Genomic DNA, 275,668 nt, shown 5'->3' on the forward strand with positions numbered 1-275,668 from the left:
TCCTCAGAGCCTCCAGCAGATCCTTTAGCTCACTTTGTACTTCACCTGCTCCCTCTGCATTCACATCTTTGTGAGCCCTGGCAAGCAGATATCCTTACACTAATTATTCCCTTTGAAGCGGACAGTAGATGCTGTGATACATTTCAGTCGGACTAAAACATCCCTTTATTGTTCTGTCCCCCAGAAAGATCCCCATGCTGGAGCTGGACCATGGAAGACACATCACATTTTTGTTTCTTTTAGATCAGTCAACATTGCTCTGGATACGGCAGAGGCTATCACTGACAGCTGTTCTCTGTATAGCCCTTTTCTGCTGTCAGACCCGTAACAGCATTATTAGTCGAGGGTCAGACCCACAGCCCCTCACAGGCATGCTCTCTGTTCTACCTGCCTTGCACAGCTGGACCCAGTACTTCAGCACAGGGTCAGACTGAAGTTCAAGCCTTGATACCAGCAGACTCTCTGGAGACAACCTGAAGTAGGCTAAAACACAGCAACAGAGCTACCAGAAATAAGCAGAGTGATGAGTTCATATTTTTCCTGTCAGTCAACTGTTTGCTTGAAAACAAGTAGCAAACCAGCAGCAACATACCATGCGTCTACGAAGACGCTTGCTATGTCTTCCCACCCCCATCATGATGACTCTTCTACAGACCTGCTGAAGTCCCACAAATCCACCAGACTGTGAGACAGCAAGAAGATATTCTAGGACAGTTAGAACTTTTATTGCTAGGTGTGGTTTAGGCAGTAGAGGCTGCTTTTCTGTCCCATCATGCCTATTACTCTTCCAACCGTTTGTTTAACGTTTCTGAGACTTTGACCCCCTTGAATTGTTAAAGGAAACTAGCTTATGAAGGAGAAAAATGCTAAGGCAGGAGGAAGGAACTGCCTTACTGGAAAGACACACTACAGATCCAAATTTGAAACCACACCTGTATACCTATTTTAGAGAATCTTCTATTAGGACAGCTCCCAAGACACTCTCCATTAAGAAGGAAAGTGTGAGCAGGTATCCTTTCTACCTTTCCTTTAGTAACTGACACATCAGGGAGTGGTCCTGGAGCCCTGAGAAGCACAACTGAAAAGCATTCCCACTCCTATCAGCAAATGTGCCCTTGACATCTCTTCTGTCTGTGTTTCCAGTTATAAGAAAAAGATTGGCCTGGAAAAAGAAGTCAAAGTGGGACACTATCTGAATCCTCTGTAAAAACAGCAGTTCTTGTGAGGCATGGCTGTTAAGAAACTCACTAAGATCATATTCAGACTGCCTACTAGGAAATGTCCAATTTTTTTTCAGTTGATGATCAGTATATAGGTGCTACTTGATTCCACGGATAGCATGAAGAGTGAAGGTGTGGAAGGCATGGGGCTCTACATCTTTACTTTCCTGACCCCACATAGGGGTGGGAAATACAGCTCTCTACCTAAATACCTCTATTTGTTCCTTCCTCCTTTGCTTGCATTATTGAAACCTGAAATTCTTCCACTGCTTTATCTGTATACAACTAAGAAAAATGTTTGCCAGAATAGTGAGATGAATTCAACTGTACACACGTGCTTGTAACTGTGATAAAAGAACACTGAAAATTGAACATTAGAAATTAAAAGAGTGAAGTAGAACTGTTTGTGGAGTCTGGAATCAGTTGTATTTTGTGTTTGCATGCTCTGTGATTACAGCTGCATTTCTGGTACACAGGAGAGTCTGTCTTCTGAAATGTAGTTCTGATTCAAATCAGACCAAAATGTTTTTTCTCTGTTTTCTGCCAAACAGAAACAAGAAACCAACATTCTTGTCTATTTCCGTTGCAGATCTTTGGGTTAAGCTTAATGAGCCAGGTATGTTTTGAAAGACACATTCGAGGCTCAGCAAACAGGAATACTCTTACAAAACTTCTTGTATGCCCAGTGCTAATTTTGATACAATATTTGATTTTATAATTTTGGACAGTCTTTTGTAAGCTATCCCTGGCTGATTCAGGCTTCATTTCCACAAGATAGTAACACGTGTCTTTGCATCACTACGTGTAGGATTTGATCAATGCATTTCCTTTCTGTGGTTGGTTGTACCATGGTCTGGCCCCATCATCAATCTGACATATTGTTGTGGTGCACACGCAGATCTGGGACTTGGAAGCACTCCTGCATATGCAAGATAAGACTTAGCATTATAAAGTTAATAACAATTTTTTTATTTATTTCCACTAATCAGTGCTTTAAAATGAATTATTAATTTCATTATGAATTATTTTAAGATGTTCATCCATACATTTTTTTTTTGTTATGAGTGTACAGTTTCAGAGAAGACAAAAAAAGCTTAGCTTGTTTAGTCTAGTGAAATGGAGTCTGAAAGCAGTATGATTGCTCTCTGTAAATACACCAGGAAAGTAAACACCAGAGGAGAGAGAAGAGCTGTTTAAGCTAAGGACAATACTGGCACAGACAGGGAAAAAAACCTGATTGTGAATATGTTTACAGCTGCAAGAACCTGAATGGTTCTCCAGTTAGTGGGTGAGGGGATGAGAAAGAAAAAAACTAAAAAAAATTTAGGATTCTGTGACATATTTGCCTGAGATAGCAGGGTTGAAGTCAAGTATCCATGAGGTTCCCTCCTCTACAGTGCGCCTATATTTAATGTGTTTATCTTCAGAATGACTGAGACATCTGGCTGGAAATATTAGCACAGCACAGAGATACTCAGCTTGGAAATATCAATCCAAATGGTTTATTCTTACAATAGAAAATTGCCAGTACTAAGCATCTGACAGTCTTATTAATGAGTGGTACTACAAATCTCCCCCACACTATCAGTAAGTGTAGCCTACACAAGTTTGCCTTAAAATAAGAGACTCAAGATTTAGGATGGTGTAGATGACAAGTAATTATATAGCATCCTTAAATCCAGCCACATTTCCTTTCAAACCAAACTCTAGGCTCCCAACTCTTATACTTGCATATAGCTTAAAGGTCAGATTCTGTTCTGTAAGTGCACTGCTGTAAATACACAGGTATTTCTACTAAGTGATCTCCTTATTTTTTTGATATACATGTGGAGGTGATAGTAGTTGATTGTTAAGGTGATCAGATAGGATCGTGAAGTCTATCCCAGTGTCTCTAGAGAAGCACTGATTTTTTTTTCCCCTGTAGGAACAGAAATAACAACGGAGTCTAACACCAGGAAAAATTAAGACCTGGTGTTGCTGTGACATAAGTGTGGTGCAGACATGCCAAAACTACTTTGAAAAGATCTAGCTCATTTGCTAAATCATAGATGGTGCTATTATTAGCACTTCAGCTATGACTGAAAACGGTAGATCACCACAAATTCCTGCTAAGCATGACTTTTATATTTGAAAGGTGTAATGGTGGAGAAAAGAGAGGTGCAGAAACCATCTACAAAAGGTCCTAGTGTTATGTCTTCATTAGGTGTCAATATTGTTTATATCTGGAAGATGGATAGTACATTCCTGTCCTGTATTCCAACCCATAGCCCTTCTGGTTTGTTCCCATGTGCAGTAAGCAGGATAAATGTGTTCACGATATTGTCCCTAAACTTCTACCCACACCCTGGCTAGCTTGTTTAAAGCTATCTCTGCTGTCTCACTGATAGTACCTTTGCCTGAGTATTGCTGTGTTTGACCTAGCCTTCAGTCAGCAGCATCATCTATTAAGGGAAGAAGCGTGTACTCATCATAGTCCATTAAATTAAAATACAGAAGACAAATAGATGATTCTGTGTCTATGAAGAATGGAGAAACACTTATTATCACAAGAGTGAAGACCAAGCAATTCAGCTGATAGCAAAGGGAAACAGCAGTTTTGACAGTGGCTGGTTGTTGCCAGTGAGACTCATCCTAATCCGCACAGAAGGGCAGAGGCCAATGGCTGTTTTCTGCCTGATTAAGGATTTGCCTGCCCAGCTTGAATTTGATGAGGCATCTCAGGAGGCTGGTAAGCGTGCCAAAGCATGTACCTTATTTATATGCACAAGGACTGCATTCAGTCTTGAGAATTGCGTGATAACTAATACTAATAAACAGGTAAATAAATAAAAAGCCTGTTCCCTGTGTGTAGCAAAGGTAGCCAGAGATAGCTGACCCATAGTAAATCAGATAGATAGACAGCTTTTCACTGGATCTGCTGCAGCAGACATATACTGAAGGAGAAAACATGAACCAGGTTTCCTGATGCCATATATGTTGCTTTTAGTAATAGGTTCATGCAGAGAAAGTTGTCTCTCAAAACCTATCCTGCTAGTGGGGTGTTCTCACAAAAAAAACCTCAAGGAGTCTGCTCAGAAACACTGTACTTCGTGTAGTATTGTGTTTCCATTTGTGTAGCAGTGTACTGGCCAAGGGCCCTAAGCAGATTATTTGAGTAGGACTACAGGAACAGTGATAAATCTTAAATGGAAGTGCCATAGATTATTACCTCAGTTCTGCAAATCCCTGTTTATTTTACCGTTACTGCCTGGAGTAAAACCATATTGCAAAACTGCTAGCCAGCATATAACAGTATAGTACTGGGAGTAGAAAATTCCACCAAAGCCATCATGAAAAACTTTGAGGTTTACTAGGAAAGCCATACCAAACTAGGAATGGAAGCTTGTTCTTCAACAAAGTCAGCTGCTAGATAAGGAAACACCATCATCATTAATTTATTGTCCTGGAAAGATGAAAAGGTCAGTGATCAGGATTAGCACTGTAACCCTTGGCTTCCAAAGAAGTGTGACTGGTCAGGTCTCCAAGTTGTTCCCTGTGGTCATACTCCTGGTTTCACCCCAAACCTTGCCAATTAAAACAAACAAACAAGAACAAAATGTGGCATTTCAATAACACTTTTATATTCAAAGTATGAATAAAACTTGGCTGTTAACTGCATACATCTGAACATCTACTTTAACAATATGCTATGTCTAAAGGATTCTGTTCTTTACTCATCTTTCTCTCCAGAATGCCATTTTTATACTTAGGAACATTAACATATATTTACAAATTGCACTCCGTGGGCTGAGGCATTATTACATCCCTTTTCCACCATTAGTCCAAGGCTGTGCAGATAGTTTTTGCAGTAATTCAAAATAGTCTGCAAGAGGTAAATAGCTGACTCTGCATGGTAATCAAAGATGTTCTTGACCGAAGGGACATTTCCAGAGATCATAACTCCGCTGCAGAAGTCTTGCCCTTTAGCTCCTCTTTAGCATTCTTATGTGCCACAGAAATTCTGTCACTAATTTCCAATTTTATAATTAAATCTGAGTGACAGTACAGTCAAAGTCCCACTCATTAGTTCTCTTGGTGATCAAAATAATCCTTACACATCAGGGTGCATATAAAATATGTTCCTGAGATTATAAAACCCTGAAGACAAATAGCTATACGTGCCTCCAGTGCTGCCTTCCTATTAGATTTTCAAAAGGATAAAACTTTGAAACAAATAATGCTAGGGAAAACTAAGCAGGAGACATTTAGTATAATAAGAAAATGTATTCACTTTTTTCCTTAGTACATTTTCATGAGAGGCTCTGAAATTATGTTAAAAGCTTTGCTGTAAACAAGCTTCCCAACATAACTGTCTGATAGCTCCAGGACTTTGACAGGACCCTGAAATGCATCAACCCCCGCAGAGGCTTACAGAAATCATTATTAGTATTGTGCAATGATTTAGGCCAACAAAAATCTGAGACAAAAAGGTGTATTTTGATAGACAGTACATGCACTTACAAGAAATTGTTTTGAAAAGCAAATAGATGAATGGATCTAATGAAGACCATGCCTTTTTTAGGACCACGGCACCCAACTTGTTCAGGCAGCTGTACTCATTGACTGAACTAGGTACCTCAGTTATAGCAGCTAAGCGCTGTCATCTCTGATTAGCAATGTTGCTTCTGCAGCTGTTTGCTTCATGTACCTTTTCAAACATTGGAAATATTCCTTGAGCAAGCTTAAGTAATTAGGAGGAGGGTAGTAATAGTCTAGGACAGAAATTCATTATTAAGCGACAACTGGGAAATCTAGAATGGCTGTCACAGAAGTCTTCAGTGTAAGTCTAGGGGAACTAATGATCTCATCCATGTCCACTGAATTCAGTGGAAACAGATTCAAGTTCATCAAAAACCAGCGGTAAGACCTCCTACCAAACTTTTGTGACTTCTAAAAAATTAGTCAGCAGGATCTCATGATTTTTAGAATGTATGAGTTTGTTTACATAGTTTTATAAGCTCACTTTGTTTTCAAGTTAATATTTTCATTCTAATACAAATAATTGATCATTTGAGCATTACATGTTTGTATATATATAAATTTACTTTTTATATATTTATAATCCATTTTCCTTCATTTATAAAAACGGATGCCCCTAAAGCCATTGAACTTCTATACAGATGCAAGAAACTGCTGCCAGAAAATTCCTTTGTGTCCTTAGTCATCAAACTTTCTTCCATTATTCTTTCTTCCAGGGTGCCTCATCAGTTAACATATCAGGCAGTATTGTTGCTCTAAGTCATAATACAAATAATACAGTTTCTGTTTTGTGTTTTACTTGAGAAATAAAATGTAAAATCTCATTATCTGATAGCAAGATGACACAATTTGTGTATTTTAGATTTTAATTAAACTGAAAGTTTAACGTGCCTGAAATTACAAGGTGAAAAATACCTCTGAAGCAGCTTACAATTCAGATGTAGTCCTGTGTAGAAATAGCCAAATGTTTTAGGCTAGCTGGCTTGGTACATCTATTCCTAATTCTCTGTACTATACAACAATCCAGGGGTTAATCTGCCTTGCCAAGGAGCTGGGCTTACCTGGTTATTTACGTGATGGATGGATGTAACCTAGCCTGCAGCTTGTGCTGTGGATAAGCTTATCGCAAGTGACCAGCAAGAGCCAGTACATGTACTTTTTTCTTCCTAACGTTATAAGCAGTGGTGAGTATGGGTTGGTTTGTGATGAAATGGTTCATGTTGTTGGTAATGAAGGTCATCTCCTGCTAGAGAAACTTGTCTAAGTTAAGCAATACCCTTCACAAATTGCTAGGCTGTCTTCCTGAGCTCACTGGCAGAACCCAGCTCTGGGTGACAACTGCTCAGTCTACATGCAGGCTGCTTCCCCAGGGCCAGCATGTCCACCTGACCTGCAGGGGAAGATACTGCTATTGTAGGTATGTAAATCTCTTGGGAAGAGGCTCTGGTGTGCATACAGCTGTGACAGAGTGATGTTCTTCTGGGCCAGGCACACATGGCCATCCCTGCACCTTCTCTGTGATCCTCAGCAGAGGAAAGCCCAGCTCCACACAGATGTTTGAAAAAATTTCTTTTAATGAGTGTAACATTTTTTTTTTGCAGCCTGGGCTGCACAGGTGAACCGCTGAATTTCACCTCTGTGTTGGAATGGGTCTGTCTCCTTTTTTTCCTTTCTAAACACTTTCCTTGCTGCCAAGGAAACCTGGTGTAGGATGAGCAGTTTGGATAGCCTGCACATGGCTCCTGTTGCTAAGGAAACGACTGAGGATGCCTGAAGACCTCCATGCAGAGCTCTTAAGTGCAGTTGTGCACTTGGAGGGCTGAGATCTACGTGGGCGAAAAGGCTATGGAGAAAACGAGAGTTGCTATTTTTCATATTGTTTGATATCATGAAGGTCTTTAGTTTAGTCATTTAGTGTCTGAGACTGATTTTCTAAAATCATAGCACAGAGAGTAACCCTTATATTCCCTTAGCACTGCTGCCTGCCTGTTTTTGCAATCATTTGCACACAAAGCAAATAATCCAGCAACTACTGTAACTGCCATATCCAATTCCCCTCACTCTCATGCTGAGTCATTCCAAAGAGATAGATATAGGAAGGAGATATGATCTGTTTGGAAATGCAAATGATGACTCTTCAAAAGTTTTTTGTGCATCTGCTTAGCTAGTATACAAAAACTGCAGCAACTTTCCAAGAACAATGGAAATTATATATATTGCTAAACCACATGCTGAAATGAGATTAATTCTCGAGAGTCCCAGTGATATTTCAAATGTGTCTATTTCAAGTTGAGGTTATATATGCAAAATCACATAGCAAATCTGATGACATTTCTAGTCTCCCACAAGGACTGACACTTTTGTGCTCAAGACCTTCATGGGCTTCTCATCAGATGGGCACGTTCAGCTTTTTTGCTATAATGGTACTTCTCTTACTCATTTCAGCTCACATTCCACACAAATTTTTCACCTTGTAGCTTAGCGAATGTTCTTATACTAATAGAATAAAGATTCAAAACTAATTGCTAGAATGAATTATTGATCAGAAATAAACTGAACACGGAAGGCAAGTAACAATTTGAGATGTGAAATAAGCAAAGTTCTATATGGCAATTCAGTGTGCTCAGTACACATGTTGAGTGTTTCGCTTGTAATAGGTACACAGATTTTTAAGCCATTCCTGTACATCATTTGCAATATGTGAGCTCTGGGTATATAGATCCTTATAGCCCTCTCTCTGCCTCAGTCTTCGAGGCCCTCAGTACAAATGCTAACAGGTACACAAGCCATTGTGCTCCGCATCTTGTGGGATTGGCCAAATAAAAAGCAGTTGTATAAATTAATGACTCATATGGAGAGTTTCAGGAGCTTTGGGATTGTACTGGCCACAGAAAAGGAAGCAGCATCTGGGAAGGAACTGAAAGACCAGCTTTTACCTTTCATATTAAAAATATAGTTGAGGCTGTAACAGTAGAACGTTGTGATTCTTTAGCATGTCTGCAGATATATAAATACTGACTACATCATGGTGAAAAGAATTAAGTTTAGCCGCATTTTCAGCATCTCTCTGCCTGCCAGCCACAAAACTAAGGGGCTAATCACACTTTATCTTTGTGTCCACTCTGAGCAGTTAGTTTGTGAATCCGACTCATCCTTAGCAGTTTTGGGCATGTCTTTGAAACATTATTTTGCACTTTTCCAAAACCACCCTTCCCAAACCTTGCCAGTGTGTTCCCCTTTTACCACACTGTCATGCATGGGGACTGTAAAGAGTCAGAAAAAGTTTAGACTTTTGAGAGGATACCTTTGCAAGTTAAGTGGCTATATCAAAATGAGGTCTGTGCTGGGAACAGCTGACTTTTTTCCTCAGACAGGCTTTCTGAGGCAGAGGAGTCCAGGAGAAATAAGAATAAAAATTGATTCTTTCCTTGCAAAGACTTCAAATTAAGAAACTTAAAATCACATTTTTTACTGTGACAAAAGCAATATCTTACAGAGAATCATGAAAACAGAGAAGTAGCAGCGTATTGTTTCCCTACACCTCTTGAGCAGAGTGCTAACTTAAAGAATAATATAATGCAAGGTCAAACCCTTGGCTCAGATCAGTCTAACTGCACACTTCAAAAAGCCTTGGTCTTCCATAACTTGTACAGATGAACTAGAGGGCAGGATCAGATTCACTCTTCTGTTATACCCCCCTAAACTATAAAGTTCTCGTGACAAGACATTAAGTAGAACTGGTACATTCCAGTAAAACCTGTCACAGAAATAAATCCAAACATTCCAAGAAGAAAGAAAAAAATGTTTTGTCAAAAGCAAAGCCCAGCTCTGGAATCCAGCTTCTTTAGACATTTGTAAATAAGGGGTCCTGACTCACATTGCCTTGCATTGAGACGTTACCTTTAGGAAACAAAGGGCTAGATTCAGTTCAAATAAGAGCTGAGATACTTGTGTTTTCCCCCTATATTTCCATTTCTACTTCTCTTTAAATCAAGTGTACCTAGGGCTCCATAGAGTTTCAAGTGCAATACTAAATATTGAATCATGCACCTAAAGCAATATAAAGATAGGGACTAATGAGATTATGGATGGCACCAGAAAGGTCATTATGCTCCTGGTGTTGTTCTCTGTCTGACAGGATGATAGATACAGGAGATAAGTAGGACTCATCAGAGTCGCCACAGGTTGAATACCAGAATAAAGCAAAGTGAAAGCATGAAAAAGATACAAAGCTGTGCTTAAACATTTTTTTGTTGTTGTTTTCCACTATTTCAACAAAAATAACTGACTTTGGTGTTAAATCCCCTACTGTCTGTACAAAGAACCCTCTTGTCCTGCCAAAGGATGCTTTCCAGAAAAAGAGAAAAGATCATGTATGACCAGTGTACTCAGAGAAATCCTGTGGAGTAGTGATAGTATAGCAAGCAATCGTCAGCCAGGTTTAGGTGTTACATGAAGGTGTTACCAGAAGGGCCAGGAAACCCCCCAGGGAAGCTGTTATTAGTCCTTCATCCCTGCCTTCTTCAAAAATCACATTACTGTGAATTCACTGTAATGCCACTCTTTCTAACCCCGATGATCTGAGAGCATCCTAAAAATGCAGTTTTGCACAATTATGAATTCATAAGCTTGGAAGCTGGCTGGCATTTATACCCAAATAAAATTAAATGCTCTTTTCCCAAGGGTACAATGATTTCTAACACATGGATAAATTTCCCTGTATTTCTTTAATCGTTTACCTAAAAATTTCTTATTTTCACGAGTTTACAGAAATAGTCATTTTAGTCATCTATAAAAACTGATTTTTAGTTTTCATGCACACATCCAAAATAAAACTCCATTTCCACAAAATTATAAAACTGGGATGAGTGATTTCAACAGCTGTAGAGAAAAACAAAATTATTACTCATGAATATTAAAGCAGGTGGTTCAGAACTCCCCTGGTTAGAGGTAAGCAATAGTTATGGCTACAATTATGATTACTTATACACCGTTTATGTTAGAACCTGATTAGCAGGCAATAAGAACAGATCCCATAACAGCAATAGGGAAGTGTTTTTCTCTAATGAAGCAGAACTAAAATTCTGAATGGGAAAGAAAGAGCTGTTACTGTATTTGAAACAGGAGAAAAAATGAGCAAAATGTTTGACTAGCTCATGATGATTTTTTTCTCATGATTTTCAACTTGTTCAAGATTTGAATTTGCAGGGGCCTAAAGATTATTCACATTGAAGCACTGGTAAATGTGAAGCTGCTATTATACAAAAATCAGTTTACCCATCTTGAAAAATATCCTGAAAGTATAGATGAAACACACATTAGCAGAATGAAAGCTACAGATGGCTTAGCACATGGCTCAGAGTTCCATGGTCCAGGATTGTCTTCCTTCTGTTAACAAAGAATAGTCTTACCACACCTTACTTACCAGTTACTTACAACTTTTCAGTAATCACACACCACTGATACAGAAATAGTGCCTATCCAGCAGATCAAGATCTCTCAAGCTCTGAGCAGTTCACAGAATCACAGAATGGTTGAGGCTGGAAGGAGTCTCTGGAGGTCACCCGGTCCAACCCACCTGCTCAAGCAGTACCACTTGGCCCAGGACGGTGTCCAGACAACTTTTAAATATCTGCAAGGATGGACACTCCACAACATCTCTGGGCAACCTGTGCCACCTGTCGGTCATACTCACAGTAAAAAGTGTTTTCTGATGTTAAGAGGGAACCTCCTGTGTTTCAGTTTGTGCCCATTGCCTCTGGGTCTGTCACTGGGCGCCACTGAAAAGAGCCAGGCTCCCTCTTCATTACACCCTTTCATCAGGTATTTATACTTATTGACAAGATCCCCCTGCTTGAGCCTTCTCTTCCATAGACTGAGCAGTCCAAGCTCTCTCAGCCTGTCCTCATATGAGAGGCCATCATCTTAATGGCCCTTTCCTGGACTCTATCCAGTAACTGCATTTCTCTCTTGTACTGGGGAGCCCAGAACTGGACACAGCACTCCAGGTGTGGCCTCACCAGTGCTGAGCAGAGGGAAGAATCACCTCCCTCAACTTGCTGGCAATGCTTTGCCTAATGCAGCCCAGGATAACATTGACCTTCTTTGCCACAAGGACAATAGTTCTTCCATGAATGGCAGATCTCTCACTAACATTTGGGCAGGAGACAGCTATTAACATGGTGTCTTTCTGGTTAATTATTTAATTTCTCTCTCAGAGAAGAAGTTGTGGATGAGGAATCACAAAGATCCAATTCTCTTCCCAGATTTCCCAAATGTGGTGAAAAATCTTGGGCAAATAATCAGACTTCTATGTTGTTTTACCTCAAAAAATAGGTATGATAGCATTTCCAACGTGTGAAGTATACTGAGACTTACTCATGAAAAAGAAATAAAGAGGTGCAATTCTTTGTATAAAAAATTGAAGGCTAAAAAAGTAATATTATGAAAATGTTCAGCAACAGACAGAGCTTTGTTAATTAAGTACCTTTTGTAATAACTCCATGTAACAAAGCAGGCTGGGGTCCATCTGATGAGAAGCAACTTTGCAGAGGAAGACCTGGGGACACCTGCAGACACTTGAATCAAAGTAGCTGTGTGGTAACAAGGATTCATTTTCGCTGCGAACCAACAGAAATAAAAACCTAAGTGTTGCAAACATTTCAGTCAGATTTTTTTCATTCTCATTTACTTTTGCATTTGGAAACATTTAAATGTGTTCAAAATCTGTGGAAAAGTTAGTGAAAATGCTTGATTAATTTCTGGGGTTTTTTTATGCGCTGTTGAAAAGCTTTTGCCCACCCTTATCAAGCAGGGGGAAGTATGACTCTTCTCATGCTGGAGCCACAAGGACTGCTGCAGTCAGGGTAGACAAGAGATAAACCCAACGGGGAATTAAGTGATAAGCAGGAAAAAGCCAAAGATCCCAGCTTTGGTTATGTTCAGAAAGGAGCAGACATATCTTCCTGGCAAGATTCCTAAAAGTGCATCAGTGTTTGCACATTAAGATGCAAGGTTTCTTACATATCTTCAGGGACAATAACAGTAAGAGCTATAGAATAAAAGAAAACATTTTTTTCTTTATTTTTATTTACATTTCTATTTATTTCTTTAGTTTTGTTTGCTTTGAGATTACATTCACCGTGAATGAGAGTTAGTCCTACAGTTCTACTTGTAAAATTTGCCTTATGGCAGCACTTCTGTCTAAGATCACACTTCAAAAATGCACCCAGCTGGTTTAACTTGGAGGATTGGACTTCCCTCCTAGTGGCATATAACCATCACTTCAGATAGAATGACTATGCAGCTACCCTATTTTCTGTACCATTATAAACTGTCCTTAAGCAGTCATCCAAGCATCCTTGACAGAGGTCACAGTTTAGACACCTGTCTTTGAGGGGTCACAATGACAAGAAGCTTTCTCTTCTTTGAAACCCTCAGCTTTTGCTAAATATGCTACACTCTCTATCTCTGTAAATGCACAGGTCTGAGCAGTGGGATGATGACAACCAAATTACAGCAATGTTTCCTGAAGAGGAGGAAGTGATCAAAACTTATTTATTCCGCTAACTCATAATTTGCTGTGTGTAGTGGGTTTGACCTTGACTTGCTGCCAGATGCCCACCCAGCTGCTCTATCACTCCCCCTCCTCAACAGGATAGGGGGAGAAAATAAGATGAAATAAAGCTCGTGGGCTGAAATAAAGACAGGGAGATCACTTACCAATTACCATCATGGGCAAAACAGACTCAACTTTGGGAAGATTAATTTATTTTATTGCCAATTAAAAATAGTGTAGGATGGTGAGAAGCAAAGACAAAACTAAAAAAGCTTCCCCCTACCCCCTGCTTTCTCCCAGGCTCAACTTCACTCCTTCCGTCCCAGCTCTTCTACCTCCCACCCAAAACACAGGGAGATGGGGAATGAGGGTTGTGGTCAGTCCCTAACAGTTCCTCTCTGCTGCTCTTTCCTTCTCACACCTTTTCCCTGCTACAGTGTGGAGTCCCTGCCACGGGAGACAGTCCTTCACAAATTGCTTCAGTGTGGGTCCCCCATGGACCACAGCTCCTGCCAGAAAACCTGCTCCTGTGTAGGCTCCTCTCCACTGCCTGCAGCTCCCGTCAGGAGCCTGCTTTTATGTGGGCTCTCCATGGGATGCACCTTTTCTCAGGGCATATCCACCTGCTGCAGTGTGGGGTCCTCCATGGACTGCAGTGTGGCTATCTCCTCCGAGGTTGTCCTCCATGGACTGGAGGGAAACCTCTGCTCCGGCACCTGAAGCACCTCCTCCCCCTCCTTCTTCTCTGACCTTGGTGTTTGAAGAGTTATTTCTGTCATGTTTTTTTCACTCCTCTCTCACAGCTGCTCCACAGCGGTTTTACCCTTTCTTAAATGTGTTATCACAGAAGTGCCACCAGCATCACTGATGGGCTCAGCTGTGTCAGCTGTGCCCAACATGGGCAGACCCTAGTTTCTTCTCACAGAGGCCACCCCTGCAATCCCCCCACTACCAAAACCTTGCCACATAAACCCAATAGACTGATGGTCTCTCTGCTATTACAGACGTTCACCCTTCTTGTCACTTGGCTTAAGCCTTCCCTTCTCACCCCACATTCACACACATGGACACACACACATGCAGAGTTCAAAGTCATTCTACTGGAAGCTCCTACACTACAGTGAAGCATGTCTGGCTCACATCATATTTTTATGAATATCTTTATGAAAATGTTTTAGAGTTTCCTCAGTAATTTCAGGAACTGGTCCTGAACCTCTAGCACAGGAGCACACCTCCTGGAACCTCTAGCACATTTTCATGAACTGCTTGCATCATCCGTATTTTCTAAGTGTTCTCACTTTCAGCAATTAAAAATATTCCACTGGGTATCAGAAGTTTGGCTGACAAAGGAGAATCAAAATCCCTGTCTGTCACAATGTGAGAATTCTGCCTGTTTATAATCCACATTTTGGATAAGAAGGGAGGTGACAGAACATTGGCAAGTGACATACAGTTATGAAATAAAAAGACTTTGGGCTCAAATACTCAGAAACAAAGGGAAGAGTTTATGCTTGGAAAGGAGACATTACGATGACTCCTTGAAGAAAAAGCTTTGATCCAAGTTCACACCTTGGCAGATATGAGGTAATTTAACTATAAGATACAAACCCACCGGAGCCCAAGATCCATTAGTTCCAGTGGCCCTAGAGCTAGCTGTTTTTTTCCATGATCAGGCGCCTGTGATTCTTAGATGTTTCACATTCTTACTAATGCTAGAAACCAGGTTCTTTTTAACTAAACGCTATCTAAATATAAAGTCATGAGAAATATGTTTCAACCAGGTATGACAGACAGACAGAGCTCTCAAAGATACCAGTTTTGTGGGAACAGGCTGGGGAGAGAAGGGAGTTTCTCCTGATGCCCCCATTATGGAAGAGTTGTGTGAGCCTGGCAATAGAGGTCATGCAGGCAGAGGAGCTCATCTCTGCATAAGAAATCTGTAGGAATCTGGGCTTCTTTGGATCTGAGTCTCACAGCAATACTTGCAAATGACATGCAAATGAAGCCTGCAAAATGTATGGTGTCCTGATGAAGAAATACTACCTGTATGCCCACTTGGTAACACAGGAAGAGATCCACTCACGTCCATCTGCGCCACACAGGAGACCACTGAACTGCACTGAATCGAGGGGTACAGACCTCAATGACCATCATGTACACCAGGAGAGGTCTAGCCACAGAGGTCAATGGGAACAAGTTTTCACTTTTCACACCTCAACAGATTTAGGTTTATCTCAAAGCCTGTGTTCAACTTCAGCCTTTTTTGTCTCCAGGACATTTGCAGGCCCTGGAACAACAACGTGTTTTAGTCTGGCCTTTCTCCACACCCATGAATTGGGTCTTCTGTCAGGTCCAATTTTAAATAAGGAGCCGAAAGGGAGGTTTGGGATGAAGAGATCTCAGTGCACAGCCCATTCTACTACTTCTCAAAGCATTCCTAGGATGTAATACAATGCTTTTTTTTTCCTTTTTTTTTTTCATTGTTTTATAATCTTTTAAATAGCTTTGCATTGAAATATCAACATCTGGAATCTGTTAGGTAGGATAATCTATGAGATTAATTGAAACAGAAGCACAGTTCCAAAATAAGTGCTGTCTGGCATTTTGCCCTGCCTTAAATATGTTTTCCCAGAGGCACCACGAGCTTGGCTGGCAGGCTCAGCTGTGTCCTGCAGTCAGACCCTTTTGGAGCCATCTGGAACTGGCTGTATCCAGCAAGAGGCAGCCCCTGGCCTCTCCTTGCAGATGCAGTTCCCCCACCTGCCACCAAAACCTTGCCACCAACAACTTACAAGAATGAAAACAGAAGATGCACATCTGTTATGCACTGGAAAAAACAGAAATACTGCAGTGAGAGAGAGCAGAATCCCAGGATTTTCCTCCATCTTCCCATGAAGCACCCTGAACCTCTTTCTCCCTCTTCTAAACTCATGGATCATGTCCTGCTCTGTATTCTCCTCTCAGGTCACACACTTTACATGGCACCTGTTCTTTTTTCTTATTTGAACTACTTCACTTAACAAAATTCAATCAAAATTTCTTGCCATTGTGTTTACATTTTAGCAACTCTAAAGATTAGAGAATCAAATTCTTTTTTAGAAAGGCAAAAATGGTGAAAAATAATTGCGTGTACTTATTGAAAAAAATGCAAGTTCATCAATAGGGTCACCATCTGCATAATATTTCTTTTTTCTTCATTTTGTTTTTAGCTTTTCTTCTTTTTAAATCATGTTTTACATATTGATATTGGGTATCCAGTCCATATTTAAATTCACAAATTGTGTAGTAGATAAACTTCCTAAATGTAATGTATAGTTTGGCTTGTGAAAACCAAAAATGATTAAGTTGTTTTAGGTACCCAAAAAATACAGCATGCAGAAGCTCACTACATTTTAAAGTCAGATGATAAAAGTAAGATGATAAAATCCTAATTATTTTTCTTGTCTTGTTATGAATAAAACAAAATTTTACACAATGACCTCATTTAAAATGTGAGACTTAGTTGAGCAATTATGTTTTGAATTATGTGTTTAAAATAATCTCTGAAACTTATTTTCCCTCTTTTAATGTCAGTTCATCTTTATGCAGACCTTAGGAAGAGGGTCTCCATGAAAAATAAACCAGCTGCAGAAATTACAGGCACCTGCTTAACCAGTCTGTCAACATTTATATTGTAAGTGTCTACATAGCAGCAGTTAATCTCACCTGTAAAATTATACCTACAGAACTAAGTACTGTTCCTAACTGGTGCAACCAGGTGCTGAAAATATGGTTTTTATGGATTTTCCTTTCTTTTTTTATTGCAGGATATCTGCTGAGATATGTTATGCTAAAAAGATCAGTGTCCTTATTTTTCATCTGACAATTCCACTAATAGCCAGGCTGGTATTACCACTGAAGTAGAAGGTGAAATAAAATGTCACTACTTATCTTTCTCTCAATTTTCATCATCACAATGTCATTTCTCTAGATACAATAAGAAGGAAAGCCTTTTGCTTTTCCACGTGCACAGTGAGTACAATACTAATACAAATATAGCACAGTAGGTTATAGCAGTGCTTTTCCTTTGGGTGTCTATTCTCACATTCCTGTTCACCTCACTTAACATTATAACATAGCATCATAAAGATTTTTCCAGTTTTTCCAATGCATCTTTTCATCATCTTTTCATCATCTTTTCATCATTCTACAGGCTGGTTGAAACAATCCATATTTTGCTTTCTGGTGGAGTTACCACACAATGCTTCAGGGGAATCAAGGCAAAAGATGGCTGTTGGGAGGTCCTCCTCCCAGAAGAACTAGAAAAGGGATCAGGAAACAATGATGGTACAAGGTGATGAAATGGTAGCTGATGATGCTAGGAGACACAGAGAGTGGAAAGGAGGGATGATGGACATGACCTGGAGCATGGATGAACATGAAGATTTGACCTCAGGTACTGATATGTGAAAGGTTTTCTTCACATTACAGCATTCACACCTTTGTGAGAAAAAAGCAAAAGAAGGTTTTCCTTATTGCTGCTGCTCCTTGTGCAATAGGAATACATCATCTCCATTTTGCTTATCTCATATACCAAAGGAGCTTGCTGAGATGGAAGCACTGAACTATTTCTGTACTGTGTATCTAGAGTACTGTGGTATGAATGTCTCTGTAAGATAAGGCACCTGCAGCCATCAGAGGTAATACACTGCAGAGAGCAAGCAGCCAAGACAAGACCAGTAGCATCCAGTTAGCACAACTCCCACATGCACGCTTGTTCAGTGCTAATGCTAGCACAAGATTTGTGTTATGCTTATCACTCCGTAAGGCCTTGGATTGCTACTGATGGTAAGGCAGCACTTAACTTTTAGGTACTTCACCAGTGGAGACTATGTCATGAGACATTAAGGATATGTCTACATAGTAAATTAAACGCAGTCAAAACGGCTTCCAGTACTAAGGCCAATTGGCATAGAAGAGCTGACTCCATATTCTCAAACTTCCCTACCATCCAAAAATAGGCAATTGCCTTTTAGAAATTGTCCCTGGTCTGCTCTAACTCCCAGACTATTCCCAGGTATTATCTGAGAGAGCTGGCTAGTTGGCAGAGGTCAAATTTATAGCCTGGACTCTCCTAACAACCTACAGTGAATTGATTTTTACAGTCAAGTAATATGTTGCCTGGCACCATTTAATTTTTGAATCCACTAGGACTCTTCCTTTTACAACTGGCTTTATATGAATGGACCTTTACTTCTATGCAGGACTCCAGTAATTTAGCTGGAATTCTACATGACAATAAAGTACTAACATTGCAGGTGCAATGGGAGTGTTGGGACCAAGCTGAGAGGAAAGATAAAATGTCAGTGAGAGATGAGAAAAAATTATGAATAGATAGCTATTGCCCATGAGAAAAAGAAAAAAAATAGGTAAGCCCCAGTAAAGGCACCTGTAAAAAAATGGTCCAGCAGGATTTTGGTGTGGTCAAAATTGCAATCAACATCTGTAACTTCGGTAACTTTTTTTTTTTTTTAAGGAAAGAGCTATAGAAAAAATATTGCTTATGGTCTTTTAACTTGACCATGGGAAAATACTTTGTTGGCTTTTTAAGTCTTTTATTGTTTTGCAGTACGTATGCACTGTTGCAGAGACCTTGGCTTGAACTTCAGTGTCTTAGGAACACCTAAATGTTACCTGTGGGTTGAATTTTCTTAATGTACTCTGTTTTCCAGTCATGTCTACAATTATAATTCATGGGAGGAAAAAAGATGTGCAGGAGAAATAACAAATCTATTTTCAAGTGAAGTTAGTAGTGTAAACTTTCAGCTTTTTCTGAAGAAAAAATACTTAAAATGTTAAACAAGTTGTGGTGTTGATGATAAAACTACAGTCATTCAATAAATGGGCAGAACTGGCTACTGATCCAAAAAAAAAAAGGAACAGGATGCAGGTGCACATTAGGAAAGAAAGAAATTGTCCAAAGAAGAGGATCCTGCCCAATGTCTCTAGCAGAGCTAGATTTTGAAGTGATCATTAAGTAGGGCTGATCAGAAGCTGATGAATTTAGCTTCTGTCTTTTTAATAAATTAGCTTTAGTAAAAATTCTGTCTTTTCAGTCAGAAACCCAAAACTGTCTCAAGAAGAAGAAATGTAATTTTTCAATAATGAGGATTGGCACTAGAAATTATTTTTTTTTAAGGTATGAAATCAAGTTTTTATTTATAACAAGGAAATAATTTGCCTACAACAATATAGCTTTTATAATGCTGCTTCCATCTGAATCTGACTCCAGAGAAATGAAGGGAAATATATATATGCATTGCAGAGAAGGATTCCAGATCCTGTATAAGTTGGTATCTCAAAAAAGGCCACAAAAAAACCCCAAAAGACTAAAAGAATTGGAACAAAAGATCTGCAAAGAAAATTACACTAGGTTATGTGCCTATAAAAGGCAGGTATTTAAAACAGGATGACACTTTGGAAAAGCTTAACTTTCCTCCTGGAAAGTTTCAGCATCTGTTGTCTGCTGGCTGTCCACTACTGTCAATTAATTAAATTTAGAATAAATTATTCATCCTTAAAAAACCTCAGTTTCTTATAAACATAACAGAAATCAAAATAACGTCATCGCAACACCAACAAATGTGGACAATTTACACACACTCCACCCCTCATCACTTCACCACAATTACAACAAAAATTCCCCACAATTATTCTGCTCTCTAACATTGTTCAGTCCATGTTTTGCCTGTTACCTCTCCCGACTACTATTCTTATATCGAATTCTGAAAAGCCCCATATTGGGCACCGCTCAGCAGTTACCATCACAGGCAAAACAGACTCGACTTGGGGAAATTAATTTAATTTATTGCCAATCAAACAAAGCAGGCTAATGAGAAACAAGAACAAATGTAAAACACCTTTCCCCCACCCCTCCCGTCTTCATGGGCTCAACTTCATTCCCAACACTTCTACCTTCTCCCCTTGAGCAGTGCAGGGGTATGGGGAATGGGGGTTGTGCTCAGTTTGTAACACACTGTCTCTGCTGCTCCTTCCTCCTCACACTCTTCACCTGCTCCAGCACGGGAGTCCCTTCCATGGGAGACAATCCTTCATGAACTGCTCTAGTGTGGGTCCTTTCCACAGGGTGCAGTCCTTCAGGAATGGACTGCTCCAGCGTCGGTCCCACATGGGGTCACAGGTCCCGCCAGGAACTTGCTCCAGTGTGGGCTCTCCATGGGCTGCAGCTTCCATCAGGGCACATCCACCTGCTCCAGCATGGGGTCCTCCATGGGCTGCAGGTGGATATCTGCTCCACTGTTAACCTCCTTGGGCTTCAGGGGGACAACCTGCTTCACCATGGTCTTCACCACAGTCTGCAGGGGAATCTCTGCTCCAGCGCCTGGAGCACCTCTTTCCCCTCCTTCTTCGCTGACCTTGGTATATGCAGAGTTATTTCTCTCACATTTTCTCACTTGTCTCTCCCAGCACTTTTTACCCTTTCTTAAACATGTTATCACAGAGGTGCTACCACCATTGTTGATTGGCTCAAATTTGGCCAGCGGTGGATCTGTCTTGGAGCTGGCTGGAAGTGGCTCTATTGGACATGTGGCAGCTTCTGGCATCTTCTCACAGAAGCCGCACCTGAAGCCCCCCGGTACCAAAACCTTGCTACGTAAATGCGATACAGACACGTAAGTGCTTACTGGAAATCCAGCGGCAAGGTAAACAAAGGTAAAGAATAGCTTTAACACATGTAACAGGTGTCGGGGGACCATGAATAAGTTTACATGTGAAATTAGAAAAAGGAGTCTTCTAGTAATCCAAAACTGAGGCTCTAGACCTGTTTTTCCAGAAGTGTAATGCAAAGCATTCAATGCAGCTTGTTTTAAACAGAACTTAATGCATTTACAGGTGAGTTTGTTCAGTTTGTCAATGACACAGGGTTGAACTTGATGACTCAGAAATTGCTGTGAAATTTCTGTGCTTTTTTATCTGCCAATAGCAACAGGCTAATGATAAAACATGAGTTAAAAGCGTTATCAGCAGTATGCTTTCACTAGAAAACAAAAGGAGGGGATTTCATTCTTATTCAATTTATCCTTGAAAAGAAGAAAGCTCTACTTTGCACAGTGAAAACAAAGATTTTGAAATAAATTAAATATCTATCAGACTGAAGACAAGATTTTTATAGAGATATCTTCATAATAGGCATTTTAATGAAATTCCAGCATCTGCATTATATCAGTGCTCACAAGGGAGGCTGATGTACAATAGAAGGAGGTGCTGTCCATAAGCCAATCAGCTTCACTGTTTAAATACATGTTGAAACCTAAATGGTTCTTAACAAAAAGAATATGAAATTTCCAAGTATACATTTACACGTCGTACTGGAAAGGAAGGAATTTCTTCCATGATGCGTTTGAGGTGTCAGGATGCTGTTTATTCCCGTTTCACTAATCCATTACATTAACAAAGAGAATGCAGAAATCTAACATAAGTACAAGTTTTCCTCTTGGGTCATGAGCCAGTAGAAGTTTAGTAGTCTCTCTCGCTAATTTTCTAAGTATGATCACATTCACCAGAAGAGTAGAGAGAACAGCTTGGGGCACGAATTTCTGAAATCATTTAAAGTGAATTTCCCAGAGGTCCCAGTTCATAGCCCCTTGATATATAAAACTCATTGCATCTTACTAGATTTTTGTAGTTTTAAGAGGTATTTTAGATGCATTTGAATGTTTTGTATATATTATTTCTCTTGGTATTTACCTTAAACATAATGATACTTTCAGTGTCTAACTCAGTCCATCTTTGGTTGCTAGGATTTTACTCCTAGGCAGCAATGGAGACATATAACCCTGAAACATAAATGACATCTGACAGTAGCGGATCTGAACATAACACATGTGTTGAAATCTAATTGTTTTTCAGGGACAGACTTGCTTTTTTGCTACAGGCAATTAAATTACTTATAACGTTAGGTATTTAGTTCCCACTTCAAGAAAGGCTACCAACTTTTACTGAGAAAGGCTGGAAGTGTGAAATGTATTGGAACTTTCTTTTGTTTCAATGAAATATTTTCAGCTCATATGTAGTCTGAAGGAATACAAAAGGCAATTTTCCTGATGGTGTTTAAGGGATGCTGGGCACAATTAAAGACATTCATCTTGTAAACAGAGGAGTGGCACTACGCTTATGTAGGCAGGCAGCAAATTTAGTTGCTACTTTTGAAACCAGGAAGGATCCTGCTAATCCTGGTGTTCATCTCCATTCCATGACTGTAAAACTAAAGAGTCCTGGATGAACCAGCAACTGCAGGCGAGTTTCTGAGATTTCTTAAAATCCAGCATATTTTTTGCGCTCTACAGAAGTACCCTCTTCAAGGGTCAAGAGGGCTTCGCAAAGTCATCTGGCCCTCTCCTGTGACTCAAGCCTCTTCTCCTGTTATTCTCAGCACAAAAATATCTTGCTTTTTCCTTGGAATAAAAATATATTGCATAAACCCAAGTAACTTGAACACTAAGCAAAATACCAGTGTGGTGGTTTGACCCTGGCTGGACACCAGGTGCCCACCAGAGCCGCTCTATCACTCCTCCCTCCTCAGCTGGACAGGGGAGAGAAAATACAACAAAAGGCTTGTGGATTGAGATAAGGGCGGGGAGAGATCACTCACCAATTACCGTCATAGGTAAAACAGACTTGACTCGGGGAAATTAGTTTAATTTTATTACCAGTCAAAATCAGTGGAGGGCAATGAGAAATAAAAACTAAATCTTAAAACACCTTCCTCCCACCCCTTCCTTTTTCCCAGGCTCAACTTCACTCCCAATTTCTGTACCCCCTCCCCCCGAGCGGCACAGAAGGATCAGGAATGGGGGTTGCAGTCAGTTCATCACACGTTGTCCCTGCCACCCCTTCCTCCTCAGGGGGAGGACTCCTCACACTCTTCCTCTCCTCCAGCTTGGGGTCCTCCATGGGCTGCAGGTGGATATCTGCTCCATCATGAACCTCCATGGGCTGCAGGAGGACAGTCTGCCTCACCGTGGTCTTCACCACGGGCTGGAGGGGAATCTCTGCTCCAGCACCTGAAGCACCTCCTCTCCCTCCTTCTTCACTGACCTTGGTGTCTGCAGAGTTGTTTCTCACTCCTCTCTCTAGCTGCAATTGCTGTTGTGCAGGTTTTTTTTTTTTCCCCTTCTGAAATATGTTATCCCAGAGGCCCTACTACCGTCACTGGTGGGCTTGGCCTTGGCCAGTGGTGGGTTTGTCTTGGAGCCAGCTGGCATTGGCTCTATCAGACATAGGGGAAGCTTCTAGCAGCTTCTCACAGAAGTCACCCCTGTAGCCCTCCTGTTACCAAAGCCTTGCCATGCAAACCCAATACAACTAGGATCCGAAGGATCTTCTTTGCTAAACTGCTCAATCTTACAGCCTTTGATAGAAACTAATTTTGCTAAAACTGTGAACAAGAATACATTTGGAAGTATTTGGAATATAGAAGGTTTCAGACAGAAATGCTCATTAAAAAAAACACAAAGAAAAAGCAGATGATACGCTGAACGTTAAATATGACTGTTCATTAAATGAGGCATTTGCTTTTGTCTTCTTTTCTTTCTAAAAAGGATTATCAGTCATTTATTTGCTTTTCTTGTGAAGAGAAAGAAAGTCAAATCCATGTTTAGAAAGTCCTGACATGATGGATTCAGCTTAAAGTACTAAACCCCTGAGCTACAGCTTTTTAAAGTAAAGTAACTCACAATACTTGGTGCAGTTGAGAGAAAGGGGGAATTATGTTTTATTTTAATGGGCCTTTATACTGCCCTGAGTATATCTTTTAAAAAATATCCAGATTAAAACATAGTCTAGATAACTATGGAGTTAATTATACAGTTATATGCTCAGCTGAGGTGAAATAATGTAACCTTCAGTTCACAGCATATAAGGGTGTGACCAACTGTTCATAACACAACAAGTCCATCTCAAACGATCTGTTCCATTGGTCAGAACAAATCTGTAAAAAAGATTTGCTCAAAGCAGCAAATTTGCACCTTGTGCTGTCCTTTCTTTGAGGTATAGTTTATGCAGGCTGACTTGAAAAATTGCAATTAAAGCTTTTATCTTGCAGAATTTTTATACACTCTTTGGAGACTCAATTTTTTTGCAGCACACAAGGCTCATAAATTAGACACCTTGAAACTGAGGATATGGAGTTAAGTTAGTTAAGTAAGTATATTTAAAAGAGCCTGTAGCGACAAGAACAGACAGAAGACTGCAAAATAGAGACAAGGCAGTCGTTAGGCACACATACAATCTGGGAAATGTAATTATTTTCAGTGACTCACATTCTTGCTCTTCTTTGCTAGCACCGCCATGGGACAAAGCCCCAAGCTTGGCACCAATTTGGAGACAAACAGTGGAACCTGCTTTGGGAACTACTGGTACCTCAGGCTTGTACACCATTTATGCACATTATAGTTCCAGCTAAGAAATAATATGAAGTAGGAGTCTGACATAATACTGATGTCTACCATGCAGACGCCTGTCTCTGAAGTAATACAGCCATGTTGCCAGTGGAGAGAAATAAGTGCTAGCAGGGCATAATTAATCTCTTTCTAAAGCAGACATTTAAAATAGGTCAGATGAATCACTTCTTAGAAGTGCCCATTTCTCTCAAATATAGGATATTGATAAGAGGATTAGCCCAGCTGTAGATCTCTGCAACATTTTAGTTGAAATAGGAGAAATAAATCCCAGTTTTCACACACTATTGTATACCATAATCACACAGTTATAGGTGTATCTCTGAAGTCTAACAATCCAGGTTGGCATGTTACATATAATAAGACATAAAATACTATCTGAAGACACCTCCACTATCATCAGCAGAGCAGATATATAAAAGACTCTACCTCCCTAGTTTAATGAATTGAAAAATAAATCCAAGGGATTCACTAGTTATCCAAAAAGAAAGCAGACACAAAGAATTTAGGTTATCTAATCAGAGAAGTAGATCAATATATTCCCTAATTTAGAAGGAGAAAATAAAAAATAATGAGAGCAACTAAGAAGGATAGACCTGATTTTTCTTACAGTAAATAATGGAAATTAAGGAAAGATCAGAGAATCATTTGAAAGTTACAGCTCTCCCCAAGATGTATCAATCATTGTCATTTCTCACATACAAGCATAATATTGCCTCCCTTTTAGGCTCAAATTAAGAAAATTAATATACAAACATGAAGTTTGAATAATTTAAAATAGTGTGATGACTAACCTTATTTCTTTAGTTAATAAAAGGAAAGGAAGTCTTCACAAAATGCTCTTCATTGTTATTATCAGTCCAATTCTGCCTTTCTGGTGGCAATAGAAGGTCAATTTAATGGATTTGAAAGATCCACCAGTAATGACCCAGAACTAAAATAAGTATCACGCCATTAGCAGTCACTCAGCAGACAGAGAGCAGATGGAAGATGATTTTGTGGTTCAGACTCAGTTCTTATATAATGATCCTTAGTTTCCACTGAACTATCTGAAAACTGCCTGTAGAATTGTTTTGAAAGGAATTAGGAAGGACAGATAATTGCAAGATACCCACCTTACTTACATGAAGGGACTTTTGTGAAGACATTCAAAGAGCTGAGTGAGGTAGGCAGCTGTGGAGTTTATCCTTAGAGTCAAAACAGATGTTCAGCAATAGGATGTACAGTTCCCAACTAGGATCCTGAACAACTGTGAGTCTAAAGAAATCTGTGTTATACATCTAACTCTACTGTACAATCTGTGACTGAATCAATTCTAATAAATACTGGTTTTCCTGGAAATATTCTCAGGCATATTCAATTTACTCATACGGACACAACCTGTGACTGTATTTGAGTGAGTCCCTTCTTCTGTACTTCATTTTTCGTACGTTGATGCCTTACTCAGAAACTGCAGTGACATTGCCTTACAGATAGAAGCAAATATGGACACATATTTTGGGTAAATCTAGTGATACCTCCACTGAAATAGTCTCGTAACTTATTTCATAACCTGTATTGTACTATGTGAATCAATTAAAAAAAATAATTAGTAGAAGCGGCCCATTTAGAACGCTGCATTCTCATATTGCATGCTTTCTTTGGAAGGGATTTCTTGGAAAAAAAAAAAGACTAGAAAAACAACAGTTTCTGTATTCTCCGCACACACTACTTAAAAAAGAAAGAATAAAAATTCTCATCTGAGGGGCAAAAGAGAGGATTCATAGTTTTTATGCTCTTAGTCATTTGATTCACCTGAGCAATGACCTCTCTCCATGATTTTCTGCATTATATGACTTGGCTATTGAAAAGCATTAGTTCTTGCAGGATATTTCCAAGCAAAATATCTATATTGACTCCTTGTCTTCAATGTTAATCTAAGCATCATGGGGATGATGAGTTCTTAGGTATCTACCTTCTCATAGTATTAGATTGTTGTGTTTCAAAGTAGAATACAATCCCCAATAAATTAAAAAATAATATTTCAGAAAATTTTCAGAAGGTAAATTATAACTAATAACTTGCTACAGTCATACTCAATTAAACAGAGTCAGCAGGTAAGAGTAGATGCTGTGTTCTGCAGTTTGCATTGTGTTAGACTGTTCCCATCTTCCATGCACTTTTGTTCCAGAAGAAAACCCTGAGGTGTAATATTTCTACTACATGCAATGCATTTGTTGGGAAAATATACTGTGAGTTTATACATGGGAGAAAGCAGCTGTCATATGGCTGTGACTGACCAGCACACCTCCACAGTGGAGGAGAGTTCAGAGGAGAAGGGCAGAAAACCTCAATGAGCTCAGGGCAGAATGTACCATAAAGCAAGCTAAACTTAACACCAGGGAGACTGGAAGGCAATGTTAGTTTTAGATAAGACAGCTGCACCATTGAATCATCAGGTTCCCTGAGAAAATTAACACAGAATAATGTCTTCCTGAGCTACCCACACCAGCGTGCCAGGACTGGGAGGGCATACACATGGCTCAGCCCAACATAAAGTACACAATCTGGTCAACTAATAGAACAAATTTGAAAGAGAGCTTGATCTGGCTTCAACTCATGCATACCTTCCTAGGGACTGGGAACGCCCAGCGTTGTGACAGGGAGGATAGAGACTGGTAATGAGAAACATGTTTGTACTGTGATTTAACCAGTATGCTGCAAGTGGTATATTATTTTTCTGTTGTGATTTCAGTACATTGCTGCATCACTCTGCTAAATCAAAACCCCAAATATACCAAATAAGTAAATTTGATAATAAACATTAAAGCGTCCTCCTGGTCAGAGAGTATTGAACTCTGACAGTGGCAAACGTGGAAATGCTTTTCTTAAAATACAGTCAAGACAAAAGTTAGATCTACTGTTGAAGTGGGTCAACTGAAATTTCAGATAATATGGTCAGAATTCACAACTCATGGAAAGCAAGGCATAGGAAGCATACAGTACGTGCCTGGTTCTCATCCCAAATTTTAAGTCACAAAATGGATCAAGCCTATCCCTGAGTTCTAGGAACATTCCCATGTCCCAGTCCTTCATTGTTTAGCTGCAGACTGGCTGGGATACTCCTAAGCAAAGAGTTACTCCTAGAACTGTAGATTAATAAATGATCCTATGAAAACTTCCATGGCAAATTGTCGATTATGCTATTATAGGAGAAAATGAAAAGACTTGCATACAGGGACACCATGCATGCTTGCCTCTGCAAATCAGACAATGTGATAACATGGACCACTATGCAAAAATAGCTAGCTTTCAAAGCACATCTTTACAAGGATACATTAGATTGAACTGTTGGAGAAAATCAGTCACTGGGCATTTTAAATGTACTGCTACAAGTAAAATAATTTGGAATACTATTGTTTTTGGAAGTTCATAATAGTGTATATCCTTTTTTTGGTAAAGTATAGGGAAAAGCAGTACTGTTTTAATAAAGAAATATTGTACCAGATGATTCTCTCTTTACTGTTGAATAAAACAGTGCAATAGGAAATACCACAGCTGTAGTACTATAGCATAGCATTGAGTGCTCCTTGAGTTATTTTTTGTGTTTCCTTAGTAAGGTGTATATATATTTTTAATAGAGGAAGGGTTTTTTTCTTAGTGGGTGTCAGGTCTGGTTTTCTACAGTGGTTTTTAATTAAGAACTTGTCAGTCACTTCCCATTGTAAAAGTGCAAAATAGAAGTAAAAATAAACTTGAGGTTCTTTCACTCACAGCCTCAAACACCAAAGCTGGTGTATGAAGCCAGCTGGATTTACTGCATGTGCCATGTCTCTTCACACACTTCATTGAGTGAGCAAGCCACAGTGGAAACAGGGTGACTCATAAGTGAAAGTAACAAACTGCAGCACACTTTGACCAGATGAAATTAGTGAAAGAGTACCTCACCTCAATAATGAAGTAAAAGTGCTGGCAACAGATAAAATGCTATATTTTCTGATTTTTGGTCATATATCACAAGGTGCGTACATAAAGCAGTAGGTGACAGTCTACATTTCTCACTGCAGTATGTGGGGTGGGATTCAGCCATGCAAACATATGTGCCTACTGTCATTTTAGGCACTGTGGGGGTAGCCTGCCAGCTTACAGCTGAAGCTCCAGAAAGTTGTAAGTTGCCTGTAAATATATGCCATCTTCAAGTAGGTATCTCAGATAAAATAGGACATTTAAAACAGCACTAAATGACTATAAGACAACTCAGGCCATTCCTTACCTTCTTTGCTGAAGTATATACATGTTGGTGTGTTTATCTATGTATACATGTATACAAATATGTACACATGCATGTATGTCACCCACAGTCAAAGGAGATAAGCATCTATATTTATGTATCTGTATCTGTATGTGTATGCAATTTCCTTTACACAAACACATCAGTCCTCTGCATCCAGCAAAGTGCCAGCCAAGTCTAGAAAAAGGCTTTCTCCAAACTGCTGCATCCAGTACACCTTCCATAGGCTGCCATGACTGCCATGTTTGCCGTGTCACCTTAACTGGCTCTCCAGTCTTCCCTAGGCAATTAATGTATAATGTTACCTGCTCTCCAGGTGACATTATTTTTTTAAAGTTATGTAGTCAGCATTTTAGTGCAAGTATATTGTCTTTTTTCATTTAATCTAGATAACCTGGTCTTCTAATGGGGCTGATGGGTTCTTCCAAAGAAGTGTCAAGCACCATCTGTTTTCACAGATGAGTTCTCAGTCACCATTTCCCTGTTGTTGAAATATTGTCAATCATTTGCTAAGGTCTAAGATTTTTAATAACACTGAGGTATTTAAAGATCCACAGTTTCTTCTCTGCCAGAAAAGTGGGTGGGGGGGGGGGTTGTTGGTTTTGGTTTTTTTTTTTATTTTTTTTTTTTTTTTGCGAATGGGTAACATTTGGCTAAGGAGAAATTCACTCCTCGTTACTGAACACTACTCGTTACTGGTCACAGGCCATATTCTGAATCTGTGAATCAAGTGAATCTGTACATCAAGTGAGAGGCATAAAGGGGTACTCGGCTCCTCTCCACAGGTGGTCTATATTGTTGATAGCAGCACGAAGACGGTAATGGTTAATCAAGCATGTCACCTCCCTTCTCTTCTTTACTGGGTGTGAACTGGGCGCAGTCTTGCTCTTTTCTCCCATCTCAGAGTGCTAGACAGCGTGCTTGGTTTGATGAGAGAGAGGAGGAAGAAAGTAAGGCAGCCTGGGGAGTGGGACTGCACTCTCTATTTTGCCATGGAACAAGGAAGAAATAGAGTCAAGACTCTGCTTTTCAAAGATGGGGACTTTTTTCTGAGGGACACTCTTTCTCTGACTGAGCACATACAGACTTAAATCTAAACTGGAAATTTTTGTATTCTGTATGAGCAAAGTATCAGACACAAGTTACATCTACCTAATACATTCAGTTAATAATTTCAAATGAGTACTGCTTTGCTTTTAATAAAAGGGCTGACATACAGTCATACAATCAAAGACTCATACAACGATTATAAATGTATCCATATTTTATTTAGGAGAGATGATTTGTTCCAGTTAGAGAGAAGTACTGTACAATAATTGGCATTTCTCTAAGGATTGCTTTCTATGAAAAGGCAATACAAAACCCCTAAGTCTGAAATGCAAATTGCATTTAAACCAACAATTTTATTCTATTTCAGTAAATTCTGATCTCAGTTGGAAAGAATTGTATAATGATTATATTTTTGTACAAAATGGAAGGAGTGGTGTGGGATTTTTTCGATTACAGATCTCCTTGGATCAGTCATGTTGGATGGAATTCATCTCACCTGTCTTTAGCCAGATAAGTGTTAGTCATCTAGTTTAATCCAATTTCCCTGGATTGCCTAGAGACAGATGGGCACCCACAAAAGACAGCTGAGCCATCCTCAGCTGTTCAGCATCTATGGGATGAATTGTACTCCAGATCATCTTATTTCTTCCCAGTAATTATAAAGAGGGCATAAATGGCTAGTTTAGAACAGATGCCTAAACTTTACATAGCTGAAGTTATGCTACATGAACCCCAGTCTTTGTCTCAGCGTGACTCAGTTCTTCATAGTACTGCAATTTCATCATTAGATTCATGCTGTAGTTTTAACTTTAATCCATAACATGTTCCAAATATACTTCGACTACATACCTCTTTATTTATAGGGTAGTTTCACATCAGTTATATTGTTCATATAAGAAGACAGCATCATTCATTGTCCTCTATTGTCTAGACAAAAATTTGTTTCCAGTTCCTTTGCGCTTTGTTCATTCTCTCTGGCCTTTCCTTAAGCTGATAAAGGAGGAGTAACTTTTCCAGTAATTTTCTTTAAAAAAAAAAATCTACATTTCCAGATTTTTTCCAGAAATGCCAACTGTAACTCAATACAATGTAAGACAGCAACTAGTAAAAACATTTTAAACTTCCACCTACAAATTTTAAAAGAGTTGACTAAGGAGTTTTCTAGTTACTGAATACTGATTTTCAATAATTCCTGCAATATTGGGAAGGATCCTAAAGACTGAAAAAGGCTAATGTTGCATTCATGGTGTTGCTCAAACAAAGTAACTAAAAATAGACCAATCTGACCAGGATCAGTAAACACGGAAATGGCTGACACTCTGTTAATGAACAATTAAGAGAATGATTAATGATTTATGGAAAACCATTAGATCTTTTCCATGTAGTTTGCTCTTTTAATGATTTCAGTTTGGTTAATAAAGGTAATGGATGCTGGTGTAACATATCTCCACTTCTGTAATGATCATGACTCAATATTGCCTGACATTTTGATTAAGAACTAAAATGATCTGAAATTAACATGACGCATTAAAAATAGCCATGACAGATCTCAAAGATAATTAGAGAATAAGCCAGTGTGTTTCTGAGAGAGCAGAAGGATCTGCAGGAGTTAGTTCTTAGCTTTATGAAACATGCAGTTCTTTTCAATAACTTAGAATAAAGCAAAATCACTGATAAAGTTTGATGATAGTACATATTTTCAGAAAATAATAAGTACAAAGGGAGAGGATAACTTCCTCAGGGCTGAACAAATGAATTGCTCTGTCTGCTGAATGGGAGCAGACAACATGCTTCCTTTTTCTGTCAGTGGAAGTTAATCATCTGGGAAATAGGTGTTATTGTGAGAACAGGAGAACTTCTGGTTGGCAATGCTCCTGGAGAGGACTCTGGAATGCTGGAGAAGTGACAGCTGAACCTCTTAAAGAATATCTGTAAGACCAATACACAGTCCCAAGTAGGACTTGCGTGGCTACATTTCCTTTATACTGACAGAGCTGTAACTGACGCCACATCCACATACACTGGTCACAATTTATGAGGGTTGTTGATAGCCTAGAAACTGAGAATTCAAAAGTCTTGCCTTGCAGTGGCATCCCACAAGTAGAAGCTATTTAGTTAATCAAAAACTCTAGAGCGATAAAGACTAAGTACCTATACTGAGAGTAGAACATGGATAACAGGTACTTCAATCCAGCCAGATGCCAAAGTTACAACAAGATCCAATCCATACTGGAAGCTGTATTAGACAAATTAAGACTAAAATAAAGATGTATTTTTACAGCTTTCAGCCTAATTACTCACTGAGAAAATTTACAGTATCTCCCAGTGCATTTTCCTGACACTGAACTTTTAAAACTAGGATGAGATACTCATTTTTTAAAGTGCAATTCAACTAAAAATCTGGTGAAATGTCATGGTTGATATTATACACAGACAGACTGTTTTCTTCTGGGAACTCAGATTTTTAAACAACAGTGGATCAAATGAAGTTGACCTAATAGATGTAGATACATTTAGTTTTGAAAATGTTTAAAAGAAGCTCTTAGCATCCAAAGTTCAGTCACTTGCCCAAGGTCACACAGGACATGTGTAGCAGAATCAGACACTAACTCATGATCTTTAGTGCTCTCAATATGCTGCTCTTTCTCACCTTTTGGGGATCATTCAGATCCAGCAGTGTGTCCATTCTGAAAATGATAAGTGTTGAAAATAAGCAACAAAAATACAAATGCAGTTGCAAAAGCTTTTGTTTCTGATTATTTTTCAAATCACTTCTAAGCTGATAAAACAGAATTTAATCCACACTGGATGTTATGTATGATATGGTTAACTCACTTGGGGTGGCAGTAAGGATGTTATTTCTTCAAATGAATAATTTACACTTAACTTCAAAATCTTTAGTTTGCATGCTTTATAGCTCTGATTTTTGTTACAGACATGCTAAGACATCTTGCCATGCAGGCTATCCTGTTTCATGCAGTGCAGCCTCTACCTTATGCTTGTCATACAAAAAAATCTCTACTATACCAACAGCCAGCATCTCAGCATCCAAAATGGCCCATGAAACCTCATGGAGAAGCACTCTCTACTTTTTATACATGCTTTCATTTTTTAGCTGAATGCTTGGCCCCATGATACCATCTCTTTCTTTAATTTAAATATAAAGGATTGTGATACCTTGAAAGATAGCATGCCTTGATGTTTTATATTTGACTTGAACTCACACCCAGGCATAAGACAAATATAAAAGATTTACATGCAGAACTCAGAGTTTGAGATTTGTATTAAACACAATGGTACCCAAGATCCTTGTGGTATACCATGACATGTCCTATCAAGCACATGGGCTTGGACAGATGGCTGGCACCACAGGAAACAGAGACAAGTGTGCAAAGACAACAAAATAAATGTAAAATTGAGCTTAATGCTTTGTTTCCTCAAGTCCACCTACGCTTCAGATGTTCAAAAAATAAGGTCTCATACAACCTAATTATCTATCTGCCCAGATACAATCATGCATTCCACAGGATCTTTGTGGCACTTTTGTTTTACATCAGCTTTATTCTTTATTCTTTTTTTGTTTGTTTAAAAATGAGCCATTTTCCCTAACTTAACATGCACAAAACCTAGAAAGATAATCTAAGCCTCCTATTCTAGGAGTTTGAGGGTTTTTTTCTAACTTCCTAACAAGAGGTAGTTAAGGAAGAAAAGACAGTGGAAAAAGAGAAAAGTGGGATAGCAACATAGTTTACAGGCACATCAAAAATTCTCATCCCGTGCACCAGTAAAGGTGTAGGTGGATGAAATCTGTTAGGTATGTAGTAACCTAGCAAGAAAGGGTTACTCAGTTTCTTTCTTCATGTGGTGCCAACATAATTGCTCAGTACATTAAAACATTACCTTAAAATATCCCAAATATTTGTTAGCGTGGGTGTTTCCTCCCCCATAAAAGTGGGCTCAAATCAGAACAATTCACCCACAGGCTTCCTGACAAGGAAGCTGGAGACATGCGAATTCATGTGTCAGCCAGCCTGCAAACCAAATCTGGCTCATCAGGATGGATAATATGCAAAAGAAAGGTCTTTGTTTTTCTCTATCTCATATCCAATCCACTGAACAATGTTTTGTTGTGGTCAGGAGAGCTTTCATAATTTAAGGCTGTGCTTTGGTATTCCAATCTAGCACAGTATAATAGAAACTTACTGCTTTCATTTATTTTATCTTCAGTCTAAGCTGTTATATTACAAAAGCATTACAGAAGATATCAGACGTTTTGGGATCTGGGAGCATTATTTACAGTGCAGGAGACAGATTGTGAACATCCCATGGCAGAGTTCATACCAGTCCATATTGCTTGTTAGGGATGTTTCTTCTTAAGTGCATTAGTCAAAGGAATGTTTTCAAATGATCCAAAAATACTCAGTTCAACCAGGGGCCGAGGCTTTGCATTCAGAACAATCACCTTTAATATTCTGCAAGTTGTGTTACCTGAAGAGTGTGCCAGCCCCTCGTCTGAGCAACAGGACCTTCCACCTTAAGAAGCACGGCATGCTATGTGAAATAGTAGTAATTTGGTCCTTTCACAGACATTTTTATCCTGAAAAGTAGCACTGGGTAAGAAGATCAAAGATTGCTATCACAGTGTTATCTTATTTTTGGTGTTGTTTTATTTTACCAGTTAAAAAAAATGACAGAAGTATCATATAGCATGTGCTTTTGCATCCATTCCTAACGCACAGCTTGTTGCACAGCCCACATCCACCAAACACCTTTAACAGCTGAGAACAGCAGCACTGAAACTGAAAGAAGAAAAAGAAAAAAATAGAAAGTGTAATTTTCCCAGGGAAACCAAGTTTAAAGCAGTTCCAAGATCCCTAGTGCTTGAAGGCTCTGACGTTAGTTGAGGCTGGAGCTCGCTCCCCACTCAACGATGTCTTTCAGGTGAGCAACTTCTTGCTTCAGTATCCTAAAACTGTCAGTCCTGGAATAATTCGTAGCTATCCCAGTGTCACAAACCCTGCCATTCTGTCAGGCAGACTGTTATAGGTTTAGGAACACACTGCTTCTGGGGTCTTAAAGCAATTCATTTTCATTTCCAAAGTAAATGCCAAATTTCTTAACACAGATCTGTGAGGACTGAAAACACAAACTTTTTTGTAGGGTAGTTCATCAAGCATCCAGACAAAAACACCTCCAACCTGACTTGTTAGAAAGTAAACATTTCAGGCTCAATGAACTAGAATTTTCTGTCAAAATAGATTTAGTTGATTTTTTTCCTACTATCTCTAACTTTGTAAGTCATAAACATTGAATATATTCACTACACTGATATGGCCAGCTGGGGGCATTTCTGCAGGGCAGTCAATTTCTTGGGATGTCTGTCCCAGTGGACAACACATATCTTGTAAGTAGATATTTGGAATACGATTTCAATAGCTGAGGCACAAATCACTAGGTTTTATTTTCTCTATACAGTGTTTATTTTTTGCATTCTTAACTTTTGACAGTTGTATCTGTTTCCCTTGAAATGTTTTTTTTTTTCTGCTATGTCTGAAAACCCTGTTACATGGAGCTAACAGTATTCGTTGTTTAAATATCTTCTTTATGGTAAGACGTCATCCACACTGAAATATTGAGCATATCTATTACAGAGAAAGGACCACTAATAAGTAATCAACATCTGAACAAGAGAGTTTACATAAGATTAGTTACAGAACCAGACTTCAAAGCAGCCTCAATGTGTGCCAAATCTCCTAATGAACACAATTTTTCATGTTACTCTCTACTGTACATGATCCAAAGCCCTGCATACACTTTCTGAAGATTAAAAGGAAGTTGGACATATAATATGCTACAGATAAAAATAGCAGTGCAAAATGTCGAGTCCCTAACTCATAAGATACATGAGAATAGTTCTGACACAGCAGCAAGGATGACTTACTCTGGGTTTGTAACCTGAACTTCTGTCACCCTAGTGAAGACAGTTGAATTGTTACTGAAACTGTTCCTCTGCCATGGAATTTTACATTCCATTTTTAAAGCTAAACAGCATAAATTTTGAAACACCACCATCCAAACTGTGGCATTTGAAGGGCCATTTCACAAGAGTCGACCTGCACTGTTGGGGCAGTGAGGGGACCTGAGGACTGAAGCTGTTCAGCTGTCCCACTGTCAGCAATCCCCACTCTTCAAAAGCCAGAGCTTGAGTGGTCTTAGCGAGATCACTGCACTTCTGTACTGGCATATTCAGACCAGGAACGTGTCACATCATCGAATATCTGCTCTATCTTTATATTGTTAAAGAGCAGGTTTTTATTGCAGATGATTTTAACAGCTACAGTACTCTGAAAGTGCCGTTTACCTTAGTACAATCACCCATTGCAAAGTAATGCAATCAGGACTTGGATCTTCTTTTTATTTTAAGCTGATGAAACCGCTTCCTGACAATGGTCTCCTTTCCACTATGACTCACGTCCTCCCATGTCTCAGTGACCATTTTTATGTCAGCATTTGAGATTTTTATTTGGTCTGGAAATGCTATACCCAGCAGAGATTTATCAGTTATAATTGTTAACTGGCACACCTGACACTGCCTAAATGGTTAACTCAATTCCTTATAAAAATCCAACAGCTTAAAGAATGAAATTGGAAAAGTGGAATGTGTAGACTGTTAGATGCCAAAAGTTTAAACATTCACATCTCAGAATAGGCTCAAATGATCAAAGTAACCTTAAGTCGCTCTATTATTACAAATCGTTCTCATCTACAAAATAAGTCACTTTTGGGGAAAAAGTTTTTAGGGAAAGTTTTTGTACTTGAGAGTATAAAAGAAGTTGTCTATGAGTAAAAAGGGAAAAAAGGTGTTAGGAATTTAAAGACTTGGACAAGAAAAGATTAACAGGTAATGTTGATGATTGTGACTCCTTCCCTAAAACCTAAGCTCAATATCTGCAAGTTTTTCTTTTCCTAGTTGTTTTTTACATGCATTAGCACACTGATCTTTATTACTGGCTTTCACAACAATGGATCATGTTGACTGGAATACCAGGAAAAATGAAGATAAGTAATATAGAAAATATGTTATTCTGATGTTTGCATCCCCAGATTGGTACTCCCTCTGGATTTCAGTTGTTTGTTTTTTCTTTTTTTTAATGATTGCTGCACACAAAGTATAATTTTCTAGGGCTTCATATTTTTTTGTCCTTTAAGAAACATTAATTTATAATTAAAAGATCATTTAACAAAGAGTTTATAAGTTCTGATTGTTTAAAATTGAGTCTAGGAAAATTTTAAAGTTTGAACTCTGCTATTCCTGTTGCACTGGACAGCTAAACTCTGCTAACGAATCTAAAAATAAAGGCAAATGGAAACAAACATTTCAAAGAAAGCTTAAGGAGCATAAACTTTTATGATGTGCTGTTTTTCCTCCAGAAAATGCTGATTCGTCAAAAGCAAAATGTTTCTGTGAATATGTGGCTTTTGATAAATCTTCCTTGATTTTCTGCTAAGTGTTGCTCTTAGCTCCTTGGCCAACACCACCAAGCCTGGCACAGGCTGTCCTAGTTGGTGTCCCTCTGGCTTCCCAACAACCATCCCAGCCAGCTGCCCATGGTGGCTGCAGCAGGCAGCCGGTCCACCAACCTGGACAGATCCTGTGCTCCAGGCACAGGGTCGATGCTTGGTCTCCACAGTGGTTTTTCTCCATGGCCTGGATGTCCCTCTTCCATTTGATAGCTATTCTGCAATGCTGGGCAGTGCAAATGCTGTGCCAGTATCATTTGGCAGCTCATCATCCCATAAAGTGTACATTATTATTCCAACATTTGGCATGCCAATAAAGAGTGACCCTCCAGACAGGATAATATGCACATGGTGATGATCAAATCTGGAGGCACGTTTTCAAGACTCTTCCTCATACAGAAACTGCTGTAGAGGCTGCCAAGCCCCTATGGACTGGCCAAGGAAGCAATCCTTATCTACTCTGGATCCACCAGCAGGCTGTAATGCACAGGCACACACCAAGAGACATCTTCAAATAAGTGATGTTTCAACTTGCTTGCCACATTTTCAGTATCCCTCACAAAAATAGAGTGTTTTTTTCCAGTAAGAAACAAAACTTACAGGTCCAGGTGTGCTTTAGGACATTTTCCATTGCATAGGGGGCAATACAGATCTCTTTGTAATTGTTTTTGCTCGGATGCTTTTAGAAATTTTATTAACTTTAAAAAACTCATAAATTCAACACAATACAAATAATGAAACAAGGAGTGAGAGTGTCAGGAACAAAATAGCTATCATATTTCTTAGTGTGTTGAAAAATAAAGAGACTTCTTGAACAAGAATGCTACTTCTTCCAAGCTGATGATTTGCTGTTTTTCAGACCAATATAAATTGAACTTAAGGGAGAAATGGGAGAGAACTGGATTCCTGGCTTAGTGGGAAATTGTTCAGTTGGATTTTTTTTTTCTTCTACACTGCAACAAGACCAAAGAAGTCAGCACGTCTTATGAAACAAAATTCTGATGGAAGAAATAAAAGTCCCCACTTCAGGCCAATGAGCATTTTTTTCCTCACTTAAACTTTCTCACTTCAAATTAAATTTTTAAAAACTCTGTCCCAGCCTGAATCTTTCATAATGCTCAGGTCCCACCATCCAGTGATTCAAGGTGTATGTTGCCTTTTTCAAATTGCTGACAGAGAAGAAAGATCCTTTGGGAACAAGGACGGAAAGAAGGCAGAGTAAAGAAGAGCAAAAGGGGAGGGCAAACAATAAACAGAAATTTCCAGCAACTCTTTCCAGAATATTCAGCTACACCCAGTCTTTATTTTTGCTGCTATACCTGGTGGTGCAAATCAGAGCTTTTCACCCTTCTTGAAGCTTCTTTGCTTTCTACAAAATGACCTGAAATCAAGAACAAGGTGTTTTCAAATTCTCAGTTTACATTAATCCCCCAAAACCTCCCAACATGAAACCGGTGCTTTCCCTGGCAATCTGTCACTGCTACTTAACTGCCTTTAACACATCTTAACAAAGTGTTTCCTTGCTAAAGTACTCTGAATATTTGTGTGCTTGCTGTGCTCTGATTTTTATTCTTTCAAATACAAAAGTGCTTCATGACAAGAATTAGGTTCACAAGCTTGTCAGTAGCTTACAGTGTATTGTGTCCTCTGTACACAATAATTGGCGCTGTGAATTTTTCCAGAAAAAAAGGTTTTCGGCTTTTTCATATCTCATCACTCCATGATACCTTCTTTTATCTCTCTTGCCCTCCCCAAGGAACAAAGGCATGCAAAACTGAGAGCCTTTAGGATCTCTGCCTGTTCTTTAAAGCTCTGTGAAGTATTTTCTGCTGAATTCCAGTGTGTGGAAACAGTAAAATCTCAATCCAAGGCATTTTGCTGTTTCTGTGCCAGGCTGTTTCGCAGTGATGCCCTTCTCACTTGATCTGGCCCAGTCCGCAGCTCCACACTCTGCCAACGTGGGCATCACCCAGCCCATGATATCAGTGCGTGCTGGCAGAGAAGGCAGGGGTTGCGGAATGTAATTCTGATTTTCGATGACAGAGTCCCTCTTCTCCTCATCCCTTTCCTTTAACAGAAGGAACTCCTGGGGACATACAAGTTGTGGGGACCTACTACTACTGCCTTTTGTCCCCACAGACTAGCACCGTATCAGGGTTGTTCCAAGGTGGATAATTTACCCTGAAGCTTCAACTCGGCAATGTGTCAGTAGGGATAGATAATTGGGGTTTTCCCAGATCTTCTGCAGATCAGGGCTTTCATCTGCAGTGCAGAGAAATACAGGCCTGATAAAACAGCAGAGGGCTTGAGAAGTGGAGATGCAGGATGTGGCGTGGGGGAGGACAGGAATGGGACGATAAGAGGTGGGGAAAAGGCTGGCACTGGAGACTGGCTATAAACAACTCACCAGTGGTCAGTTACAGAAACATAGGATGGGATTTTGACAAAACAGGTTTTGAGGTTAAAAAAGAAAACAAAGAAGTAGTATCTAAAAAGTGTAACAGGCAACATGCATAACAAATTCAGGTGAGACAGAGAGCTGCAGACCAGGGATGAAAGATCACAGTGTAAAAGCATGTTAGCAAACACACAAAAACGGCCCTGAATGGATCCTAGCATGAGGACGAAGAAACCATCAACATGGGCATCCTAACGCGCCCAGTAAAGGACTGCAGATGCTGACAACTTCCTGTAACGCCCCCACTGCCAACACCAGGGTGAAACCAGCAAGTTTAAGACCCTGAGGAGCAGGGGAAGAGTGAGCAGAAGATCAGGAAAATGGGTAGAAAATAAGAAGTGTATGTATAACAATTTTAAGTTAATTATTATAATTACTGTAACTTTTTCTGCATAGATGTATTCTTTCTGCAACAATTACTCCTGGATTAACAATGATTCTTGGATTAGACTGTTAAAATTTTAATTATACTAACAATAAACTCTTAGAATCATAGAATCATAGAATCGTCAAGGTTGGAAAAGACCCTTAAGATCATTGAGTCCAACCATTAACCTAACACTGCCAAGTCCATCTATACCATGACCTTGAGCACCACATCTATCCGTTCTTTAAATACCTCCAGGGATGGAGACCCAACCACTTCCCTGGGCAGCCCGTTCCAATGCTTGACTACCCTTTCAGTGAAGAAGTTTTTCCTAATGTCTAACCTAAACCTCCCCTGGTGAAGCTTGAGGCTGTTTCCTCTCGTCCTATCGCTTGTTACTAGGGAGAAGAGGCCGACCCCCACCTCGCTACAACCTCCTTTCAGGTGGTTCTAGAGAGCAATAAGGTCTCCCCTCAGCCTCCTCTTCTCCAGACTAAACAACCCCAGTTCCCTCAGCTGCTCTTCAGAAGACTTGTGCTCTAGACCCTTCACCAGCTTCGTTGCCCTCCTCTGGACACGCTCCAGCACCTCAGTGTCCTTCTTGTAGTGAGGGGCCCAAAACTGAACACAGTACTCGAGGTGTGGCCTCATCAATGCTGAGTACAGGGGCACTATCACCTCCCTGGTCCTGCTGGCCACACTATTCCTGATACAGGCCAGGATGCTGTTGGCCCTCTTGGCCACCTGAGCACACTGCTGGCTCATGTTCAGGCAGCTGTCAACCAACACCCCCAGGTCCTTTTCCGCCAGGCAGCTCTCCAGCCACTCCTCCCCCAGCCTGTAGCGTTGCATGGGGTTGTTGTGACTCAAGTGCAGGACCTGGCACTTAGCCTTGTTGAACTTCATACAGTTGGCCTCGGCCCAACGATCCAGCCTGTCCAGGTCCCTCTGCAGGGCCTTCCTACCCTCCAGCAGATCGACACTTCCACCCAACCTGGTGTCATCTGCAGACTTACTGAGGGTGCACTCAATCCCCTCATCCAGATCATCAATGAAGATATTGAACAGGACCGGCCCCAACACTGAGCCCTGCGGAACATCACTTGTGGCTGGCCACCAATTCCAATAAAGAGGCAAGAAAAATACTTACTTGTGGTACCAGTAAACTACATCATTATGACTAGAAGACATAGGTGTTGTCAGAATAGCATCCACCAATTATGATATTGATACAGGGGCAGGTCACTACATGAATCCCTGAAAAATGTCCTTTGACCTTGCCCCTAAACAAGCTGCTGAATGTCCCTAATGACCCTGAACCTGATGCAAAATGATAGATACAGAAAAAATAAGCAAACCATATAGTTACATGAAGCTGTGTATGAAGCTGCCTGCTTGTGCTGAAGCAGTCTCAGATGACATTAAAAATCAAAGAATCTCTCTTAGCTAACAGAGATCTGCAAGACATGAGCAGTGGATTCAGCTCATCCCTGGATTTCCATGCCTACATGGACAGAGTGTTTTTTATTTTCCTTTCATAGAGAAGACTATCAGACCCTATGTTTTGAGTTCTGTTACTCTTAAAATATTCAGAGTTTAAAGCTCACAGCAAGTCTATAGTTTAAAACGCTTGCATCTCTCAAGCATGTGTAGACTCATATAAAACGGCTAAATATATCAAAAGATTGGTTTTACAGGCTATAATCCATTACCCCTAAGAGTCATCATCTATCACAGCCAAAGGCAATTTATTAGTGTTAGAGAAAAACTGGCATTCCCCTTTTCAGGACAAATTCTGTACAGACTGTTACTCGATGAAAAAGCCATCATGCTCCCCTTAATCAGCAGAGAATAGTAAATGAAGACAAAACCCAATGATGTTTCTTTCTTTAGGCACAATTTAAGGAGAAACAAAAAGGCTACAGAAGGTTAATATGGGACTGTAAGGGACACAGCACACCGGTGGATGCCAAATGCAGAGTGCAGCACTTTATATGCCTATGAGATAAAAGATGCCACCAGAAATTTTGGCATTTTGGCAAAATATTTGTCAGAAGACAAGTTATGTGAAGACATGTAAGCGAAGGTTTTGTTCTGTTTTCTGTATTCTATTTGCTGAGTTGGGGGAGAAAAAGCATCTAGACAAAGCAAATACGAAGGGCTCTCCCCTGGAAGACTGCTGGTGGAAGGAAACCATGACTTTTTTGTCAGTGAGGAGAATGTTATCAATCACTGGTGTTTCTCATAACAAACCTCAATCTTTGGGCTTTTTTAATAAAATAAAAAAAAAAGAGTTTTTTATGTTCATTCTGTTTTGCTTAAATAGCTAATCTGCTTTTTACACATCTACCACTGTTCCCACAATGTTATGCTCCTAGACTCATGGTTTGGCTAAGCTGATGAATGTCCATTAGCATACGTGACTACTTTAAGGCTCATTATGGCTCTGACTTCACATATTGTTCTACAGGAAATGGTGATCTTCCTCCCATCTCCCCACACCTGATCTCCAAGATGAACACCTCCATTCTTCACCTGGAAGTAGCTCTGGCAATCACTAAACCCCTCTATGAGCTGGTTAAATTCACCCTAATGTGAGAAAGAATTTTTTTTAGTCTGAAAAATATTTTTTTTTTTACATTTAGTGAGTTAGCTTTCATCCAAAACTATTCTCTCAACTAGTTGAATGTGCAGAAAAAAAAAAAAAATCAGAGATTAAATGCATTTTTGCTGCTGTGGAGCCATCAGGAAAGAGTTTTATTTTTCATATCAAAAGTGAATAACCTCTGATTTTCCCCTTTTCTTTTTCAGGAATAATATTATATGGTTTACAGTAAAGGGAGCCTGAGAGGCGAATCAAAGCTGTATCATATTGGTAGAAGCGCTTTTGCTTTTGAAAACATATGGTAGAAAATCATGTAATATTATGTACATTACACTACCCTGGGAATAAAGCTCACAGAACAACATGCCTGCCTTCAAAGACTACTTCTGTAAATGCATTGTAGAAAGTTGTGATAGACATGAAGGCCTTCTGATTGCAGTGCATCTGTTCTAAACATGAGAATATTTCATTGACCTAAGGACTTTTATTTTTTTTATTTTTTCCATTTCAAACCCAAAGAAGGGGGTTTGTGCCAAAAAAACTTGTTTGTTTTTCTAACTGCATCAGTTGATCTAATAAAACAGATCTCTTCTCTGAAAGTCTTGTTTTGGTGGGTGTAAATACTGAAGATTGCTGATATATGCATCAATACTACATTTATGCAAGTCAATAACAAATCAACACACTGACTGAGCTAAGCTGATATAGTACTATTTACGAATTTTTTTAACCTATAATTTTAAATATTCAGTGCTACAGTGCACTCAGAATGTTAATTACTAACTAGATCTGATACCAGTTATCATTTTCCAAGAAATAATTGTTGCTATATTCCTCTTTTTCAGACATGAAGACAATCTGCTATATATCTAAATTATGGTCTTTGATTTTATGCTGTTTAAGAATAAACTGTACTCTGAATCACTCTCTTTTAATCCTTCATGTGTAATTGAAGCTCAAACAATCTGATACTAAATCTTCTGATGTTAAATTTATTCACAATGATAAATCATTGTTTTGCTTCTTAGTCTGTTCTGCCAGGATGTTAGAAAATAAATCTGATATAACCATGAATAATTTGAATTATTTGCGTGTTTGGAAAACGAGTAAACTTAGGGAAATTGATTTACCTGCGCAATTCAAAGGAAGCCACATTTGTACTCCTTTTAGAAGTATGGTTCATCTCTGTTCTAGTACATAAGAGTTTACCATTAAAAACTGCTCTAAAAAGTTATCGTCGAGACTCATTTTGAGAGAAAACGTATTTCTAAAGTTGCTGTATCATAAAATATAAGGCGTCATTATGTTTTAAGTAGACTTAAATGTATCTGTGCTACAAAAATAGGTTGGCCTCTAAAATCAGATTGTATGAAGTTACTCATGTATGAAAATTAGTTTGGGGCTTTAATAATTACATTTGGAAACAAAATAGTTACATGCTGTAATTATAGTGTTAAATGACTGACTTCCTTCAAATGTCCATAAAGGAGAAGAAACCACAGGTGTTCAAAAGGTTTTTCAAACATTATTAAGTCTAGTGTTATCTAATTTGATCATGGGCTCCATTCTGCTAGCCTTCCTCATGTTAATCCATTTATTCTAAGGGACTCTTCGAAGACTAAACCTTTCAGCCTGGCAGAAAGCATTAGTCTTCATTTCATAGAACATTATTATCTAATTGTGTATGTGTCTGTATTACTGCTTAATATGAAAACAATATATTTTTCTATCCTTATATTTGGGTTTGACATTTTGGACCCTATATTGTATTTTTAGTCATCATTTTGATACCTTGTATTAACATTAAAAATAAGAATATTATAGCTATCTGAAAAGGAAATTAAGTGCAAATGGAAATCCAGATAAATCCAGATAGAAGCTATGGTCAAGCTATGCAGGAGCTTGCAATTATTGGGTTTTTAAATCATGGCTGTAATACAGAATTGAGAGCCTTTCCTAATTTCTGTTAATGTGCATACTCTGATAAGATCTTACATCTCACTCTCCGAGGAGGAGCCATCATATTTTTTACTGTAATCAGGAACCATGATTCCAGGGTATGTTATGATATGCATTGGTATTAAGTCTAAATGCAGTCTATATGATTAGCAGGAGCTATTCTATTTCCTTGTGGGAGAACTTAATGTTCTAACATATAACCAGCTTTCAAGACAAAGTCAGCATGGAATCTAGATCACATTAACTTCCCACAGATCATAGGAAAGCATATGAATCAGTGGAATTTAAAATTAAGACTACTGAATATGCTGAATTCAGAGCTATCATACCATATACTATAGTTTATAGAATAAAACAGTATCATAGTATTATTATATTGCAGTATAGTATAATAACACACTACATGTTCGGAGAGTGGATCTAAATACAACTATAAACTCCTTTAAACCACTGAAAAAAAAATCCAAAGAACCAAGAAAAAAATAAAAGTGTTTAGCCCACATTACAGCTTGTCTTTTACAGGCACCTTTCCAGCCTACAGACCAGCTGTTGAGCTTTTGCTCTTCTGACATCTAACTACAACATTTCTCCTGTTTTGGAGAAGAGTGCCCTTCTTTACAAGATGATGGCAGAAATAAGGAGAAGTGGGGATGCACAGAGGAAGAAAGAGAAAGGCCCAGATTCAACCCATTCCTGGAAACTATTAGTGGTGCTTATATCTGGTATTATGCCCATTTCATCCTCCAAGTGCCACTTCAGCAGATTTTCTTTATTAAGGTAACTTTCTTTGAAGGTTTTCGAACCAGAGGCTGAAATGAGACATCACTTTACTACCATACTCAGAGCTCCCCCCCTGCCGCCACCTGAGAGGAATTTCAATGGCTTCTCCTTGAAACAGGTAGATAGCAATACACGTGCTGGATAAGAGCATCACTACATCTTCCTTCCCCAAAGCAGATGCTGTTAACAGATAGGTAGGCAACCAAGAAACTGAGCAAAACTTAATGATGTGACATGATTGGTTACCTTTTTAATTATATTGACACTCAAAAAGATGAGCCTGTAAGTTGTGAAAAAGGTATGACCATCTGTGTGACCTAAGTTCATCTCTGTAGATGTAAGAGTGCATCCACATGGAAAAGCTGTCCTGCTTTTACAGGACATTTCCTGACAACATTTCCCCCCAGTCTGTTGTGCTAAGACTTTACTGATTGTTGGGGTCCCATGTGAGCCCTGTCAGCAGAAGACTGCCCAGACTAAATCATCATTGTTCAGGGTTGCCAGGCAAAATATGTGAGGCTGAGACAGTGCTAAGTGGTATGGGATGCAGTCAAACCAGGGAGCAGGATCACTCCTGCCCAGGTAGGGTGGCCTACAGCTAATGCGCAGACCCAGACTCCAGCCCTGCTTGCTTTATAACATACATACAGCCAGGAATGTATTTCAGTGTTTTCTGGTGATAAAATAGGGACTGATCCAAAGCTGAATTCATCATGTTTGGGGTGAAGGAAACTTCCACTGGAAAAGTTTAATGCTGTAGGGGAGAGATAAACAGAAGAGACGAAGAAAAACCAAGCCCTGAAGACCAACTAATCTAATGATAAAAACAATTATGTGGGATGCAGAATGCCATGACCATAGAGATTTAGGACTTGGTTTGTATATACTACTTTGTGGAAAACTTGGAGGTAAAAATCCTCTTTTTTTTTTTTTTAACTGGATGAGAAATGGGAATGTTTTTGAAGTCTTCAAAGTTTTAACGGAATAAGAAATATGACTGTCTGTGCTCAATATTTGCCCATCACTCTGCCTTTGACATATGAGTAGTGTCTTAGAAGATATCATCCTGAAACCTTTTAAAGCCATTCATTTTATTTCAAAGTCATAAAATCCCTTGGGTTTATCTCCCATCTCAGATGTAAACAGTGCTTTTAGAGCCAGAACCAGGCCAATTTGAAACATTTTGTTCTCATAGCCAGGAGGGACTAAATTTAAAAGTGCTAGTGAGCCAACACCTGCTATGATTAAAAGATAGGCCCAACTTCATGCTCCAAATTTATTTTTCAGTGCATATGGGAGATGTGGTAAATCTCTAATAGGCTGCTCATCAGTTTCTGGGGGAAAACACACATAAACAACAGTACTAGGAGAATAAGATATCACAATATGGAAAGAGTAATTCTTTCAATGGATTACTGCTAAGGGACAGTCTAAATTTGTAAGCATTTTGAGATGGAGTTTCTATATACACAGACTGGTTAAAATGTAGAAGCAAACTGCATAGATCTGTTTCAGAAGAAAATGAATATAGAGAAGGAAAACATCAGAGGCTGTAGCAACATGTTTGATTCAGAGACATAGCTGATGAGATCAGACTTATATTTGTACTTCTCAGAAACGACGAGGGCCAGTGAATCATGACATTTCTCTTCTGGCAATGAAATGTACATTTAGTTCTATTGTATGCCCAGAATAAGATTTTAAAGCATTGCATATGTTTTCTTCTGGTTCTCCGTGCAAGAGCGAATGTCACACTGAGAGGACTGACTCCTTATGTCATTAATAGGCAGAAAAATGTATTTTGCTTCAGATATAATTTGAAACTTCACCGTCAAAAATATTAGTTTTTCCATACTTGATTATTTAAGTTGTTTTAATCTTTCTTTTTTATATATTGTTGTATACAAGGCTCCTACGGAGAGTCACAGTCCAAAAAAAGACTTTGTCTGAATAACAAATCCAGCTGCATGCAATCACACTGCTTTATTACTCTTCCTAGGTCCCTCCCTGAAACACTCTTCTGCCAAGATGTCTACCAAAATGAGAAAATCTAGTTAACAGGTTTTCTATTGTCACTTTCCTCATGCTGATGAGTTAATATTTATTCTTGTATTCTGCATACCCATTTGATTTATCCACCTGTGGACAGGAAGGCATACTCCAGATAACTTTAATACAGGCATGATGGCACATGCTTCAGTGAAATCTCTTGAAGCATAGCAAGGATCCTGGATACGTGCCTAGGTTGCTAGTGTATGCTGAAATCAATAGTGAACTTCATTATTCCTATGCTTTTACATGCTACTTGTATTTAGCCTGGCATTGTCATGACAAAATGAAATATAATTAGATGTTTTACTCCACTGTGAATAAAATCTCTGAGCCTTCAAGACAGAGACAATCTCTTTCTTAGGTATTAGTAGAGAATCTAGCTTTGACCTCTAGGAATTACTGTACTACTTCTAGTGCTACTGCTACTATTAAGAAGCTCATGAAGAAGTTTAAAATCTCAAAAACACAACATAACAAGGAAACAAGAAAGGAAATAGTGTAAATCCACTCTGAGGGCATCGGGGTAGTACTATCAAACTAGATGGAAATTATCAGTACAGCTTTCCTTTTTATTGGATGTGTCATAGTCTCCTATCAGCAGTTTCAGAAACCCCTGGAGTTGTTTCTGACAGAGAAGTTTCTGCATGGTATCTGTTTAAGCAATATTGGAAATAAAATATATGATTTGTTTTCCTGCTATTCTAACAATAGTCTTGATAACACGCAAATTACATAGTTTGCAGACATATAAAAAAGCAAAGCAGATACAGACTTTTTCTGCCTGCTTGCTGCTTAAACTGTGCAGACAGACATACAGTTAATGATCCTGTTCCATCATTTTTAAATTATAAGGCTCTTCTTTTGCTGGGAGCTGTTCCTCATCATTATTATCCCCTTTTGTGGAGGTCAACAAATAAAACAGATATTTGGTTTATAACTGAAGTGCTGAAGTGATACTTAATGTAGTAGAAACTCAGAGTATTCCCCATCAAAGTAGAGAAACCTGGACCATGACACTTCCATTTCACATTCGGAGTCCAAGGAAGCCTTTGTATCTTGGCTATCCTTTCCCATCAATAATTTTGCCATGACCTGTTTTTTGTCAGGTTTGTAAAATCAGGCTTAGAGACAGCTTCTCAGTTAGCGTATATCCACAGACTCCCGCTGACTGTAATGGAGTTTTACCATGTATTCATCCCATTTTATGCAGACTCAAAATTAGGCTCATATTTCAGTGTTCAGCTATAAATAGGCAAACATGCTGGCTTCACAGGGTCATTCAGAAGGTCTTCACATTGGCTTTTTGGCTGTAATTTTGGTTTATGAGAACTCCTGTACAGTTTGGAAAGTTAAACATTACACTTCTGCTCCTGACTTCTAAATCTTATGGCTATCAATATGAAGAGTTAATTGAGGTAGAAAAATCATCTCTCAGCTACCTACAGAAATGCGTACTTCCACATTCTACTTTGTAATGCCTAGATTTCAACTTGGATGACAATGACATACTATCTAAAAATATTCTCATGCTTTCTGAAAAATATCACTAGAGCTGGCTTAGAATAGCTGTTATATGTCTGGGCTTCGTTCATTCCTGTATAGATGAAACATTCAAACAACGTAGATATTTTCTTTAAGTAGATACGAATGACAGCTTTTTCCCCCCCTCATAATAACTGTTTATATTTCATTGGAAAATCAAGTGATGAAATATTTGAAAATTTGAAAACATATTTTTATATGGAAAAACTGTGACAGCTTTTACCCCAGCCTGATAGTAAAAGTAGTTCACATGCTTTCTGTTATTACCATCCTCCATATAACAGATTCCCCGGCTAGAATACATTTTCCTGTAATGCACTATTGCCTCCCGCTCCTTGGATGTCTATCTTTAGTGAATCACTAAAGGCTGAGTCTGACTGGGGAATGCAACCAGAAGGAGGAAGTAGTGATAGCAGGAAATCACACTATAACTTCTGTGACAGAAGCATTTCTAAATGGAAATATGTAAGTTTTCAGTGAATTAAATGAGATTCCTATGTGCAGTTCTTCAATTTTTTAACTAAAACTTTTCATGTAAGCAGGTCTGTTTTGAAGAAAAATACATTTAAGCAAAACTCAATTTCCACTAGTAAAATGTGGTTTTTGGTTGGTTTGTTTTTCACTACAAAGTGTAGACGTAGCATTCAAGGGGGAAACATGAAAGAATTGCTTTGAAAGCTGCAGTTCTACAGAGTACTTCTACAGAGGCAGCATAAACTGTCCCTTCTCACACTTATCTGAATCCCCCTCCCATGGACTTGTTTCCAACACATGCTACATCCTTAGCTGTGCTCCCACAAATCCTAAAGTACATGAAATACCTTCTTTAGCTTCTCCACTATTCTGAGAGGAAGAAAACCTTATAGTTGTACATCGTCATAGTTTTCATGTAATAGGAATTAACAAAAAGATAGCGTAAAACTTATTTTAACAGGCCTGCAAAAGACTTTCCATAACAATGCTTTCTATTTTCACAAAAAAATTAAGATGGTATAATCTGAACTTTAAAACAATTTAATTTAAGGAAGATATTTTTAGAATCGCACTGAACAATTGTCATTCTATTGATTCATGACAACATTAAGGACACATTTTCACACTATTTTGTTATTAATTTTGATATAATTTGAAAATATGGAATCATTAATTATAAGTTGATATTATGGAATTCACACTTATTTAAGTGATGAGTGCAAAAAAATTATATTATTCCCCTGCTCTTCTAGCTCTTACCACTCTGTTGCTTATGTCTCTGACTGTTAGGATATTGAATTCAACAATTCTTTTCTCCAGGAGTTATTACAATACAAGTGTTTGTACAGAGTAATGCAAAAGCTGGCCTATAATGTATTCCTGGATCTATTCCAAGAACATTGGAGTCAGTAAAAAATTCTATTAATCTCAGCGGTCTTTGTATCAGGCTCTACAGAAAGTGGGGTATTGTAGATTTCCATAGCACAAAAGTAATAGAAAAAAGCTTATTTTAATAAAATTCTTGTAATCAAAAGCTTTGTGAATATATTCTTTTTATTTCAGGAGAGGATAGTTGTTGATTGCATCTGAAAGTGGAAAATCTTTCAAAAAAATTTTCCTCTATAGACTGGAAATGCAAAGATTTCAAAGTGGTTCCCTCCAGCCACCGCTTTCCCTGCTGTTTTTTTTTACTTCCTTCAAATATATTTAAAATAATAATAATTTTACTTCCAAAACTTTCTAGCCTTGGACCTCCACCAGATCTCTCCTTCCCACTCTTTGTTGGACATGTCTATTGTATTTTAATCATGTCTCAAAAGGGTTTTTTACACACGTTTTCAAATGCCTTCTGTAATCCTTGTGAAGACTACAGATTTCAAAACATGCTTTCTTTGACATCTGGAACTGTCTGCTTTAATCCATTTTTAGTCAAGCAGTCTCTGTACAGTGTTTGGTATTCCCACGATATATTAACATTTAGATTTAAAATATCAGTCTTCAATAAGGCACTGTACTACACTATCTTTAAATTATTTTATCTATCGCTTGCCAAGCTGTTACGTACAATATGATGAGGGAGCTAAAGTACTCATGACTATCAGCACCTGTGACGGAATGAGTCAAAACCTTCAGGAAAGTGTTGGGCATGGCCCTTTATCCAGTAGCTGGAAAAAGGAATCAGGCTTTTGCTGGTTTAGATCTGATTCTGAGGAATTGACTAAGAATATGAAGATGGAAAGCAATTTGGATGAAAGTAGTTCCAACACAAGTGTTTGTGGTTGTAAACAAGGAGAAAGAAATCCCCCAAAGGAAGTTTTCCAAAACTCAAGAAAACAGTGAGATCTCCTGGGATAGTGCTCCAAAGGATAATACAGTTCAGATGAGCAAGCAGGTTTTGACAGGAGGCAATATTAAATGTCAAGGGGAAAACTGTCCTTTTGTTATATGTTACCATCGCAGTACCAAAAGTCTTTTAACGATCATGACATTATTAGTCATACAAAAACGGGACTCAAAGACAGAGTACTAAGGACACATAGAAAGCATAGTAAAAACTTGTTGTGAAAAAATCAAGAAAAAATAAAGAACATAATGAAATATACAAAGAAACATATAAAATTAAAATAGCACAAAAATACATTAGAAAAGGTAGAGCAGTAGAGGCCTCTTTGTAAGGAAGACAAACAATACATTGTTGACATGGAAAATAACAAATTTGCCTTTTTTCTTTTTTTTTGATTATATAACTTGTTTCAAGATTCTGTAAAAAGGTTAACAATAGCCATACATTCAGCACAGTTAAAATTAACAACAGAAACATAGGTCAAAACAGAAAAAATGATACTTAATATTTAGAGTTGACAGCAAGACAAGTATACTGCAGGATTCAGGCAGAACTTGGCAGAGCAATCTTTGACTCTTTAGCAATTGTCTTCAGGGATCCCTGGAGGAAACACAGGACCTCAAATATCCTGAATGGGCAAACACGATAACTATTTTTAAAAAGGTATATAATGAATGATCTGGGAATTTATAGATCAGGAAGACTAACTTCAGTATCAAAAGGGATCCTGCAAAAAATCATGCAATGTTAAATTTGTAAGTATTGAAATATTCTTGATGATAAGATGATAGTGAGAATGGGAATTGACGACAAATTATTATGCCAATTATATATATTTTTCTTCTTTAACCTACCTTTTAGACCACTGGATAAGAGACAAGTAGATTATGCCGTAGATGTTGCCTTGAGTAAGGATTATATATATTATATATATCTCTGCATCCAGACCATAGTTCTCTATTTTGTTTACAAGAATATAATTTGGGACATAATAAAGAGAGAACTATGGTCTGGATGCAGTGATTTTGTAATCTAGATACTAACTGAAAGATAATATTCAAAGACCACTCAAAGACTTCAGTCAAACTGAAGGACTCTATCAATGGAGTCTCATAGGCTACTTCTGGAGAGCATACTGGGGAAGTTTGGTCCTGAAGTCCAGGATTCAGGTCCCCAAGTTGCCAGGACAGGAGCTGGCTAGAGCACACTTTGAGCCTCTGCTTCCCTCAGACCTTGCCTGATATTGTTTTCACAGAAATCAAGAAGAAAGAAAATTGAAAGGCAAGAATATAAAAGGGGAAAAACTGGGTAGATACAACTACCACAAAAACGTGTCTCAGCTTGGACTGGATCACAGGTGGAAAATGAGTCATTGGTGCAATGCAGTTATTAAAAAAACAGCTATTAGATTGAAGTGCACTAGCAAGCATGTTACATGTAAGGCACGAAAAGTCCTCAGAAATAGTTGTGCTTTGATGGGAGTACATATGTCCAGTGTTGGAATCCACACCTTAAAAAATGCAGGCAAGCTAGGCATCAGAAAGAAAAAATATAATGGATAAGAAAACAAGATATCTGAGCAAAGCATTGATGTCCTGGTTTCAGCTGGGACAGAGTTATTTTCTTCTTAGTTGTTAGTATAGTGCTGTGTTTTGGATTTAGTGTGAGAATAATGTTGATAACACACTGACATTTTAGTTGTTGCTAAGTAGTGCTTATAGTAGTCAAGGACTTTACAGCTTCCCATGCTCTTCCAGGTGCACAAGAAGCTGGGAGGGGGCACAACCAGGACAGCTGACCCCAACTGGCTAAAGGGATAATCTGTACAATACGACATCGTGCTCAGTATATAAACTGAGGGAAGAACAAGGAAGGGGGAGGGGGGCAGACGGTTGGTGTGATGCAGTTTTGTCTTCCCAAGTAACCGTTACGTGTGATGGAGCCCTGCTTTCCTGGAGATGGCTGAACACCTGCCTGCCAATGGGAAGTAGTGAATAAATTCCTTGTTTTGCTTTGCTTGCATGTGCGGCTTTTGCTTTACCTATTGAACTGTCTTTATCTCAACCCACAAGTTTTCTCACTTTTACTCTTCTGATTCTTTCCCCCATCCCACCAGGGCAGAGTGAGCAAGTGGCTGTGTGGTGCTTAATTGCCGGTTGAGGTTAAACCACAGCAGGCTGCATTTTTATGTGACCTTGAAATAGAAACAGAAAAAGTGACATGACCATGTCTTTGCAAAGAAGTCACGGATTATTCCATCTGTGTGTTCCTTATGGGCAGGATGAGCTGTACCCAATTTATTTTACAGAAAATCTGATTTAGAATAAATATTAATAAAATTAGTAAAAAATCTATCTAACTTGAGGTTAGTTAAAGCACTTAAGCAAACTGCATCAGAAGGTCAGCAATTTCCTATGAAACAGGATTTTCAAGAACTAATTAAGCAAATATTTGGAAGGGTATCTTGTGTAGGATATACTTGATTCTGTCTTACAATATAGGATGAACTGCAGGGCCTCTTGCAGCTCTCCTTAGCCCTACATTTTTATTATTCTGTGTATAATGAGCTTCAACACCAAATTGTTTTCACAGGCTAGGAAATAATGACCTGAATGTCAAATTACTTACGTTGATTCATGCTAATGTAATCAGCTAGGTAACTGGTGTTGCTCCTGATAAGACATAACATGGGCAGGAAAAAGAACATAATTTTGACCTGGGTTCGATCCTAATTAAATGCAGAAGATATACTCTTTTCCCAGTATTATGATTATTTATTGTGGCTCTCTCCTAGTAGGTAAACATTCATCTTCATGGAGATCTGAGGAACATTTGTATTCCTTATTCACAGTACTCAGAGTGAAAAGAGGATCACACCTAATTTCCTCATAAGAAATAAAATAACCATTGCAGTGGTTTAGGATTTGTTCTTTTAATAGCCTTTTCCTCCCGTGCATCAACTGAGAAATATTTACTGTATAATGCTGGATCACATAATCTTATTCTATCTCTTGAAGTATGAAATAACCTGTTCTTGTTTCCTATGTCTAACAGCTTGCAACATGATTTTTTTTAGTGATAGAATATAAGGTCTTCAGTTAAATGTTGGCTTGTAAGAATCAAATGGACTTTCCATTTTACCCAACAGTGACGAATTTGACAAAGCCATTCACAAAAGCTGTTTGCCAACAGCAGAAAGAAACACAGGAGCAGCGAAGAATTTGACACTCGCCTTTCTTCCACCTTCAACCCTTTCACAGAGACTAAACCAAATCAAGACTGAATGATAATCTTTTGTTGATATGCCATATAACTTGCATCTGGTTTTTTTGATGCATCTTTTTGCACTCTGAGCCAGCCCAGGGTCTGAATAGTAATGAGTCATAATCAGGTAATCGTACACGAGTTTCAGACACGCTTGAGAAACATTACCTCTTGAGATGGTCTGCTACCCTCAGCAAACACACCAAAATCACATTTCTTATAATCACCCACCTTTTTCTTAATCTCTTCTAGGGTGTCTCATGGCTACCACCATCATCATGTCCACCATCAGATCCAGGAGTTTCCTATTCAGTACTTCTTAGACATGATGTGCCAGCAGGCTGATAGACTTCTTGAGTTTGGACAAAATGTTTCCTAAATATTATAGGTAACTTCCTCCTCCTTTCCAGTGGTTACTGGAACCTGCAGGTGCCATTTTTGATGGGCATATGGCAGCAGGTTTCTATGGATGGAGTGGTATGCCCCTGTCTTTTTGAATCCTTATTGAATATTTTCTCACTGTTTGAGAGCTCTGCTTTGCAGTCTGTATTTCCAACTGACAGTTTCTTCAGCACTGCACACTTCTCAACAGACAAGTCCTGAAAGAAATTATTTTTTAAAATAATGACATTTAGAAAAGCATTAGATTTATAAGGCATTGCCTGTGATACTGGGATATACTTTTATCACCAATTCAAAGTTATGTTTCTATCATTTGACTGTAAAGTTAGGAATAGATTATCTAATGTTATCCACCATAGTCAGTAAGATGAAGTCATCATAATTATTACCAGCATAGTAAGAACTGTTTCTGTTAGTAAGTGACAGGATATAACAAGGTGTGCTTTGTTGATCTATATAAAGCTCATTGACTTGCCAATAGTTATTGAGGGACTTCAGGTGGGTTTTTTTTTCTTTTCTGTGTATAAGTTGAAATAGCGGTTTTGATAAGTTTCTGAAATTCTTTTGTTCCTTTTCTCCATACTCATGCTAGCTCCTAACTATAACCTTCCAATGTGATTTAAATAATTCACAAAACTTGACACCTGCTGATGCCAGGGGAGGATATGCCAGGGAGGCATTGTGGTTTCCATTGGAAACCTTACAAAGGTCTGTAGTTTTGCATGGGAACATAACACATTATCCTAATGTTTTTCTTTGAGTGTTAAGAGTTTTATGAAGCCAGAACTCCCAGAGTGAGCCTGAGGAACAAAAGAAAAAGCTTCCATGGAGTTCAGCAAGCCATTTGATGATTGTCACACAGCTCTGTTAATGACTACTGAAGTTTTCAAGACCTTGGGTCAGAACTAATTTCTGCCAGTCTGCCTGTATTTTCCACTGGCTTCATTAGAGCTGGAAAGAGGAGGGTGGAATTCCAGTTAGCATATTTGGGGTTGCACGTGTGGTCTGTGTTTTTTCAGTTGGACATGGTCCTACTTGTCCTTCAGAAACTCAGCCAAGCAAATTTGGAAGTGTTTTTTATTGCCAAGTAACCTTGATTCATTGACTTCTGTGTTTCCCCCCACTAGCAAAGAACATATATTGTGGAAATTTGAATACCGTCATGTCTGACCATCATATGCATTCTCTTTATCTTTGGGACTGTGTGACTATAATGCAACTCAGGAAAACTTTACAGTGCGGTGAATAAAGTAGACTCTGTCTTCAGCATTATCTTGGCTGGGGAAGCACCATCAGTGGTTCCTGGGTCATTGCAATTTTTTCTGGACAACACATAATTCCCTTCACAAGTACAGATTTAGGTTTTTCTACTATGGCCACACAATTTACTTCATCTTGCAACAGGCCCCTCCAAAAGCTCACCAACTGCTTTAGAGTAGCAGACAAAGGGAAAGGATCCTCACATCTGTAACTGATCACACATTAATGTGAAGATTGATTTCTGCTGTTGTGTGGAAAGAAGGGACTTCTGTTTGAAAAAAACATGGAAGCAGGAAGCACTGTTATAAAAACACCCATCAGTGGAATTGTTTGTACCGATGGGGTGATAGACCTGATTCTTCGTGGGAAATTGTGTTGTATAATTGCATTTTGCATGTCACAAATACCTTTGAGGTTCAGTTGAATGTGAGATTTTTCTTGCCTTACTCAGTTGTGTATAGCTGTTATGTTCTGTCTAACGACTACCTCGATCTCCTGTTTTTAATACAGGCATCTGTATTTTGTTCATAAGAAATGTGTTCTCTCAAATTCTTGTCCAGAAGCATGAATTTCATTAACATGTGAAAGCAGAAAATTTTTTATGAAAGGTGAAATAGAGTATTGTGTTGTTTTGGGTTTTTTTTTTCCTTGTAAATGAAGTTCTTCTTCTTTGTTAACTATAATTGTTAAATTTCATTCTGGAATTTTTCACCAAATATAAAATAAAAATAAAAAGAATGTGTTCAGCAATGTTTATAATTTAAATAAATAAAAAGAAAGGAGATAAGCAACTGATTTCAAAAGGAAAGATACAAATCATACTTAAGAAATGAATGTGTTTTCCTTCACTCATTATTTCCATATTTCTTTTAGGCATAAAGGGGCAGAAGACCAAAAAAACCAGCTACAGTCATAGATGTGGTAAGAAGATCTTTTACTTTTCTCCCTTCAAAGAGGTACTGTACCAGAAAGCAATTTCTACAGAGATTCTTGCCCTTGGCAACAGCAAAACATGTAGTCCTAGTATTTTGCAAGGTACAATGTATTTCCAGAATTCATTAGTAAAATGGCCATGGAGACTATTTAAATATAATCTTCACCAGCAGTATTCGGGGCTATGCTTTTTTTTTTCATTGCACCACTCTACCTATAGCAGAATTAAAAGCATTGTGTTTCAGCAGTCAATAGCCTAGAAACAGAGTTAACAATGCTGGTGTAACCCATGCGTGGGTCAATTGCACCACATCCATTAGAAAACAACCTGATCCCCAAAGGGCAGGCCAGTCAAATATATCTAGTGTTGCACAAGTGACTGTGGAAGAACACTAAAAATTTGGGCACAAGTTATCTAGAGTGAAGCCATGTTCACTTCAGATTTGGTTCATTGCCTTCAAAAGTTTTATTCTAAATATGTGTGGGGTATTTGTTTGATGTTCATTCTTAATATTTTGGATCCAACTGTGGTTTGATAATACATGATGCTGTCTCACATCTGCACATGAGCTTACAGTTCATGTTTTTGGATGACCATTTGCATGTACAAATCTTTGAACAAGAGAATTCCTGTCTGTGAATGGGGTTCTTAAGAAACAGCATCCTAATGTTATCTCAGCTCCCGTAGTTAACAGTGTTTTACACCTGGAGACCTCTCATTGTTGCTACCAGTGCTCAAAATTTTTCTCTCTAGAAAAATTTGAAAAGCTTAGTGTTACAAGGAAATAGAGCTGCCCTTTGAAATTCTACAAAACTACAAACTAATTCACTTCAAAAAATTGACTACAAAACAAAATACATTTTATTCCTGATATCTTCACAGCTGTATCATTTAGAGTCTTTCTCATAGTGCTGATAACTTTTTTATCCTTGAGCAGGCTCCCTGGCTGTCCATCTGAGAGAGAACTTCCTTTCATTTCATTGGAAAATACAATCTTTTAAAAAAGAATTAAAACCAGTTTCATTATTTTGGTATATAATCCCATTTAACCAAACATTGACTAGGAACTGTAAAGTTTTTATCCATTCTTATTTTTGTATGCTATCACTGATTTTTTTTTTCTTTTTTTCTTTTTCAATCTGTTATTTGCTGTAGTTTACACCCTTTCCCTGAGACAGCCGAGGGACTGATATTGTCTGCCAGACAGCTCTGTCTTGTCCCATACATTTCGCCTGGGGCCAGATGATGATCACTGATTCTTTCCAAGTTTCTGTCATAATGTCTGTCCTCTGATTGTGCTGAACTAAATAAATTATTAAGAGCTACTGGATTATGTTCTCTATAATACTGGAGTGAAAAGCCTTCACTTACCTCTATGTAGAGCAAAGAATGTTGCAGGTAATTACATTTTGTCAGTGACATATTTACAGGTTTCAGCTGGCTTTAGAACAGGAGTCATTGCAAATGATTACGCAGTCTGCTTTTCATAATTAAGTATATACTTGTGGTTAGGAGATCTTGCATCAACTTTCTCACTGGCCTTAATAAGGCTGTTATTTCATCCAATTGCTGACATGCCGAAGTCCCTGCACAGTCTTTCTATTGTATTTTATCCTCCCATCTTTCATTGCTGTTTTTAAACTGGCATTACTCCCTGAATTCACAGATGATGAGGTCAAAACGTCTGCAGGGCAGCACCGGGCTTCCGTGGTGGCCCCGGGGAAGCTGTATGCTTGTAGAGGGAGCACCAGTCTCATCCCTGCTTCTGGGCCATGCTGCTTGCCCGTGTCTTGAGCCCTATGGAGTCACCCAAGACAGTTTTGCACCTGAACAGATAGACAGTGACTGCCAGAAACATAAGAAAGCCTTAGTTTTCATGTTTAGAGGTTTAAGCATCCTCTGATAAATAGTTAATAGCTCTTCGTGAAAGGCAGGGGTGATGACAGTGGTATCACTATAGTGAAAAAATGGCTCCCACTTGACACCAGCTATACTCTGATGGATTTTTTTAACACAAAGCACAAAACACTAGCTCCATAGTCCTAGGCAGTGCTGGCACAGCATACCAATAATTCTCAGTCCATTCTGAAGCTTGCACACCTGCATATAAGTGCACGGTCTCCTACACATATGCTTACAGAGTCAACATAGTCATTCTTGGTTAAAAAAAAAAAAGTTCGTAATTTTTCACAGAGAGATAGATCAAAACTCTCTTATTTTAAACGGAGATATTGACTTAGTGTCTATTGAAATAAAGCAACATGAAGGTTGGTAACTGGTATTTGTGTGTGTGTTTCTGTGTGCTTATTGTTTCTCAAACCAAGTGTCTAAGGGAGACAGCAATAATAAGGAAAGAGTGAAAAGAAAATATGTAACAATGGAAAAGAATTAGAAAAATAAATATTTTCCACTCTTATAAAGTTAAATTAATTTGATAGCTTTATGATGAATTAATGATTTAACACAATTATGTGCAAATACATGCAATCACCCATTTAATAATGTATGAACATGCTATATAAAGTCTGACTCTGAATTACTTTAATGTTAAAATAATTAAAAATAAACCAAAGATTTTAAATGTATAAAATTTGAACATTAAGCCACACAAAGTAGGATATAAAAGTACAGTAAATGATAGATCAAAATGTGCTTTAAAATGTTTGTAATTACTTTCATGTGAATAAAGACTACTTATGGAAAAATAGATCTACACAAATATCTTGCAATGGATATTGGTGACTTCAACATGAAATAAATACAGTTAACTGTTGGCTCTCTAAAGTGTTATAACATTTATTCTTACAAAAATGAGGCATTTCCACTACTTTACTTATGAGCGTATTTGCCAAATGACTAATAGAATTATCCCCACGGAAATAAAAAAAAATAATCTATGAAGAAATAAACAACCAACATAGTTGCTCTGAATGTCAATAAATGAGTACAAAGACAACTCAAATATACTCTGCTTCAAGGAATCTCAGCAATACTCAAGTCCAAAACAGAACAGTGCAAATGCAGTTGAGAAAGTGAATATCACCAAATATACACTGTAGAGCATATAAACATTGTAATTATAGCCAGACTATGTTCATTCATGCACAGTAAGTTCATTTATTCATCTCAGATTGATGTAACAGTTCAACATATATAGTCTCCTTACAATAGGCACTTCCCTGCAAATAGATAACAAAATTAAATATGTAAGTGAGAGGGCGGGTAAATACGCACTGGCATTTTGTGTCGTGTGTTTTACAGTTAATTAGAGGTGTCCAAAATATAGCCAGAGAATGAGATAAAAATTAAACCATGTGGACAGTTAAAGTCCATTGTTCCAGCTCATTCCCTGCCTTTCTTTTATTTAGGACATTTTCCACCAATGTATTCATTGTGCTACTGTATATTTGACTGTTTTAAAAACAGTTGAAGGAAAACACATGGTAGCTTTTATCTGTGAAGCTCTGGGTACTTTTACACTGTCAAAAACCTTAGCTCTTCATTGCACTCCTGGGCCTTTGTCCACAGATTGTCCGTATAGCGTTACAGTTATTTTATGTTGCAGTTTCTTGTCTGAGTGTTCCTCTCATAAAGAAACTAATCCCAGCAAGGTCTGCACCTCCCAGCACCCACCCATGACTTCATGTCACACTCCTGGACATTCAACTTCCACCTCTGTTTCTTGCCCTAAAAAATAGTACTGTAGCACGGCCCTGGGATTGTTTTGTATGCTTTGAACGGGGGCGGAAGGAAAGAAAAAAAAAGAAAAAGAAAAAATTCCCCAAAGCCCCAGAACTAAACCAAACGCCAAACAAGTAAAATACAATCACTATGGCTTAGGTTTGCCAGTACATGCACAGATTCTATGATTATGTCCTCTGTTTAATAGATGTTCCCTGTGTATCGTTAATGACAAGAGACCTTACAAAAACTCCATTATAAATATAGGGCTATTTGTTGAACAAGACAGTTATAAACAGTTTGATATCACCCACATCTTCACGCAGATTGGGTACCAGTCTGGGAAACACATTCATTAATGTCTGGGTCCTCCTAGATCATGGGTTGCAGGCTGCCTAATGAAGATTAATGAAGAAAAACAGAAAGAAGAAAAATAACAAACATTTTCATTTCTATCTTTAAGTAGAATATTCCAGGTGGGACATCAAGACATGAGACAAAATGCTAGAATTGAAACACAGTCTCTCTATTATGTAAAGAGGCATTAATCACAGGAAGGAAGACTATATATTTTTCCTTCAGCTTCTGTGTCATTTTCTAAGATGGATTTATTTTTTATTAGACACTTGCTTTTACAGGCGATAGAAAATTGCCAGTGTTCAGAGTTTGGATCTTGTCCTGCTATCACAGAAGATTTATTTCTCAGATGAAACTGGCAATGTGCAGCAGATGGTGACTGAGACCATTTGTTGCCGAGAAATAAAATATTTTATAAATCCATGCACAATATAGGGTTAACTTTCCATGCAAGGCAAGTCTGGTTTAAGCGGACTTCCTCCAAACCTTCCCATGAGCGAGCTTCAGTGGGCTTGAAAAACATTTCTGAAAATACATTTGAAAATAATACTTCAAAGCAACCTGTCAAACAATGTAGTAAAATTAAAGAGTATTTTTGGAGCACACCTATGAAGGTCAGCTGCATTTGACTTTCAGAATTACTGGTTCTGCTCCTGGTGAAAAATTTCCTCATCTAAACAGCTTTTGATCTTTTAGTACAAGCCAGTTAAATTGTGAAAGAGGATGCCACTGGAAAAAAAAAATCTGATTGCTTAGAAGAAAATAGTTCTCTATATAATGTTTGAATGCACAATTAAAAAGCCAAGGAAGTTCAGGCATATGTGTATGTGATTTAGTGCTCCTAACAGGGTTATTAATAAAACATTTTGGGCTTCTAAAATAGTTTCTCTTCTTGTCATAAAGAAACAACTACAGTACAGCATGCATTGCCCACAATGTATGGGGTTTTTTAGAATTAGAAGAGAGAAAAAGAGGGAAATTTGGATGAAATCTATACAAAGAAGAGACTTTCTCTGCCATAGTTGGTAGGAGAGTGTAGCTTGGATGGTGGTCTGTGGGGGGGGGTCCATGCTGAGCAGGCAGCTGAGAGCTGGATGTGGATGCTGGGGAGGAAGGGAGCAACCTGAGCTGCAGGTCCCCATGCTGGCGCCTGCCCTCAGGACTCCCGAAGGGATGGCAGCTGCAGGCAGCTATGCTGGTGACTGTGGACGGAGAAGGTCACCCTGCTGAGCTGGCATGGTGTCTGTGGGTATGTGCTGCCTTACAGGAATCCAAAGGGGTTTGAAAAATCTGTCAGACCCATCCAGACATTTGACTGTCACTGCCTGGTGCTTCAATGACGACTGGTGATGTTTTAGCACGGTTACCAAGACAGTAGATCTACTACTATCTGTGTCATTAAGCTGATGCAGAGTCACTCTGAACAAGACATAAAAAGGAGATAAAGGAGAAGTCTCTTGAATACCTCAGATTGCATGCATATCAATGCAAGAAACATTAGGTTAAAAGCAAAAAAAAGCCTTAAGAAGATAGAAGTCAATACTTTAATTGACTCATCAGACACTACCAAGAATATTCATAGAAGACTATGGCTTGGTCATATAGGAACGAGAAATATTTATTTGTTTAGAAGTGGTCAGTAATATAGATAAATGACCCAAAGTATTTGTCCTGGGCATTTTAGAGAAAATAAAACTGAGAAGAAATATGAAAGCAGTCTTTAAGTATGCACATGAGGGCTGCAAAAATGAATTGAATAATATCTTTCCACAGGACCTGAATGAACTGGCTTATTTATCAAACACCTAAAATGTATATGTTCCTTTTCCAGGTTAAGTAATGTGGCCCGTCTGCATAAGTAAGGCCACTAAATTGTTGTTGTTGGGTAAGATGACATGTCATGATACCGAGTCCCTTTTCGTCCCTACCTACTATGACTCCTAACCTCTCGTCAAGCATTTGTCACCCACATGAGCTCTCCCTCCTTCCTTCCTCCTCAGGGTCATGACTCCTGCAAAAATCAGTTTATTAACAGTCCAATTATGTTTATAAAATAGCTTGTGCAATTACAAGGGAAAGAGTTAGTCTAGGCTTGAGGGCAAGCTTTCTACCAACACTGAGAATTGAGTGCTAGACTGGTTTAGGTGGCAGGACTATGGTATTTCCACCTTAAATATAGTATAGGGCTGCACAAGCACCTGTCAGGCATGGTCCAGTGGTGGCCAGTTCTGTGGCCAGTTCTGCGTTAGGATACTTTGGATTCCCTAATACAGCACTCCTACTCCTTCTAGCAGTACCAGAAAGCTCCAGAAAGCTCCTTTCTAGTGAGACGCTGCAGTCACCAAGCCTGACATGTGCTTCAGGACTCACAGTGGTCCTAATGCAGAGTCCGAGACTGAGTATCCTGCCATTTTTATAGTCTTTTCCTCTATTAGCATAATTGTCCAGTAGCTGCATTTTATTTTGAAGACCCTTCCTGATGAAGTTGAGAACAGATCTGAGTGCATCTCTCAGCTCCTCCAGCATCACTGTCCCTCTCGGGGCTGCTGCACTCCTGGCTCCAGCAGTCCTCGCCCATGGCTGAAACACAGTGACGAAGTGAGTGGTCTTCCATGTCAGGAAAAAATTAAGGATGCTTTTTCTCCATGATTAGAGTCCTGTTTCCTGTCTAACAGCACAAATCAAAACCAGTGCTATCTGGCACCAGTGCTATTTTCTCACAGGGCAGAGACAGTGGTAGAAGGAAGAACTGGGAAACGTAAGGCTGTGCTCCATGAAGAGGATTTCTGCCTCGTTCCCCTCCTGGAGGATTTCTCCGTAGGCCAAGAATAATCTGACCGTACATTCTTTGCAACATCTTTTTTGTTTATTGAATGAAAATAGCATTATATCTTCCTTTTTACTTCACATGGGCCATTTCTTTTCACTAACAGTAAACTATTAAGACTAATTATGCAGAAGGTTACTTTTAAAAGATTTATTGCCTCTAAATTCAATATATTAATTTCATGAGACATCAGACCTCAGCAGTTTTCCCAGATAGAAACAAGATGTTAAAATGTAATTATTATTTTTTTGAAATCACTTTCAAATTTAGCATTTTAGATGGTCGATATTGACTTTTGGAAACAGTTGTTTAGGAGACAAAGCATGAAAAATGTTCTTTATTCATGTGTGAGGTATGAAAGCAGCTAGTGCATAGGAATGTTTTTCTAGGGTGACAGATGAAATATTTCTTACACTATCAAATGATTTAAATTAAAACTAAATACTGACAAATACAAATATTTTAGCAGAGGCAAAGGTCTCTATAGACATAAAATTGTTACAGAAGTCACTACAAAGAAAGAAAATTATCTAACAGTCACAGGATCTCAATGATTAGAAAATCTGATTTTTCCATAGCCCAAGCAATCTATTTAGTTTTGGAAAACTATTCATAAATTTTAATATGCATAATAAACCTAAAAATTCTTGAAAATCTTGACAGTCACTTGCATAAATGATACAATTACACAGAGGAGTATTTCCACCCACAAAATTATCTAAGAGGGAAAAAAAAAGAAAAAAAGATTTCTAGCAAGTCATTAAATACTACATTATGTATTTAGGCAAAGTCTTTGGGTAGCAGTGGTGAAAAGTGTAAAATCTCAGTCAAAATGCCAGCATTACATTATATTTGACAATGGATATGATGTCAATCAAGGTCCAGAAGGCAGTTATTGATAAAGCTTTTGGATTTTCATATTCAGGTAATTTTTGCCATGTCTCCAAGTCCTTTTTCGATGAAGTCCTAATGGACAAAATTGAGGTTAGATTTTACAATGTATTGTTATCAACAGTGCTGTGCTAGTTTACACATAAACTATTTGATTGCACTAAACATCCTTTGTTTAGTGAGTACACTTATTCATTACCATTCTTTTACAGCAACAACATGTATAACTTCAGTAGCATTCCAAATAGTCTTTATGCTCTACCTAAAATTATCTGAAGAGCTGCTTCAAATATTTCTCTCCTCTGGAGAAGCATCATGGGTAAAGTTGGATGACTATTAGAAACACATCCTTATTATCTCTTTTTCTTATATGTGCTGGTTTTGGCTGGGGTAGAGTTATGGAGTTATGTTTTAGATTTGTGCTGAAAACAGTCTTGATAATTTAGGGATATTTTAGTTACTGCTGAGCAGTGCTTACGCAGAGTCAAGGCCTTTTCTGCCTCTCACACCACCTCACCAGCAAGTATGCTGAGGGTGCTCAAGAAGTTTGGAGGGGACACAGCTGGGGCAGCTGACCCCAACAGACCAAAGGGATATTCCATACCATATGATGTCAGGCTTAGTATATAAAGCTGGGAGAAGAAGAAGGAAGGGGGAGGACATTCAGAATTATGGCGTTTGTCTTCCCAAGTAACCATTACGTGTGATGGAGCCCTGCTTTCCTGGAGATGGCTGAACACCTGCCTGCCCATGGGAAGTAGTGAATGAATTCCTTGCTTTGCTTTGCTTGTGTGTGTGGCTTTTGCTTTACTTACTAAACTGTCTTTATCCCAACCCACAAGTTTTCTCACTTTTACTCTTCTGACTCTCTCACCCATCCCACTGGGGGGGAGTGAGCGAGCGGCTATGTCGTGCTTAGTTGCCAGCTAGGGTTAAACCATGACATGATATGATATTAAACCATGACATGATATTCTAGTTATTGTATTAATAGTCAGGAATTTTCAGAAATTCAGTGAATATAAGAGAATGCAACAGAGTATTTATAAAATCTAGGTACTCAAGACTGATCTGGAATGAACTGGAGTTATTGCAGAGAAACATTAAGGAACTGATTTTGAGGAAAGAATTAATTTCAAAGAGATGAAATACTTATTTCAATATTTTTCTCAGTTCTGTCTCTGATGTCTAAGTAATAGTGATCGTAGAGCCTTTACAGATCCTGAGAAAGGCAATCCAGTAACTCCACTAGACTCCATAGAGTGTGTAGAATGAGACAGTACAGGTCCAAATGATATTCACATCATATTTTGGTGCATCAGAGAAATCTTCAGTTGAAAAATGGTGCCATGAAATGCAGTTACTCTCTTATTGTATATGTCTTAATTGTTTATCCCATCTCAAGGTCTGATAAGTCTAAATTATCTTACTGGAAGATGTGGTACCCCTTCATCATCAGACCTTGTCTACGTTATGGGCCCAGAAGGCATGAATCGTAGCTGTCTGCCCAAGTCCTCACAAATCCTCACCTCCAGTTATGGCACAGTTTTGTGAGTGTTCTGGAAGGGACCAATCTCCCACACTCCATAGACCATGTGATGCCTAGAAAATGAAAGGACTCATAGCTTATCAAGCAAACCGGATCTTGACCTAAAGGATGAAGCTAAGATGATGTAACTCAGCTTACTCCATGCACTTATGGACATGATGCTTGTAAATTCCTCCTTCCAAGTTGCAATATTGCTTACATTTCCTTTCCCAGCAGGCCATGCTCAGTTGTGTTTCTGTGGGCTACAAGGATGAGGTTCATTGCAGATGTTTATATGAAGACTAAGAGCCACATTCTGCCTTTGTAGTCATTGAGGAGAAAAAGGCATTCCTATGGCAAGATGCAACTCATCTATGAAAATACGTTGTATAAGCATCTTGTCTACACTGATTGCAGTGTACCTTATATGCAAGAGAGTATCTATCTCATGCAGACATCTGTACTGTAGCTGTTTAATATCTCGTGAGGTGGATCTCACTGGAGGTCTTGGGACCTTCATAGAAACTAGGCACCCATGGAAGCAGGATCTGAGCACCATATTAAGTGCTGAGCTATCCTGACATACTGAGGGTTCAGGGTCTTGAGGAGATGACAGTTTGACTGTGATAGACCTCTACTTCTTGATTCCCAGTAGCGATCCCACCACAGCACTGATGAAAAATAAACTCTTCTTGTGTAGATCAACAAGGCTTCCCACAGCAAGGGCAGCACTGACCAGAGGCAGGGAACAGACACAGAAAAACTATTTTCCCTTGCTCCCATGCAGTCAGTCATCAAGTAACAAGAGCCTAAAGCTCTGTGCACTAAGAACATCCAGAGAAATGATATCCTGTACTACAGACTTTCACCAAACAAATCAAACTAACAAACAGCTGTATAACTATTTTATGGTGAGCACAGTGTGAGAAAAGATACTGAACTGAAATAAAATACTGATCAGCTTCTCTCCTTTTATAAAAAATACCTACAAACATACACCTACATATGCGATACACATTTTTTCAATAAGATTGTACATGATTTTTGTTCTTTGAAACAGAATTGAGCATGAAACTGTACAAAGTGTGTGAGATAAGAAATAAAAGAAAGAGAAGGGTAAAATTAATTCTTTGTGTGAGCCTATTTCATGCCTCATGCAGACATGCATGAGTAAAATGATGTACACCTTATGCAACTGTGCAATGACTGCAAATTGTCTCCACAGCACCATCTATCGGTCTTTCCTTGACTGTAAATCATACTACAGAAAACACGCACCTAGAAACTGCACACCTCGGGGCTGAGGCAATATATCCATATTCGTGGTATGCTAGTTCTTCCCTCTGCCCTGCCCAGCTTCTGTCTCTTCCCTTCAGCTAATAATTATGGCCACAACACACAGGAGTAACTGGGGAATATAATGGTATCCATTTATTTTAGGATAAATAGAAGTTCCCTCAGAATTACTCATTAAGCAATGTTCTGAAAATCTGTGCAAATTATCTTGTTTTTCTGTTACACATAATCAAATATGAAGTAAATTTCCTTCCTAGTTTAACATCACTTGGAGAATATAATACCAAAAATGTAGCTAAAGATTGCATTAAGCAATTTGAAATCCAGGAAGCCAATTTCACATTGTTCTGTCACACACACACAAAAATAAATTAAAAAAAAATCAGAAAGCTAACAAAGCACTCTAAAATGATAATAAAAACATGAGTCAATTCTTTTTTAGTTTATTTTTGCCTAGCTATATACAAGCATAAAAGATCTGTCAAAAGAAATTCTTTCTAGCTGTTAAAGGAAAGCAACTTCAATCTTTAACCATCCTTCGATATCTTCTTGATACCCTCTGCCTCTCTTAATGTCATCAATATGACCTGCCATGAAAAATATATATGAGCATTATGCTTAACTATTAATGAGTCTCAGTATGTGTAGCAAGACTGGTTATAAGCAATCGTTTATACACAGAAATAATCCTTTTCCAGCACTTTACATTCATGAAAACATCTAAAAAAAAGATTAACTATTTTTATCTAAAATGCAGAATCAGTGCAGCAGCCATTCTAGGCAAATTTCTTATTGTTACTGTTGTTACTGCTTACAGGGCGTTTAATGGTTTTACAGGTATTTATGATTTCTTCCTAGATACTGAGTGCACAGTCATAATTGTGTGATAAAGAAAGGTGATTGCCACATCATAAGCAAGAAAACTGAGTCTCAGAAACAGCACAAAAGAGGTATTTACAAGGTAGGAAGAGAACTGATATCTCAAGCCTGAATATCTTCCATCCCCTACTTGTTCTAGTGTCCATCTGGAAACTGAGTGTATTTTATATGTTGTCCCAGGTTCTACACACTTTTGATACAACCCACCACCAAGCTGAACTGTTGTTATTCTGCAGATTGTAGGAAACAGATCATTAATATACTGTAAAAGCCATACATTTTTAAAAACATCTCCCTTTCTCACACATTAAAAGCATTATTGACATATTTGTCTGGTGGAGAGAGAAGGAGAATAATCATGTTGTTTAAAGGCTTGGGTAATTAGTCTGTGATTTGCATTTAAAATAGAGTTCCAAATAGAGGTCAAGGAAAAAATACGTATGCTTTATCAAAATGTTAGTTGAAAAAATATAGAAGTGATAAAACTGCCAAAAAGCACCTTTAGGACAGGATTCAGTTGCCTGGTGCCATTTTAGGCACTGTGGAGCACTTGGCTGGTGGGATGTCCCATCTGCTCCTTTGGGTAGACATGGATCTGCTTTCAGGCTGGGGTTACACCTGCCTGCCCTATGTGGACCTTTGGGATACCCTAAGGAATCTGAAATGGTGCCTATGGTTAGGCAATTGAATTCGTCATTTAAAGTCCTATTTTCTTAAACCACAGTGGGCACAAGCCAAATTCCTGTGCTCGCATGCACTAGTGCCCTGCTGGCTTTTATTGGACTCTGTCCAAAGGGAAGAATTGCCCATTTTCAGATGTAAAGGCCAGGACAGAAACCGTATTTGCCCTCTTAAGTTACATATGCTTCCAAAGTTGAATCACGCTTTTCAAATGGCATCTGAGAGTGCAAACAGATTGGCTGCATGTCTCTCTTAAAAGCATGAAAACTCAGTTTCCCAAAATATCATCTATAAAAAGGGGTACACTAAGTTTTGGAGAAAAAAATGTCTCATTACAGCCACTTACAGAATCCTAAAATAGTAAAAAAGCTACTCTTAGAAAAAGGTTCATGTGTTTCAAAGATATGGATTCCACAACTTTCTCATGTGAAGTCTTCCAGTATTTAAGTCTTTTTATAGTTAGAAACATCCTACTTATGTATAGTTTAGGTTTTCCTTGCTAAGACAAAAAATTGATTACTAATTCTACTTCTGGTAAATACATTAGCTGTTTCTTTACAACTGTGTTTTACACAACTATGAACTATATAATGTAACTTAAAGGTATTTTTTCTTAGACAGAACAAGCCCGGTTGAACTATTTCTGAAAGATCACATTACCTTATTATCCATGATGCTGACCTCTAGGCTCCCTGCAGGCTTTTTTTTTTTACACCACTGCCAAACACGAGGTCTGAAGCTGATGTAAAGTGCTGCTTAGCTAGTGCAAAACAATGACTTCTCATGTGTTACACTCCTGCTAATACATTCTGAACAACTATGGCTTTCTTGCAACTATTGGTTTTTTTGCAACAGCTTCTCATGGCTGACTGTCTGAGAGTATGTTCCATTAAAACCTCCAAAATTTTCCTACCAGCCATCTAAGTATGTCACCACCCTCTTTTTTTGAAATGCTGTTCTCTGCTGTTCTCATTCCTATTATTTCAAACTCACTTTTAGCAGATCTGAGAGGCCTCCACCTTTACATTTTCAGCTGTTCCATCCCATTAAGACAGAATAAAATCTAGTTATATGCTGTACCTGTTGAGGATGGATGTAAAACCACAACTCGACAATTCCAAGAAAAGTCTTTTTTTTTTTTTTTTTTTTAAATGCTTTAGCATGTGTTTAAGATGTTCAGCCACCTCTTCTCCCAAATTGATTTGAGGTAGACCTCTCTTTTGAAACCCTGCTTTTTCTTCCCCTAGAGACTTTTGACGTATCTGCCTTCTCTTAGAAGATCATAAACAGATTCTTGGTAATGTAATATTGCCTTCTCTTTCTCCCAGCCTTTCTTTCCTGAACAGCCTGTACCCTTCTATATCAACACTCCAATCCTTTGATTTATCCTACAAAGTCTCTGTCTTGCCAAATAAGTTATAGCTTTGTTTGTGTAACAAGACATCTCGTTCTTTCTGTTTATTCCACATACTCTTAGAGATACCTAAAATGTCTGGCTATTTGCCCTGCAATCCTGCCTCTTGTTTCCCTTTATCTACCAACTGAAAGATCCCATTCGTTTCCATTATTTCAGATCTTTTATCAGGTTACCACCCTTATAAACACAGGTAAAGGTTTCAACTTTTTCAGAAAATGAGAAAGGGATCATTGCTTAGGTTTACATTCTACTCTTCTTCAACAAACTTTGCTTTGCCATTGCTGTCTTACTGCTTTGCGAGAAAGTCAGATAAGGACCTGCTTGTCATGCTTGTCATGATCTGAAACTAAGGTTGACCAAATACCAAAATTTGGTATTGGAAATTTTTTCCAGTAGTTCACTTGTGTTTGGCCCTGTCTATTATTTTTTTCCCTTTTAATGAAAACATACTAAAAAAGAAACAAAGAAATACATTTCAAGATTCTAGTCGACTTGGCATAGAAAAAGAGCCTGAGTCTAAGGGTCCCACAGCTGAGGTTAGTACTTGCCTGCTTTAAGGAAAGCATAACTATTTATTCACTTCCCTGGATCAATGTCTCTCCCTCTACTTCTCCTTCCCCTTGCATGTTCCTGTCTCTCTCTTCACTAACGACACTTTTCCCCTGCTAAACCTTCACAAGAACAATTTCTCCACCAATAAATGTTCATTAAAAATGAAAGATTTCTGCTGTTTCCGCCCCGTTCTTCTTTCACAAATTCCTCATGTTCTTCAACCATCCAATAAAAGGAAACTCTTTTTCTCAAGTCTTAGAAACTTGAGTTTTGACTAATGACATTTAAGTACACAAATGGCAATACACTGAGTTATGTGGAAGGAAAAACTTAATAGTATGGAATGCCTAGTGTGGGCTGGCAAGAAGAATTTACCACTTGCAAAAAGTTCTCGCTGGGAGAAGTGCATGTCCTGTAACAATAGAACTAATGGAATTAACTTGTTACAGATTTCATAAATTAGATTAATACAGAGAAAAAAATTATAATCCTTATTCTTTGTAACAATGTAGTCTCCAAAACAAACATAGAAAAAATTCTAAACTGCAACAAGAGATACTATCGTACTGTGTGATTTCACATTTTGCATCATTGCTAATGAGTAATAGATCAGTAGATGGATATTGAAAATTACATAAAAATAATAGAAACCTGAGGAAATCTTCCTTATATCCTAAATTAATAAAAATAGTAAAATTCATGTTTTAATTGACTAAATAGATTATTTTAAATAATTGCTCTAAAATCATTTCTAATGCATGTAAATCTCCGTCTTAGTGAAAATTTCATAATCCTTTAAACTTTCATGCTACTGGTAAGAAAAGCTGTCATTAATACAAAAAGAAAAGATGCTGAGACATAGGAATATTATGGCACCTTTTACCTAGTACTGACTGAGCAAATCTACTTAAAATTTCTGCATTGCTTTTTCTTTCCTCTTCAAATACAATGAGCCACCTCTCCAGGTAAGCCAATTCAGCTCCACTGATTTGGGTAAACTTATACTGATTTGCACCTGCTGCTGATGTTCTTACCTGTACCCATTGATATTAGAAGGTGAAATCAATCAGTATTTTCTAAATGCTCCAACTTTCTCTTATTTTTCAAGCTGCCTTTAATCGTTATTCTTCTGTTTGTAGTGGTTCATGAAATAAAACAAGATATACACCCTAGTGATATTTGCACAAACTGCAGATATAGAATGGAAAAAAAACAGTCTGCTTGGTAATTTGGATATATAAGATTTAGCTGAATTGCAAATAGTCAGCTGCTGGGTATGCGTCAGTAGGTGTTCTGAGGAGAATGGTGTAACATGGGGGTAGAAATGGACAAGATCCCAGGGGGAACCTAATTTGGTGTGACATTGTGAGCAGATTAAAGGAAGGCCCAGTCATGCTGTTACCATACAATCTCTAAAACCTCAATATGTGATATGGGTTTCACAGAATCTCTAATTTTCCCCCTATACCTCTCTCTCCCTGCCACAGAACTTACTGCTGAGAAACATTTGGCATCTAGCTACGTGCTAGGAATAAAATATACTAGCATACACTCAGAATGTTGCAAAGATCCAGACCCCACTGTCCTGAATCAGAGATAAAATTCTGTTTGCTTCATTTTCATCTCAGTAATACCACAGAGATTTTATCTGAACATTAGTTTAATTGGGAACTATAAGCACTGGCAAGACCCACAGGAGACTGCTAATGGGTTATCACATGTAAAATGCCAGAAAGCGTAAAGCACATTGATAGTGCCATGTTGCATCCACCCCTGAAAAGAAGAAATGTCACAATGATACACTTAAAAAGACAAAGGAAATACTGTTAATTATAGAGGTGTTTGCTTGTGATAAATTGAACACTACATTCAGAACTTGGCTTCTCAAGATCTACTAATGAAATGCATGAGAAAAAAAGCACTCTCTGCTCTGGGAAGTGAACATCAAATACCTCTGAAAGCAAGTCTTGCCTACACTTCCAATCTGCAGTAATGCAGTGCAATCTCAGTAGTGCTGACAGCATGCACAAGGGGTACAAATATTCTGGTAATAGGTAGAGCAGCTCGCACTAACACTTCCAGTGCAATCCAATGGTGTAGCCTTTTCTGTACTTCATTGCTGGCTCTCAGGCTGTCTTTGCACTAGGGTGCCTCTACTTGCCCAACTCTCACTCCTTGCCTTTGTGTGGACGTGCATGTATGGGTGTATCTGTGTGTATATACATACATACACATACACATTTGTGTGTGTACTGGAATGAGTGGCTCAGCTGCCCAAAACAGCTGCTTTTTACATTTGATCTGTATTTGAATCAACGTGAGTTGATGTCATGAGGTCAATTAACATCTCTTAGGAAGAGCCATGCAGAGACCTGTTATAGCGTGCCTGTATTGCGCACTGCTCAGTGGCACTAGGCTGTTTTCTGAGCAGCTCCCCGAAGGCACTATGTTTCTGCTGAAATCTTAACAGTAACTAATTTGGGGCACGTCTAAAATATGTGTCCCAGTGGTTCACACACTGCTCTGATGCAGAGGCTCAATGCTGCAACCGTGGAAGTCCCAGAGCAGAATCAATCTGGCATTTTCACCACTCAGCTCCTGCTGCACGTAATGCAGAGCAGCTGCATCACGGCTTCCTTTTTCTTTGCTGCCCGTGAAGGTCTGGTGCCTGTACAAATAGCTGCCATCGAGAGTGGTGTAGCTGGCAGTTCCTTAGCATTTGCTGTAACGGCATTTTCAGGCTTGCCTCTTTCGTCAAGCGCTTCACGACTCAGTGCGCTGAAGCCTCTTCCAGAGACACGGGTGAAGCTCAGCACGACGGATGCTCTGGCTCTTGGCATTTTTTGCGCACACACACACAGAGACACCCCCGGCTCGCCCGGGGCAGGCAGCACAGGGGCTGCCGGTGGCCGCGCTGCCTACGCGCTCCGCCGGGGCTCGGCCGCGGCAGGCGGCTCCTTCCATTCTGCTGCCCTGGGCTTATTCCCCCCCCCCGCCCCCCCCCCCCCCTTTCTCCCCCGCCTCTGCGGGAACCCAGGTGGAAGATATTCACCCGACGTGATGGGTAAAATCAAACCGGTGGCGTGCTGCCCGGTGGTTTCAGGCAGGAGCCAGCCTCTCGGCGGGGCGGTGCAGGCAGGGATGGGGGCCGGAGGCGATGCTCGCCTGGGCCGGGGGCAGCACCGGCGGGGCACAGCGGGCTCTGCGTAGGATGGCAGGTGCCCCCCTAAGCTCCATGCCTGCACCATGTCCAGACACCAACCCGGGGCCGTATCCAAACGAGTCTCAAAAGAAAAAAAGAGAGAAAGGACCTGGCTGTCTTGCCGTGCCTTCTCGGCATCTCTGTCTCTGCGCGTTGTGCCTTTTTCTTACCATTTCTAAGCTCGTGAATTTAAGTTCTGTCCTAATTTTTTAGGGAAAGGAAAAGCAAAGTGAGGAAATGGTGTCTAGCCTCATTCCCTCCGCTCCTCTATTATGAATCTTGGCTGCGGCTCGGTCCCGCACAGCCTCCCGTTAACGTCCGGGCCGGCCTGACCCAGCGGCACCGGGCGCGGCTGGGGCAGCGTAAGGGCAGGGACCTACCCTGCGCGGAGGGGCGCCCCCGGGACCAGCCCGGTCGGGGCCCCGGCTGGGCGCGGAGGCACGGTCAGAGCCTTTGCCGCGCCTCGGGAAGGAGCACCGCGAAAGCCACCGAAGCCACATCTCGGCTCCAGGCTCGAAGCGCACCGGGAGAGGCCTCCGCGGAGGCGGACTCACAGCGCCCCTACTGCGATTGCACGGAGCCGTTTAGGTCTTTCCCGGCTGCAGAGAGATGTAAGAGCAAACTTTCTCTGGAGTCGACCGCGGCCCCTTGGTGTGGGTGCCTCTGAGCGGTCTCGTGCGGCGCATGTTCTCGGCTCACCTACGAGCCTAGCTCCACCTCTAGGTGGGCGTCTCCTCGCTCCTTCCTCCCCTCTCCCCGGGAGGCGTTCGGGTGAGCGCTGAGCAGCGCAACACCCGCGAAGGGGCAGAGCGGGCGTGCGGGGGCCGGGCGCGGAGCCCCGCGGAGGCGCAGTGCGCGGCGCGCCCGCAGGGGGGCGTAGGCGGCGGCGCCGGGAGCGCCGCGGCGCGCGGCGGGCAGCGGGCAAGGGGAGCGGCGCGGCCGCGGGGGGACGGCGAGGGCAGCGCGGCGGGGGCGACGGCGGGCGGAGGGCGGCGGGAGGGGGCCCGCTGAGGCAAAGCTTGCTGCCGGCCGAGGAGAGAGCGCGTCGGCGAGGAGGGGAGATCCCGGCGTTCGCCCCTCCGCCCTCTTTTTGCCGTTATTTCTGTGTCTTTCCTCCCTCCCCATGCTGCGCAGCCTGCGCTCCGGAGGGAACCGTGGCATCGGAAGGAGCTGTTACTTTTTGCAGCCAGCATGAGGTTCCCCGAGGGAATAAGGAGATGCCGCGCTAAGCAGCCGGGGAAGAATCTGCCTCTCATCTGTTGCACCGAAGCCCGGCGACAGGCGCGGTCCCCGCGGCTGGAGGTGATGGACACCCGCTAACTCGTGGGCGTGTATCCCAGAGTGTCTGCACGTGCGGCAAACATGAAGAAAATAAAGTAAAAATGGGGAAAAGTGGCTGAGACGGACAAGAGCCAGTGAAATAAAACAAACACCTTTTAAAGGGATTTAATTTACAAAAGGGATTGAAAAGGGTACTACTTCCAAGGGAAAATGTGACCTGTGAAAACTGTTGAAGGAAGATGCCGGCTGTCAACGCATGCACCTAAACCAAGTAAGTTCTCGTCAACTTTGATATATTCTCTTTCTGAATCTTTGACTACCTTCTTGTCCGTCTACACCAACAACAAAAAAAAAGTCCCTAGGACGGTCTGAGGTAACTTTTGCGCCGACACAAGCATAACGCGACATTGTGCACCTCCTTGGTCACGGCCCGGAGGAGCGTTAAGATCCCTTTCTTTCTCTTGTACGTAATAAACCTGTTTTTTCCCTCGCCGCCGCGGGAAGCGGCATCCCTCGGTGGCTGGGCGAAGCGTGACACCTGCAGGACAGCAGAGCGCCCGGGGGCCGGGGGAGGGAGCGGGAGCGGGCAGGGGACCGCTCCCCGACGGCACAGCGGGGGAGGGAGCTCGGCAGCTGCCAGCCGCTGCGGGCAAAAGCGGGGGCGGCCGCGGGTGGGAGGCTCCTGCCGGCCCGGACGGGGCTGAGGGCACCCCGGCAGCGCAGTAGCGGGAGTTCGCATGTCACGCACAGGTGGGCTGCCTGCTTTCGGCCCCACGCACACGGGTGGGGGGAGAGAGGCGCGGCGCGGTGTCCCCCGCCCCGGTGCTGGGTGCTGGCGGGGAGCCGGGGCGCAGCGGGGCGGGTCGCGGCGGGGGCCGCCGCTGCTCCCCCCGGTACCGGCGGCTGCAGCTGGGGTGTCCCCGCTGTCCCCCCGAGGGGACCTCGCTCCCCGCCGGTACAGTCCGCAGGGACCCTCCTGGGAAGGCTCAGGTCCTGCCGGGAAGCCTCCAGGGGGGACCTGGAGGACGGCGAAACGCAGGTAGATGGGAGGAGGGCACGGTGAAACGAGCCGTGGGACGGCTCACAGGTAAATAAAGTGGCTGGTGGGATTCATCCCTGCGTTGGGTTTATACTTGCAAGATCCTGACTGTGGTTGTGATGGGACAGAAGCCACAGTCCTGTTGCAAAGAAGCAGCTGATGCTCTGGAGGCTTAAACGCTGACACAAAATCACACTCTGCCAAGGGGCAGAACTGTGAAATTCGCTGCAATTGGCAAAACCTGCAGCCTTGTTAATCTAATATTTCCCTGTTTTCACAAGAAAATGTTGTTTATGCCCTTTTGTTTTACTGGACTCAATTGTGTGATTTCCCGTTAGCATGGCAACAGAAATTTATATTTCTCTAAGCGTGCCTTGTAAGTGAGATGGCTCTTCCAACACTAAAACACCTTTTAGGTGGAAGTAAATAAAAACATTTTCCCGTCTGTGTTCTTCTTCCAGAAAATAGGTACTCCTCAAAAAATGAATGAAACAATTATAAAACAGAGATTGCACCTTGGTTTCATCTGAGAAAGAAATACTTCTTTTTATAAGAATCAGTGCACATCTACATTTGCTATAGAATACAGTATATACAGAATGGGAAATAGTTTATTGTAAGTCTTACACAGTAAACTAAATGGCAACGTTACAGCACCTTTAAATCCAATCTGCTTGAAATTTCAAATTTAATTGTACTGCAGTGACATAGCACGTTTCAGTGTTTACATTACTTTCCCAAAGCCCAGACCTGGAAACCTTAGCAAGGTTATCTATGCAAATATACAGATTTCTCTGTAATTTAACCTCATTCATATAAGAAAGAGTTTTATGTATAGTCAGAGAAGCCAAGCACCAGAGTGAGACTGCTTTAGAACTGTCTCAGAATAGCAGAAATTCTGGACTTAGAGAAGACCTGAGTTTACACCCCTTCTCCAGGCAGGACTCAGAAACAGGCTTTGTCCTTTAATATCAAAACAGCTGAAGCTCTCGTGGCACAGTTTGGTTTTCCTTTTGTGTCACCTTCTATACTGAAAAATCTTGGTTTTGCTTGCAGAAGGTTTGGGTTCTTTACTATAGTTTTTCTTCTTTTTCCTCTGTTGTTCAGACTTTGGAACAGATGAGGCTGTATTTGGAAACAGCAAAACAAAAATATGTCTGTTTTTTAAATTCAACTTCAGCCACTTATTCTGACTCTATATATAGTAGTCTTTACCCTTAAAATAGCTCCAGAAAGAAATTCCATTTCTTCTTATCTCATCTTGTTTAGAGCCAGATACTGGTAGTTGAAATTTAAGTCAGTTGAGGTCACTACAGATCTGGTATGATTTTGCTTATCTTTTTGAGTATGCCTGCTGAAAATATTGGGTCCCGAGCAATGTGGCTTCAGTCCTGGTGAAAGTGGATTTGCATTACGCCAGTGTGGAGAACCCGAGTATATATCGGAGGACACATGTAGAGAAAACTATCAAGGGATTGGCTTTCAGCTTTGTACGTGTGTGTATGTTACCTCACTTAGATGACAAGTAAAAATGAGCATGACTGCTCCTCCCGCGACCTGGCTCCATGCCAGTACACTTTTTAATCGGTCAGCTTTTTCTGGGATGTGATTCATTGGAGTGAGGTGGCAAAATCAGCGGGGAAAATCCTGTGTGGCATCTCTCCCTGCCTCTGGTGATTCTGGTAATCAGTGCTTAAAGGGACTGAAATCAGTGCTAAAAGGGACTGGATTCCTTTTGAAAATGATGACTGCGTCACCATGGCTTGTCTTATGGAAAGGCAATATAGAAGCAGGAGAAAAGACTGTTACAACCTGTTTCAAGAAAAAGCAGACGTGAGTAGAGGAAGCATTGTTCTGTTCAGACACTTAATGGCTTTATGAGTGTCAGATTTACCATTACCTTTCCTGTTCAGATTTAAGTTGTGTTGGGTTATATTCTGGTTACTTTATCAAATATAATATTTTAAATTACCAAAAGGAGGTTGAAGATGAAACTTTGTGTTTAAATCAATCTTCCATCACCATGTTTTGTGACAACAAAAAAAATTCCAGAAACTATCTGTTTTAGAAGCCGTGAGTCCACTGAGGAAGGTAAGACAGACTTGCCCTTACTTTATTACATTTAGACTACTTTAAGTAGTGTAGCATAGCGTTAGTATAACACCAGCAACAACGGTGCCAGGATCCTCATGTCCACTGTGATTTGTTGCTACACAACGAACTCAGCTGACTAAATACACATTAATTATTATAGTTTTATATAATGAACAGAGAGAAAGGCTGAGGAAATTAAATCTTTTTGTAACAGATATCCATACACAAGTCCTTCATAGGTGCATTAGCTTTCAGTCAAATAGAATCTGAAACTGTTAAAAGAGGAACACCTGGAAATAAGACATAATTGCTTTGCACAGTGAAGTTTTCAAAGAAATTAAAGGTTTTTAGTGGACACAGACAAAAGAAACAAATAAATTAAAATTATTTATTATAGCAGATTTTTCTTAGAGTTGTGGGTTCCTCTTTTTTTCCTCCCTTCAAGCTTTGGTTATGGTTTGAATTCTCAAAGTACTTCTTCCACTTTTTTACAACCACTTATTTCCAATTTAGATAGTGATGGGTGTGAGACAAAGCTGAAAAGAACCTTGGATAAAAATTACCTTTTTTTTACAGCTAAGCTGTTTTTCAGTGAATGTGGGCTGGAGGGCAACAGGAAAACTTCCTCAAATTTGAGTGAATTTTACATATGTCTGCGAGTATAAACCAGCCAAACCTAACCTCTGAAGTCTGTGATGGCTTCTGCAATTGCTTCATCACTGAGCCTGTGCTCAGTACACTCATCTGAAAAGCTTCTCACATACCTATGCATGTCACATGACCTATTTGAATGTTATGATAATAATATTAACCGGTATATTATGCAAGGGGTAGAGAGGGGAACAGTAGATGGAGAAAGATTTTTTCACTGGGCTTTCCTGAGACAGAGGTTGTGGGGTTATTCTGGAGATACTTTCCACATATCATTGAAAGCTTCTGAGGAGCAAACAGCCTTTCCCCACAAGGCAAAGGCCCCCATCCCACTGCTGGTGCACGGACAGTCAGTGAACAGCCAAGCCTGTGGTGGTGCCCCTGAGCTTCTCCCAACCGGAAGTATTGGGCCCAGCGCTGTTTAATATCTTCATAAGTGATTTGGATGATGGGATCAAGTGCACCCTGATGAAGTTTGCCTATGATACCAAACTGAGTGGGGAAGTGGATGCTTTGGAAGGGAGAGCCACCCTACAGGAAGACCTAAATAGGCTAAAAGAGCAGGCTAACAGGAACCTTATGAAGTTCACCAACGACAAATGTAAGGTCTTGCACTTGGGAAAATATAATCCAGGAGTGCAGCACAGGCTGGGATCTAGCCAGCTGGCGAGCAGCTCTGTGGAAAGGGACCTGGGGATCCTGCTGGACAAGCAGCTCAATATGGGTGAATGGTGTGCTGCTGTGGCAAAGCAAGCCAACCGGATGCTGGGTTGCATCAACAAGGGCATCACCACCAGAGATAAAGAAGTCATTATCCCACTCTACTCAGTGCTTGTCAGGCCACACCTGGAATGCTATGTTCAGTTTTGGTCCCCGCTGTACAAAAAAGATGTGGACAGGCTGGAGAGGGTCCAGAGAAGGGTCATCAAGATGATCAAAGGACTGGGAAGCCTGCCATATAAGGAAAGGCTGAGAGAGCTGGGTTTGTTCAACCTTGAGAAAAGAAGGCTTAGGGGAGATCTTATCACCATGCTCCCGAATTTAAAGGGTGGCTACAAAGAAGATGGAGACTGCCTTTTTACACGGAGTCACATGGAAAAGATGAAGGGTAATGGGTACAAGTTGCTCCCAGGGAGATTCCCACTGGACACAAGAGGAAAATTTTCCACAATGAGAACAGTCAGCCATTGGAACAATCTCCCCAGGGAAGTGGTGGATTCCCCAACATTGGATGCTTTTAAGATTTGGCTGGACAGGGTGCTGGGCCATCTTGTCTAGACCATACTTTTGCCAAGAAAGCCTGGACCATCTGATCCTTGAGGTCCCTTCCAGCCTGGTATTCTATGATTCTGTGATTCCAGTCCTAGCTCAGCACATGCTGTTTTTCCATTAGTATTTGCCTGACACACAAGTTTGGTTTTTTTGGTTGTTGTTGTTTTTTGGGTTTTTTTTTAAGTGATTCCTTCTTCTTGCAGTTTTAAGGACCAAAAATGCATCCTTCTTTGGCTCAGAGAACTGTAAAGCTCATGCCATCTGCATTCGCACCTAAGACCAAACTGGAAGAATAGATACTAGGGTCCTCATGTTCTTGTGCCACCTAGTCGTGCAAGGTGCAATTCAGTTGGTGTGAAGTATCTTCCCTGGTTGCCAACTGCCACTCTAGCAGGACACCAGTCTCCTAGTCTTGTAGCATACAGGCCAACCTTTTGTGGCTACAACTGACGTGAAGTACTTATTGAGGTGAACCTGTAGGGTCTGTCTTCCTTTCCTGGAAAGAGAAAGGCAGAAGCAGAATGAACCATGCTCCATATTTTGTCATGTCCTTTATAGCAGAGCAAGCATCCTCCAGAGGTGCCTGCAAGATCCGAGACAAGAAACCTGCCTTCTTAAGCTAGGTTAGCTGAATCCGAGCTGTGCAGAGCAGGCTGTGGTAGTACAGCATAAAGGTTAAGTAAGCACAGAGGTCAGTAGTGAGATCCAGGACAAATGGTTGCTATAATCAGGCTAAAGTGCACTTTTTTTTTTTTTTTTTTTTTTTAAAAAGCCATGCATGCACATGCACCAAGCTGCTGTGCTAGCTTTGAAGCAATCTGTAAACAGCATGAACTTACTTCTGACTGTTGGGTGTATGCTTCTGGGAGTTTGCCAGCTACAACCTCTGCAATCCAGTTTTCTTACGCAGGATTCTTCAAAACATATAGTCTTATGCAAACCATCAATAACTACGTAAAATGTTTCTCACTTTTCAGATCAGGTGTCTGATTCTCATGTCCATCAGAGAGAGGCAGCAGCTGCCAAAGAGCCAACAATTTTCTCGGTGAAGGCTAAATAGTGGGGATGATTATTAACCCAGGCCATAAAGCATGAGAGAAGCATTAATACAACATCTACCCCAAAACATATGATGGGAAGTTGGCCTGGCCTGCGAGCTTTGCTGCTCCTTATGAGATGTGGGCATTCTGCCAGTAAGGACCTTCCTACAGTAGACTCCATGTGGGATCAACTGATAATTCAAATTTCTCACTTTAACCATAATTTAATCAAAGTACCCACTCACATCAGAGAAGGTCAGCAGTCCTAGGAAAATTAATGCAGTCCTGTGTTCGTTAGATTAATGGACATGCTTTTGCCTGTGTTCCTTCTGTATTGCCCTAATACAGGGGAAGAATACTAAAGGATTCTATTTTGAAGATGAAAACTGTAATATTCCCTAGCATACAGATGTGTTTAGCAGATAAGAAGTTTGGTATCAGACCTGAGAATACTGGACTTACAGCACCAAATTTACTCCCAAAGAAAATTTCATTGCCTTCTGTTTCTAAACATTTTTTTATTTTCTAAAAAATTATATACTTTAAACTTAGTTTGTATTTGCTAACAAATATTTTATTTCATGCATTGATTTGCTACTATCATTTCCATTATAAAAAGCAGAACAGGCCAGTTTATGACAGTAGGATTGTAGCCAACGATACAGGATCATATTGTGCCTGATTAAAGATTATCCCCAGTGTATTTGTATATAGCAATTTGTGTCAAAAACATTTTTGCTGACAAATCTTGAAAAGCTCTAAAAAGGGATTTTTGCACCAAATGTCAGGTTCTTTTCACCTAGCCACCACAAATTTGATTGCCAGTTGTAAACCAACCATTTATGTTCTTCGTATAGTCACTGAAGAGAGACAGAAACCTCCAGTGAACAAACTAGTCCATCTAACTCATACACCTGAGAGACAGTGGGAGGAATCAGGTATTTATTGTTGCTGATTGTTGTTGGATTTCACACAGCTAAAGTAAGGCAAGGTGAATCTCACTCTAGGGGTATCAAAAAATAAAAAAACATATTCAGAGGGGACAGAAAATAGATGTGTTTTCTTCCAAGGTATCTCAAGGTCCTGTTGACCTTCATGGTATCAACGCAGACATCATAACAGTAACTAGATGACTACAACATAATTCAAATATCCTGTTGCCTGTTCTCAGAATTTTTAAGAGTGTGTTGTTGGATTGGGTAGCTGAAATACAGCTTGTAGCTCTGCCAAGGGAAACGGGAGTGTCAACCGGACCCTTGTAAAACAAGAACACACAGTTCTGGGTGCTCACATCCCGCCTCCTGCGAGTGCAAGATGTCTCTCTTCTGGAGAGAACATGCTGCATCTGCGGAGCAAGGGAAAGCAAGCACAGATTCTCTTCAAATGCTCTCAGAATTGCCATCTCCACAATGTACCTTAGTCTACTGAATACATAATTACAACAGAAATTATCTTTCAGAGATGACATAGTTGTTTTAATCTCTGTTCATGTGGAAATGTTCGTTATTATCAAAACACTTCAAAATAAATCCTTCTGCTATGCTTCAGCACTGACTGCTACATACATCCTGCCTGTCTTCCACTGGAAAATAACTAAAATATCCCATTTGTGTTTTGCTTATACTGACGACGTTTTGTTTTAAATGGGGAGAGATGTTTGCTTTTCATTTTTTATGGTAATCACTTAAAGCGATTAGAGCTGCAGTCAATCCTTTGAACTTGTTTATGCTGGCATGGTAACTTTGTTTTTCAAATCTGATGTGTTCTGTAGTACATTTGCACCTGCAACACCATCAGTTTCAAGAACACACGCTTTCCCTATGGTGGCTTTAACTATCTAGCAGATACCCTACAGAAGGAATTTTGGCCATGAATAAAACCAAAACCAAGTTACCTACAGAACAGTTGTCTAATTTGCCTTAAGCCTCTTAGCTACAAAACTGTCATTCAAAAGGCAGTAACTGCTTGTCTTTGAATTCATCTAAACACCTTAAAGTCAGACCTGTGAGTCAAAGCTAATCTTTATATCTTTTAGAAGGAACGTAGTAACTTCGTAGGGTGATTCATGTGACCTATCTTGAAGGAAATTAATTGCCCTCTGCAGGGGGTGTGTTTCTTCCCATTTATAATAAAGGAAGATTGGGATGACAAACCAGCCTTGGATGTCAGTGTTTTGGATTCTTAGGCTAGTGAATATGAATCTTGCCTTTATTTTTCAAATGTTTTAAATCAAAGTACTTCATAGTGCCACATAAAGATTAATAAAGCTTCCTAAGTCTAATATAAAGAATTTGCTATACTAATTTTTTAAAACTGATTAGGAACCTGGCACCTATGGCACAGAGATCACATGTTGCAAATTGATGGCATAGGTAGGTGTTTGTATGTAGGTATTTGTACTAAGTCCTGTGCTATAACTACTCTTGTATTTTCTTCTAAAAGGCATCAGGCTTAGTACTAAGCAATTGCAAAACAGTATTTTGGTCTGCCCACTTACATAAAAATATTTTATTCATGATTGTTTAACTTAGTGATATTAACTTTGAGCATATTTGTTTATGCATTGAGGCCAGTTGTACCAAATACTGACGTGATTTGAGATGATTACATTTATTACTGCAGTGTCTTTACATAGAACTAAATGTCCACATAACTCTTTTTTTTTTTCTTTTTTTTTTTTTTATTGAGGATTTGCTTCTTCCACAATACTTAAAACAAGCACACCGAGCAAGGGTTTGAATCTCCCCTCTTTTGAGTGTGACTTTGTCCACAGGTAAGGGAAGCAGGGGATACTTGGTGAGCTGGGTTGCATTTCAGTGGTTGGGCACCAGTCCAGCCTCAGAGCTGCATTGACTTACTGAACTAACTGACAGCACACACTGGATTTTGTAGGGAGGGGTTAGGATTAAAGGAGGATTTCTCACTCATCCCCAGAGTGCTTCCTCTTCACTCACTTCCTAGAAACTACCCTAATTTTGCTACTGCCTCTGCTGGCTTTAGGCCAGGTGGGAGCTTTCTTCCATCTGAAGAATTCCTTTGGGTTAACTGCAGACAAGACCTAGCTTTTTAAATCTTTATAATTAAAAGAATATCCAGTGCATAAGATATGATCTGCATGTATGCCTTCAATCCATTCTGTCATTGTACTTTGTTAAAGGGACCTTACTCTTATAACAAGGTTAGCTCCTTCAGTGAAGCATCACATTTTTTTACCAATGTCTTCTTACTGATGTGTTCTTGTGCATTCGCTCTTGTCCCTTTTCAATGTTGTCCCTTTTCAATGTTTCAATTCACTCACTTGCTCAGTATGTGACATCCAGAAATTGTAGGTGAGCTCTTGGTGGCACTGAAGACGATTTCATTTGGCTTTAGTGTTACGAAGCACCAATCTCTGGGGAAGAGCCAACCACCTAACCCTGAGGAGAGGGTTCGGTCAGCAGTACCCATGTGTGGCTCTGTAGGTCTGTCTGATGAGATATATTCAAGGAACTCTATCTGGTCGGTCCTCAAAGCTTCTGTCATTCTTCAGGGCACTGCTAGTAACACCCAAGGAATGAGTAACTTAGCACAGTGTATCTTGCATTGCCCAAAGCCCATGTGTCAGGGTCCTTCTTTTCAGCAAGAATCATTGCTGATTAGTAATTCTCCTCAGTGATAATATACAACCAGGCTTCACTTAAAACTAAAGTTTTGCTGACTTTGGGCAAGGTAGCAAGGGCATGAGTGGGACTTCAAGGAGGAGAGAAATAAGATGACATTTCAAAACAAAAATGGACAAAACAGTAGGTGTTTTCATTTCAAAGCAGTCATATAAATAAAGGACAATGAAGACCATTTGAGTGTTGAGAGACACTAAGGCGTTCAAATAGGTTGGCTCATGCTCATACTCTCCATGATATTCCCATTGACAGTTAGATAATAGGCATCTTTCAAGACCTGATTTTCTTCTGGAAATGTAGTGGTTTGGTAGACAAGTATACTGGGGCAAAATGACACTTTAGTCATCTTACTCCATTAGTGTTTTCCTGCCTAATTGAATTGCATATTTACTGTTATTTTAACACTCCTTACTTAAACCCTTTGCTGAAAAACAAAGCCTACAATAATAATTACCTAAAACAATCAACAACTCATAATAGCAAAGCTTTATGGTTGGCACATGGTGGAATTCATTTTGAAGAAATAAGATACTACCTGTGTTTTGTAATTTGACCTCGATTCAAGAAAATATTCAAACGTGAAGAAGTCTTGGTGTTCTACTGAAACCAGTGCTTCAGAAGGTATTTCTTATTAAGCATTGACTTCATTCCTCTGCTCAGTATGAGGCATTTGCCTGAATCCAGGTTTAAGGAGTATAATTTGAAAGTTCAGGTGAAAATTTTATATATGATAACGAAGAAAAATATCGATACTACACAAATTTGTATAGAGAATCCAGCATCACTTTAGCAATTTCACACGTGATAGAATTATATTAAAGATGTTTGTGCTATGCATGTTTGCATTCTCCTTTGGAAGTGTTACTTTGGTTCACAGAGGTGCAACTTATTTGATTTTTTTTTTTCCATTCTTTTATCATAGCTGTCTGAGAAAACTCCTTTTATTTTGTGCTTTTATTATATAGGTAACTGTCATTTAAACAAGCCCATTTTATAGGCAAAAGTGCCATATTCAAAAAACACTTTCAGCAGCTTTTGCATATCGTAAAGCTTCCTAAAATCCCACAAGCTGCCTGCTTTTCAATTTATTTGCGTACGTATTTGTGTGTGCTCTTTGGGCTTAGAGAAATATGAAAATCTCAGGTGAATTTAAATGATGGCAATGGTCAAAGTAATTTGAAATTCTAGCACCCTAATGTGAAATTTTACAAAATACAAAATGAAACAATTGTGCTTTCTCATCAATCATACATGCATTGGTTCAGATGGAAGATGTATTTTTAAAATTTGCCCCCTTGATTCCAAGAGAATTATAATGCTCTGGCAGTTTCTTGTTTCTTCTCAATAATTTAGCAGTTTATGAAAAATATATTGTGTCTCCTTGCAGTCAGTGCAAGTACAAGTTGTGGCGAATCTAGTCCAAAATCTTGCTGCTGGTGGGTATTTTAGAAAAATATGTAGGCCTAAAACATCAATCTATTTTCCATCATTGCCATGGTTGTGACCCACATCTACCCTGTGTAATGTTCGGATGGCTCTCAATCATTTTCTCCATTCACTACCTAAATATTTTTTTCTGTTGCAGTTCAGAGACTCGTATATTGAAGGGAGGCAGTGAATCTTTGCTTTAAGTATACTGCTATAGTTGACAAGGACTAAAATCTCACTGCATCTGATTATAAGAATTCCTACATCTTTCTGTTGCTGGAAAATTGTCTTTAAAAATGAAAATTAAATAGGCAATGACATATATAATTTTTAAACCAAACCTCTTTTTTAATAGTTTATAAAACATTTAGGAACCATTCTGAACAGTTTTTTTATAGAATTGCCAGAAAACTGATTGCCATTTCAAGATTATAGCACGTCAAAGCAAAAAAATCAGCCTTGGAAATCTCTATTATAAGCAGAACTCTAGTGGAATATTACATATTCAATATGTTCAAGCAGTTATTCATACTTCCAGTAGATCACATATATTTCATTGAACATAAGGTAACACAGTTTTGTTTTAATGTTTTATCTGTTTGTGTCAACTATGAAACCAGGTGTTGTGTTATGAAGGAATCATCAAAATTTTTGTTCCATTTCTTCAACTTCGCTTAATGTCTTGTGACATCTCAATAGCTCTTTGGAGTAATAGCTCAAAACACTGCACTAGAGCTAATTTCCAATGTGGGCATTCCACTACCAGGTTTTATAGGAAAGGTTAATAATTGTAGTTATATTTTGATAATTTTGAAGGAAATAGTAGTGTCTGCATCTATAATCTGAAAGATTTACAGATTTATGAATGCCCAAATTATATTCTGTGCCAAGATATGCTTATAGATATTTATATTTTTGTGTGTGTGTACATGTAACACACATATCTCTATATACACACATAACAGAAGAACACATGTGTATTTGCATATATAGAGATATTTATGTGCACCGTGTGACTGAGAAATGTTAAAGTTTAATTTTTGCTCTGGTGAGTGAAACAGAAGAGCTATCCAGAGGTCAGGAATACAGCCCATTAAACTGTCTATCTTGTGTGTGTACACACAGACTTATCTGTATCTCGTTGGCTGGGAACATTTACCTCTCTCTGCACTTGCTTATGTGATTTAAATGCTAAGTGTTTGAGTCCAGTTCTTGGCCAAGTACGGCTTCTTTGCCACCCCAAGCAAATAAGAGCTGTGAATTTAACTGTAATGGCAACCTACCAGGAGATGGAAAATTTGTAGCTGTCCAAAGGCAGTTCCTTTCCTCACCAGTTTAGAAACTCCCAGGAGGTGGAGGCTTCTTAACAGCCAGCAACTTCTGGGCATGGAGCTGACAGCCCTGACACTCTGCAAACTTAGACGCAGCTCCTACTAGGGAATTTTTTCCTAAGTCTGGTAGCAAATACAGCTTGACTAGAACTGAGCCAGTATCTTTCACTTTGTTTATTATCCAGAAGGAATGTTTTTGGTAGACTTTTATGTAGAAATAATAACTCATCCATTTAAAACCACAGCAGTCTATTAATCACATTCATGTAAGTCTAACAATAACATTTTTAACTGTTTGATCCTTAGATGAACATGTCAGCTGTCAGGGAAAGCTTCTGAAAGGAGGCAGGATACTTTTGTGCTATGCTGCCTCAAAACTTCCCACGGACCTGCTTCTGAGTGTAGGGACCAGTGTGCATGATACAAAAAGAAAAGGTAGTTGATCCTTCAGGATCCTGGTGGTTATTTCACAAAGAGTCATTGCAGAAGCCTGGTTGCTGATTGTATTTTGTGGTCTCCTGCACTCGAGTGTAAGAACTGTCATGAAAACAGAGGAGGAGGATACAGGCACAATGAAAAATAAGATTTTAGAGTAAGCAGTGTATATCATCTAAGCCAATCTAGAAAACAACAGCCTGGCTTATCAGTTGGTTCAGAAAAGCAGTTACTTGAAATATCTGATAAATCACCTTTGTTGACATAAACAGGAAACATATAACCAATATTTCATATTCTTGCCTTAAAGCTCTTGATCGTGTCTGTACTAACCTGTCTACAAAACACTGAACAAGCATCCCCTTTTTTGCCTGGACCTGTGAAGTAGCTGCACAGGGTGACTGAGCATAAAAGAACCGGAGAGGACAAAGGCAGTTAATCCCTTTGACTTCTCTAGATAACCATGTTTGGGTTAGTCATGAACTGGTCCTTAGAAATTACTTTTCAGATCTTGATCTCGTATGCTTAAAAAAAATATTTTAAAGTTTTCAGAATTGTGGCACAGAAAGGTTAAATGACTTCTGACTCATTAATCATTAATATCTATCATCTGTAGATAATTTATCCAGTTCCTTTGAGTGCTAGCTAATAACTTATGCAGTGGAACTGGTAACTTCCCAGATCAAATAAGGGTCTAAGTGCTAATACCAAGACAAAATTAATAAAATGCAAGGATATGACTTGGTTTGCCAGGTCAGAAATGAAGATGATAGCCAAAAGCTGTACACAAAATAGATTTGCTAGTTCAAGTGAAGTCAGTAGCAGCTATTCTGAAGAACATAGATAAAGCACATATTATTTTTTTCTGAAGTTGGTAAAGCAGGCTCTTTTCTTCATTGACTGATTGATAGGCTTTCACAGACATGTTTTCACAGTTCTTTCCTTTAATACTCCACTGCTTATCTCCTTGTTGTTTATAATCATATACTCCATTTTTAATCATTATAATTAATTTACTGTGTCATACCAAAAAAAAAATACATGAGGTCTGTCCCAGTGTTGGAACATAGACAGACCTGAGGGCACTGGGATTCCTCCTCCAGCTGTCTAAACCATGAATGCCAATGCAAAGAAACTGAATAGCCCTCTTCAGGGCAAATCATTGTCTTCAAGTTGTACTAGAGGCTGAAGCAACCTCTGAAAGTCCTTTACTGAGTGAGAGATCCTAAGTAATCGTAGCTTAATATCTCTAGACTGCTGACAATGAGTTTGTTCCTAATCAGAGGGCTGAAGTTGCAAAAAGAGTGACAACTGCAAGCCTCCTCTCTCCCTTATTCCTCGGCTGCCTTTCTGGGTTTCAGTAGTGGTCAGAAACATGACTGAACTGAAACGGATAAGTACAGGCACCCCCAAGTTTTCTATAATGCTAAAAACAAGAAGAGGACATTTCCAAAATGTCTGTTTCAAGTTTTATTTAAAAAAAGAGAAAAAAAAAAAGGAAAGAAGTTGCTACAGGATTACAGGTGTAAAATGGATTAGAGATGAGAACAGAAAACAGTAATAATTAAGACCAATTTAAAAGAAGATTTAACAGCTGTTCAATACCAAATGATTAAGAGACTGTTTAAATAAAACAAAAAGAATAGGAGGAAGCACACCAGGGAATAGACAAGTGCTGCAGAGATTTCAAAGAGGGTTTAAGAGTAGATAAAACCATGGTTTGCTGAAGAGGGAAGAGATGGCTTGAAGCAGAAGATTAAAAGATTGAGTGGTACGGTAAAGTCACGTCACAGTCAACCAAAAAGCTAAGAAAAACGTTTGCTCTGTCATTTGGTAGCGTAGATGACAGTGAAATGGGTAGTAGTAATTTAAGAAATAGTGGTTTTTAGACTATACAATAACCAGAGCTATTGAACTGCATTTGTAGTGTAGCAGTATTGTTGTAGTTATACATGGGTATGTGTTCATTGCTTTCTGACCTATAGTATCTGGCACATTGAAACAGAGATCTTAGATTAATGAATTAATTTATCATTTCCTTAACCCCAGCCCTGCAAAGATTTATTCCATGCACTGTGAGTGATCACCTACCCAGCTAAATCAAAGTTTGCTTTGCCAGTTACTTCAGCTGAGATATTACTTCAACTACTGAGTAGTTGTAATGCTTTTGATATTTTAGCAGCAGTCAAGATTGAAAGATACTATGAGCAGTGGGACAAACTGGCTTACTGGAGTGTTGGCAGTAGAGGGTGGAACATTTTACCATATACCATTTTGGAGATTTCACATGAACGAAATCAAAGGGTACATGAGAACGTGCTTAAAATTGCCTGGGAAAGCACAAAGAAAACAGAATATGATAATATCACTGGAGCCTTAAATAACATTATCTGAGTGACACCAAAAGTCAGCTATGTAGTATCATGGATGTAATTGCTGAACTGTAGCAGTCCTGGCAGCTTCTGAGAATCAAATGAATCATGTATTTGGGTGATACAAAGTTCTTAATTGTACTTAATTCTCAAAATATTCTCTAGCTGTTGAATAAGAAGCAACACAGACCAAGATCTACACTGAGTCTTGGCAGTCAAGTAGGGGAGCCTCCAAACAAAGAAAGAGTTGTAATAGATCTCTTAAAATGAATATACTCTACTTGAACAGATAGATGAAGCTGGGAAATGGAAACAATCTTTTTTTCAAGTAAAATCAATTGAAAGTGAAAGACTCCCATTTCAGGTATCAACTGATATTGGTAATTTGTGTTTTTCAAAGTGCTGTAAAAATGTTGTTGTTACTTTCTCTAGAGGTAAGTGTTGATTTCCTAAGTATAGGGTATGTGAATCTCATTACTTGTGTGAAGTAACACAGTGAACTCATAAACTGTTGTGGATTAAAACCTGGAAGATAATAACTGAAATGAAGGAAATAACCCTTGTTGAAGTTAATGGAAGTTTTTCAACTAACTTTAATACAGTCACAGCCTTACGGCCTCCATCTAAATTTTTTTAAGCCTAGTAGCTTGTATTTGACAGTGGCAAAAAGCATATTTCTAGACAGGAGTACAGTAACAGAGGAAGCATACACCATCATTCGTTGCAGTACTCTCCCAGACTCCAACCACTTTCAGTTTACGGTTTTCCTTAGCCAGATATGGTTTCTCTGTGTTTTGTAATCCTCTGTGGGTTTTTGTTTCATTAACTTATCCGGTCTTTTATGTAACCCATGTACGATTTTAGCATCTTCACAATTCTTCAGCAATGAATTCCTCAAGTAACTGTCTAAAGACTCATCAGCTCTTGATTTTCTTGAACCTGACTCCTACTGCCTTCATTTGATTACTCCTGGATCTTGTTCCTGAAAAGCTAGTGAACAATTAATCCATGTTTATCCTCTTCTTGACATTCATAATTACACAGACCTATGTTACACTTTCCATCTGTCATTCTTTTACAGAGTGAAGATTTTTAACTTAACTTAGTTGTTCCACTTCTGGAAGCTCTTCTGTAAGTTTAATCATTCTCTGAATGTTTTCTGGTGCTACTGGCTCCTTTTTGAGATGAGGAGCCTAGAAATGCATGCTTAATCCTTTGTACTACTCTGAAACCAAAGACGCATATCCAGTGCCATTAGTATGAGTGAAGCAAATTCTGTTTGACAGGAAATGGACATATTAATTAGAGACAATTCATCTTATCTTTGGGAACCATGACTCCAAATTCTTTGCCTTGCCCCTTGTTATAAAAGAAGTTTCAGAATACTGTCTTTTTCCTGAAGCCAACTTGGCAGAGGTAGCCGAGACATGTGGGAATATAACTGGTAATGACTCATTTAGGCTTAGACAAGAAAGGAACATTTATAAAATATCTTCTATTTTGTTTATGGAAGTCTATTTCAATGATGGGAGCATAACTTCTATTCTTCTATTTGAAATAAAGATCAAACAGCTCTGTAAAACCTGAATCATTATCTTCTGGAAATGCTTGCTAATACTGGTAACCAGTCCTTTTAATTTCTGTACATGTGTTAAAATTCTGCTTATTAGTCACTGTAGCATATGGATCTAATGCAAATCGTACAAGAACTTGCATTATTCACTTGAACTTTCACTGGTTTTGTACTCTAATGATTCTCTGCCCAGCTGAACTTGTCATTTTGAGTTTGTTAAGAACACATCTCAGTCAGGCCTGTGGAACTGTAGAATTTAAGAGAATAGGTATTTATTGAGTCATTTAATACTGAAAATAAGAGCAGGGAGACTACCCACTGAGCCATTCAGAATCCACCGTTCTTTTCTGTCTTTTGCACTCTAATTACATGCATCACAAAATTACATTCCCTATTTTTCTTCAGACTTGAAGAGTAGAATTTCAGTATATGTGTTTCTCTTCAAGACATCCAAGGAAAATAAGTCAGAGATCCTTTAACAAAAAGGTAACAGTTTGATTGCTTTTCCAGTTTGCCCATTGAAGGGAAAGGAGTCATCATTCAATCCCATTTCTCTCACACCTACCTGGAAAATTTAGAATTGATATTATAGTACTGTTGAGATGCATTCATAATCAACTTCCCACTCACTTGGTATTGACAGAAACATAACACAGCCATGGGCTACAGCGGTTCTGATTTTCACCAGAGTAGTGTTTGAAAACTTCACACATGCCAAAGAGTGATGTCAATTCCCTAACACTATGAGGTGGTATCTTTATTATTGTATATGAACAGGTGAAATAGAGGGAAGGCTGAGTAGGGCAAAGCCACACAGAAAGCCCATGGCCGAACCATTTCCAAACTTTGAGGAACCATTAACCTTGGAAGTGTTTCACTGTCTACCTTTCCCATCCTGTCTTATGGTCAATTTTTAGTTACAAACAATACAAAGGTGCTATGATTCTATCATGCGTATCTGTGGCAGAGCATTAGGGATGATAATCTTGTAGTTCAGAAATGCTATGAAGTCTATAACACAAGTCACTGCTATATAATCTGAAAAAACACCCCTTTGTGTTTCTGGGTTCTTTCCTCAGCAACTGCGTTGCAAAGCTTATTCTGCTTTTAATGTGTTTTGATCTGGGATTCAAATATTCACTTGATTCCAGCAGTGCCCAGTGTCTTGATCTTATCGACATAGATCATGCTGTTTGACAGCATTTCTCCATGCAGACCCTTGGGACATCACACATTTGCATTACTCTTTCAGAAGGAAAAAGGCTCAGCCTGCAATGGCTCAGTTTGTCTTTTGCTGAAAATCTCAACAGGGTTACAGAACATTGCAGGTAAGCTTTAGTCATATTTGACTAAAGAAAAAAAAATGGTGAAAATAGAAATGAAATGGTGACATGTACAGCATTCTTGAGGTCCCTCAGTTTTCTCTCTTGGGCATCAATGATGAATAATCCTTGCTGTTATAGGTGGCCAACTCTGGTTATGGGACCTGGGAGGATTCCTCCTGTCCCAACACAATGAATGGGAGGCTGCAGTTACATGTCCCCAGGTCCAACCTGTCACCATGCTGAGCATGTATTCCCAAAAGACACATATGTGCACGTGGGCACACACATGCACAGAACATGGCTGGTCACACAGATCAACACAAGCAGAACATGGTGCCTTTATCAGCACTTGCACCCAGCACTCACATAAACGTGAACACTACGGAAGGTCTGATCCTGTTCCTCCTCTACATGCAGGTCCCTCTGGTTGCTGGCCTTAAGCATTCAGTGTAGTCAGTAGCTGGTCCCAGATCCCGTAGTCTCCCCCCATTACTGGCACCTTATGGGTATAAGCCGCTTAAGCTCACTGTCCCACTCCAGGTACTGGTACTCACACCTGTTACCCTACTTGTCTGCTAGCCAACTTGAAGTTTGCTAGCGTTCGGTCCCACCCACTCAGAGAGCACACCTACACAGAAGATGGTTAGAAATAGGATTTAATGAGAAGAAGGGGCAGACTGTGATGATCAAGTGCAGGGCTCAGTCAGACAAGCATACTGACCAGCAGCCCATCTAAACTTCACCAGCCCCTTTTATCCCATTGTCTCTTTATTTTCCCATATTTTTTTCTTCTCAATCCACCATGACCCCTTCTTTTCTCTGCTTTTGATTGTTCCTCTAAACATTCTGTAATAAATTTTGCACATTCCCCAGCCCCACCCCAAACATCCCATAATAAGTTTTACACAATCCCTACAATCTCTTCCCCCTGCATCTCACAAGAAGTTCTTTACCCTGTAGGCAAAGAACTGCTGGCCCAACCCCTCTAGTTGGCATGGCTTTCTGGGGAGAGTTTTCCTCCTTGACTTTTCTGGGTGGGTTTCACACTGCACAGTGATTAAATCATTCCCCTGCAAGGATCTGAGAGAGCAGCCAGGTCCAGGTGCTCCCTTTGCATCAGATGGGCTATTGGGGTTCCACCACCTGACACGGTTCCTCTGATCCTCATGGGTCACCATGTTTACTGCAATTAGCCTTTAATCTAACACATATTTTCTTCATGGTTAAACCATTAAGTGAGCCAATTCGTTAGTAGTCATCCTAGTGGGTATTTGCACCTTTTTAGTTCTCTCTATGAAAAGTCCTGAATTCCCACTGTAATATGTACCACATTTGAATAAAATCAGCTCACTAAAACTGGACAATGTGACAGCAAATCACTATTCAGGGAAAGGCAAACTGAAAATATGCAAAGCAGAATAAAGTTTCTACATTTTGTCCTTTTTACTTCATGCGGATGCTGCTGGCCTTGTGATGGTATTGGTTACACACATGGTTCTGCTTTGCTTTCTTCACTGCATCATGAAGCAAAAGTGCCAATAGAACATACCTGGCCCTTTCTCAGCAGTTTTGGGGTAGGCAAATAAGTAGATCTGTACTGTAGCTCAGCATAGAAGTCATATTGTTTTCTTTCAATGTACATTATAGAAAGAGCTATTATTGTGCTCTTCAGCTTCCTGGACAGACTATAATAAGTGCACCATTCATAATCTAGATGAACTTCTTTGTAGCTTAATGTGTTATCTTCCCTGATCCAATCAGGCAGTTTAAACTGTCTCTGTGCCACTAATGCATCTAAGGCTGTTTGATATTTTATAAAATTCTGGTTTACCTGGAAGAGTCTATTAGACTCCAGATCTTTGCTTTCTTCTCTAGTGAATGTAAGTTGCTTGAAAAGAACATTGCTGCTTCATTGTTTAAAATCTCTGTGATCTTCCATTAAAATTCATCATTCCTATTGTGATGACAGCTACACTCTCCAGCTAGGGCTTTGCTGAGCCCCAGACTAACCTAATTAGTCTAATTAGCTGGACCTGTTATTTGCGAACAGAGAAGGACTTGTGGGTGATGTGACAGTTGGAGGCCATCTTGGGCATAGTGATCATGAAATGATAGGGGTTTTGATTCTTGGAGAAGTAAGGAAGGGGGTTAGCAGAACTGCTACCTTGGACTTCCAGAAGGCAGACTTTGGCCTGTTTAGGAGCCTGGTTGACAAGAGTCCCTTGGGAGGCAGTCTGGAAGGGCAAAGGAGTCCAGGAAGGCTGGACATTCTTCAAGAAGGAAATCTGAAAGGTGCAGGAGCAGGCCGTCCCCATGTGCCGAAAGACAAGCTGGTAGGGAAGAAGAGCAGCCTGGCTGAACAGAGAGCTTTTGCTGGAACTCAGGAAAAAAAGGAGAATTTACCATCTTTGGAAGAAGGGGCAGGCAACTCAGGAGGACTACAAGGATGTTGTGAGGTTATGCAGGGAGAAAATTAGAAGGGCCAAAGCCCAACTAGAACTTAATCTGGCTACTGCCATAAAAGGCAATAAAAAAAGTTTCTATAAATGCATTAGCAACAAAAGGAGGGCTAACGAGAGTCTCCATCCTTTATTGGATGCTGGGGGAAATATAGTGACAAAGAATGAGGAAAAAGCTGAGGTACTTAATGCCTTCTTTCCCTCCGCCTTTAATAGCAAGACCAGTTGTTCTCAGAGTACCCAGCCCCCTGACCGGGAAGACAGGGGCAGGGAGCAGAAAGAAGTCCTCATAATCCAAGGGGGAATGGTTAACGACCTGCTACACCACATAGACACAAACAAGTCTATGGGGTCGGTTAGGATCCACCCAAGGGTACTGAGGGAGCTGGTGGAAGTGCTCACCCAGCCACTTTCCATCATCGATCAGCAGTCCTGGCTAACTGGGGAGGTCCCAGTCAACTGGAAGTTAGCAAATGTGATGCTCATCTACAAGAAGGGCCGGAAGGAGGATGCAGGGAACTACAGGCCTGTCAGTCTGACCTCAGTGCTGGGGAAGGTTATGGAGCAGATGATCTTGAGTGCCATTACATGGCATGTACAGGACACGCAGATGAACAGGCCCAGTCAGTGTGGGTTTATGAAAGGCCAGTCCTGCTTGACTAACCTGGTCTCCTTCTATGACAAGGTGACCTGCTTAGGGGATAATGGAAAGGCTGTGGGTGTTGTCTACTTAGACTTTAGTATAAAGCCTTTGACACTGTTTCCCACAGCATTTTCCTGGAGAAACTGGCTGCTCATGGCTTGGACGGGCGTACTCTTCACTGGGTAGAAAACTGTCTGCATGGCAGGGCCCAAAGAGTTGTGGTGAATGGAGTTAAATCCAGTTGGCAGCTGGTCACAGGTGGTGTTCCCCAGGGCTCAGTGTTGGGCCAAGAAGGCCAATAGCATCCTGGCTTGTATCAGAAATAGTGTGGCCAGCAGGACTAGGGAAGTGATTGTCCCCCTGTACTTGGCACTGGTGAGGCCGCATCTCGAGTACTGTGTTCAGTTTTGGTCCCTCACTACAAGAAGGACGTTGAGATGCTGGAGTGTGTCCAAAGAAGGGGAACGAGGGTGGTGAGGGGTCTAGAGGACAAGTCTTATGACGAGCAGCTGAGGGAGCTGGGGTTGTTTAGCCTGGAGAAAAGGAGGCTGAGGGGAGACCTTATTGCTCTCTGCAACTACCTGAAAGGAGGTTGTAGTGAGGTGGGTGTCAGTCTCTTTTCCCAAGTAGCAAGTGATAGGACAATAGGAAATGGCCTCACGTTGCGCCAGGAGAGGTTTATGTTGAATATTAGGAAAAGTTTCTTCACTGAAAGGGTTATCAAGCGTTGGAACAGGCTGCCCAGGGAAGTGGTTGAGTCTCCATTCCTGGAGGTATTTAAAATACATGTAGACGTGGTGCTTGAGGACATGGTTTAGTGGTGGAGTTGGCAGTGCTAGGTTAATGGTTGGACTTGATGGTCTTGAAGGTCTTTTCCAACCTAAACGATTCTATGATTCTAATGCTTGACCCACTAAACTCATGATAGTAGTTCAAAACCACCACTCCTCACATTAGATTTTAATGTCTCTACGATTAAGAAGTCTCACTTCTGATTATTCAGTTTCCCCCTTTTCTTCTTGATGTCATTGTACTTACCTGCCATGGTCCATAGCAGATGTTGTTTACACTGAAGAATCGCATTCCTAACGACACAGTTGTTATTAAGAATAACACATTATAAGACAGGGATCAGTCACTGATTGGCTACGTTTTATCTATTTTTACAAAGATGAATAAAGAAAAGGACATCCAAAATTTTAATTATTCATTGGTGTAAACTAAAAACTAAGCGTATTTCCATTTTAAGGTTGATTGGGATGAAAAGTATTTACACATACATTTTGGAGGTAATTATCATCAGGAATTATTATCTTGTATATGAGAATTAAGATAAATGTGTCATCCTGAGAATCGAGAGTGAGTCATAGAGAATCAGGGGAAGAGAGAAGTCCTGTCAGCCAGCCCAGATAGACCTCTTTGCTCTGTCAGCACTGGTAGGAGCGTAGCTAATGAAGGAACAAACTGCAAAGGCAGACATTGGAAATATATTCCCAAGCAAGGCATCTGGATCTTGCAGTTGCCAAGTATGGTCTGTTTATACTCATCATAAATGTTAACGCTATGACTAGAAGAGAGAAAGGAGGAAGATGGTGGGACAAAACAGCAGGAGTCGTAGCAGTAGCGGAACATGGTAGTAAGTCATCCTTCTTGAAATGGATTTCTTATGTTACAGGAGATGAGGCTGTATTTCATTCTAATCATCAGGGTATGCATTTGCAAATTTTAGATAATAACTACTGCCCTGGAAAAAATGATCATACTTTATAAATGGACATAAAAATTGCAGATGAGTATGGTTGAACTGTACATTTCACTTAGCTGACTGTAATAAGAAAAAATACATAAAGGAAGAGTCATGATTTGGATTTTTCATAGTACTTTTAGTGTGCAATAGGAAAAGTTAAGAACTGAAAGGCAACATATATAAAAAAAATTGCCAATGGTTTCTTCCAAACCAGGGACTGCACTAGACTTATAGCAGCGAACTGTATAATAAACACTGTAGTATGTGAGTGGTGCTACTTCTGCCATTCATATACAGTAAATATTATTTAAATTCTGCTTAAGAAAGAATACTTTAAATTGCAAAATAAATGTCATAGTATAGCCAAGCAGTGAACTTTTAGAAATGGTACTATACTGCTTGTTCTTTATAGCTAGAGAAACTAACATGAAAAGATTACTTTTTAGGTACAAAATTTCTAGAATTTTAGCCCAAGACATATTTAAATATGCAGAAAAATGCGGTGAGAAAAAGCTTAAAGAGATATACAGGTTTATTTGAAAATAATCACATCTGTATTGTTCACACAGGTGATACTAAGTACCTGAACACAACTGCAAATGCCAGTGAATTTTTTTTTTAACAACAGCCTAAGGAAAGTGCTGGCCCCTGAATTTGATAGCATCCAAATAATTTGGGAGAAGAGATTAATTGTGTGTAGAGCTTCCTTTTATTAACAATTGTTACAGAAAAACATCATTTTTCCTGCATAGAGTCACCTTTCAATAACTTTGTTTATCTCTTAACATTTTAACTTAATCTTTAGAAGTTGTTTCAAACATTTCATAAGACAATAGCAACTGTTCTGTAATTTTGAAAACCTCTGTGGTCTGGGCAAAGCAAAATTGAAGTAACCACATGAAGTTTTAGAACTTTTTTTGTTTAATTATCCCAAAGTAGTGAGGCACATACAAATACCACACAATATACCTTCATGTCCACAGTATCTCAACAATTTAGTCACTTAAGAACAAAATATTGTCTTACAAAGTGCGTGCCCCTTTCATTTTTTCTCAGTCACAGTGGGTGGACTCATGAGCATGAACATTCATAACTGAACAGAAGCTTCAGTCTTTGATAACTTCATTTCAGGTTGGTTTTTTGCTGTGAAAACAGTAAAGAACCTAATCTGCTACATGCTAAAGATGAGGGGAAAGCATTGCAGGGAATACAGCAAAGAGATTTAAATACCTGCAATTGTATGGACATCTACCTAGGTATTCAAGTATCTGATTATGGCATAGAGAGTGCCAGATAGTCACCAAAATTCTTCCTGTAGTATTGATCTAAAGATTTCTTCTGTCTTGGACAAGCCCATGGCTTATTACCAGTAGGAATCTATGTGCCACATGAAAGTTCCTCAGATGCTGCAGTGATTAGTCGATAGTGGAGGGTGAACATTTGCAAATTAGTCTATGATGTAAAAGAAAGAAGAAAAAACTATATATTTAATTTCCAACTTTTCTAACCATCACATAGACATAAACATGTGATGGGTATTTCTGCTCTGATCTAATACCAGTCAAGACTGCTGGTACTATTTTGATTGCCTTTAAGAAGAGGAAATTGTTTTAATCTGGTGATATCATTTTTTTTTTCCAGAAGAAGGATGTTTTCTCACTATTTGTTCAAATTATGATCTTAGTTGAGTTCAGTATCCATGAAAATTTTGCATGACAGGATTTAAAACTAGTTCTTCAGAGGCATTCCTAACTATATGAGCTAGGCTTCTTTAATCAAGGAACAGAGACAATGCCAACTGACCACAAGAAGTATATTTACAAAAACCACACCTCCTACTATACCTGTGTTGCTAATGACAGTTGTTTATCTAAAACGTCCTTAAAATACTCTTGATTATGGTGATTCTACAAACTTTCCTTCATTATGCTTACAATTAAAAAGTTTTCTGTTGGTGTCACAGCTAAGTTGAAATGAATAAATCAAAAACAGAATAAAAGTGAAGAAAATGCGTGTAAGTAGATTTTTTTTAAAAAGTTATATTTAAAGTAATTGCTGCCCTGTACATAAATCTTTTGCAAGCAGGCTGAGAGCAGCAAATGGAGACTATTAGAAACTTACTACTGTACTGTTATAAGGATATGGTGTCTCTCATTGTGGAGGCTTTCTCTATTTGAGTCTAACAGGAATTTTAAAATATATTAATTTCAGTAGATCTTATTTCTAGAGGTCTTAACATTTTTTTTTTTTTTTGGAAAATGGGTAAAAACAGTGTTTTTGAGCCAGTCCAGTATGCCTATGTGCATTTTGGATGTCTGTGCAAGTAGGTCCAATAGTTTCATCCCAAATCCATTCTAACCTGTGAATGTTGACTTCATTTTAAATCAAGTCAATCTGCAATTTCTTCATTAAGTTCAGTAAAGGCAGTATTGGACATTCTTCCCCCATCAGGAATGAGAATAATAGCTCTTCTATATGCAGCATTTGTCCCCAGTAAATCAGTTTTACAATCCTAATTCTGTGAGTCACTGGGTGACGTGACTCACCCAACCTCACCCAACAGTATCTTGAATTCCAGCCCGATGCTTTTCTCACCAGGTAACTGAAAAGAAGTACAGCTATTCTGAAATCTTTTGTTCCCCTTCCTAAGAATCTCTCCTAAGCACATTATATAAGCACAATCATATTTCTCACTGATACAAGAAGAACTGTGACTATGTATGAGTGTATATATAGTGCTGCAATGTGGAGCTGCATGCATGAGTTCTCTTACTCAGTCTTGCAATATCTATGGCTTTTCGTCCCTTTGGGTAGAGGTGAAGCGGGTGCACACCATTCTGGAAATAAAACATATTTGTCATTCCAAAACAGGTGCTTAGGATTTAACTTATGTACACAGTGAACTCAGAGGCTCCTTTACTTCTAATAGTGAAGGATGAATGTCTTAGGGAGGAGAAAAAAAAAATTAAATGTCGTAATGTGATCTTGAAGTGGAACAATTCCATAAAAATTTTTTTAGAGAGGACAAAGTTAGATCCACTGACTACACATTTAATTCCTTTTAATTGGCCACGCTACTTGCATTTCAAATGAAATTCGCTTTTCATTTATATTAAAAGTTACTTTTATATAGTGGCTCTGTAAAAAAAGAAATCTCTGCATATGCAGGAAGAAATTCTCCTCTGAATACTTTATATCACCTGGCATTTAAGGATCTGAAAATGTGGCACTTCTCTTGAAATCCTGTACATAATTTTGTAGCTAAATTCTAGCATGTATTACTCAGTCTGACCCAGATCTTTGTGTAGTTTCATTTGTGTCTTGGTTTTTTTTTGATTTTTTTTTTGCTTTTCAGGATATGGTGGACAGGGAGTGATGTAAAAGTAAAACAGTAAAACAGAAGGCTAGTAAGTAAATGTAGGCAACAAAATGGCCTGAAATAATGGTCTCCTTAGAGATTTGCTTCATGTAAAGTGGTGCAGCTCAAGGAAAGATGAGATGGTTTTCATAAGCCAAATACATTCAGTCTTTTATATGCCCTGTGCATTCACAACATCACTTGTAATGGCTGTGTAGGGCAAAGCCTTCAGAGTACATTTAAACCCAATTAAACCCCTTTGAGATTTAAGTGGCAGAATGCTTTCTGAATCAAGGATAGTCTTCTGCTAGCTGTTTGTAGGACTGTTTTTATGAAAATACATTTACTGTTTATATTCATGTCCCACCTCTAGATTTAAATCCATCACAGGTGCCATTTTAGAAAAAACAGTGGTCCTACCCATAGCAGCTATGTATAAGCAAATGACAGAGATGGTAGAGAAGAGCTAAGCATGACTGTTCATTTTGTGCAGAACATCCCCTGTGATGCTCTGACTCCACTGTCCCTTTGCACTTCTCTTGTCCCCAAGGTCTCAGTGCTAAAACACTGCCCCACGTTTGCACTGAGATAACTCACTCAGGCCACAGATCTCCTGCTTGCGTGTAAATATCAGAAAGGCAACTGGGAGACACGCACCATCCATACCTTAAGGATACAGACAGTAGAAGGCTCAGGCTGTTCCTGCCATGCTGTCATTTAAAACCTGTCAATCACTGGCCCTGCTTTTACGGACCTGGTTTAGATCAAGTAGGAAACATGGGAACACTCACTCAGGCAAACATTAGGATTACGGGCCTGAAAAAGGACCTGTTTTTTTCCTTTTTGGGGGAGGTGGAGGAAGGAACTTCTCCCTGCTGGGATGAGATTTCCTTTTGTTGCTTTCTCCAGTGTTCTTAGCATCTGAGCAAGTCTTGATTGGTAGGACAATCTGCTAGGGTTCCATTTGGCTTTTATGGATGAAATTCTAGTTTGGATAGGATCAAATGCTGATGACATAGCAGCACAATTATTTTGGAGGAGTTTTAGGGAAGTCCATGGTTGGAGACCTTTTAATGACTTGTTCAGTCTTTCATCGGTTCTCTGCTTCATGATCCAGCTATCTGAAACCCGACTCCTTCACTAGAGATCATTTGCAGAGTTTGGGCGGTGCTGTGAGTTTTTTCTAAATTGCCATGGGCATTGTGGTCACGGGAATTTGAGGAGATGGCAGCCTCACTGAGTACAATGAGTAAAAGCTTTTACCATCTGAGTTGGAAATCATCAATGTTCTTTTATCAGGAAAAAACTGTACATCAGTACATGCCTGGTGTCCCACATTGACATTATCTCCCAAGCACCTATGCTCCTCTCTGCAGCCCACACAGTCATGAGAACGGTTTCCTCCTGTCCATCACAGTTAGTCTGTGTCCCCTCCGAGCCAGCCTGGGGCTCCCTCTCTGGGGTAGTTCCCAAGTTCAGGCTGACAGGTCACCACAGACATAATGAAGATTCATAAAATCATGTTCCATCTAAAATACCAGAGGGATGGAATTTTATTCTAAGTACAGGTCTTAAATATGCAATTTTAAATTCTTCCATAAACTGGCAAGTCTGGAGAATTAGCCATTTATGCTTTTATGTTCTTCTTTCTGAAGCTCTATCAGGACAGCATAGCTTTTTTTAGTGATAGCAATTGAGTTGTTGCCTCATGTAAGATGATGATGTGTTTGGGAAATTTCATTTAGTGTGGCTGGTCTACTCTTGTAATAAAATGTAATTTGGTCTTCTGGGCTAATTTACAATTAGAGAAACAGATCTTCTCAGGTAACAGCCATTTTCCTTTGCTGTTGCTGCTGCTACTGCTAAATTGTTTTCCTTAGCACTGCATGCCCAAAGGTGTCTGTAGATCTTAAATTCAACCAAATACAGGGAAATACCCTCATCAATATCTTGTGGGAAGTAAGCCGAAAGGACTGTAACTCCCTGTGGAGATGCAGGTAGTGAGATTCAGGATGGGTGGGGGAGGAAGGAAAGAAGAGGACATGGCCTCTTTCATGGTGTAACATGAAGCATGGGTGCCCAGAGGGTGCTATTAATGAGCAGCTCCATGACTCTGATAGCTCTCCTTGCCCTCCCCAACTCCATGTAGCAAATCCACAACTTACTCTTCATCAGAATGGCAGCAAGCACTTTCAGTCAAATAAAAGATAGTGTCCTCTTTCACATTTGGACTAAGATGTTAGAGACAGGACTTCACCTCCCCCTGGGCTACCTTTGTGCCACTGTGCAAGTCAATATAAATTCAGCCTCAGACTTTGTCTGTAAAAGAGAGAAAATTTCTCATTCAGGGAACAATTTCAACTGAGGTTTGCTGGCTTGTGGACACCAGAATACAATTAGCTGGCAGTAAGACTGTCAGCATCGTGCCCCTCTGGGGGAAGGGATGTCCTGTCGGTGCTGCTGTAGCTCAGGCATGGGAGCAAGGACTTGAAGACAGACCTGAAAATGAGCACATTTTTGTCATTTCTATTTCCAACTGTTTTTTAAGTAAGACTTTCCACAGGGACTGTGAAGCGCAGAATCATACTTTCTAGACAACAAAGTATTATAATTCCTTCATTATTTGTCATGTTTTCCTGATTATAACAGCACAAACGGTAGAACCTCTCTGAATGTATGTCTTGCAATGACTGTACTTTAAAGTCATCACTGTCATGGTACTTCAGTGTGCTATGATATCTGAATATCAGTGCCATCTGTCACAAACAGGAAAGTAATTTCCTTTAAAAATAATTAAAAGAATAGAAAAGAAATTAAAATGAAAGCTACAGGCTTTCCCTTTCAAGCATCTAGCTTGCGCCTCTTCTAATATCATTAATTAAAGCAAAATGTTCCAATAAGTGTACCAGGAGTTTCAAAATATTACAAAATCTTACCTTTATTTGAGCTGCAATATCTCTTGGTGTCAAATTAAGGAAATATAGCAGGTTTTATTCAACATTTCTTGATTTGCTTTTCTCTGTGGCTGTTCCTCAATATGTAATATAAAAATGTGCCATTCCTAATTAACTTTTACAGTTAAATAATGTTTAACTGTTACATTCTTCACAATAATTAGGAGATAAAACCTCTGTCTTCCACTGACATTTTCCTTGTCAAAAGACTTTTAAATTTACTGAGACTGTTTGTTATTCCTGCTTTCATTTAGCTGATTTGCAATTCGCATCATTGTGCAGCCTCATGTATCCTTCAGGCAATGAAAACCAAAGTACAACTGAGGTAAATTTAACCAAGCAAACCAAAACCACGCAACCAAACAAAAACCTCAGACCTTGGAAGTAATCTTCACACCCAGGCTATCACTAAACACAGTGTGAAAACACTATCCTCAGCTCAAGCTGCTCAGCACTTTGTGGACAGGAAAACTCATTTGTAAATTAATTTTGGGCGTGTGGCACCCGAGTGCTCCCTCGCCTGACAAGGCGAAGTCTCTCATGGAGCAGCAGGGCATGCATTGCTTCTGGTGGGGAAAGTCTTCTGTGAAGAGGACATTAGCCTGAGCAACGACGCTCCATGCTTTGTGGGAAGAACTGCTTCATTACTCAAGTCATAGGTCTTAGGTTGCTAAAAAAAACCATGGAAATATCCGTTAGCTGAAGTTGCTGGAGTATTTGGCGGGGTTTGAGGTCTGTTCTGTTTTGGTTCTTTTACAGTATGTGTTTTGGAGACATTGGACTATCTGCCAGTGCAGCCTTACAAGACATGCGTAGGACCCATCCCAGGCAGGCTGGTTGCATCTCTTTGCCCAAAGGAAAGAACAGAGAAAATAAAATAATATATAAATTTTATGGGTCTCTATTACCTTAGTACACGGCTGAGTATGGCTGAAACATACTCTTTTACCCACCTCTGTAGTCAAGACACAAAACACCAAGGAAGATCAAGGCCTCATTTGTATTAATTGTAGAGGTCAAGATGCCCAGGGTGGAAGAGACATGCAATTCCTCTGCATTGATCTGCCCAGCAGGCAGAAATGCAGTGTGCACAAGCTGTGTCTGGCTAAAGAAGGGCGATGTGGTCCTCAGCTCCATCTTTGTACTTCTGTCCTTGTGCTTGGAGCCCAGGACTCAGGAGAAGGTTGCAAATGGGTTGACTCAAGCCTCTTGGCATGTGTGAGTTGGACAGTCCAGAAGCAGCTAAATCCCCTCTAAACTAGAGGGCATCCTCCCCTCTGGCCTCAGTAGGTCAGAGGCTCTCGCTTCCCATAACAGGGTGGTACCTCACCTGTGAAAGTGTTTTGCAGTGAGCAACACAGGACTGTTGACAGATCTTCACAGACAGCAGGGATGGTGGCAGGCCAGCATAACTAAGGCTCAGTAAGGATCAGTAAACTCCTAAATAAAGCTTGAACCAACATTTCTTGCTCTGTGGAGATTCTTTAGTGCTACTGCTGTGGTGCCTTTTGCAGTGTATCCTAGGTTCTTGTGAATTCTGTCTTCTTTATGAGGGTCTTTACATGAGCAAAACACCTACTGAGGAAATGAATCAGCATTGTATGGTTCGGCTCTTGGTTTATTTCAGGCAGTTAAACATGGGCACATGGGACTTTTTTTCAGATTTCTAGTTCCATTAAGGTGTAATGAACCTTGCCTGAGGGCGCTTTATGCAGATCACCTGAATCTTTTATAGCTGCTATTTGCATATTTTATGTAAAGAACCCTGGATCTCAATGTGGCGTTCCTCTAACTTCATCAAACAAATATGAAGATAATAAGAGGGAGGCATCAACTTCCTTGCAAGAACTAACAAATTTCCCCACATGCAAACACACAAACACACACACATAAACAGAGGGTTTTATTAGTTAATTTTCATTTATAATGGAATATTTCTATGGGAATAGGTACCCAGGTTGCATTCCTGTTATATGAAGGATAGAAATTTCTTTTAATATAATTTGGTATCTATCTGACTTAAAGACTATGTAAGTGCCCTTAATGAAATCACATAAAATGTTATATATGCCATATTTGTAACCTTACATTTTGATCCAAAAATCTGTTTAGTGTTACAGAGATTTGGATCTGTTTCAGTCTTTTATAACATAATTGTGATTGATTTTTGTCTTTAAATATGTAATCCATAACAGAAATGTCATCACTTTTAATAGCATATATATATAAGTATTCAAATATAAATATATATAAAAATATAAAATTATAAAAATATAAATATCCCAGTAAAAATGCAGTCTCCAGTAATAATATTTTTTCATATAGTTCATATTACAGTTTATTCTGTGTCCACAGATTTGTTAATGTGTTCTTAAAAAATGAAGAGTTAAAAAAATTTACGTCACTGCATCTGAAATCTGAAGTAGAAAGTAATGAACATAATTCATTCTGCTAATGAGATTCAAGAGTTGCCATTCAGTGTGAATCAAAGTCAGTAAAACTTAGAGATAGTAAAAATAAGAAGACAGATTAAAATTGTGTCCAACATTTAGCAGAATAGTTGATATCAGAATTATATTTTGGATGAAAACTGCAGGGGAAGATTAATATTTTCAGAACATTGAAATAATCAGATTTGATATATTTGGAACAATGTTTCAAAAAGTTTTAGTTATTTGATTTTTTTATTTCATTTTTAAATTATTTAAATGCACTATTAGCGTCAAAATTGTAACATGTTTTTTTTACTTTTGATTCATCAACGTATTCTCTCCCCACACTTCCGTCTCTCAGCATTTCATCTTCTTGAAGAATATTGAAATAGTCTCATTTGGAACAAAGCTCAATTTTGAAACTTTGAAATCCACTGTAAAATGGCATTTCGATCCTCGGCAGAGCCTTAGTCTGTCATTAAGTAATGACCCCAAACTAAAAGACTTTGTCAGTGTTTCAGTGTGCAGATTTCATCTTATTTTTTGGCAGCACGTTGTATAATACTCTGTAAATTTTAAGAGTTGATTAGCACATTCATTAGCTGTTTGGACTATTGATATGATGACAAAGTTTTAATGTAATTTGAGTTATGAATTATTGACATAAAACATGTTAAGTATGGAAGTCTGCAGAGAAGACAAGGCCCAAATAATACACTCATACTAACTAGCTATTACAAGTATCATGCATTTCAGGCTGGCTTTCTGCACAGCTGGGGCAAAGCTGCCACCTCTGGCATGGTCTTTGCATGTTATTAAATTTTCCTGCAAAATAGAGAAGATAAACAGAGTAGTGAGGGACAAACTGAATGCACATTGCCCTGAATTTGCATAAGTTTCCAAAGAAATGCAATGCTCGGGGCTCTGTGCCTCTGAGTTGAATGTTTTCTGTACTGAGAGAGCAAAGGAGAGGAGAAAGTAAGTACACAGGCAGTTTTTTTCACATTAGCTTTATTTCCTGAACGTTTCCTTGGGTTGTTTCTGTGCTGGAGAAGAGAGATTACCTAGTATAATTTAACTGTTAGACTCTCTCTCTGCTCTGAGCAGGGTTAAATTAAATGGTTCCTGGAGCTCTGTCTGTAGCAGTATTCCCTGCCTGGAGCTACACCAAGGTGGAACAAGTATCTACGCTGGGAAATGTAAGAACAAATTCTCTAATGAAAATTTAACTTTTAAATTATATAAAGAAGGAGAAGGAGAAAAAGAAATACCAAGAAGGAAGTTTGTTTTTATTGGCAGATTTGACAACATGGTGTCTCAGCTACTATCCCTACAAGCTGTAATTGCATTGATAACCACCCTTTATTTTTGCCATTTCTGTTCAAGCTCAGAAGGTTCCTGCACCACACCATAAGGAGCTACATGTTCACATCACAAGCTGGAGCTCCATGTTTAATTCACTGACAGCAAATAAACCCAGCAGCAAGCATAGCTCTGATCAAAATACAGAGGAGGGAAGAAGATGGGTGTCTGCACACTTCATATGACATGTCCGTATACTACATCAGCACTGATGTGATCACTGGGAAAGTGCCGTACAGCCATGTGCTGGAATTCACACCAATCAACACGGGGGTACTAGATGCTTCCTGGTATTAATGAAGGACTAAACCCATCCTAAGCTCATCAGCACTGCTATTAGTGACACACCTTCTGAGCATGTCCAAAGGACAGGGGTAGGTTATGTTTTCATGTATCAACACAGCACACTGTTTTCATTCAGAAAGGCTACAGGGAGTGTAATTTATTTTAGATGGTAATTGCTGGGTTTCTCTTCTTTCGTACAAAGGAAATCAGCAAAGCAGAGATTATTACTCCAACTTTAATTAGGTATTTCCACACCCTCTAGCTTTCAGGTTATTGTTTTTCCTCAGTAACTTTCTCAATCTCTGTTGCTCTTCTGTTGAAATGAATGTAGTATGTAAGAACTACTACAGCAGCCCTTTAAAAAAATAAATTCTCATCTAAACTAGTAGTACTTGCTACTAGTAGTTTATATGCTTAGTTCTATGTGAAAAAACTGATTTTTTTCAAATTTGGGTATTTTGTTTAAAGTGAAAATTATATAAATTGAACACAACTTTATGTAAGTAGAAAAGAATTTCTTTGCCAAAACCTTTTTGTCATAAGCTATTTCTGCAAGCAGAAATATGTTTGTGCTCATGGCAGTGGAAGATGGTGCAATGATTCACCTGATTATCAGTAAAGCTACTGATCTCAAGTCTTAATTTGATCAAACCAGAAGAATAAACACACCTCAAAAGGTCACGCTAAAAAATGCTTGATTTGAGAAAATTTGTGAGCAGTATAATCTGTTTTAGATTTGCTAACACACAGGCTTAAATAGAAAAAAAAAAACCAAACTGGACTCTTATCTTTCTCTAGAAAGAAATACCATAAAAGATGGTTCTACAGTTTACTAAAGTAATCTCAGCTATCTGTATTATTTGCTTTGAACAATTCTGATGGGGATGTTTTCCCAGGTCTGACCTGAGACAAAAAAATCAAGCTGAAAAGAAAAGGCGCTCATTTCCAACTCAACACATCTTATTTAAAAGATAGTGCAGCAAGGAATAAACACCAGCTGATTCCCATCTTTTAAGACAAAAGTTTACAATCGTTAATTTAAGGCAAGAAATAATCTATTTTACTTTTAAAGTAAGAATTTCACCAAAGACCAGCTGTTGGAACTGTGTAATGATATCATATTTGGTGTTCTGTGTTAATATATTTTGACTACTTACAAAGAAATTTACTAACCATTTAATAATCAATTTAGTAATAATTTCAGCCTTGTGTTCTATTACATTTAGTAACTAAGGTGGTGCCAGTTAACAGTCAATGTTTTTAGTTTAAGACCCTATTTTCAAGACTGCCTTCAGTAATATTTATTTGGAGAGGATGTACTATATTCACTTAGTGAGTAAATGTCACTGATCCCTTAAAAAATTATAATAATCTCAGAGCAGTTTCTTAAATATAATCTCTAATATAGATGAGAAGTTAAGAATTTTGACATGATCCAGAGAGAGGAAGAAAATCTTTAGTTAATTAGAAGCCTTCAGTCATTCCACAGACTTCTTGCTTAACTTTGGAGATGTGTCTTTTGAAATATTTTCCTCACATATTTATGTCATTTAGTTGGATGAGAAAGGCCATACTCACCAGAAAACACAGCTATACTTGTAAAAATGCTATGGCAACGGACAAGTGCTTTTGTTGGCATAGATTATGTCATTTAGGGAGGTACTGGAATTACTTTGGATGAAGAGTTCCCTGAAACGTGAGACTTATCCCACGTCTCGGTCTTCATGTAGCATATTTCTATCCAGGGTGCAGTCTTCCAAGGGAAGTTGATGATGGTTCTGGTGCTCTCCCCCTAAACCATCATCTTCTTCTTTCCCAATAATGAACATTTTCTTTCTCCATGCTTTCTCCAGTCTTCAGTGGATTGCACCCGTTTTCTGCCAGCTTTCTGCAGCTGGTTTTCCTGGGTACTGACATCTGAACTTCCCAAGCCATTGTACTGGATCACCTGCTTCCCTCTTTGCAGGTCTCCTGGATCACTCCGCAACCCCTTGCAGACCTGAATTCGTGACAGCTTCCCACATGAGCACATTTCCTTTTCTCAGTTTGAACTCATCCTGATCATTGCCTGATCCCAATCCATTACTGAATATATTGTAATTTAAACTAGCTGTTCAGTAGAAGTTCATCATAAAATCAAAGGCTTTGTTGCTTCCTGATTTAGTAGTGGTAGGTGCTTCTCACAGCAAAGTGGCTGTCTTTGTGGAAGAGCTTTCTGTGCTTAAAATCAAACAGGAAATATGCAGTGGATTAGTAATAAGCAAGGATTTTCACAGCTTACTGTTAGGGTGCAGATGTCATCTGGGCGACCGTGACCTTTTTTTGGAACCACAAGGAAGAAACTGAAGAAATATTAGAGAAGTTGAGGTTCTGTTACGTGGCAGCTACCTTTTGTGTACATGCTGCAAGGGTAGTTGCTTCTAAACATTTTTTTTTGGTAGTTTCCTATGTGGCCTTAGTGTCTCTTTAAGGCTGTTGTGTGGGAATGAAATGTTTAGTGCTGAAGGATCAGATCCAAAAATAGAAAAGAAATAGTTCTGAACATAAGCAACCATCTGAAGTACAAAGCCTAATGATGAATATCACTATTAAAAATAGGAAATGGTGGTAGAAATGCTACTGAAGTATTCATTTCTAGTAACAGCTTATTTGTTCTGTCTCCAGTAAGATAAGTGTCCTGGAGAAACTATGGAAAGATGTGAAACTGAAGGTAGTAAATTAAAGTTTCCCACCACCAGGTTTTAAAAGCTGTAGTGCACACTCCATTACAGCAGAAAGTCTGGAGAATGCTTCCTTCTGGCTACTCTCATGGCCGAATTATTTACAAAAAATAAAAGCAAAATCTTCAGAAGCTGACATCTCCTGGAATTTGCTCTTTCAAAGCTATACCAGCTGAAAATCCTATTAATAAACGTATGGTGTTTTTAATCCAATTAATTATTTACAACCACTGTCATGGCTTGAAGGTGGCTCTTCCTAAATAGTATGTAAGAATACTTCTGATGACATTTCAGGGAGTATGTCCTCTTTCTGGAGGGGTGGTATGTGGGGCAGATGTTGATGTTTCAGTTTACAGGGTGAAGGGTCGTGGAATGTTTTGAGTCTTGATTTAGGCCCAGGAACGAGCCCTGCGGCTGCTTGGGAAGAATATTCTCAGCTGAGAAGCAAAACATTCCACAGTCTTTAACCAACTCAAACATCAACATCTGACCTTCACACAGTGGCATGAATGAAAGATTCAAAATCCAAGAATTGTACCGTTTTAGATCTGAGTTCTCCGATGTGCCTGGCATTGTCATATGGTGACTCCATAACTTTAAGTTACAAGTTGTACCAGGGACATTGTGTTCGCCTAACAAGAAAGGGAAAAATAAGTTTTATAAAGGGTCATCATTCCTTTTATATAGCAAGTATATAAATGGCTACAGGGATTTGGGTCAAAGAAGTTAATTTTATTTTTATAATAGATGAAACTTAAAAGTCTTCTTAAAGATACTATAATACAGTCTCCCAAAACTGATAAAACTTGTCAAGCTTCAGAGTAACTGCTTCGAAACATGAATTAAACTAAGACCTATTTTCCTTGGAAACATTCAAGGACAGGCTCGATGGGGCTCTGAGCAACCTGATCTAGTTGAAGATGTCCCTGCCCATTGCAGGTGGGTTGGACTAGATGACCTTTAAAGGTCCCTTCCAACCTAAACCCTTCTATGATTCTATGATTCTGTTTTAATTAAGGTTTAAGTTACAAATAATTTATCAAGTGTTAAAATTAGGCATGTCACACTTTTTTTTTTTACAAATATAATTGTTGTTACAAACAATTGCAAATAATAAGTTGTTATAAGGGTTAATATTAATTCCACTATGCAAAACAACTCTAAATGTATAAAAATGTGTACTACAGTTCTAAATAACCATCTATCAAAACGACATTTTAATATATTATTAAGCCTTCTCCTGCTGCCTTTCATAACTCTTCTGTGGCCCACATGGAAAGAGTTTCTAAATCCATTTTCTGGATAACATACTAAGAGTCTTTCTAGTTCATTTAGACATGTCTAAATCTAAGCAAATCAACATCAACCTCCCTTGTAGTCCCCAAGATCTCCAGGAGGAATTAAACTGATCCCAAAGGAAGTATCTAAGATATGTATGAGGAGTCTCCCTCTCTAGTGGCCTGTTTCACTACACTGACTGTAAAGGAGGGCTCCCCTTAGTTAATCAACTAAATTTAACTAAGCCTACTGTAGACAACTAAATTTAGATACCTAAACTTAGGTGGGAGGAATTCCTCCACAACAGTTTACATGCCAGTTAGAAACGATGATCTCACTATCGTGGGCAAAGATGAAACTGGCTGTTTGTCTTGGTGAGAGTGAAGGCATAGTATCAGGACATGGGGAAGCTTTCACTATGGGCCCATTCTGTGTCTGTTTTGAGAAGCTACTGGAGACAGGCATTAGTCACTCCAGTATGTTCTTCATGCAATTCACTTTAAAACTGATTGATAGTCTTTTCATTGTCATCTTGTCATAATTAGGTGATTTTCTATGCCTTCATCCTCTCAGTCAGGGTTAAATAGTTTGTTATACTCTTAAACTGTGCAGCCCTGGGTACACTTGCAGTGTGAATTAGTGGTCAGGGATCAGGAAAACTACAGAAAAATCTCAGTTTCTTTTCTCCAAATATGTTTCTGGCATAGTATGTGATACTGGGCATTTGTAACTGTTTCATTTTTCATACATCATCTATTACATTCCAAAGTAACTTTTGTAATAATTAACATGATGGCATTGCATTTCCGGTATTAGCTTCTAGGTATTCCAATAAGACAAATTATGTATTTGTATAAGTAATGAGGTAATTTTTATGTGTCAACTAGACCACTGTGGAAGGTGTAGTTCAGAACATCTTATTTTAGCTACATTTTTTCTTGACTTACAAGCTCAGGATAGAGAAATATTCACCAGTTGGCTGACAAAAGCTTAGAATTTTGCACTTGGCAACTGAGCTGTTTGAGATGGAGAGTGATGGTCTTACAGGAGTGGTAATTATTTGTAGTGCATTAACTTGATGCAAGATGACAGCCTTTTCTCTTTAACGCTATATTGCAAGTTTGATGGAATAGTCCTTGCAGTTTCACTATTCTGCAAATGTCCAGCTATTAAAAAAGTCATAGCTGGATCCACTTTAAAGGTTGTTTAAGCAGCAGGAAACATCTCACATCCCCTTTCCCTGGCAACCTACTAGGCTGCTTGACATCTCTGTCTCCAGCCTCCAACTGCATTTTGCAAACTATGCAAGTGGAAGATGCAAGTCGTATAAATGTATTTTCAGAGGAAACATCCATGCTGAAGATGTATTTGATCCATACAATCCCTGTAATTTAGAATACTGCCATGTCTACTGAAGCAAACATTAAAAAAGAACAAAGCTCTCTCATGTGGGGAGCTTTTTTTAGATTTCTTTTAGTAATAATCAGAAATAGTATCACAATACAATGTAGCTCCATTTAGGCATTTGTAGGTGGTGTGTAGAGAACATTCTCTTAAGAAAAAGAATATACAAAGCATCTTTATTCAGACTCAACATAGTGGTAACAACCAAGCAGATTTGCTTCTAAAAAGGCCACATGGTAATTAATCCAGCAACTCTTATGGTTTTCTAGATGACGGAGTTGGTTCTGACCTGCAAATGAACATAAGGAATTGGAAATCCTTCAATTAGTGTTTCTAGGACACTTTTCTGGAAATATTTTTAAACATAAAGTAGTTTTGCCTTGTCTGACCATCTGAAGCAATATTTCCCTGCCAAGGTTGATTTGCAGACTTTATGAAGAATAGTTAAAAAAGCCAATGAATCTTTCATAGTATTCTGCCCATGTTGTTCCATTGTATATAACCATTTTACAAAATTAAAAAAAAACAGCTGGAGAGGTTTGTTTTCAGTCAAGAAGGAAAAAAAAAAAAAAGTAGAGGTAGCTAGAGACAAATCACTCTCAACTTGTTCTGGAGGTCAGTACAAATTGTAGACAGAGTTTAAGAACTATAATTTTAAAAGTCTGTAGCGCCATCCAAAATAGAATGACTTTTCCTTGTTTAATGATTATATTCTGCTTATTTGATCTGTCCTGTAGAATGCGTATAAAGCATAAATCCAAATTCTTTTCAATGCATGTTCAGAATCAAGATTACAGGGCAACAGATTGCAGAGAATGGCAGAGCAACATTTTGCTATGGCCAGTTATAACCAAAGAGTTTATAGGGCAAAAATTACTTTATAATATTCAGTTCGTTTTCGCTATTTGTAGACCATGTCATAAATTTGAACATATTCTTATTACAGTCCTGCTGTAATTCTAACATTGTGCTTGGTAAAAGGCATGTCTTGAAATCCTCTCCTCCCTGAAGGTTTGTATTTTATCTCCTGACCTTTTAGTATGAACCAGTTCTGAATGCAGAATTGACCACTGACTTTTCCATCCACGTGCTATAAGAAATAGTCTTTGGCATCATGGTCTCGTCCCTTCTCCCTAGTCTAGTCAATTTTGAATCTCTTCTTCAGTGGCATTATTCAGAAGGAATACTGAAAAATATGATCCTTCTGAACAAAGTTGTGATTAGGACCATTTCAGGATGCTTCTTTCAAGATTTGACCCAGCTCTCTGAACACTGAACCATTTTGTGAAAAGCAAAAATCACATGTCTTTCTGGCCTGAAAGCAATGATCTCAGCTCATTTTCCTGAAAAACAACAGATCATAATGTCTCACCTTCAAGAGAAAGACTGAGAGTCTTCCCTGAAGAAGAATGATTTCCTCTAGATCTGTGAATGGAGGAGCAACTGTCTTCTGACAAAGAAGTGGGGTTTAAATCATAGAATCATAGAATCATAGAATGGTTTGGGTTGGAAGGGACCTTTAAACGTCATCTAGTCCAACCTCCCTGCAATGAGCAGGAACATCTTCAACTAGATCAGGTTGCTCAGAACCCCATCCAGCCTGACCTTGAATGTTTCCAGGGATGGGGCATCTACAGCCTCTCTGGGCAACCTGTTCCAGTGTTTCACCACCCTCATTGTAAAAAATTTCATCCTTATATCTAGTCTGAATCTACCCTCTTTTAGTTTAAAGCCATTACCCCTTGTCCTAACACTACAGGCCCTACTAAAAAGTCTGTCCCCATCTTTATTATAAGCTCTCTTTAAGTATTGAAAGGCTGCAATAAAGTCTCTGTGGAGCTTTCTCTTCTCCAGGCTAAACAACCCTAACTCTCTCAGCCTTTCCTCATAGGAGAGGTGTTCCATCCATCTGATCATCACTGTGGCCCTCCTCTGGACTTGCCCCAACAGGTCCATGTCTTTCCTCTGCTGAGGGCTCCAGAGCTAGATGCAATACTCCAGGTGGGGTCTCATGAGAGAGGAGGAGAGGTGCAGAATCACCTCCCTCGACCTACTGGTCACACTTCCTTTTCTGCAGCCCAGGATATGGTTGGCCTTCTGGGCTGTGAGAACACATTGCCAGCTCATGTCCAGTTTTTCATCCACCAGTACCCCCAAGTCCTTCTCCTCAGGGCTGCTCTCAATCCCTTCATTCCCTAGCCTGTATTGATACCAGAGGTTGCCCTGACCCAGGTGCAGGACCTTGCACTTGGCCTTGTTGAACTTCATGAGGTTCACATGGATCCACTTCTAGAGCTTGTCCAGATCCCTCTGGATGGCATCCGATCCCTCAGATGTGTCAAATGCACCACTCGGCTTCGTGTCATCTGCAAACTTGCTGAGGGTGCACTTGATCCTGCTGTCTATGTCATTGATAAAGATATTGAACAGTACTGGTCCCAGTACGGACCCCTGAGGGACACCATTCATCACCGATCTCCATCCGGACATTGAGCTGTTGACCACTACTCTATGGATATAAGCATCCAATCAATTCCTCATCCATCAAACAGTCCACCTATCGAATCCATATCTCTCCAACTTAGAGAGAAGGATGTTGTGGGGGACCATGCCAAAGGGCTTACAGCAGTCCAGATAGATGACATCCGTAGCTCTTCCCTTGTCCATGGATGTAGTCATTCCATCATAGAAGGTCACTAGGTTGGTCAGGCAGGACTTGCCCTTGGTGAAGCCATGCTGGCTCTCCCGAATCACCTCCCTGTCCTCCATGTGCCTTAGCATAGCTTCGAGCAGGATCAGTTCCATGATCTTTCCAGGCACAGAGGTGAGGCTGACCGGTTGGTAGTTCCCCAGGTCCTCCGTTTTACTGTTTTTTAAAAATGGGTGCAATGTTTCCCTTTTTCCAGTCCCCAGGGACTTCACCTGACTGCCATGACTTTTCGGATATCATGGAGAGTGGCTTGGCAACCACATCATCCAATTCCCTCAGGGCTCTGGGATGCACCTTGTCAGGTCCCATAGACGTATGTATCTCCAGGTTCCTCAGGTGGTCTCAAACCTCATCTTCTCTTACAATGGGAGGGACTTTGCTCCTCCAGTCCTTGCCTTGAGGTCCATCCACTTGAGAGGCGTGGGAAGAGAGGTTGCCAGTGAAGACTGAGGCAAAAAGTGTTTGAGTACCTCAGCCGCCTTCTTGTCTGTTGTTACAAGTTTGCCAGTTGTGTTCATCAGGGGTCATACACTTCCTTTGACCTTCCTTTTCTGGCTGACATACCTATAGAAGCCCTTCTTATTATTCTCTGCGTCCCTTGCCAAGTTCAGTTCTAGCTGTGCCTTGGCCTTCCTGACTCCATCCCTACACAAACGGACAGCATCCCTGTACTCTTCCCAGGATACCTGTCCCTGTACTGCGTGTGCATTTCCTTCTTGCCCATTAGTTTGACCGGCAGGTCTCAACTCATCCATGCCAGTCTGGTGCCTTCGTTTCCTGATTTCTTACACCTGGGGATCGACAGCGCTTGCGCTCTATGGAAAGCATCCTTAAAGATCTGCCAGCTCTGTTCTGCTCCCTTGTCCCTGAGGCAATTTCCCAGGGGATCCTGTTAACTAACTCCTTGAACAGCTGGAATTTTGCTTTCCTAAGATTTGGAGTCCTGACTTTACTCTTCATCTGTCTGATATCCCTCAGGACTGTGAACTCAACCAGCGCATGATCGCTGCAGCCCAGGCTGCCTCCAGTCTTGACGTCACCAGTTAGCTCACTTGCGTTGGTGACCAACAGGTCCAGTAACACATCCCCTCTGGTAGGGTTGTCTGTTACCTGGCCTAAGAAGTTATCCTCCACGCACTCCAGGAGTCTCCTGGATTGCCTACAGCTCGCCATGCTACTTTTCTACTAGATGTCGGGGTGGTTGAAGTCCCCCAGCAGGACGAGAGCCTGCAAGCGTGATGCCTCCTGTAGCTGGAGTAAAAAGGCTTCGGCAATAGGCTCCCCTTGATCAGGTGGCCTGTAGCAGACACTAACCACAAGGTTCCCTTTGTTGCCTTGGTCTATAATTCTTACCCACAAGCTTTCAACCTGCTTGTAGCTGTTCTTCAGAGACAGCTCTTCACAATCTATCCATTTCTTGACGTAGAGCACAACACCTCCCCTCCTTCCTTGCTTATTCATTCTGAACAGCCTGTAGCCATTGATAGCCGCACTCCAGTCCTGGGATTTGTCCCACCAAGTTTCAGTAATGGCAACTAGGTTGTAGCTTTCTAGCAGCATGGTGGCTTCCAACTCCTCCTGTTTGTTGCCCATGCTACGTGCATTGGTGTAGAGGCACTTCAGCTGGGCTGTCGGCCATGTCACCTTCTCAGAGGAACACCCCTTAATTCCACTGATGTGTTTCACCAGTGTTCCCCTGTTGGCTCCTATTATCTCAGGAGCCCCTGACTCATCTCCATAAGACTTCAAGTGTGCTGCAATGTACCCAGCAAGTCTCAGAGCAACAGGCTGAGGGCCCTTGCTACCACCCCCATCCCTGTAACTTTGGTGTGTCATCCCACAGCTTGTCACAGGTGAGCCTGATATTATCCCCCTCCCCCTTGAAGTCTAGTTTAGAGCTCTGCCAATGAGCCCTGCCAGCTTGTGAGCAAAGACCCTCTTCCCCCTTTGAGAAAGGTGAATCCCATCTGACGCCAGCAGTCCTGGTGCCACGTAGACCATCCCATTATCAAAAAACCCCAAATTCTGGTGGTGACACCAGCCATGGAGCTGTGTATTAATAGACTGGGTCCATCTGTTTCTTGCAGTATCGCTGCCTGCAACTGGAAGGATAGAGGAAAAAATTACCTGTGCTCCGGATTCGCTTACCAACCATCCCAAGGCCCTGAAGTCTCTTTCAATCACCCTTGGACTACACAGTGCGGCTTCATCGCCACCCACACAGAAGAGCAACAATGAGTAATAGTCCGAGGACCATACCAGACTAGGAAGTTTCCTAGTGATGTCCTTAACCCAAGTCTCAGGGAGGCAGCAGCCTTCCCTAAGAGGAGGGTCTGTCTGGCATATTGAACCCTCTTTTCCCCTCAGAAGGGAGTCACCTGCAACCATAACTCATCTTTTCTTCCTCATGGAGGTGGTCATGATACAGGGGGTAGGCCTTTCTGACCTTGACAGCACCTCTGGTGTAGATGGACCATCATCCACATCATCAGTTGACTTACTGTGGTATAGAGGCACCTGCAAGGCGAGGTAGGCAAGGAAGGGGTTTGCCTGCCACCCTAAGCATGAACTTGCCTCCATTCACTCCTTTCCTTTACTTCCTTCTGTCTGGTGGGGGGTAGATACAGGATCCCCCTGATCTTTTGTTTTTTTCTGGTGGCTGTTCCTGTTTCTGTCTCAGGGAGGGCAGAGCATGGTTTCACCAGTCTATCTCTTTCTCAGATTCCCTGTGCTCCTTAACATGTCCACTTCCTCTTGAAGCTCTGCCACCAAGCTGAGCGGATTATCCACTTGGTCACACCTCACACAGGTGTTCTCACTACTGCCATCAGGTACTAGTGAAAGGCTCTGGCACTCCCTGCAGCCTGAGACCTGGATGGCTGCATGTTTTCATGGGAGCTGTGTGTGGGTAGCCACATTCATTCTGGTGAGTGCAGAGGACATAGCTTTCTGCCGGGTGGATACCATAGCTAAGCTCCTTCTGGGAGGGTGATGGTCACCAATTGAACTCACCTTTTGAGCTGGTAGGGTGACGATGCCCTTCCTGCATGCCCTTCCACGTATGTGCTCTCCTTGGCTATACCTTTTTGAAATGCGGTCACTTTGAGACCCCATCCTGAAGGATTTAAGCGTTTCAACGCATAGAGTAAGAACCTATTAATGGACTAAAGATCATGCTGTCATATAGGTAACTGAACCCTTCCCTTGATACAAGCCAAGTGCTTCTTAAAAAAAAATCAACTCCATGTACCAGCCACCAGAACCTATGCAAATAACTGCAATACTCTGAAGTACCAATGAGCCAGGGGGAACTTTTTACACCTAATTGCCTATTAAGGAACCTTCAAGAAATAACTGAGTGCTAGATCACTCCTTTTAAGAAAATAGCCCTGGGAGATCATCTAAGAGAGGATGGCATTAATAGTAATCCCTCATATCATACTCAGCTCTGTATAGCTTTTGCACTGTATGGTTACATGAGAACAAAGGCCAGATTTTCTCAGGCACTATTGCTTCATACTCAGAATTTTGAACACTAATTTCATATTACACTTTTTTTTTCTTCTGTGTGTATGAGTCCTGACCTAATTTTATAAAATGTAAGAAATGCGCTAAACTTACTATGAATACGAATATGAACATATACATTATTAAACGCAGAACTGGAACAGGAGGTTGTGGAATCTCCATCCTTGAAGATATTCAAAAGCCATCTTGGCATAGTCCTGGGCAACCAGCTGTACGTGGCCCAGCTTGAGCAGGGTGGTTGGACCAGATGACCTCCAGAGGTCCCTTCCAACCTGAACTTTTCTGTGATTCTGTATTTAAGCAAGTTATGTCAGTGCTAGAGTTTCAGCTCTGAAAATGATAGATTCATTTATTGTAGCTGCATCTATATTAGTCTGGTATCATATCAGCAGGGTACCCTCTAAGTGAATCTCCTGATTTTCCTCCTCCTACCACGCTTTGTTTGGCACTGCAGAGTAGCCTGGAGCATGTGGACTAGATTACTTCACAGGTCCCAAAGCCAGAGCATGCACTCCAGGAGCATGCCTGCTGTACTCCAGCTACTACCATTCAGCTCACAGGACCAGGATAGAGCTCACATGAGGTAAATCTCCTGAAATACAGGCTTCTCAGCAATTTTTGTGTGACTCTAGAGGTCTGCTCCTGTTGCACAGTGTTATTTGCTGAGGCAGATGCAGTCTTAGAGTGTCTATTCCTCTAGGCATCACAACAAGAAAAAATAATGCTCAAGCTCCAGTGCACTGCCATGACCCACTGAAGGCTTACAGATGCTTTTAAGGGGCGCAAAGCAAGTCTTGATAAGCAAACTGGTGCCTTTCTTATGTCTTAGTTCTGTCACACACGGATCTGCAGTAGCAGGTGGTTTTCTGAATATAGCCGAGACAGCAGGGCTCTTGTCATGGTAGGTACAGGTACACCTGCTCCTGCTTCCTCATTGGTGGTTGCTCTTGATCAGGCTTGCTTTGCACAGTTAAAAGCAATGTTGCAGTGTTTAGCTATTTTAGCAATTGCTCAGATGCTCTCATCAAATCAGACTGGACTTGTAGAGTAGAAGTAGAGCTGGTCACCAGCCAATTTGATTCTTCACTTCGACCTTCTCACCTGACGCAAACTGAAATTTGGCAGATAGGCTGCTAACAGTTTTCTCAAGAAGCCTGTCTTGTTTTCCTTTACACTTGCTATTTTTGGTTTAGTCTGGTTTTGGGTTTTTTTTTGGAGGAGAGGTGTGGATGTAATGAAAAGTTGATTGAAAAAGTGTGAAGGTAAAGGTAAGGATAAAGAATCTTGCTTCAGAGGTGGCACATGATACTGAAGTCATCTTATGCTGTCACCCCTGAAAATATGTCAGCAACAAGTTGTGAATGCACTAGAAAGCTTTGCCCATTGTCCCCTAGCAGAAGGCAGACATATAACCATATACCCCAAATCTTTCTCATTAATAGATGTTGGAGATGAAAACAACTTGGCTGAATGGTTGTCAATAAGCAGGGTGTTAGTAAAATTTACTTAAGTAGGTCATTATGAGTATAATTAGAAGTAATGGGGTCAAAGTTGGCAAAGTGAAATATCAGCTAAACATCTAGAAAGCATTTTGAATAGTGAAGTGTGTTGGACTGTGAAACTTTCTCTCCTGGTGTTGAAATACTTGCATGTGCATTCATCATTTATATTCTGTGCTGTTTTGCCTTTCTAATGTGATATGATAACCATGTATCTATGAAAATTATTGGGAAATCTTGGTGCTTCTGATTTAATCCTAGCAGTATACATCTCTAGTGAGGCAAATAGTGAGCCAAATATCATAGATCAGAAATAACCAGATGGCAGCCCAGAAGGGCTCTGACGTCTGCTCAAATGTGGAGTAACAGAGTACCAAACTGTGGGATGATGACACCCTGTTGCCTGCTAGCACTCTGTGTCAAGGCAAAAACTTTAATTGCCCCAAAAGTGGAGCAGTGCCTGCAACCGACTCATAAGTGCCAAATTATGACTGCTAATGTATTCTCTCTTCATTTTCTCATCAGATATGGATTTAATGGGAGACATTCTCGACTTCACTATTAGTAGCAACAAGTGCATGGCAAACTCTAGATCATGCAATGAGGTGCAACAGCACAGGCATCCGCTGTCCACTCCAGTATGTTGCCAGCATCTTTGAAGTCTCAGTCTTTGATGACCTTCTGACACCATGGGGAGAAAAGACATGCTCCTTTCCATCCTTCTGACCCAGCATGTGGCTTTTTATAGACTGCACAGCCAGGGAGCAGTTTAACAGTAACACCTCTAGTGTTGCAGCTGCCTTACTGCACATCGTGTGCATTCCTCCTTCCCCAGCAGACATCTAAACTCAGTGTGCTCCTTGGCTCTTCCAAATGAGTAATCTGGCAGATGATAGCTGCTGCAGAGGCAGACAGTGTCCTGCCTGTCATGACTTTCACTTGACCCAGTTCAGGTGAACTGACTCTTCTTTCCCTACTGTCATTTTGTGTCCAGCTACCATTAATTAGAGGTGACTTTGGGCAGCCACAGGGAGTCTGTGAGCTGGAGCTTGCACTGCTGATCTGAGGCACAGGGTGGATTACCAGCATCACTAGTTTTTGGGCAGAGCCACACTGGAGATGTCTGTGGGGCAGAAACATGCCTTGCCTGTCACTCCAGAAGGGCATGGGTCTTCTACTGCGTTTGTGTCATAAGTATGTCCCTGATGTCCCTGTGGACATCTCTGATACCCTAATGTATCATCTTATGCCTCTACACACCAATATTCAGACAGCTGAATTCTGCTCAGCATGTGGGATTTACCTCCAGACCCACACAGACTATATGCAGGTGTCCGTATGTATGCTAGGTGAGAGTGTAGCCTAAAAAGTATTGCAGCTGACCAGTGTTTAGATACCTAAAATGAGTTAAGTCACTTTGTAAGCGCTGCTAATTCTGTTGACTAAAGCTGTGATAAAGTTGCCTAAAAATAGATGTCTAGTGGCATCTGACATGGTGCTACCTTCTACCTGTGGACAAAGAAGGGTATACTCTTTTCGGCCAGTGCCCAGGGATGTCTCAGACATGTAGGATATCTTAAAGGTCATTAGTCTCTCTGGTTAGGAAATCTAATCCCATCCTGGCTATCCACTGACTATAGAGGGAGTTTAGGGACTTACCTCAAATGTCGATGTCTACATTTAGACATCTAACGTACGTGTCTTAACCCTGAACTGAATCCCACCCACAGCTTTATCCTCCAAGAAGTAGTTGTCTAAGGACATGAGATTGCCTGAAGCAAAATGCCAAGAACTTGCCAGTAAATGATTGTCAAATATATGCAGCACTGTGACATAGCTCTTATCCAAACAGTTGGTTGCTTTTCAGAAATAAATATGAGTATACTTTTAGGGTCCACTGCCACTAGGTGTGATTCTCAGTTCTGTGTAATTTACCATATTCAGGGGGACATGTTCTGTTGCTTGATCCACTGCCCATTTTTGTTGTTGTTGTTGTTTTGCTACAATTTCTTTTCTGGCCTAGTCCTGTCAGTTGCTAAGGCACTGCTAAAAATGGCGAACCTTTTTTGCTCTGACTGATCTCCACAATATGCAGGATCAAGATACCCTTGTTCAGTCAAACCAAATCATTCTTTCTGAGAAGAAGAGGGTTTTACTACCAGCTGTTTTTTCTACCTTGAGGCTGATCTTATGTTTTCAGACAATTAGCTTGATTAAGTTCTTCCTGACATGCCACTGTGCAATGAGCAGTGGAACTATCTGCAAAGGTGATGTCTAAATTATACTACCCTTGAATTAGTCCCGCTTGTCTCACTATCTAAGCAACTGAGTGTGATTAGTCTAGAAACAGTTTGACCTCTGAAAAACAAAGTTGGTGATTTTTACCATGAGAATGGTTACTGCGAACAACATTAAAACTTCTTCCAGCATTTCCTTACTCAACCAGCACTGAGTAAGCACTCAAGTAGAGCATGTACCAATGGCAATTTAATTTTCCCCCTTGTTCCAAGCAGTGAGTGTAGAGGACTGAGGGATGCATGCTTCAGTAACATGGTATCCCAGGCATCTGATAGCCTTAAATTTTTGCTGCTGTAAAAAAATTACTTTGAACATTTCAATTCGTAGTCTTTCCCAAAGGGAATCTTCTTTCCATTCACAAGCCTTCATTTTAAATGGGATGATTTGAAGTTATTTGTCTGCTTTTCTCCTCAGAGCTCTGGTGAAACAGTATCAACTGTTTTTATGGTGGATGATGTTACGTTAACAGTTCCTCGTTATTTGTCAAGGGCTATTGCATGTCTGGAGCTGTAGCTCTTGATGGAAAGAATGTAATTACATAATTTTAGATTTCCTCAAATAGAAACCAGTGGTGTTGGCCAGGACATCAGGCACTAACCCAGTTCAGCGGTGTGCAGTGTTCAGCATAGCTGGCTGTGGCTGGCCTGGTGGTGATGTGTGTCATGTGTGCCCCTGCACAGCCCAGCAGGGACTGATGGAGATCCATGCCAAGGACACCGGTTCGGCGGTAGGGAAGTAATGGCTGGAGGGTATGTTGCTATGATGAAATGTCCTAGCTGTGCTTTCAGGGAAGATGTGACCGTCAGGTAAAAATAATCTGTTCCTCATTTAGTTAATGCACCCCCTGCACATGGAATTTCTAACAGAGTCATTTTTAGTTTTTCAGCATTTTCTTTTCAGTTTCATTTGTGCCCTGCTGTTCTCCCTATATATCTATGCTGCATACTTGTTTTTCCTTCATCATGTCCTGAAATGTTGACTCTTATCAACTTCATAGACAATTTTCTCTCTTGCTTTGCCTCTCTTTTATTCCAGCAAGTTTTCCTGGAAACTAAAATTCATTTTGGCCTAGGTCTTTGTTTTCTGTCTTGCACTTACATGGAATCTGAAACCAGTTTATTTGGTGTTGATCTCCTACATTCTAAAATCTATTTGTAAACACTTTGAGATGTGTTCTGATTTCATAAAATACAATTTTCTGAGAGCCTGCACTGACTTGGATGGAACCTGATGTTATTTTTTAAAAGTAATGTTAAAAGGTGCTTAAATGAATGTTTAGACCCATGATGTTTTGGAACAATGTGCTGATTATTCAAAACATTGGCCTGATCTCATATTAGCATAGTGAGAAGATGAAATATAAAATGCTGCAGCTATTAGACACTATCTGAACATACGTTGTCTTTACAAACTGATTGTTTTTTATAGCGACACCAAACTGTTCTCATTCATATTAGCAATATTACTTTGTTCCTTGCTCACAGGAGTAAGTTTATTTCAGAAGTTCAGCATCAAAATAGCGTTATTTCAATTTCTTTCTATTCCCTGATGTCAGAAAGAAAGCTAAATTCCTTCTTAAAGGGAAAATGGCAATGCAGGTAATCTATCCATTTCCTTAATAACTTTAATCCTTCATTTAAGATGAATCCCAGAGTGACTCAGAAACCCAGTCAAAGAGCCTAAGATATTATTGTTTTCTACAAATGCATCATGAAGGTGTATCTTGGGCAGTTAGAAAAGTCATTCTATAAGCAGGAGCTAGAACAAGAAAAAATGAGTATGAATTGTCTATGTGTAATTTTAGACTGAAAATTAGGATTTTAAAAAAGTATGTTTTGCAGTGATATTCAAATAGATGCATGAAGTCAAGAAACTAACTACTTTCAAGACAGAGCACGAAGATTACTTAGTAGAAGCATATAGCAGTGTTACTAATAGCTGGGTTTTCCTTTGGTTTATGTGGATTGTGCTCAGCTTCATATATTAAACTTTCATCTTTAGAAGAAAAAAAAAATTGCAAATGGAAACTTCATCACTAGCACCTGAATTTGAAAGACATTCATACATTCAGTATGTAACTGTGCAATGTTAGCAGGCAGGGGACTGTGGAGAATGTAGGATACACCTGCACAATGATGATTAATTGTAATAGCTTGCGTGTGTGTATTCGAAGGCCATCTTCTTTATGTAATTTAAGGTCAGTTTCACCTCTTAGAAAACTAATTTCAAGGAAAAGTAGGTATTGCTTCTCTTGCCAGGTGTAGTGGATTGTACAGATATATCCCTTGAATATGCGTGAGCTTCTTTAATCTTTTAGGACACTTAATGAGATTTCCAGTGGGCACCAATGATTTGGTATGTTGGTTTAGCACAGTATCTGAAAGGGGACATGTGCCACAACTCATGGTGCAGGCCATCACCTGCTACTATATGTGTTCATACTTAGAAAGGAATTAGAGGTTTCTTGCAAAAGGAAATCTTTCCAAAACAAGGCCCATAGCCTGCAGTTAGGTTGTTGCTGTATCTGATTTGCAGTAGTGACAGGCACCTGAGTATCAGGGGATATTCCTAATCAAGGTAGGGGCATGTCTTCCTTAGTATATTTGTCTTCCTTTGGTTTTGACCAAATGCAATTTCTTATTTGCAATTTTTCCTTTTCAAAATGAACTTTCTGAACATCTTTCATTCAGAAACTTCTTCAAATGCAGGCATTCAGGCCTAGAATCATACCCAGTCAAAAGAAAGAAATGGAGATTTGACTGAATTGTTTGCAGCGACTTTCCTTCTCTTTCTGCACTAACTAACTTCAGAAGTCCAAGATAAACACATTCCAACTTAAAAACCTTAGCAAGCTGTCTAAATTTAGGTAGGTTGAATCTAGGTACAGCACCACTGAATGTGGTTAGTATCTACAGTATTTATCCCTTACATTCACTAGTATGAGATGGATGTCATTTTATTTACTTGAAAAAAACAGTAAACACTACAAACTTCACATTTTAACCACTTGATGATGGCCTCTGTTTTGCCTCACTGGCAAATTTGATAAATAAAATAAAATAAAGAACAAACAATGGCTCATATTTATGTTCTACCGATCTTACCTGATAAAATAAAATAGTGGCAGGTATATTTAGAAGAAAGTTTTCAAGAATGAAGTTCATGCAGTTCACAGGGAATATTTGACATTCATAGCTACAAGAGGTCACAAAGTCAGAGACTTACTGAGCACTAACAGTGGCAGAGAACTGTGTGATACATGTAACTAAAGAGAGAACTGAGTAAAACTCAAGCAGTGGGGAGGAAGCTGATTGCTGAAAGGCTGGAAAAAATGCATCATTGGAGAATTAAGTACATGCATCATGAGGTTTATTTTGCTTTGCCCTTGAACAAAGTACAAAAGTTTAATCTATCTAGAAGTGCAAATTAAAAGATTAAGCATTTATAGAATAACTTTTTAAAAAAGTTGTGGGGTTTTTTTCCATACACTGCAAGCTTATTGACTGAAAACAGCTGAGGAGGAGGAGAACATGGTTTATCAGCAGATTGAAGATGATGATTATGATACAGCTTTGAACAAGGCAATCGTAGGTCTAGAACTTAATCAAGCAAAATATCTAAGCATGAAATAGAGAAGTACTAAAACAATTGTACGAGAAGTGTGTCTTGGAGTAACATGTACACTTCAGATCACTCAGAAAAGCTGTGTATGGCAAAGAAATAGTGCAAACATGGAAGGAGACTGAATATTCAGCTCAGTTGCCCACTTGTAGACACCTGTTACCTGTTGAATGCTTGAGGTTACCCGGGGTTTGGGGTGTGACACAAGAGCTGGAGGGGACCCATGCCCTTTCAGGGCAGCATCTGGGTGACAAGTCGGGCACCCTGGGGCATTTCAGGTGGCATCAATGTGTGAGCAACAGGCTGGAGCTGTAAAGAACCCAGGTTTGTGCAGCCTGGCAAAATAAAGTCTAAAGAACGGGCAGCTTTTTCTCCACATACTGTGGAGGAAGGATAATCCTGTCAGCAGTCCTCAACAGCTGAACCTCGTTTACAATTGAGGAAATTATCTTGACAGAGAAATGAGGCTCTGTCCACCACCACTCACAGAAGCAGTGGAGGGGAAGGTGGGTGAAGCAGGGGGACCCCAACTACATCAGAGAGTCTGATCTATTCAAGGAAAGACTGTCTGAGAGAGCTGCCTGTGATGAAGAGGCTGGGTTTGGTGACCCAGGAAGTCTCTTCCAGTTCTGGCTTCTCAGGACCAGGAAGCAATGCTGATTTTCTCTTGGCCTGCCTTATGACAGAGTTCAGATGAGGTATTCATAGTAATCCTTAAATCTGTGAATCTCTCAAGACATCTGAGCTTCTTGATAGCTAAAATAATGTTTCAAAGAGTTCTTGGTAACCAAGTTTCATTTTGCTGAAATTTTAATAGCACTCACTGTTCTCTTCAGCTTTTATTTGATTGTCGTGCCAAGCAAGTATTCTCAAATCAAGAATTGGTTGCAGCTCTAAGTTAGGCTAGTTTGTGTTTAGATGAACTTGTCCCCTCTGGCTCTAGGTGCAGGAAACACACCACAGATGCTTCAAAATGAAATTGCTTACTCCCTAGTTCCAGAGATAAATCTGAATGATTACTTTTTAAACCAGATGACTGAAAACCTGGCCTAAAAGAATACAGAGTTAATCCTCTGCCAGTTGGAAATCATGACAAGATGCATTTTCCACAGTGAAGGTTTTCTGTATCAATTATTTCCTATTTCCATCTCTGTCAAATATATTTTTCCTGTGAATAACATGCTAGGATAATTATATGTTTGGGAGAGGAGTCATTACTTAGGAGAAAAGACTTTACATAATACTTCAGAAAGCAGCGCATAAGTGAGTGTTGAGGAGCTAGATTTGTTGTTAAGATTTTTAGGTGATCTGGTTTTAAAGTTTTGGTGTTGTAATATGGTGATGTACGTTCTTCTGACCTTTTCCCACCCAAAGAAGAAAATACAAACTTCCTGAAGGGTGCTCGAAGTATTTCAGCTATTACCAAGCTCACATAATTACTGCTAAGTCAGGAATCTATAGAGCACTGTAACAGACATGCCTTTGTACACCAGGGAATCCACATGACAGCTTTCTGGTTTCACCACTTCCTAGCAATGAGAATTCTCTTATTGTTACTATTTACATTTTTGACTCTTGTTCTCATTTAGCAGGAGACTTTTAATCCTGATTTGTGATTTGGGCATATGCATAAATGACAATTTGGCCATTCAGGCAGATTTCTGGAAAGAAATGTTCCCCTGGATTTAAGCAGCCTTATATAATACCTCATCAAGCTATTCATTAGGGCATGTTCTGTGCTATACATTTAAAGGTCCTGAGTGACATGAAGCTGTCATTTTATGACTTCTGGTAAATAGGAGTTGTCATACTTCCGGTTTTCTATTCTATTCTTTGAAGTCTTTATTACTACAAGGGCAGGAAGGGGTTAGTCATCACATAAGAATAGAATTTCCTGAGAAAAAAGTTATCATGATTTTTGTCAGGCTTTGGTCCAGATAGTAATTAGGTTTTGGTGTTAAAGTAGTTAACTAACCAAATTATATATTTGATTGATTTCAATCAAATTCTTTTGTTGGGGTTTATAGCCAATGGATAACCCTCTTTTCTAGACTTGTATAACTACATTTTGTGTTATCTAACTAATTAGATTGTGGAACATTGTCTACTATTGAGTCTAATTGGTTTGCTTTGATATCAATTTAATTTTGATTTGATTGATTTGATTCTTTTTATTTGAGTTATTATTGGTAGCTAAGCTTAGGTAATAAGTTTTTGTGATTTTATTTTCTTATGAAGTCTTTTGGTAAAATATATTAAAATGCACTGACTCATGTGTCTCTGAATAAGCAGTGTGAGGGCAGAACCATTAAGGATCTGGGTGGAAACAGGCCAATAAATTCCAATGACTAAACAGTTCCCCCTAACTGGTTGTTATTTGCCAGCTTTTGTTTTATTTTAGTTCATCCTCTTTCGAGGCTCCCCGCAAAATACACATACCACTCTGTGGGCAGCAGCCAGTACTAAAATGTTTACGTGAGCATATATGTTTGTACATAGATCTCTTCACAGCTGGCCCTCTATTGGCCCTAAACACTAGAAAAGGTTTTAATTTATCCTCGGGGTGGCTTAGCTTGTACGTCTGAAAATGGACCCACATTGGAGTGTTTTTATTAGCAAGCCTTTACTAAAGGTATTTGGGCAGTCTGCCCAAAACCTCCCTTTTCTGGCCAAACTGTATGCTGCCTGGAGCTTCATCATGTGAAGCATGGGAAGACATGTGGATCTGTATGTAAACATATCCCGAAGTGTAGAAAAGTCACTGCCACTTGTAGCATAACTCCCACAAGTAATGCTCCTGGCCTGTATTTCCCAAGCTACTCTGCCTCCCCTCCCCTTTCCTCCTCAAGTGAACTTGTACAGTCAGACCCTTTCTGCCCAACCATAGTTTGATTTCTCAACAGAAATTATGTACATGTTTCTTCTTCCATGCTTTCCTCATTTGGAGAAAGATCACCCACCGTCTCCATGAGAAGGGGACAGCCCACTCCCCATGTCTCCTGAGAAATGTTGCTGTGCTGTATGAATGCTGCAGGATCACATCCACAGAGCATAAGGTTAGCACTACTGTTGGAAATGCTGGAAGAAGGCCTTCTGTGTAGCCAGATGACACTGAAGTACTTTCTCTTGAAAATTATTTTGGAGAGATCCTTAAATTTACCCAGGAGAATAACACTAGCCAAGGAGACGGGGAGGTCAGCTCAGCTGGATGGTGCAGTCACTCATTAAGATCATTATCTGTGTTATTGCCTTCTCTGTCCTTCCCACCCCAAACTGGCTGCCTACTGCATATAGGCTGGGCTGATATCGTTCAAGCTTCATCATTTCAAAGAACACGTTCATGTCAGTCAGTGGAAAGCAGTCTTTCTCTCCTTTACTCTGGTAGCAGGTTTAAACACTTCAGTATTCCCCTCTGAGCAAGAACAAATAGTTCAGGCTTCAGGGTCGTTCCCACACTTTCCCAAGGATATTTGTGTACTGCTACCCATCAGCAAGAGGTAACCGTGCATGTTGCTTTTTCCAAAGAGTGCCTCTGTCTAGTTTAAATAAAACTGTGAAGATGAACTAATTTAATATGTACTAGAGAGCTATTATTATCTAATGATAATTCTGTGAGCTTGTGGTGCTCATTTTTTTTCATGTGGGGAGCTACCTGATTTTTCACCCATAAGGTAAGTGAAATTAGGCTTAGTTTTAGCTGTATTTGAAGAAGCAAGTTCTTGAATACCTCTGACTTTAACAATTATGCAGATTTGCAATGCTGCGTGCCTGGCCCCAAATCATCATACCCCTATATGATCTGTTAATAATTTCTAATATCTCTCAACAGTGTTTTTTCCATAATCTCCTAAAACTGATCTTTTGATATTTCTCAAACCTCAGGCTGATACCAGTCCTGACCTTAAAGGTCACTGTTACAAGAAGAACTTGTCATTCTCAACTAAGATCTGATGTGATGTCAGCCCTAGAAGATGAAAGTTTACTCCCATTCAGCATAGGCTAAGTGAATTTACAGAACATCCCTACACTATATATGAAGCACTATGCTTTAAACCCAAAAAATTGCTATGAAATTTTATCCTGTCTTAAAATTGACAAAAAAAAAATCTAAGCAAGTAATCCATGTCACTGCATTAAAGGTTTATCACATTCAGTGTCAGCATTTGCACTCTCCTGGGAGTCAATCTCTTAAGCTGCTAATGTAAGATGCTGGTAGAATTTAATCTGTCATATATCCATTGTGTCTTGGCCCCTGAAAGTTGGTTTTTCTAGCTGATGTCCTGCCTTGCTGACTGTGAAGCCAGAACACATATAAGCAGAAAACACGACAGCCTGCCTCCCATTGTCCACTGACAGCTGTATACTATGTCATGTTCTTTGCTTTACTGCAACTTGGCTTATATGGTACTTTAACCCAGAGCACAAACAAGAGGTTTAAGTCTATTCCAAATTAATCAACAGCATCATGGGGAACATATACCATATTGCGCTATTCAGTTTATCTCCTGCATTCATGACTCAGTGTTATCCAAATTGCTACTTTTGCTATTGTTAGCTTTCAAGTGAGGACCCCATATACTGTATTGCCAGCTGTACTACAATAACAATTGTAATATAAACAGTGCTGGAAGGCACGCATGGGTAGTGGAACTCCATCACCTGCAGCTGAAGTTGTTAGAACAGTCCCTGGATGGTGTTGGCTCAAGCCAATTAACGTCTTCCTATGCAATTTCCAGGCACTGTTTAGGAGTTAACATGGACCCCAAATTATTCCAAATAAACAGTTCTCATTCAGCTGTCCTGTTTTGTGACCAAGAGAGTTTAACAGTATGGGCACAGCCTATCCAGTTGACCTCAGTGCTAGAGGCATGTTTAAGTTACTTGTCTAGACATTTGGTTATACACCAGTATCTGAACTGATGCTGGGTTCAGAAATCAAAGGTTTATCTGCATTTCTTTTGTTCTTGTTCAAATGAAACAGTCTGTCCTGATGACTGAAAGTGAAGGAACTTCATGCTTCTTTTGGACTGGGATTTATCAGAGCTAGAGTCTTTCTTTCAAAAATTCCCTTTGAACATCATTTTTACTGTGTACTGAATAGGATTCTGTGTCAGATTAAAGCTGGTATGTCACAGATCTATTTTAGAAAGAAAATTTCATACTTTCATGAATATAACAAATGTCAGAAACTTTCCTTTGCCATGAAAAGTGCGTATAAAATAGTTTCAGAAGATCACAGAGAAATCAGCATGTTATTCACTTGTCATAAATGTTCTGGTTTCCTGAGCAGGGTGCTTCCATAATTACTTCTTATGAAGTTTCACTTTTTTTTCATGCACATAGTCTGAAAAGCAAACTCAAGAGCAAAATCAGAAGTGTACTTTTGGTGACATCATGGAAGAAGCTCTATAGTATAATAATGCTATAGTAAGTCTAACTTAGTAATCAGTGATGGAAATAAAGTATCTTTAGAAGGGTAGTGTCAATGAGGATTTTGGAAGTTGCACATGTGGATACTATGGAGCACATCTGTGTCCATCCAGCTGCCCATCTGCTGAAGGAGATGTGTTGTCATTGGGTGTCTCCTCTTGTCTCTGAAAGGGTTAGAATACGTAAGCACTGTGGCCAGCAATAAAAGTGGCTTGTCACAGAGGCCCTTAGTGCCTGCTAGTGGGTCACTCTTCTCTCTCCGTCGCACCTGGCTATGATAGTGTTTTGGGGTAGAAGACAGCATGCAAGGGAATGCAAGTCAGGGTCCCCTGGAAAAATAGTGAGAATATGATCATATATTTAGGCGCAGCAAATAGATAAATAGAGTGGAAATGTTAAAGGTTTGCAAAGAAGGCAGATTGTTGTCATTCCTTCCTGAAAAACAAATGTATGAAAAATACAGTCCCATATAATTTGAAATAGTGATCTGTAGCAGGTGTAAATGAAACTGCCTGGTAAGAAAGAAATCTTTTCTCATAAGAATCAATTGTCTGACAAAGTATTATGGTTTTCTTTTATATATTTCTCCTGCTTGGGTGCTGATGATATTTCCCTGACATCTGCAGAGGGCAGGAAGCACTATTTATATATATATAGTGTGTGTGTGTGTGTATGCGCGTGCGCTTTGGTGGGTACAGCTGCTGTAGGCCAATGAAAGCTGACTATCTTAGTCAATATCTTGTCTTCAAGCATCATAGTTCTTTCTTTTTTTTTTTTTTTCTCTTAATGCTGGATTTCTGAGAGAGGGAAAGATGCTGGAAAATCCAACACCAGACCTTCCAGAGAAAAGATTTAACTAAGATTCCCCCTTTTCAAGTGACTATTCTGAGCTCTAAGCTACTGGCTATTCCAGGTCTGTGGAAATTTTCTGATAAATGGAAATTTTTCTGCTGGAAATACTGCTGAACTGCTGAAAAACTGGCTGTATTGCAGAGCCTATTCACTGTTTGTAATTACCAGTGTATATGAAAATCTAAGCTTTCTGAACCTCAGTGTGCTCTCTGACACTGGTTTGCTTACTTTCATCTAAAATCCAACGCAAATTTAATTTGGAATAAAGGTTAATGCAAATGCGTCTTAGACCTTTTTTAGCACAAAATGCAATTGCGACTTTTGCTTCCAAAAAGATTTTTTTAAGTGTATGGAAAAGGATTCTAAACTTAATTGACTGAGTCTTCAGTTTAGAAAGGGAATTAGGAGTAACTGGGAGCCTACAAACAAGGGAGAAAGGACTGATCAATACAGTAAGCTAGGTTTTAGAGGTCACAAAGTCCAATAATGTGAGAGTAGCCATAAATCAAGCTGAGGAGGTCCTTGAAAGGGAAATTAAAACCAAATTAATTTTTAACCATGTTAACAGAAGGGTATGACTTTTCTCATCCTAATGTAGCTGTCTAAAACAAGCCAGACGAATTACACTTAAGAAGTGCCTTACTCTCAGCTGTAAACTCTGAGGGCAGGAGTCAGTTGCTAAAGCAGAATCTGGGTGTTTGGGACATTTGTGATGCCCAGGACACTGGCACAGGGCTTGCATTTTCTCAGAGCTGGCAGGTGTGACATGGGACCTGCCAAGGAAACCTGTGCCCTTCTGTAGAAACAGTGGAAGGTGGGGTGAGATAGCCTAGACAATGTGAAAATACGATGATAAATGTCAATGTTTAAATAAATCAGCTGTGCTCCTAAAATTAAGTGAGATGAATCTTCCACAGGAGGTTGTCTCTCTGCCCCATTTGGACACACTTCATGCCATTGGAGAAGCACTAAAGCATTCTGTCAGGTTTCCTGTCATTGCAAATGGCTTGACTCTAGGTGTCAATAGATACATTATATTCCATGTGTTATAATTAGTTAGATTATAGCTAAAAATTTTACCAATGCCAAGTTGCAATGTTTTGTAGATTTAGTATTGTATTTTCAAAGACATCCTTGAAGTTCTTAAAGTGTATCTTAAATAGATAGTATATAACGTGGTCAGACTAATGGCATGAAAGTCATTGAATATTTTTTATACTATATGTATATAAAATTATTCAATTTTTTTTTAATATTTGTTCTATCATTTCTACAGCTAACTTGCTGATGAACAGCGCATATGCAAATACTGATAAAGAAAATCATAAAGAGAACATAGAATCATGGAATGGTTTGGGTCAGAAGGGACCTTTAAAGATCATTTAGTCCAACCCCCTGCCATGGGCAGCGACATCTTTCACTAGACCACGTTGCACAAAGCCCCATCCAACCTAACCTTGAACACTTCCAGGGATGGGGCATCCACAAGTTCTCTAGGCAACCTGTTCCAGTCTCTCACCACCCTCGTTGTAAAAAATGTCTTCCTTCTGTCCAATGTAAACCTACCCTCTTCCAGTTTAAAACAGTTGTCCCTTGTCCTGTCACTACAGGCCTTGGTAAAAAGTCTCTCTCCGTCTTTCTCATAAACCCCCTCTGTACAATGAGCGACCACGATAAGATCTCCCCAGAGCCTTCTCTTCTCCAGGCTGAGCAACCCCAACTCTCTCAGCCTTTCCTCACAGGAGAGGTGTTCCAGCCCTCTGATCATTTTCATGGCCCTCCTCTGGACCCTCTCCAAAAGGTGCATGCCTTTCTTGTGCTGGGGACCCCAGAGCTGACTGTAGTACTCCAGCTGGAGTCTCACCAGAGCAGACTAGCGGCGGGGAGAATCACCTCCCTCAACCTGCTGGCCACTCTTCTTTTTGTGCAGCCCAGGGTGTGGTTGGCTTTCTGAGCTGCAAATGCACATTGCTGCCTTATGGCCAGTTTTTCATCCATCAGCCCCCCCAGGTCCTTCTCCACAGGGCTGCTCTCAATCCCTTCATCACCCAACTATCTGACCCTGTTTCATGCTCATTTTTTCTAGTTGTGGAAAAGTTAAGCTAAGTATTTTATTGGTTTTTAACTGTATTTGAAGAAACATGCACTTTCAAAACAGATATATTTTCAGCTATGACATAATTATCTAGTAAAAATTATTTTGAAGTGAATACCTCTTCATTTTGCAACCTGAGAGGCTTTTTTTCTAGCATAAATCTTAATCCTAAAACTTTTCACAGCTGGGTTTACAGTTAGTCACCACAATTTCAAAATATTCTGTGCATGTTGGGGCCTAGTTATTCAGGTGTTCCAGAGACATAGTATCTTATATAATCTCTTCATACAAAGTGTTTTAAAGAGTAAGTTTCATCCTTACACAGCTTGATGTTACTAAGTTTTAGCTCTTTTATTTTAAGTGCTATAACTAAGTCCCTTACCTGGATTAGTAGAGCATGGATTAGTAAGTAGATCAGAATACTGAGCAATGTACTATTACTTCTTAAAGCAGTAGTAATTTTCAGTGCTATCAGTTGGGTCAGAGGAATCATCAAATATCTTGCAAAGCCAGTTGTAGTAGCTTGTTTTTCCTCTCAAAAATACAAACCAACCCACAGATTATATAGAAAGAGGATATTGTGATATTTCTCCAAACTGATCAAATTAATTTATTTTGCTGTACCAAGTCTATTATATGTTCTTCGTCAAGTCAGAGAGGGTTCCTCTAAATGTTGAATATATTGAATTAGTTATGGCACATCTTAAATATAACCAGTCAGGATTATGGGGATGACAGACAAAAGCAGAATGAATATTGAAGATCAGTTCCTCTCTTTTTCTTGAACTTCTTTCCCACTCCCTAATTCCCCTCAATTAAAATAAAGAGACACAAGACCTAAAGAATGGCTCCAGGATACAGATTTGAGCCCCATGAGTGTCAATACTTGGATACCTCAGGTACAATCTGTCACACGGTGGCTATTGGCTTCTGGTTGTAAGGCGTTTCTGAAGGGTGGTTATATTCCTATTTTCAGGGGAAATAATTTTGTCTTTATCTCTTCTCTGAAGTATTATTATTCTATGTCAGGTGTGTCGACTGTGTGGAAACTATAATTCTGCTTTTGCTAAGTTTTGCACCATGAATTTTATGTTTTCTTTAATTCCCCTCACACTGGTCTAGTGTACTGGACCTCTTGTTTCTTTAGGCTCTTGTTTCTGCAGAAGAACTCAAAGCAAATGGAGACTTCCTTACTGCTGCTGGGTACTCCTAGCTCTTACAGCTCTTGTGTTCAGTTTTCGGCCCCTCACTACAAGAAAGACATTGAGGTGCTGGAGCATGTCCAAAGAAGAGTAATGATGCTAGTGAAGGGTCTAGAGAACAAGTCCTATGAGGAGCGGCTGAGGGAACTGAGGCTGTTTAGTCTGCAGAAAAGGAGGCTCAGAGGAGACCTTATTGCTCTCTACAACTACCTGAAAGGAGGTTGTAGCGAGGTGGGGGTCGGTCACTTCTCCCAAGTAAGAAGCGATTGGACAAGAGGAAACTTGTGCCAGAGGAGGTTTAGATGGAATATTAGGAAAAATTTCTTCACTGAAATGTAGTCAGGCACTGGAACAGGCTGCGCAGGGAACTGGTTGAGTCCCCATCCCTAGAGGTATTTAAAAGATGTGTAGACGTGATGCCTAGGGACGTGGTTTAGTGGCGGACTTGGCAGTGCTAGGTTAACGGTTGGACTTGATGGTCTTGAAGGTCTTTTCCAACCTAAATGATTCTATGATTCTATGTAAATCTGCGATATGCATACATTTACGTGTGACAGCACAGTATCAGTTGTCACGCAACACTATCTACCTGTACGTAAAATCAAAATAAAGGTGTTATTTTTGTAAACACCCATAAACCATATCTTTGATGTACATATCATCTTCCAGGAGTGCACTGTATGAGCAATCAGTCTCTACTTTCTAATTGTATGTAAACATATATTTTTAGTTATGACAAAGCTTTATTTACAGCTGATTATTTTCAGGAAGTGATACAGGCAAGAGAGAAAGACTAGCAGAGGACAGCTGTTAAGAAGAATGACAATGTGTGTTTAATGTATCTCTTCTGAAACACATAAACTAAGCTTAGATCTAATTTTCCCCATTCAAGAATCATGAAGAGCTAAATACAAGAGGTTCCTGCAAGTGTTTTCTTTCGGGCTTACAATAAAGCAATAATAGACCTTCCCCAGACTCAAAAACAAACAAAAAACCCCAAAATCATCCTAATGAGATCATAATAGATCCCATCTGTAAATCGCTGTACTTTTCTTCTACCATAAGCATCTCTGTGATGCCCAGTTTCATTGATCCAAGTCAATTGCTGGTTTAACTGCCAGGAAACGGGGAGACAATGATCCATTTATTCATTCCTGTGCTTTCAAGAGGGAGGAGCTTTTAGCCATAACCTCCCAGTTGCAGTCACTCATTTTTTTCCAGGGGTCTTGAGGAACTCTTTGTAGATATTAAGAAACTGAATAATGGTTGTACATTGTTGTGGATTAACCCAACATCTGCCTGACAGATATGAAATAGACCCCTTGTGAAACCTAAGTCATTCTGAGGTGGCAGCTGGAGTCAGGCAGGAAGCCCTTCAGCATCCAGCACCAGATGACGATTTGTGAACAGTGGAATGGAGCCCTAAATCTCCATGGCTGTAATGGGAATATAGCAACCTACCTTTCTTGTAAACACCTACTTGTGAACATCTACATTTAAGTCTGTTAATTTGGAGTTGAACATACATGACACTTTTTTCTTCTTGAATTGAACTTGCAATTTGGAAAAACAAGAATGAAAAACAAATTGGTAAAATACAGTGCATTAAGAATAAGAATGTGATAACTCTATTCCAAGGGTACAAAACTGTGCAATGGATATGTACTTTATTCTACTAAAAGTGAGATTAACAGAACATAATCCACAGGCTGTGCAACTTCTAGTAGCCCAGACTGCAGACCAATACCATCTTGGAAGGAGAACTGGGAAACATCTTGCAAAGCATTGCAATTGCTCAGCTCCTCTATATGGATCTGGAGGGGAATTCTTCGTAATGTGTCTCCTTTCCTGTCTTCTGCCTGCCTCAAGCCCTATTGATCTTCTCTGGAAAACAAAGAAAACAACTTAGTAACAGCCTTTGTACTTACATCTCATCACACTGCATAAGGAGACTGGAACAGATGCATTACTATGTTCCTCACAGTGTTTAGTGAAATTTTTGATGAATCAGAACCTTACAGTGACAAAAATACATATTATCTTTTCCAAATTAGGATCTCAACAGAGATTTTCTTTTTTTTAATGCCTGAAGAAAATGGAGGAAAAGGCAGTGCTTTACTTCAACTTGCATTGTCAGCTGAGAAAATGACAAGAAACTACAGTTCTTTGACTAATAAGCTGTTCAAACTCTAACTGAACTGCAGAAAGAAATATTTTTTGTGTACCCTGTTCTTTTAAGCCAAATTATTCTCTTCACTCTTCCCTCTTTTCCTTTTTTTTTTTTTCTTTTTTTTTTTCCAGGTAGAAGATAGAGCCAGGAGAAAATCATCCTGTTAAAAGGAATTATTTTTGCGAAGTATGCACAAAGTATACAGAGTAAAAGCAGAGGCATTAAAGGCTTTATTATATGTAAGACTTCAGAGTTGTTTTATAGTTGCAGTGTTTCAGTATTAATTCTAGTTTAGAACTGAATAGTTCAGAATCAAAACCATGATTATTATCTACCGGTCCTTGGGAATTGATCTCATATGGATTTTGTTTTCCCTTTTAAACTCTGAATTCTAATTTATATGTTAGTAAGGGCTGGTTGGAAAAGCATTTTATATGAATTTTTTTCTAATAGCATATGAGGTTGGATCAAAATCTTAGTAGGAAAGCTCACCACTGAACTGTGCAATCTGTGCCTGCCACAGATAAGTCAGGGTATTTCAGTGACTCTAACATGTTCTTTCTGCCCAAGCTAAAGAAACAGATAAGGAGGGCTGTATTTAGTTGTCCGCACACAAGCATTGAGTGACGCCTGGGTTGTGCAGGATATCAGAGACATTTGCATGGAGGTACCAAAGGTGCACAGGCGTTGTGAAAGACTGAAGCCATGCTGGAGTGCAGATGAGATAACTAGTGCATCTCAAAGAGGCCTAGGTACCTTAGATGGGCAACTGAACCAATCTCACTACCACAATCAAGCTTAAAAGGTGTAAGTAAAAGTGCTCTGTAGTCTACTGAGCAGCAGCAACTGTGTATGAGCATACTCTTAAACAGTGGGAAACGTGAGGTAGTGGAACTTAATGAAGATTTCTTCATTCAAGGATGAAGTGGAGCTACACATATGGTGCAAACTACATTGTATCATATCGCCTCATGCTTGCCACAGGTTTAAGGAATACATACCAGCAAATGGTGTGCTGACAGATATGTTTTGATTTGGTAAGTTGCAACAACTTGGTTACATGCTATAGTTTCCGTGTTTTTCTGGTGATCTTACAAGTTCTATTGATAAAGACCATTTGTACTTGTCTCAACATCCCTTTTTAGTAGGAGTTTTAAATACTTATATATTGCAAATATTATTTTGGTGCACTGTACCCCCAAAATACATTTTTGATTTAATCTTTCTTTTCATATTGCAGAGACAAAGTATTAGAATGGCATAAAATATGGCCCAGTTCTACTACAAAAGAAGTGTCAATGCTCCCTACAGAGATCGTATCCCTCTTCGTATTGTACGGGCAGAATCTGAACTGTCTCATTCAGAGAAAGCCTATCTGAACGCCGTGGAGAAAGGAGATTATGCCAGTGTAAAGAAAGCTTTGGAGGAAGCAGAAATTTATTTCAAGATCAATATTAATTGCATTGATCCCCTGGGAAGAACTGCACTCCTTATTGCAATTGAAAATGAGAACCTTGAGCTCATTGAGCTGCTCTTAAGTTTTAATGTATATGTGGGAGACGCTCTGTTGCATGCCATACGAAAGGAGGTAGTTGGTGCCGTGGAGCTGCTGTTAAACCACAAGAGGCCCAGTGGGGAGAAACAGGTATGTGCAGGATTTTCTCTAGGTTTGTAGTCTGCTCTAATGAAAAGAGAAGAATTGTGCAAAGGGAGTAAGCAAAAAGAAAAACAAAACCAACCATCATCCTTGCACACAAGTATTTCAAATCAGAAGATCAATTACTTTGGTGCTGTATGCATTGTATTCATTTGTGTTTAGACATCATAGAATGGTTTGGGTCAGAAGGGACCTTTAAAGATCATCTAGTCCAACCCCCTGCCATGGGCAGCGACATCTTTCACTAGACCACGTTGCACAAAGCCCCATCCAACCTAACCTTGAACACTTCCAGGGATGGGGCATCCACAAGTTCTCTAGGCAACCTGTTCCAGTCTCTCACCACCCTCGTTGTAAAAAATGTCTTCCTTCTGTCCAATGTAAACCTACCCTCTTCCAGTTTAAAACAGTTGTCCCTTGTCCTGTCACTATAGGCCTTGGTTAAAAAGTCTCTCTCTGTCTTTCTCATAAACCCCCTCTGTACAATGAGCGACCACGATAAGATCTCCCCAGAGCCTTCTCTTCTCCAGGCTGAGCAACCCCAACTCTCTCAGCCTTTCCTCACAGGAGAGGTGTTCCAGCCCTCTGATCATTTTCATGGCCCTCCTCTGGACCCTCTCCAAAAGGTGCATGCCTTTCTTGTGCTGGGGACCCCAGAGCTGACTGTAGTACTCCAGCTGGAGTCTCACCAGAGCAGACTAGCGGCGGGGAGAATCACCTCCCTCAACCTGCTGGCCACTCTTCTTTTTGTGCAGCCCAGGGTGTGGTTGGCTTTCTGAGCTGCAAATGCACATTGCTGCCTTATGGCCAGTTTTTCATCCATCAGCCCCCCCAGGTACTTCTCCACAGGGCTGCACTCAATCCATTCATCCCCCAGTCTGTACTGATAGTGCGGATTGCCCTAGCCCAGGTGTAGGGACTTTCACGTGTCCCTGTTGAACTTCACGAGGTTCACATAGTGCCCGCTTCTCAAGCTTGTCAAGGTCATCTCTGTCATTCAATCAAATCTGCACAGGTCCACAAGGCTTATCAGTTTAATTTAGTTAAGTCACATGACATCTAGCTTCCAATAAGAAAGGGTAAAAACATCCTGCATCCTTCTTATCCCCAGCCTGAATAACAAGGTTTTCCACTTAGAGCTGAGTGAATTGTTAACTGTTTTCTATATAAAGCTAGAATTGGGCTCACATTTAACTGATCATGCACAAACCCCCCTTCTTGGAAGACTATGCAGTAAGAAAAGTCAAACTTCTTCAAGTCAGCTTTACGTCCATTATAAACTCACTCAGGAAAATCTGGAAGTTGATAAAACAGTTAGGTTTTGTTTGTGAGACCTCTGACATGGTAACATTATTCCTGTGGATATTAGTGGGAAATCCTTAATCATTCAAAGATGCAAATCATTTCAAAGAGAATAGTAGTTATAAGGTGTGGTCCATTTGAATTAATTATGAAGCTCCCTTTAAAGTCAATGAAGGTTTCAGCCCCTTCATGTGGAGGTCACCATCTCCCAGCTCAGCAAGGCAACACTGGGAGACATGACCCAATTGATCAGAACTTCAGCCCTGTCTCCAATAGTCACCCATCCTATCAAGTACAGCTGAAAAGTTACAAACTCCTCTCCCTTTCTTCCTGTCTTCTCTCAAGGGAAAAAATCATTACATACAATCTCATTCATGATAAATGTGATACCTACTCTGCTTCCCTTTGCACTGCCTTGAGACATCTCTAGGAGTTTGCTAGCCTCTTAAATATCCTTCTCATTTTAAGAAACTAGCAGAGACAGGATAACATAGCCCATAAATTCTGATATTCCTAGGACTCTTCCAGGAAGAAAAACCTTAAAAATAGTTATAATATTGTATTGTATTTTCATCTATTTCAATTTTCATGTATTGTAGGTACTGTATTAATGTATTTCAATGAATAGTGTGTTGAAATGATTACAGCCCTTTCACAGATAATGCATACAATATAATTACAGTATAATGTACTTGCTATGGATAGAATTGCAGGTAATAGGAAAAGAGTATAATTGTTGCTGATAAAATAACAGAATTCTATGCTTTTTTTTGTTATGGAAAGAAAGAAATATAGTAGGTCTTTGTACAAATGTGTGCGTCTGCCTTCTCTTCTAGGCAGTAGAAGCAGAGCTCCTTTATAATGACAACAGATTTATGTCAGAGAAAGGAAAGAAAACTAGATTCACTTTATGTTTGGCTTGTTTCATTATTTTTCAACTGGTAGTGCAGATGAGAATACTATGCATGGGAATTTCTCAACGCAGTGTACCAGGACCCAGAAGACTCGGTGCACAGCCCTGTGCCAAGCCAGTTAAACGACCCATGTCTCCATTCTCCAGCCTCTATAGTGGAAGTTGCCATTTGCAGAGTGGAGTTAATCTCACTTGGTGGTAGCCATCCAAAGCTGTGTTTCATCTCTGATCTGGCTGCCTGGGCTCCCCTTACCAATGGAGAAAAATTGAGATCCCTGGAGAGCAACTCCTGCTGTCTTTCTCAATTACTTGTCTTAAAATGGTATAAACCACTTCTTGGACTAGCTAGAGAGAGAGTCTACAAATTTACCTTACACTAGGTGCCTTAATTTCAGGCTGTTCTTTAGACTTTCAGGACTACTTTTTGGTATGTGCCACAGCTACTGTAGTGGAAACGCTTGAATACAAATAGTAAAACTCGTTTTAGGTAAGCTTCATGCTATAGCAGACAAAAGATAGGCTTACTTTCTGGTGCATACTACAGTGTTAAGTTAGCCACAAACTGCTTTACTCCAAACTGGAGGTTAATTCTCTGTGCTGGAGCTTAAGTGTGTTGTTTCAGTGCCACACTCCGCTGTTGGCTGGTATGAAGAGTACTGCTTCTCCTTCTCTTTTTTGGTTTCCTGTGGGATAATAGTATTAACATCCTTCTCAGATTTAATGTAGCAAATTGTTTTACAAAAGCTAAGTTATATTCTGTTTTCACACCTGCACTTGCTGGTAGTCCTCCCATTACTGTAAAGCATGAAGAATAATCATGAATCATTTGAAACAAAGACATCTCCTTTTGTGTCTGTACAAGGCTAGGCTTGCCCATTGCAAATGCAAATATTGCTTGCAAGCCAGTGGATGCAAAAAATGGCCTTTAAACTAATCGATTATTTACACGTGCATGCCGTTGTTTGCACTGGGGACCCCAACAACCATTCAGCTTCTATGGGTGTCGTATATGTAGATAATCACGTTGGTTCATTTTTAGGAACAGGTCATGCTGAAGAGAATGTAAATGTGGATTACATTTTTGCAGTAAGCATTTTCCTGCAATGAAGCAGATACAACTGTGAATATTTAATATAATCAAAAGTACCTGCTGGCTGAAAAATCATTCCAATAGGCTAAAGATATGAAATTGGGATGCTTAGAATTATATACTAAAATTGATATTTTCAGTGTTTAGACAGAAAGATATGTTTTTTTTCCCTGGAGAATCAAGTTCCTTTTGAAACTCCATTTCAAACTACAGCTTGACTTTTTTTGATTACTTTTTATTTGTAAACATTTGTCATATTGTTTAGATGGTGATTCATTTTCAGACTCTGTGTTTTTAATAACATGGTATCTTTGCCTGTTTGGTTTTCCTTCTTTGTGTAAAGCTGGTCATGTGTGGTAAAATCCTGGCCCCTTGAAGTTAGTGGGAGTTTTGCCATTGATACAGTGAGGTCAAGATTTCACTCTTTTGCTGGCTTTTTTTTTTGCTCCTGATGAAAAGTTATTCACAGAGGAGACAGAAAACAAGGCAGAAGAAAATTGCTTGTGCTAAATACTGCCAAGCTCTAGAAACAGTTTAGATTCCCAAATATTTCATTAGTGATGAATGTTCTAAGCATTCAAATGCAGAAAAAACCCAATACGACTCATGATTTACAAGTAAATGAATTAGCTCTCACTATTTTTTATATTCACAAGATAATATACTATGTATGATGCATAGCTAATTTCAGCTTCACCCTCATACAATAATGTGATTATATTTGTAAAACAACAGAATTTTTAAGCATAGGATTTCCTATATAATTCCACTCATTGACAATGCCAGAAAGCCAGAAAAAAAATATCCTTTTATATCAATAGAAAGCTACAGTTCTTCAGGACAGCTGAAATGTATCATTTAAAAGAACAGTTTTTTCTCCAAAATTTAATTCTTTAAACATTTAAATGTTTAAAAAGGAAAGGAGAAAAATGTAAAAACATGTTAATTCTGACCAAGAACCAATGCATTCAGTTAAAATAATACAGTTTTTGCATTTTTGGAAAGTTTTCCAACCAATATCTTCAAAATTAGGAGATGCCACTGAATCTTGCTCTTTAATACTTCCTCCTCAAAAAAAAAAAAAAAAAAAAAACCAACCCGAAAAACAACAGTTAGATCTTATTAAAGTTATATCTAAACTCTCTAGTCCACTGACCACTCAGCTATTGGGCCCCACCTAATATCCATACATGATGTGCTTTGCATTTCAAAGACCACATGGGTTATAGTGGTTTTAAGCTGATTATCAATATATGGATACATCTGGTGCCACCTGGTGACTACAGATGAGGCATGTATGTTTAACAGCTTTGAATTGTATTTGACACCTTCCGTTACTCAGTTTGTGAGTGGGATTTTGTGATATACATTAATACAACTCAGGAAAAGGTTATTTTGTCACTTGCATTATATTTTCTACACTTTTTAGCTGGACTAGCTGCTAGAGCCCATGTAAAAGAGAATAACACAAATTAAGGTGGATGAGTTGAGGAAACTTATCCAAGTACTTTTAAATTATCAGTTCTTCAAAGCCATATGTCCTGAATTATCTGCCAAGTCACTTGTTGCTTACCCTGATGGATAGTTGAATGCCAGATTAAGAGGGAAAAAAAGCTGTTCTTTAAAATTTAGTATCTTCAGTAAATGTTTTTATCTTGTTAAATTGCATGCAGCATCCACAGGTGGGAGGGGGGTTAGGTAGCATAAAAAAATGAGTAGAATACCTTTCTCTAAATCACAGTATGCTCTACTGCTTGAGGAACCCAGCCATTGATCTCTAGCTGGGTAGTTGACTGCCTAGATATGCATGTATAGGGAAGACTGAAGGAGAGGTCTTCCTGTCTTCTAAGGATGCTACAAAGCACATAAGTGAAGCTGAAGTCTCAGTTATTTAATTTGAATCTGTGTAGCACTGTATTAACTGACAGTCTAGATTTAGGGCATTGGAACCTGACTGCAATGTTTACAGGCATTGCCTGGCTAATAAAAGGACATGGTAGTGCTTTTATGCCTCACTGTTCACTATTATATGTCAATCTTGTGACACTGTGAGTATTTTTATAGGTAGACACCCTAGGGACAGCTTTCTGCAGATTTCTGAAAAAAATACTGTGCTAATGCCAGACTGGCATTTGTAAACATAAAGGAATAGCTAGAGGAGAGAGAACTTTAGAACAGGGAGGAAAGTGATCACAGTGATATGTCCCTGGTTCACTCCTCTGATGTGAAAGTCAATTAATGTGAAAACACTGCTGAGCACGGAGGGAGGGTCATGGTAAGAAGCTGGAAGCTGGCAGATTCCAGCCCCTGCAGCTTTCCTCCAGTCACTTTGCAACCGAAAAGTTAGTAGCCATCAAGGCGGTTTGGGAGGTAGATCTCTCATATAGCAGATTACGCAGTCTGTGGGTGCTTTGAATGCACAGATCAAATGTCACACTGCCTTCCCCAGAGGTGCTGGTGGCCTCAGTGAGACTTCTATCCTGTCTCCTGTCCACTGTCCAGGCAGGTTTCTATATTAACAGGAAGATCTTTCTGCCTGTGGTACATCAGTTCCTTGTACATCACCTCTGCATTTCCAGCGTGTCGCAGCAAGGTACATGATATCTAAATTTTTCTCATCTCTTGTTTGGTCAACATTAGCAGAACAGTCAATGCACAAGAGTCAGCGCATAATTTCTGATGCCCTGGCTTAGGAAACCTTTGTAAGAATTGCTTCAATTAACTCCACCTCTGCAAGAATACTGTGAAATGTGCATTTCATTTCCTGAAGGGGAGACAGAAGGTCTCTGGGATCAGCTTGACTCCTCTTTCTTTTGTGTGCTGTGCTGTCACACCATGCACAGAGAAAAGAAGAAATTGCTGGCAAGGGCTGGAAGTTGGAAGCTGAAAAGAGACCATAGCCACCTCCTGCACCTTTCATAGCTTGTTTGGTCTCCTGGGACAACCAGTAAGGTCACATTATAAACTACTGTATGAAAAATCCCTGTCTTCTACTTGTTGTGCTTAGAAATGTTATACATGTTGAATTTCTCCATCTCATACTTGCAACCTCTGTATCTGCTGCTTGCTCACCCCCACAGACTCAGTCACAGTCCCTGCCAGTCAAAGTCAAACCAGGAAGCCAGGCCTCAGCTTCTTTGAAGTGGACTTCAGACATTGTTGGCCTGTGAAAATACAAGTCCATGGTATAGACAGCTTTATTTCATTAGTTTTCGTGCATTTACCTGGCAGTGTCTCAAAGGCCCAAGAAAGGATAAGTTCAACACATTGGCTAAGTATTCGGGAAAAAAGTATTTGTTAGAACAGACAAAACCCAAACATCCAAAACTTAAAAGGTACAGACAGACATTTCTGACGGACAGAAGGACATACAGCATATTCCTTGGTGAAGAGCCTGGGTACCAGAGACAGGGTAAAAGAGTCTGGCATATGGTTAGGAAGTGGTAGTAGATACTGATACGTGAATTAGCATCTCAGCACCTTCATGAATTTTTGTTGCCTTTTCAAGGCTAGAAGTTAATTAAGATGAGGTTGGACTAGATGATCTTTAAAGGTCCCTTCCAACCCAAACCATTTTATGATGCTATGATGTTAAGATGGTGTCATGGGTTAGCCCCAGCTGGCAATCAAGCACCACACAGCTGCTTGCTCACCCTCCCCCCCCCCCCCCCAGTGGGATGGGGAAGATAATCTGAAGAGCAAAAGTAAGAAAACTCATGGGTTGAGCTAAGAACAATTTAATAATTGACATAAGATATAATAATAGTAATAGTAATAGTAGTAGTAGTAATAATAATAAATTGTAATGAAAAGGAAAAAAAGAGAGAGAAGAATAAAACCCAGGAAAAACAGGTGATGCAACTGCTCACCACCCACCGACCAACGCTCAGCCAGTCCCCAAGTAGCGATTGCTGCCCCCCAGCCAACTCCCCCCAGTTTATATACTGAGCATAATGTCATATAGCATGGAATATCCCTTTGGCCAGTTTGGATCAGCTGTCTTGGCTGTGCCCCCTCCCAGCTTCTTGTGCACCTGGCAAAGTGTGGGAAGCTGAAAAGTCCTTGACTAGTGTAAGCACTACTTAGCAACAACTAAAACATCAGTGTGTTATCAACATTATTGTCACACTAAATCCAAACCACAGCACTATACCAGCTACTAGGAAGGAAATTAACTCTATGCCAGCTGAAACCAGGACAGATGGAGATGATCACAGCAGGGATTGCCAATGCCACCTGGTTACAGTGGACCTGGAAATGTCCACCCACCCCAAAGTAAGATATATTCACTTTGCAGAGTCCTCTTCCACCACTTTGATTCTCCCCATAATTCCCATGCTTTTACAAACCTGGTGAGCTACCATTTGGGTTGCACTCAAAGCTATGGATTTAAATTTCTGATTTCACTACCAGGTTCTGAGACTCCCTCAGGAAAAGCATAAGGATAGTTACCATTTGCTCTCCAGGCAGATGGTGAGCAACCCTTCTTCATCAATATTTAAGGGACTCTTTAGTAGCCTCGCTGGTCATGGTAGGCTTTACAACTGGGATATTCCTGAGCAGCTGGGTAAAAGGGATCGTATGTTTTAGCCTTTATCTCCGAAGGAAAGGACTGGAATCAAAGAGATGAAAAGTTTGATGTAGGGGGTAAGGACAGCAAGCTGTCATTATATGCCTTTATGTTATAAAGTAAATGGCATCTGGAAGAGATGGGTGAGGTGAGAAGTGGTATGTAAGAAGATGGCATCTCTGATACTTTGCACACCAGATGTGAACCCAGGAATCTAACCCAGCCAAACATATCCTAATGCTGCTGTATGCCACATACACAGTGCTTGCCATGGACATTTTAGCCATGTGTGAACAAGAGGATCCAGGACATTTTGAGGTTCCCGGGTCCCAGATCATGCGGTGGAAGCATCTTCTCCCAGGGAGGCACCAGTACATCATCCCACATCTGGGTGTTGAAAGAACTAACAGAAAGCTACAGGGAGGTCTGGCCAGCTCCCTGATCTGGTAGGCCAGCACCCCAGAGCTTGCTCTGGCATTTATGTGCTACTCAGTGTATTAGCAGCCACTGTGAACTCCTGCACAGGAAGGGTTATCCAGGTGGATCAGTAGGAAAGCTTGCTGTCTTGGGTCTTTGGGGAGGTGGGGAGAGAGGGGGCATTATTCTTCTGTCACGAGCTAACGTTATATTTTATAAATCTTGATGCATTTAGCTGATTGATAATTATTTGGAGCAGGGGAAGGCAGAAGAGAAGAGGAGGTGTTGACAATACAAGTTGTCTTTCACTTGAATCTACGGCATGCAATTCTCATCAGAATAAACAATGATTGATCTTATGCCAAAATGTGTCTTAGCATCTGATTTTTTTTAGCAGTGTTACCATGTAGTTTTGGAGAGAATGCAAGGATGTAGGAGAACAGCCAGGAGGAGGGAATGGTCCTGTGTGAGGATGCGTCAAGGATGTTGTACAGTATAATTTCTAGGCCACTGGGGCAGGCTGCTATGTGGATGTTCAGGCACTCACCTAAACTATCTGGGAAAGGACACAGACAGCAAGGCTAGACAGTTATGCAGGCAAAGTACCTTCAGTCTGGCAGCATTCCCAGAAATAGATAAAAAGTCTAAAGGTGGAAAGTCAGGAAACAGCATGAAAGCAGCACAGAGCCTAAAGAGTCATTTTCCATTCCTGAGATGCTGGCAGCCTAGATTGTGCAATTCTGACAGAGCTGCTATCAGGTCTGACAGAGCTCCTGTCTCCTAGGAAATTCCCCACGTGTGGCCTCATCATGCTTTCATGTCTCTTAGTATTTTTGTACTTCTTGAAATTGCCCTTTGAGGAATCCCAGGGTCCTGAGATGAAGACAGTGCTCTTCTCTGGAGCTGGGCTCATAGCCCAACTCCTGTCTCAGTCAGGCTCCTCTTAGTATGTGCAGAGCATTCAGTCAGCTTCGGTCCATTATTTTCCTTCCAAGCCTCGTGGGATGATATAATTTTCGCCACCCTGCATTGCCCCACAGCCCAACAGTGTTCATGAGGAAGCTGCTATGTCAGGGTTGTACCTCATCCCGGTAACAGTGTGGGTCATTATGGAGAGGACCAGGGGAATATATATAGGTTGGTAGGCCCAGCACACCTGCAATAGACTTTAACTACAAAGATGTTGGACCTGTTGTTTTAAGATGTTATTTTGAATTTTCACCTAGTTACACAACTGGGACTTATATTGGTGAAGCAGGGGCAGAAAGAAAGAGAAAGATTTTATGAGCACTGCATAATGGCTTGTAGTTTTTCTTATCTAAAACTCTTCCTCCAGTAACTTTGGAAAATATCAGTCACAATCACTTGTGTAATTCTTTTCATCTGTTGAGATTAAAGCATCATTTTTGTTTTGAAAATGTCTCCCACAGAAGTTCATGAACTAAGTGCCTTTTTTGAATGTTCTGATTAATGACAGTCTAGCTAGTAATGAGTATGGAGGAGGCAATGCAAAGCAATTTTGTTGGGCTTGAAGTACACAGTCTTGAAGTGAAATTTGAGGCCACGAAGTTGGTTCTTCCCACTCCTAGCTGCCTGAGTGGGTAGCTGAGTATTTTTTTTCCCAGTGGCATCTGATTAATTAGAATTTTCTGACAGGTTTTAAAATATTGATAGACAGAGATGAATGCAAGGGGCCACATAGGGGATATTTCAGTTTATTGATGAAATAGATGTACTAGCCTATCCACATGTTCAGTCTTTCATATAATCATTTGGGCACATGAAAACAACATGTAGCTCTTAAGGAGAGGTGTACCATAAAGGTGGAGATAGCTAATTGTGTATGAGATGGAGACATGGATTTACAAAAGTATAGTTGTTTGATGTTTGAGAGGGATGCTGATTGTTTTCAAATTCAAGAAAAGCTGCACCTAAGTGTCATTACGTCTTGGCAATAAACCCAAATTGTCTGTGTTTATATGCATCAGAGGTAGGGTGGGTGGCTGTGTAGAAAAACCTTCGACAACTACTAAAGAAAGACTCCAGAAGCTAGTATGCTGGTGCCATAAATAGAGCTGCTAGCAGTTTCAATATTGAGGTAGGCAATGTGTTCTACAATATGCACTCATCACCTTGTAACAAATGCTAAATCGTAATATTCCAAAGTTGAAGCAGTGGCCAAAGAAGCACACCAAAGTATGGGGGAACGTGGTAGTTTGTTGATCTGTACAAAATGATGAGCCATTTTTTATTGGCAACATAAAAAAAAATCTGTCTAGGAAGATCTTTATGGATAGATTCCTGGCAGGTAGTGTTATTGATGTTGACTTACACCAGCTGTGAATCTAATCCTCCGTTTTAGCAGTTTGCAGAAGTTCAGAAAACATTGATGATAATAAATATAGATTTAGTTCGAAGACGATTGGTGAAACAAACTTCTACGCAAACTTTAAGTGTTATAGCTTTGAAATGATGAAGTGCTTTTCTGTCATTATTTGCTGGCTTTTTCACACTTGTTTTCACCTCATGCTGCAAATGAAAGCACTTTTCCAAAATCTTTAGAAAATCTAAAATAAATAAAGATCTTTGGAAGGTTAATGCAAAAATGAGGTCTGCGGAAAAGTCAGATTTCTCTTCAAGAGGTCGTATTTTCAGTGCTGCTTTACTTTCCCTTCTTTTTATATTTATTGAGCCTCACTTTACAGCACTCACCCAAGTTTACAATCAGAATAACGACAGCATACAAATAAAAAAAAAAAAAAAAAAAAGTCCAAAATCTCTGTCTTCTACAATTAATGGTCCTGTTGTGTCATCTCCATAGCCCTCCATGCCTGGAATCCTTTTTGTCAAACCTACCTGCTTTCACTTCCTGACAACTCAACAACTACGCAGATAGTTTCAACTAAAGATTTTAACAGCCTTTCAGTGCTGGAAAACAGGTTAAGAATCAGCTCTGAGGCCAGTAGTATAAATCTATTAAGAAGACTGAGAGGTTCAACAAATAGAACCTTTTTTAATTGAGGTAGTCTTGTTTTCTAAGGTCTAGAAATCCCCATAATCAATTATTTTTACATTTGGCTATGCAATTTAATTTATGAAGTTAACAAATACATAAACATTAAAGGAGCAATATAAACAAACCAGTATCTTCTCTACCTAGAGCAGCCTCTCGGGGGACAATTAATGGTTTTGCCCTTGATAAAACAGATTGAGAAGATCTGCGCTATATATAAATATATGTATACAGATATATGTATGTAAGGGGTGGGAGTCAGCTCCCGATTCAGATGCCTGAAGCTGAATCCAATGTAGCAGTAGAGCCAGATCTCTACGCAGAGATGTCTCCTGCATCAGAGCAGCCTGCCTGTCCTCCACCTGCAATGCAAAGGGGTGAGACCCTCCAGTAGGTTTTGTGTCATATCTGTGCAAAGCTCTCTGATTCTCTAGGGTATCTTAAATGGTACTGGATGCCTATGTCTACGTACCTGAATCACTCCTTTAGTGCTCACATATAAGCCAGATACCTGAGCTCCCGATAAGTTCAGTGAAGAGCTAGATGGTCTGCTGACCAAATGCAAGCATCTACTGTGAGCTAAGAAAAATAGTTCTCTGGACTCTACTGACTACATCAATAAGGGGCCCAGCTCGGAGGCTCACGTGTAGTGGCTAAGTGAAATATGAAGCATCCTAGTATATCTATGAGACATGTGTGGGCCTGGCAGTTATGACACAGGACCTGTGCCTGTGTGATGTGGTGACTGGAGGTCACACAGGACACCTAGAGGCATCTGAAATAGCACTAGACACCTACATGGAGGCAATTGAGATGAGCTGTAGATTTGCACTGGGTATAACAGGAGCTTAAAAACCTAATTCACATATAAATTATTCACATATAATTCACATATAAATTAAACACCTATAATTAGGTGTTTAAATCTGGAGATAAATCCCATCCTGTAGGTTCATCTACAGCATATCCTCTTTCTGACAGTGTCCAATGGAGAAACCCAGGAAGGATTTTAGGAACAGAACCACCAGAGCCCTATTGTTGAAATAAACTCTTTCAAAGGCAGAGCAGTTCCTGATGGATACAATCTTCCAGACAATCCAATGCTGCAAAGTGGTCCACTGAAAAATATTTTCATAGAGCCATTCTAGAGTTCTTCCTTGTCTGTGAGCCACTGTGCTGAAATGCAGTTACCTGGAACTTGTCTGTGGAGATACCTCTTAAAGAAGTTGTATGCAAGGAAGAGTAAAATTCGAAAGACTTTCTGAAAGTAAACATTAGTCTTTGAGAGTCAAACATACAATCATACCTAATAATCTTTAAAATTAATGGCTTTCCAAACCTTCCACCATGGGAAAACCCTATGAAAATTTAAGAAACAGAAACTTGCCACTGTCGAGAAGCTTGCACATGTATGGCCCTTAACACTCCAACATCAACTTTGCTCTTGTCATAGGGCATCCCTTGCCAAATTGTTCTCTGAGCAGTGAAATTTATAAAATCTGATTTCTACCCAACTATGTGCATCATAATTGAATTTCCTCTGTTCTTAATGTTACAAATGTTCATCAAAGCTTTTTAAGAGGGTGATGTACTCGTAATATCCTCTTTTTGTATGATTTCTCTGATATCTAGTAATATTGTTGAGCGCATACTCCAGAATTTTCTTCAGATCTCAATCAACCATCTCTTTTAGGAAATCTGCAGGAATTTAGTATCTCTAATATTCCTTCCTGTTAATATCCAGTTGGAACAGCCCAACAAATTCAAAAGTCACAATGGGGTGATTGACAGAGTCCATTAACGTGATTACAGAGGCTTACTTTTCTTAGAAGACTACCAATTTAGCCTGTCAATTTACGAACTGTTTTCTGGATGGAGGATTCACATCACATATTGTACCGACAGAAGTGTTTTAATTGTCCTTTATGCCAGTGCCAGGATCCATATCTTCCACACCTTCACCCCAGACTGGCAGGAGGCAAAATTATTTCCCCTTTCAATTCAGCTACTAAAACATTAATGAGGTTTGGTAATAAAATGTTATCTAAATTTACAGGCTTGCCACAATCTGTGAGGCTTTCTGGCAGAAAAAAAAAGGAAACCTGAAATATCCACCCTCAAAGCCTTACATTTCATATTGTGTACTGCACAGATGCAGCTCAATATTTGCAGAAAATGCAAAAAAGTCTGACACCATTTCATTTGCTACCAACTAGCTTTGTGACATCAACTCTAAGTACAAACAAGCTGGCTGACAAGATGAAATTTCTCTTCCCTGCTCATTTAAACCTATGCTTATTAAGCCTCTGTTACTATCGTGCACTGAATTGATTAAAAATACTTACATATACTCAAAGAAAAAACTTTCCATATCCTAAAGCACATTAGGAATACCTCTTTGGCCATTCATTACTAGGATGCACTGTGTATATAAGATGCATACAGATGAAGATCTGCAGTCAATCGCTAAGCTCAAGAGGAGTACAACACTAAGATCAGACTAACCTGAAACAAGAACTCGCAGTATTAAAGGGTTTGAACCAATCCATTCTCCTTGGCACCAGTTTCAAAAGCTTCTTTCTAGCAATCTACCCTAAACTACCTGTAACTAACTATTCTGCTCCTGGTCTTTCACTGCATAGGACAGGTTGTAATAATGCACGTCTTCCATTTTTCCGTTGATCTCTTTGCAATGAAAATTCAAAAGGAAATTTTTGATTTCTAGCAATCTTCTGTCATTCAGCAGTACATCTTCCCAAAACCTCATAAGCAGCAGGATTATTCTATTTATTCTTACATGCAGGGAGGATCTTAAAGTGTCTGTTGTTAAGGAATTGAACACAGCTGAGAATATCATTAAGCTGTAATAATATTCAGTTGTCAATCCTTCACCTCTCAAAGGAAGTTCCATTTTTCACTGCTAGCATAGTTGCATGAGCCTTGGTCTCCTCTATCTACTTTAGAAATGAGTCCTTTTATTTCATCTGTGAAAGCTGGAAAACCTACAATATGGTTCAGAAACTAGAGCTGCTGCTAAATAACAAACCTCTGAATAACATATCAGGAATAACGTACTTATGAAACAGCTTACTATGACATTTCTCTGCACCCTCTGCAGATTCATGGGGTATCTATGTCCCTGCCATACTCTTGTATTCCTTTCTCATAATATTTTGAAAATATATAAAGCATTTTTCTTTAAGTGTTTTGCAAATTTGCCTGATTCCCACTTTGTTCTTTGAGAGTATAACCCTTTTAATTTTCTCAGAAATGAAATTTACTTCCCAGCCGTGAAGATATCTCAAATTACTTTGCAATGCTAAATAATTGCAATCAGATGTAAGAAGTTTAGCTAATTCCCACCCTTCCCTCTGAGACACTCATGTCTCTTAAACAGTTTGTTGATACCTAGAAAGGCTACCAATCTGTTATTGTTCTTTCTGTAAAAGCTCCTTTTCAAAAACTATCTTTCTCATTCCTTAGCCAGTAGGACACCTTTTCTTGTTTCTAGATCCATGAAGTCCAGGGAAAAACAAAGAATCCAGCTCAGATTCTAATAACTCTTTTTACTAACATTTCTCTCAAGACCTCAATGGAGAAGCAAGCCAATTTCCTCCTGCCTCCTCAGCTACCTATTGGAGCCATTTTGGGAGAAGGTAAAAAAACAGGGAAAAGCAAGAGCTTTTCCACATTTTTCTAATCAGACCAGAGACACAGGTTCTCAGGAAATGGAATGTCAGACATCATAAACTTCACTAAAATTATTTTCCCTTTGTGAACAATTCTGTGTTTGAGAAAAGCACTATGCATCCGTTTAAAAACATTCAGCTGGGAAGGACCCCGCTAGGTCTAATTTGAACACTCAGGAATTTTCAATATTGGCTTCGCTCATCATGCAAACTTTGAGAAGTGTATATGAGCTTTATTATGATGCAACAGAAATAATTCGAGTTCTCTTTTAATCGTTTTCATAACAAGATCTTTTTTCTTTCTTAGCTCTCATATTTTTCCAAACCATTTTCGTTTTCTTCTTTCACTGTCCCTGAGTGAAAACAACACTGTTTGCTTGTCATTTTTCGTTATGAGCACTCAAGCAATGCCCAGAATTCTTATTTGAAAAACTCTTCTCTACCTGGTTTCAAAAAGATATGGGGTGAGAGAGAAGGTATGAGTTTCAGAGCTGGAAACAAATTCAAAATCTCCTGACAGTCTTTTATTGAGTGTCTGCTTTTAAGTCATTTCCCACCCTTGCTCAAGCTATTGACATTGACTGAAGGAAGGGAATATCCATCCACTAATAATGCTCACAGGAAAACATTGATTGAAAATGACCACTGTTGTGTACAGGCTGTATTTTGGATCAGCTCCCAGAGATATAGGGAGGAGGAAAAAAAGGAGAAATAAAGAAAAAAAGAGAAATAAAGTGCTGAAGCCTTTTGTCATCAGTCACACTCAACAGGTGCATGTCCCAAATCTATCAAATCAAATATCTCTCCTCTGATTCTATCTGGAAACTGATATCAATTCATTTTACAGCATTTCCTTTCCATTCTCTATTCTCCTTCTTCAAATAAAAGAAATCTATGCTTTTTCACACCAGGGAGGATCCAAAGAAAATAATCAAACATTCTGCTTGTAAGCACCTAGAAGAAAACATAGACATGAATAGTAGCCTACCAGGATTTGTCAAGAACAAATCTTGTCATAACAATATAATTTTCATTCATCACCAGATAGCAAGCTCTGTATGTTGGGGAAAAGCAGTACATATCATATAGCTTGAGTTTTATAAGATTTCAGAAACTGTCACTCAAAATACAGTCTAAGAAAACCACACTCACAGTAGTTGCTAATAGTACTTGGTGAAACAGGACAAGTGAATCAAACAGAGGGATGAAATGAGCAATTCTGCAGGTGTCTACCCCAATCAGTATATTAAGTCATGACATTTGGGATGAACTAGCGAGAGGGCGTGTTAAATCTGTAGACAACACAAAGCTGGGGGGATCACAAGGCTATTGCAGGACACAATTAGAATTCAGGATGGTTTTGGCAAACAAGAAAAATTATTTCTGTAACAAATAAAACAGTTCAGTAAGAAAAAGTGTAAGGTTCAAAGTAAGCAGAAATAATCAACTAAGTATATATTGGAATTGAAAACAAGATAACAGTTCTGCAGGGGGGATTAAAACAAGACTAACAGAAAAAGACTGGACAATATCATATTACTGTGCAAAAGTCAGTACAGTATTTGGTCACATCAGAATGAGCACAGATGGTAAGATATACGTGAATTTGTCCTCTGTTATACTCAAAAGTGGTAAGGAATGTGCAGAAAGAAATAAGATTCAGAAAATTAGGAAATATTCCCCATAAAGAAAGTCTGAAGGAATAAGTGTGTTTAAAAGAGAAAACTGAAGCTATAGTAAAGAAATAATTTATTCTCTATATCCACATTTTATAGAACAAGACATTATAGGCTTAAACTGCACAAAGGTAAAACAAGTATCAGAAGCATTGTCTGGAAATGGCGCAATGTATCCACCCACCACTGCAGGGCTTTAAGAACAGATTGGTCAAATATCTGTGGGAATTGATTTAGGTGTAGTTACCATAGTTTGGGTTCAAGGCGGCAAACGACCTTCTGACAAGTTCCTTCCTGCCATCCAGTGCTTCTATTCTTTTGCACTGTTTGGCTCGAATGTTCTGCAGATGTGTTAAATATATACTGTTATTTGTATCATGCAGTTATGCAAGCGGACCTCATTGTTTAGAAAAGTGATGCTGGTTTCAGTGAATTACTAAATGCTATTGTAATTCTTTTTCTTACTATATAACATTAATGCCTTTTGTGCAATGTGGCTGGCACAGAGACTGGAAGTCATCAGTCCATGCTGTGACTATTGTGACACACAAATTGATTCAGCTGTAATAGGATGAGCATGAAAAAGCGTTGGAAAACCATTGGCTTACATCTTAGGGTAGGTTAAGTGTAACATAAAAAAAGATAAAAATCTCTGAGGTTTTGAAAACTCAGCTTGTTCTTGGAAAAAATAGAATGAAAATAACTCAACCTTGTAGCTTTAACTTTGCAAAATTCCCATATACACAAAAAGACAAGCACTGAAGCCTCCTTAAATGTGACAGGGATTTTGTATTAGCTATGGTAACATCCCTGTTCCTAGTCATGTCCCAGCAAAGCTGAAAGTAAATTTTCAGCAAAATAAATGGACATGATATTACATAAAACGCTATTCTGACTAACTGGGGCGAAGTTATCCTTTGCTAACAATAGTGCATATTAGCAGCAAATAAGGACATTTAGGCCTGATCCTCGGAAATATTTATGGTCTATGTGGTATACACTGAGAAGAGCTTGCAAGGAGGCAAAAATGGCAGCTCCCTGCCCTACCAATAGGAGACAAGACAAAAAGCAGACTCCTAAAGGGAACACATTCAGAAATAACTGTTTGTACCTTCTTCTGACAAACCCTGGAAAATTGGCCAGAATTGGCCAATTCTTTTGAAAAATATCCATCTTGTATCCCAGCAGTGCAGGTTAGAAGGCATGAGCTATAGTTAGCTGTGGGTTAGTGTTAGTATTAGCATGAGATAGCACAGCCATCAAGTTTTCAGCTAGTTCAGCATATGGTTTGTGTGTGCTGAATAATTTCTGTTGGGCTGTATGCTAAGGGGAGTGTTTACCTTACCTAAATTTTTATAAAATTAACAGCTAGAATTATAATAAATAAAATAGTATAATCACAATAATTTGATCTGAAAAAAAATGTGGGAATTGGTCCTTTTCATTGTTAAATTATATGCAAATTTTGGAATAAAGTAAGGTTTCAAAATTTTAAAAAATCCAGACTCTTTCGTTCAAAAATGTCCACACAGAAATATCTGATTTTTTAAATATGATTTTTTTCTATGTCTTCCTGATATTAATTCATAGTAGGAATTATATCCTGGGTTGAGAAAACATTTGCTCAAAAAAGTGTACCCAGCTGAGAAAAGAAGCAGAAAGAGTTGGTCTGCCTAAGCAACCTAGAGTTACTGGCAGAACTGGTAACAAAACCCATGTCCTGAGGTCCAGATAAGTTGTCCAGCTTTTACTGCCTGAAGTCAGATTTATGTGTTTTCTTACCCTCAAGAATGCACCACTTTTTCCATTCATAATATCGTTTGGAATTTGACAGAAGATGCTTCCATCTCGAAGCTGCAGCCTGAAGAAACCTTCCCACCGCAGTCTCAACTTGTGGTTAGGATTTCATTTTGGCTAGTCAATTCTTTCATTCTGCTGTGAACCACATCCTATAATTTTGCACAAGAGGGAGATTTTATGGCCTTATGTGTCTAGCATTTAGAATTTTAATTTGAGTTCTTAATATATTTTATATAAAAAATAATATTTCGGGTTTTTTAGACACACTTTATTTAAGATTCAATATTTTATTTAAGACCCAAAAATATAAGCATCACTTAACCTCAAATATGTATTGCCTCATTTTTATCATCTCTGTTGCTTGTGGTTAGACTCCAGAGAAAAGAAAGCTGGAAGACGAGCTTTAAACAGTTTGGCAGCATTGAGGTGAACTGTGGGTCTGAAAGTGTTAAAGGACATAATTTATAATGAAATCTTAGACAGGCAGCATTTCAGATGTTTAATTAGTATTCAAAGTCTGCATTCTTAAGAAGTTACAATATCTCTAAAAAATTTTATTGTAAATTCATACATTTACATTTAGTCCTCAGACTGTTGTCAGTTAACTTACAGTGCCTTAGAGCAAGGGTGAGGTTTGTGGATACATCTGTTCACTACAAAAAAGAATAGGTGTGGAGACAGAATTTTATAAAAGAAAAGGAAATGCTTCAGTAGCACATTAAGAGTGTGGTGCTTACCTTTAGGAAATGTAATGAGTCCAAGGACAGTAAACAAGTTGAACACTTTCTGGGGAGGCCATGGGAGCTGCATATGGAAAGCAGAAAATTAAAATATACCAGATGGGTGTTGCATGGCTGGTGTCACACACACTGCTCTGAAATGATGCTGTCCCTGAGCTCAGCTTGGCAACTTCCGTCCGCTTGCTTGCCTTACATGCTCAATGGCCAAACAACATGCCAGCTGTGCAACATACAGCAAGCACCTGGGACAGGGAAAAGGACTTTTGGCTAAATCTGGGGCCACCATTGCAGGGCGGTAGTTTGTGCACTCTTGTGAGGACAGTTTCAGCACGACTTTCAGGATAGACTGTGTACAGACCTCTTCAGTGGTGTGACAACTGAATTCAAGTTATCTTGAAGATATATTTTCAAGTTATTCAAGTTATCTGGTAGTTTATCAGTGACTTAGTGCATGTGAAGGGAGTTGAGGGTAGGAGGATTTTTTTTAATCCTTCCTGGTGGAACTACTTCCATCATCATAATAAGGATGTACTTCAACTGATACAATAATTTGAAACCAAAGAAGAGAAGAACTCAACAAACCAAAATGTAAATCAGAAAACTGTATATGCATAGGGGTAACTTGTACACTGTGGGTTGTACTGAAATGTAGAGTTCAGCATTTTCAAGGTGATTGGCTGAAGACAGCTATAGAGCAATAGTGCTGGAGTAACTGATGAACTTGAGGACACACCTTTATAATATTAATTTCCTTATATAATGTGATACAGCATGAGATGACATATATATTCATCTTGTTATCTGTCATATATCCTTTTTTTCTTTCCTTTACGTTTTTCCTCCAATCATGCTGTCATGATTGACATGACTCAGAAATTTATTCACCTAACTACTTGCAGCCATTGCAGGATTTGCTCTTCTTTACAAGCAAAAGGCAAAATAATTATAAATAAATAAAGACACGAACCAAGCAAGCTATCCATTTGCCCAAAGAAATAGGTTGCTTTGCATAGATTCTGAGCTCTTGCACTTAAAAAGTAGGTAAATGGGCAGCGCAGTTTTCAGTCTCTCTGTTAAGATATTGCAGTAATGAGAGCCATTATGAGACATCTAAATGGACACATAGATGCACCTGGAGTATCGATTCCTCCTTTTCCAAACTGACTGTTATCTTTTTCTGTTTCTTCAATATCTAACAGATCATCAACAATCAATCTCTCTACCGTGATGTCATGGGGACAGCAAATGTCTCAGACCTAACTGGCATTAATTTAGCCTAGATTTCTCTTTCTGTCATAGCAAAGGGCTTCTCTTCACACAGACGATACTGGGAACTTAAACACATATTGAAGAGGGCTGTTCCACTTGGTATCTAAAAAAATTGTTAGATATCTAAGTCGGACAGGCTCATTCCCACTTACAGTAAGTGCAGGGAAGAGGAATGCAACAAAAAATCTCATGTCCTTGAGCACTGAAGTGCACAGACTTTGAGCTATACTTTCTTCTCTTCTGTTTTGTTTTCTTTTTGCCTACTCATGCCCATACAGATATGCATACAAGTATACACAGTCACCAAACTGCTTTGCTCAGCCCTATAAATACTGTTGAAGTAGAACATTTTCAACAAAATATAAGAAGGCAAAAATCATTTGACCTTTCTAAGTTTAAGCAGCCTCACACTTGACATATTAACTCCAAAGTGTATAATATATTCACACCACTGCTAAGCCTTGGGGAGTCATAGTCAGTGACTGTTAGACCTAGTAGCTTTCCATCCTCCCAGGATTTAAGGAAGATTCATATGTTTTCTGTGAGTGTTCTGTCAAAGATTTAGATTGTGTGCCTAACATCAGTGTGTACTGGTTATTTGTTTTGGCTTCTTTAAAGAGAATTATTTTTCAGTAGTTTGAAAGGAAAATTCGTCATAAGTCTGGTGACTTCAGAGCAAGTACTCTGGGTCAACAGTTAAATGTTGAAATATTTTGAGTGCCATGAGAGGACTCAGAACTTCAAAAGATAAGTACTTCATTATGCTGCAGATAGGGAATAATTTGACCTTATTGCTTTGGCATTCTGTATATCTTCGGTTTAAATGAGTAGGAAATCTTAAAATAGGAGGTAAACGGTCAGGGGTTAAACTCATGATGTAATTAAAGTTGAAGTCTTAGGGTTTGCCCTTTAAGTTTAAATGTTTCTGTAAGTTAAAGCTGAAATTGTTTAATACACTGTTCTATATTTGGGTAAATTCTGATGCTATGAATTCCAAAATGTGTGCATTAGCCTTATAGCTGAGTTACCTTAAGATGAAAGGTTTTGATAAGCTACGAGAAAAACAAGCAGCTTTTGACTTAATGGACCCTATGTACAAGTCAATCATTGTAATGCCATGTTGTCTGAAGCTGTGTCTCTGTTAATTGTTTTAGAGAAGATTGTGATTAATGACATATTAAGATAGCCTTCACTTCTGGCCGGGCTTGGAGCAAATATTAGTTTATTACTGTCAGAAAGTACAAAGATAATAACATGCTAAGTGACAGAGGAATACTCTGAGCAGTTGGTAAGTTTGGAGTCATAGCTTTGTATCCTTGAGTCTTCTGCCCTTGCAGCTCTCTCCTCTACTCCCTGGTACCCTGACCCCAGGGCCAAGGGGGAGTCTCACTAGTTGTGGTAGATGCTTCAGAGCACAACACATTTTATTTATGGACTTAGATCCACAGACTACCATTTCTTTTCAGCTTAATTTAATTCTAGTTTTCTTTTCCACTGAGTTTCTTCCTGATTCTGTGCATTTCATTTTTTGCTCAGCTTCTTTCCCTCCCAAGGCTCTAAACATAGCTCATTTCAACTCGTTCTTACACTGTTCTCACATGCTTTACCTGTTTCCTATTAACTTCTCTTCATAGCTATTTGTGTTTTTTTCCACCTGGCAACAAGATCATTCTTCTGTCATGACTTCTGTCAAACTTTTTTCCTCCCTCCGGTGGCCATCTATTTCCCTAGCCTTCAGATAACTTGTAGTCAAATGTTTTCCCTTTTTCCTCCTCCTAAAGGAGCATCACTCAGAGCACCTCACTGATGTGGATTGAGTTTGTACTTGGTTATTGAGCTATGGACCAAAGGCAGTCCATAAGTGATGATGCCAATACCATTTTTTTGATTGACATTGGCTAATTACACTTATATGGCTTCATCGTACTAGTCTAATGAACTGTCTTGATCTGGGAAAGACTTTAGAGTCTGGTATTGTAGAATAAAGAAACAAGCTTAAAATGAAAGACCTTACAGTCTTCTGAGAAAATACAGAAACACACCAGAAGACTGAAAATACATAAATATACATCAGAAGAGGCTTTAAAAATGCTCTCTTGGAACCCGTGTTTTACCAACTCTCCCATTTTCCTATAAAGAAAGTATGTTTGTTTGCACATGTGAATGTAGAACTGAGCCTCAAGACATTAAGCTCTTTGCAGCAGGTATCTGTTTCTCTACAGAGTAATATTTCCAACCTTCTCTTTAAGAAAACATATCTTTTCTTTCACATTTACTTGCCCATTTTATTTTATAACTCTAACTTGTCTGTATGCTGTTCACTGCTTCCTTCAGAGAATCACAGTTATGCCCCCATGGTTCTCTCTTCCCTATAAAACTGAGCTTAACCAGTGAGAAACAAGAAAGCATTTCCATCTTGCTCACAGCTGGCACTTCAAGGAACCCAACAGGAGTGTTTGTGTCTGCCTCTTCCTTGTTTATCTCATCATTTTCTCTAACAAATTGTTGCCCATAGGCTGTTTACATACAAACAGGTTTTATGAAAAATCACACCCTGTTTATAGCAAGTTATTAACTGGAAAGAGGCTATCTTAGCTAATTGAATTGCTATGTTTAAAGTGTTTCCTTCGACTCTGGCCAGAAACAAAGATCCATCAGTAAGTGTACTACCTGGTAAACTACTCGTAGCTTAATTTTCTATAGCTCTTGTTAAATGAAGAGACCTGTAAGGGTTTTTGCCTCTTTTCACAGGTGCCACCCGTGCTTCTGGACAAGCAGTTTTCAGAATTTACGCCGGATATCACACCCATTATTCTGGCTGCCCACACCAACAATTATGAAATCATAAAGCTCCTTGTGCAGAAAGGGGTCTCTGTGCCCAGGCCACACGAGGTCCGTTGTAACTGTGTCGAATGCGTCTCAAGTTCAGATGTGGACAGCCTCCGCCACTCTCGATCCAGACTCAATATCTACAAGGCTCTGGCGAGCCCATCTTTGATTGCCTTGTCCAGTGAGGATCCTTTCCTTACCGCTTTTCAACTGAGCTGGGAGCTGCAGGAACTGAGTAAAGTTGAAAATGAATTTAAGTCGGAGTATGAGGAACTGTCAAGGCAATGCAAGCAATTTGCAAAAGATCTCCTGGATCAGACACGGAGTTCCAGGGAATTGGAAATTATTCTTAATTACAGAGATGATAATAGCTTGATAGAAGAACAAAGTGGTAATGATCTTGCAAGACTGAAACTGGCAATTAAGTACCGTCAAAAAGAGGTGAGTGTGCTGGAGAATATTTAAGCATATTTAGTAGTAGTAATGTGATAGATAATAGCCTGAAATACATCCTTTTAACCGAGACAAATTGCTGCTTATCTTTTTTTGTTCTACAGGGTCTCTTCTTTTTTTATATTTTTAATTAGATGAATTTGAGTAGCTGTTATAGTTTGATAGTATCAGAATTTAAAATGTTCTGTTATAGCAGAGATCCAAAGAAACTTTTTTTTCTTTTGCACCTGAATAGACACAGTGTCCAGTAGTTGTGCTCTGAAGAGCTCTTCAATAATAGGATGAGAAATATATATAGCATACTTCAAATTAGCATTAATTGCGTCTGACAGAAAAAGGAGGCTATGTGTTTAAACACCTATAAAATACTACAGGTACCTCTATAGAGAGGGTTCTTAAAAAAATAGCTATTATAAATAGATACTGAAACATAAGATTAATAGCAATGCATGACTCCCCAAAACTTTGACGTTCAGGTTCTTTTTCATAAAGAATACAAAATGGAGATATCTGGGTATTGGTTTCCATGACAGTTAAAAATTCATGAGTTTGCTTCACTGATACAGATATTCAATTGGAATCAGAGGATGTCTGCATTTCTTTTAAAAATACTCAAGTTCTTATGTGTGTGCAAAAGCAAAAGAATAAAGACAGAAAAATGAGTTAGGAAGACAATTCCCTTGATATTTCCAAAACTTCACTTGATCCCTGCTCATCATCATGTCAGAATGTGTTTTATCGTCTCATTTGGAACCTGTACATCTAAAATCATCTGAACTGTGCAAGTGTATAGGCAAGACAAATGCCATTAATAATTAAATGTTACTTGTTCGTATAAAATATGGCAAATGCTTAAGAAACTTCTGTGTTATATTGAACTAGTCTATCTATCACTGCTCAATGTCTGTTCTGCAAAATATAATAGTAAATGCATTAATATATTACGTATGTTAGAAGGGTTTGCAGGAACAATAACCAAACATAATGATTCTGTTGTCCATTTGAAATATTATTTAGTAATGCTAAAAAGTTATCATGAAGGTAGGGACCTACTGAAGTATTGCTGGAAAAATATCTCAATTGGTCTCTGACTTCATAAGTCTTCTAATAAGCATTTTTTTCCTTCAGGAAATGTATTGCATAATTTTATATTTGATAGTATAATGTTTTAGGCAACATATTCACTGCCTTTGTAAATTATTTTCAGATGGTACTATTCCAGACTTTTCTTAACAACTACTATTTCTGTTTCTTGAAATGCCAATCCTATCCTACAGTCATTGAAGAAATTCTAGCTTGGACTTCTTTTTTCCAAAGGATTCATGCACTGAAGTAAAATTCTGACCTCTCATGGTTTTATTTTTTAAACGTAAATACAAAACTTGAATTTTCTTAATTTGAGATAGAGACAGTGAGAGACATCTGTAGAGTGAAATGTTTTTCATAGTTGCATCTTATTCCTGTGCCTAATTAAACTGCAGTAATACAGCTGATTATACCTCATTGATTCTTCATAATAGCAAACATTAAAGCAATACTGATTTAGTGCAACAATTCCGAATCAGTGGATCTTTTATATTTTACATACATTTTTCATTTCTATAAATATTTCCCACTATCCCTACTATTTGAGTCTTCCTGAAGTAAAATGAAGTTTTATTAGATTGTTTTGCTGCATTCCTAAATGTATTCCCTACTAGATGCTGGAGCAAATAGTAGCCACTGTAACTGATCAGTCATTTTATTTCTGATTATTACAACAGTGTTCTGGTAGGTACAGGTCCAAGGTCAAGAAACTTACCTCAGGCATAATAAATGCTTGGATTCTGGCTGTCCTGATGCATATGGATCATGATGAAAATAGATCAGATGGGTCTTTCTATTTCTTGTGTTAAGGATGTTACAGGAGCCACTGAATCCAGCAGCCTCCGGGGTCTGGGGATTCTTTCAGCCCAGGCACTGGAGCCCAGCCAGGAGCACTTGGAGACCCCAGGGTCTCTGTCCCCGGCACAAGCATACTGACCGGCCCTGCTTACACAAGACCGGCCCCTTGATTGCCTTCTCCTCTCCATTTTGCCATGGTTATTCCTTCTGGATCCTTCCCCACCCTTTAGCCTTCCCCTAAACATCCCATAATAAATTTTACATAATCCCACAAGACCCCTCTGCTATCCCATAACTTTGAATTTCCCATGAGTCCCATGAACCCCCTCAAACATCCCGTAATACTCGTGATAATGATGTTTTCCCCTCCTTATGATCAGTTACAAAGTTGAGGTTGACCCTCCTAGAAGCAGTTGCAACCGGTCCTTTAATGGCCCATTCATCAGAGACTGAAGGGTCTTGGTCTTCGTCATTGTCTCTATTATACCTTGGTTTCCGTGTTGAATCTATCACTTTTCTTGTTATTTTCTATTTCTGTTATACTAATTAACCCTTAACCAGACAATTAAATTAACAAATAATTCAATGAACCAGATGCTCTCACATTTCATATACCCTTACACTACAACTATCCAAGGTAAGCTTGATGGCAAGCAGCAGAGGCAACTTATAAATCTTATTTTAAAAATGGCAGGAAAAAAGTGTGGGCTGGATTTTAACTAGCCCATTAATACACTATTTTGGATTTAACCTGTTTAAAAATACTGGTTTGGGGTGATGCATCAGCTTTCTCTGCCCTGTGTGTCTCAACCACCAACAGTCAGTTCTCCACCAAAGACTTTTCTATTATGACAGGAGCAAACATGGATTTGTGGTTTTTTGATGCTATCAGTTCTAGTCATTGACTTTCTTTCCCTTAACTTGCCTGCTATCCTGCAAAATTATAACAAAAAAACCCCAACCCAAACCCCCCCATCAAAACAGCAAAACAGATAGAATGCATTGTCTTCCCTTCTTATCTTACCATGCATCCCTAACATCTCAACCTTTATTCATGCTGTTACCAAAGGATATTGTAATGCTATATTGAGGCTGAGGTCAGAGCTCCATGAATAAGCAATCAGGTCTAGTTGTTCAGAACACCCAGTCTATGTCCAGAAATCGCAGCTAAAAGTAACAAAATAATGAAGAATGAGGACAAGTAAAATAGGAACATGTGTCCTTTACATTGCTTTTACAATTAATTGCTCAGGAGTTAAAGATTTCTTTTTTTCTTTCAAGTTGAAAATAACACCAGAAATTATTAGGAGTAATTCATCTTGGCATTAATAAGCAAGTGAGTATGAAACACATTACAACAAAGCCTTGTAAAGGCCTGGAGTAGGCTTTGGATAATATAATGTGGTTTAATCCCAAAGACATAAGATTGGGTAGAAGAGCAGATTGAGGGTACTTGTAGGAGAAGACGATGAGTGCATGGTGAAGAATTTTCATTATGTAAAGAAAGGAAAATTGACAAACATGAGAAAAGATAGTTATCAAGCTGGGAGTTGTTGAGGAGCTTCAAAATGACATAGTGTTTGATCAAATGTAGATCTAGAAATACCTTGTAACAGAGAAAGGCTTTTAAAAATGAAGTGATTAAGCAGTGCTTGGTGTAGTGGTCTGCAAGCCCCTGGTACCACCTCTGTATTATCATCTATGGAAATAAAGAAATCACGTTCATCCTCAGAGCTGCCTGCATTGTCTGTGGTCACCAGATTGCCCCTGAAGTGGACCGTCTCCACAAAACCAAAAAGTTTCTGCCAATTGGACTTGAGGTTCTGCACAGTGAAACGTGCTTATCTTCTGCATTTCCATTTGTTTCACACTTGCCATAATACTGTGATCCTCATTCACGTACTGTCAAAAGACATCTCAGTGGTATCAGTTTTCAGTCCATGGAGTCATGTCAGAGGGAACCTACTATGTATTGCTAAGGAAGAAACTTCCCTGATAATACATCTGTCTTCTTTCATTAGTAATGAATGAGGTTGAAAGAGATTTATAGTTTCAAGTTTACACTGCAGAATAATGTCTGGCAAGACTGTGGATAGTATCTGTTCTGAGTTAGGTGGTAGAACTAGAGAGTATCTGCCAGCATGTAGGTTTTGTGTGCTCACCCACAATTTTTTTTAGCATAGCACATGGGACAGAACATCCAAGGCACCATTTTTTTTCTGTTCATTTTGCACCACTGACGCTGTTTGATTATAAGCAAAGACACGTTGCTGATGCTCATGGTACATGTTTCTGACACCTACTGTTGCCTGGGCTGCAACTAGCAGCAGACGAGAGATTCCCTGAAGTCATGCAACCAGTCTGCATTGGGCACAAATATTTTGTTGTCTAATTATCTACTGTATAATATTATCTCAAGTAAGGGAGAGTTTGGTTTTATGAAGGCTGTCATTTAAAATTTTGTTGTGCTAGATTCTAAGCACACAATGATCAATGAGAAATAGTTTCCTGTTTTCCTGAACCAAATAAAAATGTTATCTGATTCAACTGCAGTTTCATTCAAGGATGTAGAAGGGGAAATCCCTGATTCTATGTATGATTCACAAGCAGAAGTTATTCAACCTGTAATTATAATGTTATTCTGAGTTTAAGTAATTTGCAAAACACTAGTGCAACAATGCAATTAAGTAGCAGAGAATAGTAGCAGTCTATAATATTTAGTAGACAGTCATCTTTGCCACTAATTGCAAAATGCATGTTCTGTCTCATATATATTGAGAGTTTTTAATAGAGAAATCACAGCAAATCCCCAGTGTCTTTCACTCATCCGTTAGCTTTGTTTTAGCTTTGGTTCTGTTTAGGTCTTATGCATATATCTGTACATATGTGAAAGAGTGCTTACTGAAATGCTTACCCATTTTCCCATATATGTGAAATAAAGAAGGGAGAGGGGGTTAATAAACTGAATCAATATCCTCTGGTTTCACAGTAAATTTAGTTAGTGCAATTCAAGTACTTAAACTAGTAATTTATATCTCTGTCTCATTTTGCCCCATACTAACTGGCCCATGTCATTTAAGCTATAGCTGTATAAGCTCAAGCAGGGAGAGGTTGTAATTATTGGCAGCATTGTCTCATTTTGCTTTGTTATTAGACATTCTGATATCAACAGAGAGGAAATATGAATTTTTAAGTATATAGCTGTTAACCTTTCCTCTTTCACTTTTCAAATGAATAAAGACTAACTGCAGTTTTATTGATTTTTTTTTTCTTTTTCTTTTCCATTCTTAGTTTGCTCTGATCATCTTTCACTTCCTTTGCAAGTACAAGATCATTAGAAAATTTGGAATACTTGATATTAGCAGGATGTAAAATAGGTTAAATTCCGCACATTTCAGTTTGACACTCTTGAAACATTTTAATAAGCTTTTTTCTGCCTTTATCTTTAAACAATAAAATAAATACATAATTATAGCATACATGCATGGTTATGTATCGTGTTGAGGTGTAGATAAAAAAGCAAGAACTAAATTTGCTAAAAGATACATTCAGGAAGGATGTTTTTCCTGATCCTGAATTAACTTTTTTAAAGGATTGATTTAAAACATAGAACCATTTCTAAATTTTCATTTTATCTTTTCAATACATTTCTATAGAGCTGAATAATCAATGCTTACCAAAAATTCAACTGCTTAACTACTAAAACTCTCCCAAATGCCTCTAGTTGGCCTTGTAAAGTTCCAACTTCCCAGGGTCAGGCCCTGGTTTTCTGAATTGCTACCACCTGCAGAGCCTCACCTGGCAACGAGGCAGAGAAAGAGTGAAAGAAGGAGTGGGTTTTAAGAATTTAACACAGTTAAAGACATTTAGCTTTAACAAGATTACAGGCTTTATCTTCATTAACAAGAATTTCATGGAAAATATTTCAGGGAAATCATCTGTAGACTAGCTTACTCAATTATTTGCAGACAGACAAGAAGTGAGACAGGACTTCCCCACATAGGAAACACACATCATGGATCAACTGTTTTTAACATAAACCTGTATATTCCCATAAAACACACACCAAAGATTACTCATATGAGCAATATCACTAAATTATTAATTGATTAATTAAATCTTAAATACCATAGTATGATATTCACTTTTCATAGATCAGTTCTTGTTTTCTAGGAAAACAGTGCTGCAGGATAAAAAAAGTTGTTACTGATAATAAAAGCCATCTGTTTGCTACTGCTCAAAAGAGGACCTTTAAAAATGCAATCACCAGTTCTTCACTAGTTTTCTATGCAAAATGCAGCCTCAGTGAAATGGAAATGTTTCACAATAATGTCACAAATTCAGTGAAATTTTCAATGAAAACATGTCAAATCATTTCAAATCTGTCATTTCATGTCGATGTCTAAACACTTCATTTCAATAAAGTAAAGCATTTTGTTTGACTGAAGTTTCTTCTTACTTCACTTGGACTTCAACATTTTTGACAATGTAATTCTTATACCTAATATCATCTGTATCATATTATTAAACAAAGCAGTATAAATATGCTAGAAAGCAAAAATTATTCCTTATCAAAATTGAATATCTCAACAATGCCTAGAGAAAATAGTTTTAAAGTACTGAAATGAAAAGTTGCCATGTTCTTTGTAATGTTTTTTAATGTTTAAACTGCCATTCTTTTGGGAACATTGGCTTTTTATTTAGATGTGGAATATAAAATATGTCTGGAAATGCTGGAAATTTCCATAGAGCTCCTCTGGCAGCAATACATTTTAGGAGTCTAAGTCAAGCTTTGTGACAGTCTCAGAGAGTAGAATTTTCCTTGGAACCACAGATTGATTTTGAGTAATTTTAGTAGCCATTATAATTAATTTCTCATTAAAAATCTTTCAGATGCAAAAGCCTGAATTATTGACTCTGTAAGCAGGAATGACTTTGGAAACACAACATCTAAGAATTATTCTGTGTTTAAAAAAAAACACACCTGAAAAATAAACAGAAACACAGCAGCCATGTGTTAGCAAGTCACTGTGTATGTGAATATTTGTCAAAAGACTGGAAAGGTGCAGTCAGAAGTCTCCATGTAAAAAATAACAAAACCCCACAAAAAAAGGACTCTGATAATATTTGGACATTTTTAACGCCAAAGGAAGTTGTGTTTAGTCTATGAATCACATAACTGAGGGGAGTGATGTATGCACGTTTGGGTCCATGTCTCCAAAAGACCCATTTCTGCAGACTCTCAGCCATAGTATTCAAAAAGTTTGATAAACATTTTTCCAGGCAAGAGCCAGCTACTCTAAAACAGGTCATATGTTTGCTTTGTAGATCATGTAAAAGTCTCTGTGTTTATAGATAAAGACTCCACAGATTGTTAAATATCATAAATTATGTAAGTAGCTTATCTGCTACACATACTTAAAGTCTTACTCTAATTGGTTATGTATTACCTCAGAACTGAATGCAGTATAGGTGTCCCAGTGGAAGCTGTACTTATTGCTGCCAGAAAAAAATGTTCTTTAATCACAGGGTGGGAGCACATCTGCTTAATACAGCATTTAATTGTGCCTACATTTTAAATGCATGGTGAAGTAATCCTCCTAAAGTATGTGAGCAAATTCTTTATACAGTCAAAAGACAGAGGTATGCACAGAGGGAGATCCCGTCTGCTCAAGATAAGACATCTAAGTTAATTCCAGAGACAGCTCTCTCTGCTCCCTTGGCTGGGTAAGGAAACAGGGCACTTCAATTAGAAGAATTACTTCACTAGGCATTGAAAATGTACATACAAGTTAGACAACTTACTGCATCAACTGCAATTTCTACCCTGTGGTAACAGAGATTTCAGATTCTGAAGGCTCAGAGCCCACATAAGGCGAAATGAATCTCAGCACTAACTTTTTAATGATGTCTCAGAAGGCATCAATAACCTTTGAATGCTATATGCCTCACATAAGTTGCAACCCTCTCATCACAGTTCTAGTTAAACTATTCATGAACTGACACCAACGTCTTTTTATTCTGAACACTTGCTGGAAGTAATTAACTCAAAGGGGAGGAGACTTGCTGTTAATGAAGTACAGTGGAAATCTGTCATTTCAGTTCCTTTTCTGCATCTTCCTTAAAAGAAATGTTGCTGGGTTGTCTGCCTCAAGCAGGAACAACCAGTAGTGCATATCCCTAACCAGCAGTGCACAAACCTTCTGTTCAGATGTGACTGGCAGCAACAGAGGTTGGCTTTTGGTTTGAAGGAGTCACTACTAAGGCACCTACAAGCTTCCCTACAAACCTGGGGTAGATTTAGCACTGTGAGTTATTTTTTTTCTACTTACAATAACAAAACATTTGCTTAACAAACAAAATTTTAGAGGAAAAAAAATCTTTAACAAGGTGAATAAATAAGGTAGTGCACAGGATTTAATTTTGAATGTAAACCTATAACTATAGGAATTTACAGCCTTCTTTCCTCCCTCCATATACTTGCTGGGCATCTGGCTGTTCTTCCTCCCACCCCTGCAAGAGCACCTAACCCACAGCTCAGGTTAGTTAGTTTTGCTGGATGATGAGCCCCAGACTGAGCTGTGGTGGGATTTGCATCTGCCAGCTGTCTCCATTCCTCCATTCCTCCCATGGCCTCCATCAGCCATTCCTGACTGCAGCCACCCCCTCCCTTGTGCAGCTCCTCCTTTGTGCTCCCCATACCTTCTTCCATAGCTGCACCAGCAGCTATGCTTCACTCCTCACTGCAAGACATTTTGGAAAATCCCAAGAGCTTCAAATAATTTGTATTATTTCAACTCTAGTTAGCACCCTTGTAGCATGAACAGCTCATACAGGCACCTAACTCATAGAGGAGTATTTAACTCCTTTCTATTTTTTCTGTTTCATAGCTCCCAGGCCACTCTTAAGCAACCCCTCCTCTCTCATATATCTTGTAGGAATCTCTTACACAAAGCCTTCCATCCTCCTGTCCAAGATCTAACCTCTTCCATGCCTGTGCTAGGTACAATTGGCCTAAGATAGAGTGACTGCTTAACCAAGGCATATTTGAACATCCTGGCTGAACCTTCTGCATGCTGTTGCAATATGAATTTTTCTACTGCTTGGCAGGACTCCCTCCATTAAGATAAATGTTTATTGAACAATAAAACAAGACAGCCAAAGCAAACTTGTTTTAGGCCTGTCTGTTGGTTCTTTTAATCTCCCTCCTCTTTACTCCACCAGATGTCCACAGAGCATTCTTCTCTTCCCTCCTTAACCCTTGTTTTTACTGTAGGCCTTAGCTATCAAGATTAAAATAGTAAAGGGTTTCTTCATCGATTGCCTCCATCAATATGTACATCCATCATCAAACAAAAGATTTATGAGAAAAACAAACTCTTATTATATGATCTCACTCTTGTGCCTCCAAAGAGGTGAGATCTTTATTCAAAATTTTTAGTGGAGTATAAAACTTTCTAAACTTTACAACTCCAGGAGTTAAAGTAGAAAAATGAAGAGAGGTGTTCAGTATGGCACTGGTATGACAAACAGGAGCTTATGTTTGTGAAAATCATATGGCTCTCAAGTTTGACTATTGGCATTTGAACTTCTAGGGTATTTTTCATACTGAAAAGAAAATGTTCACACGAAACTATTAATAAGTCCTCCTTACAGAGACACTTGGCTTTCTTCTGCAAATAATAGGATGACATTCTTCCCCACTCCATTCTCTCTTCATCAGATCATCCTCAAGCCATCTCCTTCGGTATGGTCCAGCAGCGTCTCCCATTCTCCTTTGACCCACTTTCATCTAGCCCAAGACTTGATAAATTCTGATGCGCAGTAGAAGTATCACAAGTAAAGGGAATTTGCCAGCACTCTGATAATGCTCATTTGAACTTTGAGCTTTCACAGTGTATTATTTCATAGTTAGTCCAAATACTAAAATAGCTTTCAGTCAATAGTTTGGATTGAATGAGACAGCTGAGAAAATTAGGAACTCCCTTGGTGGTTATTTGGACACATAAAATATACTGGGAGACTCTGTATTCTTTTGATACCGTCTCAATAGCTTTCCCTTGTGATACATTTAAACATCCTTTCTCCTTTTCATTGACACACTCCAGGAATCTCAAGATCCATATTTATTTCTTCATCACCCTTTGTCTCCTCTTTTTTCTAAAACTCCCCCCCTTTTCTTACTGAATTGCAGAGACCATTACCCATTGCCCATTCTCTATTGCCCTATCCGCAGGGTGATACTATTACAAATATTCCTGGGCCCCATCCACTGCCGCTGCTTTTGCCTCCCAAACAGGGAGGCTACAGACCCATGGCAGAAGGAGATAGAAGGAGCTTGAGGCTTAGAGACAATCATTCCCTAAGCTGAACACCAGGAAAACAGTGTCTCATACCCATGCAGTCTCACACATTTCTGTTGAATCTTGTTTTCCCTAATTAAGTGACTCCATCTTGGAAGACACAGCAGATCAAACAGGACTCCTAGGACCAAAAACCCTTGTAAAGACACATAGGTCATGAAAGGAGTCTTCTCTTGTTTCCCAGGCTCAGTTACAGAAGAGACAATATGGTTAAGTAGACAGAACAGTGGATTTTAGTCCTTTCTTTGCCACCAGCTTGCTTAGTGATTTTGGTAAAATGATTGCAACTTAGATTAAAAAATAAAGTATAGGTATCTGCAGCTTCTGTCTAACTTTGTAAGTACATATGCTCCCTAATCACTTAAAGATTTAGTGGAATAATCACTTGGGTCACTACCTGTGCCTGCTGGCTGTTCATCCAGTCACTGAAATCCATGTATGTTGAGTTTCCTGGTGCCTTATTCATAACTTAGCCCCAAAAGGATTCCCAAAGGGGGACATGAACTCCTTTGTCTGAAGGAGTGCTCCCTGAGAGTGCCATAACCATGGAGAGTGCCCCAGTTTACCCTGCCTTGGGGTTGTCTCAGTCCTTTCTGATGAAGTTGACAAGTGTGCTTCAGATCAGCTTGCAAGGTGGACTTCCAGGCACAGCTAGCCCACAGTCTGTAAATAGCTTCAGTATCAGTTTCCATGTCAGTCCCACTGGGTGTATCTTTGGTCTCTTGTCTTTCCACAAGAAGCCAGTGCTTTGATCTACATGCGGTGTCCCTTCAACCACTTACCACCCTCTATTACATATTGGGATTATAGGATCTTCAGGATATGTTTTGCCTGTTGTTAATGGGTTTTGTTCTGTGCCCAGCACAATCAGGCCTTGGTTACAGATAGGGCCTGTTTGTGTTATTGTAACACCTTGAGAGCAGTAATTTTGTTGTAAGGCTGACTGCAGCTCCTAGTGATGAAGGGTGAAGTAAATACAGCAGGAATCACTTTCTTTGTTCGTTTCTTAAAGCTTGTATTTTATTTGTTTTGTGGATAATGCACTCGTGACACTGGCAAAACGAATAATCTGATGGTTCATTTCTGCTTAATGAAGGAAACTAATCCAACCTACCTCAACAGAAAGAGGGTATGGCTAGAGCAGCCTATGGTACTCATTGACTCAGCTTCTGCCTTTGTGTTACTTGATAAAGCTCCTGCTTAGACCTGCCACAGAACACCTCTATTTCTTATGCTTGTGAAATTTTTAGGACTTTTTAAAGTTTCTGCCTAAGAGAATGTCTTCTTGGGCCAAGAAAGGGGATTTTTCTTTGCTTCTGTGAATAGACTATCATCCATTTCTTCACCTTAAAACAAAATCTTAACTTTCTTTTAAAACATGGCAACAAAGTAAAGATTATGCCTTTGGAGGGCAAAACTCCAGAAGAAATTGCTGTTGTTAGTTACAGCTTCAGTTATCTGGAAAAAAACATATCGATATCTGCTAAGTACTGTTGTGGGGATGGAAGGAAGGATGCTGAGTTTTTACTGAAAGATTGTGAAAAGCTTGCTAGTTCTGTTGCTTAAAGAAATCAGTTTTATTTCATTGATATCACTAATGAATATAGAATATAACCAGTCTTTCTTCTGCTTCTATGTTCCTTAACTTGTTGTTGAGATACTTGGCAAAAATAAGACGTTCTGAGGAAAGATTATTTTAAAAGTGAAAACTCTTTTCCTAGGAGGAGAATAGGCTCAGTTATTGGTGAGCACTTGCAAACAAGCAAGGACTTGATAAGGAAGGATTTTACAGAATGTTTTGAAGGACAGGGGAAAGCCAAAGGTGAATGCGTATGAATAAGAGAAGAAACAAATCCAGAGCTGAACATCCTCTGGCATGTTCTTTATTACATCAAATCATGGCTTTTATGCTTTGAATGTGTTTCATTCCTGAATAATGTTGTAAAAATGTGAGGGTCCTTAACATTTGTGGGAGAGAAAGACCAATACAGATCTTCAGCAAGCAGAAATTGCTGAAGGTGTACAAAGTGCAACATGCTTATGCTCTGTTGCCCAAGTACAGGATCTGGCTCATTATTTTTTTAGGTGGATGAAGAGGAAAAGGAAACATTTTGCTCTGCTTGCTGTGCAGAAAAGATAATAATATTTAATTACCAGGGTAATGTAGTCATTTATATTAGAGGTTGTTCTAAATAGCTAACCTTAAGGGCTTCATTAGCAGCCCTGTTATGGTTCACAAAAAGACATGACTTAGTTACGCAGCATTTGACATTAAGACAAGCTGAAAGTGTTACAGAAGGTAAAAAAGGTTTGAAATATTATTAATAAAATTAATTCAAGGCTTTGACTCTTTTTTTCTGCCCTCTTAATAGCACGTAGAGAGAAACTAGAAATAGCCATTCCTGTAGTGTGTTTGTGCTTTGAGTCCCTGACTCATTCCACATAACCTCAGGTATTTAACTAAGGTACCTATGTCAGCAGCCTAGCCTCAGGTCCCTTCATAGTCGATGGCAAGAGACACACATCTCCAGACAGCAACTCAGGCCATCTAAGAACAAAATCATTTTTGTCACCACCTACATTACTTGCACTTATTGCAGAGGAGACGTGGGATAACTAGATGTGTTGTACAGGCTAAAAAGAAGGTAAAATTCTTTAAGAAGAATAGCATGTAATTTCTGGAAGGTAGGTGACAGTGGGCTTAAGATAATTTTTTTAAGTGTTGATATTCTGTCATTCTGAGAACTGGAAAAGCCCCTTAAACTGAGGCAGATGAACGTTGAGGGCCTATTTACTGGAATCCCTTTGGCAATCTAAGATGCAGCTTCCCTTCTAATGCACCATCTGATCTAAGGGTCTGCCTTCGCAGGTAAGTTCAATGAGAAACAAGTTTACCACAAAGACTTATCTACGTTGTTTATACACAGTTACATATTTAGACTTAGTGGGCTTAGACTCACTCTAGAGTTTGTTGGAGGGGAAAAGCCTAAACAGGTGAACTTTAAGGTCTCTTCCAACCCAAACCATTCTATGATTCTATGACTCTAGATTAAAAGTCTGTTTTACTTTAGGGACAAGGCTTCACTCAAGCAGTCTCACAGGTCATGTTTGAGTTATAGAAATGGTCAAACAGTCTCAGATCAGCTCTTCCTAAGCAGAGGTCCTTTCCAGACCTGAGCTACATACAGATTAAGAGCCAACAATTTGAACAGAAATATGCGAGCCTCAGAGTTCAATGCATTAATGTCAAGAACCAATGTTCTTGAACCCATTCTTCACTTTTCAAAGAAACATAACTTCTCTTTGACCACCATGATCCATGTATCCACCTTACAGAGGAGCTGGAAATGTGTCCTTGGAAGATAGCTTTATAGGACTTGTACTGTTTGCACAGGCGGCACCTTCCTCCTATCAAAATCAGGTGTTTGGGAGCCTCCATCATGCCACACTGGGACTTTCTTTCACCAGCATACAGAGACTGGGTCATGATTTTAGATTTTGGCTGGAGAAGTAAGCATCACACAAAGCTGCATTTCAGAGGTTTGGTCTGAGGGAAAAATCCTCAATTTTACACGGAGATTCCCAAGATTAGATGGAAAGTATCGCAAGAGATAACTGTTGTTAGAGCTATGACAGCCTGCAAGACTCCACTTACGTTGAGCCATTTCTTCATCATTATTTCCAAAACTGGAAACCTGTAGTGAACTTTTTCAAAATCAAAGTCAAAATCTTGAAATAAAAAGACAAAGCTTTTACATGCATTGAAAAAATATTTTCTTTCACTGCCTGTGGCCCTATTCTCAATACAAATGTATCAGTCAAATCACATTAAAGTTGAGTAGCATAATCACACTTGAATGAAGAGAGATCATCATTTTCATTACAGTAAATTAAGGTTAGGTCTTCCTAACCTGGCTGTGAAAAATTGCTCTTTGCTCTGTACTAAACCTTGGCAAAAGTAGTCTGGGAGTAGGAGCACTTTTTGATACCAGTGACAGATCTTTGCAGTTATAATTATTGCAAATTACAGTGTGCAAATGATGGTTAAAGAAGACCTTGTCAATACAGAAGACTACATTGGTTTGAAGTTGGCTTGCTTTCTGTTGCAACTTTTTCAGTTAGAGTATACGTACCTGACCACAGAAACACCACTTGCACTCTAACTAGATTTGTGGCCAAAGAGATGTCATTTAGGTTTAATTTAGCAAGGCTTTTGACACCATTTCTCATATATTGTATCCAAGTTAGAATGTTACAGTCTGGATGGAAGAACAAGGTAGGTAAAACACTGGTTGGATGATCAAGCTCAGAGGGTTCTGGTTAATGGGTCATACTCTACCTGAAGACATAAAAAACTGCAGTTCTGCAAGGATCTGTATGGCCCAGATTTATCAGAGACCTGGAGAAGATGAAGTCCACTCTTAAAAAGTTTGCAGATGACACTAAGTTAAAGAGACTAGCTGATACGCTCAAGACAGGGCTGCCATTTAGAGAGACCAAGACAGGCTGGAGGAACAGGCTGACAGGAGCCTAATGAAATTCAACAAGGACAAATGCAAAGTCCTGAACCTGGGAAGGAAGAAGCCCCTGCAGTGACACAAGCTGGAGACTGACTGCCTGGCAGCTATGGAGAAAAGGAGATGGAGGTGTGAGCACCTCTAGCTGAACAAGGGCCAGCAGCAAAGAAGGCTAACAATAACCTGGGCTGTATTAACAGGAACATAGCTGAGGTAAGTGATTGCTGCCCTCTAATTGGCACTCATTCGACCACGTCTAGATACTGCATCCAGCTTTGGGTCCCTCAATATAAAAGATGCATGGATAAACTGGAGCAAGTTCACTGAAGGGCCACAGAGATGGTCGGGGGCTGGAGCACTTACCCTCTGAGGAGGAATCAAGGGAGCAGGGCTGGTTCAGCCTGGAGCAGAGATGACTTCAGGGGGAACCAACATTACCCCCCAGTGACTACAGGGAAGTCATCGAGGATACGGAGCCAGGCTCTTCACAGTGGTGCACAGTGGAAGGACAATGAACAATGGGCATCAGTTGCAAGAAGAAAAATTTGGACTGAATATAAAGAAAAAAGAGCTTTCCCCGTAAGAACAGTTAAGCAATGGAACAGGTTTCCTAGACAGATTGTGCTGTCTCCATCCTTGGAGACCCTGGTTTGAGCACAAGAGGTTGGACAAGAGACCTCCTGAGGTCCTTTCCAGCCTGAATTATCCTATGATCTGATGACAGGAACTGAGGAGCTGTGTTCATGGTAGCCAGTGTGCTTGGAAGTCTCTGTGAAGCTGTTATCAAGTGTACAGAGGATGACAGATACTCACCTCTCTCTTGTTCTGTGGTATTAAGAAATCTGACAGCTCGAGTCTTTCCCATACATGTTTGCTGGTATATGCCCTGGCATTTCAGCTGAAATCATAAGGAGAGGAACATTTTTGTATCTTCTGAACCCTTAACACCTTTTAAGGCTACAGAAAGAATACTGCTGTTGTTATTAATATTGTAGCAATACTCCAGGTATATTTAACTTTACATATAGTTCAACAAATTTGAAATAACCAAGCAAAATGAATTTTCAAATGATTAAGGAAAGGGGTAGATCAGTATAAAATTATTTGTTACATCAGAAGATAGAATATGAAAGTGTTCACTTTACAGGTTTTTTTTCCCCAGGAATGAAACACAGATACTTTGTATTAGAAGTAAAAGTAGTAACAACAAAAAATTAAAACAGTGGACTATTTAGCAATAGTATATTATTCTTCTTCTACCAACTTTTCAAAAAATATGATACTACCTCAAAACATTAGGTGAAAATTTTTATCTTGTAATTTTCTAAAGGAAGATTAAGGCCAAGAAGTTCCCTTCTTTTCTGCTTTCCTTCTTTCACAACTGCAATTAATGTAAATTGATCATGGTCGTAACACTGCCAATATAAATATTCTGCCAATACAAACATAAATATTATTCTCTCAGCCTTGGGTCCTTTGGCTTCTATCCTTCCTCAATTTCTGTGGAAAAGCTGGATTTTTGTAACAGGTCCATCAAGTTCAGTACTTCAGGAAAAGAAAATCATTTCCCCAAAGCAGTAGTGAGTATATCTGCCGTCAAGTCTCCTTTGTTTTTGCCTTTGTAAGCTGTCAAGGTTAGAGAATTAAGGGTTTGCTGTGTCAGATCCCTTGTTGGTGTTTCTAAAATTCCCCACAAAAAATCCTGATGTTAGATTATCTTTGAAGTTCTGAAATGAAGCACTAAAAGAACTTGCAGTTAAGAGTGCTGCTGCTGTTTCCCCACCCAGTTACAGTGTAATTTAGTTGACATTATACTTCAGTTACCGAGTATGGATTGTTTTGGCTGCCATCCTCTCTTCCTCTCACTGAAGTGTTTGGATGCTGAAGAAATCACAGTTTTGTTGTGGTGATGGAGGCTGGAGTCAGGAGCACTACAGCTTCTGTCAGGGTTGGAGCTGACTGGCACACAGTAGGCAGCGGTAAGGAATAGAGAGGAATGAGGGTCTCACCACCGTCACCTTAGCAAGGTGGCATTTCGGGAGTAAATTTGAGAGGAGTGTTTGTTAAAGAAGAGGTGTTGCTTCCCTGGTTGCAGTATTTGATGGTATTAGCATGAGACCTTTACAGCTGCAGGCTGGATATTGTGGAGAAAAATAGAAACTGAACATGACTGTAGCTCAGGAGGCATCACCTAGCCTGCCTGTGGGTCAAGGCAGAAGTCCTCCAGCTGGCTGATTTTGTTAAAGTCTGTATGTTATACATAAGTGCAGGATATGGGAAAGGTACACATGCAATCTAAATTTAAATTGCACTTCACATAGTAACTTCAATGTTTTTGCAGGTTTGCTTCGGATTTTTGCTCTGTTGTCACTTATCTCTTACTATACAGTAAGTTGCTTTATTCTTAATTACAACATATCTCTGATTCTCAAATAAATTTCAGTTTAGGGAATCATGATTTCATACATATGATCAGGATACATCTGCTTAACACCACAGAACAGTGCAAAGGAAGCAGAAGGAAATATTCCTTCAGAGTACCAGTGAGCTATCTTTCACAAGGGTTAAAGAGCAGCTCTTTCTTAGAAATGTACCCTTTCTGACTTGCTGGAGCAGAAGCTAGGACATGCATGTCATGAGGCAGTGACAACAGCCTATGGAGTGTATTTCTCTGTCAGTGAATAAATTGACTGTGATTTGTTGAGGAAGAATGTAGCCTCAGACCTTCATGGACTGAAACACAGCCTTTGCTTCTATCATTCAACATATGCCTCTTCCACCTCTAGCTTTTTGCAAATGGTCATTTTCCTCCACATTTTTAAATAAAATTTATTCCTTTACCTGGAACTGTAAACCAATGTGTTTTACTCCATCTCCATAAGAAATAGCTATGGAAGTTGGGCAAACATAACATCTCAGTTACCCACTTTCTAGGAGCATGCAATGAATTTTAGAAACACCAGTCTAACACAGAAACGTATCATGTAAATTGGTAAAATACTGTACAAGAAACTGGTCTTTGAGACTTTGTCTGTACTGCTAAAGGAAAGCAGACCATACCATGACCCTAAGACTGAGTGATACTAAGGGATTTGTATGAAAACAGGCTACAGCAAGTTGCAGATTTGCCTTTCATAAAGCCATCTGGAGAGAGGTCAAAACTAGAACCAGGCAAGAGCAAATGGTAGTTGGGATGACTGGGGTCCAGTGCTCAAATTCAGTCACTGTTTGATTTCTCAGTGTAGATGTAGCCTGAACATCCCTAAAAGTGATGCGTATGTGAAAACTCAAGTGAAACAGGCTCTTTACTGGTTGCTTCATTGCTCTGGTTCTTCACCATGAAAGAAACCAGCAGTGTTCAGACACCTCTGTGTATGAGAACAGTGAGAGTAGCTCCAGGTTTTCATTTGAGATACCAAACTCTAATGTTTTGCCACAAATAGCAGAGCTTCATAAGGGTAAACCACTACCCAAGGACTGTCATTATTTCTCCAGGCTGGCAGGTCCTGGGTACACAGAATTTCATTAACAACTATTGTAGGTATCTTCCCATTATGGGAAAGCACAATATTTCTTGGGTCTGTTCACAAGACAAGGTAATTTTCTTCAACCACAACCTATTCTTAAGTGTAAAGGAGCTTTTGGAGAGCAAGGCTTTTGAGCAAGCAATTATACTCCCTGCAGTTCTTTCCAAGATTCATATTCTGTGTTTAAACTGCAGCAGCTGCACATGGTGGCTGTCAACCGGCCATTCAAGAGCAGTGCCGCTGAACTCATTTAAGGCAAAACTGGGAAGAAAGGTGAATTGTACAGATAACGAAAAAATTGAAAAACTTCATCTCTGAAGGCCAGAAGGAAGGTTCATGAAAGCCACACTTGTCTGATATAATCGATGCATCTGCTACAGGCTCACATGCATTTCTCCTGCAAATGGTCTCAGAATAATACTCACTAAGCATCATTGCCAAAGACCTATCATTTCAGCTTAGTCTTTATGCAGGAACTGGGTGATTAATCTGATTTCTCAGCCTTTAACATTCTCAGATAAACACACAGCCAAGTTAAACAAGAGGAACTTAAAGATGAAAAACATTAAAGTATTTGAAGAGAAAGAAAAGCAGATTGAGTGACTATATACATTCTGTTCCTAAGTATTAATGAAACTACAAAGCCAGACCTCCCTACAACATGTTAATAGAGAACTTTCAAGGGAAAAATATGCAGTTTATGCCTTTATTTAGTTTGAATGCCTTTGTAATAAGTCTGTGTTTTTATTTTTCCCTCATCCCTCTAATTCTGTATTCAGTCAGCCTTCAAATGAGTGTTATGCTTTCCAAAAACTGGATTCACACTGATTTTGGGAAACTTTGGCATCTTCAGTTCCACCCAAGCTTCACATAATAAACAGACAGTTCTAAAGAAAGTGGGAAACCTTGGAGTTCTGCATGATTCTGTTCCTGGCTCTCTTATCACTTGGCTAGAACAGCATAAGCTTGGAGTCATGAACAGTTCTGCTCATATCCATTTTTCACATCAGAATGCAGGATGACACCTCATAAAGCTAAGCTAACGGAGTGAAACCTAAAGTTGCCTGGTGCTAATGGAAGGTAAATATCACTGCTCCAAGAAGGTTTCTCTTCACAGAAACAGGCAAAGAGCCTGAAAATGGAGAAAAGAAGGAAGAAAAAATTTTGTAGTCAGGTTTCTTCCAAATAGCTCAATACCCTGCTCAAATCTGAAAGGACGTTCAAAAAGGGAAAATGAAGCTAAGAATATCTCACTACCTTGTTTTGGCCTCTGCAACAAACTGCACAAACGAGGAGCAGGGTGGTCTCCAGAGATGCCCACAGAAATTCTCAGATAAGCAAGCAATGCCCAGCGGAAGAACCTAGCTTTTCTAGTCCCTTTCCTACACTTCCCTCACTTAGAGCTTTTCTTAACTAATTTTTCTCCAACTAAACTCACACTGCGTTCTGTGTTTCAGTTGCTTTCAACATATTTGCAGCTCCCTCACAAATTTTGAAAGGCTGGTTTATTAATTTGTAACTTTTCCTTCTGGCAACATGGAAGCTACAAAAAGTAGACAAAATGGTACAATGAGCTGGATGTGAGGGAACTCATTGCTTCTGTCATATAGTGGGATTGTAACTAACTTAAATCCTAACCCCTTCTGGCTGACCGGTTAATGCTTAGAAGCCTTACCAATACAGGACACAAAACAGCTTGGATGCAAGAAACATGCTCCTGGTAATTGCTGACTGGTTCAGAGGTATGGGGTTTTTTTCTTTTTACAGCTCCTGGGCCTGACAACAGAGTATTCTTTATACAAGTGGCTATTTGTTTCCAAATCAGTTTGAGGCGATAACATGATTTACAGAAACTGTATGCTATTAGCAGTACATGTTGTTTCTACCTGTGTTAATATAGGAAGTTGCTTAGAATATATATTGATTTTGGTCTCCTAAAAGGAACTTTGAGACTATAACCAAAATGTCTATATAGTCTCAATTTATTCAGTGTTAGAATTAATACTGGGAGAATGACCACCCACTATTTCTATTCTCTTATCAGTTAGTTTATTTTGTAGAAACTATTGGTGCAGACAGCAAACTTGGGTGTCAGAGGTATCTGAAGACTGCTTTGGGAATAGTAGGATTGAAGTGATAAAGACCTAAGCAAATATTTTTACTAGAATGTCTTTCTCCGCACACATGATGCACAGATTATTACAGCACAAGTGTTTGGAACAGTTGAAATGGTTTTATGTATTGCTTGGCAATAATATGGTTCAATGATATAAGCGAGACAGGCTCTGCCTCTTTTGAAAGGGAATAACCAATGGAGAAAAAGATCTTAATAATACCTTGTATTCCTAGAAAAGTAATTCAAACCTAAATAAATAAATTCAAACCTATAAAAACAGTTACTATGGCTAACAGTTACTAAGAACTTTGTTGCCCCAGAAATCACTGCTTGGCTTAATGCGGTAAGTATGTGGGATCATAAAAAATGCTTGGTTGAAAGATATTTCTCAAGGTCCTCTGGTCCAACCTCCTGCTCAAAACCAGGCTAACACTGAAGTTAAATCAGGTTGCTAAGGAACTTGCCCATCCAAGATTTGAATGGAGGATGCAGCAAGGATGGAGATTCTGCATCTTCCCTGGACAGCCCGTGCCGGTGCTCAAATACTCTTGTAGCGAAGAATATTTTCCTTAGATCAAACCAGAAATTCCTTTGATGCAGGTTGTGACCATCCTCATCCTTTCATTGTGCTCCTGAGAAAAGCCTGCTTCTGTCCATAATCTTCCTTTCATTTGTGTAAGACAGTGAATCACAAACTTGGTTCTTCTCTTTTTGAGGTTGAGCACGCCCAACTACCTTCTTCTCTCCCTATATATCGTGGGAGGCAGCCCCATAACCTCTTGGAGGTGTTCTGTTGGACTCACTTCAGTTTGCCCATGTCTCTGTTACAGTGGGGGACCCAAAACAGGACACTGCACTCCAGGTGTAGTCTCACAAGTGACAAAGAGAGGTGAATTATCACCTTCCTTGACATGCTGGCTGTACTCTTGCTACTGTGGCCCAGGCTATACTTTTGTACTGCATGGGCCAAGTCATACCCAGCTTCTTGCTTACCAGTGTCCCCAGGTCTTTTCTGCAAAGCTACTCCCTAGACAGTGAATTCCAGCCTGTACTGTTGCAGGGGGTTATTCTGTCCCAAGTGTAGGACTTTGCATATAAATATCACTCTTATTTTTTGTTTGCTATGCATGGAAATACACCAGCTAGGTGTGTAAAAACAGGGATCTAATATAATAGGAGTAAATTCATGTTTCATTATCTCTGCAGATACTTACAGAAGTTCTTTAATTAATTTTCCCTAGAAAAATGGTTTAAACTATGGTGAGTCTAACACTTGCCTAGAATGTGAACGAGAAGTATTCTACCAGCATCCCAGTTCTGAAATTTGGAGCTATTTTACACACTCATCCCAAAGCCCAACAACTGATTCACTTTTCTTTATCACAGGGAAGTCTAACAAGGCTATTCATGCGTAGCTGGTTCCTAAGAACTGCATTCTAGTTTCAGTTGCCATTGCCTTTTCTAATCAATTAATCAGAATCACTGCAATTATAGATAAATCTTGACTTATTTAATAGATATTTAATAGTTTTCTGTGTGCTGATTCATTTTACTAAGAAGAAGCACTGAATCAAATTAAGAGCTTCTGCTTGTGTTGATGCGGCAAAAAGGAAATTTAAAATGTTTAAATTAAAAACTGCAATGTCATTGTTTATCTAATAATTCTTTTATGAAGCATTTCAGTCTTCACTTTTATGTTTTCCTTTTCTTTTGTTTTCTTCCTCCTTATATTTGAAGTTAAATAATAGGATAATTACAGTAAAAAAAAACCCTGACATTGTATTCTGTTCTTGGTGAGAGCAGTGTAAACTCTGGATTTTATGATGAAGGCATCTATGCTGTGAATTTGTTTCACTATAGGGACCTGATCTGAAGCTGATTGCCCTGAATATATACAAGCTGGTGTGTTCTGGTGCTCTGATCCCGAGTGAGCTGGCTAGTTCCCTTAATGATGAAGCTGCAGGCAGAGCTGAGGAAAAGTTGACCCAGTGGTTTGGGTTCAGCAAGAATCATGATCTTAACGATAGTCCGTTCCAGTCAGCACTAGACTTAGACAGGATGGACATGAGGAGATTCACAGGAATCAGGGCTTCTGGCCTGAGGCAGAAAACAGATGGTATAACTATACCCAAAGTAGTCCAGAACATGGTCCCTAGCTGTTAGAAAGGAAAATGTAGTGGTGATCCAGTCAATAACATTAAAGCATTTAAATTGCAATTAAATGTTATTTTTCTTAATGAACCAGTCCTCACAGAGTAAGTGCCAAAATCCACAAATATAATCTTTGGGGGAAGATATAGAAAATAATATGCAGTGATGTCTCTAGAGGGAGAAACAATCTACAAAATTTCAGAGTTTACTTAATGAGGTTGGGACTTGAATCTGTCATTAGTGCCAAGCAAATATACTTTTCACACCCAGTAGACAGAGAATTTTGACATCTAAATTTGAAGTTAAAATATCTAGGAGAGCTTGGGTTTTCATTAAATATCTGGGAAAATATGTAAAATATAAAAAATAAAATGTTACAGAGAATGAAAAAATAATTGGGCTTAATTCTTGTTGAACTGAAGTACAATCACTGGAAAATGTGTGGGACAAAGTAGCAGACCTCAGAGCTAACATTTCCTACCAGATTGGCTGTAATGGCAGTACAAAACAGCACAACAGAGAATCTGGCCATGGCTTTATAAAAAGCATTACTAAAAAACTTTATGACAATAATTTCTTTCTGCTTTCTCCACCAAAAAGATCCTTAACATTCATCTATCAGAGAACTGTATCAGGGATAGTTCTTTGTGTTACAGCATAACTCACGTACGTAAGTCAAAAAGGAAATTACTTTCCTTTGACAGCTTTCATTTCTAGATGACAAATCACATTCTTTTTCTATGTTACATACACTAAACCATCTACTGATCTCGGAATGAGAATTTAATTTGGACCTCAGATTTTGTTAGACTGCTTTGTAAGTGCAAAACTGAGCTCTGTATTACAAGTGTTTTTTTTATATTTTTGTGTATTTCCTAATACAATGAAATAAATACTTAGACGTATTATCATTGTATAGGCAAGAGCTTGACTTATTATGATGAGATATTATTTATGAAAATTATTTTTATAAAAATATTATTTCTGTAAAGACAATATGTAGTTAATAGTATCACTTGTGTTATTTCTTCATCATTTCTATTGACTGGAGGATATGTATTATAGCAAAACTAGAGATCATATTTAATCAGAAGTGAAAATGAAATTCTGGGCTCTGTATGTGCTTGGATATCACTAGAATCAGACTCTGCTATTATTCATACCAGATTATTTTTGCTGGCAGTGTGAATAATTTCTGATTTTCACCAGTCTCGGGGAAGAGCCAATTCCCAGCATGACAACTAAGAGAATGAATACCAAAACATTTTCAGACGGGCAGACTCTTATGAAGGAGCTAAAGATGTGCAACCAGGAATAATCATTACAGAAAAATCCCTCACATAATTACAAACTGCTGGAAGCTATTGGAAGCCATTGTAATGTGAAAATATAAACTTGCTGATTGCTAATTATATGGAGACAATGTCAAAGTCAAATAACATACAACATAATACTGACAGTACAAAAGATACTTTGAATACCTCTGAATGTAATATCTCCAATTAAGGAAGAAAAAATATACTACAGTGAAAATATTTTGGCATAGGCAATGCAGAACTGGCAAATTAATGTCACAGACTATTTCTATTTCTGCTAGTTTTAAAATATTTGCGTAAAATATTTAAAAAAAAAAAATTAGCTCCCAGTTCAGCAGAGGACTTACATGTCTACTCAGCTTTACTGTGTAATCATCCTAGATGCAATCCCATCCATTTCTACAGGCAGTCTCTTATGGCTTGGAGCATGTCTTTTTGCCATCCACTTCTACTGTTCCTTTCTAATAGAAGGGTTTATAATAGTTAGAGTATAAATCTCATTTGACCAGAGAATTTTGCCATGAAGACTTTTTTTTTTCTTTTTTCTGCAGAGAAGGGTTTTTTAGTGGATAAATTAAAAAGTCAAGTGTAATAAGCATTCAGGATCAGTAATAAAATATATTAATCACAGATAAACTTACTTGACTTGTATAACCATATGTGACTTACGAGTAATGCTTGAGACAGCCTATACAGGAGCCATTTACACTGTGGGTCCCAGGAAGACTTCCCCACCCCCAGTTCCTCTATGCGCTCAAATACTTACTTATTACACACGAGGACAAGGTGTGGGTGCACAACATTTTCCCCTCATTTCCTCTGGAGGAAACAGGTCCACAAGGACAATGGGGGAGATGCAGTATGCAGTAACTCTGGGCAGCTGAGGAACAGGACTGTAGGGTTCACCACTGAGTGCATTTTTGTTGCCAGCAGGGTACCCCAACTGTTCCCCTTTCAAGAACTTCCCTCATTATTCAGCTAATGTAATAAATGTAGGTATCACTATAGAACATATTTCACAACATATGATGAAAATCTATCAACCATAAAAATGGAGCAAGTAGTCAAATGTGTGAAAATTAATTTGGACATTTTTAATAATGTAATACAATTCTTTGATAAATGAAGCATAAAAGTGTAACTATAGAAGAAGTGTCAGCAAGAGATGTAGGGTAATTTTCCAGTTGTCTGAAGAAGACACTTTGGGCTGGTTCACAGTGTATGTTATATGGCCAATGGAGCTCAAAACCATAAAGAAAAGACTGCAGTGAAGAGACAGATATTTTTGTTGCTTCAGGATGTTGTTAACTAACCTTGCCAACAGTGTTGTTAGGTAAAAATGACAGCATGAAACTGGATATCTGTACCTCTCAGAAATGCAGTATATCATCTGTACACACTGTGTTGTGGTTTCTGTTACAGAACAGAAGTCCTTGCCTGCAGTACTAGAACTGCTTCCCTATGCATGTAGCTCTTAAAATGCTGACATAGTGTTTTATATGCTTGCTCCATACTACACTATTAGTTGCTTCTTAGGTGTTTTATGTCTAGTGAGTCATTTAAAGCACATTACCAATGTTGCTCTCCCTAACTCTAGCCACATCAAATGTATAGCCTATGTTAGTTTTCTCCTATAGTCAGAGGATCCAATCAGTGTTAAAACTGTCCTGTCACAGTCATAATTTGAAGAAAAAGATAAGAGCTAGTTTCTTTAAAAATTACAGTTTTAAAAATTGGCTCTTCGGTGTCTGGGATTTGAAAATTTTCTGCACTTACTTCCTGTACCTCAGAAAGCAATCCTTGTCTTTAACACATCGTACCTTTAGCAATACAGTCACAACACGACAAAATCTAATATGGGTATTAGGAGACAAGAAACAATTTTTCAAGCCTGTTCAGAAATCCTTTCTGTATTAACATGGAAAGTTTTGCATATTAATCTGTTTAAAGATTAGAACTAAGCAGCTACTGCCCACCCAGTCTGGAGAACCCTCCAGATGGTGCAGTCAGCAAGTATCTCCTCATGTCATGAGGTACCTCTGCATCAGTTCTGCTCTACCCAGCCCCAGGGCAGCCCAATACTTGGTGAACATATTGGAAAAAAACCTCCTTTACCTAATTCCCTCCACATTACAACAAGGGCAATTCATTCCTTTTTAGGCATGCTTGGGAAGGAGTAGGCCCCGTATGTCTACCACAAGCCTTTGCTAGCCACTGAAAGTTGTTCTTTCACCCGGGTTCCCAACACAATAAGGGTGGCCCAAAGGCGTTGAGAAAGGGAACACAGGCAAGACTCAGGAACTGATTACTTTTAGGTGAGAGGATATGTAATGGGAAGATACTATGAAGAAGGGGAAACTAACATAGATCTGGCACACCCTGGGGAAAAAAAAGGAAAATATTTTACTCAGGAATTAGTCCACGAGTAATACTTTTTCACTGGTCAAGCAAAGCACTAATCTGTACCTATCCAAGCAAACTGAGGTGAAAAATTTTGTAGGGAGACCCGTGTTAAAAACTTAGTAAAAGCATAACTTTGAAACCGTCTGCTCTGATTGCATGCAATATTACTCCAGACATTTGTATCTTGAAACAAACACCCTGAAACCTTGCAAATGCATTTTTCCTAATGGAAGAGAACACTCTGTTACTGTCCTTTAAAGCTATTTTCAAGATGCTTATGGTATGAGTAAATTTTCTTGTCTTTCACAACAGTCAGAGGCAGCTTCAGTGCTGGTGTCTGGTAGGCAAATATGTCTCTGCTAGGGACACTGGCATTTCATTAACATACACCAGGTTTGAATTTGGCTCAGATTAACATTTCTGACAAGATCCAGACATATATAGAAAGATTCATGCTGACTCTCGTTTCATTCCAAACTAAACAGCATTTTCCACCAGTAGTAATCCCAGTGATTTCAGAAACTGTTTGAAAAGTTACCTGTTATTCATCCCCAAAGGAACTTGTCTCCTGTGGTTATAAGTATTATCAAAATAATGTAAAATCCCAAAATAGGTGCATCTGATTAGAATTCAAATCTGAAATTATTTGCTGTAAATTAACAATTTTATTTTTTAATAAGATAAAGAAGTTTCTGCATAGCTTTATTAAGTCTTCAGCTAATGATTTAATCCAATGTATGTATATATGCATGCGTGTAACTGTATTGGGTTTGCATGGCGAGGTTTTGGTAGCGGGGGGCTACAGGGGTGGCTTCTGTGAGAAGCTGCTAGAAGCTTCCCCCATGTCCGATAGAGCCAATGCCAGCCGGCTCCAAGACAGAGCCGCCGCTGGCCAAGGCTGAGTCCATCAGCGATGGTGGTAGCACCTCTGGGATAACATATTTAAGAAAGGGGAAAAACTGCTGTGCAACAGCAACAGCAGCTGGAGAGAGGAGTGAGAAACAACTCTGCAGACACCAAGGTCAGTGAAGAAGGGGGGGCGGAGGTGCTCCAGACGCCAGAGCAGAGATTCCCCTGCCGCTCATGGTGAAGACTATCATGAGGCAGGTTGTCCCCATGGAGGTTAACGGTAGAGCAGATATCCACCTGAAGCCTGGGAGGACCCCACGCCGGAGCAGGTGGATGCACCCAAAGGAGGCTGTGACCCTGTGGGAAGCCCATGCTGGAGCAGTCTGAAGGACTGCACCCTGCGGAAAGGACCCACACTGGAGCAGTTCGTAAAGAACTGCAGCCTGTGGGCAGGACCCATGTTGAAAAAGTTCATGCAGCACAGTCTCCCGTGGGAGAGACCCCACGCTGATGCAGGGGAAGAGTGTGAGCAGGAAGGAGCAGCAGACACATGTGAAGAACTGACTGCAACTCCCATTCCCCATCCCCCTGTGCCACTCGGGGGAAGGAGGTAGAGGAAATGAGGAGTCAAATTGAGTCCAGGAAGAAGGGAGGGGTGGAGGGAAGGTGCTTTAAGATTAGGTTTTATTTCTCACTACCATAGTCTGATTTAATTGGCAATAAATTAAATTAATTTTTTTCTATGTCGTCTGTTTTGCCCATGACGGTAATTGGTGAGTGATCTCCCTGTCCTTATCTTGACCCATGAGCCTTTTGTTATATTTTCTCTCCCCTATCCAGATGAGGAGGGAGAGTGATAGAGTGGCTTTGGTGGGCACCTGACATCTAGCCAAGGTCAACCCACCACAATAACATAAGGAAAATGCTTCTTTTCTTTCTTTCTTTTTTTAAAAAAAAAAAAAACAAAAAAACAAAAAAACCAAAATGCAACAACTCTGGCTCTCTTTGATGCATATGTTACTTCTATTTTATAGTTCTTATGTCAAGTCTAGCATGTTGCAACTCTATGTCCCCTTTATAAAAGAAAGCATTAGGGAAAATAGGAACTAGTGATCAAATAAAAATATGACACAAAACCCTGGAATATACTTAAAGCTTCTTTGAAAAGCTATCTGAAAAATATTAAATATTTACTGGGTTTGGGTTTTTTTGATGAAATTCAATTTAAGGATCATATTTTAAAAACTGAAATCACATCATGGAGAACAGACAGACCATAAAATATGTTACAGGATAGGAATGTATCCTGACAAGAATTAGTGAAGCACTGGGGAATGTTAGTGCTTAGTTTGTATTGTGCGAGCATTATGTAATGTATCTGTAAGAGTTTTGTCAGTATAAAAGCATGTAAGCCTGATTTTTAGAGAACTAGAAGGGTACATACTGAGAATAGTTCGTTCATGGCGGTGGAATTCAGTTTCACTGCTTACAGATCTCAGTCGTGCTTTTCATGTTCATAGTGACTTCCACCTCACGTTCTGTGAATTCTCCACAAATATTGCTGGTTGAATAATGGAAGTATTTGTGATCTTTTTCAGTTTGAAATCAGCTTTTGAGGTACATGTGTGTTACAGTCTGTTGGCTCCTTGTGTACTCAACTGACAGGGAATTCAAGCTTTATTGTGAAAAGTGAATTTTGATGGCTTCGTAGTATACTTTTTGCATTGAAAGAAGGGCAGGCTGACCCAGCCCTGTCTTGCTGGGATTATCAGTATGAGTGGGCTTGCACAGGCTGTGGATTTTTTTTTTTTTTAATCACTATCCAAATGTTACTTATGGTATGGAAATAACTTTATAGAGGTAACAGGCAACTAACCATCTTCCTTTCTTCTTCTCTCTGTAGTTTGTTGCTCAGCCCAACTGCCAGCAGCTGCTCGCATCTCGCTGGTACGACGAGTTCCCTGGATGGAGGAGGCGACACTGGGCTGTGAAGATGTTGACATGTGTTGTGATAGGGCTCCTTTTCCCGGTCTTCTCTGTGTGCTACCTGATAGCTCCCAAAAGCCCATTAGGGCTGTTCATCAGAAAGCCATTTATCAAATTTATCTGCCATACTGCATCCTACTTGACTTTTCTGTTCCTGCTGTTGCTTGCCTCTCAGCACATTGACAGGTCAGACCTGAGCATGCAGGGACCACCACCAACCATCGTCGAGTGGATGATATTACCGTGGGTCCTGGGTAAATGTATTACTAAAGAAAATACATTGAAAAGTGTTTTGACCCCTGTGGTTTTGCCAAGCATTCCTGAGGCAGGAAGATACATTAGAGAGTTCTGTCATGAATTATTGACCTACCGAAACAGGCAAATGGTCCATCTCCTTCAATACCTAGCAAAAGTAGTAGACAACTTGGGAAGAGTTTAAAAATCCAAAGTATCACCACCTGATATATTGTAGTGAGGGAAAAGAAAAGATATTGGGGGTTCCTTCCTGTGATTAAGCAGTGCCCTGAAAAATGCATACTAGTATTCTTTTTAGTATCTATTTTCTCCAGGTCAGAAATTGTTCTGATTCTTCTAAGTGTCCATTTTTTTTCTTTCTTAGTCTACTTTTTAAAAATTGTCCCTTTGCCATGATATTTTTTCATGTTTTAGAATGAGGCACAGTGTCATTTCTGAAGTGTTATCACAAACCTTAGTTACCTAAAGTATGCTTCTTTCTAATATGACAGACCCACCTACTGCAAATAGTGCTGACCAGCATTTTCAAGTGAGTATTTTCATTAAAATAGGCATGCAGAGTATTTTTTCTGTGCAAAACCCTTGATAAGAAATTATCACTCAACTTCAAACAAAATATTTTACATCAGAAGGAATAAGAAAATCCCCTAGCATTTTTAAAATGGGGGAAAAGATTCCCACTCTGTCCTGACAGTTGAAAATAAAAATTTCAGTCTGCGATTGTTGAAAGCCTACTTCGTGTGGGCCATGTCAGCCTTAAATGTCTTCCTGAGTGATTGCTCAATCCTATTGGATTGGACTATCCTAGGTCCTCCCTACGTTTGCATGTCTCCCCTGCTAGCTAGTATCTCTCTTGGTGTGCCGTGGTCTTTTCCCTGTTTCTTAATTTAGGAACCAACACAAGTTGGATCAGGTCAGGCCAAATATACTTGATCTTGATTGAAATGAAATTGTAGAAGGAGGGACTTAGTAGCCTTAACTGCAAAAATTTAAGTTTGATATCTTCATTTAAACTGTCATCACATAGACAAATTCATGCACAAACTTTTCTGAAGTGTTTTGGTGGGGTTTTGATACCTCTCTCAGAGCTCCCCATTAAGATGCTATTTCGCTTCACTTTTGCAACTTGTCCCAAACACCTGGCTTTTTTTAGCACAACCAAATTGACAAGACTTTTGGCATCAATGATCATATATAATCTACAATGCAGTGTTGAATTTCTAATACATTAATTGGCAGTGCCTAATATTCTGGAGAAGAATGAGTCAGTGGCTTTTCCTCTATATGTTCCTTGGTAGAGCACTGTGGAAAGCAGGAGGCAGGCCTACATCTGTCTTTAACTTAAGCAAACAAGCATGCATGACTGAAAATCCTGTGTACACTTATTTGTCAGGAACCTCTCAGAAGGACCTGCCTTCCACAGATGAACTGCTTTCTTAGATTTCCCCCATGATAGCACAGCATAAAACAGTCCGCACCACCAGCCTTCACTGTAAGGTGTGTTGTCCTTCACTGGGTAAATATTGCTACTAACATTAAAAAAGCCAATATCTATTATTATTGCAAAGGAATTAATCAATCTGACAGGCTGCTTAGAATGACATTTCCTACAGACAAGTCAGAATAACTTCAGTGGGTGAGATTCACGTTGAAATATTAAAAAAATCCTCAAGTAAATTTTCCCAGTTTCGTACCATCAAGAAATAAGAAACCAAAACAAAAATCCTTAGTTTGATATATTACTTTCTTAGAAATAAATGCTACAATGCTGAGGAGGAGGAAGGGGATCTTCTGTGCTGTCCCATGCCTAGAGGAGCATTTTTAGTAGCTTTTCTGTCCAGCCTTCCAAAATAGCAGGTGGTCCGTATCTACCCAATTTTCACAGTATCCTGAGGCTGAAGGATAATAAGAACAAATGCATAGCTGACACACAGACCTTGACACGCCAAAGTGGGTTTTATCATTAACCTATATTTTTAAAGAAAGAAATTAGAGCCCAGAGAAAAAGGTGCAATTTGAGGGCAAGGGCTAGTTTCAGCTAAAGGCAGTTTTCAAATTTTGGTGACTAACTCTTCTTCAGAAAATGTGCAGTGGGAAGAGGAAGAACCTCCATTGCCCTCAACCTCTGACACTGCTGTTTACTTAGGAAAGGCTTCAGTAGCTCAGCATCCCAGAGCATTTGTTTGAAGAAGCCATTAACCCTGAGAATTATGACTATCAAAATGACTATCATTTCTAAAAGCAGCATTAATATTTCCAGTATAGACTCATACGGCCAGATTATGCCAGTACTGCCTGTGCTGAATAAGCCCTTCCTCTGCAAGCAGTGCAGGTCAAGTCAAGGGAACTGCTTTCATAAACAAATATTCATGAGCATGAATAAAGATCAATAGTCAGATACCATGTGGTCAGATAGCTTGTGGTTAATCTGGACTGTAATGTTCAGAGAAACTGTGTCTTCCAAAATCTCCTGCATCTAAAATGAGGTATTTTACACACTGATCTCTAGTGGTTCCTAACTAGTGGTTTCCTGTAGTTACAGTTTCACATTTCCTGGGTTCACCTTTCAGACTTAGGTTGCTGCGGTGCCTTAGTCCACCCAAATAATAAGGCCCCAGATTCACCCATTGTAATCTCAGGCAATTCATTGGGCATCTCAGTTCCCTCTGTCATTGAAGGAGACAGACGCACATCTCCACAGGACATATCAGCTCACAGCATGTGATGAATGTGTCTATTGCAGCTTTTTTTTGTTTTGTTTTTTTTAAAGGAATGAATCTCAGCCCAAACCTGCTGTTTTCATATTCACATACATACAAACTGTGGTCTAGTCATCTTCTAATAAAGTAAATAATAGTTTTATTAAGTTCTTATCAATAAGCTAAGATTAGTTTCCAGGTCGCAATGTAGTCTGTCATCTCATCTCTTCAAACTATACAGTTATGCAGTATCCTTAAAAAGAGTAAAAGCAACACTCCTGAATTACACAAGGGAGCCTAAATCTGAGGTACGTAGATACATCTTTGCATTTCCTGAATGTAGACAAAAAATGTTGATGTCTGAGACAAAACTACTGTGGCTCTAGGGTTGTAGTTTTTCTCTGAAATTGGAAACATGACCAAGTAAACCCTTTTCCCAAAGCAGAGGTTATCCTGGAGCAGCTACAGCATGTCAAAACTATTAACATTTTAAACAATAGAATTCTTTGTTTGTCTTTCTTTTAATTCAAATAGCTCTGCATGTAGTTTGCATTTTAATAGCTACCTCCCTTAAAATGAAGAGAGAAAGACAAGCTCTACTATCCAGGCTTCTCATTGACATGAATTTCGGCATAGAATCATAAAATCATTTAGGTTGAAAAGGACCTTTAAGATCATCGAGTCCAACCATTAACCCAACACTGCCAAGTCCACCACTAAACCATGTCCCTAAGCACCACATCTACATGTCTTTTAAATACCTCCAGGGATGAGGACTCCACCACTTCCCTGGGAAGCCTGTTCCAGCAGTTGACAACCCTTTCAATGAATAAATTTTTCCTAATATCCGATCTAAACCTCCCCTAGCACAACTTGAGGCCATTTCCTCTCGTCCTGTCACCTGTTACTTCAGAGAAGAGACTGACCTCCACCTTGCTACAACCTCTTTTTATGTAGTTCAATATAGCAATAAAGTCTCCCCTCAGCCTTCTCTTCTCCAGGCTAAACAACCCTACTTCCCTCAGCTGCTCCTCAGAAGACTTGTGCTCTAGACCCTTCATCAACTTTGTTGCCCTTCTTTGGACACGCTCCAGCACCTCAATGTCCTTCTTGAAGTGAGGGGCCCAAAACTGAACACAGTATTCAAGGTGCAGCCTCACCAGTGCTGAGTACAAAGGGACAATCTCTTCCCTGGTCCTGCTGGCCACACTATTTCCGATGCAAGCCAGGATGCTATTGGTCTTCTTGGCCACCTGGGCACACTGCTGGCTCATGTTCAGGCAGCTGTCAGCCAACACCCCCAGGTCCTTTTGTGTCGGGCAGCTCTCCAGCCACTCTTCCCCAAGCCTGTAGCACTGCACGGGGTTGTTGTGACCCAAGTGCAGGACTCCGCACTTAGCCCTGTTGAATCTCATGCAATTGGCGTTGGCCCATCCATCCAGCCTGTCCAGATCCCTCTGTAGAGCCTTTCTACCCTCCAGCAGATCAACACTCCCACCCAACTTGGTGTTGCCTGCAAACTTTCTGAGGGTGCACTCGATCCCCTCATCCAGATTGTTGATAAAGATATTAAACAGAACTGGCCCCGATACTGAGCCCTGTGGAACACCACTTGTGACCAGCCGCCAACTGGATTTGACTCCATTTACCACAACTCTTTGGGCCTGGCCAGTTTTTCACCCAGCAAAGTATATGGCCATCCAGGCAATGAGCAGCCAGTTTCTCCAGGAGAATGGAGCATGCATATATTTCGTAGACCTTAAGAAGTTTCAAGATTGTCCATAGTGATCTCAGCTCTCCAACAATTAAACATTAATTAACATTTGCCTACTACTATTTAATAGAGAGCTGAATGTGCATAATTAGCACATATTAAAAGTGTCACTAGAGTAGGAGGCTCAGTGGAAAAACCTGTATTAGGCTACATCTCCATGGAGACTATCAATTTTACATTTAAAAAGTCTCTTACGGAAACTTCTGCATTAATTTTGTCTTTTACGTGATTAGATAATTACACGAGTGGTGTTACAATATATGGCGATTATCTGTGGAACAATAAGTCAGCATAACAAGGCTAATGTTATAGCTTTAAGAAGCAGTTATGGAAAAATATCTTGATAAGAAGAGTCAGAATCTCCTGTCATTGCATTTAAACAAGTAAGAAACAAGCTTTTGCTGGTAAGGAAAATTAATTTTGTTCTTTATATTAGGTGTCAATTCCGATATCCCAAGCATTCCACATGCTTCACACTACAGAAACATAGGCCTGTCTCCTATACTTGAGAATCCATCACCACTGAAAAAAAGACAGAAAAACAAGAACTCCGTACTGTGGAAAAAAGTGAGGAAGAATAATATTTTCCATCATCAAATTCCCCATCCAGTTGCTGAGTGGACTCTGAGCATTATAACAGTAATGTAAAGGGGAAATTAAGTAACACCCAGCCTCACCCTCTGTATGCCTTGACTGCAGGTCTCATAAGGATCATATTGATCCCTATAGACTTGGCATACCCGTTCTGCTCTAAACCCTAGCCTCAAACCTAGCAGTGACCATGCTAAATGTTCACACAGTGGGCCTTTGGCTCACCAGGGAATGCTACAAAATGCAGAGGAGAAGGCCAACAACTAGACAAACTTGGTGCTTAGTAGATGTGGTTAAAAAGCTCCCTGCCAGTTGTTCAGGGTGACTGCAGCAAAAAGAACATTTCTGAGGCAAATTTGTTTTGATGAGTTTTTTGCTCTTTTATGGGCATCTTTAAGTGTTCATCATAATTATGTTGTCCAGAATAGTGCTTGGAGCAGGAATGCAGTCTTACTAAATCTCTTTAACAATGCATTCCCCATCCTTTCTGTCAGACTGGTTTATACTATCGGAGTATGTGAATCTATAGAGAATGTGGATATTTGGGAACTGTGCAAACTGAAAACATTTGTGGTCAACAAACTGCCGGTGGGATATATGGAGTGTACAGTCTTGCCGCTATGTAGCACAATGTACTTCCAAACTGATGGCACAGCAAGATGCTTCAGATGAAGTGGTCATAGAGGTGGCAAGTATACTGTGCATAATCTTCTAAATTTGGTCAAGAAAGTGTTGTGTAAAAAATTAAACAGTTAGTACAAATTGATGTGTTCCAGGGAGCAGATATAAACCATAATATGGACAGCAAGACGAAACAGTACATAACCAGCAGTGACAAATAAAGTGCAGAAGAGGAAAATAATCCCAGACAAAGCTGGAACACAGCTTCAGTCAGAAAGAAGGATAATGCACATAATGACCACTCAAGGCCATTCAGTCCAAACTAGTGCTCAACACAGCATAACTACAAAGGTAGATCAGATTGCTCACGTCCTTGTCCAGTCAAGTCTTGAATTTCTCCAGGGATGGATATTCCAGCACCCCTCTCAGCAACCTGTGCCTGTGTCTAGCCATTGGTGAGCTTTCTTCCTGGTATCAGCTGGAATATCACATGCCACAATGTGCAACCAATACCTCTTGCCCTTCCAGTGTGCACCTCTAGGACAAGTCTGGCTCCAGTTATTCATAAGCAGCAATTTCATTAGTGGATGACAGAAGTAATATCCCCCCATTAGTGTCCTCTTCTCTAGGCTGAACAAACCCAGCTCCCTCAGCCTCTTCTTGTACATCATGTGGTCCAGCCCCCAGTCATCTTGATGGCCTTTTGCTAGGTTCACTTCAGTCAGTTAATATCTCTTTTTTATTGAGGATCCCAAAACTGGACACACTAATGAAATTATTTATTTAAACATCAGGAGACCCACTTCTTGTCAGGACTGCCTGACTCTTGCTGTAACAGGACCTTTTACTCAGTTACTTGTAGGTTTATTGGGTTTTAAATATTAACATTTTGTATGTAGATGATTTTATTTTATTCTTTGGTTGTTGGTGGTGTTGGCTGATATGTGTCTTTCTGTGTTTAAGATTTAATCTAGAATAGTGTTGCCATTTCCAAAACTGAGGCCAAAGAAAAATGTCTTGTTTTGATTATGATAAAAAAGTCAGGACACTTTTTCTTTGGGAAAACACTTTCAATGGTGCCATGACCTCCGGTTAAATATGGGTAGCCGTATGTATTTTTTGCTATTCTAGTAAAAATCTATCCTAAATTTGAAAAGCTTCGTAAATGTGTCTTCCATCTAAAATGGAGCTACACACTGTGCTTTGGTTTCTGAATCCCATCCATAGTGTCAAACCAGCCATAATCAGTGGCACCTAGTCACAGTGGCAGACGTGATCTCTGGACAAGGATACCCCTGCACTTAGCAAACCTGGAAGCTTTTACTTTTATTCTGTCTTCAAATCCTTTCCCTAAGCATTCAGGATCAGCCACAATTTAGGCTAGACGGAACAGTTCTCTGCCTATCTTTAATGGCCTTTACAGTGTTTAACTAGAGTACAAAAAATAAAGGGAGTTCTCTTCCTTAACAACGACTGTCTGAATGTTCATTTTACATCATACACTTTTATTAGCTATGGAAAACTTTCCTCCCACAGGCAATGCCTTAAAGCTGCAAACAAGGACTGTGCTTTTAGAAGATAATATAAAATAATCATAGATAGACAAGTATTTGGTGCAATCAGATGTTTTCTTGCAATCACAGTATTTTCTGATGAAGCAGGTTTTGGCAGGATCCTGAGATACTTTTTTGACTTCAGTCCTGTTTTCAATTGAGTACCTTTGTGCTTGCTCCTCTAGCATTCAAATATTTCACATTTTAAGATTACAATCATATAGCTTGAGGAGAAAGAAAACAGAAAAGGCTTTCAGTGTGTGTGCAAAGCCTAGCTTTGATGCCTTTGCTTCCTGGTAGAGGCCCTCAGTAAAGAGGCTAAAGACGTCTGTTGGGTTTTTTGTCTTTAATTCTCTCTCCTTAAGTTTCCCTTTCTCCCATTTTTAGCAGGAGTGATGAATGTTTCACCCCCACACCATTATTCCTGCCCTAGTACTCTCCTGGGATAGAGGTTCAGTCTTCCCTCAGGCTAAGAAAAGGCAGGTTTCCTGTTACCTGGGCAAGAATTTTAGCCATAAAGTGGCAGTGCCAAATGTTCACACTGCTTTGGGGGTATAGTTTAAGCATTGCAGGAAAGGAAGATGTTTTGGATGCTGAAACTCAGTCTCATATAAACATCTAACTGAAGCCCTGAGATAGGTTTCTACGTGCTGGTGAGATGCAGTGTTTGAGACTCATTCCTCTTTTCAGTTCCTGCTGTTCCTCTTGTCCAGGCTGGCTTAGCATTCAGTATTCAGACTGTGGACCTCAGCTAGGCACTTGAAGCTCAAAGTGAGCATAAAATGCAATTTATGGGGAAACTAGGTCTCTTGCATGGTGATTTTACTTTCAGCACTGTGCACTTAATTTAGACATTGAATCACAGAAAATTTCAATGACTAAGCCCCTTCATGGGACTGGGCTCCCAAATATGAAGTTTAGATCCTCAGTATTGAGATTTTCAAATCCTCACATGCCTGTTAATAGGAGAGAAGGGGATGAGCAGTTTCCTACATCCCTAAATATCCACTTCTGGCCTTGCCTAGAGCTGCACATACAATGCTGAGCTGTTCTGTGCAGGACTCTGAGAGCTTTTGAGCAATGCTATAAAAGCCTTTCTGTGTTTCATAGACAAGCTACACATTCATTTATTCTGCCTGCAGGTCTTGTATCCCTTTGTGGATCTAAGCCTTGTGCATACTTGAAAACTGTATTTCTTACTATTAACTACCTGATAAGAATAACTTCATTATATTATTCTAGCAACACTGAGAGAATGTAGTAAGTGCTGGCAAAGATAAGGAACATGCAGATGTTTGGAGATACAATGCTGTAATGAATATTAGATTGCAGTACTGTACACATTGGATACATATTGCTTTATAAGTTAAAGCTCTCTGTGGTAATAGGATATCAGCCCTGCTCCTTCTCTATAGTATTTTTGTGAAAGCAAGAAACTATTTTCTGTATTAAATCAATTTTGATAAATACATGCCAGAAACAGTTTCAATGAAGTCATGGAGATTAAAGGATAATAAGTAAAATTATGCGTGCTCCATTCATCATGTAAACCTGCTGAGCTTAATAGAGATTTACAAGCAGTAAATGAGGATATACTTTTTCTTTAAAGAGATTTATAGACTCCTATGCAAAAGTACCTGAGAGAATGGACCAATACTTTTGGCTGGCTAAATTTCTGTATACAACATTATTGTAGAGCAGAGTTCAAAAGCAGAAATGTGCAGAATTTCTGTACTCTGTCTCTGTATTTAGTTACCTGTCCATAGCCCCTTATCCCAGCCTCAGGCATTTAGCAAGTTTGGTTGTTATGAATTAGGAGTTTAAATCAAAGTAAACATAAAGAAAGCAATTCAGGTGCCTACAAAGAGGCACCTGGTCCCATTTTTGAAGTCTGATATACTCACAGAGAGGTTGTACCTATGATAAATACCCTACAGGAAACCTGTACCTTTTTTGGCAATGCATAGGGTGCCCAGCTTGGATACATAGAGCATCTAAAATGATACTAGACACTTCTGTTTAAGCACATGATACATTCTAAAAATACAGTATCTTTCATGTTTCTCTAGATGGTATGGAAGGCTTAGGTGCATGAACCTGAAATGGTTTGGATGAGCATCTTTGATTAATTTGAACTTTATTAACCCCACTAGCCAACTCATATTGAACATAACAGTCAATACAGGGTTACAATTTATTTTCCCATACAGTCCAGGACATTAAACATCTTTTTCTTGGCTTATATTCCTATTCTTTACCAAAACTCTGTTCTACAGAAGCAAAAAAAATAGGAGACGAAAAAGGGCCAATAATGTTAAGATAGATGTAGTAAGTTAAATCTCCTTTAACCTTCCACTATCATAATGAACTACAATTCATTTTCATTTCAGAACATTTTGCAAAGGAAATTCAAAAGACTGCTTAAAAAAAATAACTGCTAATGACATATATTTGGTTTTGGCATTTATAGGAATACTGTGAAAGTCAGACTTCCTGCTATTCAAGTTATGAAAGAAAGTGTGTGGTCTAAAGATACTGGCTACTCTCCTTTCTAAAGATACTGGGTTCAGGGAACAGCTGTCCCACTTAGATGGATGCCTTACTGCACAAATACTCAAGCAACTGAACAATCTGATGCTATTGGACTAGGTGGCGAAACTAAGCCATAAGTATTTGAGGGGCTGTTCAATGCTGATTGTCCAAATCCTTTGCACCTGCCATTCCGTAGTGGGTGAAATACATATATATAGCACCATAATGCATAATGACATGCCTAGACCAGTTTCATTTGCAGCTGATCACTGTTTCTTGGAAATTGTATTTTTCCTTGAATGCAAGAGTAAACGCACTGCTGGTACATAATCAGCACTGAATGCTCTCAGCTCTGATAGAGCATAGTTCATCCAAAAAGCTTGAATGCTCCATAATCCTTGTATTGTTCATTACCTTTTCACTGCACTCCAGAGGCATTACTAAACTCATCTTCACTCCTTCTGTGGGGGAAGGAATTAAATTCAATTGTACAGGTAAGAAAATGAAGACAAAGAGTGAATTGAGGTTAGATATTAAGTATTCTCAGTGTTGAGTTGTGTGCACAGATAATTTAAACCAGCAATTCCCAGACTCAGCTTGCTTCAGTACAACTGTCCTCAGAAGAGAGCTGGGACATAAATGGTGCCTCTGGCCATGTCATTCCCAGCTTTTTCCCTGACCTGACACAGGACCCAGACACTGTGCATGGTTGTTCCCCTCCCAAACACCTGTTTCCCTGTCCCCAAGAGAAAGCAGAAGGTATGCTTTTGATTTTGTGCATGTTCCTTTGAAAATAGCTGTATTCTGTTAACAAAATATGCCCCAGAAACTGGGAGCCCCTGAATTATGCCAGCATGCCTCTCCGTTCCTCTTGTTACCTTCATATACCTTCAACAGAGATCAGTTCATCAGTCCAGGTATACAACAGAAGAGATATTTCAAGCCTTATCAATGCTCACTGAATTCCCTGGAATGACTTTCCTTTGCTTCAGAGAGCTTTAGATCATTAGCAGCTTGTCTCACTTCTTGTTCTATCTGTGAAAAACTCTAGATCGCACAATAGAGCAAAGTTGAGTTTGTCAGTTAAATGGTTTCACAGACCAGTGAAAATATGTTCTCCAAGAAGCATACTAAAAGGTTGTTGTTGAACTTGGCATGCAGAGGTTGACCCTGAGGAACCTCTTGCTTCCCATCACTTAATCGTAAGGAACAGAAATAGCGCAGAGCAACCAACCTTTTGTGGGAAAGGTAAGGACAAAATTAGCTAGGGATCCACAAATCTTTCGAAAACAAAAAATAGTTCAGCACACTGCCTTTCATATCTTTCTTTGACAAATGTTGATGTTATTCACAGTGAGACTTTAAACATAATTATATTTATAAACAACAAAAGTCAGTGTTGTGGAGATGGCATAACATTTTTGTGAATTTTTACAGCTGATGGAAAATGTATTTGATTTTTGTAGCTGCTCAAGATTCAGTACAAGAAAGGAATTTAGACAAGGTATACCTAGATTTTTTTGTCTTAGAACTTAATACAGTTTTGAATGGATTTTGTAGGGGAGTTATTTTTTTGTTGTTTGTTTCTTGTGCATGGGAATGAGAAACATGTTCCTTAGGAGTAAAATCACAGGTCTAGGTAGCTGCGAATTGGTAACGAGATCAATCAGGGTAGATCCAGAATTTTTACCATCTGAAAGTTATCTGCCAGCCTGCACAAAAAGATATTGTGTCTAAGCAAAGGCTTTATCCAAAGGGACACGGAACATTCATGAAAGTATTGAGCTGCTGCCCTGCTTAAAGTTGCAAGGTGTAAGTGTGCAAACTGAGACTTACTTTATGAACAGGAAAGTAGATCCAGATTTTTTAAAAGGCATTTCAGTGTCTAGCATCCAAAGATTTCAAGACTGGAAATATACCTTCAAAATTTAAGTCTATAGATAAATATATAAAATAAAAGTTAGTCTTATCAGTGTATATGTATTGATGTATCTACATATACAAAAATCTACAAATTGATCTGTAGTATGTGATAACCATTACTCAATTATTAAGGATTTTTAAAATTCTTATGAGATAATTATTATGAAAGATGGTATTTATCTAAGAAAGTTCTTATTTTATTTCAGTGCCTTTTGTTCTTCAGTAAGAAGCATTTTAATTTCTATCCATTTTGTTGGCTTGGATAAAATTTATTTTTACAATATGTAGGGTTTATTTTAGAAGAAAGAACGTTTTTCATCAATGTTCAGAAATTTTTACTGCAAAAAGAAAATATATTTAGCACACAGATTCCATTTTTTTCTCCAAATTTATTTTATCTGATTTATTTCAGTTCCTTTTTTGCATCAGGCAAACTGGACTTCAGTCAAATGGTTGCATTGATCTGCTTGCATGTATAATACTTCACAGTGCTATACAAAATCTCTCCATGGTGTCTGTCATTCCTAGGGCCTCATGTGGTCTGTGGGATTCTTGCCCTGAATTTATGTCTATTTGATCCCATTAAAACCACGGGGTGTTTAATGAAATTTGTTTCTATCATCTCAGCCTGTTTCAAAATATCCATGCTGTTATTTCTCTTTTACTTCTCCAGTATCTAGTTATAAACAATGCAACAAATGCTTGAAAGCCTCACCTTCAACTTTTCAATTTAAATCTTTGATTAATGAGGTGGAAGAGCTGCATAATGTTGATAATTTCCTTTCAAGTGGCAATAAATGATAAAAGCAGGTTGATGGGGAATAGATAGGTGATGGTATAAGAGGCAGGTGTGAAATCTAGCTGGTGTGAAGAGATAGGAAGGACATGGAGCATAGAGACAACAAGAATATAGCAAAGATTATCCAGCTAAACAGTGAAATCTGCTCTGGGTGGAATTATTTCAGCTAAATACAGGCACCTGGAAGTTAGACATCTGTTTTAATTTGGCCTAATCCCCCATGGCTCCTTTTTCAGTTAATGGAAAGATTGAGTCACCTGCAGGTGATGGGATTATTGCCTTGAAGATGCTTGTTTCCTCCCAGGGAGGTAAAGAGAGCTTTGGGCAATGAACTTGTCCCTAGCCTGAATGTCTAAAGGCTCTTGCTTTTAGATCTGCCCTTTGTATTTGGCTGGTTCCTCTTAGCAGTTTTTCCCCAGTACCTGTGTGTAGGCTGGTGATGTCCCCTCTGCTTTGTTGAGATGTCTTTCTTGCTGCTGAACACATAGCTCTGACATGAGCCATGTGATCACCATGTGATAATATTGCTGCTTTGGCACATTAATAAGCAAACAATGCCTGGACTCTAGATCTCTTTCCTACCTGTAACAATGCACCCATTAGACATTCTTGTTGCTACATGTCTTCTCCTCTTCTATCATGTCAGGTCATATTTTGGAATTACCCAGATGTCTCCTTAGATACTAAAGTCAGATTGTGTCCAGTCTTCTAAATAGAAAAGGGAAGTGTGCAAGGTCACAGAGATAATGCTGCCGTGATCTCTGGATGTCTTTTTATTTTTTCAAAAAATACATAGATTTTCCTAGCTTTTTCCTCGTTCTCCCAATGAATGTAACAGAACAAAATTGGCATATTGCATCAGACCCTGTGAAGATAAGAGCTGGCTGACTTCTCCTCCCTGACCCTTCCTTCTTGCAAAAAGATATAGTTATGATCTACAACAAGATTTCAAGACCTCTGGCTATGTGACCGTAAATTAATCCTAAACAGCATAACTTGGAATCCCTGAGGTTCATTGCTCAAAATAGCTCCATTATGTAAGCTCACCAGGCCTTAGACAAGTCTTCCGCTTGGCAGAAAGGCTCCGGGATTTCAGAGTACACTTTTCTAGGATAACCCTTCAGGTATGCCTGGGAGGATTTACAGAACTCCAGAGATCCCAGTTCTTGCAGCATTCATTGCTCTAATTGAGCACCCTTCAGGATACCTAGCTGTAGAGACCTGGTACCTCCAAAGACACTGATCTCAGCTGTCATGGTGAGATTACCCTGGAGTTGTGGATTTTGGCAATAAGCCTTAGGATTTTGTACCTTCAAAGATTTGCCTTCACAAAGACATGTCTGGGAAGCTCTACTGTGCATGCATTGATTGTGTGTCTGTCACAAACAGCATCCATCAGTCAGCCTAGCTTCAAGTTCTCTGGAGTCCCATAAGATCTCAGTAAATATATTTATCTATGGAGTTTGAACTTAGATGCTTTGGCTGGCAAGAAAGACTAAACTATCACATCTCCAGTACAGCCAATAAAAAAGTAGGATTTCCAGTTTTCCATAATAATTTGCTTGAAAAGAACAAGCGCTGCATCAGGATGCACATAAAAGTTGTCTTGAACCAAGAAAAAAAATTAGAACCACCACCATTACAATGTCAAGGTATACTCAGAACTTTCAGCTGCCAAATGACTTTAACATTACTGGTAGTATGGATTAGTTGTGATTCTAATTCAAAATGATAAAATTTACAATAGCCATATACTTTCTTCCACTATTCTATAATAGGTCAGTATTTCTCTGCTAGTGTCAACTTTACAATTACATTTCATTTTCTGAAGCCCAGGAAGTGCTTGGAAGAACAGTCTGGCGTTTCACTCACAAAACATATCAAATTCAGCAGCGTTAGTCAGCATTTCTTTTTCAATCTGTACATAATTCTATTATATTTTAGTCAGTGCTATCAAAGCATATGATGCTGAGCAACAGTCTTATAGATAACAGCCTTGTTGCATTTATGTCAGTTCATGTCTTTGGCTGGTTGTGAATCATGGAATATCTCAGCAGAAGATATTAATGAACCTACAGCCTCTTGCTTAAGCATTCATCTTATTAATCATCCCAACCTATTTCTGCTCTCTTTTTAAAGTGTATTTCAAAGTGAGTGATTAAATGTGATGAATTAAAAAAGATTTTATTTAATTTTATGAATGTGTATTGATTTCCATAAAGCCTTTTTATTTTGGGATTTTCTATCAATGCAACTGTCTGCTTTCTGTGGCATAGCAGTATTCCCAATGTCAAGATCTTGGCTATATCTGTATTATTAAATAAAAAAGACTGAAGAACTGTTCTCTAACACTGAGGCTTAGGGGCCATATTGGTGTTACACAGCCTTACACTCCAAGTCTCCTCTGAGCCTTCAGCCAGGTCTCCTCAGACTCCTGTGGCACAATGGTTAATTTTGTGTGCCATTCTGCAGTTGGAGCAGGGGTGGTTCAGAGCAGTGTCTGAAATGTGAGGGGTATATTGCACCCCACAAAACAGCTGCTTTTATGACCTGATGATGCTTAACATGTTAAAACTAAAAGGTTATGGAAGTTAGTGGAAGAGCAAGCAGGGATATTTGCAAGTACGTCAACTGCGTGTTGAAGGTTGGAGGGGACTGTGGAGGGAAGGGGAAACCAGACCTGCAGTTGTCATGTTCATACTGTGTGTCAGGAGTAACCAGCTCTTTGAAGAGTAAGTGGTTAAGTCACTTCACAGGCTGAAATGGGAAGGCATTTAGGAGCCTGCCTAGTAGCCCTGTGAAGGTGTATTCCCTTTGTGATGGCACTTGGGCAGTTAACAACAGCAGTGGATGCTGTTAGTGGATATTGACCCCTGCCATGCCATAATGTTCAACTGTTTTCTCGCTGTGACTCATCACAATTGATTGCAGCTTGAAAATAAATGTTAGCTTCTTAACAGTGTTATATTTTCTGTATTAGGTTTATCTGATAACCTAAAGGTAGAGTTGCAATCAGCCTGTCTAGGCTGTTGTAGACACTAAAATGGGCATATCCCACTTTCCTGTCTACATGTTCCCACCATGGTCCTTTCTCAGAATGTGTTCCCCCAGCTCTGCAGATGGTAAAATACTGATGGTGACATGGCTGAAATTGAACCCTATGAAAATAAAAGCTGCTGGATCAGTCATATGATTCAGATACTCCTGAGGCTCGTGATTACTGATGATGACACAAAGAAACAAGATAGGAACATGTAGCTGAGATTTGAGGGGAGAAGGTAGTGAGGAAGGGAACTTTTCATTTTGAAAGGAATCAGGAGACAGAAAGACTCAAGCCTAAACACTCCAAAATGAAATTAAACTCCTCCCATCTATCCCCCTCCTGCCTTCCAAATAACTCAAAAACCTACCTGGCACAAACAGGAATAGACCAGGAATTACTTCTTAGGAATCATGTTTGAGAGAAGACACAAGTTTCCCATGCAGTCAACTAGAAGACCATTGAGACAAAATGTTAAGATTTAAGGTGAATCAAGCCCAGACTACAGTGATGCAGGAGACTATAGGCCCCTGCACAAAATTTGTTCAATATTTTGTAAAAGAACATGTGATAAGCAGGTGGAGAAAAGCCATGTTGAATTAAGTGTATCTCAACATCTATATGTGAGAGACTGGTCTATTCTGTGGTTAATTTTGTCCCTTTAATGAGCACAAAAGTAAGAAATTCCTTTAAGAAAATAATTAACTGTGAAAAATTAAAAGTTCTATTGGTATTGTTATCAAAAAAGCTCTGTAGATAATAATGTGAAATATGCATCTAAATGTTTCATGTTGTTTTATCATATCATATTATATAATATTGTGGAGTATCTTCAGAGAGGTTTTAATGTTTATGGTATTAAAGAGTCTCCATACAGTTGTCTCTGGAGCTGTTAAACCAAGTTTATGTCAGACAACTTGCAAAATTTCCCATTGAGGCTGAATATTTCTGTATCACTTTGTGTCCAATGCAATGCATGCTCTGCTCACCTGTAAACAGTTTCCATTCTTTCATGTCCCAAAGAAAGGAATCAACACAAAATATTCTGCTGGAGACACTACTCTTTCCTATGGAAAAGGGAGACTTTAGTTCAGCATTGACAACAACAATAGAAATTCTCTTCCTTATTGTGTGGGTTCCAATTAAAATGAATGAATGCATTGGATTGACTCCTGCAGTAATAAATTTTCCAGTTTGAATTCTGTTGCAGTAGATACCAAGGACAGAGTTGGCAGTGGTGACTGCTTTTAAGAACTTTTTTATACTTATTAGGATACAATGGGAAAAGAGATTGGAGAAAGCCAAAGAAATTGCCCTTGTACAAGCAGATGATTTTTTTTTTAGTTTTGCCTGACAAATTAATTCCGGAAACATTAACGACAAGATAAAATTTCACCTAACTAGATGTGTAATTTAGAGCACTTATCCACCTTCCCTTCTTAATTAATGTAGGGAGAATCAATCCATTGTGAGATAAGTGTCTAGAACAGTCACAGTCTTTTTTTATTTTATATTCATGCTTAATGAATTATGTTCTATTTACAGGTTTTATCTGGGGTGAAATTAAACAGATGTGGGATGGTGGACTACAAGACTACATTCATGATTGGTGGAACCTCATGGATTTTGTAATGAACTCCTTGTACTTAGCAACAATCTCTTTGAAAATTGTTGCATTTTCAAAGGTAAACTTTTTTTAAAAAATTCAGCAAAATATTTAAGATAAATGAAATTAGGCTTCTTCAGACTTCTGTATCTGGAGGTTCTCAGGCTTAGCAATACAAGAGGTGTATGATGTTCTCATTCAATTTTCTGCAGCTATGACAAGAAGCTAGACCAGGATAAGAGCTAACAAAACATTGTGATTTATTTTTTGTTCTTGGCCCAAGCAATCTTTTGTTATTTGATCCTCAGCAGTCATACTGTCATTTTCTTGGAAAAGCAAAATCACTGGTCATATTTAATAATGTTTGCACAAAATTATGTTTTATGTTAGTCTTTGCCTATTTTTCAGTAAGAAATTATTGCCCCTAAGGCAATTTTACACACCATGCAAAATATCCAGACAAGACTACAAGAAAAATATTTACTCAAAATTAAGGAGAGGGGGGAGCTAAAGAGCAAGATTTTAATTTTGTTTTGAAAATTTATGATAAGTGCAACATGAAAAAGTAAAGCTGAAGGTGATAAAATGGTCACTTCAGGCTGGGTATGTTCATTTTCCCATCCTTTTCATGGACTTTTTATGAATAGTTTTATATTCCCACTGTTTGAAGTATCTTCCAGCAAAACAGTCCTTCTTTCCAAAGCCATGGGACATGTTGCATTTTGTATGTATTCAGCATGAATCCATAGTATGATATAAATTCCTTATAAAATGACATATTTTAATCAAAAAGTGGTCTCAAAAGCAAGGAAACCACATCTGAAAGGAAATGAAGGCATTTCTTAGCATCTGTTATGGAGCTCTTATCACATCCAAGACAAGCAGCCCATTTTTACTGGCTGCTGTGATCAGCATTGTATTTCAACTGTTTCAAGTTCCCTGCCACCAGCTACCCTGTATGCATGGAAGGAGAGTCTCTCCTCTGCCAAGATCCTTTTGGCTGGGAAAAGGAGACAACTATCAAGTAGCTGGTTACACCTCACTATCCTCAAACAGCAGCTGTTCCTGCTGCAGCCCTGCCATAAGTGTATAGGAATCTCTAATTTACATCATCTTGTGTCTATTCACAAGGGTCCACATGTCAGCCGATCAGGGGCAGGGATGAGCAAAGACCTGTGATCTGTTGACACACCAGCCTCCTCCTGTGACAAAAGGTTTCTGGCACACTGGATCTCTGGCTGCAAACCTTTGGGAGTCTTCTCACTCAAAGAAATTTGGAGCTGTTGCCTGAAAGAGCAAGATGCTCAAAAGTGCAAGGAGAGCTGCCATTTAAAGCTGATGAAATGTCTTTTTACACACAAGGATGCCTTATCATAAAGTGACTGGAAAACAAATAGTAATTTCACTGTCCCATGTAACAAAGTGAGCAGTTCATTGAAAATGCATGTTTCTAAAGCATTGGAGATGGCCAGTTATTCACTTTGGAATAATATTAATTAGAAGACATTGTAATCCCTTCATCTCCCAGACAGCTTCTGCTTGTGGTAATCAGATTCCAAGGTGACAGTATCTGGGATAATATGCATCCATTACTCTCCAAATTAGCGCTTGCATGCCAATCATAATCAACACTGCATAAAGCACTATCTTTGGTTCTGCAGCTATTATTTTTTTACTGCATGTGCAATGTTGCACCCAAATACCTTTTTGTTCCTTAAAAGAGCCTCAGTTGTGGTAGCCAATTGAAACACATGATGACGTAATGAACAGAGTAATACAAGTGTAATTTAATATCCATCCAGCCACATTTCCTTCAAATACCTACAACAGAGTTCCCCACCTCTGTGCCAGATGAGATTGAGAGGATGCCAAATGTAACCAGTACGTTTTGATGTAAAGCTTTTATTTTCACTTCCTAAACCCTGCAAGACAGATTTTTCTAAAATACAGCTTTTCTGTATTTATTGAATCAAATATATGAGTAGTTCTTAGATGTATTCTACCTTCTATGAATCAGCTCAAGCCACCTAAGAAAACATTTTAACCAACTTCCTTGAATGAAATTATGAGACTGCCCTCATACTACTCTCCTGTGTGATAGATTTTCTTAGAGAAAAACGTAGTGTTTGTTGCCCATTCAAGGCTCTCTGACTGACACAGTAGTTAAGCAGATGGATATTATTTACAGCAGCTGATGGGATAGTGTAAAATACACCAAAGAATGTAATTTCAGGATGAGAGAACTGCTAAGATAGCTCAAAGTTATCTGTTTCACTGCCAGTATTCAGATAAAATTAGTACATCTCATATTTTTCAAAGGGCTATGCTTTTTGTCTCTGATTGTATATCAACATGTGAGGTCTTTTTAAATTACCCAGTATATCCACTGAAAATGCTCTCTCCCTGATAAATAATGTGATTATAAATAGTGCATTGTCACATGTTTTATGAGAGTGCAAGATGACTGATTTTAAGCAACACATCTGTTTTGTTGAAGGGTTATAAATATTAATAGAAATCATTGTGCTCTAAGAAAAATGGTTCTTTTTATGTTTTTGGAAGATAACTTATTTTGTACTGATGCATACAGTTAGGCACAGTGCCAAGTTATGTGCAGACCCTGCTTGCTTTATCTTAAATATTTGTTAAACCTGAGCATTGGACCTAGTGCTGCTTGCTTCCAGTTCTGCTAGAGATTGCATGCAAGTTCATATTACTGATTATGTGTCTCAGCTACTGATATGAAAATCTAGTAGGGAAACAGGTTCCTATTCAAGGCAAGAACTCTGAAAAGTAACTAAAAATACATTATTTGTGTCAATATTTAATGGCCTAATGATCACTGTGTCGGATCTACTCTGTTCAGTAGTAAATAAGATTATACTTCTCTTCTGCCACCACTTCTGCAGAAGCTAACATCTTCTTCTTACATGTTTGCATTGTAAAATGGTTTTGATTGATATTTCACCAGATTCACAGACCAAATGTCCATTTACATAGGAGTATTAACCCTCCTCCCCCCCAAAAAAGTTATAGACTCAATTCCTCAGTGTAATTACTGTTTTAAAGCTCTTTGCTAGGACATTCCCCTGCCATCTTCCTACTGCTGCTCTGAAATTCAGAATAATGAATGCAAACATTGGGATCTACATTTGAAAACAGGAAGAGTTCACATTCACATATGACCTCTCAGGAAAAGATTTAAAGTCCTTTTCCTGAAATGGATGTTATTTAACCTTTCTTTTTGTTATCAGAAAAGGGGGTCACATTTGACCAAGGTCCAACAGCCCATTAAACATTCAGGTAGCCTGATCTACATGTCTATTATTTGATCTCTCTTGGTGCTTTCATGAGATCTACAGTTCGTGACTTTTGTTTTCATGGGAAAACAGTGATCGCCCAGCTTTTTTCTCACAAATGGTTCTGATATTAGATTTGCATTTGAATTCCTTTGAGTAACGATTAAGAATCTTGTATTCCCTGGGTGCCATCACACAATCGTCATATATTTGCCTTGAAACTCTACTGTTTATATCCTGCTCAATTTGTTTTCTGCTCTTCTTAATTTTCCATTGATGTGCCATGTACATTTCCTTCAACCAGTGAGCCAATGATAGGTATTATTATTTAATCATGTTAAATGATGGTTGGCTTTGTTACATGTCAAAAGTTTGTGTTTGCATTTGAAGTGGGGACAGAAATTCAGCAGGGTCACAAAATAATAAAGACCGTGAAGCGTCAACATCATAATTTACAGCAAGCTCAGTGTTGTTATATTTGCTCTTACTGTTTTCCATTCCCTAGAGCAATAACCATTTATTTATTCTATATAGAACAGAAGAACATCAACAAGCATGAGTGAGAGAATAAATACTTCCCTTCTGCATGTTTTGGGTTGTTTCGTCCTAAAATACAGTTTTTTTCATATTTTCACATTTCTGGTTTTAATATGCCTAGTCTTTTCGCTCCTCTGCTTTCTTTTCCTTTTCACATGTGAGCTTCTTTGTTCTCCTGGTTATTCTTTGGTATTTCTAGATTTCTTTTAAGCATCCTCTAGTTAGTGGAATCAATAGGGTTTTGTTGTCAGAGGCCTCTTGTACTCATGATTTTCTTTATATTATTTGCTATCTTCTTTCAGCTAGTATATTTCACAGAACATTTCCAAACTTACTTTTCAGGCCTTCACCTTTCTCACTATTTTTCAGCCAAATATTTCCAGTCTTTTAAATCATGTCTCTTCAAAACTAATACAACAGCACTGTCTGCTTACAACTATGAAACTTTTTGCATTGTATCTGCACATGCAGGAAGCACTTGGGCCCAAGAGAGTCAGTTAAGCTGAAATAACACAGTTGTGCCTTTTTTACAAATAAGAGGTCATTTGATCTTTTCTGACTGCTTTAACACACCAGTTTTGTGTCTCAATCCAGAACATCATAGATAAAGTCCTTTCTTTTCACCTTTCTCCTTAACCTCATCTCTTCTAGAAAAGGTGACATTGGATACATCTTGTCAGACTACAACTGTAAGATAGCCTCTCTCCTACCCCAATAATCAATGAGGAGAAACAGAGAAAGTTAAAGAGCAACTCATATGACCTGTTTGGGATATCTGCTTTCCTACTACTCTTTTTCTCTGCTGGCTGTAAAAGGAGGTGACAGAGAGCACAGATGTGGCTGTCCACACCTGATAGGTTTAACCTCAGCCTTGCTCTCTTACTATATCATATGCTATCCTTATTTAAAGTCCTGTAGTTCCATGTTTTTCTCAGAAGGTTATTTCCTTAGTTGTTTTTTCCCCTGTTTTTTTAACTTCCTTGGAATCTGCCACTACTTGCCTTCACCTAAAATATGTCTGCAGTTGGATGCTTTTGATTCTCTACCAAAACCTCCATCTCTTCCTAGTTTCAAATATATTCTTAAAATCTTTTCATGAATATATTTTGCCTTATTCCCTCAATACACCTTGTGTACTTTTCCCTAATCTGAGCATCTACTGCACTGTTCAGCACCTAATCTTTGCTGGTAATGACAATTTTTCCTACTTATTTAATAGGTGCAAGTTTTCACATACCAGGGTTGTAAAGTGCCATCAGAATTCACAGTAATATACTGTATAATATTAATCAATGAAAGACATTCTAGAAAACATGCTGAGGAATTCTCATTTCTTTTCTCAATAAACACTGAAAATTTTTTCTTCGTTTTCTTCTTCCTTTTGTCTCTTAGCTGATGTCTCTGGTAGATCAGTTCTGTTTTCTGTTGCCTGTTACTTCATCACCAGTCTTGAATCAATCAGAACTGGACTGAAGGGCAATAGTGGATGAGGCAGAAAAGCATCTCTCTTGGAGGTACAATGTCAAATGCAGTAAGACTTGATTTTACAGCATGATCATTAGGGGAGATAGTCTAATGAAGAGAGTACTGACCTATGCCTCCAGCAGGTCTGGATTTAATTCCCTACTCTGTAGAGAACAAATATCACTGGTGGTTGAAATGTAAGGCTGAGTAATTCTTAACTCTTCAGTGGACTACTAGCCTCCAGTTTTGCAGTTCTCATTCCCAAATCAACAAGACTGTCAGATGCTATGGCTGTTTGTATCTGAGTAAATAAAAATGTGCCAGGGATTGCTGTCAGGCACTGGGACTGTCTCACTTGCACTACCAGTCAGTTACAGCAAGCCCGGCATGGCGGGCTCCTGTGCCAACTAGCACTACCCAAAATAATGCCGCAATTTGAATCATAGAATCACAGAATCATAGAATGGTTTGGGTTGGAAGGGACCTTTAAACATCATCTAGTCCAGCCCTCCTGCAATAAGCAGGGACATCTTCAACTAGATCAGGTTGCTCAGAGCCCCATCCAGCCTGACCTTGAATGTTTCCAAGGATGGGGCATTACCACCTCTCTGGGCAACCTGTTCCAGTGTTTCACTACCCTCATTGTAAAAAATTTCTTCCTTAGATCTAGTCTGAATCTACCCTCTTTTAGTTTAAAACCATTACCCCTTGTCCTAGCGCAACAGGCCCTGCTAATAAGTCTGTCCTCGTCTTTCTTATAAGCCCTCTTTAAGTACTGACATTGACCACTGCTCTATGGATGCAACCGTCCAGCCAATTCCTTATCCACAAAATAGTCCACCCATCAGATCCATATGTCTCCAATTGAGAGAAAAGGATGTTGTGGGGGACCGTGTCAAAGGCCTTACAGAACTCCAGATAGATGACATCTGTAGCTCTTGCCTTGTCCACTGATGCAGTCATTCCATCATAGAAGGTCACTAGGTTGGTCACGAAGGACTTGCCCTTGGTGAAGCCATGTCTCGAATCACCTCCCTGTCCTCCATGTGCCTTAGCATATCTTCTAGCAGGGTGAGTTCCATGATCTTTCCAGGCACAGAAGTGAGGCTGACAGGTCAGTAGTTCCCAGGGTCCTCCTTTCTACCGTTTTTTTAAAAATGGCTGCAATGTTTCCCTTTTCCCAGTCAGCAGGGACTTCACCTGACTGCCATGACTTTTCAAATATCATGGAGAGTGGCTTGGCAAGTACATCATCCAATTCCCTCAGGGCTCTGGGATGCATCTCATCAGGTCCCATAGATTTATGTATGTTCAGATTCCTCAGGTGGTCTCAAACCACTTTGAGAGCAGTCACCTTCTTTGGAGGGTGAGTGTGATGTGGAAATGTTGTCATGCCTGGCTATGTTGTTCCATCTGGCTCCAGTGACACAGAATAGTAGCTTTCCTTACTACTGAAGGCATGCTCAGCAGCTCTGAAGGATGCATCTTGATGGTCTAGATTAGGTAAATACAGACCGCACCATTGTCCTGTTTTAAAATCTGCTTCATATTATATTATCCCATCATTTCAGAGTGCTTCATAGCATTGAATCTGTCCTCTGATTCGTTCTGTAAAACAGATTAATGAGACCAAATAAATAATAATGAGTCTGCCACAGTACTTAAGCCTCAGTTCAAAGTAACATCTTTCATCTTCAAGAAATTTTTGGTAGAGCTGGAACGTAGAGAGTCACAGTTCCAGGGATCGGAGTGTTTGATAATGAGACACAGAAGCAGTTTGCCATGGTTCATTAATAAACAGCTTTTTCATCATTGGTCCAGTGTTAGTGATTAAGCAATATACTTATTCCTTGATTAAATGTTTTCTTCCAACTTGCCGAAGTTCTTGTGGGTTTCTATCCATCATTGTCATATCTGCACTGTTTTCCGAAGACCTAATTTACCTGATTTTACAACTGAAAGCTTCTATAATTCTAAAAACCCAGGTGTTCAATAACTGTTCCTTTTACTCTGTCAGAATCGTTAGACTTGCTTTTGCTACTGTGAAAATTATAACCAAATGCAAAACACAGGCAAAAAAATAGAAAACATAGACCACCCTATGGATAAAAATGAAGGACAAGTACATGGGAACTGCCCATTTTTTGTTTTGCTAAAATAAAAAACTCTCCTGAAGAAATGTTGCTTTCCAAATGATGTTTACTTTTATTGTCCTATCTGCAAATTAATTGAACAGCTTCTAAAGAAACTGATATACTTGTTTATGCATAAAAATAGAGGAGTAATTTCTTCCCTTCTGCTTGTTTCCAGTATAGTGGGTTAGTTCCACGGGAGAGCTGGGACATGTGGCATCCAACCCTGGTGGCTGAGGCCCTGTTTGCAATCGCAAACATCTTTAGCTCCCTACGCTTGATCTCATTATTCACTGCGAATTCTCACCTGGGACCTCTGCAGATATCTCTAGGAAGAATGTTGCTGGACATTTTGAAGTTTCTCTTCATATACTGCCTTGTGCTGCTAGCTTTTGCAAATGGATTGAACCAGTTGTACTTCTACTATGAGACAAATGAACCTGGCAACTGCAAAGGAATACGATGTGAAAAGCAGAATAATGCATTTTCAACGTAAGTGGCTGATCTATTTCTATTCTCGCCCTCTGCCCCCAATGTTTTAATCACTTAGATGTTGTTTACAGGCAAGAGGCTGTCTGTTTTCTGTTGGTATTACAGTGGTGTCCTGACAGACACATCTAAAGTTACCCTAATAAAAAAAAAATATTAACATTACGTCACTCTGTAATAATGCTTATCCATACCAGAGTGAAGTCTGTACAATTCAAGATATCTCAAGAGATATAAAGATAAAATAAAGAGAAGGGGGAGATAATATGAGATTAGAAAGTACATATTTAGAATTAAGGGGACAAAGGTCACCAGATCAGAGCTTGCTTATCCAGGCAGCTGTCACTCTGCATTTCTTCTCTGGCTACTTGTGGGCATTAAATAAGTTTAGTGTTCTAAAACGTAAATGTGATAAACTGATGCAGGAAAAAACACTCAGTCCAGGCTTCTACTGACCCAGAGTCTACTCCACACAATCAAATACTGTATTCTAATACTGTATTCATCTATAGTACCAAAACAGTACCAAATGAATACTAATTCTCTATCTTACCTTTCAACTTCCAATCTGAATCAAACTCCTGCTATAAATACCTGTTCCCTATTACCTTCTATGAATTATATCTAGGCTGTTTTTAAAATATATTTATTACCAATTACTTCCTTCTCAAAGTAAATAATTTTATAAAAATAACACCTTTTATATCATCTTAATCAAGTAACTTTGCTCAGGCACAGCATATTTATCTTGCATATTAATAACATCTTATGCAAGTCTAAACTTTGTGTGATCTGAACAGAAAAGCACAGGGAAATTTTTCAGAGCTGAACATTGAGGGAAGCAATATTATTCATCTGGGAAATAGTGGGGACTACTGGTACTAGTGCCAGAAGAAGGTGTCAAGGCAAACTGTGATGCCTTATGAGCCTTTTCTGCAGCTGTGAGCAGGGGAGAATAGTGGTTGTTCAATTTGTGCTCAGACAAGTGTAAACCATACAAGAGACTCCAAAGCAGTACTTTACCACTCATATACACTGTATAACAGGAGCAGACATTCAGGACCTAGAGTTTCTTGAAATAAAAGCATACAGCTCTCTCAGGTATCTCTGTAGGACAGGGCTGTACTGGGTTGCATGACAAAGTTATGTTTCAGAGATGATACCACATGGTGGGAAAGGGGCTGAGGGGTTAAGTTTTGCCCAATTCTGGACAGCATGTCACAGCATGCAAGACCGCCCAGGGTGCTACAAGTCCCCACAGTTCAGCAGCCTCCCTGCTCCAGGTGCAGTGGGGACAGCCCTGGTGTCCCTCACATCCTCTCCGGGTAACCTGCTTCTGGTGTCATGGTGAAGGAGCAAGAGAGAGGCCATGGGGAAAACTCACTCCAATTAATCTCAAGATGTGGGACCAGACAAGCAGGAAATTATGTTCCAAACTTTTCAGGAGCAACTGGGCTAACCAGGACCTATGCTTGTGATGCTATACTGTAGCTGAACATTGTACAAAAGTGAAATTATGTCAAGCTATCTAGTTGCAGAAGATTTTTTTGAAGTTGGTTATTGTTATTTAGCTTCCTAGCTGTTGTCCCAAACTTCTCTAAAGGAATATCATATCATTTAGTTGTAGAAGCACAAGTTTCATTTGAGAGCGGCATTTTTTTCTTTTTAATGTCTCCATTCTTTGCAAAACAAAACATATGCTAATGGTAATAATGTCCTTCTAATTATACAACACCTTTTATCTAAATGGCTCTCAACACAAACTAGAAATTGCATAAGCTGACAACACCAAGTAGGTATGAGGATATCATAATTGTTTTAGCATCTTGTTGAATCACAATCATTGAGTTACATTGGATCCTTGTTCTACCCTCTACAGTCAAGGCAAAGGGTCAAAATACTTCAAAGGCAGGTGTCCAAAATAAGATCTCTAAAATTATATTTATCCCTCAGAAGTTTGAACAAAATCAGTGTTTGACTCGCAGGCTTACTTATAGATTCAGTATTGTGTATCTAGAGGCTCAGATTTGAAACATTAAGCCTTTGTTTACCTAGAAAGATATTCCATATATGTTGCCTATATTGTGATAAGTATCATCCACCTCAAACAAGTCAAGGACTTTTGTGTGTTTGGGGAAAAACTGAACAATCTGAAAAGTAAATGTATTGTTATTATACCGTTATTCCTTTCGGGTTTTGTTTTTCAGATTATTTGAAACACTGCAGTCATTATTCTGGTCTATATTTGGACTCATCAATCTCTATGTGACCAATGTGAAAGCAAGGCATGAATTTACTGAATTTGTTGGAGCCACCATGTTTGGTACCTATAATGTAATCTCTCTGGTTGTTCTACTCAACATGCTAATAGCCATGATGAATAATTCTTACCAACTTATTGCTGTAAGTTGTTCCTTATCCTTAGATCATTTATAATATATACCTTCTCTCTGTTCCTACATCCCATTTTTCTGTCAGTAAATCTTTTTTACAGCCAGTATATTGGGACAAATTCTCTAATTCTTTTACACTGTTCTGGAAGGACACAGAAACCAGACCCCAGCTGGACTGGGCAGAGGGGAATTTCCCAAGGTTTTTGTATGGTGTGAATACACAGTTAATAGAAGTTGGATGCCCATGTTTCATGTACAGTTTTGGACTCATCAGCAATTTGAACAGAAGGTCATGGCTTCTCATTCAGTACTGTCCTGATTTCTCATTTAATGGAAACTGTCTTTATCCTTATCAGAGCTATTGGCTTATTTTTATTGCTTAACTGTCTGTCAAGGAGACTAATGAAAATAAACACTGATTCATCATATGGTAATTCAAATATCATCATGCAGAAAGCAAACAAATAAAAGGAAGCTTCACAGTCTTAAGATTTTAAAATGTGCCTTCTTTCTAATCTGGAAATTACAAGTATTTCCACAAAAGAAATACTGACTACATGTGTTTATATAAAGGTAGTTGGCAAAGTCTACTACACAACAGACTAACATTCATCAAAATTCAGATTGCAGGTAGAATACTTTTCCTACTAGAACTCCTAAATTACTGGTTTGATTACTGTATATCTGGCTAAATATTAAAGGCTAGGGCTGGATATGTAGTTTAAGTTCTTGGCCACTAAACTTGTTGTCCAAATCTAATATTAGTGATTTAAACTTGTTCAGCTGACAGGATTTAGTAATCTTTCTGTGAGCTTTAGTTTTGATTTTTTTCAAACTTTTCAAAATTACGCAATATTATATAGAAACCAAAATAAATAACATTTCAAATAAAATAAATTAAAAAAAAAAAACACACACACAACCTATTCCAAATATATAATTCTGAAGTAGAAGGAAAAAAAGATACTAGACTCAACAGTTTTAAGTAGCCTCATGATTTGTGGGATAACTTATTTGTGAGTTTCTGGGGCTGGCAATTACTAAGAGAGTGCATGAGACTTACAGACTTATTGAAGCTGCTACAGAGCAGAGTAATTAGAGTGATCTATGTGGATTAATGATGAGCTGCTATTATAACAAAACATCTCTTCCAGAAAAGCAGCATTTTTTTGCTTGTAATTATCCTGTGTTGTTTGAGAGACTTTTAATTATTACCTGTAGCAAGGAAAGAACGGTTGAAAGTAGATATATACTGTACATATCTAACATCTCTTTACTGAAGTAAAGCAGCTTAGCTTTGCTTTATGTTAAAGACCTTCTGTCAAAAGAAGATGCCAGTATTTTAACAAGAAAATTCATTAGTATTTCAGGGTTGTTCTAGTTTTAGGTTTTCAGATTTTTGTAGAGGTTTGTTTCACCTCCTTAATTACAACAAAATCTGTGCTGGTGTTGTGTTTCTTGTGTGCAGGATCATGCAGACATTGAGTGGAAGTTTGCTCGAACAAAACTCTGGATGAGTTACTTTGAAGAAGGAGGAACTCTGCCCACTCCTTTCAATGTCATACCAAGCCCAAAGTCTCTCTGGTATCTGATCAGATGGTTATGGAGACATCTGTGCAAGAAAAAAATTAGAAGAAAACCTGAAAGTTTTGGAACAATAGGAGTAAGTCCTGTGTTTTACTCTGCCTGTAGTTCTCCTCTTTGCTATATAGATGAGTCTTTCTCAGTCTTACAGAGCAGGGAAGCATCTGAACTGTCAGATAATGTGCATATGAGTTACAGAATAATTCTAGCAGAGAATGATGGGGGTTTTTTTACATTCATGTCAGTGTATTTGGCTAAAGAGAAAGCATCATCATATTCCTGTACAATGACAATATGAACTATGACTGTGCCTCATCTACAGATAATGCAAGAAAGATAAAAAGCAATAAAAATATCAGAGATCAAATATGTATACTTGTCTACCAATCCCAGAAGTGTGGTTGATGATCTCCAGCTCAAGTGTCACAGTTCAAGTGTCACTAACATATCATGAAACACAGAATTGTGGATAAAGTATTCACCATGGGATATTCTCTGTCTCTCTGTCTCTCTCTCTACGTCTAATGAAATGGGTTTACACTAAAAGCATTCTTACCAAAAGCTCTTCCCACTAAATAAAATGTTTTGAAAGGTAACAGCATTTACTTGGAATTGCTTGCTTTAATTTACAGGTAGAGTTATTTCAGAATCACATTGGTACCATATTCTAATAGTGCTGATCAGCAGTGACATTTCTAGAAAAAAAGAGGGGAAAAGACACACAAGGGGAACAAGAATAGTCTTGCACCTGGATGCAGCAGACGCCTGTGTAATAACTCAGCCACAGACTTTCTCTGGTAACTTCAGTGAGCAAAGCAGATTTGAATTTCTTTATCCAGTTGAGATGCCTCAGTCATCAGCACAGTTTTTCTATATTGTCAGAGAAAATAGTCAAGCATCAACCTAACCCAGCAACAATTAAATCTCTCTAGTTATGTTTTCTGCATTTCCTATAATGATCGAGTCAGTACCTCAGTAACTAGACTGCATTTAGCCAACTCCAACATAAAGAAAACTATTGTGGGTAAAATGTGGATAATGGCACTTTCCCTATACCATAGGGATTTGGTGAGTGTAAATGTTTTCAAGTCTGTTAGGAACTCAGATAGCAAAGCATTATGAGCGTATGAGAGTGTCATGTGTGGGTAAGGGGAACAAGAAAGGGTTATTATGGTCCTCATGCTGTTGACCATGGTAGCAAAACATCCATTCATTTTAAAGAAGCCAGGACATACTATACAATTCTTTGCTGGACCACTACTCTAGAAACCATTTCTTTGTGTTTCTTTCCAGTTTCTTGAGAAGTGAGTAATAAAGATAGGCTTTTCCCACATATTCTCCTGTATTATCCAGGCATTCAGTTTAATCACCAGATATACTTGGAGGAACAAGTTCACAGAGGTGTACAGATATATGATAAAGAGGAAGAGTGACATATAAAACTAATTCACAATTCCTAAGCTGATGAATGGATTTTGTCCTTTTTGTGGAAAGCTTCTAATCAGGCTTATTGCAATATCCTGATCCCGAAAGAAAAATATGCTTCACTTTTACCTGTCAAACTTGTAGACAGGCAAGAAACAGCCAGAAAAGGAAGCTTATAAGCATGAGAATGACATTGAAACAAACCAATAATAGACTGCAAGAAAGAAACACTGAAAAACATGTTATAAAATTAATATTAGAAAAGCAGTGAAAAGAAACAAACAGTGATTCAGATAGAAGTAAAAATAAAAGCCATGAACTTGCATGGATGGTGAAAAATTTCAAGAATAAAACATCACTGTTTAACCTAGCAAGGGAAAGAAGTAAATGCAGAGACCAACAGGAGGAAAAACTGATTTTGTTAGAAGGAGAAAATCAAGAGGGTGATGTACTTGTGTGTGTGGGAGAGTGGGCAATGCTTTTAGGCATTTGTTAAACATTTGGTAAGGATGATTAGCTAGTGTAAACTGATGGAGTGATATTAAAATTAAAGGAGTGATGCCAGTGTATAGCAGCTGAGGATCTTGGGTTGGTTAACACAGTATCCCTGTTTGACTGACACAGATCCAGAATACCCTTATACATCCCAGGAAAACCTTCAGGAAAATATTTTCTGTCAGACTTTCTATCCAGGATAAAGGATTTTTTTTCCTTTTTTTCCCCCTCTCAAACTGCAGCTCTGGGAGTAAACTCATTCCTGGCTCTCTGGAATAATAAAGAAAGAGACAAGGTGCTCTCAGCCCCGTGCTGAATGACATGGTGAGGGACGGGGTTCAGAAAGATCACCCCCTGGTTCCTGTGGCTGCCTCCTGCTGGGGTACATAAATACCAGCTTCTAGAAATTAGCAGCTTGGGTTTTGGAAAACTGGTGCAGCAAAAGGTCAAAGGGCAGGGAGTCTATACACAGAGCTCGTTGGGAATTTTTCCAAATAGAATTTTCTTTTCTTTTTTTAATGAAAAAAAACAAATTCCTTAAACCCCCAAATTTTTCATTAATATATACCAGTTTCAAAGAAGCTTTTGTTGGCAAATACTTTTCAGCTTCAGGATGGAATTTCTGTTTGGAGAGAGAAGAAGCAGCTGCCAAGTAAAGCAAATAGCTTGGGCTAAGGGAAACCCAGGTTCACTTCTATTCCCCAGTGGATATTTAATTATTTACCCCAAGCAGAACAGCTCTGACAGAAGAGATTTCCATCTCAAAATCATTAAGACCCAGGGGGGGCGGGGCAGTGAAGGTGCTCTCTTGGAAGAACAGAAGAGAAGGAGCTGAACCTGGCTTCCCTATAATTTGAATATGAACCACTAATTACTGAACTGTTTAGGAGTGGAGGACGTAGGTGAGGAAGAGATGTAGGATATTTTTGGTTAATTTCTGTAGAGTAAATTAAAAAAAAATGTTTGATGAGAAAAAGTGGAAATCCCAAAGTCTGTGAGACAACAGGGCCATATCCATCACTAGTTTCCACTACAGAATAGGCACTTAGCTGCAAGTATAGCTGGAACCCCTCTGAAGCAGAGGGCTTACCAGCCGAGCCATCATGGCAACAATATTTCCAGCTGTCTGGAAAAAGTGAGTGGCTGTGGCTGACCAGGCAGATTGAGTCCACACATTTGGGCATCTCAGAAAACTATGAGCTTTGTTGGGACCTACTTCTTGTCGCTGAGTCCTGCATTATGAACTCTGATTCCTTCTCTATGACCAGTAATGGGGAAAAAACACTATAGACTCAGTTTCAGGCTCATTTTCTTGGCTGTATGAATGTATGGATGCCATGTTGTCTGTAAGGCAGAACTCACATTTCAAAACATTTTGTTCTGAAACCTCTAAATGCTAACTTTCATATTAGGAAGCTCTAATCAGCAGTGACTTACTATGGTGTTTTCCAGTAGAAAAAGCAATAGCGTGCATCCAAAGGCTGAGTCAGTGCTAGAGGATACAAAACAGATGACAGACAGAATGCAGCCGGCTTGTTAAAGCCAGCATTTTTCAAGGATCAGGCATGATATCTGCATAAGAAGCCTTAGTACCAAAAAGCCAGGAATTATGAACTATGAATGAATCAAGGATGTGTTAAATGTGTCACCAACAATCCACTGTAAAAATATATATACGTGTACACTTGAAAGTTCATTATATGCAGGCAGAAGTCATAAAGAAAGGGTTCAGGGTCAGGATAGCTTACAGCAGATGTGCTAGTGAAAGGATTTATCTGGCTTATATGAAGAACAAAAATGTCAGTAGAAATAAGTATGGCATGGTTGTTTGGGAGGACCATCTACTGTGCTGCTTATAACAAAGCTATCATGGGAAATAGCAGGGTCTGCAGGGAAGTGAGGTACCTCTGAAGAGTGCTGATTAATTTGCTTCTCCTTGGATGTTAATTCGGTGGTTCTGCTGTCCTTTGTTGTACTGGGACAGCTGAAACAGTGGATGGTGGAGTCAAGGGGAGCTTTTTCAAGGGACTGGATTTTTCTCCAAAGCGACATGGTGATCAGCCATGCTGATGGCAGCTTCTCTAGCCACAGCTACAGCTGAAGGAAGGCCAGGATGCTTACATGTGGTTTACTAGTACTTCAGCTCTGCTATTAATCAGACAAAGATCTTCTACCTTTCAGATTTCAGCACATTTTAATTTTCTGTCATTTTGACATAAACCAGGTATGCAGCATTCTCTTTAGCTATTATCACAAAGTATCTCCTACACTTAAAACTGAAATAAGTGTGAACTGCTCTTTATATATATATAGCAGTTCTGTTAATGTTGTCAGCTTGCCTTTGCAAAAGCCAGATTAGTAATATAACTCTATTGATTATGCTGAAGTTTTTCTGACTGCCCAAGGCCTTTGGGTGTCTCAAGGATACTCCTGTTGGTCATCTGAAATCCATTGCTATTTCAAAATAGAAGAGATGTAAGAAAAGAAACCCCAATCCCACTGGAATAAATTGTACTATTTTCCTCAAATTACATTCCACTTTATGTCTGATCAGTCACCAAAAAGTGTTTTACCTATAATTTTAAGTATTTCAGAGGAGAAAATGGAAAGAATTGTCTTTGTACTTTTTTTTGTGCATCTGATGTTTAGAAAAAAAGTTACCTCTTTTCTAGCTGTCCAGATTTTTATGCCATTTTTCCAAGCAACCTACATTGTAATTATTATCATTTGTCAGAGAAAATCTCCTTTCCCTTTCTCCTAGTCTTTGTTCTCCAAGTGGAAAATGATGCAACTCCTAAGTCAATATAAGTATTTTGTATTTTCTCTGTAATGTGTGTTATTGAAAGCTGAGCAAAGAAATAACACCTTCCACCTGGAATAGACATCAGTAATCTGGATTGTTTGTTCTATAGCCAAGGACCATCTCATGGGGAAACCTCTTTGTCAACATAGATAAGTTCTTACCCTTTTTATGGGATGCTTCTTTCAAAATAAGGAATATATCCCATGACTTCAGACAACCTTTATGTATTGGACTTTTATCACTAGGCAAATTTGAATTCCTGCTTTATAAAAGATATAATTTTGATAAAACAGTTCAAAAGAAGTAATTTAACACTATCAAATTTTTGATTGCTAAAAAGATTTTTCTTCCAAACAATGTAAATTAGTAGAATGGCATAAGCAGGAAGACCAAAATATTTATCACTACTAGTAGAACTACTATTAAAGCTTCCTAGAGGATATTAGTGCCCTCTTTGGAAAGTGATAAAACTATCCCCTTCAATTTCATCATCTCATACAACATTGTCATCAGAAGAGTGTTTCTTCTCCTGTTGTTATTTTTAATCATATTTAACTTTTATCCCTTTGCCCGCCATAGTTTTCAACACTTCTTCATGCACGTAGCACAGCAGTTACTTGAAACAAATTTTGAACAACCACAAATTAGACTACAGCCAGGTAGAGAAAAGCAGGCTGGCTGAGAACTAAGGATGGACAATAGGAGTGTTAATGCCATTTTATTTATAGTGAATAGCTTCATTTTCAGATGTGTTTAAGCAAAGATTCCTTCTGCTTACAGAAGGAATCAAAAGGCAATTATGAACTGGAAACTGAATGCAAACATTTAAACAGGAGACAGAGAACTGATGGGGTTAATAACTTTGATAGGTTATGTGTATGCATATATGCCTGTGCAGTATGTATGTGTCTGTGTATTAAAACACACCATTGAAAGCATTATCTTTCAGCTTCTCAGTGGTATGGATTGAAAACTGTTGTTAAGTTCAGTAGAACTGTTCTGGACATGTTACTACACAAATAAATTTGTTTACATGGTCATCCCAAATTGCTCTTTTTGACATTGGATTGAGTGGAAAAGCCACAATCCCTGTTTCTGGGAGTTTCTGAATCGGTTGCAAAAAAAGAATAAACCTGATTTAGCTATTTCTTGTTATGGGTACAGAATTAAACCTATGCATTTATTTCTCATTTCACTGTAAAATAATGCAGAGCAGACAGCAACTGCAGAAAATAGTCTGTGAAACAAGGGCCAACATTTGTTTTATTTATAGGAGTTATTACCTTCACCTGAACTGAAGTGCCTTTCAGTTACACCTTAAAGTATTTTTCCCTTTACCTGTGAGTCAGATCTGTTGTTGAGAGCTCTCTTAGCCACGGACTCCTGTAGTGCTCTCTCAGGAGGAATGAAACATCTCCATCATGTGGTCAACTGTGAAAAATCAGAACTTTTTTTTTTTTTCCCTAAAAAACATCTAAAGGCAGGTGGTGGAAGGGTATTGGCCTTCCCACAGCTGCCTTGCCCCCTCTGGCCCTGGCCGTGGGCAGGCTCGCCCATCTGTCCACCCTTAAACACAAGGAATTTCCATCTTCTCTTTGGATGAGGCATAGATACAGAAACACAATCTGGAAAAAGACTGAATAGAACATGCTTACGTATAAAGCCCTACCCCACAGTGTCTGTTCAGAGTAATTAGGAAATATTGATTTTCCCCTTTCTATTATTTTTTGCCAAGCCCAACCACACAGCTACTGCATCCCTCAAATTAATTACAAACAAGAAATCAACCCTAAAGTGTAAACTGATTCTGAGTACAGGGAAATTGTTAGTCATAAATTGCCAGTCGGTTTCAAGTAAAAGAAGATGACAAAATACCTTACTGTGCCTGCCTCATTATGCAACTGAGGTCAATTTTAACAAGTGCCTTAGATGTCCTTTTATCCTGTTTTAAGATGCTGTAAGTGTTCTGTTTTGTAGAAATTCAGTCAATGGTCAGACACCTTCTTTTCTCACCAGCAGCAGATATAAGAACCTAAGTTAAATTTGTAAGTAAGTCTTTCTTTTACCAGTCAGGGTTAATTAAAGTAGAGAATAAGGAGATGTGACTCAGTATGCTATTGAGGACAACAGTAATTCAAGGACTAAGTAATTCAGGCCTTTTTTTTCCACATCTTCTTCTGGACAGCCTTAGATATGGCAGTATAATCTAATGCAGCACTTGCTTGAAGCCTGTACCATGCTATTATCCTACCACGCTTCTTTTTGCTGTTCCTCTTCAGAGTATCCCTCGTATCCTCCCTCCTTATCAACACCAAACTCTGCATTGCAAGCTGAGTTTCTTTCTTCCATACCCCTCTATGTGACCAAGTGTTTTTAACAGGGAACTAAGCAGGAAATTTTGTCTTTAATATGTTTTTATAGCGGAGGTTTTGGTTAGCTCTATCTTAAATGAGACATTAGGAACCATAGCAAGTGTCTTGCTAACACCATATTTATGTATGTCAAGCTTTTCTCAATTCAGCAAAATACACTTCACTCTGGGCAAGCGAGTGACACGATCACATTGTTCCCCTTCTATCTCAGATCAGTGCCTTGAGGCTCTGCAAGCAGAGACCTGGCTGCCCCACCACATCCATGCTAATGCTGGAATAGCAGCACATTGATAAAAATGTAGAAAATCCACTTTGCCTTCCCAATTACAACATTCTTCCTTCTGGAAAGCTAATGACAGACTTCGCTCCAACACTACCATTTTTCAACAGACTTTGAACCATCTCTCTCAGCTTGCTAGATATCACATATTGCACAGACCTGCTGTTTTGCTATGCTGTAAGTATTTTACTACCAGACAGGGATTCATGTTTTTTTGTTCTTTTCTTTTTTCAGAGGCGTGCAGCTGACAATCTGAGAAGACATCATCAATACCAGGTACAGGCCCATGTTTATTTTTTGAGAAATTATTTTTCTATGCCTCCAAAAGTTCAAGATGGAAAAAAAGGAAGAATTTAATGAGAAAGCAGGAAAAAAAAAATTAAAAAAGAAAGGAAAAAAACACAAAATGCATACTCATTTCATCCTCAGCAAATGAGCATAGTATTTTTGGTGTTCAAACAACAGCATTTGAGAAGTAGGGTTGTCTACTTTTTGGGATGCAAAAGGATATTTCCTAGAGCAATAATATATTAACAAGTATTTTGCCCACTGTAATATGGATTGCCTTTAGAAAAGCAAGCACATAGTCCCACCTCCCTCCTGGGTTTCATCAGGATCATATGTGCACCTCACTGACATGCTCCACCAGAACCTGCTCTACATCTCTCCAGTTCTGGTCCCCCATAGATAACTTCCTGTCCCTTAATAACCCCTCTACCTAGATCACCTTAAGCTGTTCTTCTCCATCCTTCCTGCTTCAGCCTCTGATTTTTTGAGATTATTGTAGCACAAGGAATAATTTTCAGATTTGTTTTCAATTTTTGTTGTGTTAAAAGGGCTGCAAGTCAAACAAGATGTGGGCTGTACAATTATAGGTTTGGTAATTAATGGATTCCATATGGGAAATGACTAGGTAAACTAGGACTTTTCCAACCTGAAAAAGAGACAGCTGTGGGAAATACAACAGGGATCTATAAAATCATGGGAAAGGTGAACACAGAGCAGCTGTTCATCATCTATCCGCAAACTGAATACCAGACACATATTGGGCTGCATTAGTAAGGCTGTAGGTAGCGTTTTGAGGGAAGTGATTATTCTCCTCCAGCCCACACTTGTAAGACTCTATCATCTGGAGCAGTGTGTCCTGTTTTGGGCCCCCCACTACAAGAGAGATGTTAACAAACTGGAAGGGATCCAGTAAAGGGCCACCAGGATGGTTAGAGGCCTGACATAAAAGGAGAAGCTTGGATTTCAGCCTGGAGTAGGTTAAGGGGGATCTAATTGCTGTCATCAATAACATAGTGGGTGGTTAGAGAGAAGGAGGAGATAGATTTTTCTTGGAGGTGCACAGCAAAAGAACATGAGTTAATGGACACAAGTTGTAGGAAGAGAAATTCTGTAAGGAAAATCATCATCACAGTGAGGGTAGTAAAGAACTGGAAAAAGTTGCTCAGGGAGGCTGCAACATCTTCACCCTTCAACATATTCAGCACTTGACTGGACATGGCCCTGAGCTAGATCAGCCAGCCTCCAGGCATCCCTTCCAACCTAAATAATTTTAGGATCCTTAGAAAGCAACAATGGAAACTATCAGAAAGCAAGTTAAAAATAAACAAAACCACAGATGGAATATTATTCCAGCTATACTGTGGAATTCATTGGCAGAGGATTTGTGGATGCTGACAGTTTACATGAGTTCAAAACACATAGGAAAACCTGTCACAGCGCATTAAACCTAGAGCTATCATTTCTGATTCAGAAATTCTCCAAATCTCACATTGCAGGAGGCTTGGGAGAGTATAGCTGGAAATAACATTATACAATTGCGCTAGACTTACACTCCTCATGAGGCATCAGCAACTGCTCACTGTCATGTTACCAGCATGAGACACACCTTTGGTGAAACCCAATACAACCATTCTCAGGATAATTAATATCACCACTTTCCACTGAAAAGCAGAACAAATTTTCAGCCAGATCTAAAGTTTATACATTTTTTTGTCATGTTCCTAAAGCACAAAGCAGTCCAAGCAGGCCCAGTGAGTGTAGGTTTAGTAACTAATACCAAGAAAGCTAACACGGTATTTTATATTTTTAGGAAGTTATGAGAAATCTGGTTAAGAGATATGTTGCAGCAATGATAAGAGATGCCAAAACTGAGGAAGGACTGACAGAAGAAAATTTTAAGGTATGTGATAATTTATATATTTATAGGTGTTTTAGTAAGATATTATAAGCCTGGGAAGCATGTTTTTCAAAATCTCCAGTTGGTCAGGTAGCATATAACTTGCTTTCTAGAGCAGTGTCTGTGTCCTGATGGACCACACACAGATAGTATTGTACATGGACTCCAGCAAGTCTCCTTCTTTCTTTAGATGGAGTTTTATTAGCTAGTTTGAATTGTGCCCATGTAAGAGGACACCAAAGTGGGATTAAGTGTGTATAATAACATATTTGCTAAAGCAAGATGCAAATAATTTCAGCACCTTAGGAAATAGAACTTTTCTGCTATAGAGTGCTGTTGTTCATTTATTTGTGTACAGAACACCTTTTATATGACTTAAAAGATGGAAAACTTAAATAAGCAGTCAAATATTAAAATCCTTTGACACAGATGAAGTGAACAGGGCCATATATATTATAATGCTTACATCCATCAATGTGTATTTCTAGCATCAAACATTTTTGTTACTATTGGCACCTCAAACTCCAAACATTCAAAATGATATTCATCTGCCTTAGCTTACACATGCAGAAGATACAGCCAGAACCTGAGTTAACTGATTCATTATTGCTTCATTTAGATCATCTTGAGTGCTATCACATGGCACATACAGGACAACCAGGTGAACAGGCCCAGTCAGCATGGGTTTATGAAAGGCACATCCTGCTTGACTAACCTGATCTCCTTCTATGACCAGGTGACCCACTTAGTGGATGAGGGGAAGGCTGTGGATGTTGTCTACCTGGACTTTAGTAAAGCCTTTGACAGTTTCCCATAGCATTCTCCTGGGGAAACTGGCTGCTCATGGCTTGGACGGGCATACGCTTCACTGGGTAAAAAACTGGCTGGATGGACTGGCCCAAAGAGTTGTGAATGGAGTCAAATCCAGTTGGCGGCTGGTCACAAGTGGTGTTCCCCAGGGCTCAATATTGGGGCCGGTTCTGTTTAATATCTTTATCAATGATCTGGACGAGGGGATTGAGTGCACCCTCAGTAAGTTTGCAGGCAACACCAAGTTGGGTGGGAGTGTTGATCTGCTGGAGGGTAGAAAGGCTCTACAGAGGGATCTGGACAAGCTGGATCGATGGGCCAACGCCAATTGCATGACGTTCAACAAGGCCAGGTGCCGGGTCCTGCACTTGGGTCACAACAACCCTATGCAACGCTACAGGCTTGGGGAAGAGTGGCGGGAAAGCTGCCCGACAGAAAAGGACCTGTGGGTGTTCGTTGACAGCCGGCTGAATATGAGCCAGCAGTGTGCCCAGGTGGCCAAGAAGGCCAATAGCATCCTGGCTTATATCAGAAATAGTGTGGCCAGCAGGACTTGTGAAGTGCTTGTCCCCCTGTACTTGGCACTGGTGAGGCTGCACCTTGAATACTGTGTTCAATGTTGGGCCCCTCACTTCAGGAAAGACATTGAGGTGCTGGAGCGTGTCCAAAGAAGAGCAACGAAGCTGGTGAAGGGTCTAGAGCGCAAGTCTTCTGAGGAGCAGCTGAGGGAAGTAGGGTTGTTTAGCCTGGAGAAAAGGAGGCTGAGGGGAGACTTTATTGCTCTCTACAACTCCCTGAAAGGAAGATGTAGTAAGGTGGGGGTCAGTCTCTTCTCTGAAGTAACAGGTGACAGGACGAGAGGAAATGGCCTCAAGTTGTGCCAAGGGAGGTTTAGATTGGATATTAGGAAAAATTTCTTCACCAAAAGGGTTATCAAGCATTGGAACAGGCTTCCCAGGGAAGTGGTGGAGTCCTCATCCCTGGAGGTTTTTAAAAGATGTGTAGACGTGGTGCTTAGGGACATGGTTTAGTGGTGGACTTGGCAGTGTTGGGTTAACGGTTGGACTTGATGATCTTAAAGGTCTTTTCTGTCCCAAATGATTCTATGATTCTGTGATTATCCCTGTAGAGAAAATGAAGAGAAATAGGGACCTCCTGAAGGCGAGGTGCCTTCTCCTGTGACAGGCCTTTAGGAGACAGAGGTTGCACTGGCTGAAAGCAGCCTGCAATGATTAGCTCTGACTCAGCTGCCAGCTGTCAAACATTTGGTGGAAATGCATGAAGTCCTACCTGCACTGCTGCTCACAGGGAAGCGTGCACACATGTGTATGTCTTGCGCGTGCATGTGTCCCCATGTGTGCGTGTGCAAGGGATGGTGTTAAGGGCTGATGAAAATGCTGTTATTATGATGGGATACTACTGTCTAGCAGATTGGCTGTAGGTCTTCATGCTCCTTCCACCACCACTGTCAGTGATTTCTATGAGTAGTCTAGGCTAAGGCACATTTCCTCTGACGTTTCCTCTGATAAAATTGCCAATCACTTTTCTGTCTCACCTGGAAAATCCATTAGACAGCCTGCAAAGCACCTTGAAGATGCCAGGTATTATCCAGATGGTGAAGTTTATTACTGATCCCTAGCATAAGCCTTTTTTTTTCTTTTTTTAATTACAAGAGGAAAAGTCAAATTAGCTTTCATGATCTGATGTTTCATCTTTCATCCTAATTTTTAGGAGTTAAAACAAGATATTTCCAGCTTTCGTTTTGAAGTCCTGGGTTTGTTAAAAGGAAGCAAGCTGTCTAATTTGCAAACTGCAAAGATGAACAAAGATGCTGCATCTCTGTCAGAAAATGAAGAAAACAGTGATAGTGAAGGAAACAAGAAAGGAAAGAAAAAGACCTTCAGCCTTTTTGACATAACAACGATGATTCACCCAAGATCAGCCACTATTGCCTCTGAAGCACATAATGTAAGCAACGGCTCAGCAATGATGGTGTCAGAGTCCACTAAGGAGAAACAAAAGCGTGTGAATTTTGTAACAGACATAAAAAATTTTGGGTTATTTCACAGACGATCAAAAACAAACTCTGTGGAGCAAAGTACAAATAAAATATACACCGTTTCTGAAGAAGTTTCCCGTCAACAGGCAGAAGAACAATGTGAGGAAACTGCTGAACTGGAAGAGGGAGAACTGACCATGAACTGTGAATTAAACATCCAAAGTCCTGATGAAAAATGCGTGTTAGCTGAGTCACAAAATAATGGCAACTCTTCAGATTCACAGGAAGAGGGAAGTATTTGTGCTTCAGAAATGGAGAAAATGGAGTTACAGAACTCAGAACCAGCCACACCGCAGGATCATCTGGACAAGAATTTGGACATTAGCATTGACTGTGATGGGAAACAGGAAACAATTGATCAGGGTGATTATGTGATAACAAGGTTGTGATGCTTACAGCAGGAAGCATTTACAAATATATATATTTTGCATAGTGCTTTTGGGGGGGAATGTTTTAAGAATTATATTAGCAAATGCAGAATTACACTTTATAGTACTCAACTGTGGCACATGATCTTGTAACATAGTAGTCAACAGAAAGATAATACGGGAACCTTCTGTTTTGTAGCCTGCTTTAGCTTTCACAATTTGTTTTACATTTTTTAATAAATGGAAGCATCTTGTATTCTTGTACTGTTGCAATAACCCACAGAAACTTTTTAGCTATCTTTTTCAATTACAACAAATGCAATTTCTCTCATATGATAGTTGACTCCTATGATAAATATTTTTCTATGCAAATAAAAGTAGCTTAAGAGACTTGTAAGCCTTTATTTAACTTTGTAGGTTCTTAAAAGGTTCTGGGCACCATAATAATCATAAGTGACTCCTGTCAGCATAATTCATGTCAAGCTATTAGAATAATTTATTTAAATTGCTAGAAACTTGATTTGTTTCAAAAGCTATACACAATCAAAAGATAAAGTATATTCTTTTATTTATTGAATGAATATGAATACCTGTAAATTATGAAAGATCAGTCTGTTTGATTATTTAATTGCAGCTTCTCCCTCCCAGCAAGAGGATTATCACTGTCCTGATACCATTGTTAGAAATGCATTTGCAGGATTTGAAGACTGTAAAAAAATGATTCTTATAGTAAAGGAAATATCTGTGGCTTGCTAAAAACTGATGATGGATTGCTCCCTGGAAATGTGTAATCACAACACCTACTGCTTCTTTAACCATTTATTTTTCCAAATGTGGACAACCTATGCACTTTAATATTCAACTGCTTATTAGCTTTTGCCTTCACGATACACTCACGTTTGCTAAGACACAGATACTTTAGGAATAAACAAACATACAATGATTCCCTGAGTACTTGGAAAAATATGGCAATTTGTTGAGACATTTTTAAAGGCAAGCCTTAAGAGAGTTTCTTTGACAATTTCAGAGTTTGGGGGAACCTGATTGGAGGTTTTATAAAAAATACTTAGACATTTAAATGTATAAAGAAAACCTAATAGTATTTTTCATAATTGATGAGTGACTTATTGTCTTAGTCAAAAACAGTATTTTTTAAATTAAACAGTCTGTTTCTTTTTAATCAGTGACTGGTGTCCTACATTATTAAAAATGTAATTTTACAACTGACCTAAGAATGACCACCCTCGAATTCTCAGGACCATCCTTCTCCTCCCTTGGAAACACATGAATATACCACATGAGTGTGGTCATTTCATTCTTAATTTCCCTAGCCCTGCCATGATAGATTTTGTAGTTCATATTAGCCTGTATTAAGGAACCTCCAGAGGCACAGAGTACACTTACATTCCAGATAGAATCCATCACATGTAACTCCCACCGTGTAGGACCTGACCAAAAGCCATATCATTCTGGATCTAAACTATCCTGGTACTGAACTGAATTTTGAAAATCCAGATAAACCCCTCTCATCTCTATACTTCTAGGTGGGTTTTCCAGCTCTACTTCACACATCTGCTACTCTCTCTGAGCTCACATATTGAAAGTTTCCTTCCTGCACATCTATCTGTGCCATGGCAGCTAGGAGTGAATTAGTTGAACCAAAATGGAACATATGAGGAGTAATTGGAAAATAGTTTGTATAGCTTTGCAACAATGTGTGCAAACCACATTTGATTGATAAGATATGGTTGATTTCCATCTTGGCCTCTTGACTTCTCTGTGGAACCCCTCTCCTTCACGTCTCTCTCCTTGTCCACCTTTAGATTGTGAGCTCCTCGGGGCAGGGCCTGTAGCTTTTCTGTTTGGAAAGCACCTGAGTTATTACAAGCATAACAAGAAATAAATAATAATAATAATGGTGTAATACCTTCATATCATTTTTACTAGGTCAACTCTTTTAGAGAGTTCTCTTTTCTACTGTAACATGTGTGCTAAGAATGACATAAAGCCAATGTGTCACATGTTGTTACAAAATTCTCTATATCCCAGTTAACAGTCCTTCTCCACCACTGGTTTCACCTTCTCATTCTTCATCATGGTTTGTAACATTTTGGAGTCCTACGCTTACTTCCCTTTCACTAACCAAATTCAAAACAAACAGTCCTTGGTCCAAAGAGCTTTCAGTGCATTCCAGCCATGCATTTTCATTCTAGACAAAACGTGCCTGAGCAGGGTATTTATAATACCACCAGCACCATTATCAGAACAAGTTAACCGCCACAGGTCTAAGAGCTCTGCATATTATTCTGCTATCATAAGAACCTGTTTCTCCCCCCAGCAGGGCAAAAACACAGGACAGTTAACCTGAAACATCAGCCATGCCGTCACATCATGACCCCCCTGTGCTGGGAGTCAGTCTAAGTCTTGGAGTAGATACAAGATAGAAAAGCAAAGACAGCACAAGTGGGCAAGATACTTAGGCACAGGACCATGACATTGTATTGCATAGCAATAGGTGGTCAGTCTTTTGCTGTCTTTTTTCTTTCTTTCACAACCAAATATTGAAATGAAGGTCTATTAAATAAAGCTGACTTCAAATCAACATTTGCTCTATTTTTATGTGATTCTTAGGCATCGAAGCCTGACACCAATAAGGACCTGATCCCGTTCCATTTAAATTTAATGGCAAATAAGCACCTCATGCTGTGAAAACAGATAAAAGCCCAAAATATGTCCAAATTTGAAATGGTGGTGGACTTTTATTGCTTTGCAGATAGCCAAAAAAAACCCTTCTCATTGAATGCTTCCAAGAGGACATCTGTGCCAAGAAAGATTTAGAGGTGCACAGAGCAAGATTTGTAACACCACAGCAGAGGTGTTATTAAGCTTTGCAAAGCTGAGCATACTTTCTCCTCAAAAGAAATAAAAGGTTCAAACTCACCCATCCCTGCCTGCAGCCTTCATTAGCATCAATATAGGAGGAACACAAAAACCCCAGGATATAAACCCCTATAAAAGACAGTCTTTTGAAGCAGAGCTTAAAGTCATGAAATGTTTCAAGGAGTTAGAAAATTGTCTAAATACAAAGGGGTTTAATCCCAATATTAGGTTGTTCAAAATATTCAGAAAACATTTTTTAAATTTAAACTTTCTTTTTTTTGTAGTAAGGACAAAACCTGACTGCCCTTTGCATTTTCATCAGCTCCTGGAAAAACAGAGAGAGTGCAGGACTCGTCTACCCTGGCACAGCTGGGCAGGAGCCCGCTTGAATTCTTGCAACCCAGTCCTGGCAAGCACAGCGGGTCTGAGCCAAAACAGACTGGATAGTGAATATCTTTATAAAGGTTGGTTTGACTTCCACTCTCCTGAGGCTACACATTGATTCACAGTCAGTGATGCAAGAACTGTGTGCTATACATTCAAAAGAAAATTGCAAAAACTACTTCTGACTCTGCATGCTTGCTGTCCCTCAAAGGCACTGCAGAGGTGAGAGCCATCCTTCAGAGAGTTCAGACTACAGGACCCTGTGAGCTGGCTGCAGGCCGCTGTGCTACCTGTATGTGGTAAAATATCACCAGAGAGCAAGCCAGGCAGGTGCCTCTCAGGGAGGAACCATGGCTCTGCAACTGATATTAATCTTTTTTTTTTTTTGGTCTGTAGATTGAGACCATTACATTTTGACTTGTGTGGGCTAAACACCTCACACATACTGTTTGTATGAGGCACTTGGAACACAGCACTTTTTTTTTTTTTTTGATAGGTCAGGATTTAATGAGAAATTCTATGACTTTCCTAATCTGAGTTTCTCTGTGAATAAGTAGTGTCGAGTTCCAGGAGAATGTATATCTTCATCATAGCTATAACTGTTGAGAGTTGTAAAAGCTGAAGAAATTTCTGGTATTTGGGCACCCAAAAGTTCTTCAACAGAATGTTTGAAACAAGAATGTCTTCCTTCACAGCATCCTTGGACTGATCTGTCAGGAGGAGAATTTTTGCGTAGCTTCCTCACAGGAATAAAGCATAGACAGAAGACACAAAGAAATTATTATATGTCTGTCTCAAATCCTGCTGTATATGTATTGCAGGCTATAACATCCCGTTCCCTCTCTAAACCTCAGATGAATATTTAATCAGGTTCTGGGAAGTAGCATGAGAGAGAAAAGAAGCAGATCATGCTTAAAGATTGTGATGAGGCAATGAACTTTTGAATACAGTTCCAAACGTTTGGTATCAATTTTTCTTCTGGGAATATAGAGGTACAACTTGGACAATGACATAATCCATCCTCATTTTAAAGTCTCTTAAGAGATACCAACAGCTTTAGTGAGTAGGGCAACCTCACAAAAACAATACTACTGGTAATGGTAATGGTAGTGGTAGTGACTGCAGTAATAGTAGCAGTAGTAGTAGTAGTAGTAATAGTAGTAAATGTAAGTGTAATAATAGCAATCCTAGGCATTTACCCCTGGGAAGTAGAACTCCTCAGTTCTAATCCCTGCTCTAAAGTTTGCTTGTTTTCCATGTCGAGCAACCATTCGATAACACCAGTAAGCTATCCTTGGGGACAGCTGTCCTCCAATGTAAGCACTCTAATCTCTAGACTAAAAATCTTACTTCTCTGTGTTTCAACTCTTTGACTAGCTGAGCATTAGTCATGGACCCTACATTCACTGCAGCAGGAGCAGATTAGAGATCCTTTGAAACAGTTTATGGTTAAGTAGTTGGACGTACTCCAAAATAAAATGCTGCAGTTAAGGATGAGTTTGAACCCTCCAGATATGAAAAGGAATTGAACCCATTGAACAACAACAAACCAAGTTCACTAACCATTGATTTAGTACTTGAGAAGTTGCCTTATTTGTATAAGTGTAAAAAAATGGAGCAGAAATGGCTTCAACGAAAAAAAAGTTGCAGCCTTCAACCTTCATGAACAAAGAGAACTCAGTCATACAATATACCTCGGTTTTATCAGAGGTCCCTCCATCACATAATTCTCTTCCTAAATCAATCAAATCCTCTGCTGTTTTTAAATATAGTTATGAAATGTTTATACACATGAATCATTTCAACTGTTTACATTTGTATTCTTTGGGCAGGCACTATCTTTTAACTCTATAGTTTTTCTCTGACTAATGTTTGTTCTTCTGACTGTATGCTTCCTCCTTCAGCCTTGGGTTTCTTTGGGTGGAGTCTAAACCAATTATGCTATTTCCACTTTAGCTAAAACTTTCTGCTTTCTTTAGTTGACTGTCATAGTTACAGTCAAGTGCTGTGTAGCATTAGGTGTTGCACTGTTCAGTACTGCTATGGCCTTGTCAGTCTGACCTTTAGCTCTTTGTAATACAATACCCTTCTACTGTGGAACTAAATTGGTACATTCAGAGGCCAATGCATCTTTCCATTTCAAACGCTGTCCTTAGCATCAGATTGTCTTTGACGGAGATCCTTGCCTCCTTTGTACATTTTAGAGGGACTTCAGATAGCTATCTATGAGTAGAAACCTAGCTTTCCAATAGCTGATAGATGAAATGAATACCAGTTCCACATGGTGCTTCTTCAGTATCTTTTCTCTCACCTCTCTTCTTTGATAATGCAATTGATGATGACCTTGTTGGTAATGCAGTCTCTTTAAGGCAATATACTCACTAATTCATTTAAGAGTATCAGAGCTGTGCTTGCAACAGGGACAGAGGAAGTATTCAAGATGTAAAATAAGAGCTTTCAGAAAGACTGAGCCTCTAAAGATGCTAATGCTTTCTAATTATTAATTACTAATTACCATTACTAATGCTTTCTAGTCTGGAAATTAGTAATGGAACCTCACACATGCAGAACTCATGGGAAACTCTTCCGCTGCATGGAATCAAGAGTTAATTCATAAGAGCTTGAGTACGTTTTATTAAATGGAACTGATGGAACTGAAAAAGCAAGAATAGCCCCATCTGTATTTGTTTCATGTGCTCAACTTCTTTTTATTTTTTTTTAAAAGGCATTCACAATAAAATTATTCCATGAATGTTTAAACAGGCAATAAAAGTCCATGGTTAGTGAGGAAGATAAAATAACCTTCTAGAAATCCATGTGTTTCAATTTAGCAGCTTAATGAAAAGACTTTTTTCTCCTGTAATACAAAATTTTTACAGATTGAAGTACTGTATCCTAAAACTCCAGTCCCCATTTAAAACAAAACAAAACAAAAACAAACCCCAAAACCCCAAACAAAAATACACAGGTTTTTCAAACTTCAGAGATTCATGGGTTTTCTTAGTATCATTAGTTCCCTAAGAATATCTGAAAGCATTGAGCTTACCTTTCGTAAATTTAATGGACAGAATAGATTGCTCTTTAAATGTGGCCAAGTGAGAATAGTAACTGCAAAATAACTCATTCTCATTAATGACTAATGTTTTTAGTACACAAAATGCAATTTACAAGATGGGAGATGCATACATCACCATTTTCTGAAAGTGTCAAGTATGTCTTAAAACAAATAGTCAGTATTCATACACATTCAGAGAAACTCATAAAGTCCTACACAAATGCTCATTTCCGCAATACTTTTCATTCCTTTTTCTTCCTCTTGTCTTGCCTATTTGATGATTTGTTTTTACAGAGAATATGTTGCTTCCCCAATAAAGACAGATATCTTACACTTTTCTGCTACGTGTTTCTAAAAGTAGACAGTAAGACCCAATAGTGCAATATTTTATGTTGCATCATCTGGAGTGTAACCTGGGACTTTGTGTCCGTAGGATTACAGGATAGTTTACTAGGGAATACTATAAATAGTTTTGTTTGCATGAATTGCATGTGGTACTGAGAGATATCATTCAGCCATATCACAAACATGGATACCCATATCCAGCTACCAATGCATGGAAGTAATCTTTCTCCATGACTAATTTAACTGCATCCAGTTCTACCCCAAGAAAAAGAAGTAAGCAGAAAAAAAGAAAATTGAATGAGATACTTTTTTATTAAATTAGACTTAGTGTAGTGTTTGTTGTTACCCTTAGTTCCCTTCACTTTTCTTAAGTAAAATTAAAGGTTTCGGGTTTTCAGCATCCATTTTTTAAATTATAGAGTTGCCTCCTTGGTTTGTTTCGCAAGACACCCAGACTTTGTATTTAATAATTAATAAGAATTTCATTAACTGAGAGACTGTAAATCGGGAGACTATTAAGGGAGACCTCATCTGAGGACTGGTTCTACTGATTTTATTTTTACAGGATTGTAACTTCCCAAGATATAAAACTCCCTGACAATTTCCCAAATGAATTTACAGTCCTTGAATTACATGGCTCTGGTCTGAAATCAGATCCACATGGAGGAAGCGTCAGGATTTCAGCCTCAGAGAAACATGCTCTGCTCATTTTAAGAGTCTGCAATAATTATTTGCTTTCAGGAGAGAGGCCCATTGGGTATGATTTATAGTCATTTAACAGTCGTGTCTAAAGAATAATAGCAATAATACAAAAAATAGAAACGCACAATATATGTTGGAAAAACAGAGAGAATAATCCATGTTTCAGTATTTAAGCAGCTGACTTCTGTCTAAAACAGGCCAACCCAAAACATCAGTCCAAACATCCAGACTTTAGAAAGTCACACTCAAACCCAAATCTGGCCCAAGTTTCCCCAGAGAAATGAATACTGAAAAAGTTTATTCATTAAGGACCATGTATGGTGGGGAAAGAGCACTTCATTTTGGGAGCTACTTCTTTGTTTTTTTGTTTATTTTCTATTTCTGCTGAACATGAATAACCTCTGAAACCTGAAATATTCCCACACACTCACACCCTGGAGCTGATGAAGAGAGAACCAGATGTATGATACTGAGCCAAGATTTATCCAGCATGGTCAGGATAAGTAAGTGGTGAAAGACTAAGTGAAAACAATTATAAACCTGAAACTGGCTGTTAGTATTGCAAAATACAAAAGTTTTTATAAGAAACTAGGAAAAACACAATTTCCCTGGGAAATCAATTTTCCACATAAAGACAGTATTAAAAATCTCATTTGAAGTATTCACATTAGTCAGCTTCTGAAACCTCACCTGGCATTTTCTTACTGATCTTCCATGACACTGTCACCAGTGTCAAGGAAAGCATAATAACATTGACCTATGTTACCTCCTGACTGTTTCAAAGTGATTCTTCAAACTAGGAGCAACATTTCAGGCTTTATTTTGGCTTATTTTCTCTCTACCCTGTTTCTTAGGTTGAAAAACAGAAGAGGAATACAATTGGAAGAAAGACTTTATTTAGTTCACATCCTTATACTTCAGACGAGAGTAACTATCCCATTAAACAGAGATAATGATGCATCCCAGAGACAGGTACATTGCAGAGCAAGATGGAATAACTTCTCTCTCTGCATCTGTGTAAGCTAATACATGTGCTGAAAACTTTAGAAGTAAATTACAACAATATTACTATGTATTATTGCTGCATCTACAGGCCAAGACTGCTGCCTATTGGAAATATTTATATCTGCAGCTGCTGCAGTCTGATTCAAGGCTGAACTGCATGGTGTGAATAGGAGGGCTATACCTCAGTTCCCATGCCATATGAGTGGGAATAGACATAATGAACAGAATTTATGATGAAAACACAGCATGCTAAGTCATGTCCTCAGCACTTGCTTCAGGAATCACACAAAATCATTCAGTCAATGATTCTTCAAAATCAATTCAATCAATAAATGACATAGATGAACAACATACATATGTCTATGTTCACTTTGGTTCTGATATTCCAAATTCCCTTCTGTTTCTATCTGTATTTACTATTGACTTTCCATCCTTCTAAATTCAGTCCTTCAGTATGTCTTCCTCTTCCACCATTCTTTTCCCTGTTCTCACATCTCCTAGTCTTTTTGCATACTTTCTTTCCTTCCTCTGTTCTTGATTTTCACTCAGTCAAGTCATTCAATCACACACAATTTCTGAACTAGTATATTTACTCTTCATATATCACAAAAAAATGCAACTAGTCTTTCAATCTGATTAATCTCTTCTTTGTCTCACATGTTGTGTGACCTAAAACAATTTTTTTTATCGTTTGTCAGTATTAAGCATGAGGCAGAACACCAAAGAATGCTTTTTGTGTCAAGGGATCATCATACCACATGACCTTTTTTCAGCTGACTTTGGATCATGATGCATTAAACTGACACTGCAAATATTGAAAGTACTCTAAAATCGTAAGCTGAGAGTGAAAACCATATTCAGCTGAAACTGCAGTTGGAATTTACCTCCAACACAGTTTGGTTAAGACATTAGTATAATACACCTACTCACACAATAAGGACATCTGGTTTTTAATGATGATAAGCAATGAGGATTTAGGATTATATTTCATCATTCTAATTTCCAGCTTGGGGCCTATTTTGTGTTTTATGCCTTCCTATCTGAGGTTCATACTGATGCTTTCAGACAGAAGCATTTCAGTTAATGGAAGGAGGAACTGAACATGGATATGACTAAAGCATTCCCACCATTTGCAGGAAAATCTACTAACTGATCTTTGTTTCTTTTTTAACCTTTTTAAATACAAACAAATTTGAAAAAATGAATTGAAATAACCTACTTTTTTTTTAAGTTTTGTACTTTGTTTATTGGCTATGAAACAAAGTTTTTCTTTTTCAGCTCTTTCCCAGAAATGTTCTATCCTTCCACTCCCTGGGAATGTCTTGTATTTTAGTAGTGTATTTTCTGCTCTTAATCATGTTTTGTTTTCTAATCGTGACCTTGTGATCTTTGTATTTTTCCAGTAAATGATTTGGACATGTTTAGGATGTGCTTTTGATTTTGCATCAAGGCAGTGAACAAGCATATATTTTTAATATCCAAGCATGCTTCCTAATGCCTAGACCATCTCTTTTCACAGAGGTTCTTGAAACGATCACAACAGAGAAGAAGCTAACATTTGCTTTATTGCACTATGACCTTGTTAACTAAATATTAAAAATTAAATACTTCACTGCTATACCTGGAAGCAGACTTAGGCATTTCTGCCTAATGTAGATACTTTGCTATCCCTTTGTTTAGCACCAAAGCTTCCTTCATAATTTTTTCAGGATTAGAAAAAAAACCTCTAAGTATCAAGTCACTTCAGCTACTCTGGGGAAAACTGAGGAGGCAAAAGGGAAGGAGGTTTTTCCCTCTGGCTTAGACTCCTAGGTGAGAAGAGGACTGGTCCTCTTTCCAAAATATTGGTAGACCTATTTTAAAGGACACTCAGCCCAGAAGAACATGTTCCAATTCTTGCTGTCTCTGAGGTGCACATCTACAAAAAGATTGTCCATATCTCAAGGATCTTAAGTAGCCTGGAGGAAGCTTCCCACTCTTAGGTGAAATATATACTGTAAAAGAAGCCTAGATGTCCCAAATCCCAGCTAAGCACCCTGAACAGTTTCTCCATTTCTTCTTATCAAAAAAAGATACTTATAGATTAGAACAAGTCTAACAGGAGAACCTAAGAAAGATGCTTATTAATATAAAATAGTCTGGTGGATTTGGCATTCGTCCTGGCTACAACACACTGTCTCTGTTGAGACTTTATCATGGTATCATCATCATCAAGTATCCAGGTCTCCCCCCAGACTACTGGAGTTTTCTCAGCATTAACCTATTCTGGTATGAAAGGCTAAGTGTAACCCAGACCTAGCTGGGAAAATGCTTGGCTTGCCAAGTGCTGGTGTCCCTCTGGCACAATGGACTTGAAGCTGCTCCTTAGCCCAGACTGCAGAGGATTCTTCCTTTGCAAAGAAAGGCAGCCACAAAGCAGCTGCTCTGACTTCATCAGCAGCACCTCCACCATGAACTTGAGACCGCAAGTATTTCTGGAAGCCTCCCAGCCCCACCCACTAAATCCCTGGGAACACAAATATGTCAGATGCTGAGCATTGATTTGAATCCCATAGCAAAAAAGCTAAGTGGTGGCTTAAAATCATTTCTCCCTTGTCCTTGTTTCTGTCTTGAACAAATTCAAGAGATTGATGTCTAATATGCTGTGAGACAGAAGGAGCTGGTGTTTGCAGTATTATATTATTGGCTTGAACTTGCCTTGAAAAAACAAATCTAGAAAGAGATTTTGGTGACTAGCTACTGCTTCATTAATTTTTCAGCTGCCCGTTAGTTTTTGATGACTTAGTCTTGATGCTTGTCAAGAAGTACTTCTTACCTATTTTTGTCACTTCAGTGTTGCAAAAGCTCAGATTGAATTTTCAGACCTTTGTAGAGAATGTACAGACCCCAGGTAACATTATGGTAAATAAGGAAACCTTTGAGAACATCTAACAGTCTTGAATATGTTCACAATAGAGGAAATTTTTTAAATTAGATAGGATAAAAAAGATTATAAATTCAAAGAAATGTTTTATACATACCTAAAATGGCAGCTCCAAGGGAAAAAATAAAACAAAAACAAAAACAAAAACTGAAGCATTGGAGTAGCTTTATAGGTCTGAGGCCAACAAACTTGGAAGTCTAAGACCTATTTCCAAAACAGTTTTAGGACACAAACAGAAAAATAAGTTTGACTTTCCGTACTTGGAATAACTTAACCTGGAAAACATGTCTTCTCTTTATTAAAAAAAAAAAAAAAAAAAAAATTATAAATTCTACTCTTACTGACTCACATTTATTTCGGAGAACTCTGTTATTTCCAAAAACTCTTGGTAAAAAGTTTTTTTTTTCTGTTCTTGAAAGGAGCTTACTCTTACCAAGAGTAAACAGTCCTTAATCTACAAACACCACTGTGCTTAGCTTTGCACATACAAGTACTCCCATTGAAACTGAAGCTGGATTGAACTATGGATTAAATGTACACATGCAGCTTCCCTTTGCATAATGGCTGACCTTCTTTCATTTTTATATTGGTATGGTGACACTAATCAGTCAATGAAACAACAGAAGTCTCTCTCCACTCTGATGCAGGGTGCTATCAACTGTTCAGCTGATTGGCTTGAAAAATACTAGAATCTTCAAGAAAAGGGCAGTACATTATTATTAGTTTCTCATGTCAAGAGAGTAACATGATTTAGCCTCATGTAATCAAACATAGAACACTTTAAATCTCAAAAATACTTTGCTTTACGAAACCCAAAGGGAATATTTCCCCTCAAAAATTGCCCAGAGTTTTGACAGAAAGCTAGAGGCTTCAGCTCTGACACTCAGAGGCTGTCATGGATTTGTGCTAGTTTGTTGTGATGTTTCTGAGTTTTTTCCTTTAGCACAAAGTGCTCCCCAAGCCTCTGAGGAAAGTCAGGAATGTGAAATATAGTCAATCTTTACAGAAAAGGCTGCAGAAATTTCTGAATGCTGTTCTATTTGTACTTTCTGACTAAAAGGACTTGATTATACTGTTGTGGTTTAACCCCAGCCAGCAACTAAGCACCACACAGCTGCTCGCTCACTCCCCCACAGTGGGATGGGAGAGACAATCAGAAGAGTAATAGTGAGAAAACTTGTGGGTTGAGATTAAGACAGTTTAATAGGTAAAGCAAAAGCCATGCACACAAGCAAAGCAAAACAAGCAATTCATTCACTACTTCCCATCGGCGGGCAGGTGTTCAGCCATCTCCAGGAAAGCAGGGCTCCATCACGCTTCATGGTTACTTGGGAAGACAAACGCCATCACTCTGAATGTCCCTCCCTTCCTTTTTTTTCCCCCCAACTTTATATACTGAGCCTGACATCATATGGTATGGAATATCCCCATGGTCAGTTGGGGTTAACTGTCCCGGTTGTGTCCCCTCCCAGCTTCTTATGCACTCCCAGCCTACTCGCTGGCGAGGTGGTGTGAGAAGTAGAAAAGGCCTTGACTCTGTGTAAGCACTGCTCAGCAGTAACTAAAACATCCCTGAATTATCAACACTGTTTTCGGCACAAATCCAAAACATAGTCCCATAGAAGCTACTATGGAAAAATTAACTCTATCCCTGTCAAAACCAGCACATGTACCTTTACAACGAAATTCTTCATAATGTATTAGGTAGGTCTCACATCCCTAGGGACATATTGGTGTCTAGAATGATGGTGATTTGGGCTCTTTTTTGTTTATGTTGTGTTGCACAGAATTCTGCTTCTTCCTCAGGGCCTACTATTAGGTAGCTATTAAAGTAAAACAAGATCCATCCACAGTCCCTTCTCAGAATTCATCTTTAGATCCAATATGCTGTGCATCAAAAATAATATCAACAGTGTGAATGCCCTGTACTGCTCTATGTTACAAATACATAGACACAATATTTCAGCTTTTAGCAACACTATTTTTTTATCCATTTCCTTCTTCTCTATTTATACTTCCCTCTCAGCTTACAAGCAAATTATCTTGGACACCAATATTGGGACAATATTAAGGATGACTCTAGATTTGAGCTCAGCATCTACCTCTTCTTCTGGAATAAGTATTTCCAATAATCCTCAGATGTTATGATAACATTTACAGCTTTCCTTATGTATAAGAAAAGCAAGTTGGTGAAATTTCCCAGTTGGGTTCTTTTTTGTTTGTTATTTGCTTTCTTCTGATCACTGATTTAGTTTTGTGTAAGAGATTGCAGAGAAAACTACACTATACTATGCACACCAAACAATCACCCTTGTATATTTTAATTATATCTGGTTCCCATTGTGAGTAAAGAGATGAGTACAACCCTGTAACTGCCAAATATAGGGCTTACCACAGGCTGATCCTACTGTTAAAATGAGGAGAACAAGAAGACATTATTACAATAATGTCTCCATGACAGTCATTACATGTCATAGGTGTGGAAAAAGTCATTACAGTCAGGAAAAGGATTTCAGGGATTTTTTATAGAAATCTATTAGACTATCAGTTCCCCTGTATGACAGTGGTAAGGAAAAAAAAGGAATCTATAGTGTTTCTGAGTGATACAGTTAAAATATTACTGTCTGTTCATCAGGCACTGTCTGAACTGTTATAATTTTTTGGGACAACCATGCCCTAGAAAGCCAGAGCAGGTGAGATCCTAGTTTAAAAATACACCCTCTAAAAGTACTGAGTTGAGAAGAAAGACAGATTTAGATGACTCCATAGGTTTTGTTTTTTAAAACATAACATGGACTTTGAATTGAGCTTTTACCAGTTTACATGAGCTTTTTAACATGGGCGTATTAATTTACCTTGTAATTATAATTCATAACACATACTTACGTGACTATTTCCCTTATTGCTCAGGACATACATTTCCTGTTAACTTATTTAAAATTAACCAGGTTACTAAATCTGGTGAACACAGTTTGGGCTGTAGATTGTATATAAGCAATTTCTTCTGTGTACTCAATTTCCAAAGCTGAACTGTCTGATCTTTATTAGCTCTGATGAATCACACAAGATTCATAGTGGTTGATCCTTGTTAAGCTTTCACCTACCTAAGGAAAAGCAGTCAAAGTGTTCCAAGCAGCTTTTAAAGTTCATTCACATCTACAAAGTATTTTAGTGAGTCTGTTTTAATAGTTCACTGGAAAAAAAATTCTTTTAACTTCGTGGGCTTTGATTTTGTTTTTCAAAAAAGTGTTCAGATAATTCTAGTACTTATTTATTGGAATGTATTTTGGTTTAGCTTAAGATCCATGCCTGCTCTTTGGGTTTAGAAAAAGATTATGTAGAAGTAACACAAAAAAAAGCCACCACAAATTAAACTTCCTTAAAACACAATTTCATTTTGACCGACTCTGTATGTAAGAAGCTGGAGTCTGCAATAACAGAAGGCCAATTTAAAACACTTGAAATTGAACCATTAGAGGATCAATTATCCTAGCTGAAGGTTTATGTTTTTATATCCAGAGTTCAAAGGGAGTGTAATGTGAAGTGCCCTTTGCTACATATGTAAGGGGGAATAAAAGGTCCATTACAGGCCTTATAGCAATATGGCATTGGGCTTAAAGCTGCCAAGCACCAAGAATAATGGTTGAAATGCTTCACACAGATAAGTTTTCATGCTCAAATCTCTGGGGTTCTGTAGCCATTTATTTAATAACAAAATGATCGTTGAACTTTTACATCCCTGGCTCATCAGTTCACAGAAACAAGAAAAATCACATTCTCCTCTACACGAGAGTCAGCTGAGTCTCTATAGATATTTTTGGAAAGAACTTAGATATTTTTTAAAAAGACATGTATCTAATGGGAGGGTGTAAAGACAACAGATATTCTGTGATATCTAGTGAATAGACAAGAGGCAATGAGCAAAAACTGAAATACAGGAAGTTCCATTTAAACATAAGAAAAAACATTTCACTGTGAGGGTGGTCAAACACTGGAACAGGTTTCCCAGAGAGGTTGTGGAGTCTCCATTCCTGGAGGTACTCAAAACCTGACTGGACGCAGGTCTGAGCAACCTGCTCTAGCTGACTCTGCTCTGGTCAAGGGACTGGATGAGGCAATCTCCAGAGGTGCTTTCCTGCCTCATTCTTTTCTAGCTCTATTCTTTTAAATATGAAGAGCTTGAAATTTGAACACTACAGCTGGAAGAACTGCGACATGAATATATCCACTCCACTGACAATTTCATTACTGATTTTTTAGATTTGCAATGCAGTGAGTTCCTGGAAGCCTCCAAGAAGGAAAACTTGAAAAATTGAGGAGTTTGCTTGTAGACAGCCTGGGAGTTAAGTTCTCACGTCATTTGTCCACCTACAATGAGAACTGGATAGAGCCTGGCGATGCAGACTACTTTGTGGCAAATGACACCGGGGGTAAAGCTTGCAACGTACCCCTGAACAGAGTATACAGAATGTACCTCTCAGGTCAGGGAAGCCACATGACCAGTCCTAAGCTTCTCCACATGCTGAAACCCATCCATCCTTGAGAGGTCTGTATCCAATGTGAACAACTATCCCTCCCTGAGAACAAGCCCTGAATACAGGAGATGGGGGAGGGAGGGAGGGTAGAAGAGTACCTGATTCCTCCGTCCTGTGGGATCCTCTTTTAGATTGACATGTGCTTTTTCTGATAAGGAGGGTGGGCATAGAAACAATTTTGTGCATCTGAGGAGGTTAAGATGCATACAAAGGTTTTAAACTCCGTGGTATTTATATTGCAATAGACTATATTTTCCAGATAATCTGTAATCATTGCCATGGACAATTATATAGTAACATGTTTGTTAAAGTAACTATTATTTACTTTACAAAGTGCAATGACTCATTTAAAACTCTTACTATTTATTACGTCAGAGGACACTTACTCACTTTCTAGAGGACCCCTGCCACAGTTAACTGTAGCTTTTCTTTGAGTCATTACTCTCATTCCAGCGTCTTCAGTCCTTAGAGAAATGTTTACTTCGCAATCAGTAACTTGATAAGGCTATAATGTATAAAACAAATGAAGGAAAACTGTCTGTTCTGGAACATAACCTTCTTTAGTAGAGTAGGTTTGAAATTCCTTTTTAATGTTTATGCGTGGTCACTTATTTTTAATCTGGGTCAACTACGGCCCAGCTATAAAGCTGAAGAGCAAAATAAGTTAGTTTATATTTAAAAAAACCTTTTTGCTAAATTTAGGGGTGTTTATTTGAAAATAATTTAAAAATACTCAAGTATAAAATATTTAACCATGAGGCTTCCTTATTTTCCATTCAACTCATATCAAACTGCCGCTAAACATAATTTTTTGGTAATGACAAAAGGAACTCCTCTCACTTCTCTCACAAACCCTTTTGGTTTGTGCATTAGGTTCATCTACAGATTTGTATCCTCCTTACCATGACACTTATCAACACTTATGAATGACAGCAGTTAGATAAAGGGTAAATGCAAGACATCTGATTGAACTGTTGCATTCAGTTTCCATTTATAATTTCCTGACCCCAAGCCATAGCACTGGCCCAGACTCAAGGAAGGGCAGCTTCATCAGTTCTCAGTAGTCCCAAAGGGCTAAGCAACATAATCTGAATACAGCCCACCACAGACATAGCTCCTCAGCCACAGCTTTTATTCTGAGGGCAGTAAGAGTAATGGCAGCAGATCTGTCTGGTTGCTGTTCTTTGCAGTCCCTTGATGCTTCCTAGGACAGGAATGTTTTGCCATCCCTGGAAGAACTGACTTTGAACTCAGACAGTGAGCTCCATTTAGCACCTCCAATTCTATATCTAGTATAAGAAGACAAAAACATTTTAGTCACACAAGGAGGTGAACTTGTTGTTGCAACCACATCAACACTTCTTATTGAATAGAAGAACTCATTAACTTTAGTTCGTGTTTTCTTTTGATGATGGTCAGACTGCGGTTAGTCTTGAATAGTAAGAATACCACAAATAATCTTCTATCTTTTATTTACTTTATTTTGCTGTCAAACATCTTTGCATTTTAGGGGTCATTCACTCAGAATAGGGGTTATTTACCTAGCCAGTAAGCTTTGACATGGGGCGAGCAGTCGACATTGTCTACCTGGACTTCTCCAAGACTTTCAATACAGTTCCCCACAGCCTCTTCCTGGAGAAACTGATGCACTATGGCCTAGACAAGTGGTCTGTGCAATGGGTGAGGAATTGGCTGGCAGGACGCACCCAAAGGGTGGTGGTAAATGGCTCTTTTTCAAACTGGCAACACATCACAAGTGGGGTCCCCCAGGGATCGATATTGGGCCCAATGCTATTCAATATCTTCATAAGTGATCTGGATAACAGGATCAAATGTAGCCTGATGAAGTTCGCAGATGACACCAAACTGAGTGGGGAAGTAGACACTCTGGAAGGGAGAGCCACCCTGCAGAAAGATCTGGATAGGCTGGAAGAGTAGGCTAACAAGAACCTTATGAAGTTTAACAAAGACAAGTGTAAGGTCTTGCACTTGGGAAAACATAATCCAGGAGTGCAGCTCAGGCTGGGATCCACCTGGCTAGAGAGCAGCTCCGTGGAAAGGAACCTGGGGGTCCTGGTGGACAGGAAGCTCAATATGAGTGAACAGTGTGCTGCTGCGGCCAAGAAGGCCAATAGGATGCTGGGTTGGATCAAAAAGGGCATCACCACCAGAGATAAATAAATCGTTATCCCACTCTACTCAGCGCTTGTCAGGCCACACCTGCAATACTGTGTACAGTTCTGGTTCCCACTATACAAAAAAGATGTGGACAGGCTGGAGTGGGTCCAGAGAAGGGCCACCAAGATGATCAAAGGACTGGGAAGCCTGCCGTATGAGGATAGGCTGAGAGAGCTGGGTTTGTTCAGCCTTGAGAAAAGGAGGCTTAGAGGTGATCTCATCACCATGTACCAGTACTTAAAGGGGAGCTACGAAGAAGATGGAGGCTCCCTTTTTACAAGGAGTCACATGGTGAGGACAAGGGGTAACGGGTACAAGTTACTCCCAGGGAGATTCTGATTGGACACGAGAGGTAAATTTTTCACAATGAGAACAGTCAATCATTGGAATAATCTCCACAGGCAAGTGGTTGACTCCACTATGCTGAACACATTTAAGACTCATCTGGACATGGTGCTGGGCCGTCTCATCTAGATTGTGTTAGAAAGGTTGGACCAGATGATCCTTGAGGTCCCTTCCAACCTGGTATTCTATGATTCTTTCTAAGCTTAAGATTTCCACAGTTTCTTAAGGATTTTCAAGCCTGACATATTGTTCTGCACTGGAAGGTGGCAGCTGGAGCAAGCTTCTCTGTGGTCTGCACATCAACATGAACACATGCTAACCCACACATCCCACTTCTGCAACAGGTGCCAACAATATCATTACAACCCAGGACCAGTGCAAATTTCCTTGGCTCAGCTGTGATTACAGGATGTGTTCTACCAAATTTACTTTCCATAATCATTCTCTGAAATCCACCAAATTAATATTTGTTGTTTCCAGAAGCTGTTTCTGCAAAGGAATCTTGCCTGCAGAAGTAATCACAGCTGGAATACAAATCTTATATCTTTAGATATTTAGGACCTATAAAAATTAGCCAGTGTTAGCCCTCAATTGAATAGGAAAATAAATAAAACAATGTCTGGGAACTAAATATGCACCATAATTTGATTGATTTATTTGCTGAAAGACATGTAGATGTTTAATTTTTCATTTCATACACTATACAGCTCCAGGGTAGCTGCTGGAAAGATACCTAGTGAGAACCTCTGTACGGAGGAGTCAAATTAATGAAAGTCTTATGGAGAAGAAAAACCTCAAGACATCTTGTGATTTAAATCCAATCAAATCCACTCTTGTCCTCAAACACAAATAATTAAAAAGAAAGCCTAAAAATTTTATCAGGAGAATCAGATCTTTCTTATGGTGTAAAACATCATTTCTTGAGACAGGTAACACTATACAAATATCATGAGGGAGAATTCGACAGTTCACCATGAATACTCAGGAAGGCAAAAGGATGCGCAACACATCCCACCCTTCACCTTGCTAAACAGATATTTAAGAACTGTTTGAGCAAACAGCCTTCCAACTCCACCCTTCCTCTCAGGCCATAGGGACCGACCTGTGACAACAGGCACACACCCTCAGGAAAACGCCACCCCTTGCCTCCCCAAACCACAAAATCAGGAAGGCGGCAAGGGTTTGAACATAACTTCATGACAAACACCACCCCTGGTCCTTGCTGGATGGGCTGTAGAACAAAAAAACAAGAACGGTACAAAGTTTTGGTGGGAGTGGAATGGGCAGCAGGTTGGTTTTGTCCATTACTGAGCTGTTTGGAACCAGCTAGAACTGGCTGTGACTGACACAGGGCAGCCCCAGCCTCCTCTGGAACAGCCCACCCTGCAACCCTGGGGTCAGATGTCCGTTGTTATTTAATGACATCTGCTCAAGATACTCCCAAACTTTCCTTCTGGAGATAAAAAGCAGCCATGTGCTGTATAAGAGATCAGTTCTCCAATGTCCCTTTCTCTTAAATCTCTGTCTGAACCCTTAACTGTGGAGGGAGGATCCCGCAGACAGAAATTAGACATTTCAAGAACCTTTGTGTTTGAACTTCTGAGAACCAGACCAAAGCCAGGAGCCATTTCTGATGGCATCTTCAGCAAAGAGGAGTTTCCTAAACTCTGTATGCATATACCTAGCCAGTACACAGGGCTTTAGAGGCTGGGTCATGCCCTCTGTTGCGTATCTCATGTCTATACTCACTTCAAAAGTCCAAGGCTTCAAAGGGCTTTTTTCTCCAGCTTTGATGGTAACAGCCAGAGCTTTAAGGGAAGTCTGGGCAAGGCATCAGCATAAATGTGCAGTTGCTCTGTAATGACACAAAACCCACATGCAGTCACAGCTCTCATTAAATGTTAGCAGTATGTTTAAAAGTCTGGTGTGAACTTTATATACAATTTGGACTGATTATAATTTATTTTGACAGCCTCATTCTCATTTATATGTCTTCCATTTTACTTTACTCTGGAAGTCTTCAGGGCTTCCTTAAAGTGCATGCAGGTTTATTTCCTTTCCACTTCAGCCATCCTTATCCTGCCAGAGGGAGCTGTGTGAAACAGGAGAAGGCCTTAAGTGGTTTTAAGCAATGGTGTGACAAAGGGCAAAGCATTTGGAAGCACTGCTGAAAATGACAGAGCAAACTATTACATTTTTCACTATTAACCTCTATGCCTACACCATCTGTTAGAAATGAAGATCAATGTTAATATCCCCAGGGCTGCTGTTCTCCCATTTTTTGCTCTTCATCTTCTTTAACTCCAGGTTTTAATTGCAGATGGGAGGATTATCGTATCCAAATTAAGGCCTGTGTAAGCAGAACATAGGAAGAAACTCTAAATTAATTTAGACGCAACCTTATATTAAAAAGGAAACCTTGGAAATGATGATTACTCATGCTAGAATTATCTAGTATTACTCAAGCTAGATCTGGAGACTATTATTCAGTTAGAAGTAACATAAGACATAATATTGACCAACTATTGTTCCATACAACTTTGATGACAAGTTTACATCAAGGACAGTTTGTGTCAAACTGGTCAAATACAGAAGTCTAAAAAAAGCATCCAGACTCCCTCCCAGGAGCTCTGGGTGCTCAGCTCAAGAAAAATCACTTTTTATGGACGCATCTGTACACAATGTTATTATTGTCTAGTCAACTTTCTGTAAGTTCTACAGAAAGAACCATCTGATACACGTTGAACAACCACAGCATGCTTTGTATGTGATGCATATCATAGAAAATCATTTTATACCTTGGACGAATGGAAGTATGTTCTTTGTAACTTGCAGTGCACTGCAGAAGTGGCTTAAATTGAACACAGTGGCTTAAATTTTGCATCTTCCTTCTTTCTCCTATCTATCATGGTAATTTCTTGCATAGGCTGCCTGATTCATCGAAGTTGCAAGAGTCACTACAGGACAATTTGATAAATATTTCTATACCCATTTCTTGTGACAAACAGATGCACATGACAAATACATCTGACTTCTGAAAACTGATAACAGTAAAAACCAGTTGCAGGTGGAAGGCCATCAAACATAGTTAGCAGGACTCATTCATGGCCTCCTTCTTTCTCCTTCTCTCAGTCCAATGGAAGAGTGTCTGCTGTAGCCTTGCAATTTAAGCAAAGAGTATTGTTAACTTAATGTTTAAGTGAACAATCCATGACTTCCTGGAACATAAGGCATTCCTGTTATTTTGAATGAGAACTGGAACATGCATTAAATACACAAGTGCTACTTTCTGCTAATTTGAAATAAAAATAAACAAATAAATAAAGTGTTTTCCTGCAGTTTTACAGCTCACGTGAAGTAATTGTCAGGGTACATTTTGCGCTATATACCTTGCACGCTGTCACTATGAAATTCATTGCCTGATAGTTCAAAACAATCTGAATTTTTACTGGGGTGTATAACTGACCTGTTAATTGATTGCAAAGAGCAGGAGCACAGTACCATTTATTCTTTCTTATATCAGAAAAGAGTCCAAGATGACAAAAAAAATTCGCGTTTTCTTCCCCTAATGTTTTCTTTTTTCCTTAATTCCAAAATCTCAGTTTTGGATTTCCTATTAGCACACTTTCTCATGCTTTTTAATATCAGTTTCCCATTCAATGTTCTCACCATAATTAATTTTATTGTAGAGTATTCAAAGTATATGTTATCCACCCTAACTTAATTGATTAAAAGTTAAATGCTACCTTAGGCTTCTTTTGTACTCAGTGGAAAGAATCATAGAATCATAGAATCATTTAGGTTGGAAAAGACCTTTAGGATCATCAAGTCCAACCATTAACCTAGCACTGCCAGGTCCACCACTAAACCATGTCCCTAAGAACCCCATCTACATGTCTTTTAAATACCTCCAGGGATGGTGACTCAACCACTGCCTGTTGCAATGCTTGATAACCCTTGCAGTGAATAAATTTCTCCTAATATCCTAATATCTTAATAGCTAACCCCCCCTCCGGCACAACTTGAGGCCATTTGCTCTTGTCTTATCATTTGTTACTTGGGGAAAGAGACCAACACCCACCTCGCTACAAGAAGAGAGGTATCATTAGAGAATGATCCTTCCCAAACTAAATTAGGAGCTTTGGAGAAGCTCATTTCACTCAATTAAAAGTAAAAAACCCAGGGGATTTAAGTATCTAACTTAAAATGTCTAAAGATAGATGAGATTAATGCTACTTTTTTTTCTCTACAAACTATGATTATCCTTTTTCCACATCAGACACTAAAGTCATCAAAATTGTCTAAATTTTCATGCTTTCCAAAAAATGTATTTTCTTGTTCTGTATGTACTTTTTATCCAGACTTGTCACAACAGTTCATCAATGCAGACCTAAATAGCAATTATTTTATGTCCTTGTCTTATCTAGTCATCATTACTGCCTCTTTGACAAAAATGCATTTTTCCATTTGAAATTTCAAATATATTTATGACAGATAAAATCAGCACACTCAGATTAGTACCTTTTGCATGCTGTTTCAGAAGTAATAGACTTCAGAAGCCTTGGATTTTCCTACTTGTGTTTGAAGAAGAAAACCCCAAGGCTATTTTAATTGTAGAATAATTATTTAACTATATCTAACTTGCCCAGTAAGTAATCCAGACTCTTTGTATCATTACAGCTGAAGGGCTATTTGCATCTCTTCAGAGAAAATTTGTACTTCTTCAAAACCAGGCATCTTTCCCTGGTGCTGATACACCCACCGTGCTAAAAAACAAAACACACAAGTATAAAAGAGTCAAAATCCATCAGTAGAACAAAACATGCAGACACACAGAAAGGAGCCAAAATCAATTAGTAGTGGGAAACATTTATCTTTGCAATCAAAGCTATGAAATTGCTATCTGTATTATCATTAATCGGTCAATGACCATTTTCCTTCACCGTCTATGCATATAAAGCAGCTATGATTTTAAGTTACCAGCTGAGTAAATGAAAGAAATGCAGAAGCTTACTGAGTTGAAAAAGCCACAAAAGGAGTCTCAGACATTGTCTGTAATTGCCCAAGCCAGCAAATGATTATCAACTGAAAAATATCAGCTGCAGAAATGCAGAATAATTATATTCTGTGTTACATACATCTCCTGAAGGTGCTCCTGTTTCATCCAGAGAGGAAGAGTGGAAGAGTGGGTAGGAAGTCCCTGCAGAGGGACCTGGACAGGCTGGATCGTTGGGCCGGGGCCAACTGTATGAGATTCAACAAGGCTAAGTGCGGAGTCCTGCACTTTGGTCACAACAACCCCATGCAACGCTACAAGCTGGGGGAGGAGTGGCTGGAGAGCTGCCTGGCAGAAAAGGACCTGGGGGTGTTGGTTGACAGCTGCCTGAACACGAGCCAGCAGTGTGCTCAGGTGGCCAAGAGGGCCAATGGCATCCTGGCTTGTATCAGGAATAATGTGGCCAGCAGGACCAGGGAGGTGATAGTGCCCCTGTGCTTGGCATTGGTGAGGCCGCACCTCGAGTGCTGTGTTCAGTTTTGGGCCCCTCACTACAAGAAGGACATTGAGGTGCTGGAGCGTGTCCAGAGGAGGGCAATGAAGTTGGTGAAGGGTCTAGAGCACAAGTCTTATGAGGAGCGGCTGAGGGAACTGAGGTTGTTTAGTCTGCAGAAGAGGAGGCTCAGGGGAGACCTTATTGCTCTCTAGAACTACCTGAAAGGAGGTTGTAGTGAGGTGAGGGTCGGCCTCTTCTCCCTAGTAACAAGTGATAGGATGAGAGGAAATGGCCTCAAGCTGCGCCAGGGGAGGTTTAGTTTAGATATTAGGAAAAACTTCTTCACCGAAAGGGTAGTCAAGCATTGGACCAGGCTGCCCAGGGAAGTGGTTGAGTCTTCATCCCTGGAGGTATTTAAAGAACGGATAGATGTGGTGCTCGAGGACATGGTATAGAGGGACTTGGCAGTGGTAGGTTAACGGTTGGACTCAATGATCTTAAGGGTCTTTTCCAACCTTGACGATTCTATGATTCCATGATTCTATGAAATGGTGCTTTGATAATGTAATTATTTACAGTACTTGCTACCCATTCTTAGGCAACGCTCGGTAGGAAACATACAATCCAGTACCAGTTTTCCAACTGTTTCTGATAGGATTGGTTTGGGCTGGAATGAGGGCAGCTCTTTCACCAGCTCTCTTGAATGGACATGACATATGTAGCTTAGACAGTTCAGGCTGGGCGAAACAACTCCTCGTTGTGCATCTGGATCAGATGCTGATGGGAGCCCAGGAGATGCCCTTCAGGTCAGGCTGGCTGGACAGGGACAATATTGATCCAAGACAACGGACAGATGCCATTCCACAACCTCTGGAGAAGCCCTGCATCCACCAGCAGCCAAATGTCCCACTTGCTGACAAAGTCCCCTCCTCTTCCAGTTATGTCTACACCCAAAAGGTGTCGGAGCTGCAGGTCCCCTCCTGCTAAATACACAGAGGTTGACATGTTATTTTAGCTGCCATTTTATGGCAGGGACCCACCTTATCTGACAATGTTAAACACAGTGTGTTTTCATACTGCTTCATGATTTGATGGTTGCCTTTTTTTTTAAGCTCCCAAACCCACAGGATCTCAGAGCACCCTCTGACTGGCCACCAGTTTTCTTTGGATCTAAATAAAAAAAATACTTTTGGATCTATATAAAAAAATATACATTTTTATTTTTTTTCTCTCTCCAGATAGAAAGATATATGTCTTATATATAGTAGTTGTATATAGCATATACATACACATACATAAATAAAACATATAGAATCATAGAATCATAGAATACTTTGGGCTGGAAAAGACCTTCATAGGTCATCTAGTCCAACCCCCCTTGCAATGAGCAGGGGCATCCTCAACTAGATCAGGCTGCACAGAGCCCCGTCCAGCGTGACCTTGAATGTTTCCAGGGATGGGGCATCTACAGCCTCTCTGGGCAACCTGATCCAGTGGTTCACCACCCTCATTGTAAAAAATTTCTTCCTTATATCTAGTCTAAATCTACCTTCTTTTAGTTTAAAACCATTACCCCTTGTCCTAGTGCTACAGGCCCTGCTAACAACTCTGTCCCCATCTTTCTTATAAGCCCCCTTTCTATGTTGAGAGGACACAATAAGGTCTGCCCAGAGCTTTCTGTTCTCCAGACCCCAACTGTCTCAGCCTTTCCTCATAGGAGAGGTGTTCCACCCCTCTGATCATCACTGTGTCCCTCCTCTGGACCTGCTCCAACAGGTCCATGGCTTTCCTGTGCTGAGGGCTCCAGAGCTGGACATAGTACTCCAGGTAGGGCCTCACCAGAGTAAAGGGGCAGAATTACTTCCCTCGACCTGCTGGCCACGCTTCTTTTGATGCAGCCCAGGATACAGTTGGCCCTCTGGGCTGCGAACGCACATTGCCAGCTCATGTCCAGTTTTTCATCCACCAGTACCCCAAGTCCTTCTCCTCAGGGCTGCTCTCAATCGCTTGATCCCCCAGCCTGTATTGATACCAGAGGTTGCCCGTACACAGGTGCAGGACCTCGCACTTGGCTTTGTTGAACCTCATTCGGTTCATATGGGCCCGCTTCTCCAGCTTGTCCACGTCCCCCTGGATGGCATCCCATCCTTCAGGTGTGTCTGCCCCACTCAGCTTCGTGTCATCCACAAACTTGGTGAGGGTGCACTCTATCCCACTGTCTATGTCATTGATAAAGATACTGAAAAGCACTGGTCCCAAGACAGAGCCCCGAGGGATACCACTCGTCACCGGTCTCCACCTGGACATAGAGCCATTGACCGCAACTCTGTGGATGTGACCATCCAGCCAATTTCTTATCCATTCAATAGTTCACCCTTCAAATCCATATCTCTCCAATTGAGAGAAAAGGATGTTGTGGGGGACCGTGTCAAAGGCCTTACAGAACTCCAGATAGATGACATCTGTAGCTCTTCCCTTGTCCGCTGATGCATTCACTCCATCATAGAAGGCCACTAGGTTGGTCACGAAGGACTTGCCTTTGGTGAAGCCATGCTGGCTGTCTCAAATCACCTCCCTGTCCTCCATGTGCCTTAGCATAGCTTCTAGCAGGATCCGTTCCATGATCTTTCCAGGCACAGAGTTGAGGCTGACAGGTTGGTAGTTCCCAGGGTCGTCCTTTCTACCCTTTTTAAAAATGGCTGCAATATTTCCCTTTTTCCAGTCCTCGGGGACTTCACCTGACTGCCATGACTTTTCAAATATCATGAAGAGTGGCTTGGCAATTACATCATCCAATTCCCTCAGGACTCTGGGATGCACATTGTCAGGTCCCATAGACGTATGTATGTCCAGGTTCCTCAGGTGGTCTCAAACCTCATCTTCTCTTACAGTGGGAGGAACTTTGCTCCCCCAGTCCCCGTCTTGCGGTCTATCCACTCAAGAGGTCTGGGAAGAGAGGTTGCCAGTGAAGACTAAGGAAAAAAAAGTTGAGTAGCTCAGCCTTCTCCTTGTCTGTTACCAGTTTTCCAGTCATGTTCATTGCAGGGGTACGCTTCCTTTGACCTTCCTTTTCTGGCTGACATACCTATAGAAGCCCTTCTTATTCTCTACATCTCTTGCCAAGTTCAGTTCTAGCTGTGCCTTGGCCTTCCTGACTCCATCCCTACACAAACAGGCAGCATCCCTGTACTCTTCCCAGGATATCTGTCCCTGCTTCCACTGCCTGTGCATTTCCTTCTTGCCCTTTAGTTTGATCAGTCGGTCTCAACTCATCCATGCCAGTCTCTTGCCTTCCTTTCCTGATTTCTTACCCTGGGGATTGACAGCTCTTGCGCTCTATGGAAAGCATCCTTAAAGATCTGCCAGCTCTGTCCTGCTCCCTTGTCCCTGAGGGCAGTTTCTCAGGGGGTCCTGTTGACTAACTTCTTGAACAGCTGGAATTTTGCTTTCCTAAAATTCAGGATCCTGACTTTACTCTTCATCTGTCTGATATCCCTCAGGACTGCGAACTCGACCAGCGCATGATCGCTGCAGCCCAGGCTGCCTCCAGTCTTGACGTCACCAGTTAGCTCACTTGCATTGGTGACCAACAGGTCCAGTAACGCATCCCCTCTGGCAGGGCTATTGTCATGGTTTAACTCGACAGGCAGCTAAACAGCACACAGCCATTCGTTCACTGCCCTTGCAGTGGGATGGGGGAGAGAATCGGAAAAAAAGTAAAACTCATGGGTTGAGATAAAGACAATTTAATAGGACAGAAAAGGAAGGAAATATAATAATAATGATAAAAGAATATACAAAACAAGTGATGCATAATGCAATTGCTCACCACCCACTGACCAATTCCCAACCAGCTCCCAAGAAGCGGCCACACCCCTTCCAGCCAACCTCCCAGTTTTTTGTTAAGCATAATGTCATATGGCATGGAATATCCCTTTGTCCAGTTTGGGTCAGCTGTCCTGGCTGTGTCTCCTCTCATCTTCTTGTGCAACCCCAGTCTCCTTGCTGGCAGGGCAGTATGAGAAGCTGAAAAGTCCCTGATTTAGTGCAAGCACTGCTCAGCAACTGTGGCAATTAATCACGGACTCCACGTATGAGTCCAGGCGAAGACAAGTGAAGAGAAGCGAAGACGACGATGACAACAACAATGACAATGGCAATGATAATAACAACGACGATGACACTTTATTTTTACAATCTATCCCTTTTATAATATGATCTAGCGTTCACGAGCAAGGAAAACCCATTTCATTGGCTACTGTCTTTTGTCCATGCATCTCTTCAGCGTTACTTATTGGTTCTTCAAGCTGGTGCACGCGAATTCCTCTTTCAGGGATTTATCCAATCTCATCCTTATTTTTCTGCCTCTAAGTTTCACAAACTTGTTTGTAACAAGCCTCAAGGCCACAGCTGCATTCCTGTGAACCTGTTTGTAACAAGCCTTAAGGGCACAGCTGCATCTCGTCAAAGTAAAACACTATCTCATTTATTCCCACAAGCAACAACTAAAACATGTGTGTTATCAACATTATTCTCACACTAAATCCAAAATACAGTACTATAACCAGCTACTAGGAAGAAAATTAACTCCATCCCAGCCGAAACCAGGACAGCTGTCTATGACCTGGCCTAAGAAGTTATCCTCCACGCACTCCAGGAGTCTCCTGGATTGCCTACAGCTTGCCGTGCTGCTTTTCCAGAACATGTTAGGGTGGTTGAAGTCCCCCAGCAGGACGAGAGCCTGCAAGCGTGATGCCTCCTGTAGCTGGAGTAAAAAGGCTTTGGCAATAGGCTCCCCTTGATCAGGTGGCCTGTAGTAGACACTAACCACAAGGTTCCCTTTGTTGCCTTGGTCTCTAATGCTTATCCATAAGCTTTCAACCTGTTCATGGCTATTCTTTAGAGACAGCTCTTTACAATCTATCCATTTCTTGACATAGAGGGCAATCCCTCCACCCCTCCTTCCTTGCCTGTTCCTTCTGAACAGCCTGTAGCCATTGATAGCCGCACTCCAGTCCTGGGATTTGTCCCACCAATTTTCAGTATTGGCAACTAGGTTGTAGCTTTCTAGCAGCATGGTGGCTTCCAACTCCTCCTGTTTGTTGCCCATGCTACGTGCATTGGTGTAGAGGCGCTTCAGCTGGGCTGATGTGTTTCACCAGTGTTCCCCTGTTGGCTCCTGTTATCTCAGGAGCCCCTGACTCATCTCCATAAGACTTCAAGTGTGCTGCAATGTACCCAGCAAGTCTCAGAGCAACAGGCTGAGGGCCCTTGCTACCACCCCCATCCCTGTAACTTTGGTGTGTCATCCCACAGCTTGTCACAGGTGAGCCTGATATTATCCCCCTCCCCCTTGAAGTCTAGTTTAGAGCACTGCCAATGAGCCCTGCCAGCTCGTGAGCAAAGACCCTCTTCCCCCTTTGAGAAAGGTGAATCCCATCTGACGCCAGCAGTCCTGGTGCCACGTGGACCATCCCATTATCGAACAACCCCAAATTCTGGTGGTGACACCAGCTATGGAGCTGTGTATTAATAGACTGGGTCCATCTGTTTCTTGCAGTATCGCTGCCTGTAACTGGAAGGATAGAGAAAAAAATTTCCTGTGCTCTGGATTCTCTTACCAACCATCCCAAGGCCCTGAAGTCTCTTTCAATCACCTTTGGACTACACAGTGCGGGTTCATCGCCACCCACATGGAAGAGCAGTAATGGGAAATAGTCCAAGGGCCATAGCAGGCTAGGAAGTTTCCTAGTGATGTCCTTAACCTGGGGCCCAGGGAGGCAGCAGCCTTCCCTAAGAGGAGGGTCTGTCTGGCATATTGGTCTCTCTGTTCTCCTCAGAAGGGAGTCACCTACAACTATAACCTGTCTTTTCTTCCTCATGGAGGTGGTCATGATACAGGGGGTAGGCCTTTCTGACCTTGACAGCACCTCTGGTGTAGATGGACCATCATCCACATCATCCATGGACTGGTTTTCCACATCCAGAACCTCATACCTGTTATACAGAGGTACCTGGGAAGGTGAGGTCGGTAAGGAGGGTGTTCGCTTGCCGCCCTGAGCGTAGACTTGCCTCCATTCACTCCTTCCTTTAAGCTACTGCCTTCAGCCTGGCAGGGGGAGGATATTTATCCATAAAAGTGTTGATATAAAATGTAGGAAACATTCTTTAATAAAAACAAATAAAATGAATAATTGAAGTTTAAATGTGACTGGAGAGTAATTACAAAAAAAGTAAACGGCATATTTGGATCCCCCAGCTTTACAAGGTTCCTTAACAGGCCCTCACACATCTGGGGCAGGGCAGTTCACTAGGCTGGGAAGGGAGGTTCCAAACTGGGCGGGGGGGGGGGGGGGGGGGGGTAGAGATGGGCACAAGCAGATTGGAATGTGCGAGAGGGCCACCAGTCCATCCTAGGAGGCCATCAAGAGTTCCTGTGCAACCCCTGATGCATGCAAAGCAGAGGCCAGTATTTCCCTGCCATGGGGAATCTTCTGGAGTGTTTGAAACTCCCACCTAGTGAGCTCTTGTGAAAATGAGTCCCTGGGGACTTGTGGGATGATGCTGCCTGGCTGGTGGTGCTGGGGTGGCTGACCTAGCTCAGAGAAAAGCGACTGGCCAAGGTCTGGGAGCTAGTAACTCTCATCACCCCAATTTTTGCTGAGCCAGTTGAGTTCCTGGGGCCTCGACCATCCCTGCATAGTGGGCACTATCCTCTTCTCCTCCTGGTGTCCCCTTTTTGATGGAGACAGAGCCTGGGGAGAGAGCCACAGGGGAGACTGTGGGGCCTTCCACTTGTTCTACACCTCTTATGTCTCTTTACAGCACCAAACTAGAGTCGTGCTCAACAGGGTCTTCTTTCCCTGCTGATTCCACCAAGCCTGTTCCCTTGGCTGTAGTTTCATTGGATAGTAAGTAGGGACAGTGGGAATCTTATTCATGCATTCATGCACATCACTAATTAGATGACAAGGCATTTGGCTACTTATTGAACACATAATTTACATATTCTTTTTCTGGATTAAGTAAGGTGGCCTGTCTGTCTAGCTAAAGCCAGTTGATTTTTTCAGCAGGTAAGATGATGCATCATGATTGCCAAGTCCCTTTTAGTCCCTTCCTTTTATTCCTCCTACCTCCCTTGCTTCTGATGAGCACCCGTTTCCCCAGGTCTTGACAACCCATAAATGTAATTTATTTTCAGTCAAATTAGTTTTATACAATAGTTTGTGCATGACTAGCGAAGATATGGACAAAATCCACAGATGTGAATAAAGCCCTTCTGGAGAAGAGTCAAGCCAGGTTCCTATCAGGTTTTCAAGAGCACAAGGTCAGAGCCCCCTACCCAGGGGCTGGTCTAGCACTCCTGTGTCTTTCTTATGTCTTGTGGGGACAGAGGAAGGGCAGAAGAGAATCACCCTGCTGGGGGCTGAAATACCCATGGCAGATATTTCTGGCAGGAATTTCTCCCCATCTTTATGCTTCAAGTGTCAGGAGCAGAACAATCCTGTGTGGAGTTCCTGTCATTGCAAGAGAGACACAACCGGTGTCAGCATGGGACTGCTGCTGGGCACCTGTCATGCCTGTGGGATGCCCCAGGAAAGGGCTTGTACCTGGACGCAACCTCGATGGCACCATGCATGCCTACAGATGGGGAGCACTATCATGTGGTAGGACAGCTTTTACTCCACGGGCTCCAGGAAAATAATGTAGGAGGCTTCCCCATCCTGGTGTGCCCGCAGTGTTTATGCTGGGCCATGCTGGTGACCTGGGGTGATGGAGGATGGAAGAGGTGGGCAAGGACAGGAAGTGCTGAGTCCTTCTGCTGTTCTCAACAAGGCTCTCCCAAAGGGTGTAGAGGCTGACTGCTCGCTGAACACTGTGCACATGTTCCTCTTTCCATGCTCTTCCTCTGTCCCAAGGGACCAGGCATCAGCCTCAAGGAATAGCCTGGGGCACTCATGCCAAGGTGGGAGCTTGCCTGCAGGGAGGAGCCCTGACAAAGACAGTCATTTTCCAAGCCAGAGCCAGGGATACATCCCAAGCTCCCTGGGAGCCCAGAACAAGCAATTTCCAGGATACTGCTGAGTCTGCGGGGTCCTGCCCAGTTCCAGCAGCCAGAGTAGGGGCACCAGGGGCATAAATGAGCCCTCCACATCCTACCTTTGGCTCTGGGAGGTTGCTGGGAGGTGTCACTGTGGGACAGGGCAAGCAGGTTCCTCCTTCACTTGGCCAGCGCTGACAGGAGGGGGACAGAGGCGCAAGAGGCCCTGCATGAGGGCCATCATCCCCTACCGGTACTGCCCAAAGAACTGAGAGACAGATCCCTCTTCACAGCTATGGGGGAAGTGGAAGCTGCCTTTGCACCACCTCTCCCAGCAGGTAGTGGTGGCCCCTCTCTCAGCACAGACATAGCAGAGCTGGGAAAAGCACAGCAGGCCCCCATCAGAGACATGTTCAGGGCCCCAGAGGCCTGCTCCACACCTTTGGGAAGGGTGCATAGATCTGGGCACTGCTGGGTCACATCCTGCAGGTCTGCGCCATGGACTGAGTTCCTTCTTACGCTGGAACCTCTCTGGAACTCTTGGGAATTTTGAGGTGTTGCCTGGAGCTGACAGAAAACACCAGGTGCTTGGAGAAGGAAGCGACATCCACAGAGCCCTTGGGACGGGATTTCACTGAGGTGCCAGAGGAAAGCAGGGAAACTCACCAGGCAATTCTCATGGGTGCAGAGACTGTCCTTCTGGGTTTTCTGCCCATAAATATTAGGGTCAACACCTGCCTGGCAGCAAAGCATGCATGCAGGACAAAGAAAAGCAAACACCACAACCACTGAGCCCCTCTCTGAGGCCTGGGAAAGTGTCCTTGAGGGATTCACACCCCTGGACCCTGTTTGTCCTTCCCTTGCTGGGTGATAGGCAGCGCTGGAGCTGCTGGAAGGGGGCTTTGTGGGTTTGGAGAGGAAGAGGACATTGTAGAAATGTATCCCAGCACATGTTGGGCAGGAGTCATGAGAAAGGCTGGGGAAGGCTATGGCTGGTATCAGAGGTCAGAGTGACTCTCTATTCTGTCCTGTCTGTGTGGTGAGAGGTTCTTCATCCAGGGGCTGTGGTTTTCTCACAGTCATTGCCAGTCCCACTTCCCGGGATGGGGGGAGATATGGTACCTGTCACCTCTTCAGTCAAGGTGGTCCTTACATTTTTCAGTCCTCATCAAGATCATATTTTCCCCCAAATTGAAAAAAAAAAAAAAGCAAAATAGCAGAAATTGAATCTAAGGTAACTTCTTCCTAAAGTAGTCTTGTTTTTGAAGAGCTGTTTTTGCACTGTATACTTGGCTTCCTATATCATTGTGACAAAGATTTGACCCTATATAGGGCCATCCTACATTCCACAAGTTCTCTTCCAGTCTCTGAAAGTGAAACTTTGGTCGTGCATACTATCACGTGCTCTAGTGCTGACTTTGAAATATGTCACCTTTTCAAAGGTGCCCTGGGGGCAGACTTCTAAAAGAATTTAAAGTTGGATGGAATTGTAGGTGGAATTCTTCCCATGTGTGAGAATGCATCTTCTAAGTTGCTAAATAACTTTTAGAAAGTTTGCCACTCAGTGATTTACAAATCTGGTATCCACTGAAAGTCAGTAGATTATGTTCATTTTTACTTTGTGCCTTACCAGTTATAACTAAATTCATAAAGTTATTTCTATTTGTATTGGTAGCATCTAGGAAGCTAATCCTTTGCACGCCATTAACACTAATCAATCAAAAGTCTGAGTTTTATATGAACTGTAGCTACTGGTTATTTGCTTGGATAGCCTCAGCGTCAGTCACATAATATATAAATTTTCTGATATCGATGCTCCACAGCATTCAGCAGCACTGAAGTGAGAAAGTCACAGTCTAGTTATTTAAAGAGGTGATTGCCATGTGTCTAATAGTTTATTAGCTATCATTTTGTTAAAATTCAGCATATTCAGTGGAGTTAAAATGTATTTAATGATCAGCCAGATTTATGCCATCTGTAGTATATTCTTTAGCACTAGAATGGCTTCATCTGTACTGCAAAATGTATAAATTTACCCATTCACTCCAACAATCTGGTATAAACTTTTATGCATGATTGAAAAGGAAAAGCTCTCCCTCACACAAAAAATGCATCCTTTTGCAATACTTATCTCCAAGGAAGATATTTCTGGCATCCAAGATATATAGTACAGTGTTTGGCCTTACACTTTATTATTTTAGGTGATATGAGAAATTATAAAACTTTCTTTTCCGGAGCCAGAAGAATCAAACAGAAATTGTCGTCATCAGCATAACAATCCAGTAATTTTATATCTTTCCATGAACTTTCAAGAATCTGATTTTTAATTTGCCACACATCTGATCTTCTATGGATATGGATGCTTGGTTTTTTCCATGACTTTTACTCCTAAAAGCCAATATTACAGTTCAGTTCCTATTAATTCAACTGTTCTTCAACAAGGGTTTATCTGATACTGAAATGCTTGCTTGCAATGAATACTGCCTGTTAAACAAGTAAGCTGTGTCACTTAAAGGTACATCAGGCAGGCTCTGACTTTACCTATTGCACCTGCCTCTCATGAGGATGTTGTTTGAAACCAGTGCCAATGCCAACCCACAGCAATGAGCTGTGTCATGTAACTATAACTTTTAGTATTCTACAAGCACCACAAAATAGGTAGGAATCACGCAGAGCCACAGATAAGGTCCTTATAACATGAAAAGTGACTACTCAAGTGATTTACTCTTGGTCCTTCACAATATATTCATGCATTAAGTAGTACAAGTGAGGATGATTTCAAAGGATGGATCTGTAAGTAAGCAATAAGCATATTTTGTGAAGCTATGGGCTGTTCGCTGTAGTTATGGGGAAAAAAAAATGTTTCTGTTATTTTGATTAAGCTTGATTCTGAATACGATAACCCCTCCCCCCAGTGATTAAGCTAAATAAAGTATTTCAAAAGCCACTGGGTTGTATTGCTATGGTAACCCACTGAACCACTGAAATAATAATTGTGTGCCTGACATTATACATAAAGATTTCATTTTCCCTCCAAAATACAATACTGATATACTTAATCTTTTCCTCAACCCTTTCCCCACGTCAATGAGAAAATCAGTTTTCTCTAACTTTGCAGGATTAAATCTGCTGATTTGTCAATGTAGATTATATTCTGCATGATTTTGTTTGTGAAATTTTACCTTGGAAGTCATGATGTTTAAACTGAACAAAATTTCAGTTTAATAATAAAAGCTACAGTAGATGTCACCTCCTATGAAAAGTCACATATTCTAGGAAGGACCAAAAATAAAACTGATGTGCAAATGTTGAACTGCATCCAGACACATATAGTACATTCTGCATGCCTTGAAAAGTCTGAAATGCAATAAATGTGCTCATATGACCTGCTGAATTAAAATTTAAAACTGAAACTCACATTCATCTACCAGAACAATACTTTTTTTCTGTAAATGTATTTTACTGAATCTATATGGAATCCAGTTAAAGGCTGAAGTTTGATTTCCTTTAAGTTTATTTACAAGATCTGCTTTAGAAAGGTGACATTACTCATATTTTCATACCATCTTAGCTCTTCAGAAGACAACTTGTGTATTTTAAGATATTCATGGTGAAGACAGTCTCATGACTTTTGTCAAAAAGGTATTTATGTTTTGACCCACGTTATCACATTGTATAGGAGAACTACAGTCTGGCCTCAGAGAGAGACTGAAAATAGATTTTTTATGTCTTTTTCACTGTTCTTTGTTTTGTGCACAAATGTAAACCCAGTGAAGGGTCTCACTGGTATGAGACAATGCTTCTGCGCTGAGTTCTTATTAGAAAGACTATTTATTGGGCTTACTGGGTGAACCCATAATTTTTAAAATTTAAAAACCTAAATACTTCCGTTCCTGGAAGAGGTAGTTTGTTTCCTAGAAAAGCTTACACATCCTAAGCTTCTCCAAGGCTCAGACAAACTACCTACTTTTTGGAATGAATGTTTATAAGAAGAAACCCTGATTCAGAACCCATACTGGTTTTTTATTCTACACTTACAATACAGTAGCTTAAAAACATACTGAGAAATCCCTAAAATTTGTGCCACGTGCTATAGCTGGTTTTAGGGAAGGGATACCAGACAATTGCCTTGTATTCAGAAATTATAGAACCCCAACAGGATAGACAGGAATGTAAATGGGAAGAAGGAACGCAATGTATCTTGTCATGTCTGGTAGTAGTTCCCTGAATTTAATTTCAGCTCTGGGCAGTGAACACAAACTTGAATGTCAGACAAAGAGAGATGCCTGATATTTCACACCATGTGGGAATCCAGGGTCCAATCCCTCCCTGCTCAGTTTCAGTGGAAGCTGTGGATATCCAGTAACTCTTAAAACTCAAGAGTTTAATCTGTGTTTTATCATCAACTTGTAAATAGAATTATATTAATTTTCATTAGTTTTGAGATATGTTCTTCACTGAAAAATATTTTAATCTATTTTTGGTATTTATCACTCCCTTATCAGTGATCAATCTTGCATTCAGTTTATGCAATGACTTCTGAAACCAAGCCACATTGCTTCCAGTTCAAAAAATAATCTGAACTGGAAGTACTTTTAGATCTTGCTAACAATATTAACAGTTCTATTTCCTGAAATTTTTGAGAATCTGACAGATAATTCTCAAAAAAATGCATCTAGATACCTAGACCACTTCTCTTTTCCCACTGTCAGTTGACACTACATCCTTTACTGAGCAATAAGACTAAATTTATTTTGCTATGGCATGTGCACTTGAAACTTGAGAAAAAAATCATTAATAAAACTGCATTTTAACGTCAAATCCATTTCCATTCCATACATTTCATGACCAGCAGTTCAACTTGAGCAAGTTAAAGGTTTAAGTTTCACTGCACCTCAGTTTTGGTAATCCTTATTTTCACATCTTCCAGAAAGCCACTTTTCCCTGTGTTTAACATCACCACCTTATAAAAGCTGAAACTTTTTATTTCATTTGGAGCCACTCCTAAGTGCCTCTAAATTACAATCAGCGCAAAGCAATACCAGTTCTTTTATTATTATAGTCTTCTTGATGTGATCAAAGGCCTAACTTAAAAGATCTATTTCATCTTAAATGCTGATTATTCCCATTCTGTTCTTGATTTCTTATGCAAAGCTTTCTCAGTGACCACACGCCATCCCCCCACATAAATACCAGTATCTTTCTTACTATATTCTAGGTCACAAAGCCAGGCTGTAACAGGAAGGACTACTAGTAGTCAGGACTGTAAAGTCTATAAATAACAAGCAGCTTAGGATTTTACCTTAAGTTGACAGTAATCATCAGAAAATTCAAAACAGATGAAACAGTTACCATTTTTGTAATATATATCTTCGACACCCCTCCTTAGTGCTCCTGACAATGCAGACACTACAATAAATGACCTTTTGATTACGTAAAAGCATGGTAACTTTTACCTGCGCTAGAGTAGATTAAATGACCTTTGAAATCTGTAAAAGCTTTCCAGCAGAGTAAATAAGCATTTAATTGGGCCATTTAGGATGCATATTACTGACAATTTGCTGTCATTTCAACCTCAACCAAAAAAAATTATTTGCAAGGAGGCATGTTAACTAAATAAATGATCTGGATGGTACTGGCTGATTTATCGTAGGATTTTTTTATTTGTTTGTTTACCTGTTTCTTTCCTTTAAGCAGTAAATAATAGAGATTGTGGGCAGACAGTGTAGTTCACCATCATAACGTCTAATGCCAGGGCAACCTTGAAATATTTGTGGGCAACAGCACAAGCACCCTTGATATCGGCTTTTGCTGCTTCCTCGGTACAATGTACTACATTCCACTGTTGCCAGAATAGCTTATTAACTCCTATTGATTGGTTCACTCAGCTCTTATCTCAGTGTTGCACTGATGCTTACCATGTGCTGTATAAGCACAAGAACTCGGTAATATTGTGGATCTTATCTCAGGCTGCATTATCAGATTATGTGCTCATTCTCTAAGGAAGACGAGAGCTGTTTGCCTGTAGCAACAGCATCACCTGCTGTTGCATGAGGAATCAACATGCCCATTTCCTGAGGAGTTTGCCTAATGCTTATTTTATTTTTCAGGGTAACTGAGTTGAACATGCAGATCAAGACTGAGGAATAAGACCATATAACTTATGCTGAACTGTCATTTTTTTTTTATAAAATATTTCCATATGCACATAACTTTGTCAGTAAATAGCAATTCATATGTTGGGATGTCCAGAGTCACTTTAACATAGGAAAAGCAGAATATTTTGATGTTTGGGGCTGTAGATTTTTCCCAAAATACATAAGAAGGCTCAGTCCGTGCTACAAAAAGCTTGTGAGAGATTTATTAGAAATAATCCTTCCCTGGGTTTGTAAATGAACATTAAATATGCTTTCCTAAAGGAAAAAAAAAATGGCATATTAGATACTAATAATCTTGGTTTAGAATCACATCTAGGAACATTACATTTTAAATTTAATCATTATGCATAGAAATTATAGAATAATTTTGTAATAAACAAAAATGGTAGTATGTACCATGATATTTTAAAATTTAGCAATATCTCTTCTTCCATCAGAATATGGCTATAAAATAACAATTTCTAAGGGGTCAGATTGACTTTACACCTTTTGTTGTTTGTCTAAAAATTAGACACCTATAGCTTCCAAGGATATCCAAGGATGGGTGTTTCTTTACATATTGCAGGAGCCAAAGTATTGATTGGTATCTCCAGCTCTGAGTCACAATAATGAC

General features: G+C 39.4%; 1 protein-coding gene across 2 annotated transcripts; it reads left to right on the plus strand.

Annotated features, from left to right (window-relative positions):
• The first annotated feature begins 75,865 nt into the window (after nt 1–75,865).
• TRPC4 (transient receptor potential cation channel subfamily C member 4) lies at nt 75,866–238,848 on the plus strand. 2 transcript variants are annotated; one of them, XM_087756602.1, is made up of 11 exons: nt 75,866–76,399; nt 141,635–142,039; nt 165,282–165,800; nt 194,842–195,178; nt 212,257–212,396; nt 219,928–220,241; nt 222,446–222,641; nt 224,100–224,294; nt 231,825–231,866; nt 233,689–233,778; nt 236,317–238,848. In XM_087756602.1, the coding sequence occupies exons 2-11, from the start codon at nt 141,662–141,664 to the stop codon at nt 237,031–237,033; spliced, it is 2,928 nt and encodes a 975-aa protein (XP_087612728.1). In that variant the 5' UTR covers nt 75,866–76,399; nt 141,635–141,661; the 3' UTR covers nt 237,034–238,848. The 2 variants fall into 2 exon arrangements, with proteins under 2 accessions (XP_087612728.1, XP_087612729.1); XM_087756603.1 differs by lacking the exon at nt 141,635–142,039.
• Nucleotides 238,849–275,668: the final 36,820 nt, after the last annotated feature.

Source organism: Nipponia nippon, unplaced genomic scaffold, assembly GCF_047370975.1.
Source record: "Nipponia nippon isolate SJK-2023a ecotype South Korea unplaced genomic scaffold, ASM4737097v1 scaffold_2, whole genome shotgun sequence".
Classification (NCBI taxonomy): Eukaryota; Metazoa; Chordata; class Aves; order Pelecaniformes; family Threskiornithidae; genus Nipponia; species Nipponia nippon.

Excerpts from the sequence above, each read along its gene's own strand:
- TRPC4 (XM_087756602.1), top strand. The coding sequence starts at position 141,662 with ATGGCCCAGTTCTACTACAAAAGAAGTGTCAATGCTCCCTACAGAGAT. Across the intron at positions 195,179-212,256 it reads GATATTACCGTGGGTCCTGG|GTTTTATCTGGGGTGAAATT; the intron begins GTAAATGTATTA and ends TTCTATTTACAG. Across the intron at positions 224,295-231,824 it reads AAAGTTTTGGAACAATAGGA|AGGCGTGCAGCTGACAATCT; the intron begins GTAAGTCCTGTG and ends TTCTTTTTTCAG.